We start from the raw sequence: 288,358 nt of genomic DNA on the forward strand, positions 1-288,358 counted from the left end.
ATGGTAACTTTAGAGTGGGGAGGGGTCAATGGCCTGAAACAGGTGGTGGTCTCCTCAAATATCCCAGTAGACTGTTTGCTTGGAAATGACCTGGAGTCCTCAGCATGGGCTGAGGTAGAATTGAAAACCCATGCAGCCATGCTGGGTATCCCTGAACTGGTGTGTGTCAAGACAAGGGCACAGTGCAAGGCTCAGGGTGAAAAAGTAGAGCTGGAGCCTGGAAAAAGGGCCCAGCCTACCAAAAGAAAAGGAAAGACAACTGGGAAACCAGCTGCAACACAACAAAAAGAGAACCTCTCTTCTCAGGAAGAAGTTATGCCCTCTGAGGGAACTGAGCCTCTGGAGTTAGAACCTTATCAGGTTGAGCTCCTAGGCCCAGGGCGACCCTCAAGGGAACAGTTGTGTAAGGGGCAAGAAACCTGTCCCTCTCTTGAAGGCCTTAGGCAGCAAGCTGCTGAAGAGTCCAATGGCAGGAAAACTGGAACACATAGGGTCTATTGGGAAGATGGACTCCTTTACATTGAGGCAAGAGATCCCAAACCTGGTGCCACTAGGAGAGTGGTAGTGCCTCAGGAGTTTAGAGAGTTCCTACTGACCTTAGCCCATGATATTCCTCTTGCTGGGCATTTGGGGCAAACCAAGACGTGGGAGAGACTAGTCAACCACTTCTACTGACCCAACATGTCCCAGAAAGTCAAGGAGTTTTGTGTCTCCTGTACCACCTGTCAAGCCAGTGGTAAGACAGGTGGACACCCAAAGGCCCCCCTCATTCCACTTCCAGTGGTGGGGGTCCCCTTTGAAAGAGTGGGTGTGGACATAGTGGGTCCACTTGAACCTCCCACAGTCTCAGGGAACATGTACATACTAGTAGTAGTGGATCATGCTACTAGATACCCTGAAGCAATTCCCCTTAGGTCGACTACTGCCCCTGCAGTAGCCAAGGCCCTCAATGGTATTTTTACCAGAGTGGTTTTTCCTAAGGAGGTGGTGTCTGACAGAGGTACCAACTTCATGTCAGCATACCTGAAACACATGTGGAATGATTGTGGAGTGACTTACAAATTCACTACACCATACCATCCACAAACTAATGGCCTTGTTGAGAGATTCAACAAGACATTAAAAGGCATGATCATGGGGCTCCCTAAAAAACTCAAAAGGAGATGGGATGTCCTCTTGCCATGTCTGCTTTTCGCTTACAGAGAGGTGCATCAGAAGGGAGTAGGGTTCTCACCCTTTGAACTTCTGTTTGACCACCCTGTAAGGGGACCACTAGCTCTTGTGAAAGAAGGCTGGGAGAGACCTCTTCATGAGCCTAAACAAGACATAGTGGACTATGTACTTGGCCTACGTTCAAGGATGGCAGAGTACATGGAAAAGGCAAGTAAAAACCTTGAGGCGAGCCAACAGCTCCAGAAGTTTTGGTATGACCAAAAGGCTGCAATGGTTGAATTTCAACCAGGGCAGAAAGTCTGGGTTCTGGAGCCTGTGGCTCCCAGGGAACTTCAGGACAAATGGAGTGGCCCTTACCCAGTGCTGGAAAAGAAGAGTCAGGTCACCTACCTGGTGGACCTAGGCACTTGCAGGAGCCCCAAGAGGGTGATCCATGTGAACCGCCTTAAGCTCTTCAATGACAGGGCTGATGTGAATCTGTTGATGGTAACAGATGAGGGCCAGGAAGCTGAGAGTGAAGCTCTCCCTGATCTCCTCTCCACAAACCCTAAAGATGGCTCAGTTGATGGAGTGATCTACTCAGACACCCTCTCTAGCCAAAAGCAATCTGATTGTAGGAAGGACCTGCAACAGTTTGCTGAGCTCTTTTCCCTAACCCCTGGTCAGACACACCTGTGTACCCATGATGTGGACACAGGAGACAGCATGCCTGTCAAAAACAAAATATTCAGACAGTCTGACCAAGTTAAGGAAAGCATCCAAGTGGAAGTCCACAAGATGCTGAAATTGGGAGTCATTGAGCACTCTGACAGCCCCTGGGCTAGCCCAATGGTCTTAGTCCCCAAACCTCACACCAAAGATGGAAAGAGAGAGATGAGGTTTTGTGTGGACTACAGAGGACTTAATTCTGTCACCAAGACAGATGCCCATCCCATTCCAAGGGCTGATGAACTGATTGATAAATTAGGTGCTGCCAAATTCTTAAGTACCTTTGACTTAACAGCAATGTACTGGCAAATCAAAATGGCACCAGGAGCAAAAGAAAAGACAGCATTCTCCACACCTGATGGGCATTATCAGTTTACTTTTATGCCCTTTGGTTTAAAGAATGCCCCTGCCACCTTCCAAAGGTTGGTGAATCAAGTCCTTGCTGGCTTGGAGTCCTTTAGTGCAGCTTATCTTGATGATATTGCTGTCTTTAGCTCCAGCTGGCAGGATCACCTGGTCCACCTGAAGAAGGTTTTGAAGGCTCTGCAATCTGCAGGCCTCTCTATCAAGGCATCCAACTGCCAGATAGGGCAGGGAACTGTGGTTTACTTGGGACACCTTGTAGGTGGAGGCCAAGTTCAGCCACTCCAGCCTAAGATCCAGATTATTCTGGACTGGGCAGGTCCAAAAACCCAGACTCAAGTCAGGGCATTCCTTGGCTTGACTGGGTAATACAGGAGGTTTGTGAAGGGATATGGATCCATAGTGACAGCCCTCACAGAACTTACCTCCAAGAAAATGCCCAAGAAGGTAAACTGGACTGTAGAATGCCAACAGGCCTTTGACACCCTGAAACACGTAATGTGCACAGCACCAATTCTAAAAGCTCCAGATTACTCCAAGCAGTTCATTGTGCAGACAGATGCCTCTGAACATGGGATAGGGGCAGTTTTGTCCCAAACAAATGATGATGGCCTTGACTAGCCTGTTGCTTTCAGTAGCAGGAGGTTACTCCCCAGGGAGCAGCGTTGGAGTGCCATTGAGAGGGAGGCCTTTGCTGTGGTTTGGTCCCTGAAGAAGCTGAGACCATACCCCTTTGGTACTCACTTTGTAGTTCAAACTGACCACAGACCTCTCAGATGGCTGATGCAAATGAAAGGTGAAAATCCAAAACTGTTGAGGTGGTCCATCTCCCTACAGGGAATGGACTTTATAGTGGAACACAGACCTGGGACTGCCCATGCCAATGCAGATGGCCTTTCCAGGTTCTTCCACTTAGAAAATGAAGACTCTTTTGGGAATGGTTGGTCTCTTCCTCTTTCGTTTGGGGGGGGGAGGGTATAAGGAAATGCCTCCTTGGCATGGTTACCCCCTGACTTTTTGCCTTTGCTGATGCTAAGTTTTGATTTGAAAGTGTGCTGAGGTCTGCCAATCAGGCCCCAGCAACAGTGTTCTTTCCCTAACCTGTACTTTTGCTTTCACAATTGGCACACCCTGGCATCCAGGTAAGTCCCTTGTAACTGGTACCCCTGGTACCAAGGGCCCTGATGCCAGGGAAGGTCTCTAAGGGCTGCAGCATATCTTATGCCACCCTGGGGACCCCTCACTCAGCACAGACACACTGCTTGCCAGCTTGTGTGTGCTGGTGAGGACAAAACGAGTAAGTCGACATGGCACTTCCCTCAGAGTGCCATGCCAACCTCACACTGGCTATGCAGTATAGATAAGTCACCCCTCTAGCAGGCCTTACATCCCTAAGGCAGGGTGCACTATACCATAGGTGAGGGCACCAGTGCATGAGCACTGTGCCCCTACAGTGTCTAAGCAAAACCTTAGACATTGTAAGTGCAGGGTAGCCATAAGAGTATATGGTCTGGGAGTCTGTCATGCACGAACTCCACAGCACCTTAATGGCTACACTAAAAACTGTGAAGTTTGGTATCAAACTTCTCAGCACAATAAATGCACACTGATGCCAATGTACATTTTATTGTAACATAGACCCCAAAGGCACCTTAGAGGTGCTCCCTGGAACCTTAACCAACTATCTGTGTAGGCTGACTGGTTTTAGCAGCCTGCCACACTCGAGACATGTTGCTGGCCACATGGGGAGAGTGCCTTTGTCACTCTGTGGCTAGTAACAAAGCCTGTACTGGGTGGAGATGCTTATCACCTCCCCCTTGCAGGAACTGTAACACCTGGCGGTGAGCCTCAAAGGGTCACCCCCTTTGTTACAGCACCCCAGGGCATTCCAGCTAGTGGAGTTGCCCGCCCCCTCTGGCCACGGCCCCACTTTTGGCGGCAAGGCCAGCGGAGATAATGAGAAAAACAAGGAGGAGTCACTGGCCAGTCAGGACAGCCCCTAAGGCAACCTGAGCTGAAGTGACTCTGACGTTTAGAAATCCTCCATCTTGCAGATGAAGTATTCCCCCAATAGGTATAGGAATGGGTCCCCCTCCCCTTGGGAGGAGGCACAAAGAGGGTGTAGCCACCCTCAGGGCTAGTAGCCATTGGCTACTGCCCTCCCAGACCTAAAAACACCCCTAAATTCTGTATTTAGGGGCTCCCCAGAACCTAGGAACTCAGATTCCTGCAACCTAAGAAGAAGAGGACTGCTAAGCTGAAAAACCCTGCAGAGACGACTGAGACACCAACTGCTTTGGCCCCAGCTCTACCGGCCTGTCTCCCCCCTTCTAAAGACACTGCTCCAGCGACGCTTTCCCCAGGGACCAGCGACCTCTGAATCCTCAGAGGACTGCCTTGCTCTAGAAGGACCAAGAAACTCCAGAGGACAGCGGCTCTGTTCACCCAAGAATGCAACTTTGTTTCAAAGGAGCAACTTTAAAACAACTTGCGTTTCCCGTCAGAAACGTGAGACTTGCTACTCTGCACCGGATGCCCCCGGCTCGACTTGTGGAGAAACAACACTTCAGGGAGGACTCCCCGGCGACTGCGAGACCATGAGTAGCCAGAGTTGCCCTCCCTGAGCCCCCACAGCGACGCCTGCAGAGGGAATCCCGAGGCTCCCCCTGACCGCGACTGCCTGTTCCTCAGATCCCGCCGCCTGGTAAAGACTCTGCACCCGCAGCCCCCAGGACCTGAAGGATCCGAACTCCAGTGCAGGAGTGACCCCCAGGAGGCCCTCTCCCTTGCCCAGGTGGTGGCTACCCCGAGGAGCCCCCCCCTTGCCTGCCTGCATCGCTGAAGAGACCCCTTGGTCTCCCATTGATTTCAATTACAAACCTGATACGTGTTTGCACACTGCACCCGGCCGCCCCCGTGCTGCTGAGGGTGTACTTTCTGTGTGGACTTGTGTCCCCCCCGGTGCCCTACAAAACCCCCCTGGTCTGCCCTCCGAAGACGCGGGTACTTACCTGCTGGCAGACTGGAACCGGGGCACACCCTTCTCTATTGAAGCCTATGCAATTTGGGCACCACTTTGAACTGTGCACTTGACCGGCCCTGAGCTGCTGGTGTGGTAACTTTGGGGTTGCTCTGAACCCCCAAAGGTGGGCTACCTTGGACCCAAACTTAAACCCAGTAGGTGGTTTACTTACCTGCAAAAACTAACTAACTCTTACTCCCCCCAGGAACTGTTGAAAATTGCACTGTGTCTAGTTTTAAAATAGCTATATGTTATTTATTTGAAAACTGTGTATGCTATTTTGATTATTCAAAGTTCCTAAAGTACTTACCTGCAATACCTTTCATTTGAAGTATTACATGTAAAATTTGAACCTGTGGTTCTTAGAATAAACTAAGAAAATATATTTTTCTATACAAAAACCGATTGGCCTGGAATTGTCTTTGAGTGTGTGTTCCTCATTTATTGCTTGTGTATGTACAACAAATGCTTAACACTACTCCTTTGATAAGCCTACTTCTCGACCACACTACCACAAAATAGAGCATTAGTATTATTTCTTTTTGCCACTATCTTACCTCTAAGGGGAACCCTTGGATTCTGTGCATACTATTCCTTACTTTGAAATAGTGCATACCGGGGCAACTTCCTACAACGTATAAGAAGACCACCAAATTTGGCAGAAAGGTAGCTTTTGGTTCACAGATGACTCTTTCTGTTATTTGGTGTAAATGCATTCAGTAGTTTTCGAAATATTAAAGGGAAAATACATTTGTATATCTAGGGCCACGGATCACAGGAGATCTCGTACTGGGATCTGATTGGCTGCCAATACTTCAACCAGGAAGTGTTGGCAGCCATTTTGGGACTCCGCTTCAGGCAGGCAGCAGGCATGGACAAAACCGGGCTGAGCACAAAGAAAGAGCAATGAGGGGGAGGGAAGGACAGGCAGCAGGCACAGACAAAACCGGGCTGAGTGCAAGGACAAAGCAGTGAAGAGGAGGTAGAGGCAGGCAGGTAGCAGGCAAGCACACAATCTTGACCATGGAGTCCTGAACAACCTGGAGGAGGGTGCTGAGTGAGGAAAGCCGGACGCCCAGGAGTGGGGCGTGGCAACAGACAATCTTCTGGTGCACAGGAATGCTTGTGTGGGGCTTGGCACAGGCCCAAGGCAGAACATCAGTAAGTGCTTCAATAAAGGGGAGAAGAGGTTCCGTAAGGGGCAACCTTGAATGAAGACCCTTGGTCAGGATGTTGTACTTGACTGCCACCAAGAACAGTGTAAGATCCTTTACCTCAGCTGCCCTCCACACAAGTATGGCAAATGAAGCCCCATCTTTTGTAACCACAATAGAAGGCCAGTGTCTGGTATGGTGTCCAGACCTCTGGTATCAGCTAGTTCCTCATTTCTGCTATCCTCGTCCAAGGTCTCCTCAAGAGGTCAGGATAACCATAAGAATCCTCTGATCCTGCTCATTTGTATTCGCCACAGGACACTGTCTCCTACCTGCAGGGTTTTGGTCTAGTCAGCATCGGTGTCGATGTCGGAGAAAGCTGGTCCAGCTCCGTACCAGAGTTGGGAATCATAATGGGGTTTGTGCTGCTAAAGGGTGTTTAAGTCACCAGGAATGGTGCCACAGAACTGTACTCCGCGAAAGTTGCAGATTTGTGGACAGAGTCAGTCCAGATCTAGTAATGAATCTAGAGAGCCTGAGTGGTGCTCCGGTTCCATTTGGGCACTTTCTAAATCTATGGACCCTGAAGGCCCTCCAGAGGGGTTGGGTGATCCATATATGATGTACATGGTCTCATAAAATTCTCTTAGTTGACTGGGGGCACTCTGACTCCAGGACATTCTGGGAGACGCACAGTGGACCTAGGTGCAGGATCCGTGAGGGAATTGTAGGGGCACAGCCTAGGATTGTGGCATTGTTCCTGTTCCTGGTCCAATGACTTGGACCAATGTGGTGAAATCAAAGAGCACTGTGACTTCTTGGCCTTATTTTGACCTTGTCGCAGACTGATGGAAATGATTCAGAGAGCAGACTCAGAACCTTCTAAGCGTACAGGGCCTGGAGAGGTGCAGAGTCGTCCGATGCTGAGTGACCTGGAGCTTCAATGTGCGCTTCCAGACGAGCTTGCGGTTCGTCAGATGGCAGTTAGGGCAGGCCTTGGCGTTGTGGTCCGGCTGCAGGGACCGTAACCAAACCAGGTGTGGGTATTTCACAAACATCTGACTGTGGCAGGCTCCAAAGGGTTTCTTAGCGAACATCCCTAAAGCCAGACTTGGAGCATGAAGGTCAAAAATTGTTGACAAAAAGTCAGTCAGTCAGTCAAATAACTTTATTCGGCAGTTGCCATAAAAGTGCATACAAAAACACATATCACAAATCTATAAGTAGTATAAAACACAATTAAATACCGTAAAAACTATTTCTAAAAACACCATGTAAACATCCGATCCAAAAACCCCTTGACATATGACAAATAATTAAAAATCTCAGAAACACAAAATTTGCAGATTTTATCTCAGAACAGAAACTACCTTGTAATATTATACAGAAGTCTCTCACAAACATATAGGGATTAAATGGAATAGACCTTTTCCTAATACTTAAAGAAGCTGTAACAAAAGTTAGAACGTGATGACAAGTTTGAATATCTGGCAGCCTCTGGAAATATAGTAGAGCTTCCTTATAATGGATAGGTATAAGATGACATAAAATGGGTAAAATGAAAAGCTTTCTAGGAGCAGCATATAAAGAACAAAAAAGAAACTAATGTGAGGTACTCTGCTTTGATTTGAAATCAGAGGGGCAGGGTGGTAAATCCTTTTGCCAAAAACATGGTTCAGGAAAGGCTACCTTAAAATGAATCAAATTAAATCTTAAAAATGTTAAAAGAGATCTTATTTTAGAACTTGAAAACCAGATCAAGTAAGGTTCAAGACATGGGACAGTTACAATCCGAATCTGAATATAGGGGTCGAAGGATTTCAATTTCAGGGAGCTATAAAATCTCCATTCTGATATGTACTCAAAATAATTTGACTTCAAGACAGACCTAGAGTTTGTAGTTAACAGTTGGGGTTCTTCATACATGTACCTGGGCCCCAGCTTCTCAAAGGAATTTCGCAGAAACACAAGCCAGGGAATCCTATTTGAGTTGTCCAACTGTAAACAATCAGAAATGCAGTCTTGAACAAGTTTTGCCTCAGGGTTCAGCCAACATCTAATCGAGAGCAATAAAGGAGCAATAGAAACCCTGTCCTCCAAAAAACATTGACCAATTTCCTCATGACTGATGATGTTTGCTATACACTTTGGTACCGTCAGTAATCTATGCAGGAATTTATTTTCAGCACTTTGGAGGGACAAAAAGTCAAAAGAGGGTAATCAAAAAATGACTGTGAAAGATCTTCCAGATTTGCGCTGAAGGCACAGAAAGAAAAGAACTGATGTCTGCATGTGGGAGAGGCACCTAAATAAGCACCATGCACTTCACATCTGGCACGGGTGATGCCAACACAGAGCCAATCTATGCCACCTATTGGCATGCACAAGATTTTCTGGTATCTGTCTGTCACCTGGAGAATACTCTAAGGTAAAGAATCTTTGACTAGAAGTCTCTATCTGATAGAAAGCTCAGAGAGGCACCAAAATACTGGTCAAGTGGTACTCAATGGGCATCACAAAGATTGTTCCTTTGTTTAAGCCACTCCCCTAATTACATAGGCCAGACCCTTTTAGAGAACACCCAATTTATTCATCTCACTTGAAGCCCTGCATCAGATGCCATATGAAATCTACTGAATTATAACAAGCTCCTCATACTAATTATCCCAGAGATCAACCTACAGTTAAGGCCCTGGCCAGGCTCATACTTCGCCATAGGTTTGCAGATTCCTTGCATTTTTCCTTGGCTCCAAATATTTCCATAGACCAGGATAACCCCTGCTCACCCCCTTGGTAACTTTGCACGAGTTAGAGATGCTGAACCAAAGAACCTTAAATCCTAAGATGCAGAGCGTTACGTGGCTCTGCGATGAAGATGCATTGCTCAGCAGAGACAATGCATCAGTTCTGATATATAACGAAGCTACAATGTGAGGTCCTGTAACATTGATGTTGAGGATCCTGTTGATGAAAAGTCTGGAGTCGAGGCTGCAAGGCACAGCCAGTGCGATGTGTCAATTCCGATGAGCAATGATGTTACAACACAGAGTTTCGTCGGTGAAACTGCTATCGACATAGGGTGTGAGGAGTTTGCTCCAGGAAAAGTGTTGTACAGCAGCGGTTCTGAAGATGATACAACAGTCCCATAATGAGGGAATTCAGCAGTGATGTGTGTCTTTGTGACAGGTCCAATCCACATAGTGATGGTGATGGAACTTAGCCCTACTTCCAAAGGGCCAGGACTGGGGAGGCACTACTTAGTAGGTTTGACTCACAGATGGCAAACTGCAGTTGCAGGAGCAGAGTTTTGGAATTTTGTTATATCCCTGAGACTTCAGATCAATAGGCCAGCCAAATAGCCCTTGAAGTCTCTCTGGGTTCTGGGTTCAAAAGAAATGCATGTCCATTCCTTCTTACCCAGGCAAGGGGGCAGCAGATCAACACAGCAAAGCAGGAGTCCAACAAGTGCATTCCAGCAGAGTAGCAGTCCTTCAGCAGCACAGCAGTTTTTCTTCCTGACAGAGTGTCCACATGTCCAGACATGTACTGAAATGGTGATGTCTGAGGTCCAGTACTTATACCATGTGGTGCCTTTCAAGCAGGGGAGACTTCAAAGACATGCTTTTGAAGTGCTCAGATGTCCTCCTTTCCTGCCCTGACTCCAGAGTCACTACAGGTAGGTATAGAGCCCTATGTGTGGGGACAGGACACAACCTATTCAGATGTATGTGAGGCTGGGCCAGCTCCTCCTTCCTGTCCTGCCAATGATGGTCCATCCAGTCACACCTAGACTCCCAAAGGGTGTTGCTGTCTAGGAGGAATGCACGAAGTTCAACTGCTGACTACACCTAGTCATGTGACCAGAGACAGGCTGCTGCCACCAAATGGTTAAGGCAAGAAGATGCCAACTTTCTTAAAGTGGCATTTTCACAATTGTAATTTAAAATCTGACTTCCCCATAAATTTGGATTTTAAATTGGGATTCCAGAGACACCAGACTTGAAGAGTTTATCGCCTCCTGTGTCTTTCGAGGGCACTGATGTTCTCCCTCCCTGACCTGGCTCGAGACTCACTAGAGGACAGTACACAGCCAAGACTTGAGGGGTTATCTTTTCCCAACTGGAAATTGCATGTATAAAATGTACTAAGGTAATCCTTATGTTACCCTATGGGAGGGAGAAGTGAAAAAGGAATTTGTACATTTTCCTCTACCAGTACATGTAAAACTTCAAAGTATATGCCCTGCCTTTTTTTAATACATTCCACCCTGCCCTCTGGGTTGTCCAGGGACTACCTTAGTATTGACTTATATGAATAACAAGGGAAGGTATGGGCTGGCAAAAGGGTTATTTTGCCAGGTTGTGATGGCCGACATGGCAGTTTAATACTGCACACACAGTCTCTGCACTGACAGGCCTGAGCCATGGTTAAAGGGCTACTTAAGTGGGTGTCACAATCCATGCAGCAGGCCCACTAGGAGCATTTATTTTGCAGACTCTGGGTACATGAAGTACCACTTTCCTAGGGACTTATAAGTACATTAAAAATGCCAATTGGGGATGGTCCGTTATTACCATGCTTAGGGGAGACAGCACATGCACTTAAGCATTGGTTAGCAGTGGTAAAGAGCACACATTCCTAATATCAGCAAAAATGAGGTCAGTCAGAAAAGTGGAGGAGGTAGGCAAAACGTTTAGGGGGAAAGACCACCCTAAAGCTGTCAGGTCTAACAAGTGTAAAAGCACCAATTAAAATAAAAGCACCGCAGTAGTAGTCAAGGGTGATGGCTGGTAACGGCAGGTGGAAAGAAGAAAGTAGCATACTGAGGATTGGAGGAGAAACACAGGAGGCAGAAAACTCCATAGAAATATATGAGTGCCAGAAAACAATGTGTGTGAAGTGGGGAGATAGAAGCACACATAGATAAGAGAGAAGTCTAGTGTGGAGAAGCACATGGATGGGAGATAGAAGCACACATAGATAAGAGAGAAGTCTAGTGTTGAGAAGCACATGGATGACAGAGAATAACATAAAGTAGGAGGTGGGTGAGATGTATACAAGGGAGATCTCTGGAGAACACATGGACTTGTATGGTGTTAAACAAAAAAGAAACAATAAATAAGAGCAGTGTGAAGGGGAAAAAAGAAGATGGATGAGAGGGAAAGTAACAAGGAGATGGAGGGCGAAGATAAGCTCACGAGTGAGACAGATGGAAAGTATATGCCCTCTTGTGGTGAGCTTAAGCAAAATTGAAAAAGTAGTCCCTATTAGTGAGCAGTTGCAGGGCACAACTAAAGAGGGTATGCTTCAGGGGAGGGACAAACACAAGATTAATAATGCAAGCCATTGAAAAAAAAGCAGGCAAAGGAGAGTGACAATAAAGCCAATCCAAGGGTAAGCAATCAGCAGGCTTTAAGCCTATTGTAAGATCTCAGTAAGTTTGGTAAGCTGGCAACCAGTCTGGTAGGGTCCACTTAAAATGTCTGCTTACAGCACGAATAAGGCATCATCAGTGGGGAAAGGAACATAACCTGCCACCAGGAGAGCAGTCTATCAACAACAGTGGCTGCATATTAACAGCTAGAGGTGCCATTCAACTGACCATAGAAATATATACTGACCGGCAAACTTACTTGATCAGAGAAACATGTGCACTGCCAGAGAGGAATTATTCTTACTGGTATATTAACAGCAAGAAAATGCATCCCCCACTGTCCATAAATACATGCAAAAAGAGCACACATAATGCTTCTCACTCATTATAAAAAGAACAAATTGCAGCAACAGAGGAGCTGCTCAATTTCAATAGATACATTGTCACTAAACAATCACTACCAATATCAATATATACAGTAAGAACTACAGAACTGCCAGTTATTGATGACAAAACTATGAATAATGGACATGACAGTTATTGCAAAAGGGGTCATGTATGATGTTAGAAATGGGGTTTCTGGTTGGGTATGGTATGCACCTAAGCCGGGCAGCCCAGCCCACCCACTCTAGTCAGGACGAGGGGCTCACACGCCCAGGATAACCCCTGCCCACCCCCTTGGTAACATGGCACGAGCAGTCAGGCCTAACCTGGAGGTATTGTGTAAAGCATTTGCACAACACACACAACACTTGTGATGCACTATCCCCACCACAAAGGAAACACAACATCAAGTTATATAAAAATAAACTGTATTGTACACAACATCATTAGACCAAGCATAACATATCAGTATCTGTGAAAACCAGCAGCAGTCACATGAAACATAGTTTACTGACTATTCTGCAACATAAGTAGTAGTCAGGAGAACGTTATTAGAATAATGCATATGAAAGGCACATGAAAGGCATAATGTCACAGTAAACATATTACAAAAAATACACTTGGTCTAGTGAACATATTCTCATAAATGCCCATAGGAGGAACATTAGAACATTAGAGCATAGGTCAAGAGACTCACCCCAAAACTGGTGAGTACATTCTACTACCCATCCAGGTGCAAAATAAGAGGATGCTGGAAAACACAGGGACGTCTGTGCTCCAACTTGGGAGCTCTCACGTTCCGTTCCTTGCCCCTGGGGTTGGTAGGTTAATAGTTGTCAGGAACAGGGACCTCCATCGAGGGTCGCGACCCCGGTCTACATATATGCCACAAACACAATGAGTGGGGGGGATGCCCAGCGGGGGACCTACAGTGAGGTTTCCCACCCCCGTTCCAAAATCACCAAGAGGGGGCTCAGCAGGATTGGGGGACATTTGTTGAAGGTTCCAGCCCACCCGTGAACCCCCAGCAACAAGAGCACAGCCCGGCAGGAGCGAGGGACCTCGGATGAGGTTTTCTTCCTCCAGGGATGCCCGCACCTGACCTGTTGTGCGAGCCTCCCCTTCCAGCTGTCCTGTGCTGCAGTGATGAGAAGCACCAGATCAGGTGCCTTCCGGGGCCCTGGGAGTACGCCTTGCTGTGCTCCTTTGCCCCAGGGGCATACCTTGCGGTGCTCCTGTGCCCCAGGGGCACTTCTTTACGATCACGCTTCGGCCGCACTCTCCCCACAGCTTTGGAGGTGGAGGAGGTGTAGCCGTCACAAAACAGTGGCGCTCTTCTGTGCATTCGGGGCAGGAACCCCGGCAGCGAATCTCTCGTGCTGCTGGTGCAGATAGGATAGCGCTCTGCACACATCTCCACCAAAAAAAAGGAAAAGGCGCTTCCAGTACCCAGATTGCAGGGGCAAGGGGCACACAGTGAACTGGGCAATTGCAAGGCAACATTTACCCCATGCCAGCCCCTGGGAAAACACTGGTAAGGAAAACACAAGGCAGGCAGACCATCACAGCTAAATAGGTGTCAGTTCCTCCTGGTAGCCCCACAGTGTTGAGGGAACCACAATGTCAGGGAGCAGCTGGTCAGCAGGGCAACAAGCAGAAAAGCAATCCAGATGAGTCTTTTGGGCCACTCAGTAGACACCAGGCAGTAGGGCAACAAAAGAAGAGCAGTCCAGATGAGTACTTTGTGCAGTCTAGCCCCAAGCAAACCGGAGGACGCACACACCCAGAAAAAGTGTTGGAAAGCGGAAGCAGCACAGTCAGCTGCCGCCGCCGAGCGGTGCCGAGCCGCGCTGAGCTCCGAGACGCGGAGCCCCCGCGACTGTCTCCTGCGCATCCTGTGTCCTGTTGGGGTGCCGGGGTGGGCACTGCCGGGAGGACATGCCGGAAATGCCATTGGAGTGCCGCAGGCACCCCGCCACGCCCGTGTCTGTTCCTCGCCTGGTGGTGCCATGCCGTGGACGGGCGGTCAAGGTGCGGAGAGGAGTGGAGGTAGGGACGGGGCGCTGTGGAAGGCGCTGGGTGGGGAGGAGGTGGGGAGGGGGATAGGTCGACACTGCACATGTGCTGTCCAGGTGCGGGGCACGGGTGTACGGGCGCAGGAGAAGTGCCTGGATTGGTGTCGGGCCACAGACATGGTTAGGCTGTCCGTCTGGTTGGACACTGTGGGCACTGTGGTTCTGAGGAGGTGCGGAAGCGTGTGGTGCAGGGTGAACGGAAACAGTGGGTGGAGGTTCGACCGCTCTGCATCCACCACCTGGCCCACCGTCCTGTCACCGGCCTACGCGCCTCTCCTCTGCCCCTTGCCCCCCGGGTCCTCCAGCATGGCCTCCCTCCCTCTTGGCTTCGCCCCCCTCCCCTCCACCCTCACCCGTTCCCCTGCCCTGCTTGCCACAGCCCTGCGGGACTCTGCCCTGTCACTGACAGTACCCCTCGTGCCCTGGAGTCATCGCCCCTCAGTATCTGACCTCCTTGATCCTTCCTGGTCCAGGGCCACACGGAGGGAGGAGGGCTGGTCAGGCCCCGCTGCATATGGTACTAGGCAAGTGCGATGACTGCACCCAGTCACCCCAAAGGCGTGCCCCAGCATTCGCGGAAGCAGCCCTCCTAGGGTGGGTGCGGCTTGCGGACAGCTGGTGAGCCCCACATGCCATTCAGCAACATCAGCAGCAGCACCACCAGCGTCGAGATCTCCATACTCTTCAGCCTTCATCTGACTCTACCTCAGCAGAGTCCAGTGCTCTCACGAGTGACAGTGTAACAGCCAACCGTCAACTTCCCCACGCCTCCACTCTCACTTCCATTACCACAACCACCCCACTAGCAGGAAATTAAGGGCGTTATAGGAGGCAAAAAAGGGAAGGAACTGTTGGGAAGAAATCACATGACTATGCGGTCCGGCAAAACAAGGAAGACACTCCCCAAAAAAATCGTTATTGGGAAAAAGGAAGAGGAGAACACAAGCTCAGGACTGCACCCATGAGGCCCAGATTGTCTCACCCCTCATTGAGATCGAGTCAGACCCACTCCAAGGAGGTCCAGAAGAGCAACCTCATGCTGGGCATAGTCTGGAACCAAGATACAGTCTGGAACAATCCAAAAAACGTTGTGTCACCAATTTCCAACCAAAAATCTACACCAAGTTCTCATTTTTAAAACACAGCAGACCTGACCTTGTCTCCAATAGCAACGACACACAGGGGCTACAGTCACCACTAATTCCGTCAATTTTCACTCATACAGCAGAAACCCTCCTATCAAGAAACATTTCTGCCACAACGGGGGCTTCCTAAAGCCCAAACTTTGCTCAACCTCCCATATTTAGCACAGTCTCGACACCTCTTGGGCAATCTGCCATACTCACCAGGGCAGATGTGCACGAGGAGCCCAGACGGACTCCAGCAAAGCCATGGTGGACCTCCCCCAACAAAGTTCAGCCCACCAAATTCACCTGGTGCTACATGGACTGAAAGCGGCACAGCCCGACTTTGAGAACGAGGTGGGACAGCAGTCTCCATACGACGAGCCAATGAACAACCAGGCCGTTCCACTTCCAAGCCAACCTTCTCCCAATGACGGTGCAAGGATCAGTGCAAGCATGAACACTAGCACCACATCAACACCTGGACAGGACCCTGCCTCAAACCGCACACGCACGGCACCTGGGCCTCCCTGCTCAACACCTTGCAGCTCCTAGTCAAAGCACTCCACTACCAATCGGACAAAATGGGCGTTCAGGTAACCCTACTCAACACCTTGGCAGTATTCGTAGCAGGTATTGACGAGAAATTAGGTGACCTCAAATCCCTCCTTATGCAACCACAAGAAAACTCCACGAACTTCTGAACAAGCTGCCTATGTGGCCCCATAATTGACAAACTAGCCACGCTACCTTTGATGTTAACCAACCTCTGTGCATCTCTAAAGATGGGAGCCTCCAGCCAGCATCCACACTTGCATCCCTCTCCTGGCCCTACCATACTACTCCAGGGAAAGACTCACTCTGAGTCACTAGAGACCACAACCATCGGCCTTGGATCAAAAAGCGATGACAGAGCAAAAGGCCCCTTCCTGGAGACTCCAGTGATTGCAAACTCTTGCAATCCGACTCCAACAGCAACCGCACCGTCACCTTCAAGGGACATACTCTTATCTGGTTGCCCTGGGGACGGCAACGCCACGGTGAAACTAAACGCCAAGCAGAGACGCATTCAACAGAGGAAAGGCCGCAGGAAGCGTATAGCAGAGATCGGAGCAATCTCAGATACAGCACCTAAACTAACAATACTGGACATCTGGGCCTCTAAAGAAGTTACGTCCCCCGGGTCACCTGCCCTAACAATAATCTGGGCGGTTCCATCCTTGAACTTGACCACAAAACAGAAGAACACTGCCAAAAGCAACCTCCCCTGGTCTGTAGAAGGGACGACAACACCGGGGAACTCCGCACTGCACTTTCTGGAAGTCATGGTCAATTCACACAAGTAACTCCCCCCACATAAGTAACTTCCTCATTCCCTCCCTGGTGCAGTCAACGACGACTCCTCCCCAGGCCCTGAGAGCATCCGTTACGCCTCCTAGCCCTATATATCATGCACAAGTGGAAAACTTTACAATCAGCAGGACTAACAGTTGTTGGAACCAGGGAGAAGACCCCGCCCCAGGGACCCTTCGGCATCCTCTGCAGAAATTTAAGACTCCACCAGATTCGGCCACCACCAACTCATTAATTTTTCCCCCGCATTATAAATCTGAAGGATCTGGCGACATTCTGCACAGGGGGAACATTCTTCGGCTACTCTCACATATCCCCTCCACAAGCGGCATCAATTCAACTGCTATTCTAGCAGTTGAATTTCTCCATACTATTAACACCACCACTCCCGAACCCACTAAAGCCACATGGAAGACTCCCCTGCTATTACCGGATCCCGCTTTAGAACCAGGCCCCCAGTGCCGGGAAACACGCTCCATACTCAGGAACGCTCGGGGCTGCTCCCCGGTAAACTCAAGTTCCTCCAGGACTGCAAGAGGGGAATCTCAGCCCCAAAAATCCATCACCTCGGTCAACCTCTTCTCAAACAATGAAGACTTAAGGTGGTTTTCAAAAACAATCAACAACTGCAACAGGCAAGGGTGACAAACCTTAGATAAAAAGATGGGCTTTACATCTATAAAGGAGACCCTCCATATGTGCTCATGGAACGTCGTTGGCCTCCTCTCCTAAGTACAGGACTCTGATTTTATACAATACATCAGCACCTTTGACATCATATTAATGCAGGAAACCTGGCTGGAGGAACCATTTCACTTGTAGGGCTATGTGTGTTTCATTACCCCAGCAATCAGGATAGCGAAGTATGGGCATCTGCAAGGTGGCCTTGCCACTTATGTCTCTCTAGCATAGCTAGAGTCACCCCTTTGCATTCCACCTGCTACTTCATCAATACGGTGTCAATTGCTGCTAAAACAAGCGTGTCTGCAGAAGAGTTATTTCTTGTAAACACCTACCTTCACCCTAAAACTAAACTCAGTGAAGCCAATAATTTAGTTTAGTGTCTCCTCGAGAACTTCATAAGCAGCAGCGTCATAGATGACGCGGCCAACATCACCGTCTCAGGGGACTTCAATCTGCACTTGCTAGGATCCTCAACAGATGAAGTTACAACTGCTCTTTCAAGCGCCTGGGACCACCCTGCACAAGAGGCTAACATGCATGGCCGCCCAACAAAGATCAGCAGGATGCTGCTCAATGGCTTGGAACTGTTACAGCTAAGAGCATGAATGGCAGATTTACTGAAGACTTGCCTCCGGCAGCATCATATTTTTCAACAATTGCATCCACCACAATTGACTACACATTTGTTTCTCTTCCACTATTCAAGCAAGTAGCCTCTTTTCAGCTAGGCAACAGGTGCGAGAGTGATCACTGCCCACAGGAAGTATCCATCAAACTGGGGGTAACCGAAATGGAGAAAAAAGAACATTGCACAAATCACCACTTTTACCACAAATTGCAAGCGTGTAAAATGTGGGCAATCAAACTGACCAACTCATCAAAACAGCAACGGATCTCACACTCGAACTTGAAACAACTAACAATAGCGAAGTACAGAAATGGGAACAACTCACAACCAGGCTTAGCAGAATGTTTGCGGTACCAATTACTAACAGGCAACCACCACCTCCTGCAGCAGGAAGTCACCTGGCGCAAGCCCACAGGTCAGCACTGCGAGATGCAAAGAGAAAAATCAACTCCAGCATAAGGCGACTCCGTGGCAGCCCAGGTAATCCAGAACTTCTGACAAACCTAAGGCACCACAAACAGGAACTGAAGAAACTAAAATGGGCAATCAAAAAGAGCCGCAATGAAGACTTGTGGGCCAGGCTACATTCGGATGCAAGGAGTAACAACAGCGTACGCTTCTGGCACACAATATGCAACCTCACACGTCCATACCATGGTCCATTACATCGCATATGCCAGTAGCTGTCTGGGCCAAATATCTTGGACTGCATTTCAACGGACCAATATCAGTTAGTATGGACACACAAAGCATGATCACACCAGGATTTCTTCCTCTACACAGGCTGGCACCAAAGACTAAGCATTCATTACTCACCGATTCAGTCACTCTACATAACCAGTTAGCCAAGGGCCGGAGAGATGCCACCCCAGGACCAAATGGCCTCCCGCCCGCAGTCTTCAAGCACAATAGACCCTTCTGGGAAAAGATTCTTGAACCCCTCTACCTGGAAATAGGTCTGACAGGAACAATCCTGCAGTCCTGGAAGGGGTCCATAATCTCCCCCATCTATAAAAAAGGGGACAGGTCGCTTCCCGATAACTATCGTTTGATTGCCTGAATTGACAATGACGCAAAGTACTTTGTAGGCCTGTTACTGGATCATCTGCTGGCATGGGCTACCGAAAAGGAAATAATCCCTATGATTCAAACAGGATTCTCCAAACATACCGGCACCATCACGAACATCACGGCCATTACCCTCTTAAGTGACAAAGCAAAAACACTGAAATGTCAGGTCCACCTATGCTTTGTTGACTTTAAGGCGGCATTCGACCATGTGGACAGAAACCGGTTGTGGAAGAAGCTTGCAACCTGGAGGCTTCCTCATCCACTTCTACGTCTAATAATAGCTCTCCACACAGAGACATGGGTCCAGATAAAACTAAGCACAGGCACTTATCTCTAAAGGCGGATTGCTACAACCAAAGGCCTAAAACACGGCTGCATTCTGGCACCCACACTGTTCAATCTATATCTAGCAGACTTATTGGGTGCACTCACCCTTACAAACTTGCACCCTCCAAAAATTGGGGACCTCGAGGTACCATGCCTCATGTACGCCGACGATCTCGTACTACTCAGCCACACGGAGATAGGCCTTGAGAGACTACTCAACGACACTCAGCTCTGCACAGCTATGAATGCCTTGACGGCAAAACACGCACACTGTCAATTAGATCAAAGCCATCCGCGTGTTCTGCTTTCCTGCTCTTATCTCATGACCGAGCTTACAAAACCTCTCTGGAATGCACTTCTGAGTTTAAAGAAGACATTTATTGTTATTATTACTTCACCACGAGGTTCCTGAAAGACGAAATTAGTAGATTGGAAGCACACGTTCAAAAGTAGTCGCAGCAATGAAAGCAAAATATATCAAAGTACTTCTCAGTTGCAATGTACACAGCAAATACATGTGATTATATTATAGCATAACTTCAAAGCAAAATATAAAAGTCAAAATTGCATCACCGTAGGGCTGTAGGGTCTATAACTCAGCTTCATCTTTCTAGGACTTCAAGTTGATGACTCCGGTTCAACTGCGAGAAAGAGATTTTCTACCCAAACGGGGACAGGCAACTGACGTCTCCGTTCCTGTCTGAAGTCAAGATAGTTTCAATCTAACTAACTCTGCTGTTGTCCAGCGCCATCCTTCCAAACACGTGCCCCCTCCTCTCAGACTCGGGAAAGGAAGGCAAGCTTTTGGAGACTGGCCAGATCTCCTAGACCCCTCCTCTTCAAAAAGGCTGAGCAGAAAGGAAAACACCAAATGTACTCTCTCTTATCAGCTAGGGTCTGGTGTGAAAAACACAGCTTGGTCTATCATGTGGAAAAACACAGCTTGGAAAAACACAGCTCATCTGCAATGTCAACTGCAATGTCTAACTCCACGTTAAAGCCAATAGGCAGCTAACCTAAATATCAAATGTAATGTCTAATGCCATGTCAAAGCCAATAGGCAGCTAAACTGAATACAAAATGTAATGTCTAATGCCAAGTCAAAGCCAATAGGCAGCTAAGCTGAATACAGAATGTAATGGCTAACTCCATGTTAAAGCCAATAGGCAGCTAACCCAAATATCAAATGTAATGTCTAATGCCATGTCAAAGCCAATAGGCAGCTAAACTGAATACAACATGTAATGTGCTGCTGGTGAACAGTGAGCAACTAATATGCGCAGTGGTGAAACACAAAATCATTGGTCAAACACAATTAATAGCATCACACCGCGAGAGCCTGGTTTTGGGGTGAGACACGACTCGTCCACACAGATAAGTACAAATATCTTGGAGTCAATGTTGAGAAATCGGGGAACTTCGAGCATCAAAGGAAAAGCCTAATGGGAAAAAGTCTAGCCATAGCACTCTCACTAAGAAGAATAAAAAACCTTCTGAATGGGCCCTCATACACCCCCCTCTTAAAAGTGCTAAAGGCCAAGCTCCTCCCCACTATAACATACGGGAGTGAAGCTCAAAGAGGCAGGGAGTCTTATAACTTAAATTGTGCAGTGAGCAAAGCTTACTGGACGATCTTTAACATCTTCAGATTCACCTCCCCTGCCCAACTGAGATTGGAGTTTGGTCTGCTGAACCAAACCCTAGCTCGACCTGTCGCTTACATAAGCTTTTGGAGCAAAGCCCGCGGTGCCACCCCGGGCACTCTCAACTATCATTTGTGGCAAGAGCTTGAACGTAAGAACACCTCCCGATTCAGAATTCACTTGAATGACTCTCTTAAGAAGACCGGACTAACGGACTTGTGGAGGACCTCAATCCCACACAATGCCTTTAAGAAAGCAACTAGAAAATCACTTAGGCTCCAGTCACTACTGGAGGACAAAGCAGCCTTCTCACTGAGGTCTCACGCCTGGATGACCCTCCACACCTACACGTCTTTGACACCACAGCCATACCTAGGCCAGGGCTTCTCAAAATGAACAAACAACGACTTCTTAAAGTACTGACTTGGTCTCCTACCACTTGCCTCAAATGTTGCCCCCTGGTTGAGGAACGCAACCAACTCTATGTTACGCCTGTGCGATGAGGACACAGAAGATCTCCTCCACGTCCTTTGTTCTTGCAATCATCTCGCAATAGAACTAAAAACCCTACTGAAGTGCAAATTTAATGAAAAGGGCATACGGACACGGAGACAAGCAGTAATGGCGTGCTTTGCACCGGGTGACCTGTGCCTTGGTAAAGTTTCTACTGCAGGTGTCACAAAAGCAGGAGTTAAACTAGCAACATTGCCCCCCTGTCAATCTAAAGGAGAAGGACAGGCTTAATGCCTGACAATGGACTACAATGGCATTAAGCGCTGCTCTACTCACACTGGAGCAACGCATATTTTTTAAATAGCAGCATTTAACCATCATTTAAAGCGAGCTCCTATGGAGCCGAACTGAAATGACTGAACAATGATTTTTCTTTTTTACCTTTTTATATAGTGCTTATCTATTTTTATTTCTTGTGTTTTAAGTAACTAAACAATAAAATCTCTTCTTCTTCTTCTTCTTGTGCAGTCTAGCAAGTCTTCTGGCAGAGGTTCAGTCCCAGTTCCAAAAGTGCTTCTTGTGTGTCTTAATAGGGAAAAATCCTCTGTACTTATACTCAGTTTTGCTAAGCATTTTCAATGAGGGGGAGAGGAGATTCCAACCAGTTACAACTGGTTGTAGGAGTGTCCCCTCTCTCCTCCAACACAGTCTCCAGACATCAGTTGGGGATAAACGAGCCATTTGTGTGAGACCAGGGCACAGCCTTCACAGATGCAAGTGTGCCCCACCTCCCCTGAGCCCAGGAAGCCCATTCAATACGTAGATACACCTCTGTGACACTTCCACCCTCCCTGTGCACAGACTGTCTGAAAAGTATTCACAAAGCTAAGCTGTCACTCTGCCCAGACGTGGATTGAATTCAAGCTGCAAAACACCAGGGTCATAAGCACAGAGAAATGCCCACTTTCTAGAAGTTGCATTTCTGTAATGGTAATAAAAAATCCACCTGCAACAGTAAGCAGAATTTCTCACTACCATTACAACCATAACAAACATGCCTACGTTATCCCTCATAAATCAGACAATGCCCCCTAGACATAAGGCAGGGCATTTCCAATGCAATCCTATGAGAAGAGAGCACTCACTGCAGTGGAAACCAAATAGGCTGTTTGTCACGGCCTGGACTGGCCACCCAACCAGGCACATGTCCTGCCTTCTACATACATAGCACCCTGCCCATAGGGCTACCTAGGGCCTACCTTGGGGTGACACATGTAGTAAAAGGGGAGTTCTGGGCCTGGCAAGTAAATGTAGATGCAAGGGCCCTGTGGCAGAAAACTGCACAACTCTGCCCTGTGCTAGCAGGCCTGAGACAAGTTTGAAATGCTACTTCTGTGGGTGGCGCAAACAGTGCTGGAGGCCCACAAGTAGCATTTAATTTACAGGCTCTGGGTATAGGGATACCACTGTACAAGGGACCTACAGGTAAGTTACATGTGCCAATCATTACCATGTTTACAAGGGAGAGCACATAAACTTTAGCATTGATTAGCAGTAATAAAGTGACCAGAGTCATAAGGTCAGAAAAATAAGGAGGAGAAGGCAAAAAGTTTGGGGAATGACAGTAGAAAGGGCAAGGTCCAGCACATGTTGAAACTTTCAAAGTGATAAACCCTCCCTGTATTTTAGAGTCTCCTTTCATGTCTTAGCAGCAGTGAATGTGACACCGTCACACCCAGCATCTGAGTGAAAAGGTACCCAGTTCATTCCCCACTTCTTTTTAACCTGTTTTCTTTGCACTATAATTTTTCAGCTTGAATGGCTAAAGTTTATCTTTTTTATTATGTTAATGTAAAGCCTCTTTCCTAAATATGACTTTTAGAGGTTATCGACGAGCTCAGGAATTCCCTCTTTTCCAGGGTAGTCAGGAAACAACGCAATAATAGAGCCACTCAGCAACAACTCAACTCTGGGCGAGGTGGGTTGTCATCATAAGGTGCCTCTTACCTCTTTATCAGCTGGGATTCGAGCTATTCTGTTTAACAGAGAGAATTAAATTCTAGTCAGCTTCTACATAGAGGCGCTTGATACAAATCTATAACACACGAAAAGGCATTAGCAGTGGCAGAGGACTTTTAAAAAAAAGAATGGCACCACACGAATTCCTGACAGATTTCCTAATGAATTAGCAACTACAGTATTTGTTTACAGAAAAACATCTTTGCATTTAAGTCAGACATTTATCTTCAAATAAAATGTGGGCAATGGGGGTGTAGCTGCCCCAGAAATAGCTAACATCGTTATGTCATATTTTTACGAATAATAGATTTATAATAAAGGCAAGCCTTACAAGAACAATCTGAAGCATTGGTACAGATATATGGATGATGCATTCACCATCTGGCAAGGTTCCCAAGAAGAGCTTAAAGCTTTCCGTTTGTGACTGAATCACCGCACAAGTGATCTCAGTTTCACCATGCAGTACCACAACCAGAAGTTACATTTTTTAGACTTATGTGTAAAGAATACTGAAGATCATTTCATTGTAAGTCTTTACACTAAAACCACAGATCGCAACACGCTACTGTGTTTCTCCAGCGTGAACCGTCGCTCCCCCAGTGAATTTACTATACTGCTAATTTCTTCAGAAACAAACGAATTGCACAAATAAGGAAGAATAATTTGGGAATGCTGACACTTTGTGCTGTAAATTGATGGAACGCGTTTACCCCAAAATATTAGTCAAAGCAGCATTTAAATGTGAATAGTATACTCTGCAAGAGTCGTTACTGGCACTGCATTTCAAAGAACAAGAAAGACGACTAACGTGTTTCGACATATAGATTGTGCAAATAAAAAAATAAAAAAATTAAGAACAATTGGAAATTGCTTGACAATTTGAAGATGTTAGAACCACATTTAAAAATCCCCACTAAAAATGATGTGTATTATATTAAATACCATGGTGATGTACACTACGTTGGCCGCATGACACAAGAAAAAGAGTAATGCAACATAGGTCAAGAATAACATTTAAAACACAAGGGACACCCATGGTTGCACATTGCACAGAAAGAAACAACACAATGATAACAAAAGTGTGGACTGTCATCACCCCAGATTTCAGAGGGCGATCGACTGAATCTCGATTGGCATATATGCCGAAAGATTTGGGGCTGCCAAAGAGGAGCTCATTACTGTGATGAGATAGTTTGCCTAATGAACAGATAAATGAATAGATTAAGAATATTCAGTATATGTATGAATCTCATATGTTTTCTAATTGTGTATAAGTAATATGCGTGACAATGCCAATCTGTAACATCATCAACTCATTTAATGACAGAGTATGGAGAGCTATGAAACAGCTCCCTGTGTCACAAGATGCTTTGGTACCTGATTATGATCATAGAATTTAAAGACTCTCCATATATACATAAGATATTCATGATTTAAATTGGGAAACAGAAGTGTATGACATTGACGAAACGCCTTGCTGAATGAAAACCGTAAACAACGAGATTTAGAAATGTTCCAAACCAGTGTTTATAAATCAAAACATAAGATGGTGGAGGTGTTTACAAAAATATAGAAATCATGCATGTGTCTGTAAACAGATAGGATAGTTCATGATGCGATCCTTCATTGAAACAAATGATATGCCAAATGTTTTAATCAATTAAGTCCAACGAGAGATATAATCAAAATAAGGTAGCAACTAGTTCATGGAAATAACTAGTGTCTCTTCTAGCAAGCAACCCCTCTTACTAAACTGATATCTACGACTTTGATGTTGGTTGCCTATAAGACCAGCGGGTCCATTATATTAGTAATGTCGCAGACAAAGGATGAAGCATAGTTCGTTTCTGTATTTTACATTAACAAACAACTGGTTCAATATGGCGCCCCCCTGTACATTGTGGCCTAGCTCTTTTTCTATGATAACAGCTGACCAGTCGGCTACAAGTGGAATGATGGTGGCCCATTATTAATGTCTATATAGCCCCATTTCTATGACACGGACCTGCCAGAAAAAAATAGGAGCGGGGCTATCGTTTGGGTCTGAACAAGACACATATGGAGAAGTGCGGACAAAGACTTCTGAAGCAATTATGCCCAGATTATGTAAGACTGTGTGCTCAAACAAAGAGATACCCATACTTATTTTTGGAAAGTTCTTCGCTTATAACAGGCAATGTTGGATTGAATTTACAGACCTCTCCGAGCACAGAATTTACAACCTAGACTTTGGAAATATCCACATCCTTTATGATCCACATCCTTTGGGGTGTTCAACACATCTGCAATAATAGCAGGAGTGGTATTTATGCCCCACTTTGTGTTTGTTTCTTGAACTTCAGAAACACGCCAGTACACATATTTAGTGAGGGCAAATCACATCCATGGCTGTTGGGTAAAGTTACCATGCTATATGGCGCTTTCCTTGGCATAGGATAAGGGTACAGGTGACGTTTTAGTAATCAACCCTTCCTTGTACTAGCAATCCCAGCTCTGCATTTTTTGTTGCATAATCTGTGGATCTACAGACGTTTAGAACAGTTATGGTCGGTAAGCAATCTTTGAGTTTGGCCCGGCGTGTTCATCGATTTCCACTGGTGGCATTTAAGGCTCGTTGGTGTGGGAATAATAGGACACTACTGGGACACCTGTTACTACTACCTGTACCTGGTGATTGTAAGCACTTTGAACCATTTCTTCCTGCAGAAATGCACAAACCCAAACTTGAGTCATGATGGGTACTTCACCTTTTGACACAAGTAGTGGGGCTTATTGACACCTGGTGGTTCTTTCTGTAATTCTTTGAGTAATAATTGTGTGTATACACATATTTGTGTTGTAAGGTAAAATTTGTTTGGGTCCTACATCCTTGTTTTATGTCCAGAGGAGGCCCAAAAGAAAGGGGCGAAACACATCAGCCATTACATCCACATATAAGAATTAATCCAAGGATATAATTAACTACGAACCTTTGGGACAGAGTCATTCTGCCACGTGGGTTAGGTTTAAAGAATTGAGGGAACTACTTTAAGGTGGACTTTTTATTGCAAATGACCAGGATACACCTTAAGATAGTAAGGACTATGAATGAATGTGTCAGACTTCGTATAGCAAATTGTGTTGTATGTCTTTTTCTATGTCTTTGTGTATAATTATCTTTAGCAATCTGCTGTTCATAATTTAGACAGGAGTGATACAATGAATAGTGAAATTAAAGCACATTGTGTTGCATTAATAATTACTGTTTATTCCAGTAGTGAGCAGTGCCATTATTGTTGAACCCCATACAGATATAGCTGACTGATCACTGTAGAGAACCAATTTTCCTTTTGACTGTTCTTAATTGGCCACCGATATGAGGTTTACTGTCCTGAATTGATTTACTAAAGCAAAGGTTTGCTAAGCCGTAAAAGGTGATGTCTCGTGATCGTTATGTGCTTTTCTAATTTGTGGTACTCTAATGTCGTGGTCTCCTCTGCTTCAGTGTGGTAACGTGGATGGCTTTGGATCTACCTAAGTCATTGCCAGGAAGCAAACTAAAGAAGTAATAGAAAAAAAGTGTAAGGGGACACTCATTTCCTTGAAGTTAATGTGTAGTAGATGTGCACTAAACATTATACTTAGAACCAGAATGACTATACAATTGTGCAGACATTTGTGCTGCACAAGCAGTGCTTTGTGGTGAGAACCACAGCACAATTAATTTTATGCAGCTTACTTTTGGACAACTGATTTGCATTTATATTTATATTCGAGCATACAAATCTCACACAAGGCAATGCTACCTGGCCTTTGAGCAAAGTTTAGCTCTGGCTGAAATGGCTTTTTAGCACAAACACTTGTGATGACATCAGCAGTCGACTCTTACTGCATATGGTTTTCATGCAATGCAGTATTGTTGATTTTCAGTGGTGCGCCGCCCAAAATTGAGTAAATCTGATCAATATTTCCCTTCTTAGGAAATGAGGTAGTGTCCTGTCTTATTCTGTTGAAATGCTGCCCGAAAAGAAAAACAGCATCAAAACTGTGAAATCAAACACTGGTCCATATTTAAGAGAGCCAAGCGCCTCCTAACGCCTCATTAGTGTAATTTTTTTTTTTTACTCTAATGTGGCCAAATGAGGCCAAAATTGCTGCACCAGATTTACAAAGTGGCACAATGCATGCATTGCGCCACTTTATAACCCCTTGCGCCACATTATGCCTTCTCCAGGCATAATGTATGCAAGGGGGGCGTTCCCCTGTAAGAAATTCCACTGTGTAATTTTTGCGGCTACTTTTAACACCTGCTCAGAGCATGAACATACCATTAGTTACAATGGGCCCCAATGTACTGTTCAGGATTAGTGCCAACATTTTGGCACTAATCCTGAACAGTACATCAATAGTCAAAATATTTGAAGCTATTACCACCTACCCTGCGCCATAGTGCACTGTATTTTAAATACAGCGCACACATGGTGGCAGTAGGGGGGCACTAAGGGGCGCAAGAAACGTGGCGCTTTTCTTAAAGCTGCCCCACTGTTTCTTCTCTGTAATAAACATTACTAGAAATTCAGCGGATGCTCTTCATACATCAGAAGGAACCTGTGCTCATCATCATTAAGATAAATATAGTATGACGGTCACATACGAAATCTGATGCACGTTTTGTACCTCTGTTAATAATTCCGACATTTTGCACTACATTTCAAAATAGCACAATCAGCCGTTTTTGTTGTACATAGCACAAAAATGATGATATCAGCGTAAAACCGCTGAGTTGGAGGCTGCGACCAGACAGTGGGCAGCCTGGGTGTCCCGGTCACACTCCTGGGCAGGTATCAGGCCAGGGATACCCATTGCTTTTGCTCCCTGTACCAAGGTGCAACAGGACCCATCCCCCAGCCCACGTCAGTCCCTGACTGGAGGAGCGTACAGCACACTCTTTCGTAATGTAAATGCGCCCATTGAAATGCTTAAATGGACATTTGCAGGTCCTTGGCTGGCTCCAAAAGTCATGGCTTACTTTTTTTTTTAGCAACCACCCGGAGCTTTTAGTTACATTTAACAGTAACTCAAAGAATGAGTTAGTCCGTGTAAGATGTTTAGTAGCACATGGTGAATTACATGTGGGAAAACATCTGTGGATAATAATTATTTGCTTAGGAAAGATTTAATTGATTGAACGCTTCACATTAGACACAAATATAATTGTTACACATTTTTGCTATTATATCGTTGTAATAAAGGCACACATTGGTATGGTTTATGCTCACTACTTAAAGTTACTTTATGTGCAAAAACGATTTCGGTTTTCAAAAGTTTATTTTCGGATTTATCATTTAATTTAAAGTAAATTGACCAGATTTAGAAAAATAAAAACCGGGACATGCGCTGACACAGAACAAGAACCAGAACCAGAGCTTTGTAGTGGCGACAACTTTGTCCTCGATCCCACAACCTCCCCCCACCTGTAAATCCTCTCCTTTTGTGGCCAGGGAAGGGGCTCCAGCTGTGTCTATACCCTCCCAGCCACTGCGGCGCACAAGGTTCCCACCCTCTGTGTTGCTGAGGACGCTGTACCCACAGATCCCGAGGGTCGAACAGCCAGAGGTCAGACCAGTCCACCACCACCCAGCAGCTGCCGCCTCCAGACCCTTATAGTCTGCCCTTATAGTCTGCCCTCTTACCATCATGCGCACCATTGGGAGGTAGGATATGCCATCACCTGCTGCACCAGAGCTCTATCACATCCAACTGATGGGTTCTCCAAATTGTTTGGAGGGGATATTATCTCCCCTTCTTCATTGCCCTGCCTCCATGCCACCCACTTATGAAGGGCTGATGGAGGACAATCTATCCCTTCTCTCTCAGGAAGTGACTGCTCTCTTGGCCAGTGGAGCCATTGAGAGGGCGCCAACACCAGAAGTGAGTCACGGTTGCTATTCCGACTACTTTCTGGGGCCCAAGAAGGACAGAAGTCTTCGTCCTATTCCAGACCTGCGTGCTCTCAATTTCTTCCTCAAGAAGAATAAGCTCAAAATGCTCACTCTCAAGTCCTGTCTGCCCTAGACCTGGGAGACTGGATGGTAGCGTTGGACTTATAGGACCCATATTTCCACATTCCCATCCTGCCTGCCCACAGGTGTTACCTGCAGTACACGGTGGGCTGAAAGCCCTTTCAGTTCGCTGTGGTCCAGTGCCCCCGGGTGTTCACCAAGGTGATGGCGGTGGTTGCAGCTCATGTGCGGAGATCAGGAATGCCAGTCTTCCACTATCTCGATGACTGACTGGCTGTTTAACGTAAGCACAACCCAGGCTGTCATCTCTCACTTCCAGACTACGGCAGACCTCCTGCACTTGCTGGGGTTCACTATAAACTTGCCAAAGTCACACTTGACTCCATGTCAGAAGCTCCTGTGGTGAATCCTGGTTTGTTTTAACGGGATAACAAGAGTTAGCTTAGCCGTAGGCTTGTAAACTCGTGCCCCCGTCACCCAGTGACTTTTAACCTACTTAGCTTGCTCTGTCTTAGTCCATTTAATTATTTATTTCCTTTAAAATGGCGGCCTTGTTTATAGTTAGGCCACTTGTTGTGGGTTCTATTATCAGTGTCACTGCGTCAAGATCAAGCACAAAAGACAAACATACAGTAGGCATTCACACTTAGGGATTTTCCCTCTCTATACTTTCGAGGGATTGTTGATATTAATTGCCGTCCCAAGCATGCCTGTTATCTATTGTTATGAATAACACTTATGTCAAGGGACCTTGTAGATCTGTATAAATACAACACACTTTTAGACAGATAATCAGAGGGATTCCGACCAGAGGGCATCGCCACCATCGCTGATACCGAAGCTGCAGTCATCTTGACGCTGACCCAGTCTTCGTGTCCCTGCGGAGTCTGAGATAGAGACCTCATTCCAAGGTAACGAGGGTTGGGGGCTCCTCTCATGGACACGGCTTTGGCAGATTAGGTTTAACGAACCCAGCTCTCCTTTTTTAGGTAGGAGGTTAGACCTACTCTCCTTAGGGTGTTAGGGCTTATTCCATTTTTTACCTATACATATATTTATTTCATATATTGCATAATGGTGGGGGTCTTTATAACAATGACTCTCCTCTTCACAATACTGTTGCTTGGTATATTCATTATCCTAATCATTGCAGTTCATGCAACTTATCACAAATTGCAGTTATGTTAAATAAAAACTATTATAACTTCACTGCATCTGTGTTATTGCCTTTGTTTGTATGAGACATAATAATCTGTGAGAAAAGGGTAATATCCGTTTAACCACGACAACCCTGAGAGATCTTATTTTGAGTCCATGCGTAAGCGACTGCTACAAATCACCTTTTTACTATTGTGTTTCTGGTGAAGTACTGCTAGTAAGCCGGTAAGGTTTGGACAACAGTTACAACTAGTTGTAGGGAGAAACTTAGTCACCTACAAACGAAAGTACTGTCATCCTGAGACCAGCAGTCTTGCTCAGAGCAAGAGTCCAAACTACGACATGGCGCCACCAACGATGGTGTTTAGGCACTAATTTACGGATACCATGATTATCACTGTCTCACAGACAACAGGTACCCTCAGTACCATTATACGGAGACGTCCGTGGTCTTTGGGAGAATCCTCCTCAGCCAAACAGGTAACACCTAATTAGGCTGTAGGTTGTTCGAGCTCGAACTCACAAAAGGAAAAAGTTCCCCTATTTTGGTGTTCCGTTTCTCTAAACAACTATGGCCAATACCATAGACATTCCTGCAAATGCTAGACATGCACTTACACAACATTTATTAGCGCATGGCCTTACGGAAGAGGGCGGGGAGGTTACTTTGATTATAGAAGCAACTGAAGCATACCAAACAGAAACATTTTACTGTTGGCTTGCCTTTCCTGAGGCTGACCAACGAACGCACACATTTCACACTTATGACATTGCGGACGTACCCGTAAGGTACGAAGCATACCAGTATCATGAAATATCGCTCACATATCAAGAGCATCAAAACTGGTTTGAAGGCGCCCTACCACATATACTGCGACGGGTGAGGCTAGGTCCTTTAAGTAATGAAGGGCCTACGTGGCCCATGTTTGCCACATATACACCTCACCCAGGCAGACAGACTATGCCGATTGTAGATTTAAGGATATTATATAATGAATTAGTGGCATTATATAGACGATTGGTCCAGTTCGTAATGCGAACATTGAACACTACACCAGCGCATCCAGCACCGCCAGTAGCTGGTGGATATCAATTGGCTACTGGGATTAATCCACAAACAGTGCATACCATTATGGGTAAAGTGCCCTCGGATCGAGAAAAAATACCGTTCTGGATTGCTCAGAAAACAAATCAGCTGGAAGCTGTGTTCCCCCATACGGGGCCACAGGAGAAACATAGATTGCTCACTATGTGCTTGCCATTCGGGATGGTTCCCTCGGTGGATGAATGTGCCACTTGGGGTACAGTCTTCGCTGCCGTTTATACTGCCACACATGGTACCCCTACACTTGCCAATTTACCGGAAGTGTTGAAACAAATACAAAATGAGCATGGGGCTGCACCGGCCCTAGATCTGGGGATGAAATTGATGCGTAACTTTGACGCCGTCTCCTCGATAATATTAAGTAATATTAAAGGGGAAGCAGTGGCACTGGCGATACGCCAGCGTCTCCGGGAAACTCCACACCAGGAACAAGAGAGACAGCTACCGAAAATAATCTCTGATACCTATACTAGTATAGTTCGGGATGGGCTGGGAGCCAAACCTAAAAAATTGGACATACCGAGTACCACCCATAAGGAAGGTACAAAGCAAGCACTAGAGGGGTCTAAAAAGCGCTGGGACAAACAAAAAGATTTCAAAGATAGGAGAAATAAAAGAGCTGATTCTCCACATCCGGAGTACTCCGAAAGGAGATATAATCTCAGGAATAGGGATAACATAAGAACTCCGGACAGATATACTGATTCACATCCTTCTCGTTCCTTTCAGGACGCACCGGATAGACGTAGCGAGAGAGGGGGCCGTCAAGATCGACGTCCGGAATACGTGAAAGAAAAGAAAGACTCGCCACAGTCTACCATTAAAAAAGATGAAAAGACTGCTCAGCAAAAGCCACAATTTAAAAAGAAGAAAGTGGCAGCACTGACCGTTAAAAATGCCAGTAGTATTGAGAACGCTGTTGAGGAACAAGAGGTGGGCATTGACTCTGTTGGACAGCGCGGCAGAGGTCACGATATGTCGCCAGAGTCTGAGAGATCATCTGGTTGCGACAGCAAATAGCGATTACATCGCAGTTGAAACAGCGGATGGCCGCGTTCTCCCACCCGATCGGGTTTATGATTTAACAATTCAGATAGAGGTAGACGTGGAACGCATTATTAGTGTAATATTCTGGGATGAACTTACTAGTGATATCCTGTTGGCCGAGAGAGACTGGCCACCTGAACATGTCCGCAAGCTCCCACATGGGGAAGATGTCATTTTGCCTTCTTTCTCCGATCTTGTTCCGGAGACAGACAAAAAAGCCTATGCTGCTGATTGGGCTTTAGCGCAGGCGCCTGCATTATACCGTAATCATGTAGGTTGGGACAAGGACTCTCCTTGTCATGTTATTCCCGTTAGGTCTACACCACACCCGCAGCCACAGTACCCTGTTAAACATGAGGCAAAAGCTCCAGTGACGGAGATACTGTCACAACTTGAATACCAGGGAGTAATTGAGCCCTGTACATCGGCAATGAATAATCCGCTATTTCCCGTTACGAAACCTGATCATTCATATAGAATAGTGGTTGATTATAGACACTTAAATAGTCATGCACGCACTTATGCTATACTAAATTCACACAGCACAGCGCTGATTAATAATATAGTGCGTAAAAAATACAAAACTACATTGGATATATCTAATGGATTTTTCTGCCAGAATTTAGCACATGAAAGTAGAGACCTAAGTGCATTTTCCTTTGGCTCTCAGAAACGCTTTTGTCGTTTACCCCAAGGCTATAAAAACAGCCCAGGACTGTTTTCGGCCCGTGTCACATCAATCTTACACGAGCTTGATTCCGAGGCATTATCATATGTGGATGATATCTATCTCACTGATGACACCCTTGACATTCATCTTGCAAGGGTCGATCGGATAATTCTGGGATTTGCTGCATTCGGATATAAATTAAATTTTAAGAAAAGCAAGATAGCCTTTCTTAGTGTATTGTTCCTAGGATATGAGCTATCACACGAGGGGAAGAGCCTGGCCCGCACTTCCTAGAGAAGTGTGCTCAGCTACAGCCTCCAAACACGCTTAAGAAATTACAGTCATTACTGGGTTTCTTTAATTTTGGCAGAACATACATTCCAGATTATGCTGAACGCGTCAAGCCTCTATATGACTTAATTCAGCCCAATTTTTCTAGCTGGCGATGGACAATTGAACACACACACATCCTTAGGGACATACAACGAGACATGCTGGAGGCTAGACACTTGTACACACGTGACAATAAAACAAATTTGGTCATCAGAATAATAGCTGGTGCCCTTGGATTTACCTATGTCACCTTTAATGAGGGTGACACGGTGCCGATAGCATACAAATCACATTTGTACTCCAATGCAGAGAAGCGTTTTGCTCCTACTGAAAAAATTCTGACAGCAGTTCAGATGGCCGTCATAAAGGAGAGGCCACTTGCCCAGGGGAAGCGCATTATTGCTGTCTCCCCGGTACCGGCCTTAGAGGCTGTCACTAAAGCGAGCGTTCCAAATGCTAAGGCATTACATCCACGCTGGATTCAATGGGCAACGTCTCTGACCGCCACTGATGTTGATTATGTGTTTGACCCAAGACTTCAGACACAAGAATTTCTCCAGTATGAACAGGAGTACCCCGCTCCCTTACACATATTGCCAATAGACAGTTATGATACCATCATTTACACTGACGGATCGGCACAACCGGCTATGGGTACTAAACATCAATACTCGGCAGCTTGCACAGCCGTGTGCGGGGTAATGGAAGACTGAGTTTTCCATCCTCATAATACCTACACTCAGACCTTAGGGGACTGCACAGCCCAGTTGGCCGAGCTTAAGGCTCTTCTTCTAGTGCTCGAACATTCAGAGCCAGGAACACAGACTTTGATCGTCTGTGATTCGTATTGCTGCGTCCAGTCATACAATGAATACCTCAATCATTGGATACTGAACGGGTTTAGAGATTCTAAAGGGAACACCATTAAACACAAAATATTGTGGGGAACGGTGGCTGATCTTAAGGATAAGCTGCCATGTGTCCATGTAGTTCATACATTGGGGCACCAACGTGTAGGAATACATGTTGCCGGTAATACATTGGCTGACGAAGCAGCCAAAGCTTCAGTAGCTACGGCTTCTGTGGCTGCAGTGACTCGTTCTCGGACGAGGTTGGATAATGAAATACTGATTGCCGTTAAAGCCTCGGCTGCAGGCAAGCCCCTTCCGAAAGGATACCCTACGAACTATACCTATCATATCAGTGCACAGAATGTTGCTTTTGCAACAATTCCTGATGTTGGTGATCGAGTGATCCCAAATGAAGATCAAAGATTGGGGCTGATTACCGCTGCACATGAGGGTGTCGCTTCTGCACATGCTGGTATACAGGCCACTATCACCATTCTACAACAACGGTATTGGTGGCCTGGTCTATGCAGACGGACTAAACAGTATGTCCTTTGCTGTGACATTTGTCAGCAGATTAAGGGCTCAAATATCAGACGCCCTCCGCAGACATCTCTCTTAGTGTCAGGCAAGCCACTCCATTGTGTGTACCTGGACCACTGTGGTCCCTTGCAACCTGATGGTGCATACAAATACATTTTAGTGGCTGTAGATTCCTGTTCTAGATTCCTGTGGGTATGGCCACAGCGGTCGGCTGACGCCCGGACTGTTATAAAAGATTTGCTGATCTTTATCGGTACATATGCGGTTGCAGCATTCCATTCGGACCAGGGCCCTGCATTTGCCTCTAAGGCTTTCAGGGACACCATGAGGACGATGGGTGTTGAACTCCATTACTCCTCACCATACCATCCCGAGGGAAATTCGGTCGTGGAGAGGCGGAATCGTGATCTAAAGCAGTCCTTAACAGCTCGAGTATTAGGTTCAGGCCGCAGTTGGTTACATCACCTATATGGGGTCCAGAGAGCACTGAATAATCTGCCAAGACGGTCCTTGGGGGGAAAGTCTCCATATGAGGTTCTCTTTGGGACAACTATGTATGTCCCCGATCTTGATGCCCCTGGTATGGTGGCAGCAGAAACACCATTTGACATAAAAGAACGTCTCGCTGTTTTGCAGGAGCTTCAACAATTCAGTGATGATAAATCATCTGCAAGTGCTGCCACCTTGGGAATAAGGGACTTGGCGAAAACTTCGACTGGCTGGATTCCTAACATTGGGGATCTGGTTCGTGAGAAGATCGCTGTGAAAAAAGAGTTTGGTCCATCGTACAGAGCACCTGTACCGGCCTTGGGAATAAAAGGCACCAGGACTGTCATCCTTCCACCGTTGTCTGGTTCCAAATCCAACAGATTTATCTCCATTGATGACATCAAATTACACCATGTGGCCGATTCTTCACAGTAGACCAGGGGGTCCCTTGGGTAGTTCCCGATCCCCTCTCACTACCCAACAGGACATCCCTCTACATAGTAGGATGACCATCGCTACTTCTGACTATGCAACTATGTCAGCTGCTGTTCCGGACACTTCCTCGACCATGGGGAGGCCGGAAAATGAACTTTTCTGGGTTCCAGTAACACCTTCGGAGAACTCCCCGCTGCAGGATTTGGCTGTATTTTACACGAACACTTCCACGACTAATAACGTTGTCTATCAAGAACTTCCACGAGCAGTGGATGAGAATTCGATGGGTCCTGTGTTTGCGGAGACTTCCTCTGGCTATTTTGTAGACATTGATGATTTTTCTTCAGATTCATCCTCTACTGCGACTGAAAAACTTTCGAGAGGTAGCAAATTCTATTGATGGCTCAAGCAGAACTATTTGATATATCCATGGAACTATCTCTGGTTCTGTTTGACATTTATTGCATTGTTTTTATGGATTGGGTTTGTGACTGTTTTCTTTTTACTAATTAATGGTCACTATATTGCTGATCGCTCCACAGTGGAGCCTGTTGATGTAATTTTAACACCACATCATTCATCACATAAGGTCCGGCGTGATTTGTCCCCTGTCAATATTACAGCTATTCCGATTCCTGATGGGATTGTTTGGGACAAAGTTCCGTTCGATATCTACGGGCCTACAGAGATAATTCAAATACCATACGTGTTCAAAATTTCTATGTCTGATGTTATTACACCTAATGTTGTCTCCGATGATTGGGATGTCCAAACAGTTGATTCCATGCTAACTGAGATGAAGGACTACTCCGCTTTTGGAAGTGATGATGTATATGATTATACAATGAATTATGGGGAAATGTTCTGCTATAACAATTGGGGACATCACTACCTGCACCGTGCAACTAGATATAGGCCTCTCTTTAACTACACACAATGGGAACACTGTTCAACACCACGGGTAGGGAGTCTGAAGTATTACAGTGACAAATTCACATACTTTTTTGGGCATGATACGAAGAAAGCTGAATCATATTATTTTAAGTTACCTACAACACAATTTAGAAAACTCTTGCTAACAGATACAAAACTGATTTATTCAGACTCCTTTGTTTCCCGACTCTCGATTGAAGGTTATGAATATTGGAAGAAGACTATCGATTTGAAGAGTGTATGGGGAACACAAGATTGGCAAATACAGGGTAGAGAGGCTTTGTTTCGAGCTTGCTTAATTCCTGTACAAATGATTTTCTTGAATGACACTGTTGAGCAGACATCATGTCTGGGGTTAGCAAAAATTAAAGATCTAAACACGCCCAATATTCCTACACTGACAAAATTTAGAGATTGGCAACGCTTCCTTAATGTTTCAGAGGACAGGCTAGATGCATTGGTTAAGGCTGGTGCTTATAATTCTTCACTTTCCCGTCCCGGGGGATGGTTGGTATGGCCCACCGACACTGATGAGTGTCAGAGGCGTTTTTTTTAACTCTTCAAGGGGTTTTTCCATTCATAGGCCAGACCCTCGCTTTCTATCAGGTCAACATACTGGTATCATTACAACATACAGTGTGGGTAAGCTGTGCCAGCAATGGGTGCAGACGAACACTTTACCAGCGGTCAAACAACACCTGAACACTCTTTCTGACAGTATAGAATTACAAGATTTCCTATTAGGTCCTAGGAAACAACGCTCGAAACGGTTTTTATATGCTATGTATAATGAAATTTGGAAGCTTTCGCAAATTGAGGCTGCTGCACGTTTACGGCAACTTGATAAGGAGAATTTGGAAAAAACATTGGCTGTTGTCGACAATGGCATGAACACGCTATCCAACAGGATTTATTCACTGTCGAATATAGTGTTATCTGCTATTGATATCACTCAGACTGATTTGTCCCGGTTATATCATGGGCAAACACAGCTACGTTCCATCATGCAGCTGGGTTGGGCATTGCAGACACTGAGAAGTGGCCACATTCCATGGAAATACTTTAATGGAAGTGAATTATTCGCTGCTTTTAATTTTTCCAGGGAACAAGAGACAATGGCTAAAAGGGAGGCTCGCTTCACCTTGCTTCAAGTAGAAAAATTAGATAAGTTGCCCTTCACGGTAGCAGAGAGTCCTTCAACTATCTGGCTCTTACACGGCATTATTAATTTACCGTTTTCGACCTTTCGTTTCTCAAGCTGCCTGAAACATCTTGCAGTGGGACGATATGAACGGCTAGGAGATAGCTTTATTAAGGAAGAGTGGGAGTTGCCCTTTGAGTATCGATTTCTGAACGGCGAACAGGAGGTCTTTCTTAGCGGAAGTGAATGTGAGACTAATGTTCGTCATTCCATGATATGCAAACAGGTGTCTCTTCACGGTCTTTGCAATGCGGGGGTCGCGAATTTGGCCTGTTTTCTAAAGGGTACTCCTGTCCCCTTGATTCGTTCAGTGTTTCATGTACTTTCTAATGGGAGTTATGTTCTACTGAGCGATGACAGCTGTTGCGGCTTGCGACCTGGAATTGCCTACGCAATCTCAGTCACGAAGGTCGTTACGTGTTGTGGCCATGTTTTGTTTCCCCCCACACGAGAGATACAGGTATCTGAAATGTGGCCCCACATTGATACTATTAATGTGAACTATGACAAGTTGAGTAGACTGAAGGCGCTATTGTTTCAAAAACAGGTCGCCTTGACATCCGCAAAAGAGACGTATGCTCTCCAGATTGCGAGATCATCAGCCGAGATACAATCCCTTTTAAATACCGATTTCCCCAAACACTTTGGAGAGTTGGTATCCAGAATATTCAATGCTTCAAGCACCACTGGGATTGTTCATTTCTTTAAGGCTGTCGGGTCTGGTTTCGTGTCCATCTTCCAGACTGTCTTCGGACTCATCCCATCAGCCATCCATTCTCTCTTTTCCAGTGTGTTTGGTGGCTTTCCAATTATTTTGGCTTTAATTGGCGGTCTACTACTGCAATTTTTTCTGATTCGTGGTGGTTGTTTTTTTCCAGCGACACAGAGCAATGGAGCCGCTCCCGTCAACCCCGCTGTGCCGTGAACGCATGGTTCGGATCTTCGGTACACCTTTGCTGGTGGAACTAGAGTTTGACTGGTCATTGTCATTCCGGCCTCTACTCTGGTGTGTACAACCGGTGTTCCGCTGCATATGGTGTCTCTTTGAACATCTGCCTATGGTCTGTCTTGCTGTTGCACCAACATCTCTTGTGGACCACGAACTGCTGATGTCCCCGATGAGGGTTCATACACGGTCATGCCCCTTGAGACTGAGGTTGCTCCGCGAGGCCACCTATGAGCCTTCTGTTATACAAACTAACATGGATGAGAACGCTGCAGCGAGTGTCGATACACCGATGAATATGGCTCACTTCTGCTCTGTGGATCCGTTTGTCCGTCCAGCTCTCAATTTCAATTCAGACAATGTTGACTCATTTTTAAGATCCTTGAATGGTGACTTCGATGACATTCTTCAAGACCCTGCATATAGCACTTAATTTGATGAATTTGTTTGCCAGTTCCCGGTTCTAAAAACTAACGATTGTACTAAAAGTTTGCTATACTTGTCATAGTTAATATTAACATCTCTGAATGTTTTTTAAACAAATTTTAACACACAGCATTTATTTTTGTCATTCAGTAAAATTTTTTTTTTTGGCTTGCGTTTTCGTTTTAGTTCAGTATCAGCTTTTTTAGCGATTGGGTTTCTTTACCTTCCTCATACCTGTTACGGCAATGGGGAGGGTGTGGTGAATCCTGGTTTGTTTTAACGGGATAACAAGAGTTAGCTTAGCCTTAGGCTTGTAAACTCGTGCCCCCGTCACCCAGTGACTTTTAACCTACTTAGCTTGCTCTGTCTTAGTCCATTTAATTATTTATTTCCTTTAAAATGGCGGCCTTGTTTATAGTTAGGCCACTTGTTGTGGGTTCTATTATCAGTGTCACTGCGCCAAGGCATCAAGATCAAGCACAAAAGACAAACATACAGTAGGCATTAACACTTAGGGATTTTCCCTCTCTATACTTTCGAGGGATTGTTGATATTAATTGCCGTCCCAAGCATGCCTGTTATCTATTGTTATGAATAACACTTATGTCAAGGGACCTTGTAGATCTGTATAAATACAACACACTTTTAGACAGATAATCAGAGGGATTCCGACCAGAGGGCATCGCCACCATCGCTGATACCGATGCTGCAGTCATCTTGACGCTGACCCAGTCTTCGTGTCCCTGCGGAGTCTGAGATAGAGACCTCATTCCAAGGTAACGAGGGTTGGGGGCTCCTCTCATGGACACAGCTTTGGCAGATTAGGTTTAACGAACCCAGCTCTCCTTTTTTAGGTAGGAGGTTAGACCTACTCTCCTTAGGGTGTTAGGGCTTATTCCATTTTTTACCTATACATATATTTATTTCATATATTGCATAATGGTGGGGGTCTTTATAACAATGACTCTCCTCTTCACAATACTGTTGCTTGGTATATTCATTATCCTAATCATTGCAGTTCATGCAACTTATCACAAATTGCAGTTATGTTAAATAAAAACTATTATAACTTCACTGCATCTGTGTTATTGCCTTTGTTTGTATGAGACATAATAATCTGTGAGAAAAGGGTAATATCCGTTTAACCACGACAACCCTGAGAGATCTTATTTTGAGTCCATGCGTAAGCGACTGCTACAAATCACCTTTTTACTATTGTGTTTCTGGTGAAGTACTGCTAGTAAGCCGGTAAGGTTTGGACAACAGTTACAACTAGTTGTAGGAAGAAACTTAGTCACCTACAAACGAAAGTACTGTCATCCTGAGACCAGCAGTCTTGCTCAGAGCAAGAGTCCAAACTACAACACTCCCCTTCATCAGAGCTGTTCTGGACACAGTGCTGTTTTGGGCTTATCCTCTTGAACAGCGAGTCCAGGATATTCAGGCTATGGTACCAATATTTCAGTCTCTATCCTGGATTTTGGTGAGACTGACTGAAGCTGCTGGGCCTCATTGCCTCCTGCATCTGCTTGTGTCTGGAACGTCAGGGCATATTCCTGATGGTTCAACATCTGACAGGCTCTCTGAATCCCAGGATGGACGAACTCTGCTGAAGATGTCTAGCGGATCATGAATGGCATCTCCAACTGGGGGTGGAGCAAGGACTCTTTCAGCAGTTGGGAGAGCTTTGGGTAGATTTGTTAGCCACCACCAAGGATGTGCAATGCCAGCACTTTTGTGCCCTGGAGTTTCCAAGGTGGTTTTTGCTTGGAGATGCTTTTTCGCTCGAGTGGGGGCTCATATGTCTATACCACTCCTGCCCAGGTTCTGTAGAACATCAGGAATGACCAGGCCTGAGTCATCCTTGTGGCTCTGGCCTGGGCTCAGAGAGTTTGGTATCCGGAGCTGTTGAGAATGGCTATTGGTCCTCCGGACAGGCTGCCCCTTTGGGAGATCTGTCACAGCATCAGGAGAGGGTTCTCAAACCCAAACATGTCAACGCTCCTCCTTCTTGCGTCGAGATTTAGCAGTGACAGTTGACAGCTTTTAACCGTCCCCCCTAAGTCTGCAATGTTATTTTGGCAGCCAGGCATCCCTCCACTGAAACTGTATATGCCTGCCAGTGGGGCAAGTTTGTGATATGGTGTGCAGACAAACAGGTTGATGCCCTATCACTGAAAGTTGTCACTCCCTTTCATGTAGGCCAGCCCATCACACTTCCTACTTTTTTCGTTACGCCACATCCCTCTAAAGAAGAGTAGCAACTCCACAGTGTGGACCAAAAAATGTATTGTTGTTCTACCTTGACCCACGAAAGAGATCCGGGTGGATGACCAACTCTTTGTGGGGTATGTCAGAGTTAAGAAGGGTAAGGCTGTGCAGAAGCAGACCATCTCCCAGTGGATCGTGCTCTCCATTAAAATATGATATGCACTGGCCAAGAAGAAACCCCCTGAGGGCTTGCATGCCCATTCCACCAAAGTCAGAGTTAGCATGCAGAGTTCTGGTCCTGGACATCTGCCACACAGTATTGCACACATTCATCAAGCATTACTGCCTGGGCAGTAAGGTCCATCTGAATGGGGATTTTGCCAGTTCGTTCCTGCAGAACTTCCTCATATGAAATTCATCCGCAGACCCACCTCCGAGGAGGTATTGCTTGGATATCGATTCTAAGCTAAGGAATCTGCGGCTAGACTTCTCTCTCAGATGAACAAGTTACTTACATTGGGTAATGCCCTATCTGGTAGAGACCATGTCTAGACACAGATTCCTTACCAACCCACCCATCTGCCCTGCTGTGCAAATGGATTTCTAGGGACAGGGTGTTTCTCCCTTTCAGGGCCCTAATTTTCCACACCAGTGGTCTGTGTTCTCCATGGCTCCGTGCTTCTGGCATGGAAAGTCGTGAAAAGAACCTGATGTCAGCACGTTAGGGTGGAGCCTATGTAGGCACCACACACATCACTTCCGGCACAGATGATGGGGAATGATGTCATGCGGAGCTGAACGACGCCACCTACTGGCGCGCAGGGATACTGCTCAAGAAGAATTTCTGGATTGTATTTGTTACGACTCGGTCGTCCCATTTCCAGGGGGCGCTGTAAGGGGACTGTCAGAAGCCTGGGAATCACCTTGAACACCTATCTAGAGTCCCTTGCTGACCCCTGTGTGTTTCTCTTTTCTCTATGGTACACTTGTATAATACTACATTTGCTTCTTGGGACTGCAAATCCCATAATGCACAGCTTGGTAGTCAGGAAAACCCGGATTCTGTTTCCCATTGTTTTCAATGGGAGAAGTCCAGTTGCTCCTTTTCACTGGATCCTCTCCTCCAGGACTTGCAAGTGTCCGAAACCACACACACCTGAAACCTCTCCTGTGCAGCCCAGCTTGGAACTGCTTATAAGCAGCCATTTCCTCAAGCTCCCCGTCGTGCATCGGACTTCAATTCCTTTGTGTTACAGACCCCTTGTCGGATGGTGTTCCAGTTTTGTTCCTGTTCTGTTCCAGCCTGATCCTGTTTCCTGTTTCTCTGCCCTGCTCCTGATTGTTCCAGCCAGAGTCTGCTCCCTATTTCTTAGCCTTGTACCTGTTTGTTTCTTCCAAAGCCTGCTCCCTGTTTCTCTGCCCTGCTCCTGCCTTGTTTCAGCCTGAACCTTCTCTCTGTTTCCCAGTCCTGTCTCTGTCTTTCCCAGCCAGAAGTTTGCGCCCTGTTTTCAAGTCCTAGTCCCGCCTTTGCTTCAGCCTGAGCCTGTTCCTAGTTCTTGCCTCTGCCTCTTTGTTTGTTCCCTTCTGTTTCTGTTTCTTCTTGGTTCTTTGTGTCTGGTAAGTGTTCTATCAGTCTTCACCAGTGTATACGTGTCCTCCTGTGTACTGGGGTTGGCTCCTGGTTTCCAGGAGGCAATTCCAGCCCCCATCCTTGTCCAGTGTTCTACGTTGTATTTCGTGCCTAACAGTGACAGTGTGCTATTGCTGTTTTCTCAGGAATCGCCACTGTGTTTCCAGCTGGACCCACAAGAGCGTGTCCTGTGTATGTAAGTACTATCCTTGTTTGTGCTCTAGGGTCCAGAGACAGAATCACTTCTGCTGCCTCCTTTCTATGGGGCTGGCAGGGTGACTATCTGTAAGAGCAAACTGCACAGAGGCATTGAGATTCCCTGTCACTGTGGGAGGTTCTGCGCCTTACTCTGTGTACAACCCCAGCGTGTTTGTCCACTGGTAATCCGTTTCCTGTTTGTTCACACAAGGGTTGCTCTGCTTTTACTTTCCTGTTTCCTGTGCCTATCCATAGCTGTCCTTTCCGTGTATGCCTTTAGCTGCTCTTCTGCCCCAGTACACTACCTCTGTAGGATATTCGGTGACCTCAAGGGGTGTCCCAACCAAAGTCCTGATCAGCCCTGCCCGAAACCGTGACAGAATGCACGACCCAAACATTTCAAGCTCCCCTGGCAGTAAAGGCACACACAAACCTAAAATGCTTTCCTATCATGTTAAGACACCCCTTTCTAAACCTAGACTTTCTCAGAAGACCTCTAAAAAAGGCCTTAGTTTAAAGGATAGACTTGTTAAAGAAAATCAAAGATTGCAAATGCAGTACTACATTGCGTGGCTTGCTGATCCATCAATGTTCAACTATTATAACATCTGTGATTATGACCCCCAATCCCTGTCTGTAGAAGAATTACAAAGTAATAATGAGTTTTTGGAGGTTCTATTACCTCAAACAGGGGAGAATGTTTCTAACAGTGAAAGTGCTTTTGCTACTTCTGCACAAGACATTTACTCTCAAGAAACCCTGGTTAATTCCTTGCCTCGTGCTAGTGCATCTCAAATTCACTTCCAGGACTCTGTCAAAACAAAGAACGCTGACACTGTTCAAGAAGCCACACTAGGGATTCCCTTGTTTTCTGTTGAGTGCTTCAGCCCATCTAGGCCAGTTTCTCAGAATTCAAAGTGCAGTGCTGACTCTTATAAAGACCTATCAGTCCCTCAGAGTTTTCAAGTCAGCAGGCTAGACCCTGTATCTAAGGGATCAGTAAAAACTGTGGGATTCCTTAGTTCAACTCAAATGGCTTGTGCTCTTCCCAAACTGGATGATAATATACCAGTCTCAATCCCTAAAAGCTCTGCTAAACCCTTTTCTATTCTGAGTGGGTTTGATAACAATATGGACATACACACACTAAAAGAGCAGTTTTGGCAGATTAAAAGGCAGATATCAGACTTCTATGATGAATATGTTGTAACATACACAAGAAATCTTGCACATGGGCTCTTTTCATCAATGCATATTTCACTGTTGGCAGAACCAGACATTCTGTTTATCTGTAAGGTAGAAGAAGTAACAGAGCAGCTGATGGAAACTACTGCAAGGCAATTTGAAAACCTGAAAAAAGAAAATGATCACCAGCTTTGGCTTAAAGAACAGTATGCTACTTTGTGTGCCTCTCCAAAGACTTCTATCGAGCAGATTGTCCCTTCTATTTATGACAGTCAAAAGACAGCTCCAGTTATAAATATATCAGCCTCTTCCTCAGACTCTCTCTCAGCCTGTAGTTCTCCAGTGAAAATTCCTGTACAGTTGACTGAATCTCTGACATCTCTGAGAGATTTGACACCTCTTGATTCAAAGGATGGATCAGAGTCTTTAGAAGGAAGTGTCTCAGCCCCTCTATCAGAACAAATAAAGCCAAAGGAAGAAGAGAGTTCTGATACAGACTACAATAGCTGCACCTTAAGAAACCAAGATATGACTTTTCTGGAGATTAATGGCAAGTTGTGCAACAGTGTTGAAGAATCTGAATCTAGTGATGACAGTGGTTCCTGCCTTGCCGTGAACAAACCTGCAGATAGTGCTGTTCAAATGGCGCACACACCAGAATTTTCAGATTGTGGGGATACTCCTGCCCTTTCAAACAATATCATAGAATTTTCAGATAATGAAGAGACAGTTCCTGTTTCAAGTGAACTAATGGATTTTTCTGACCGTGAAGAAATACCCGCAATTACTAAGAATGTAATGGACTGCTCAGAAAGTTTTAAAATCTCTTCTGTGTCAAAGCAAACCATGGAGATTTCAGACAAGGAAGAAAGCCAGCAATCTGAAACTAAACAGCCTGTCATAAGAAATGAGAGCCTTCTCCTAGAACTGGACACAGTTGCAGTCTCAACCACTGATCCTGACCTGCTGATCCCTGCCAATGTGTATCTTGTTTCCAGCTCCACGATTAGTGAAGACAAGATCTCTGAGCTACCGGTATCTGATCTTGATGTAAAACCAGCCACACCAATGTCACCTGCTGTGTCCCTGAAACTAAAGACTCCTGAAAACCAGCAATCTGAAACCGAAGTTCAAGTGCTGAAAGATGTAATATTTCCCATTAAGACTAAAGACTTGAATTTCGATCTTGTATTCGAAGATCTGATGATAAGTACTGTTCTTAGTGTTTTATTGCAAGAAATCATCATCAATACAAAGGCTAAAGCTAAAAATTTAGGTAACAGGGTAAAAGTGATTTCTGAAGAGACTCCAGTTCTAGTTCTTTCCAAAGAACAACCTCTCAATGTTAACAGAGTTGAAGATCAACTACCTGTAGTAGAAACGCCTTACAAAGAAACCATTTCTGATACCACGAACACACCACAGAGCACTTGCAATGAAGAAATCCCAGTCTTGTCTGAAGATCACCCTAAAGAATTAGTTTGTGGAACTTCTACATTTTCAGATGTTAATCCAGTTTCTAAAGACTTAAAAACTCTTGTTGATCCTGTGATTGAAACTCCGAAGTCATCCAAAACTAAAGAAAATTCTGACTTTTTCATGTTTACCTTGAGAATACCAGTTAACCATGTCTTCCAAGTCTCTGTGCTTTGCAAGCCTCAGACCACAATCAATGCAAATACTACTGCAGAAACAGACATATCCTGCTTGTCGGAAGGAGTTACAGACCTTACAGTTACTAATACGCCAAATATCTCCTCCAAAGAAGACAGTACTGAACAGGAAACTAAAGTCCTAAAGAATACCGCCCATGATGCAATTCCAGATCTCCTTGCTCCTGAATCCACTTCACCAGAAACCAACTCCATGCACTCCTCCCGTATCACTCGAACAATAAAGAGGAAAGACATCAGAGCCCATATGGGTATTAATACATGCTTTGCTCATTGGAAGATTCACCTATGGCAGGACTGTAAACTTATCAACCAAGGTTGGTGTTGGATTTTCTTGCTGTGGCTTTTCCTCTTCAACTTTTTTCAGCCAAAGGATCGCCTTCTCTTCTTGAGCAGACTGGTGGGAGGGGGTATACTGTTACGACTCGGTCGTCCCATTTCCAGGGGGCGCTGTAAGGGGACTGTCAGAAGCCTGGGAATCACCTTGAACACCTATCTAGAGTCCCTTGCTGACCCCTGTGTGTTTCTCTTTTCTCTATGGTACACTTGTATAATACTACATTTGCTTCTTGGGACTGCAAATCCCATAATGCACAGCTTGGTAGTCAGGAAAACCCGGATTCTGTTTCCCATTGTTTTCAATGGGAGAAGTCCAGTTGCTCCTTTTCACTGGATCCTCTCCTCCAGGACTTGCAAGTGTCCGAAACCACACACACCTGAAACCTCTCCTGTGCAGCCCAGCTTGGAACTGCTTATAAGCAGCCATTTCCTCAAGCTCCCCGTCGTGCATCGGACTTCAATTCCTTTGTGTTACAGACCCCTTGTCGGATGGTGTTCCAGTTTTGTTCCTGTTCTGTTCCAGCCTGATCCTGTGTATGTAAGTACTATCCTTGTTTGTGCTCTAGGGTCCAGAGACAGAATCACTTCTGCTGCCTCCTTTCTATGGGGCTGGCAGGGTGACTATCTGTAAGAGCAAACTGCACAGAGGCATTGAGATTCCCTGTCACTGTGGGAGGTTCTGCGCCTTACTCTGTGTACAACCCCAGCGTGTTTGTCCACTGGTAATCCGTTTCCTGTTTGTTCACACAAGGGTTGCTCTGCTTTTACTTTCCTGTTTCCTGTGCCTATCCATAGCTGTCCTTTCCGTGTATGCCTTTAGCTGCTCTTCTGCCCCAGTACACTACCTCTGTAGGATATTCGGTGACCTCAAGGGGTGTCCCAACCAAAGTCCTGATCAGCCCTGCCCGAAACCGTGACAGTATTTGATGCCTGGGGTTAATTCTACAGTGACGAATCTGCGGCTAGATAGAGTCACTACAAGATAAGGCGTTACCTCAAGTAAATCATTTATTATTCTGACTGACCTCCAGGATCATCATGAACACAAATAATACATTTTAAAGATACCAAAGAACAGAACGGTAAAACTGTCTGACTTTACAAGGTATTTTATAAATTGTTGAAGGACACATTTTATGATGAGCCTCACAGGTAGGAAAATGAGATAACGTTTTAAATGTGCAGTGGATTTCAGGTATAATGATTTCAAATTAAAAAGTTTTGTTATGTTTAATACAGCGCACTTATATTGTTTATGACTTATCCTTATTAATTAAACGCATAATTTGTTAACTTTAAATTCACTTCATCAGTCCCTCCTCCTTATGATATAACTCATCACAAACTACACTACTTAAAACACTATGGCCCTAATTATAACATTGGCAGCATATACTGCCTAACGCCGCGGCGACAGCCGCCAAAAGACCGTTGCCGCAGCTACTAGCCGTCAGCCGGATTATGACCACAGCCGGATTTCTGCTAGAAGGATGGCGGAAATCTGGCTGTGGTCATGCCAGTGATGGCGGTAAGGTGGCGCTAATGACCCATGATACGGCCTGGCGGTGTTCTGCTGGCGGACGCTGCTGCAGGCAGCTGCTCCCCGTCCCATCTCCTGCCAGAGGACCCCCTGACATCAGGTAAGTCGGGTGTCCGACAGGGGAGCGGGGTGTTGTGTGGGTGTGGGGGTATGTGTGTATGTCTGTGCGTGCGTGTATGCAGGTGTGTGATGCGTGTTGTCTCTGTGTGCATGTATGGATGTGTGAGTGTGTGTATGTTGTGTTGTGTGTATGCGTGTGTGCATGTATGTATGCCAGTGTATGTGGATGTGTGTGTGTAAATGGATGTATGCATGCATGGATGAATGTGGGTATGAGTGTGTGTATGCGTGTGTTCGTTGGTAAGTGAAGTGTGTGTATGTCGTGGGAGGGTCTGGAGAGGATGGAGGTCGGGGGGAAACCTGTGGAGGGGTGACGGGGGAGACCCCTATCAGTGACAGGGAAAGAATTCCCTGTCACTGATAGTGCATACCACCATGGTTTTCGTGGCGGTAAGGAAGCTGCGGGCGGGCTAGTGACGGCTGACTGGCTGGAGACTGAAGTCTCCAGGCCGGCAGTCATTACCGCTGTGTCGATTGGTGTGGTACATGTCTTAATATAGGGAAAAGAACCGCCAGCCTGTTGGCAGAACGTTTCTCCATTTCACCGCCGTCCGCCGGGGTCATAATGACCCCCTATATGATTTATGTTCTATTTCTTTTCTCTTGCATTTTCTAATATTCTTATTTCATTACAAATTTTGGACTTGAAGTCTTCCAACTCTATTTCAGTTTTTATTGGCTATTGTCCTCTCATCATTTCTGCACCCACAATTATATGTATTGCCACACCATATTACTTCAAAAACTGTAAGGGTATGTATTAGACGATTTTTCCATAATAAGATTATAATGCCAAGTTAGTACTTTATGCGTCACTCCTCCTACCACATCTCCAAACCATACACCAACCTTTTTAAATTCCAAATCCAGAAGCACTAAACCATGAGCCAACTGTCACCCGCACACCAATCTCTGCAAGAGCCTTCACCTCACGCGAAATATTAGTAAAATAATAATATATTGATTAATTAGCTTGCTATTGACTGGCAGAAAAGTACAACACTGCTGTACTTTCAAACTATGATACACACCACCTTTTTTCACGTGAAAGATATCCAAAGTAAGCGTGTTTTGTAAAACGTATATGGCTACCATCTCTTCATTAAGTTTTGTTACTGCACAAGCAGTATTAGTTGCTAAATGACCATCCTAAGTAGACAACTTTCTAACCTTCACATCATTCAAAGCAACAATATGACAAATTATCACACCAAGATAACCATGAGCACTTCTACAAATCCATGTTTCACTCTTCTAAGCCTTGTCTCACTCATTCTGTTCACAGATAAACTCTAGGGAAAACTAAAGCCAAATAGCACTTGTCTACCCAGTTGTGTGCAGATTAAAATAAGTTATCCTTCCACAAACATAATAAATTCCTCCATGTATAGGCTCTTAACCCTTCAAATTTTCATCACCAGCCTTACAATTATAACTACATTCACTCTTCCCAACAATTTTAAATATTTCCAGATTTCTCATGCATCATACACATAATTCCTTTCTCCTCCTGTTCAATTCTAAGCTCAGGATGTATTTCTAATTTACTGATTCTCTCTTCAGCTTCTTCTTGCAACTCAATCTCTTTTGCTTCATTCAAATTTCTACTAAGCATCACCCTCCTCACTAAATTCTCTAATATAATTCTGTTCAACATCACTTAATTTATAAACTCTAGTCTTGTTACTCATGCTAACTGTGTAAGTATGTCTAATACAACCAGAAATAGATCCTAAGCCACCCCAGGCTTTCAAATAGAAGATTAACTTTTACTTAATTTATCTCCATGAAATCTTGACCACTAAGAATCATCATAGGATAGTGTATATTGATTGGAGGTCTCCCCCTCTGAAACAGAAGCCCGCAAGTAGATACCTACATAACAATTAGTAACATTCATTATATTAAGATATTAATTTAACAAGTTAGCATGGGTATTTTCACTTAACTCACTTCTAGAAGTAAAATGTTTATGATCTCAACTATTAACCCGAGAAATATTATTAGTAATATGACATTCTACTTCAGATTTAAGAGAAGCGTATCCAACTGAGATATGAATTCTAACTAAACTACATATTAAGATTATTAAGAAAAAATATAAAAATGATCCTTAACGTCTTCCTAAAAATGTATATAAAACAACAAAAATCTAACCTACTAAAATATGGTGCATAATCAAAAACTATCTTTGACTGGATATCTAAGGCACAAATTTAATCTTCTTTGAATGTGGGAATCAAATTCTAACTAATAAAATAATGTTGTCACTTTGAAAAAATTAAAAAACTCTGTTCATTTTCAACATTCCATCAAAAAAAGATTCAGCATTGAATTTCTCCAGTTTCTTTTCACAACAGATCAACAGAAGTTCTTCCAAAGTAAACTTGTAGTTTTCCAAGTTATAGGCCCTCATTACGACCTTGGCGGTTGGTGGTAAGACCGCAAACAGGCCGGCGGCAAAAAAAATGGAATTATGACCGCCGCGGTTATCCGCCACTTCACCATTCCGACCGCCATGGCGGTGAGAACCGCTGGGCTGGAGATTGCGGTCTCCAGCCCGGCGGTCGTCACTAGACCGCCAACGGTATCAGGACCCTGCATGCCGCCAGGGATCTCGGGTGGTTGGGAACTGCCATGAGATCCATGGCGGTAGGCACTATCAGTGCCAGGGAATTCCTTCCCTGGCACTGATAGGGGTCTCCCCCACCCCCCGCTACCCTGCACAAATCCTCCCCCAACACCCCCCACCCCCCTGCCACCCCCCAAAGGTGGCACAACCCCACTCCCCACCCGACTCCGAACATGCACATATACACACCCCTACACGCACACACCCCCCAACATGCACATATACACACCCCTACACGCACACACCCCCAACATGCACATATACACACCCCTACACGCACACATACACCCCGACAACACATACCCGCACACATACAAACGGACATGCACACCGTCCGACCCGCACACATTTCCCATACACACAGCACCCCCCGCACGTATACACTCACTCACTCACCCCCTCTACACTCTCACACGCACACCCCCATGCACGCACACAACACACAACACCCCCCACCACCTTCCCTAACGGACGATCAACTTACCTTGTCCGTTGATCCTCCGGGAGGGGACGGGATCCATGGGGGCAGCTACGCCACCAGAACACCGTCACCAGAACGCCGCCACACCGAATCATGGGACGTAATTCAGTAGGCGGTGTTCTGTTGACGTGGCGGTGGAGGTTGAGCAACCCCCACTTTCCCGCCGTCTGCCAGTATGGCTGCTGGCGGCTTAATAGCCTGCCAGCGGTCATAATATGCGGCGCGGAAGACCGCCACTACTGGCGGTCTTCAGCACGACGGTACCTCGGCGGTCTTGAGAAAAGAACGCCGAGGTCATAATGCCCCCCATTGTCTCTTTGCTCTGGTTCAGTTCTTGGTCAAATACGCCCATTCAGGTCCTGCATACGTCTTGTTTGATACTCTCATTCTTGTGGATCTTCTAATCACTGGTTGTTCTGACACTGCCATTCAAATCTGTTTGTTCTGGCACTCATTCTGTGTCCTCTTCAATGGTTTCAAGTCTGTACATTTTCCTTGACTTAAGAGTATTGTTGACTCGCTAAACAACACCTAATGCTTCTGGTCGATAGCTACCGTAAAACTTCTGTTCCACTCTAAGTGCCATGCACAAAAGTTTCATAAAATCTCTTTTCAAGTGACTGCCCCTGTCTGACTCTAAAGAAGCTAGCAACTTGAATCTAGGGTCAACTCCCTCAACAACAGCTTTGCTACAGTTGAGGTATCACACCTAGTTTGAAAAGCCTCGACCCACCTAGACAATAGATAAACATTACAAAGGGCATTTCACAAAACGATTTGTATCCTTGTAAAGAGATCTTCAAAAAACCCAAATTGCCTAAAGCCACAGATGTCTTTATTTCAGCATTTAACTACTGACACGTATCACAGTGCTAACCCAAATCTTAAACTATAAATCTCTAATATCCTAACGCGTCCTACATATGTAGGTCCATGGACAGATCTTGCCATTTGATTTAGAATACAGTTTGGCAAAACACCTTCAATCAGCCGATTTAAAAAAATATTTTTCATCTTTAGTACAAATTGCTGTAGGCCACTTTTTCTTTTCATCCTCGGGCACATTGTTCTGCAGATGTTGAAATTCTTCCAAAGTCTGTACTGACAAGAACAATATATGCATTCTTTTTCAGAATTACAATCTTCATTTGATTTCAGTTTACAACACACAAGTCTAGTACATTGCAACAGTATTTTGAAAAACGTAATTGGCATACCAATTTCCAAGTGCAACTGTGTTGTCCCCACTATTATGTGCTGCATTTAACAACAGCAGCTTCTTGTGGTAATTGGAAGGCATTCAGACATCGAAAATATTTGCCCATTTGTGATGGGTGAGTCAGAGGAAGTCATGAAACCCCTTTGTGATCACAACTATCCAAGGTCATGGACCACTCCAAAACCATACTGGCTATCAGTGTATAACACTCAATCCATTGGCCACACAGCACGCTCTTGTGATGGCAATCAACTCTGCTACTTGTGCTGAAATCACATTAAACAAGTATGATGTTTCAACTAAATGTTATTGTGCAAAATGCATATGCTGCCCTTAATTTCCCTTAATTTTCCTTGATGATAACTCATAGAAGAACAATCTACAAATAAAATCAAATTAGCCAGTCCACATGGTATGTCTTGAATATCTGGTCTTGGTTTTGTACATAATTCTGTTAAGTAATGCAGTTATGGTCTCTATCATCAGTATCTTCTCCATCTGGCATTGGCAGAAGTGTGGTGGGATCTAGGATTTTGCAACATTTAATTGAAATGTTCTCAGCCGCAGGAATTACTTGTTCATAAGAGGCAGGCGGCTGCCCAGATGCTGAGAACAAATGAGTCAACATAATCTCAACTGAATGAGGGACTAACACAATTAGTGTATAACACTTCTGATAGAGACATCTGGCTGCAGATTCCCCAGCCATCAGACTGGGTCCAGAACCTTTTTCAGCAATGCATGTGGGCATCGGATGGTGGCGCCTTGTGGCTCTGCACTGACGCCGTTCCGCTCCTGAAATTACATGCTGGCCCATATAGGTGCCACTTCTGCACAGTGACATCAGTTCCTTTCTATCCATGCCTCCAGATGCAAATCTGGACCTTTTCTCGTCTCCCAGAGACAGATTTTTCAAGTTTTCTTTCCTCCTCATATTTCATACAGTGTGCAAGGGATGTCACCCAGTAAAACAACAGGTTTTAAACCCTAAATACTGCTGCAAGCAGATGTCTATGACAGATCACCACCAGTTTGGCCGTGGTGTGCGGGGACAAAACACAACTCCAAGATCTGTGAAGACTGTTAGTCGATGAACCCGAAGGCTAAACTCCATATCGCTAAGCACAAGAAGACGCAGCCCAGGGACTGCTCAAAGTCCCTTTCCAAGTCCAAGGCTCAATCCTAATCCACTCTCAACAGAAGTTTGTCTTCGTCGTGGTGTAGGTCCTCAGGTAAACACAAAAATCAAAAGTTGAAGCTGAGGTCCGCACCTTTTTGTCATTACTGCTCACCTCATGAAATGTGTGGGAGGCACCAACAGTCCTTGTCCCACCTCAGAAATTGGCCGACCTAGAGACTGATTGAGCATCTGGTTCGGATATAACCTGAATTTCTGAGGGCTTCAGTCATGTTGCACCAGATCAAAGAGTTTTCCCTACTGACTCCCTATGGTACCCCACGGAGCTGAGAGGCCTTCTCCCTGGATTACTGCCAGCAGGTTCACACTTGACACCAGCTTAGCCCTTCGAGCCACTTCTGCCTTTGGCTCCAGTACCAATGGCACCCACAACCACACCTGGCCCAGGTACGTTGATGCTGCATTCACCATGGGAACAGGTGGTAACAAATGTCCTTTTTGACGCCGGTCCAACTTTGATCGATATTGCAGATGAATCTGACTGAGGTTTCCACACTTGCTTTACAACAAGGGAGAAAACGTTTGTCTTCGTCAGTCGGACATCAATTCGGTCAGCATCGGCATCGGATCATAAAAGGGAACCACAAGGGAGAAAACATTCATTGCATTCCCTCTTTGATACAGACTCTGATAATAACTATGACCAGGGTGATGAGTTTGCTTAGCCCTATGCCGATGATAATTGATATGAGGAAGCGCATTTACCCAGGAGGCAGCGGCGGCCAGATCCAAGGGCAGGAGCCCTTAAAAAAGCTACTATCGCGCTCCCGCCCAGCGGGAAGCGCATTTACCCGGTAGGCAGCGGCGGCGGCGGCCAGATCCAAGGGCAGGAGCCCTTAAAAAAGCTACTATCGCACTCCCGCCCAGCGGGAAGCGCATTTACCCGGGAGGCAGCGGCGGCCAGATCCAAGGGCAGGAGCCCATTAAAAAGCTACTATCGCGCTCCCGCCCAGCGGGAAGCGCATTTACCCGGGAGGCAGCGGCGGCCAGATCCAAGGGCAGGAGCCCTTAAAAAAGCTACTATCGCGCTCCCGCCCAGCGGGAAGCGCATTTCCCCGGGAGGCAGCGGCGGGCAGATCCAAGGGCAGGAGCCCTTTAAAAAGCTACTATCGCGCTCCCGCACGCGGGACGCGCGCGGGCGGTGCCCGGGCAAAGCCCGGGCCAAGGGCGGGCCCGTCCTGTGCCCGTCTTCGTCCGGATGAGGCTGGCTGGGCCTACTCTCTTTCATCCACTGTCTAAATACACCAAGTAAGCTTTAACTTATATATTTTCTGGTATTCCACAACCTTACAGGCACCATGGGGAAAAGGAAAGCTGCTGATTCTCTAGACCCCTTGTCAGACAGTAAAAAGCAGAGGAAGCGCACTGCTAAATTGGTCACCAAGCCCAAAAAACCCTTCGAGGAGATAGACCAGTTGTTTGATGAGGTCGAGGCAATTTTAAACTGTTCACCCAATCATAATGGTGCCTCCCTCGGAAAAATGCCCTAGTTCCACCTGGGAAGATACAAGACTATTTTAAGAAAAGGTCAAAGGATCAAGGTCTGGACCCAGGGTTGACGAAAAACAGTGCAACTTTATTAACAACGCACCTGCTATCCGTCCCCCCCTCAAATGATACAACAAATACGACAAATGTATTGGTGCACAGGTGTGGATCTCCCCATGTGGAAACAGAGGGCAACATCCCTAATCCTGCCATATCACCGAGTCCTGCGATCAATCTGATCTCGAATATACCTTGTAGAAACCCATTTGAGGCCCTAGCCGAGGATGACGAAACTCCCAGAGTTCTTGATACAACAACAGACGATATCAGCAAAGAAGCTATCCATTGCACTCCAAAACCAGTCCCTGTCTCCCTTTCAATGCACCCTGCCACTGAGCCCAGCAATGCCCTTATACTTCAGAGAATAGAAGAAGTTAGGACCCTGGTTTTACAACTGGCCAAATGCTTCCGGGAGAGCTTAGAGTGTGGATGCAAGTGCAATCATAGAGATGAAGAGGCGAATATAGGCCATACAATGCCTGATCCAACACTATCAATCCAGCTTGCACAGGGGGGCCAGGTTACTGATCATCAAAAGGAGAAGATATATCGGGTTGGCTCAGATGGGAACGTCATACGCCCAGAATCCAACACCACGCAGGCGAGCCAAAATTGTAAAAGACCATTAGATGAGGCGGATACTATGGGAAACCATAGTGCCATTAATCAATTCCCCTCATGGCCCTCAAATTACCTGCCATCAAAGAGCCCTAAACAGATTGACAATCTCCCACTCAGGAGGTCCTATGTCATTCCTAATGACAGTGACCTATCCGCTCCCAAACACGCTCCCGGTTGTTTTAATGCCCCTTCCCTTCAGAGGACTCCTCACGATCCAGTTTTATTGTCAAAACCCCAATGCCTCAAGCCTGGAACTAATACTCTCTTTTTAAAACAAGTCCCGAAACTGCTTCCTGGACTCAGTGAGGATCATGAGTCTAGGGTCAACAAAGTAATCCACTGGCTACGACACCAAAGAAACTGTCTATCAGTTATGCGTTCAGATATCTGTAACACTAAGCGGTGGTGTCCCTTAGGATCAACATACGACGTCATTTCAATCGAGTTCCATAATAGATCCCTGGTAGAAAACCTTGTTCTGTTCAATGACCGAACTCTCCATCTTATGGAACAAAGAAGGGGGTACATCACCTTAGAGACAGCACTGGAGATGGAAGGCCAACTACAAATTTCTGATTACTCACGTAACAATGCAACTAGTATTCAGTCCAGGCATGTCGATTCTATCCGGCCTAACCCAGTATGACTGGCAATAGCCCAGGGACCAATTCTCGGGATTAGTTTAGCGGAACCCAGTCCGACGATTTCTGATGGACCTACTGATACAGAGTTGATTCCTGAGAGGCTCAACCCACAGCCACCAACCCCGGTCCTTGAGGAAAAAGGCATATCAATCATGACATGGAATTTAGCAGGCCTTGGGAGGAAATTAGACGACACTGACTGGTGCTCGTATATCAACACCCAAGACATATGTCTTTTTCAAGAAACATGGACTGAAGAGCTGACTACCCTAGATGGGTTTCTTTCTTTTAATGTGGCTGCTCAACCCTCCACAAAACTGACGGGTCGAGCTAAAGGAGGACTTCTGATGTTAATAAACAAAACTGTGCAGTGCACATATAAGACTCTAAAGTTTGATAGCCCAGATCTGATGGGGCTACAAATTACGTTCCAACAGGATTTCACCATAACGTTTGTCAATATTTGCGCCCGCTCGGTTTCGCGAGGGGCTGAGTCCCAAGTTTTAAAACAGCTTCTTGATTTTCTAGACACCTTGCAATCAACCTCCTACCTAATAATAGCTGGGGATGTAAACTGCACTTTTGAACCCTCTGTGATACTAACTGGTCTCACAGAGGATGAAGATCAAACATGGGATGATTGCACAGCTGACTAGTGATAACAACTGTGTTGACTCTCGTGTAGCTATCCAATTGGCATCCCTTTGTTTGAAACATGGTCTCAGGGCATGTAATGGCCGCATGCCCTCTGACCTGGATACTGCACCCTCTTTTAAACGTGGTTCAATTACAAGCGTAATCGATTATTTTCTAGTGGATGTGAGACTGTGGCCCTTTCTGAATGATATGAAGGTGGACGTTAGAACCGAAAGTGACCACTATCGCTTGCTACTCTCTATGTCAGGTGATGTTTTTGGTAGGACTTTGAACAAACAAACTACTTTGGTCCCTATTCCTACCATGAACATCACATCTACGAAGGTCAGATGGCCAAAGGTCCAGTCAAACCCCTACCTGTTACGCGAGATTTATCAGACTTTTATAGATATCCTTGCTCCATACAGTGACCACGATTCCAATGATATCCCCTTCTTATCCATACACGGAAATATGATCATAAGATTACAACGTATATTCTATAGGAAGGTTGGGACAAGACACCAAGGAGCTACTTCTAACACATGGTTTGACGAGTCCTGCCACACGGCTAAGAAAGGACTAAAAGGTGCCCTCATGAACGGATCCCATGGGGAAATACTATTAGCTAGACGTACTTACAAAGAATCCATCACCCGAGCAAAAAAAACCTGGGAAGATACAATTTGGCAAGTATTACTGGATGCTACTCAATCCAACAATAATAAATTGTTTTGGGAATTGTTACGTAAACGAGAGAAAGAGGGCAGGATTGGTGTGAGAAGCCATATACAGCCAGAAAAATGGGTTGAGCATTTCTCGGGCTTATACAGGAAAATTGAGACCCCCACAATCTTAGTTACAGGGGAAGCAGGCCAAGATTTTCTTTCTACCCCTGATGAGCATTATGGACCAGCTCCTCTTGTAGGGGGCTCACAGGATTTTAAGAGCCACATCTGCTTTACTACCAAAGAAACAGCCAATGCTATTAGTTCTTTAAAACTTGGGAAAGCTCCAGGCCCAGACAAAATTCCGGGGGATCTCTACTCGTCTGAACCAATAGTCTGGACTTGGTATATCAATACACTCTCCAATAAAATTGCCGAAGGGGGGCAGATCCCCATGACATGGAAGGGTGCAGAAATTATCCCCATCCATAAAAAGGGTAACGTAAACCTTCCGACAAACTACAGACCAATCAGTTTAATTGATAACATCCAAAAAATATTTGCCAAGCAACTCCTAGGTAGATTAACCAATTGGGCCAAAGATCAGAACATTCTTTCCCCTCTTCAAGCTGGATTTCGACCAAGGACCAGTACAGTAGACCAGGTCTTTAGACTGGCCATTCTGTACTGGAATTATACAGCCCTGGCTAAACAACCATTATACATCGCCTTCGTCGATTTGAGATCAGCATTTGATCTGGTCCAGAGGGAAAAATTGCGGGAGGTGCTACAAAAAATAGGGATTCCGGCAAATCTAATCCAACTTTTAAAGCGGTTGCATGAGGACACATATGCGCAGGTGAGATGGGGGAACCTAGGCGAACTAACGGACAAAATCCCCATAAATAGGGGTGTTCGCCAGGGTTGTGTGTTGGCACCATTTTTATTCTCTATTTTTATCAACGAGGTTGTACAGGTTTTAATGACGTGCCAGAATGATGCCCCCACCCTATGCGCTCAAAAAATTCCAATCCTTCTTTTTGCTGACGACTCTCTTCTTATTTCTAAATCTCCCATGTGCCTTCAAACTTTTATCAATAGATTTAACTCCTTTTGTCGAGATTACGGCCTAGAGCTGAACCATAAAAAGACCAAGCTAATGGCGTTCCGCTCAGGAGTGCGGAAGAAATGTACTATCCATTTAGAAGGGAACCTCCTGGATAAGGTTTCTTCCATTGATTATTTGTATTATGTGTACTGAGAATTTTAATTAGACTATGCTTTTATCCATGTTCCATAATAATTTTTATCTATGTTGTATATTACTATTATCATTATTGGTCTTATCCTTATTCTTATTATTATTGTATATTCGCTTTGATGATTGATTGATCGAATAAAGCATGTGTTTAGATAGATATATTAGATATGAGGATTTGTAGGAGGCTAGTGGGCAAAATATGTCCCTGGAAATTGTCCTCATCTCACCTCCTGAGCCAGCAACTGAAGAATCTGCCTCCTATGCCATGATCATGTGTAGGATGGCTGAAGTCCTAGATCTTCAGATCACCACTATGGAGGTAGAAATAAACATCCTTACCAAATTCTTGCAGCCTGGCCAGACTGCTTCCCAGTCTCTCATCCCCCTTCAATGAGCCTTGCCGGATACCCTTCTAGGGGCCTAGGCTAAACCTTGAACCAGGTGTCCAGTTAGCTGGCAAATGCCCAGCACTGCCGTCCTGGCCTGGGTGACCCGGACATTCTGTCTCAGCACCCTCCTCCAGAGAGCCTTGTGGTGCAAGCTTCCCCTAGCTGGACAAAGCCTACCAGTCCCCATTATAGGGTATCTAAGAGAGTGCAGACTTTTGGAAAATGTTTATTTTCTTCCACTAGTGTGGCTCTGCGGTCAATCAATGCCTTCTATTTATTGGGCTGTTATATTTATGCGTTTTGAGATTCAGATGCACAAGTCCTCCCCAGTGTTCTGGACAAACTTTGTCCTGTTTTCTCACAGGCCACCTAGGATAGTCATGACGCAGCCAAGTTCACAATTTGTTGTCACTTGGACACCACTGTTGGCAGGGTAAAGGCACAAGCGTTGCCATTCGCCATCATGCAAGGTTGCCATCAAGTGGCTTCTTGGGCGACGTCCAGTCTTCTGTGATGGACTTGCTGTTCGATGGGACTCGCTTGTTCGGGGACAAGGCTAACTCAGCCTTTGAATGTTTTAAAGAGAGTAGGGCTACCTCTTGCTCTCTGGGCCTTTTCACCCAGCCTTACCAAGCAACTCCTCCAATGTTCCTTTTGTGGTTTTGGCTGAGGCATTCCCTACCGCCAGCCTGTTCCACCCCAGCAGGGAACCTTGCCATTTAGCGGGAGAGGTCATGGTGCTCACTGACTCTGTGGTCAAGGTTTGTGTGCTTCTCAATACACAACCCCCCTCCACAGTTCCACCTACCAAACCTCTTTAATGTACCCTTTCAGGGTCCCAGCCACCCGATGGGAGGCAGAAGTTACTGTTCCCAAGTGATAACATCAGACATATTGGTCCTCCAAATCGTTCTCAAAGGCTATTTCTTACCCTTCCTTTCATCTCCGCTGCATCTCTATCATGCGATCTTTGGTCTGCGCTTAGAATATGTCCCACCACAAGACTACATTTCGATACGAATCAATCATCATTAAACATCCATCAGCAACATCAATAGTCATAGGAGTCAGTAATATCATCCCATGACCCCTTTTGGCCATCAATAACCACACCTTTGTGCAAAGTTAGAATATTGATTCCCCTATTAACAAAATTAATATCACATTAATCAATCTCAACTCAATCTGATACATAAATAAGAACAGCACTGGTTGACTAAATCGTCGAAAGAATTTAAATTTAACTAAAGCATGGATTACCACGCACTCAAGAGTAACAGTACAAATCAATAGCGACAACTGAGCAATAGCGATAACACACATTTAGGTTCAGCAACTGAGTAGTGTCAACTATTTGGTAATTGCAACCTATTAGCATTTCAGGACTTCCCTTACTGTCCATCTAATTAGCATTAGCATGTTGTGCTTCATGCGAAAACAATTTAGTCGGCATTAATTTGGAAAAATACTAGCTATGGCTCTATCAAAATAGCTGTTGGTACCTAGAAACAAAAGACAATATTACAATAAGAACATTAGCAACTGGTATACCTATCTTCAATGTGGATTGGAAAGCTGCAATCGTTTTTGTCAGTTGGACATCAATTCAGTCAGCATCGGACCATAAAAGGGAATGGTTCAGAACGGGGGACTCTAAGCTTTCCGAACCATTTGTGAAGCATAGTCTAGGGACCAGCATTCAGCATCAAAGGTTTAAGCAATAAAGTTAAAGATAGAATTCCCTAAGTATACGGGTAAATTGGAATAGCTCTCCTCAGCAAAGGATTGAGGAAGAGTGTGCATTCCTCTCTCTGTACTGTCGGGCTAGGTTACAATCATCTGAAAGACTTCCAATGTTGCCATTAGTCAAAGAATCGTAAGTTTACACTTAGTCCAATAGGGATAAGAACATTAAGATATAACTAAAGCATCTTTCACATGTCGATGATTGGCTCCTCTTCTCCTGTTCCCTTCGTCAGGCTTGTCAGGTAACAATTTTGTATCTCTGTTCTCCAGTCAGAGTATCCATTGTTAGCTCCTGGGAACATCGCTTTCCCACATACTAAACTATACAAAGTGTCAATAACTTGTACAGCACATTCTAGCAAGCAGTTGTCACGGGAAAGGAAAAATATCTCTGCTAGCATTTGGTCATCACAGTGGAAAACAATGCATGTATTAATTTCCTCAAGCGTACATTTCCTCAGCAATATTCTCAACAATAAAGTTGAGAATATTGATACACATACAGTTTAACATGAAGCTGTGCAACTAGGCCCAAGCCGTGCTAACTTAAGTAATAAAGCCAATACATAATGTGAAATAATCAATATAACATATTACTACATTAATCTAAACACAAGCAAATCATTTTAATTAGGCATTTAGTAAAGACACTTCGTGATTACTAGCAGTCACTCCGGTAGGCAGTAGTAGGTAGTTCACAATTTGTTGTCACTTTGACACCACTGTTGGCAGGGTAAAGGCACAAGCGTTCCCATTTGCCATCATGCAAGGCTGCCATCAAGTGGCTTCTTGGACGACGTCCAGTCTTCTGGGATGGACTTGCTGTTCGATGGGACTCGCTTGTTCGGGGACGAGGCTAATTCAGCCTTTAAATGTTTTAAAGAGAGTAGAGCTACCGCTTGCTCTCTGGGCCTTTTCTCCCAGCCTTACCAAGCAACTCCTCCAATGTTCCTTTTGTGGTTTTGGCTGAGGCATTCCCTACCGCCAGCCTGTTCCACCCCAGCAGGGAACCTTCCCATTTAGCAGGAGAGGTCACGGTGCTCACTGACTCTGTGGTCAAGGTTTGTGTGCTTCTCAATACACAACCCCCCTCCACAGTTCCACCTGCCAAACCTCTTTAATGTACCCTTTCAGGGTCCCAGCCACCCGATGGGAGGCAGAAGTTACTGTTCCCAAGTGATAACATCAGACATATTGGTCCTCCAAATCGTTCTCAAAGGCTATTCCTTACCCTTCCTTTCATCTCCGCTGCATCTCTACCATGCATCTGACCTTATTTGGTTTCTTGTTTTAATTTATAAGGGGACGCGTTAGAGGTTTGATGGATCTTTGGTCTGCGCTTAGAATATGTCCCACCACAAGATTAAATTTTGATACGAATCAATCATCATTAAACATCCATCAGCAAAATCAATAATCATAGGAGTCAGTAACATCACCCACCATGACCCCTTTTGGCCATCAATAACCACACCTTTATGTAAAGTTAGAATGTTTATTCCCTATTAACAATGCTAATATCACGTAAATCAATCTCAGCACAATCTGATACACATATAAGAACAGCCCTGGTTGACTAAATCGTCTAAAGAATTTAAATTTAACTAAAGCATGGATTACTACGAACTCAAGAGTAACAGTACAAATCAATAGAAAGAACAGCTGAGCAATAGAGATAACACACATTTAGGTTCAGCAACTGAGTAGTGTCAACTATTTGTTAATTGCAACCTGTTAGCATTTCAGGACTTCCCTTACTAACCATCTAATTAGCATTAGCATGTTGTGCTTCACACGAAAACAATTTAGTCAGCATTAATTTGGAAAACATCTAACTATGCCTCTATCAAAAAAAAAGATTGGTACCTTGAAACAAAAGACAATATTACAACAAGAACATTAGCAACTAGTATACCTATCTTCAATATGGATTGGAAAGCTGCGATCATTTTCGTCAGTTGGACATCAATTCGGTCAGCATCGGCCCATAAAAGGGAATGGTTCAGAATAGGGGACTACAAGCTTTCCGAACCATTTGTGAAGCATAGTCTAAGGATCAGCATTCAGCATCAAAGGTTTAAGCAATAAAGTTAAAGATAGAATTCACTAAGTATACAGGTGAATAGGAAGAGCGCTCCTCAGCAAAGGATTGAGGAAGAGTGTGTATTCCTCTCTCTGTACTGTCGGGCTAGGTTACAATCATTTGAAACACTTCCAGTGTTGCCATTAGTCAAAGAATCATAAGTTTACATTTAGTCCAATAGGATTAAGAACATTAAGATATAACTAAAGCATCTTTCACATGTTGACGATTGGCTCCTCTTCTCCTGTTCCCTTCGTCAGGCTCGTCAGGTAACAATTCTGTATCTCTGTTCTCCAGTCAGAGTATCCGTTGTTAGCTCCTGGGAACATCGCTTTCTCACGTACTAAACTATACAAAGTGTCAATAACTAGTACAGCACATTCTAGCAAGCAGTTGTCACGGTAAAGGAAAAATATATCTGATAGCATTTGGTCATCACAGTGGAAAACAATGCATGTATTAATTTCCTCAAGCGTACATTTCCTCAGCAATATTCTCAACAATAAAGTTGAGAATATTGATACAGATACAGTTTAACATGAGGCTGTGCAACTAGGCCCAAGCCTTGCCAACTTAAGTAATAAAGCCAATACATAATGTGAAATCATCAATATAACATATTACTACATTAATCTAAACATGAGCAAATCATTTTAATTAGGCATTTAGTAAAGACACTTTGTGATTACTAGCAGTCACTCCGGTAGGCACATTTTCCAAGTTGCACATTATTTTCTATGCTAAGTCAAATTCTATGCAGATTCATAATACATGAATAATTTATTAGTAAAATTTCAGCATTCACAATCCCTCCTCTGATGACTAAATATGTCATCACACTTACATCCTCCCTCATAAATCTTTGCTCCTCTAAAATGTGTACTTACAGCTTTTAGTTCTTCTTCCCCCTTTTGAATTTTCACCGAGCAATTTTTCCATTTTAATTTCTTCCCTCCTCTGATGATTTTTCAATTTCTTCATTTTAACCATTTGATACAATTTGCGTATTCCCCATGCTCCAATCATGCAAATTACAATAATCAGTATCACTTGTATTATTTTCAATATTACCCCTTTTGCCAAACCAATTCCCCGCGGAAGCAATGCCTTTGCCAACATTTTCACAAACTCCTGGTTCTTTCAGCTCTTTCAAATCAGTGCTATCATTAGTCAGATTCTTAATCAAGCTTCTAATTTCTTTACTATTATCAGGAATATATGAGCAACAATGTTTCAAATTCAACATTTTGCAAACTCCACCATCCTTTGATAAAAGAATGTCTAACGCAAGGCGGTTCTAAAGAGTCATAGATCTCACTGCAGCCATTTCTGTACCCATTAGGATCATGGCTCCTGAAAATGTTGTCAGCATGTTATCCACAATAGTAGACAACTTTCGTATTTTCACAGAATTCAGAATAACTCCCACTGAAGGAATCATTGCTCCGAAGATATCCCACACTATGCTAAAGGAAGACTCTCTCTTTTGTCTAACAAGATGTAATTCCGTCACTTTAGGTAATTTACTCAACTTTTCTAGTTGAAATATCTTTGGGAAGACTATCCCCCAAGTAATTTGTGCCATACCATCTTCTTGGAAGACGGTAGTACACATTTGACCCACAGATGTAATAAACTCCTGGAATTGCTGGATCCTGTCCATTCAACATGAACATCCATTTACTCTGAAACAAAAACACGTCTACATTCACTCGTTCCCACAAACAATGTATCAGTTCTAGATTTAGGCCTATATACACAAAGCTTTCCTATGTGTTGTGCATCTAAAGCTAATTTCCCTTGTGTCTTTATGTCACTAAATGCATAATCATTTCCAAATGTCCTCTTCTACAAGCCCTTTTCTAATTTCTTTTTTAGTGCTTTTCTCCTATTATCTGTCTAATCTAAAAAGCTATTTTCTAAAAGTCTAAGCAAGCATGTCAAATTGTTTTGATGCGTGTAAGCCATGTCAAACATTAACTTAGGCTCAAAGAACCCTCTCGCTAACTCTGTTATTTTCCTTTGCTACTATACTCAGGTACTTGATTACAGGGACAAATAAAAACACCACATCATGGTTAGATTAGGAATACTGAATGTACTCCTGGTTGTAAAATGTTGTTAATAACAAACTACAATTTATCCCATAAGTAAGCGGCAAGCTACGATAAGTAACCCCTTCCTCTACTGATGAAGGAATCTGTGTATAAACATAACAATCTCTCGCATCCATCATCTCAACATACTCACTCACTAAGCGATAGAAAAAACATTAGAAGAAAGTTCTCCTTGGGTGTTTTCTACATGCATATATTTCTCATCTAACCTAAACTTCTCTACTTCTGTGAGTATAGTAGTTGTCTCTAAAACTAAGGTATGGCTGGCTTCACTCTTGTCAAGAACAGTCATACTCACAATCAATACCAAGCCCAATATCATGCACACAATCACCAACCAATACCCACATATCCTACCTTGCTGACTAAGGTTACTCATGATCTGTAAAGAATCAGAAAGTAGAAGTGAAAACCTATAACTGTGCAGCAAAAATCAAAAACAAAATCTTCTTTAGCAGTTATTTACAGCTTTCAGTCTTTCTTCCAGGACCCTTTTTGTCAAAATTGGTAGCTTGTCAAATCAGGTTATCAGAAAGTCTTTTCTGGTTATTTTCAACAGACCCTTTCTTGCACTTTTCTCAATTTACAGTTCTCAACAGTTGAGCTTAATGATTTCCTTTCACGTACTAAAATATTGACCTGGAATGTCTCAATCAAAACAAAAAGACAAAAATGCACTTTGCCATTCACTTGTTATTACATATGCCCATTCTGGACCAGCATACCTCTTTCTCTTCAACTTTCGATCTCCATTTAATTCTCCATCTCCCAGATCTTCTTTCCTTGTTGTGTCTTCTTCTTCCTCGATTGTTGTTACAGTGATTGCTTCTTTTCTCTTTGCTTGTGACTTTCGGCCACTTGTCTCTTTTCAGTGAACCTTTCATTAATGCTCTTTTCAGTGTCGGACTTGTGATTTCTCTTTGTTCTGCAGGATTTTTTTTTACAAACCTGTGACTGGTTTAGGAGGAGTCAGACCACATTGGCTTTGATTCGCCTCAACTCCTTCCCCCTCAGGGTCTGTTGTTTGCTCTGTTTGTCTCTCAAGACCATCTGCTTCTGGGAGAGCCCTCCTCAGAATAGACTCTCCTGCTACCACAGTTGAGGTCGGCTCACTTTTATTTTCCTGTAGTTCTTCTCCTTCGTCTCTCACAGGAGTGGCTGAACCGCTTTCAGTTTGCTCAGATTCAGTCTCTGTTTCTTTTTCTCCAGTCTCCAATTCTGGAGATGGTCTGGTTGGTACTCTCAACTACTCTTCTTCATTGTCAAAAGGACACGGCACTCTCCTTGTATGGTTTGCATGGATCCAATTCGGAACTCCAGCGCACTTCACAGCTGTCGTAGTGATCAACACTACCTGTTAAAGACCCCTCCACCAAGGCTCCAAACACGTCTTCCTCACGTGTTCACTGATCACAACCCAATCACCTGCTCTTAGGTTGTGTCCTTGATCTTGAGAAGGTTGCACTGTGGTGGCCTCCACCTGATGAGAGAAAGAACGAACCACATCAGCCAGGCCTTTGCAGTAGTCCAACACCAAATCATCTGTTATGTTCACAAGGGCATTGGCAGGAACCGCTGGCAACCTCATTGCTCTGCCCATGAGGATCTCATGCGGTGACAGTCCTGTTTTCCTGTTGGGTGTGTTTTTCTTTGTAATCAGAACTAACGGCAGTACGCCGGGCCATTTCAGATTCGTGGACGCACACATTTTCGCCATCCTCGATTTCAAGGTACCATTCATCTTCTTCACAAGTCCTGAAGCTACAGGGCGGTAACTACAATGTCACTTCTGCTAATGTTTAAAGCTGAACATAGTAATTTAATTACTTCATTGTTGAAGTGACTTTCTCTATCTGATTCTAAAGAGACTGGAAACACAAAACATGGTATTAGTTCCCTAAGCTACTGTGAGGCTGTCATTCCTTTGTGTCGGGTAAGCTTCAATCCAATGGTGAAAGATGCAGATAATCACTAACACATACTTCAAGCCTCCACATACAGGTATCTCAATGAAATCCACCTGCATCTTGCTGAATGGACCTCCTGCTCCTCCAATGTGGCTCAAATTGACCACTGTCTCTTTACCCACATTTATTTGTTGGCAAATGACGCAACAATGTCAAACGGCTTCGGCAACCTGTCTAAACGTCAGATTGAACCAATGTTGTTTAAATGTTCGGACCATCACATCCCTCCAAACATGTGCTTGGCCATGATAGTACCTAGCCATTTGAGGCAACAAACTGTTTGGCAGGACCACCTGTCCCTCCCCTGAAATCCAAATATCATCTTCGCGTTGAACACATTTTAACTTAATCCAACCCTTCTTCTCTTCCTTGTCAACATTATCCTGTAATGCTTTCAATTCTTCCAAGGTGCCTACAACATGCAATGCACAACTTGGGCATATTTTGTTTTCATCAGATAACAATTCCTATTTATCTTTGAATGATATACAGTTCAATGTGCAAAACCTTGTGACTTGATCTGCAAATCCATTTACCATTGATACAAAATCTTGTGATTTCAGGTGTGCACTGCATTTTACCATGGCAATTTTCTCAGGCATTTGAATAGCTTGTAGCAATTCATGAATCCTTTCACTATTTCTGACTGGTGTACCAGAAGAGGATAGGAAACCTCTCTGTGACCACAACTGGCAAAATCATGAACTATTCTAAATCCATACTGGCTGTCCGTGTAGATGGTTACCTTAAGCTGTGCAGAAACATGGCATGCTCTAGTAAGGGCTACCAGTTCTGCCACCTGCGTCAAATATATTCCTCAAAGCCAGGACACTTCAAGTAAACCAGATATTGTGAACACAGCATATCCTGCCCTCAGTGTTCCCATGTAGTCTCTTAAACAGGAACCATTGACAAAATTAATTTGGTCATTGTCTTCCCATCAGGTATCTCTAATATCAAGTCTCGGTTTTGTGCACAAATCAGTTAAGACTGTCATTTTCAACTTCTTCTAGTTCGTCAGTTTCAACATTCTCATTAAGGAGTAAGGTTTCCGGGTTAAGCACTGTACACCTTTTCAATTACCCATTTGGGGAATCCAAAATTTGGGTTTCATAATGGGTCAGTCTAGTACTCATGAGGTACTGCGTCTTGGTTCTGGTGAGTAAAACTTCAATGGAGTGAGGGACCATGACTGTTAAAGGGTGTCCCATCACAATGCTCTCACTCTGAGTGAGGCTCAATCCAACCGCAGCTACTGAACGCAGACAGACTAGTAAAGCTGCTGCAACTGGGTCTAAAGTAGCTGAAAAATATGCTTCTGGGCGGTTTACACCACCATGGACTTGAGTCAAGACAGACAAAGAACATGCATCACGCTCATGACAAAACAGCGTAAAGGGTTTTGTGTAGTCAAGCATTTCCAAAGCCGGGGCTTTGCACAGACTCTCTCTCAAATCTGAAAATGCTTTCATATAGGCTTGATCTAACACTAAGGGATCGGTGACTTCCTTGTGAGTCAGGTTCTGCAGTGGCTTCAAAATGACTGAATAGTTAGGAATCCACTGACAACAATAGCTTACCATTCCCAAAAACATCCTGACATCCTTCTAGGTTGCTGGGGGATTCATCTACAATATGGCTGTGACTTTCTCTAGATATTGTTATAATCCCTTTTTCAAATAGATGACCCAAATATTTCACTTTCTTTTGACAATACTGTAATTTAGCTGCAGACACTTTGGCCCTCATTATGACCCTGGCGGACGGTGGAGAAGTGGCGGAATTACTGCCAACGGCTGGCGGTAAAAAAAATTGAATTATGACCATGGTGGTTACCGCCAGGGTCATCTGCCACTTCTCCATTCTGACCGCCAGGGCGGAGACGACCGCTGGGCTGGAGACTTCGGTCTCCAGCCCGGCGGCCGTCACAAGACCGCCGGCGGTATCAGGACCCTGCTGACCGCCATGGATTTCGCGGGGTTGGGAACCGCCATGAAATCCATGGCGGTAAGCATTATCAGTGCCAGGGAATTTCTTCCCTGGAACTGATAGGGGTCTCCCCCACCCCTGAGTCCTCCCCCCACAACCCCCACCCCCCTGCCACTACCCAAAGGTGGTAGGACCCCCCTCCCCAACCCTACCCCAACATCGGAACACTCCCCCACCCTAAACGCATACAGACACCACCAACACACATACCTGCACACATACCAACAAATATGCCAACAGACACACACACAGTCGTACACGCACACCTACATACAGACATACACGCACACATACATACAGACATACAGACAGACACGCACACATTTTCTAACATACAACACCCCCGCATGCATACACGCACTCACACACCCCCTCTACATACTCACCCCCCCATGCACGCACACAACACCCTCCCACCCCCCTCCCCTAACGGACGATCAACTTACCTTGTCCGTTGATCCTCCGGGAGGGGACGGGATCCATGGGGGCTGCTCCGCCGCCAGCACCCCGTCACCAGAACACTGCCACGCCGAATCATGGAACGTGATTCGGTGGGCGGTGTTCTGATGACGGGGCGGTGGAGGTGGAGCAACCTCCACTTCCCCGCCGACTGCCAGCATGTCTGCTGGCGGCTCTCCGTCCGAAAAAGGACGGAGGGCTGTCAGCAGTCATAATTCGGCGAGCGGCAGTCTTCAGCACAGCGGTTCCTCAGAGGTCTTTGAAAAAGACCGCCGAGGTCGTAATGACCCCCTTTATGTCTATTCTTCCCTAAATGATTCAGTAAAGCAATAGTATCATATTTGCGTGCTTCTCTCGTCTTTGATGCGACTAACAAATCATCAATGTATTGCACCTTGTCAACTGGAAAGGCATTTCCAGTGACTCCAGTTTCTTCTTCAAGATCTGGAAGAAAATAGAAGTTGACTCAGAAAACCCTTGAGGAATTCTACAGTAACAGTAGAGTTGATCCAAAAATTTGAAACAGAAAAGAAATTGACTCTCCCCATGAAGAGGCACAGAAAAGAATGCTTGTGACAGGTCTATTACGGTGAACCATTCAGCACTGCATGGGATCTGAACCAAAATCACTGCTGGGTTTGGCACTACGGGACAACATTTAATTACAATGTCATTTATTTTCCTCAAATCCTGAACAATTTGAAATTTCCCACAGGGCTTTCCCAATCCCATTATCGGTGAATTATATGGGCTGCTCAACACTTCTTTCAAAACTCCTTGGTTTACAAATTCTGCAATTATGGATGTAATCCCTTCAACTGTCTTTCGTGTCATGTGTTATTGAAAACTAGGGAAAAATCACATTTGGCTTTACTGGGACTGGAACTGGCTCAACTTCCTTTATTAGACCTATGTCTTCTCCTGTAAAATCCCACACTTTCATTCTAACTGTTCCCTGTAAGTCAGAAGGAAGATCTCTTACTGTGAAAACTGGAAAGAAGCTAATCAAAGGGTACTCCTTATTCACTGTGTCACAATCTGTCTCTGGAGTTGGGTCATCTTTATCATCACTGTTTGCCTGGATTTCAATTCCATCGTTCAAGCATGAAATTGAACATCTCGTTTTGCATAGCAAGTCTCTTTCTAGTAAGGATACCAGACTCGAGTCGCAAACCACAAACTTATGTAGTCATTTAAAGTTGGCAATTTTAAGCTAAACTGGTTCTGTAATTGGGTTTGTCAAATACTCATTTGCAACTCCTACAATCTGAACAGTTTTTCCTAAAAGGGGCAAGTTTGGAACTTCTGCAGTTCTTATTGTTGAGCGTGTAGCTCCTGTGTCAACCAAGAATGAGACTTTGTGACCCATTACCTTCTCTTTCACATATAGACCCTTCTGATCTACTTCTAGGGAAGCTGCAAGCACACATTCTTCTTCATCCGAACTCTCATTTACCCAATCATCATTTATTCCATGCTCACTGTGTAACTGGAATTGGTGCACTATGTTATTACTCTGAATAAACCTTTGACCTGTGACATGCTGAGGAAGCATCATATGTTGTTGCTCCATTGGGGCTTGAGGTATTTGAATTTGTTTTCTAGGTACCATTTGAACTTGCGGTTGCATTGGCTCTGACTGGGGGTCTGCAAACATGGCATTTGCACCTGCTGCATGGGCTGAAAACCTTGCATCTGATTCACATTACTCTGAAAAGAATTGACATCACTCGTTTGCTGAACAACACCTCTTGAACTAACATCGGACACTCCTGTTTCCAATGTCCGAGGCCTCCGCAAGTGTGACATGGCAACACTATCTTCGTTCCTTGCACATCATTCTGAACCACCACAGATTTCAAATAAGGAATACGGTTCACATTTCCAGTTCCACCACAACCTCTACCTCTTGCCTGAGTCTGAAACACCACGTTTCCCCGCTGCTGTTGTTGCGGAAAATTACCCTGCATTCCTGTTTGTGCCACTTTAATCTGCATCACCATTTCCTTTTCTTTCTACTTTCTGTGCTTCAACTCAATCTTGTCACAACAGTACTTTGCATACTGCAATATCTCATCAATCGGCTTTGCTTGCCAGCAAATCAAATGACTCTTAATTATCTGGCTACTCTCAGGTCTCAATCCTTCAACAAATCTGAACACAAAGTGAATCATGTCTTTTGGCTCAATCGTTTCAGTACCACTGTAATGCTTGAACGCTTGCCACAATCTCTCATAATAGGCATGTACCGACTCTTTCACTTCCTGCGCTTTCCTGTTTATTCTCTGCCAGTCGATGTTCTTGGGGGAAATTCTCATTTTCAAAAATTCTATCACCTTATAGTAATATTTCATTACCCATAAGTCTGTTGGAAATACTATCTCTTACAGGGTGTTTTCCTCCCATAAACATTCATTTTGCGAGCTTCACAAACCTGTCTGTCAGCTGGTACCATTCTACTGGCTTCTCTCTCAACCTGGGATAATCATTTGTAAATGAGAGGGTGTCACTTCTGCTCCAAGCGACATGAACAAAATTCCCTTCTGGAATCTCTCTCATTGGTAGAATTTTCACTGGGTCTTCAACTTGCTGCACATGTGAGGTAAAATTCGAAGAATTTGGAGGAGTTCTGAAAGGACTTAGATCAATTAACGGACCTGGTCCATCAAATGTCGGTCTCATGGGAGTTATCATTCTTGCGTTTGTGTTATATCTTTCTCTTTCTATACTCGGGTTCAGAGTTTTCTGCTCTCTGTTCTCGTTATTTCCCTGGATGAACAACAGTATGACTTGACCTATGGTAACTGGTACTAATACTGCGTCTGGACTTGGTCTAACATTTGGGTCTCATGGGTGCACTATTACTGTACTTTGATTTGCAAATGCAGACATCTCTAGCTGGGATCCTGTTATCGAATGTTATCCTGAAACTGTCTGTGCCTGCATCGGGGACATTAAGTTTGGGGTTGACTCTATCTGAACCAGTGCTGGCGTCTGGTAAACTCGTCTTGTCAGCACTATAAAGTTTGTTGCAGCGTCTACAATGAGCACATCTGGGTAAATTCTCGGAATATCCATCTGTGGCACTGACCCATGCATCGCAGGAGTACTCAAAATGCTATGACTAACCTGTATCTGGCTCTGGGTCGATTCAACTGGTATCGGGATTGTAAGACCTACACTGGTGTTTGAGCTTCTCTCATGCGCTGCATATGGCAGGGGACGAATTCTTAGTAACTGTAAAATTAATTCATCATCATCTGATTCTTCAGCGTGTGTCAAAGACTTCCTGCATTCTGTGGATTTCTGCTCTTTGTTACTAGAAAGATATGAATCCCTCTTTCTGGTGCTCTTTCTAGTCTCATTTTTATTCTCTTGTGTTATTGCAGGAAACAGCTTAATCCCCTGTAGTGTCCCAGTCCTCCAAAATTTCTGATCACTATCCCATCTAGCCTCTGCTAGGGTCTTTTCAGCCTTTCTCATTCTTCTCTCGAATTTCAATTGCTGTTGCTGTCTAGCCACTAGTTCCCAAATTGCTAGTGCTTCGAACTGTGCTGGTCTTGGAGGAGGTTTCAAATCATAAAGTACTCTCCTTAAATTCTCTAAAATCCTCAAATTAAATGTTCCATGGGCAGGAAATGCTAATCTCCCATCCTTCTCTGTCACTTTGCACCATTGTTTCAGCCAAAGAGATGGCGCAGCACCCTGCTCTTCGAATAGAGTATAGGTGGGTGTACCTCGTGGCTGTGTAATTTCCCCTATTCTCGTTGAAATATAAGTATCTCCCCTTAGGACACTCTATAAGGCTTTGAAAAATTTCATTTTCGGTTACTTTACGCTTTTCATAATCAAATCAGTAAGTCACTTTTAATCCCAAATCCTTTTTGTTGACCTTCTCAACCAATTGCACTTCATGGCTGTCCGCCAATCCGTGTGCGATCCTTCTCACTAACCAACCTATCTCATCGTGGATCCAACGATGTCACACTCACAGCGGCTGACAAAGTCTTTCGGCTTGTCCTCCTAACTCAAACTCACACAAAACTAATGCAAAGTTATTGCGAGCACTAAACAAAATCAAAACCCAATTTGTCTGTTTAATACAGGTAGGGCAACACAATCAATTTGGAAACCTTACGGATAGTTCACTGACGGCCTTTCGCTCTAGCAGCTACTCTTTCTTTCTCAGTTTCCCTTATTCACAAATAAAATTCGGCCTGCAAATTTGACTCTCAACTGATCAGTGGGTCTGTCCTGGTGCGCATAGAACTCGTCAAATCTCAGTCGAAAAGCCTCCCACTCACTTTAACACGCACTCTTGAGTTTGTCAACCACGCACGATTGACCTATTAAACCAGAAAAATTACAACAATAAACCAAGTGTCTCATACACTTTTCAATATACTCCAGAGTCTTAAACCTCGAAGGGCCCGTATACCAACAACCAGTGGGCAATTTGTGAGCACAAAGCACCACATACATTTGGAGTACACAAACTCCTCACACCCTCACAAACATCACAAATCACATGTGATTTGCTTAAGCTGTGCAAGTGCACAACCTATTCCATTCACACTGTCGCTAGAACACTGAGAACATCCTCAAACCAGCGTTGGCAAGCTCCAAGGTTCTGGGAAAGTCATAGTAGGTTCTTAGGGACACATTTTCTCTCAAGTTAGTAGCATTGAATCTGAAAATCTAAACTTTCACCAATTTCACCTACCCAATCTGCAAATTACTTTCTCTCTTTAGAGGATTAACCATTACCCCACTACCATTTCTTGGGACTGGCTATTTCTCAAGGGGAACTTTTGTGGTGGCCTCTTAAAGAGAAGTAACCATCCTACTCTCTTACCTTCTCTAGAGGGTGAATGCAAAAGATTGACCTTATGATAATGGATTCTTAACGAGGCAAACCATGTACCGGGCCTCACGATGGGCTCTTCAGAAGGCTAACCGTCCTACTCTGCTACCATCTCTGTCAGCGCATTTGACCTTATTTGGTTTCTTGTTTTAATTTGAAAGGGGTCGCATTAGAAGTTTGATGGACCTTTGGTCTGCGCTTAGAGTATGTCCCTTCACAAGACTAAATTTCGATACAAATCAATTATCATTAAACATCCATCAGCAAAATCAATAATCATAGGAGCCAGTAATAGCACCCACAATGACCCCTTTTGGCAATGAATAACCACACCTTTATGTAAAGTTAGAATGTTTAATTCCCTTTACTAACAATGCTAATATCACGTAAATCAATCTCAACACAATCTGATACACATTTTGGAACAGCACTGGTTGACCAAATCTTCTAAGTAATCTCAATTTAACTAAAGCATGGATTACCACGCACTCAACAGTAACAGTACAAATCAACAGCAAGAACAGCTGAGCAATAGAGATAACATACATGTAGGTTCAGCAACTGAGAAGTGTCAACTATTTGTCAACTGCAACCTGTTAGCATTTCAGGACTTCCCTTACTAACCATCTAATTAGCATTAGCATGTTGGGCTTCATGCTAAAACAATTTAGTCGGCATTAATCTAGCTACGGCTCTATCAAAATAGTGCTTGTTACCTAGAAACAAAAGACAATATTACAATAAAAACATTAGCACTTAGTATAGCTATCCTCAATATGGATTAGAAAGCTGCGATCCTCTTCGTCCGTTGGATATCAATTCGGTCAGCATCGGACCATGAAAGGGAATGGTTCAGAACGGGGGACTCTAAGCTTTCCGAACCATTTGTGAAGCATAGTCTAAGGATCAGCATTCAGCATCAAAGGTTTAAGCAATAAAGTTAAAGATAGAATTCTCTAAGAATATGAGTGAATCGGAATAGCGCTCCTCAGCAAAGGATTAAGGAAGAGTGTGCATTCTTCTCTCTGTACCGTCGGGCTAAGTTAAAATCATATGAAACACTTCCCACGTTGCCATAGGTCAAAGAATCATACGTTTACATTTAGTAATTTAGGGCTAATAACATAAATCTAAGATATAACTAAAGCATCTTTCACATGTCGATGATTGGGTCCTCTTCTCCTGTTCCCTTCGTCAGGCTCGTCAGGTAACAATTTTGTATCTCTCTGTCCTCCAGTTAGTGCAGCCATTATTAGCTCCTGGGAACATTCATAACTATATAAAGTGTCAATAACTAGTACAGCACATTCTAGAAAGCAGTTCCCATGGGAAAGGAAAAATTTCTCTGCCAGCATTTGGTCATCACAGTGGAAAACAAGGTACATTTCCTCAGCAATATTCTCAACCGTACAGTTTAACATGAGGCTTTGCAACTGGGCCCAGGCCTTGCTAACCTAAGGCCTACAATTAATAAAGCAAATACATAATGCAAAATCTCAATATAACATACTACTACATTAATCTAAACACAAGCATATCAAATAATTTTAATTAAGCATTTAGTAAAGACACTTCGTGATAACTGACAGTCACTCCGGTAGGCACATTTTCCAAGTCACACATTATTTTCTATGTTAAGTCAAATTCTATGCAGATTCATAATTCATTATACATGAATAATTTATTGGTAAAATGTCAGCGTTCACATCATCCACCGTCCATTCATCAACTGGCAGAGAGTCATCTCTCTATTTTACAGCAGGAAGTTCAAGCCATTTTTGCCAGTGGCAATACCCAGAAGGTGCCTGCTCCAGAAGGAGAGAGTGGTTGTTGTCCTTGCTACTTTCTGGTGCCCAAGAAAGACAGAGGTATTTGGCCTATTCTAGATTTGCACCTCTCAATCTCTTCCTTCAAAGGGAGAAATAAAAAATGCTGAGTTTGGACTAGGTCTTTTCTGCTCTCAACCCTGGAGACTGAATGGTGGTGTTGAACTTGAAGGATGCTTATTTCCATATTCCCATCCTGCAAGCCCATTAGCACTACCTGCAATTAGTGGTGACAGAGAAGCCTTTTCAGCTTGCTATACTCCCTTTTGGGTTCACCAGCACCCATCTGGTGATTGTGGTGGCAGTGTACCTTCAGAGCTGAAGGGTGCCAGGCTTCCCCTACCTCAAACACTGGCTGTTGAAGGCAGCCTTCTCCCTGACATTCGTCAACCAACTCCATGCTACAGCGAACCTCCTGTCATCTTAGGGGTTCACTATCAATGTGCTGAAGACACACCTGACTCCTTCCCAGATGCTCCCCTTCATCAGAGCCATTCTGAAGACACTTCTGTTTGTGACCTTCCCCTGGGAAAGAGATTCCAGAACATTCAAGCTATGATCCCGATCTTTCAGCCTCGGTCCTAGATTTCAGTGAGGTCGGCTGTGAGGCTGCTGGGACTGACAGCCTCCTGCATCCTGCTGGTTGAGCATGCCAGGTGGTATTCATAACAGAATCATGGTTGGGAGATGACATGGCCCCAGTGTTGCATGAAGCCATTCCTCCGGGCTATCAAACCATCACACAAAACCATGTAGGCAAGAGAGGAGGTGGACTAGCTATTATATTCAAACAGGCAATGAACCTCAGTAAAACAGACAACATCTCCATACAAGGTTGTGAAGCCCTCCTTACCAGATGCCACCCTACTCCAACTTCCTCCTGTAACTTTCCCCTCCTTTACAGACCTCCACCTAACAACTCAACATTCCCAGATGCTTTTCTAGGTACAGTCTCAGACCTTAATACATTGTACTCAAACCTATGCATTCTTGGGGACCTAAATATTTGTTTTGACAAACCCAATATGCCCCATCCAAAAGTTATCACCACTGGCCTAGTCGCATTGAACCTACATCAGATTGTACACAATCCCACACACATAGCTGGACATATCCTAGAAATAATTTTTGCTAAGCCTGAACTAGATACCGTTCATAGCAACACGCCAGTCACATTGTTAGACCACTATTTGATAACTTTCCAACATAAAACACCACAAATCAACACACTCCACAACTACTCAATTTTGATGACTTAGAAACACAACCAACAGCCAACACAGATCTAGATACAATTAATTCTGTTCTAAAACTTTATGAGTGGCTACAGGAAGCTTTTGATATCCTAATACCACTCAGAAAAACTAAACAGGACAAAAGAAAACCAACACCTTGGAGAAACACAGAACTTAAAAAGATAAAGCAACAAATCAGAAGGTTGCAGCAGACCTGGCTCAAAACAAACAACATTCAAACAAAACTAAACAGGACAAAAGAAAACCAACACCTTGGAGAAATGCAAAACTTAAAAAGATAAAGCAACAAATCAGAAGGTTGCAGCAGACCTGGCTCAAAACAAACAACATTCAAGACAAACTGCAGCTAAACAAACTTAACAGAATATACAAATCATCAATCAAAAAAGCTAAACAAAGGTACTACATGGACAGAATTCAAAATGCTAAATCTGCAACCAAAGAATTTTATAAAATTCTGAATGAAGTTTGAAAACCTAAATGCATGGAAGGAAGTCATCCCACTACTCAAGATTCCACAAACAAACTGGCAACTCATCACACAACCAAGGCAGACACATTGGACTCCTACTTAAAACAGAAGAAAACCATCAGCACCAACCCCTTTCCCCTCTAAGAATAAACTAACCCAGTCTCTACAGTCCTTTAAACAAATATCACAAGGTAAATTTATGGATTTGGTCAATGCAAGCAGGCCTTCCGGTTGCCCTTCTGACCCTTGTCTACCACACATCTTCAAGAACATTATTTTATCTACTTCTGCTGCCATACCTGTAAGAATCATCAACAACTCTTTAACTACAGGAACGTTTCCTGAAGACCTGAAAAAGGCATACATACGTCCGTTATTAAAGAAAACAAACCTAGACCCACAGGACCCCAACAACTACAGACCAATCACAAATGGACCTTTCATGGGCAAACTGATAAAACGAGCAGTATTCGCCCAGAAGTCACAATTCATGAAGAAATTCCATACTTTGAGACTACCAAACTGGATTCTACCCAGGAAGAGGCACAGAATCAGCACTCATAGCAATTTGGGATGATCTTAAAAACACAGTTGATTGCAATGGAGTTGCTGTACTACTCTTGGACCTCTTTGCTGCCTTTGATACGGTTGACCATGACACCCTAATTAAAAAACTCCACGAAGCAGTCATTGAAGGGACTGCCCTCAACTGGATTACATCCTACCTTCAAAACAGAACTAACATTATCTATTATCCCCCTTCTTGTCCAAACCCTACCTCACAAAAGCAGGGGTCCCCCAAGGATCAATCATCTCACCTTTACTTTTCAACATCTACATGATATCATAAAAATAACTGATCAATGATTTTCAACTCACATGCTACAACTATGCAAATGACACACAAATACTACTTAAAGTGGAATGTCCCAAAGACATTGAAAACTCTCAAATCTTCAGTTGCCTCAGAGCCGTTGATCAGTGGATGACTTGGAGCCATCTCAAACTAAATGCTTCCAAAACGGAAACAAAATTATGACCCACTGTGCGCCTAGCTGACGATCTTGGACCACCTCCTCAATTATCTGTGGAAGTTAAAAACCTTAGAAATGAACATGGACTCCATGTTAACAATGAATGCCCAAGTGGACAAATTAGCACGAACAAGCTTCATCACCTTGAAGACTCTGCAACACATCTTTCCCCACCTCGGATTTCCACACAAGGTGCAAGCTACTATCTCTCTTGTACTATCCAAACTGGATTATGCCAATGGCCTCTACCATGGATCATCTCTATCATTATGAAAAACTACAACGTATTCAGAACTCCGTGGCCAAGCTACTATTAGATGTAAAGCCACAAGCCCACATCTCCCCTGCCTTGAGAGCACTACACTGGTTACCCGTTGCCAGAAGATCCACCTTCAAGCTGCTTTGTATCACCTACAAAGCTATACATGGAACAGGACCGTGTTTTATCAGAAACGAAATAACTAAATACCTTCAACAAAGAAACCTCTGCTCAAGATTGGCACCCCGCCTTAGAACACCACCATACAAGAAAAAGACTATAGGTGGTACATCCTTCTCCGTTCAAGCAGGTAAACTATGGAATTCATTACCCCCAAATATGAGATCCACAGATAACTAGCTTATCTTCAGAAAACTACTCAAGAGTTGGCTCTTTCCTCCATAATCACTATATTCAAACAGCAATGGACTGCATATGCCTGTGTTGATAAATATTTGTAATCTGATTACGTGTATATTCTAGATATGTATAGTTCTTTAGGAAATATGCATAGCTACTATGTTATAAAAATAAATTACGGACATACTCTTTGAACCTGTTTAACAAATGTATATTTTCGTAAATTATACCAAAAAAAAACTTTGCTAGATAAACAGACATTTGCTTTATTTCCAATCCCCTAAGTGCTTGTTACAGGAAATACATCTTTCCTTAATGTCTGTTTGGTGGTATCTTTGATTTCTACACAAACGATAAATCATGCTAGTTATTATTGTCATAAATTATTTAAAAGACATAGCTCTGTTTTGTTTCATTTAAGCAATTTATCTTGCTTTACCTTGTATTGAAGTTACTTGCTTGAAAATATCAGAAAAACTCAAACTGGGTTTTTCACCTTTCTTATTTTCTCTCTTTTAGAAGAAATACGGGATCGTCAGCAGAAGACGGAAGAGAAGAGCCGGCTCCGCAGGAAGCCGACCAGAAGGTGAGGATCGCCAGAACTTGACTGGAGGCTGTCTGGAGGACGAGAAATGTTGGAACTCGACTGGAAGCTGGTCGAAGAACGAGGAACACTGGAACTCGGCTGAAGGCAGGCTGGAGAACAAGGAACTTGACTTGCACTGGAACTCGGCTGAAGGGAGGCTGGAGGACAAGGAGCTCAACTTTACTGGAAACGGGTGAGCAGAGCAATAGGTACGAAGCCAAGCAAGGCCTCAGACTCACAAGCTTCCTTAAATAATAAAATGTGCACATGTGCCTTTTGGCAGTCGATTGCTTGTTAAGGAAATTAGCAATTATCCTCCTGATTGTGGCACATGTTCAATACAGATCACATTGTGAAGAGCACATGTTTGGCAGTTACAATAGGAGCAGGTGGAAAGGCAGTTGGCTGCTTGTCAAGGAAATGAGCAGTTATCCTCCTGATTGTGGCACATGTTCAATACTGATCACATTGTAAAGAGCACATGTTTTGGCAGTTATAGTTGGAGCAGGTGGGATACAATGTGCATAATCAACAAGTATTGGTATAATAAATGAGATATTTAACAAACGTTGGTTATTGCAAACTTGATATTCAAGGATGTAATGAATATACTCAAACAAGTCTGAATGTTGCATGCAACAGCGCAATGTGCATAATGAACAAGCATTGGTTATAATAAATGAGACATTTAACAAGCATTGGCTATTTACTGTAATCAAGCTCAGGCACATCGTCTGTTTTTTGAAGACTCTCAGCAATTGCTCAACACAAAATATCTTTGGAGGAGTGACCTCAGTCATTCGAACTTCAGAATGAGTATTAAAAAACGCATCAGCCTTTAGTCATTTCACTCAGGAAGAGCACTACTTGCGAAACGCTTGGGCAGTCGTTGGCAGATACCAGCTAGCAACCACAGCATCATACTTTTCTTGCATGTATTCCATTAAGTTGAAGGCAAAATGTATGGACCTTAGGCTAGGGGAGGTACCATTCCTTAAATAAGGGCTGCGTCAGTGGAGAAGAATTCTTCGTACATGTCATATGCCTCTGCCCAGCACTGCTGAATGAACGCAGAACCAGACTGCGGGAAGAGTGGAATTGTCTGAGAGCCCGTACCTGATGACAGGCTATAATTGCCTCGCTAGATCCTGATGAGACAGTTCTGAACTTTTTGTTGACGAAATTCATCCTTATTGCATCCAGCAAGTTCAGTCAGCTAGGGGCTTTACTGCCTGCTTTAAAATTATTTGCTGAGACTTTCAGCACTGCATTCTCTGCTTATTAGGATATTAGCTTAAATAACTGATTAGTTATGCTCCATTGTGCCATAACCACGGACTTCTGAGGGAAGCAATCCGGATGGAGTTTTCCTCCGGAGAAATTACTTTGCTTCGTGTGTTGCAGAATGTTTGGTTTTATGTTGTACTAGCACCTTATTCAATAATTGCACTGCTATTTTCAAGGAAAAATGTGTCTAATTTGCTGCCCAAACATAATCAGATATTTGGCTTGATCTATTTATTTAATAATTTTGCTGCTATTATTACTCCCTTTTAACCCTGCAGCATAGGTTTTAAGGTATGTTTTTAATGTTGATTATATTGGCTAGTCAAGTGTGGATTTATCCTTTGTTTTATCGTCCGTATTCATTTTAATCACTAGAAATATATGCCGTCAATGCAGCAGTATGTGCCTTGTGCTCATTCTAAATTGTAATGGTTTTAAATACTCATAAACAATAATGATATCTTAACACTGTCAGGTAAGTAATTTGTTCATCAAAATCCATTCATACTGCTGAATGGCAAGACAAGTTGCATCAATGCTCCTCAGACAGTCCAGGAGTGTGGCAGCTCTTGGATCCAATGTAGCAGAAAAATAAGCTACTGGCCGCTTTGCTCCTCGGTGTTGCTAAGTGAGCATTGAAAGTGAGCAACGTTCTGTCTCGTGACAGAATAAATAATAAATCTTTTCTGGAATTAGGCATTCTATAAGTGGGCCTAGTACAGAGTCTATGTCTGAGGAAAACATTCTTACATTCATTGTTCCATGGCACCGGATTACTCATATCACTGTGATTAAGGCTCTGTAAAGGTTTTGCAATCCCAGAGATGTTTGAAAACCATTGACGACAGTGGCCAAGCATTTAAAAAAAAACATCCTCACTTCTTTCTGAGTCATTGGTGGGTTCATTTTCAAAATCACAGATGTGATCTGTAGTCACTTCTTTTTCAATTTTGTGGTTAATGTAAATAACCTATTTCTGGCTGTTAGACCCGGCCCTCTCTCCAGGGTCACCCCAATCTTTTTGCTTTTTTCCCTCCATTTTTGGGTGAATTCGTTTTTGCTGCCCATTGGACTCTATGCACTTTAATACTGCTAACCAGTGCTAACGATCTTTGCTCTCTCCCCTAAACATGGTTCAATAGGCTTACATCTGATTGGCACATTTCATTTACTTATAAGTCCTTTGTAGAGTGGTATACCATGTATCTAGAGCATGTAAATTAAATGCTACTAGAACGCCTTCAGCTCTTATTGTGCCACCCACTTGAGTAGCACCTTAAAACACGAGCCTGTCATTGCAGCCTGAATGCAGTATTAAACTGCCAATTCAACTTGGTATTATAACTTCCTTGCCATGCCTTAAACTCCACTTTTATTGCATATGTCACCCCTAATGTAGGCCCCAGGTAGCTCACAGGACGGGGTGTGTTATAATTAAAGGGATGGACATGTACATTTAATCTTTACATGTCCTGGTAGTGAAAAACTCCTAAATTTATTTTTCACTACTATGAGGCCTGCTCCTCCCTTAGGATAACATTGGAGATTGCTTATTACATTTATTAAGCTGTAATTTCCACTTAGGAGCAGGTAGCTATGTCATGTTTAATGTGTTTGTAATTGTAATGTAAAACCCCATTTGATGGTAAAGTCAGATTTTTGATTACAGTTTTGAAAATTCTACTTTTAGAAAGTTGGCATTTTCATGCCCTTAGCCCTTTGTGCCTGCAGCCTGTCTTGGGTCACTGACTGGGTACAACTGTGAAAGCTGAATTTACTACTAATGATTTATATGTATAATGGGTTAAGAATTTGCATAGAAATTAAGCTACCATAGAAAATATTGTGCGATTTAGAAAATTTGCCCACTTGAGTGACCGCCATCAAATACGTGATATTTTTATTAAATGTATATTATTATTAATTGAAGTGCACATGTTTAGAAAATTATAGTATGTCACAATAATGGTTATATGTTATTTATTTGCTTAGTAACTGTAGGCCTTAAATGAGCGAGGTTTGGGCCTAGTCTGCACAACCTCATATTAAATTACAGTGGTTAATAAAATAGTGGGAAATGTACGACTTGAGATTTGATGTTTCTAATGTTCACACTGTGCTGACCACACATTTTGCAGATGTCTTTAATTTTCTCATTAGAGCAGCCTGCTAGAATGTCTTGTAGTTGAAATTGTTATTTTGTATTGTTTGATGCTTGAGACACGAGTTCGCAGGAGCTAACAATGGATGCACTGACTGGAGTAAGGATCGCTACAAAAAGGGTACTTGACGAGTCCGACGAGGGCAACAGGAGAAGAGGAGCCAATCATCGATGTGTGAAAGACAGTTTAGTTATATCTTAGATTTGGGTTTTTATTTCTACTGGATTAATTATAAACATATGATTTTCTGACCAACAACAGATGTCGAGAAGTTCCTTAGGTGATTTTATGCTGATCCATATTGAGGAGAGGCATAACAAAATGCTATTGCTCATGTCATAGATTCGTTCTTTGTTTTTGGGTACTGTAGGAAGTTGGCTCTGTATGTGCTATTTCAAAGTAAGGAATAGCATGCACAGAGTCCAAGGGTTCCCCTTAGAGGTAAAATAGTGGTAAAAATAGATAATACTAATGCTCTATTTTGTGGTAGTGTGGTCGAGCAATAGGCTTATCCAAGGAGTAGTGTCAAGCATTTGTTGTACATACACATAGACAATAAATGAGGTACACACACTCAGAGACAAATCCAGCCAATAGGTTTTGTTATAGAAAAATATCTTTTCTTAGTTTATTTTAAGAACCACAGGTTCAAATTCTACATGTAATATCTCATTCGAAAGGTATTGCAGGTAAGTACTTTAGGAACTTCAAATCATCAAAATTGCATGTATACTTTTCAAGTTATTGACAAATAGCTGTTTTAAAAGTGGACACAGTGCAATTTTCACAGTTCCTAGGGGAGGTAAGTATTTGTTAGGTTAACCAGGTAAGTAAGGCACTTACAGGGCTTAGTTCTTGGTCCAAGGTAGCCCACCGTTGGGGGTTCAGAGCAACCCCAAAGTCACCACACCAGCAGCTCAGGGCCGGTCAGGTGCAGAGTTCAAAGTGGTGCCCAAAACACATAGGCTAGAATGGAGAGAAGGGGGTGCCCCTGGTTCCGGTCTGCTTGCAGGTAAGTACCCGCGTCTTCGGAGGGCAGACCAGGGGGGTTTTGTAGGGCACCGGGGGGGACACAAGCCCACACAGAAATTTCACCCTCAGCAGCGCGGGGGCGGCCGGGTGCAGTGTAGAAACAAGCGTCGGGTTCGTAATGGAAGTCAATGGGAGATCTAGGGATCTCTTCAGCGCTGCAGGCAGGCAAGGGGGGGGTTCCTCGGGGAAACCTCCACTTGGGCAAGGGAGAGGGACTCCTGGGGGTCACTTCTCCAGTGAAAGTCCGGTCCTTCAGGTCCTGGGGGCTGCGGGTGCAGGGTCTCTCCCAGGCGTCGGGACTTTAGGTTCAAAGAGTCGCGGTCAGGGGAAGCCTCGGGATTCCCTCTGCAGGCGGCGCTGTGGGGGCTCAGGGGGGACAGGTTTTGGTACTCACAGTATCAGAGTAGTCCTGGGGTCCCTCCTGAGGTGTTGGATCGCCACCAGCCGAGTCGGGGTCGCCGGGTGCAGTGTTGCAAGTCTCACGCTTCTTGCGGGGAGCTTGCAGGGTTCTTTAAAGTTGCTGGAAACAAAGTTGCAGCTTTTCTTGGAGCAGGCCCGCTGTCCTCGGGAGTTTCTTGTCTTTTCGAAGCAGGGGCAGTCCTCAGAGGATGTCGAGGTCGCTGGTCCCTTTGGAAGGCGTCGCTGGAGCAGGATCTTTGGAAGGCAGGAGACAGGCCGGTGAGTTTCTGGAGCCAAGGCAGTTGTCGTCTTCTGGTCTTCCTCTGCAGGGGTTTTTCAGCTAGGCAGTCCTTCTTCTTGTAGTTGCAGGAATCTAATTTTCTAGGGTTCAGGGTAGCCCTTAAATACTAAATTTAAGGGCGTGTTTAGGTCTGGGGGGTTAGTAGCCAATGGCTACTAGCCCTGAGGGTGGGTACACCCTCTTTGTGCCTCCTCCCAAGGGGAGGGGGTCACAATCCTAACCCTATTGGGGGAATCCTCCATCTGCAAGATGGAGGATTTCTAAAAGTTAGAGTCACTTCAGCTCAGGACACCTTAGGGGCTGTCCTGACTGGCCAGTGACTCCTCCTTGTTTTTCTCATTATTTTCTCCGGCCTTGCCGCCAAAAGTGGGGCCTGGCCGGAGGGGGCGGGCAACTCCACTAGCTGGAGTGTCCTGCTGGGTTGGCACAAAGGAGGTGAGCCTTTGAGGCTCACCGCCAGGTGTGACAATTCCTGCCTGGGGGAGGTGTTAGCATCTCCACCCAGTGCAGGCTTTGTTACTGGCCTCAGAGTGACAAAGGCACTCTCCCCATGGGGCCAGCAACATGTCTCGGTTTGTGGCAGGCTGCTAAAACTAGTCAGCCTACACAGATAGTCGGTTAAGTTTCAGGGGGCACCTCTAAGGTGCCCTCTGTGGTGTATTTTACAATAAAATGTACACTGGCATCAGTGTGCTTTTATTGTGCTGAGAAGTTTGATACCAAACTTCCCAGTTTTCAGTGTAGCCATTATGGTGCTGTGGAGTTCGTGTTTGACAAACTCCCAGACCATATACTCTTATGGCTACCCTGCACTTACAATGTCTAAGGTTTTGTTTAGACACTGTAGGGGTACCATGCTCATCCACTGGTACCCTCACCTATGGTATAGTGCACCCTGCCTTAGGGCTGTAAGGCCTGCTAGAGGGGTGTCTTACCTATACTGCATAGGCAGTGAGAGGCTGGCATGGCACCCTGAGGGGAGTGCCATGTCGACTTACTCGTTTTGTCCTTACTAGCACACACAAGCTGGCAAGCAGTGTGTCTGTGCTGAGTGAGAGGTCTCCAGGGTGGCATAAGACATGCTGCAGCCCTTAGAGACCTTCCTTGGCATCAGGGCCCTTGGTACTAGAAGTACCAGTTACAAGGGACTTATCTGGATGCCAGGGTCTGCCAATTGTGGATACAAAAGTACAGGTTAGGGAAAGAACACTGGTGCTGGGGCCTGGTTAGCAGGCCTCAGCACACTTTCAATTGTAAACATAGCATCAGCAAAGGCAAAAAGTCAGGGGGCAACCATGCCAAGGAGGCATTTCCTTACAGGTACCAACCACTATTTTAATAAAGCCATAGTTAGATGTTTTGCCAAATTAACTTGACTAAATTGTTTTGCATGAAGTCCAAACATGCTATTCTAATCAGAAGGTTAGTTAGGGAGCCCTGAAATGTTAACTTGTTATTTACAAAGAATTGATGTTAATGTTAATCATCTCTTGAATCTGGATGTATACTATTTCAATTGCCCTCATTATTCTTGCTGTTGATTTGTACTGTGACTCTCAAATGTTTAGTTGGCAATGCTTTGGCTAAATTAAGATTCTTTAGAAGATTTGGTCAACTGGTGTTATTCATATATGCTTATCATTTGGTGTTGAGATTAATTCATGTGGCCATAGCATTGTTAATATAGAGAAATAAACGTTCTAATTTTACATAAAGGTGGGGTTATTCGTGGCCCAATGGGTCATGGTGTGTGAAGATTACTGACTCCAAGGGGTATTTGATGATGTTTATTTATTATGATATTGTGATTGCATTGGGTCAGGGACTTATGGTGGAATCACTGTAAGCGTAGTTAAAAGGTCTAATGAACCTCTAAGGCATCCCGTTATAAATCAAAATAAAAAAAACAACTAAGGATAGATGCGCTAACATAACTGACATACGTTGTGAATCCTTTCAGGCAGTCACAAAATTGAAGGATTAGGTGTACCTGTGTTAATATCAAATCAATCGATGCACACAACAACAAAACACCTTTATACACAAATGATACATTTTCATACATGAATGAAGTCACATCACCCCTGCTGGATTCCCCCCCCAAATTAATTCTCTGTCAACCCCAGCACACAGGCACGTGGTCAGGCCTGAAGGTTAATGTCTAACAGGTTACCGGTGGGGTTAACACTGACCAGGGCTCACACACAATTTCTGGCAATACTGCAGTTTTGTCTGGGAACATGTTCTGCAATATAGTTTAGCAATGCACTTGTATCTAGCTTACAAGCTTGTTTTGGCTGCTACCATCAGTTCATATTTATATTACACTAGCACTAAATTACAATTGAAAATTATCTAAATCTAAGACATTTCGTATAGCCCTGTCGCATCCTACAGTAGGACATTACTCTAGTTCAACATCTGAATGCAGAGAGCCTCAGGCTATCCTCATGAAGAGGATTGGAGAAAAATGCTCGACACAAAACGATAATCGAAAACAACTCTGCATCTTCAGGGCTTTGGAACAAAAATGACAGCCAGATTCGATACCACAGAAAACATGACACTTAAGTATTATGAATTTTGTGCGGGTCTTTTATGATGCCCCTTTTTCTTTTTTTCAAGCCTATAATCAGCAAGTTGCCAAGACTTCTTAGCATTTCTTTTAGAATGCCTTGTTCGATCATTTTCTAAATGACAGGTCCCATTCCATTCTCTGTGTCGCAAGTAATCGTCTCCTAGGAGCACAAGGATACATCACATTTGGTTTTACTGTAATCTGCACTGGTTCTGCACTTTTTACTAATCCATATTCTGCATAAGTAAAACACCAAACCTCCTCTTTCACTGCATGTCTTAATTGAGGAGGTAAATCCTCTTTTTTGAAAACTGAAAACAAATTCACTCTTGACTCTTGTGATTTTAGTTTGAAATCAGAATCCTAATCCTATGTTTGATATTCTACATCATCCAGTGTGTAATAAATTACATAGTTTATTTTGCACAACTGATCATTACCCCAACAAATTAACAGGACATGTCTCATATAATGAGTAGATGATCCTTTCTGATTGAACCAGTTTTTACCAGTGACGGAAAATGGGGGGAGGGGTTATATGCTGTGGTTCTGAGACTCCACCATGTAGTACACCTACATACCTTTTTAGGACCAGTTAGGTTTCATTTGTTGAAACTTAGCTCAAACCTGGGTAGCTGTGGCTTACACAAAAGGAACATGTGTAAAGGATTTAAACAGTGCCAAAACAATTGAATAAGAAATAAGTGAGGCACGTAGGAGTGTGGCTAAGTTGCGGCACGAGATGGCAGCCTAATTCGGCAACTCCGCTCCAATGGGAGTATAAACCGAGGATTTATGTCGATTGGGGAGCTGGAAATGCACCAAAAAATGGGGATGAGTCGGCAGAATGATCAGCGAACCTGGATTCACCAATAACTCACCACTACACTCCATAGAACAGCAGGATATGGACACAAGATTTCTCCAGAGTATTTAACCCTAACAGAATGTTCCCCTCAAGACTGTTAAGAGTGGACATTCAGGCATAACAAAGCAAGATATAGGGTTGCTTGAATACACCTTCACATTAGCTAAAGGAGTTTAAGCACTTACTGGCTAATTAAGAGGCTTGCTCAGTTAACTGTAATTTTGCAGTCTCAACTGCTGGGCTACTTTAGGCTATGTTGGGCTACATAAACCCACTGAATTGGAGATTTCTTTGGATCGGCCTCTGAACATTGGCATAAGGTCGTAATATATCAAGGATGGGAATATTGGTTTATTCCTTCATGTAAATGAAAAAAAATCTAAACCACTTGCAGATTTTCCTATGTGTACTGGCAGTTTTCCAGGAGGCTCACAGTATTGATGGTTGGGCTACATTGGGCTATGCCCAATGCCCAGGTTCGGAAGTACCATTATGTAGCTGGACATAGGTAGTTACCTATGTCCAGTGGGTAAAATGGCTTCCCCGCACTTACGAAGTCCAGGAAAATGGAGTTGGAGTTCGTAGGGGCACCTCTATTCATGCAGGGGTGCCCTCACACACAGTTACTTGCACCCTGCCCTCTGGGCTAGGAAGACCTGCCATAGGGGTGACTGACAGTGACCTGACACAGTGACCAGTACTGAAAGGGTGCATGCACCTTTTGAAGCCAGCTGCAATGGCAGGCCTGCAGACACATTTTCCACTGGCTTACATGTGTGGCACAATACATGATGCAGCCCATGGAGAACCCCTGGTGCCCCAATGCCCTGGGTATATGGGTACCATATACTAGGGACTTGCACAGGGGCATCAGTATGCCAACTGTGAGTGTACTAAGTCAGGAACAACCAAATGTAGAGGGAGAGAGCACAGTCACTGGGGTCCTGGTTAGCAGGATTCCAGTGAACCCAGTCAGAACACACTGACAGCAGGGAAATATGAGAGTAACCATGCCAAAAAGAGGGTACTTTCCTACAACCAACACAACACAATGCCTCATTGTACATAACTTTAATGCATCCAGACACACACTCCCTATTCATACAAAACTCCAGCTCTGTCCTCTCCCTCCTCCTAACAAACCCCCTTTTATCACAACCAAACTTATACTCAGCCTTCCATCGTATTATCCACCAACACCCTCCTCCTCTTTTTACCAAAACCCACAACCAAACAATCCTTACACTCCACTCCACCACACACATTACCTACACATAATATCTCTTCCAGTGATCAAATTAACACAAATATTCATAACTCTTGTCTGCCCGTCTTACACACTACGTACACTCTTCTCCAAAACACACCACCCCTCCTTTACCATTCAAATTCCATTAATCAGCAGTAATTTACATACAAACTCCTACTCAGAAAACCACTACATCAATATCTCCTCTCACTACTTCATAAAAACAAAACATAACACACCAAAATCACACACACGTTCATAATACTTTCCATCTCAAATTAGAAACACACCTACCCTTATGACTACACATATAACACACATCCTAAACCATCTTTACTCCCAAAATGTCTATCTTCACCAACACCAACAACAAATACACCAACTCAACTCTCATTCACCCGCCTCTCATCCATTGCACAATTTATTTTATAAACATCTTTATTGATTTTATTGCTGTAACAACTTACTAACATGTCACATCTACGCCATTGATATAACACAATTGTATCACTCTAGGCAAGGATTCAACAGATCAGTCCCTTAACACATTGCACGCTCCAAGGAGTTCCATATTTGGCTGCCAATCTCTTACTTAAGAGACTATTCACAAGATGTCACATGACGTCAGAGACTATTCACGTGACGTACAAAACCCCCTCCATTTACCCCACAGTTTATTATACTTGGCTTGACACCTTTGCATCTCATAGACTAGCTTCTCCTGCTGAGCACACCAGTCTACCCCCGCCTCCCCAACGGTAGTATTGGTACTGCTTCCAATTTCCAATTGGCAGCTATGTCAGGCTTCGCTACCAGGAAGTACAACCAATCAACCGTGTCAAATGCTTTTTCGAAGTCTATAAGGAGCAGCGCCAATTGTGGAGGCAGAGAATGGCAGTAGGCCTGAGCCACATGAAGCAATTGGAGACAGTGCCGGGTGCTTCTGGCTGGCATAAATCCACATTGATCTGGGTGGATTGGGAGTGTAGCACTCTCCTCAGCCTAATGGGCAGCATTGTGAGGAAATATTTATTTCAGTGTTGAGGAGCGAGATGAGGCGGTAGGCAAAACAGTACAGTGGCTGTGGTCGGGACTTCGGAATCACTACAATCACTACAATCGCGGCTTGGTCAAGTTCCAAGAGGAAGTTTACTGCCTGCTCAGCTTCGACATATAGAGTTAACAAATGTGGGGCTAAATGATCCCCACATTTGCTGTACAGTTCCGCTGAGGCCCGGCATCTTGCTTGGGGCCAACTCTGAGATAACTGCCTTGATTTCCTCCAATATAATGGCCTCATCAAGATTCTTCTGCTCTGCGGCAGAGATTCGGGGAGGGACAGATTGCATAGAAGTGGGGCCTCCCGCTCCGAAGGGGGTTGTGGTCACTCTGCATAAAGCACAGTATAGTAAGTGGCAAAGCCCTGAACAATAGACCGGGGCGTTCTACAAGAGCTGCTCGAGTCATCAATGATTTCGGGGACAATTCTACCAACTAGGGGTCGGGACGCCAGCTGGTACAGCAGCTTACCATTCTTGTCCCCCCCACCCATATATCCGGGCGGTCGAAGCACGCCACATGCCATTGCACAAATTAGAGCCTTAAAATACAACCCACATGCTCCACCACCACCGCTAACCCATACACCTTTCACCCTAAACAGACGCAAACAAAATAAACAACTTGCTCTCTTCACCACCTCACATCTTCATGTCTATTATACAACAAAACTACTCAACAAAAACAACACAACTCACCATCTCCCTCTCAACCACCATCTACACCATCAACACACGTAGACCCAACAAAATGCCTTCTAAGCCTGCTGAACGAGGAGTGTGATATAGAAAAATAACACAATTGCGACCCTCATGCAGTTAATACCAGCACTAATAGCACATCTGCTACAAGTTCGAAATGTACTGTTCACTCTTCTAGAAAACAAAGTCACACCACAACCAAAACAAAATCTCTAAGCTGCCTACTAATAAATGCTCGATCACTCTCTAAAAATAAGCACTACATCTACAACCTACTTACTGACACACAACCTGACTTACTCTGCATAAATGAATCATGGTTCGGATATTACTTGGCTGCGGCGATGCATAAAGCCATTTCTCCAGGCTATCAAACTTTCACACAAAATCTTATAAGCAAAAGAGGAGGTAGACTAGCTGTTATATGCTACCAAACCATAAATCTCACCAAAACTGACATTTCAAAACAAGGTTGTGAGGCTCTTGGCACCAGATGCAACTCTACACCAACTTCCTCCAGTAACTTCCTCCTCCTTTGTAGACCACCACCTGGCAATGCAACATTCCCAGACACGTTTCTAGACACAGTTTCAAAACGTATAACACTACACTTTAACCTATGCATTCTTGGGGACCTAAGCATGTGGTTTGACAAACCCAATATGCCTCATCCAAAAACTATGATCACTGGCCCAGTCACACTGAACCTACATCAGGTCGTACACAAACCAACACACATCGCAGGGCACACCTTAGATGTCATTGTTGCAAATCCAGGACTAGTTACCTATCAAGGAATTACTCCAGTCACATGGCCAGACCACTATTTGGTAGCTTTCCAACATAAAACACCACAAATCAACATACCCACGACCACCTTACATGCATCTACCTACTGACCATGGAACAAACTCAATTTTGAATACAAGAAATACAATTAACAGCCAACACAGATCTAGACACAATACATTGTGTTCAAAGACTTTAAGTGCCTATGGGAAGCTTTTTTTTATACACAATTTTTATTGGTTTTATAGAAAGAAAGAGAAAGAAAAGAAAAAGAGAGGGATAGAAGTTCACAGGTAGGCCCTGGCGCTGCCAGCATAAAGTCAACCTCATAAGGACAGCATAAATTGACAGTATAACATCTCAACACTACCATTATTCAGCACTGAGCACACAATCATAGGCATTCATGGGAGAAGACCCAGTCATTTCCCCCATACCTTTGTGTGTTTGTGGGGACAACCCCTCACCTCACAGAGTGATTTTTTTTGCCTTGCACACCAATCAACTCTGTGCCTCCACTGTCGGAATGATGGGTCAGTGGCAGAGTTCCAAGTGGCTGCAATGTCTCTTTTTTCCACCAATTTGGCGGTTTCCATGAATGTACGGTCTGCCCTTGAGCCCTCCACCTTCTCCATTGCGCCCAACAGGACCAGTTTTGGGGACATCTGTTGCTCCCTCCCCATCACTGCATTCAGTTCATGATTTGTCTTACCCCAGTATACCTCTATGTGTGGGCATTTCCAAACCATATGGAAGAAGTCCCATGCTTCTTCTGAGCACCAACGACATTGAGCAGAGGGACAGAGGCCCGCTCGGGGCAGCCGATCAGGAGAAAGGTATGACCCATACAAAAAATACATTTGCACCAATCGCAACCTCGCCAGCACTGCCAGTACTCTAGGTGCCATCAGGGCATCCAACCAGCCTGCCTCCTCAATAGGTCCCAACCATCCCTCCCATTTATCTCTGATATGGTTTAGGTTTCCCGGGGCATGGGTAATTAACATCTTGTAAAGTTGAGCCACCCATTTCTTCCCAACCACTCCCATTAGCAATTTGGCCTCCAGTGGACTATATTCCTGCAGTATGTCAGTGCGGGATAAGTGTTTGCTCAGGGCAATGGCGGAGCTGGAGGTACCTAAAGAATTTCGTGCAGGAGAGTTGAAAATCAGTTTGCAAGTCCTAAAAGGATCGCATTGCATCCTCTTTCCACACATCGCCCAGCTGTGAAATGCCCACCAAATCCCATCTCTCAAACCCACGCAGTGCAGCCGATTCGTTTATCCACATGCCGTGCCAAAATAGAGTCTGCTGGGTAATGACGTTGTCCATCGAGTGTGCCGCAAGGCCGCCCGCCATGCAACAGAAACTGCTTTCAACACTGGGTCCATCCCACGGGGAAGTGGTGATCTATAAAGGAGGTCTAGAATAAGCAGAAAGCCAAGAGTGGCTAATTCCAGCTGATAAGCCGGCCCAGCCCACTTTCTATTAAACCTGTTGTGCACAACCAGGAGCTGCGTCGCTAGGTAATACAAGTAAGGGTTAGCCATGCCCATCCCTCCATTGTATACCCCCCTCTGGCAGTGCTGCAGCGCAATCCGGTGTCTCGAGCCATACCAGAGGAATTAAGTTGCAGTTCTATCTAATGTATGGAACCAGGAATGTGGAATTGGCAATGGGAAGTTCTGGAGCACATATAAAATATGCAGCAGTATCATCATCTTATATACGGCCACACATCCCAGAACATTTAATGGTAGCGCTTGCTATCTCTGTAGGTCCGCCTTGATTCGAGACAGCAGCGGTGCCAGGTTTAAGGACCATGTTACTTCCGGGAGGAGGGCCACCCATATACCTAAATATTTGAAGCTCAACCGGCAAATAGGCACTACACCCTGCCAATCGTAGCAGTCCAGCAACAAAGCCAGGTGCACCAACACGGACTTGGCAAGGTTTATAGGAAGCTTTTAATATCCTAATACCATTAAGAACAACAAAACAGGACAAAAGAAAACAAGCACCTTGGAGAAATACAGAACTAAAAAAGATAAAACAACAAATCAGAAGGCTGCAACGAACCTGGCTCAAAACAGATAGCAATCAAGACAAACTTCACCTACGCCAACTTAACAGAAGATAAGAAACAACTATAAAAAAAGTTTAAAAAAAGGTACTATTCAGATATAATTCAAAATGCTAAATGGTCAAATAAAGAATTTTATAAAATTCTCACTGAATTTCATAAACTTAAATACATGGAAGGAACTCATCCCATTACTTGAGAATTCACAGACAAACTGGCAAATCCTTACACACCCAAAGCAGACATGTTGAACTCCTATTTAAAACAAGGAAAAGCCACCAGCACCAACCTATTTCCAAAAATCCCCTCCAAGATTAAGCCAACCCAGCCTCTGCATGCCCTAAACAATTATCACAAAGTGAATTTTTGGATCTGGTCAAAGCAAGCAGGCCTTCTGGCTGCCCTTGTCACCCTTGTCCACCACACATTTTCAAGAAAATTATTTTATCTACCTCTGCTGCCACACAAGTAAGAAGAATCATCAGTACTTTTTAACTACAAGAATCTTTCCAGAAGACCTAATAAAGGCATACATACGCCCATTATTAAAGAAAACAAACCTGGACTTGTATGACCCCAACAGCTATAGACCAATTACAAATTGACCTTTTTCTGGGCAAACTGATAGAAAGAGTAGCATTCATCCAGAAGTCACAATTCATTGAAGATAACTCCATACTTTCATACTACCAAACTGGATTCTGCCTAGGAAGAGGCACAGATTCTGCCCTCATTGCCAGCTGGGATGACCTTAAAAACACAATAGACCGCAATGGAGTTGCTGTACTACTTCTCTTAGACCTCTCAGCTGCCTTTGACACAGTTGGCCATGACAACCTATTACCAAGACTCAATGAAGCTGGCATAGAGGGGAACTCTCTTGACTGGATCACATCCTACCTTCAAAACACAACAAATGTCATCCATACTCCACCTTTCTCATGCAAACCGTATTTCACAAAAGCAGGGGTTCCTCAAGGCTCAATCATCTCACCCATGCTTTTTCTGTATGAAGTCATTACCTGCAATGATCAATGAATTTCAGCTCACATGCTACATCTATGCAGATGACAAACAAATACTCCTTTAACTGGAAAGCCCCAAAGACATCCGAAACTCAAAAGTCTTCAGTTGCCCCAGAGCTGTTTCATTAGTGGATGACATGCAGCTATCTCAAACGAAATGCTTCCAAAATCTAAATATTTACATGTGGCGATTGGAAAAATTATGACCCACTCTGCACCTGGCCTGATGATCTGGGACCACCTCCTAAAGTATTTAAGGAAGTAAGAAACCTTAGAATTACCATGGACTCCAAGTTAACAGTGAATGCCCAAGTGACAAATTAGCAAGATCAAGCAGCATCACCATAAAAATTCTGCGACATACCTCCCCCATCTGAGATTTTCACTCAATGGCCAGACTACTATCTCTGTTGTACTGTCTAAACTGGATTACGCCAATGGCCTCCTCCACAAATCATCTCTATCACCTATGAAGAGACTAAAACGGTTTCAGAACTCTGCTGCCAGGCTACTCTCACATGTAAATCCACAAGCCCACAATCTCCCCTGCCTTGAGGGCATTACATTGGCTACCAGTTCCCAGAAGACCCATCCTCAAGCTGCTTTGTATCACCCACAAAGCAATACATGGAACAGGACCACTTTTCATCAGGAATAAACTCACCTTATACATTCAACAAAGGAAACTCCACTCAAGATTAGCACCCTGCCTCAAAACACCACCATACAAGAAAAAGTCAATAGATGGTATATTCGTCTCTGGTCAAGCAGCCAAACCATGGAATTCATAACCCCCAAATATAAGATCCACTAATAACTATCTTATCTTCAGAAGACTACTCAAGAGTTGACTCTTTTCTACATAACCACCATACTCAAACAGGGACGTACAGCATGGCCCTGTGTATGTAAACATTTATAATGTGATTATATGTGTATATCTAGATATCTGTATATCCTTGTAGAAATATGTATAATAACTATGGTTTTTGATCAATATAGATACTTTTCAGGCCTGCTTAACAAATGTATACATTACATAATGTTAAATATATATATATATATAATTCTATGCTTAACATGTTCATAGGTAATGGCATAGTTGTTTGATTAGATGCTTATGGATCTCTGTTTTATTTATCCATCACAATGGGTAAATATTATCATAACTATTTATCTACAAGCACTTCAATATTGAGGAAACTATAACCTTATTTTACTACTATGGTCTTTTTAATCCCTTTCTACAGTCTCTTCCTGCCTCCATCTCTCTTCTTACTCATCCAAAACCTCATCTTACTACTATCATCTCCCAATCAACACTTTCTAGATTCTTCCCTCTTCTATCCCTCCATTATTCTGTTTAACCCAACTAACAGACTCGCATGTCCACCACTCAATTTAACTCATATTTCCTCATACTAATCCACCACTAATCCTTTTGGGTTCCAGAGTAGCATGCTACTCACCAAAAAGTGCATTGATGCCTATTACACAGTTACACAGTTCAGAGAAGCCAACCACATCCTCAACCCCTTCCAATCTGGATTCAGGAGCAACCACAGCACTAAAACTGCACTCCTAGCAGGCACAGGTGACATCCGCACCCTACTGGACCACGGCGAGACAGCTGCCCTCATTCACCTTGACATCTCTGCCGCCTTTGACACCGTCTCCCGACACCAGCATCCGCAGCAACACCCTGGAATTGATCCTCTCCTATCTCACTGGCCGAACTCAGAGAGTCAGGCTCTCACCATTCACCTCGATGCCGACAGAATCAAGTTGTGGAGTTCCTCAGGGTTCCTAACTGAGCCCCACCCTCTTTAACACCACCGGCTCAACATCGTCACATAGGCCAACGACACACAGCTCATTCTCCCCCTCACTAACAAAACATCATTTAACAAAAATAACTTTCACAGCCAAATGAAGGCTATTGCCGATTGAATGAGGGACAGCTGCCTCAAGCTCAACTCTGACAAGTCAGAGATCCTCATCCTGGGGCCCGTCACTTCTTCCTGGGATGATTCCAGGTGGCCGAGTTGCCTCAGATCTGCCCCAACTGCGACTGACCACGCCTGCAACTTCGGCATCATCCTTGACGCATCACTTTCCATAGCCCACCATGTCAACGCCGTCTCCTCATCATGCTTCCACACCCTTCGCCTAAAAAAAATGCTTTAAATTATTTGATCAAACATTTCTGATTTAATGTGTTTTTTTTGTCTTTATGTGTAAAGTTAACGGACTTGAGCGAAAACCAAGATCTCAAGACAAATATCTAGGTTGTCTCCTGAAGGTTGTGCTTCCACACCCTACCACGCTCTTCGCCTGCTCTGGAAACACTTCAAGTGGATCCCCATCAATACATGGAGAACAGTCACCCAGGCACTCGTCAGCAGCAAGCTCGACTACAGCAACACACTATGCAGGAATCAACAAAAAACTCCAAGCAAGACTCTAGAGAATTCAGAAATCCTGGACATCCCCACCATAGCCACATCTCCACCCACCTGAGAGACCTACACTGGCTCCCCATCAACAAACACATCACCTTCAAACTCCTGCCATGCATACAAGGCCCTCCACAATGTCGGACCTGCCTACCTCAACCCCCACCTCCCCTTCTACACTCCCTCCAGGCAACTCCACTTAGCACAACTGGCCCTCGCTACCATCCTCAGGATCGGGAAGAACATGGCTGGAGGAAGATCCTTCTCCTACCTCGCCGCGCAGACCTGGAACACTATGCCTCTCCACCTCAGGCAGTCCCCATCGCTGGCTCAGTTTAGGAAGGACCTCAAGACCTGGCTCTTCGACTGACTCGCACCCCTTGCTAGCACCTTGAAACCCTATGGGTAATAAGTTTCATCCTGTAAATGTTGCTGGTTGATTGATTGAATTACAATTTACAAATACAATTTAAGCATCTAACCAAAATATATTTTCAAACTTGGAAAGAACTATTAATATTTACTGGAGGAGCAGATAATATCTCACGTCGACAATCTCCATGGAAAAACTCCATTTGTCCTAAATGGTATAAATTGGACTCTTATCTTGAACAGATAAAGCCTCCATGATTCCTCATTGTAATGTTTTAAATATGTATTGTTGAGGTTTCAAGTAACATGCGAACTCTGTATACCTTCTAACACTCAATCTTACTATGTCTTTTCTCCTTCAGTTCTTTTCTGTTATCCTTTCTCTGCCTTTAATAGGACCCTTACTTAATTTAATGATGTTTCATCAGAATGTGTTGCTGTATTTCCTCATTTTGTTTATTCCTCCTGGGGAAATTATATGTACACAATACGTAAGACTTCAATGCTGTATGTGACATCTATTTACCCTGTTGCCCAAAACTAATAACACTTTCAGAAAATAAAAAAAGAAATAACTGAGACATGCAAGAAATTCAACACATATTAGTAAAAATGGTTTCTATTTGTATATAATGTTTGACACCAAATTGAAAAAGATCTACAAGAGTGTCCTGAAGATACAGAATTAACAAGGTCTAGTAATTCAGCACTTTTTACTTAACCACGAAGAAGGATTGCCAAACTCCAAACATTTGACACTTAGAAACTTTTTCAAGAAAAACTTGGGTATCAATGCAATTACTTAGAGTTACTTTAGGCGGCCAACTCCAGTAGGGAGCTAGTCAGAGGGACCACCAAGGTCCACAGAAACAGGTCCCTCAACAAGAAAAGTAATCGTCAGTCCTGTTCCAGCGTCAGTAGCTCTTTGCCATTGTGTTCTATGGGATGGTCCTGATGTAAGGGATATAGGATGCTGAAAATGCTCAAGGATGCTGAAGATGCTGTGAGATTGATGGGAGTCTTCCTGTGTCTACTTCCCGGTCCTTGGGCTTGATGAGGTGATCCTGGCCACAGTGGTCAACCTCCCTCAAAGTCCTCCCGAGCATGGCAGAAGTCCAATCACCACCGGGAACCAGCCGCCTGGTACAGTGGTTTCAGCATTTGTCTTCTTTTGGTGGTAACTTGCCTTCTGGGTAACCAAGCTGCACTCTGATGACTCTCCCAGATCCTGCAGACACAGGGCAACTTATGAGCATCGGGTACTAATCTCTGGTGCTGCACGGCAGAGAGGAGTGGCGATCTGATGACCTTGGCTACCAACTCACCCCAGCAGGCTTCTTCAGCTGTTGTGGCCATGAGTTGCAAAAAGGAGATCAGCCAACTGTCCCTTAGAATCTCTTGCTTCAGCTGGGCTCAGAAGTCGACCCCCCAGAAGCAGGCCACCACAAGCACTGGCCTTTCCTTTGATATCCATCAGGTGCAGTCAACATCAGTGCAGCCTCTTTGCGCCGGGTTCTTGATGCAGCAGGGAGTTCCTTCACTCCTCTTCTCCAGTCCAATGAGATCTGAATTCTGGGTGCCAAGGGTACCCTTTTTATGCCCAGGAAATGTCCTCAGGGGAGGTCGCTGTCACTAAACAAAGGGCTGGCAGGTTCACTCCATCCTGATTAAAGAAAGGTAGCCAGAGTAAGACTAACTGACGCAAAGACACTTTGAGTATTATAAGTTAAACAAATCCTCAATGTGCTCCAACTCACTTAAAAGGGGGGGCATATTCCACCTTTAAAAACCAGACTAATGTCCACAAAAGTTTCAAAGTTCTCTTGGGGCACCAAGGAAGAATATAGACTGTGGTGACTGAATGCATCGAAGGATTGTGAAATTTGATTACTTGGTCCACTCGATGACTGGGCACATACTATGGTAAGAGCTACTCTAAGCTGAGTTTGATCTCAGGATTCTATGCAATAGTCCTATCCTGCTGTAAACCTTAAAGAGGTTGAAGAAAGATAGGCTTTACGATACACATTTACACTTGAGAAGATTCTTCATTACAAGAAAATAAAGAATAAACTGTTGAACCTTTTTAGACCTAATGGCTATTCCTCCTTGGTGACCAAAGTGAACTGTTAATCCCTCCTTCCTGATGACTAATTGCTGGGAAGTGTGGCATCTAGCTTTCCCAAAAGGCTCTATTCTTCCCACTTCCAACATAACAGAACTCCTCTCTTGGCAGGCAGAGCTCCCTAGCCCAAACCAGAGGTGTTGCTAATCAGGGGGCTACACATCCCTGAAAAAACAGTTTGACAATTGGCTTCCCCTCTCTCTCCCTAGTGCCAGCTTGTGCACCTAAACAATAGAGCAGCCCCTCTCCAAGTCTTTGCCGTTTGCCCTTCAAAGGCGGCTTCCCCTTTAAAGCTCCCCTTTTGGGCCAATACATGTGTGGCATCCTGCCAGGGAGAGGTAACACTTCTCCCCAGGCATGCTCCTACTGTGTCCGTTCCTGGAAGTCACTTATATGTCTCCCCAGGAGGGCACAAACCTGTCTCAGGGACAGACCCCATGTGCAACTATGAATGGGCACAGGAGATTTTGGCAACAAAGTGTCAACTTTTGAAAGTTGCTCACAGCAACAAGTTACATTAATTTTGACTTGCGCATTAAGTCGGGCTTCATGTAACACGTTGTTTTATACATTACAGTAGCAACTTTAGTAGTCCCCATCAGAAATTAGCATGGCTTAGATGTCAGCCTTTAACTCTGCACTCGCCAATTGGGGTACTAGCCTTTTACATAGTAAAAACATAAATTGGAGGTTTTTTTCTGTTGGAACTTGTAAAAGTACATGTTCCACTTTCTACTATACAGCACCCTGCCTTAGGGCTCAATAGGCCTACCTTAGGTGTGACATATATTATTCAAAGGAAGGATTGGGATTTGCCATTGTTTTAAATGGTTAAGTCGAGTTAGGAGTTTAAAACTGCCCTTCCATACGGTGGTGGAAAACTGAGAGCCATATTTTACCTTTATCACACCCAGGGTGGCACAACCAGTGCTGCAGTCTGTAGGGTGACCCACTAATTTACAGGACTTGGGTACCCTATACTAGGGATTTACAAGTAAGTTAGTTTATGCAAATTGGGTATAAGCCAATCAGACATACACATTTTAAGGTCATTGAGGTCTGGTTAGCAAGCCTCAGTCCACTCTCAGTTGAAAAACATGCAGCATCAGTCAAGAACTTTAGGGGGTGGAGGGGGTGACCATACAAAAAGAGGAATTTCTTTACAAAAAGGACATTTACTGACACCTTCTTAGTAATTTGTTTGTCTGATAGTCCTGCAACTTGGACTTCTTTTCCTGTGAAGGGTGGGTTGGGAACCTCTATTAGACCAACCATAGAGTAGGTAGCACCAGTATCGATCAAAAATGATATTGGGTGGCCATTCACCTCACAATCTTCATAGGGGCCACTGTCGTCTAGTTCTAGGACTGCATTAAGCATGCAATCCTGCTCCTCCCTCAGACACCGTCATAGTGTTAAATCAGGCATATAACTCAGTCCTGTGACATCACTGAGTGTAGCTGTGATTTGTGGAATTTTGTTAACAATTACTGAAGGATTTTGTTGAAAACTAGGATTGTGTTGAGACTTCTGCATGTTATTCTGCATACTATATTGCATTATTGGGTCTGAAGGCAAGTTCCCATTGGTTTACTTTTGATTCTTGAGGCTTTTCACCGATGCTGGTTGGGCTGGGATCAGTGAATGTGCCATCCCATTCTTTGGACGTGATTCACATTCTGTTGCATTTGAGGAACCATTTGCAATTCATGTTGCACTCTCTGGATTGTACCTATGCTCTTGTTTCCAGTGTCAAAGCTTTCATAGATCTGGCAGGGTACAGTTCTTTTTTGCATGTTAATATTATTTCAGTTATTGATAAATTCTCTACTGTTCTCCTGTGAAACAAATTTTTTAGTTTGAATGCATAGAAAATAATTTCTCTGCAGCATTCAAACTCCTTGCATACCCAAATCTGAACTTGTAACAAAACCAGAATCAATACCAATACCTGACATGTGAGACCTTGCTTACCACTTTTCTGAAATATATTTCTGTGTTACCACTGAATTCTCCTTCATTTTCCTCTATTTGGCATCAAAACAGTCATTACAATGCTTCACATATTTCAATATCTTGTCCAAAAACTTTGCTTTCCAACATGTTACAGTCTGCTGAATATGAGCACTAATTTCCAGATGCAAAACCAATACAAATGCTGAAACAAATCCATTAACGCCCTCCTTTACAGGGTCTTCACTCTGCTATATTGTCTAGTTGTGTCTTCTAAACCTAGTTCTGTCCTCTAAACCCTGCATATTGCCCAAGGCAACATGCAGGGTTTAGAACTCACAATTAGGTCCTCGAGGGCGGGTACCCTTGATGAAATTGCGACTACAGTGCCAGTCTGCCTTGAAGTCCCTCTGAAGCACCATAACTTCTGGAAATTAATTACTCAATGAGACAATGTACATATTGTGTTTTGTAAGGCATGCAAACAAAAAAGTGCATGAATGATTCATACTAACAGTGACAATCACTGCACAAAGAGTGTTTGAACAAATTAAAAAGCTATAGCTGGTTGGTAGATATCTATAGTTACGGTCCTGGAGAAAGCCAATCAACCCCTTAGTGTGGGCGTTTTCTAGTGGCTGAAACATGTAGACCCATTGGTTTTAAAGTCTATTACATACTACAATAACACTTTATTGAGTTCTTCATCTTGCAAAAGGTTCCCGTAAGGAATAAAAGGAGAAAATGAACTCAAGTTACCTGCAGCCAATTTTAAAGTAGGTCCCCCAAAATCAAAGTGTTCTGCTGATAAAAAGCGCTTAAACCCAACCTGGTACAGTAAGTACATAGATGAGGACCCAAGGATGAAGCATGCCACCTATTTTTACAGTGGGTGAGGATCCTTTAAAAAATAGATTTTCCTTCCTCCACTACCAGGAATAAAAACACATAAGGGAGACAAACTTTTGAAAAATTACGAGTTCTCTCTTTTTGGATTATAGATTGGATAGCAATGGGAAGCTGAGTGAACCCATAAGTGTAGTTTCTTATTCCCCTTTGCGATATTTTTTTTGTCCTACATTTAGCAACATTTTGTGTGTGTGTGAATCCTCAGGTAGAATCTTAGCTACTATAAACACAGGGATTTTATATATATATTTTCAAAGCGAAACCCATTTTTCCTTCGACTTAGCTCTCAAACACAAACTAAAATCAACCAATTGCAGTACGATGCAATTTCAAAATTAAACCTGAAACTCAACCTACAATCCAAAACAAATACAGACAAGGTATTTCTCTGACTACCGGAACATGAGACAGGAAAACAAACTCACCACAAAACTGGGGAAAACACTATGGACACCTTCAACCACACACCAGGATAGATTTCCACCTTTGAGTCAGAGCGTCTACTTTCTGGTCACATACAAAATTAACAACACAACCCTAATTAGTCTAATCACTACCTGACAATTAAGGACTTATAGAACTCTAATCTATAAACTTGAGGTGACACTGTCAAAGCTAAATAAAGAGACAGGAAAAGTCAAGTTTCATACCCTGCTGCTGTATTCATAAATTCATGGGGCCTTGCATTTAGCAAAACAGCATGTCTGATAAGTGAAACATCTGCCAGAACTTTTATGCATAAAAAACACAAAGGTGTAAAATACATCCTCCATTCAGGATATAGGAAAAAAAGGTGATTTCTTCATCACAATGGGCAAATACATGGTGTGAAGTGCATCAGAAGATGCATGGTATTACACATATATTAAGCATGTAACCAATCACAGTAAAACAACATTTTGCGATGACAGTATGATACACAATGACCACAAGGATGACCTTCACATTGCTAAAGTAGTTGTGACTTTCCAAGGTGGCAACAAAATAATTTCCTCAGAACCCCTAGCCAATCAAATGCAGACTCTTAGCCTCAGATCTATGTGGACATCAAGATGTCTGTCTGTTGCTGGGCAAATAAAGCAACGCATTTCTCGGGAGGTGTCTCTTGTGAGCAAGCCTTGCATTACAAGCGATCTGTCTGGGTACATTAGTCATCCCAATTCTGAACACACTTTGTAGGCCTTTGTCATCATTGAATATCATAGAATGTGAACAAGACAAGATTCCACATGAAATAAAAGATGCTTCTGCAACACCACATGTCTTCAATCAATCAACATTTATAAACGCGGCTTATCACCCATGGAGACTCAAGGTGCTATCTGGGGGACGCAGGTCAGATGAAGAGCCAGGTCTTGAAGTCCTTTCTGAACTGATCTAGCGAAGGGGACTGCCTGAGGTGGAGCGCCATTGTGTTCCAGGTCTCCAAGGCGAGGTAGGAGAAGAATCTTCCTCCAGCCGTGTTCTTCCAGATCCTGGGGACGGTAGTGGGGGCCAGATGCGCTGAGCAGAGTTGTCTAGAGGTGGTGTTGAAGGAGAGGTGGTGGTTGAGGTAGGCAGGTCTGATGTTGTGGAGGGCCTTGTGTGCTTAGGTCGGGAGTTTGAAGGTGATGCGTTTGTTGATGGGGAGCCAGTGTAGGTCTCTCAGGTGGGGGGAGATGTGACTGTGGTGGGGGATGTCCAGGATCAGACTGGTCGCGGTGTTCTGTATGCTCTGGAGTCTTGCTTGGAGTTTTTTTTTTTATTCCGGCATAGAGTGCATTGCTGTAGTTGAGTTTACTGCTGGCGAGTGCCTGGGTGACTGTTCTGCTTGTGTAGACAGGGATTCACTTGAAGATCTTCTGGAGCAAGCGAAGCGTGTGAAAGGGTGTGGAAGCACAACCTTCAGGAGACAACCTACATATTTATCTCGAGATCTTGGTTTTCTTTCCAACTTTTCTAACTTTACACATAAACCCCAAAAAACACATCAAATCAGAATATTTTCATCAAACTATTTAAAGCAATTTACATAAAACATTACATTGCAATATAAATTTCGACGAGATGCAGATTCCGACACTAGTTCAACACAAAGCAAAAACACCACTGACATACTGCTTTGATTTTTCCCACACACCTAGCAATCCACTTACCAAAACACCAAGCAAGCAAGACAGCCAAATGACCAATCCCTATTTATACTTACATTATGAAACTCTCAACTTCAGTCATTCTGCCAGTCCTGTTCATCAGTATATCCACGTGATGCCAGGACCTGAAGTTAAGGGATCACAACTTTTTTTTTTTAGGAAGTCTAAATTTCAATTAAGATTTGCACTAAAACTTGCACCAAATCTTGCCCAATCTTTAAACATCCAATTTGCCATGAGCCATCCATTTACCCAAAACCACCTTTAGCCACGGAGAACTGCTGGTACTTTTTTACTATTGAAATGGCCAATAAGAAGGATCAGGGTTGTGTGAGTCCCAAAGAAGAAAGGCCCTGGACATTAAATTAAGAAAACCCATTCAAGAAAATCCACAAGGAAAATCCACGAAGGGACAAGATTTAAAAGTACAAACCATAAAGATTTATTTTAAGTTTAAGAAAGATTACAGAATGCACAAGTGATGGTTATTCAATTCAGCATCAAACAATAGTACAAATATTCTAAAAGTCATAAGGAACATAACGAATGATGAAAGGATCTGAAATTATTTTAAGTATGAATCAATAGAGCGCCTGGCATGAAGCCTGTCTATAGAAAGGTCAGGGGACAGTCTGACAAAATATTTAAGTATTTAGTTAAAAATACACTAATGTTGAGTTTGCACTCTAAAGAAAGGGTAAAGCTTCTGGCTCACATCCCAAATGCAGTGTGTTTTATACCTTTTCAAACAGAGAAATGTTATGATTAACATGGTGTGAAACAAAAGTTACATCACAATAACCAATAGTAAAACAGAAAATATGTTACATGAGCAATGACTTTTGCTCTACCTACTGATGATGGTGTTTCTGATGGACACATCTACCTGTAGATTCCTTGTCTTTTGAATATCCCATGCGCCAGCTTGGACCAGAACATTTTGATAACTTTCCCACGCCAGCATCAACACTGTCACACGAGCCCTAAAGCTACCCTACTGAGTACTGACATCAGTTCCCTTTTCTCCATGTTTTCCAGAGCTCTTCAAGTACCCTCATGAGATTTCTCTTCATTTGACATTTTCTTGATAAATCTTCAGCTTAGGTGCAGTTTTCCGTTGACATGTCACCGCCTAGAAAGTCATGTTTCAAGCCACGCAAAGACTACAATGGTCATATGTCCATTATGGATGCTTTTGCATCCTTGGTTCGAATCACGATGTGAACACCTGTCAAAATTGTCAGATGATAAAAATGAAGATATTAAAAGAAAGGGAGAAAAAAATGTGGCTAGTGCATCAAATGAAAAACAAAGTTGCTGTAAATTGTGCCTGAAATCTAAGCTGCCTTCACCCCGTTCGTCTCCATCTAAGAAGAAACATAAAAAGAGACACCATCATTTTTTGACAGGTAAATCTCCTTCTTTGACCCCCCATCCTTAAGAGTCCAATGAAGACCAAGAGATCATGCCAATGTTGGTTACGATATCTTCACCTTGACTGGCTCCAGTGAATCCACCAGTTTCAAGATCTCAGACTCTGCAGGGTAAGGTGCCTGCAACTCCATCGGCTTCAGTACCACCTCCACATATGCCGGTTATACTTGTGGTGCTGTTGTCTTGGCCCCAGGATCGTTCCCTGTATGCCCAACTCCAGATACATATTCAAGCAATTTCTTGAATGCGATGTTCTATATTTTCAACAGTGCTATGATTCCATCCGGTGTGCCTTCAGGTCCCTATGGATCCACAAGCATACTCTTTGGAAGGTGTCCCGGCATCTTATCAACAGGCACCATTTATGCTGTTTATGTCATTGGGCCAATTTCCAACTCCAGCTGAGAAATCGATTGCACAGAGATTAGTTTTACCTCAACTGGCCCTTCCATCATCTCCAGAAAGAAAAGCTTTCAAAGGCTCAAGTAGAAAATTTACAGGCGCTGCAGCCGACTCCACCGGCACCGCAACAGGCTCCGTCAGTGCTGATATTGACACTACTGGCTTCACAGTCTTCTCCATTAGTTTCACCAGATCCTGAACAGGCATCAGCTCCATTGCCAGTTCCTCACCCTCACACAGAAGCGCAGAAATTGGCACAAGAGCACTGTCTTTCTTTGGAGATGACCATAATCAATGCCAAGAAGGAGCTGTGACAGAACAATATACATTAGACATGGACTTTGAATGACTGAGAGAGGCCAGTGGGCGTGTTACTTCTCCTGGGTGACAGTCATTTTCATTTACTGGTATGCCACCTTCAAAGGTGCCATCATACCACTGGATCCTGCACAAGACTGCAGAGATGCCTCTTCCATCTACTAAGTTAAGTTTTACCATTTTAACTGAGGTTCTTCGCTCCGCTACACTGGGCCTCTACTACCATTTAATAAAGCTTTAACTGAACCCATACTAACTATCTAGGAGAAGCCAACAACTGCCATTGCTGTCTCCAAAACAATTGCAAGGTGGTATAAGCCTGCACCTGGAGATGTTCTTTTTCTTGCAGTGCATCCACCTCCTGAAGGTTTTGGTAGGTCAAGCTTCCTGCTCATCTAGGTTCACACCTGGTTTTGATCGACCACACCAGTGGATAGAGAGTCTAGGAAGAAGATGGAGCAATCTGCTAAAAAGATCTTCTCTGGCAGTATAGCCCTCAAGTCAATTAACGCTACATGTGTCTTAGGCCATTACATCAATGCCTTGCTAGATTCAGCACATGAGATTATACCTAAACTGCCTGCAGATGTTCAAACTAGTTTAACCGAGCTACTTGATGATAGTCCAGCAGCATCCTGCCAAGTTATTCAGTGTGGATCAAATACAGCAGACCCTGTAGCTTGGTCTATGGACACATCTGTTTTGATCAGAAGAAATGCTTGGCTCAGAAATTCAGTTTTTTCCTAAGACATCCAAAACAAGCTTATGGATTTACCTTTTGATGGGTCACATCTTTTTGGGGCTAAAGTGGATTCTGCACTACAGTGGTTTAAGGACAGCAGAGCTACAGCCCGTTCGCTTGGACTCCAATCTCTGCCTAATGACTACAGGCAATTTCAGAGGTTTTGAGGATTTAACATGAGCTTCTCGTTTCAAGGATGCCAAGAATATGCTGCACAACAACAGCAGCGGCAACTACACTCCCTCCACAAGAGCTTCAAAAGATGCACCAGAGGTTGACAAAAAGCCTTACCACGTCCTCAGTCATATTCCCCTTCTTTGGGCCAATGCAGGAAAACAGCCCTAGAAACACAATTTACCAGTGGGTGGAGGAGTGTACCAGTTTCCATACCAGTGGAGATCTATAACATCCGACCTTTGGGTTCTACAAATAGTGAAAGGGTCCACCTTACTGTTTCTACATTTTACCCCATCTTTTCCAGCCATCACCTCTCATACTACTGCACAACCAATTACGACTCCTTCAACAAGAGGTCCAATCTCTACTGTTAAAAGTTGCAGAGGAGCTGGTTCCAGAGCAGGAACGGGGTCAGGGATGCTACTCCTGCTATTTCCGGATTCCTAAAATGGACGGAGGTTTACATCCAATCCTAGACCTCAGGATTTTGAAAATCTTCCTCAAACAAGAGAATTTCAAAATGCTGTGCCTAGCTCAGATCTTTCTTGCACTAGAATTGGAAGACTGGATGGTGTCTATCAACCTGCAGGATGCCTATTTTCATATTCCTATCCTACTGTCGCACAGGTAGGATCTCCATTTCACGATGGCCTTGCAACACTATCAGTTTGCACTCTTTCCATTTGGTCTTTCGTCCTCTTCTGGAGTCTTCACAAGAGTGATGGCAGTGGTATCGACTCATCTCAGAATCTTAGAAATTCTAGACAATTGACTCATAAAAGCCAGGTCCCTACAGTGGGTGTCACATTATTTCTAGGCGACAACTCAGTTGATATTTGACCCCACCATGGCAGACCACGACTCTGACCGCCACCACATCGTCGGAATCCATGATCCTGGTGGCCGCGGTGGTCCCATAGAGGCCTGACTGCCAGGGTCGTAATCTGGCGGTCGGACCGCCAGGAGTGGGGTGTTCTGATCGCCACAGTTGGTTTGGTGGTCCTCAGACCACCAACCTTGTAATGGAGGCCTACGTTTTTATATCACATTTACAGATATTATTATCCTCTATAAAAAAATCTCCTAACAGGCGAGATTAAAACTGGGTTCACCCCACATTTGAGTCTTAGAAACTATAATTTTAGGTATTCACTAGATAGCTTTTCTAGATATGGAAATGTTGCTTCTTTCATCCAAGATGTTCTCAGACGACATACAGATCTTTTATCTTTCAATTATTCCAAATCATCTTTCCTCACGATTTATTTTATCCACCTTCTCAGCTCATCTTTACTGATTCCTAATATTTGTTGAACATTGTATTTTATTGCCAATCTTTTACATATACCTGACAGTTGTTGCTCATTTCAATTCACTATTTTTAATCTCCATTTGGCAGAAAGTTTACATTTTTATGGAGTCACCCTTGTCTATGTTATTCGAGATTCTGATCACGCTCACATAAGCTAAGTAGTTTCAAGCCGTTAGGCCTGTCTCCATCTGGACAGCATGGATCATGAAGGAGAGTGGTAGATACAAATGTCTTTTCAAACGTCGGCCTTCCTCAAAATCCCAATTCGTTTTCCAATTAAGCTAAGCACTTCAACTCCACATTGAAATTGGGGTTGAAATACTGCTTGGTTGGCTGCTAAAACAGGTCCTAAAAAACGCCCTCCATATTCTTTACCAAATTTCTTAAGGCCTCTTACGGTTGAAAGAGATTTTGCTTGTAATACTTCAATGTGGTCTTTCCATGTCAATTTATTGACAAACAAACAAAATTCCCAAATATTTATATTGATTAACCGTTTCAACTTCTGCATAACCAAGGAACCATTTGAACATAAGGTTCTTTTTTTCACAAATGAGAGCACTTTAGTTTTGTCCAGGTTTATTATCAGTTTTTTTCTTTTTACCGTAAATTAAGAACACATCTAGTTTTCCCTGCAAGCCAATTTCCGTTCGGTCCATAATGACCAAATTGTCCGCATAGAGGAGCTAGCTAATATGGATCTTTGCGCTGAATATATTTATTATTTCTAATTGTTTGGGTAGATCCTCTAAGAATAGTAAAAATAGCAATGGTGACAACACACAACCTTGTCTGAGGCCATTCTTGATATATATTTTCCATGAAAGTGTGCCTTGCCTATCAAGTTCCACTCGTGCACAATCGTCTCTATTTTTCTTGTAAACTTCAGAGCAGACCACAAGGGATTTCATACTTTCTCAAGATTTCCCAAAGTAATTCCCAGTCATCCCAAGGTAATTCCCAGTCAACCTTACCAAAAGCCAAGCGGAAGTCCATGAAGCAGCAGTGCAAGCTTCCTCTTCGCTCCATGGATTTCCGCGTTATGACACATTAACTGAAGCAGTGTTTGGCAGTCAAGTCAAGTGTCCCTCCTTAAATACACTTTGCTCCATGAGGATTATAAGTTTTGTCTCAACATATTCTTTCAACATGCCCAAGAGAATTTTCTAGAATATTTTTCCACCTATGTCTTGCTTAGAATTTTTGGAGACTGTAGTGTCTCCTTTTTTATAGATGGGTTTGATCACTGAACCCTTCCAGCTAGTCTGGAAGATCCAATTTTTCTGATTCTTAGCAACAGCAATTAGAACAAGCTAGACCACCAATCAGTATTTGTTTTACTATTACCACAGGTAAATTATAGGGCCGGCTTCCCTAGTCAGTTTTAGTGCAGATATGGTTTCTTTACTTATCCTCACTGAAAACTGCCACCTTATATCTTCTTCTAGATTAAATCTATTTGGCGAGGACTTATTTATGAACCCAGAGTTGTAAAATTCCTTCAGAAACTGTATCCAAGTACCTTCCCCCACCAAGCATCTCAAGTTTACTTCTTTCTTACCATGCCCATTTTAGACCAAATTCCAAAATGTCTTGCTGGTTGTACCCTCTATCACTCAAAACATGATTTTACAACATCTTTCTTGATGGATTTTCATATCCATTTTTTTGAGTTCCTGCATTCTTCATCAAACCACATATTTCTATGTCACTTTTTCATACATTTTTCCCTTATTGTTTTCCCTGGTTAGATTATCCTTTGAAAGTGCTACCACCTTGTTGATTCTGTTCTCATACCAATTAACACATTTTTCTGGTACCTCTTCCTCAAAAATCACCTTATGATTTTGCTGAAAATCTTTTACCAGAGTTAAATGTTTCTGGTTTATTCTTGTTGTTAGGTGTTTGTGGGAATCAATTTTTAGTGGGAGTACTTGCTGTCTTTTCTTCTGGATGCCCATGCTTAACATTATATGCAAGAAATGGTGATCATTACCTCCAATTTGCAAGACTTCAGATTGCTTCACATATTTATGAGCCCAGGCATGCATAAAAGCATAATGAATTGGGAAAATCTGGTTTCTATACATAAAGATTTTCTTTGTGGAGGTGTCCATAGGTACTTATCCATTTGGGCTAATAAGACCACTGGAAGAGAGGAGATATGTCAAAGATGCATCCCTTGGGTGACAGTGCTTTCTGGGAATATGTGGGAATGATGTTATATGCAGACATTTCCTCACATAATAATTCAATCTTAGAAGGAGCTAATATATGATTGAACTCTCCCAAAAGAACCGTCAAATACTGTGGATATCTGTAGGAGATTTTAAGTTTTCATCTGAGCATCAAAATCTCAAAATCTCCAATTTGTATACAACAAGCTAATATCCAGTTACTATTTTCCATACCTTTGGTCAATATTAGAGTTTGTATGCCACCTCAGGAGTGTTCTGAGGTATTTTTGGAAACACAAGATCTCCTATGAATTAATTATATGTTTACAAATATCTTGCCTCATTAACTTGTTTATTTCATGGATCCTCCAGGAGAGGATGGTAATTCTGTGCGTTCACTCTCTACCCTAGTCCACATTACTTACTAAACCCGAGTCCTCTTCATCTACTTGTTCCAAACTCAGGCGACCATATCAATTTTGACCAAAGGCCTTCAGTTTCTCATTACTTCTACTTTCACAGGGTAATGCGATCTTCTGCACGCCTTCCTTCCCTTTTGTTATATACCTTGTGGCCTGCTGACCATTTTGGAGGTGCCGTCTTACGTGATTCACAATGAGACCGGCATGACATTGTAGAAATCACTTCCCAGGGTCCTTACTTTCATACTTGTATAAATCTTATTGCTTGGTTTAGCAATTCACTTTCAGCTTTTATTAGGTCACCTCTTACTAGCCCAGAGTGCAGTGTGATCTTTGTCACCCCATTGCCAGAGTTGTTCTGGATAAAGCCCACTTTCTTCATATCATTCGGTAAGATAAGGGGGAGAGTAGGACATTTTAAGAATATCTTAAATAACATAGATCTATTTCATGGATTTATTTCCTTTGCCTTTTACCATGCTTTCCTTTTTGGTCGGCTGCCACAAATGCACACGTGTTTTCATCCTTACTCAATAATTCTGTATTTCCCCTCTGTAGCTTGTCTTCGTATTACCAGCTGGAAATTCAGCCCCTCCTAAATTACTTTTTATCATCACAACCATCATGGCTTTCCCACGCAGGTTTTTATTAAGGGGGACTTCAAACCCCTCCCTTTCTTCATCTGCTATATACCTAACCCAATGGTTCCCAATCTGTGGGCCGTGGCACCCCAGTGCACCGTCAAAACGAGCCAGGGGAGCCGCACACCAAGCACATAGCTAGGCAACCACTGTATGACTCCCACCACAGTACTGAGACAAAATCAATAAGATTACATATGCCAATATTCACCCGAGAATTTCTAGTTTTTGCTTCAGATGTTTTAAGCCAAAGCTTAGAATAAAGTCATAATTTAAAGTAATTGTCAGCTAAAAGATAAAATGTCTCTGTATTGGTCAGAAATCACTGACGAGTTACACACTCACAGCTGGACACATGTTTGATGCAGCTGAAATGTTTGATAGTAATCAATCTACTGTAGAGGCAAATACCAAACCAGTGTAATGTTGTGGTGAAAAGAGAAAATGAGAAAGGCACCCGCTGCAATGTCAAGTACAAAAGAAACACTCCTAATGCACTTCGAGACACAGCAGAGGCCCAGCAGTTTAAAAGCCTTCAATTTGTCCTATTTTCTCACTGAAAGGCTGACTGCATTTTTCCATCCATTACAAAGCACTGACTGGAATTTTAACTGGCAGTACATGCACATTAGAACATATAGGTTATGTTAGTGCGACTATTTTATTAGCTTAAAACTGAAACAGATTGCAACTTCAAAACTTTTTTAAAAAGTTTGCTATGCAAAATGTGAATAAGCAGGCAAATTGTGTGCATCACAGGCAATATGGGGCTTTGTTGTAAATACCCTTGTATATGAACCTTTAAGCAGCAGCCAGTAAACCGGTAACTTGTGCTTTTTTACTTTGGTCCGATCACACTACTGCACTCTCAGCATCACGGCAATGTAATGATTACACAATTGCGCACACTTCACAGATTCAAGGTTTAAATTGTTTTAACCCTTGGTGTATGACTGCATGTTTGTAACCACAACGCATTTTCGCACACACGGAGCTCTATGACTTACGGCATCTTAACTTCATTCCTATTGCCTTTGAGGACTCCGGTTGGTTTGCCATTGCGTTTTAGCTGTTTTATATGGCACAAACTCGACCCAAAGGCATGTTTTACATGACCATACACATACACAAATTCCCTTAAATATTTTGAATAACATAAAAATAAAAAGATAAGAAATAACAAGAAAAACAATGTGTAGAGTGTGGTCTTCAAATAGTAATGTTTGGAGTATACCTTGTATGTATATATATATATATATATATATATATATATATAACTTTTAATCCCATATGTTTAGAAAATTGCATGCCAGGAATATAATTTCAATTGAGTTTTAGGATTCAAATTCACATCCAAAGGGAGTTTGTGTATGTTACAGACTTTTAACCCTGTCCCTTTGGTGTTGGAAAGGGGACCTCTCCGATGTGTTTTACATGACCACCAGTTACATTAAACAAGGGCATGTTGATTTTTTGTGGGCACAGGGAGATTACTTGCTTTGCCCAGAATCACAGTATGTGGACGCTGAGACGAGAACCTGGTTCCCCAGTTCCACAGTCAGCAGCTCTGGTCGTGACGCCACATTCTCCCTCCACATTTCCTTATACAGCTTTATTGCAACTCTTTTTCTCCTCAGTTTCACATCAGCCCCAGGCTGTCATAGCCTCTAAGAACCCTGTCCACTAACCCAAGGTTTTACTGCCCACCAAAGAAGCACCTCAACACCTTGTAAGGGGCAGTAAGTGCTATAGTATTTACAGTACAGTTAGTACAAGTAAACAATGACTTTGAGAAGGCGGCACGTTTAGGAGGAGGTGGGTGTAGGTGGACGGCTATCCGGAGAGCCACGGAATAGGATGCTGTTGGCTTCTACTTCTACAGCCTGTGGACAGGACCTGTACAAGACTTGATGCTAGCTCCCTGTGGGCATGGTCTTAGGTTTGTGGGTGTAATTCTGGGGCAATGGGCATGTTTCTAGGCTTTCAGGCCACAACAGGATTACATCTATGATTATAATGCATTCATTGGCTTCATCCTAATTGTTTTCAGGGAGAAAAATTGAAGTACTCCTGAGGTCAGGCTCACATCCCCCACCAGCCAAACAAAAGTAACATAATAAGCCGAAGTCAATGGCCAATAGGGCAAGGGAGCCACAGGTCGAAAAAGTTTGGGAACCAGTGCCCTAACTCCTACTATCAGTATGTCTCATGTTTTGTACTGCTCTTGGGCCAACTCCCAGATTGTTCGACTTTGGCCACTGTGGCCACTTCCCTCCTATGTCCACACATCTCTTATTTGTTATTGGGTTTGTGCTTATTTTTGTACTACTATCGGCACCTGCAATCATTTCTAAATTGCTCCTTGCAATGCTATCTTTATTACTTCTTTTGCCTTTAGGTTTAACATTCTCTCACTGGATATTTACACTTTTCTTAGCCAAGCCTTTTCTTCCCACCCTTTTTATTTTCACACCTTTTATTCTCCTTCTCTGCCTCAATCTTCCTAAGGTAGTTTCTAGAATACTGAGAGGTTTCCTTGTCTTTTTATTAGCATTTTGTATTTTGAAATATATACAGTGGATAGTGCTTTTTCAGACAAGGCTACAATAAACTCCAAGCCCCTTTTCCTCCTCCCCAGTGGTATCCCCCACTATTTCCACTAGTGTTTATTTGTTGCAATTCCGTGGCTACTATCTGTAAACAGGTTTTGTGTGATTTCAGAGTGCTTATGTTTAATCTGATAAGTGTGGGTGTTGGCCAATGGCTGATACCCACACTACCTTCTCAGTGCATGCGTCGCCAATTGGCCGACACTGGGGAGGTAAATAAAGGCCTCACTGGTGAGCTGCACCAGAGGGTGTCTTTTCTGTTTTTTAACATCAGGCAGCTCTGGAAGAGTTGTTTTTTTTATTACTGTAATGGCGATTGGCGCACAGTGTGCGCTGACGTCATTACAGTAAAAGTGAAAGTAAAACAAGTTGATTGGCTTGTTTTACTTTCCCTGAATCAGTGCTTGGGGGGCTATCTCACCCTCACCACTGATTCTAACTGGAGAGGTATGTCCAGTGAATTCCTGCTTGGGTATCACCACAAGAGAGTTATACCCAAGTAGGCATACACCCACTAGCCACCAGGGATCGGACAGTGGCCCCTTGGGCAAGGGCTTGCTCTTTTTATTACATTAAGCCTTTCTACGCCCTTGGGGGCAGATGGGGCAATGCCCCCTGTTCTGCCTGCCCAGGAGTGGCAGAAAGCTCACTAGACACCAGAGATCGCCTAGCATGGGTGTAGAAATGCCCCCACCCCCCATAAAATGGGGGAACAGTCTTTGTTCCCCCTTAGTGCCAGATGGAGGAGTAGCCCACTAGATGCCAGGGAATTCTTTTTAAAAAAGTGGTCGAGGCCGCACACCATAGGCATGGCCACACCCCAGGGGGCAGATGGTGGGTATTACCCCTGATCTGCCCCCGGGGGAGGGGGGCAGAAAGTCCAATAGATGCCAGGAAGTTTTTTTATTTTTTTAAATAAAGAGACGTGAGGGCTACTCACTTTGGACATGGCCATACCCCATCCCAAATAAATGGGGACACAATCTTTCTGCCCCCCTGGGGGCAGACGGTGGTTATTACTCCTGATCTGCCCCCTTGGGGGAGCAGAAAGCCCACTAGACAGCAGGAAATTATTTTTAAAAAAACAATAGAGGAGTATGGACTGCCCTCCATGGGCATGGTTATGCCCCCACCCCAACTAAAGGGGGCAACCATCTTTCTGCCCCCTATGGGATGGCAGACTGGGGCAATTACCCTCGGACTGCCCCCTTAGGGGGACAGAATGTCCACTAGATGCCAGGGATTCTTTTTTAATAGAGGAGTTGGGTCTGCCTGGCATGGCGGTCTCCCCCAAGTAAATGCGACAACAGTATTTCTGCCTCCCTGGGGCAGATAGGGTAATTACCCCTGACTTGCCCCTTTGGGCAGAAAGTCCTCTGTATGGCAGCAATATATATTTTTTATAAAAATATTTAGTGGGTCTTTCCCGTGCCAACATCAGGCACCACTCTCACCCTTCAAACCTCAACAGTCGTTCTACTCTCCTGTGGACTAAAGCATTCCATCCCAATGGCAAGCAAGAGGACATTTGATTCTTTTGGATTTTGATACTACATATGGACCAGGAGAGTTTGGCTAGCTCCCAGTAGCATCCCACTTGCAATAGTGAATGGCTGCACTTTTTGTGCTTGGGTAGGCAGTCACCTAGAAAAACCTACCATACCCAGATTCTTCTGAAAACTAGACATATGGGGAGTCTAGGGTGGTGTGCTTCGCATGCATATTTGTGAGGAAAACATTTGGAATCTGCGGGCAGACCAAAAATTTCCTAACACACAGCATTCCTCCAAGTCCTCCCGATAAAAAGAGTACCTCACTTGCAAATCCCCATGCATTATTCATAGATTTTTGACAGAAATGTTTTAGCAAAAACTGCTGAACTGAATTATTCCAGATTTGGCAGGTAGCTAGATCTTGGTTGGTAGATTGTGCTTTTTGTGATTTGGTATAAATTTGTTCAGTACTTTTTGAAAAATTAAAGTACAAAAATATTTGTATATCTGGATGGTTGGGTCAGAAGGACTCCCGCAAGAAACTTGCAGAAGCGCCCATGCAAAAATAGTGTGTTCTGATTGGCTCAGGGAGATTTTTTTTCTCTTGGGCCAATTTGCTCCTGCAGGAGTCAGATTCCCGCAGGAGTGAGTGCTCTGATTGACAGCCAGCAACATTGGAAAATATTGCTGGAAGCCATTACAGGACTCAGGAACTTAGGGGGTCATTATGACCCCGGCGGACGGCGTTAATATTGAGAAAAGGACTGCCAACAGTCTGGCGGTACTTTTCTCCATATTAAGATGTACCACACCGACCGCCATGGCGGTAACAACCACCGGGCTGGAGACTTCACTCTTGTGATTATGACCCCACCTACCGCCATGGTTTTCGTGGCAACCTCACTGCCACGAAAACCATGGCGGTAGGGACTATCAGTGACAGGGAAACCCTTCCCTGTCATTGATAGGGGTCTTTCCCACCCCTCCCCCTCCACAGATTCCGCCAGATTTCCGCCATCCGTCTGGTGAAAATCTGGCTGTGGTCATATTCCGGCAGACGGCTGGTAGCAGTGGCGATGGTCTTTTGGCTGCGGTTTTTACCACCAAGGTCAATTTGACCCCCTTAGTCCCCTGTCCTAAAGTTAAAGAAAATATTAATATAAGGGGTTAGGGTAGGGTTACTCTCCCCCTCTAGGCCCTGTGATGGAGATGCAGAGGGCCAAAATAACTAAAAAAGAATCGCTGTTTTTTTCTGTAATCCTGCGGGTCTCCGGTGGGGTCACAGAAAAAAAAGAAAATGGTGGCCTCTATTTTTTTATTAAATATATGGGGAAGAGGTCATGATTCAGGCCCCTCTCCCTGAGCCCCTTTTTGTGCCCCGGGGAACCCATCCTGTAGGGCTAGGTGTATTAATGAAGGGCAGGGGTCAAGTGCCCTCACCCCTTCCCTGAACCGATGTTGGCCTGAGGACCCCACCCTCCAGGGGCCCAATGTATTATTTAATGGTGGATGTGTATGGCTCGCCTACCTGAGCCTCGTTAGGCCCCGGGATCCCATCTCCTAGGGCCAAAATCATAATAAAATGGAGGCTGGAAAAGTGTACCCAATTCCCAGCTTAAAAAGGCCCCAGGAGCCCCATCCTTGGGGCCGAAATAAAGTTTGAAGGGAGGAGGGGGCACACAGCACCAGCGTGGGCAGGTAAACATATGTTTGCTCCCATTTGGCAGGAGCATTTTTAAATCTCCCATCAAACGGAATCAAACATGTAAGTCTGCTCCCAGCCGATGGGATATTTAGAGATGCTCCTACTGTCTGGGAGCAGATTTGTGTATGTATCATAGAGGACTCAAATGATATATCTTTAGGGATCGGGCAATAGAGGTTCGAAACATGCTGTCTGAAGCACTGACTGCTCAGATAACTTATGATTAATTAAAATATCATTTTGCATACTCTCTGCCATTTAATTTGTTGTCAATTTAGGCTTGTCATTCTATGCCTTCTCATCATATCTTTGCTTCACATGTCTCCACATGCATCTGTGTCATTCAGACATCGCTTTCATTACCTTGTATTCTCCATCTTCAAATGGTTTCACCTCCTTTTTACTCTCACTAAACAGATATCCTATTTTACTTTTGCTCTCACAAATGTAAGGCTGCTGAAGGGAATGGACTACATGAAAAACTTGTTAACAACTGCAGAGAACAGCATTTTTAACTGCTCCCTATGGGCAGGAGCAAGGGTGGCACCTGCTGGAGGCAAGAAGCCGTCTGGGGCCACAGGGGCATTGGGGCTCCCCTCTGCAGCCTCTAACAAAGAAGCAGCGGGTGCCCTTGGTAGGCTCCAGGGCACCCACCATTTACTGGCTGGGCCCCAGGGGATGGGGCCTCTTGGCACAATGACTGGGCCCCAGGAGACAGGATCCCTGGGGCTGGAATCGGCCCAGTGGGCTTATGCAGCCTACTCCCCAATTATTAAAAGATTAGGCCCCAGGGGATGGGTCCCCAGGGCCTATGTTGGCCTGGGAAGGGGGACTGCATGCCCCCTCCTCTTTATAAATATGGCTAGGCCCTGGGAGATGGGATCCCAAGGGCCAGAAATCAGCCTTAGAAGTGGGGCTGTGTGCCTCCCTCCCCGTTTCCAATAAGACTGGACCTGAGAGATGAGGTCTCTGAGGCTGAAACAGGGCCCTGGGAGGGTGACCATGTACCCCCCCCCTAAACAAATGTGGCGAGCCCTGAGAGATGGGGTCCCTGGGGCTGAAATCAGCCTGGAAAGGAAGGGTGGTGTGCCCCCATCCCATGTTGCCTGCCTCTCTGGGTTTGGTCGAAGGTTGTGCGCGGCATGGGGTTGGCTGCAGGGCCTGATCGCAGGTGAGGTCCTGCAACCAACCCCAAACTTCATTTAAAAAAACGTAGAAATTCACTGAAAAGACATAAAGGTTACAGGAACGTTATAGGTAGGGAAGAGAATTTTAAAAACCTTGAAAATTCACTAACAAAACAAAGGTTACAGGGACATTATAGTAAGGCTCAGAATTTACATACACAAAACCATAGAAATTCAGCAGTTAGAGTTAGAGTTATCTCAAGAAACTATAACTCATGCCGTAAGGTAACTATAATTCGCATCCCCACCTTGCACAGTGTTCAGGTCAATAATCTGTAACAGCTGAATTTCTATGGTTTTGTATATGTAACTATAATGTCCATGAAACCTTTGTTTTTTTCAGTGAATTTATGTTCAGTCTCCCTCATGCAGTCAACCACCCTGGTAACCCTATGCGGGGTTGGTGGGTGAGTGGGCGAACGGATGTATAATTTTTTTTCATTGAGATCCGGATCCACAGATCTGTCACAAATGTACACTGGGGGCTGTGCTGAGACCCATGGTGGATCTGCGAATCGGTCCCCCCAAAAAACTTTAGGCACATTTTTGCTCACGAGGGGACCTGACACCTCCATCTGTCCTATGGGGTCAGGATACCTCTATCACTTCACTTATGTCACTTTTCAATTTAATATTTACCCCCTCGCTGAGCCGATAAACAAAATGGCGGCTGCATTTTTATCTCAGGTTGCGGCCAGCCAATCAGAGCGTTGCTTTGGTGTGTGAATCCGCATCCCTAGATATACAAATTCATTTTTTCTTTAATAACTCTGAAACTACTCAACAGACTTGCACAAGATAACAAACAGGGCTATTTATGGACCAAGAGCTATATTTTTGCCAAATTTGGGGTAATTCCTTCCAGCTGTAGTCTTGTCTAAAATCCCTTTGGGAAATTGCTTGGAGAAAATATGTTTTGGGACCTCCCCTTTTTCTCGGCTTATGCTTGACGAAGCACACTTAAACTTTCAAGGCAGCAGATGAAGTGATTCGTGTACTAATTTCGAATATTTTGTGAAGATTCGTGATAAGCGCCAAAGTTACTGGCAAAACAAAAACCACTTTCCCTATGGAAACTAGGTCCTAACTATAACTGCCTACTGGTGAATGCCAGTAAAATAAATAAATATATATATATATATATATATATATCTTTTCACCCATTTGAAGAAAGTTTTGCAGCATTTGGTCGGGGGGTTGCAAAGAAAAAAGGGGGTCCCAAAATGGGTTTCAAATCTAAAGTATTCTCCATAGACTTTTGTATTTCACTGAGTGTGAAAAAGATCAGCCGGATTTTTATGAAATTTGCCAGTATTACATAGGAAAGGGTTAGAGGCGCTGTGGGTCGTGCAGGTAAGTAGAGTAAGTAAGTTTGTTATAGGTTATAAGGTATTTTTTGAGTGATATCTATGGCCGTGGTACTACAGTGGTACATAACAATGACAAGGGATTATCTGATTTGTTAATGTGTTCTTTTCCAAAAACATGAAGACTGCCATGTTGCTTTTTACAGAACTTTACCTGTATTTTGTTTCTGTTCCAGTTTTCATTATTAAAAGTATAGTGAGTGGTGATAGGTACAGAATAATATGTGAAAATTGCTATATGTTTTTTTAAAACTACTGAGTACCTCAGTACTATTGCAAATGTTTCTAGAGACTACTCTAGTACCATAAAAGTATTTAAAAAAAATAAAACCATGTATTTTGATATGTACTCATCTTGCTATTGGGTTGGCTCTGAAAACAGCCTTTTATTACAAGTGTTTAGTTTGGGTTCATATAGGCTTTAGCAGCAACTGATGGATGTTATAATGAACAGATTGTTTCCATCTGAGCTCAGATGTACACCTTCTACACGATATAGATAAGGTTTTGAAAACACAATGTTTATGTGATATATGGAAGACATGCTTTGATCTTTTAGGAAGGCAAACACCTTTTTGTTTATATGCCTGCACGTTTTTCATACTACCCAGTATTTGCTAACGAGTACTTCCATTTTAGACTTTAGCAAATATCTGAAAACACAAAATGGGTGTGAGGAAATAGAGTCATTAAAAAGTTAAAGTAGCTTTTATCTCTATTTTGATTGGAACACCAATGAGGTGACCAAATATCATTGCCTTCACAATCAATATTTATAAAAGGGGATGCTCACAAGCATAGGACATTAAATGTGAGGTAGGATATTATTCCACCTAAATTCTACACTTCTTTCCATACTCTCTAGTCTAAAAGATATAACTGTGTCCAATTATTCATACACAAACCAATGTTCTTTGAAGACTAGAAAAAGGTTTAAGAAATACCGACTGAATCTAGGAAAGAAATACATATATGTAGGGGGCTACAAACATGTCTGTCTACTTAGATACTGTTTAACATACTACACTTATGCAAGAAATATTTGATTGGTTATATTTAAAATTTGGATACTAACGTAGCCCATGCAGTACTAAAGAAGCACACTGAATAGCGAATAGATTAGACTGTATACTTTATGAATATGATATTATATCTACAGCTATTTCAGAGACATGTAAGGTCGTATGAACATGTAAACCGACAGGGTATGGGATTAGAAGGCAAAGCCACTATATCTTGCCTTCTAATCCTATATAAGTATGTGTCTCTTGGTGGGGGAATTGAGATTTGTCTGTTTTTTATGTTTATTATTATCTGGGTTTTTAGCTTGGAGCACTGTAACAATGATGTATCCATGAGTAAGGCTGTTGCCGAAACGCGTTGGATGTTAATGATGAAATAAATTGAATTGCACTTTGGAGGTGTCCTGGGTCTCCTGTTATTTGAAGGAGTGTTGGAAGCTTTATTAGGGCTTCTCGGAGCCCATCCAGGACCGCTGTGTAGAGTTCCTGCATTCCGAGACTTTTTTGTGAGATATATATATATATATATATATGTGTTAGATAGCCTAATATTAGTTTATATTATTATGTGATTAAAGTTAGTTGCACAGTTGCTCTTTCACATGTGGTTTCAACAAGTCACCAAATACATAACATATATATCTATATATCTATATATATATATATATATATATATATATATATATATATATATATATAGATATATATGTTATGTATTTGGTGACTTGTTGAATTATTTATTATGACATTATTATGTGATTAAAGTTAGTTGCTCAGTTGCTCTTTCACATGTGGTTTAACAAGTCACCACATACATAACATATATATCTATATATATGTATAGATATATATGTTATGTATGGGGTGACTTGTTGAAAGTTGCATTATATCATATGGACACAGTAACACTGCAGACGGGGTAACTTAATAAACATAATGGCATGTCGGCATGGTACAAATGAATATTGGCTCAGAAGACATGGCAAACTAACACGTATGTTGAGGAATTTGGGACCACCTACTTGGTTTCTTATTTTGAGCAGTACAGAATACCTACAGGATTATTTATACAGTTTCCTAATTAAAGCTAACAATATTCTGACAGATGTTGCATTTAAAACACCTGGGGAATTATGTTCTTTAGATACGGTAATGTTTTGCAGTTTTTAAATCACAAATTCAAAACTATACTTAAGTATATAACAAATAAAAAGAAAAATCCCGTAGGAAAGGTTGCTGAAATCCTTTGGAGAAAAGAATACCAAGTGAGAGGTGCACCTCATTCATATGCCTTTATGGATAAAAAATGCCCTAAAATTTAGATATGACTCAGATTAATATGTTGTACAGTTTATTGAACAATATGTTAAATGTGGCATCCCAAATAAAGAAACAAACAAGTTATTACATTTTAAAGTCAGAAGTGCGGAAAAAACTGTTTACGAAAATATAAAAATAAATCAAAACAGTGTACTAAATGTTATTTTGGGTTCCAAGACCAATTTTAGATAAAGAAAGAGTCAACATTCTTATGTTGTCTTTTAGGCATGTTGTTAAAGGAAAGTCCCCAAAAACACATATAATTTAACAACAAGACACTCATAGAGGATAAATGACTAAAATCCTTTAATATTGCATATGTGGAATACTGATTTTGATAAACAATTTGTTGCTGATAATTCAACTGTTGTTGCATGTTATGTAACTTCATGTATTACTAAAGCATAGTAAACTGATATGAAGGAAATACGGGAAGAAGTATCTGCTAAGCAATTTTTAACTAAAAGGCTGTATCGGTCTAGACTTCAAATGATATCTCATAGAGAGGTTGGCAGTTATGAGGCATGTGACCATTTATGCCTTTCAAGTTTATTTGCTAAATCTCACGTCATTACACAGTTTAGGTTAGGATTAGCTCCCTCTCAAAAAAGAGTATGAAAGTTTCCCAGAGATTGAATATCTTGCTCAATCTGACCTTGAAAACAAAAACATTGTGAAAACAATATTTTCGATACCTAATACCCTAACAGAAACCCTTTATTGGAACAGTTATCTCTATATCAAGTAGCTAAATTTTATACTTACTGAAATAATGTAATTGAAGATGTTAATAATGGAAAATGTCATGTTGATGGGACAGAGAGCTGTTAATACGTCATTCTAAACCTACACTAATTAACCACTGCCAACTACCATATGATAATCCTGCTAGGGAAGAATTTTATTGTTTGGCAATGTTAGAGCTTTTTAAACTATGGCAAAAAGAGGAAGAATTGAATGGAACATCAATATCATATGAGAAAGCGTTTTATGAGTACAAACCATATATATCAATACCAGAGTTCCAGATTTATGTTGACAGGTTGGACCAAGAAATGTTGCCAGAAACAAACTCCAACCAGAAATATTATACAATACTGCACGCACCAATAACCTTTCTATTACACCTGCACCCACATGAACAACTAAACACTGGTGATGAAGGTACTGTTGCTATAGGTGAGGTAGAACGTGCTATGGGGAAATGCGTAAAGATGTGAAAACTTTGTTTACCTTTTATCACAATTAAATATTGAGAAATGTGAGATATTTGAAGAAAAAAAAAACTGTTGATCATGGACTTCAAACTGAACATAGTGTGTTTATGTTCCGATTTTCACCCTATATTAAAATATTTATCAAGGCAGGCTGGTACCAGAAAAAGATTTTTTGTAAGAGTTTTAACCTCTTATAGATTCAAAATGATCATGCTTTGCTACTGCTCCAACTGGATTAGTGGCACATAATATTAAAGAGATTACATTACACTGACTGCTACTATTAACAGTGGAACATAATAATGAACTAGAATACTTAAAATTAAGTTGTGATACCTCTCGGGAACTTCTTAGAGTTTTGTAAAAAATTACACATTTTGATTATAGATAGAGTTGCTATGGTTTCCAGCTTAAAAATGGATTTTGTTTACTTACGTATGACAAAAATACTGAAGACATCTGATTGCAATCTATTTGGTGGGGAACGTTATAGTTCTTGGCAATCTACTTCAATTTACAACAGTTTAAAGGAAGCCAATTTTAAAATCTGTGACAGCCAAGGAAACTTGAAAGTGCTTAGGGAGTATAGGTAATGTTAATATTTGGTTATAGTTCTCATACAGTGAACTTACACAAAATCTCAGACAAGCAAATGATAAAGAATATGGGAAAATATTAAAAGTTATTAGGCTAGGAATTGTAACCGAAAATGCTAAAATATGCTTCAAGCAAGAAGTATATCTATTTTAGTCCCACATTTAAAATGTGCAGCAGACGTTTTGAAAACACTACCTGTTGTTTAATGCCAACCCTAAATCCTCTGCTTTAAATATGGAAATGTAATCTTTGGAAAATGAAATAATTATACATTTAACTTGTAAAGATTGTTCTGCAACTCATGGAACAAATATTCCTTTAAATAAATCCTTATCTCCAAATTATTAAATGTGGAGAAACCTGTGTCAGGAACTGAGGGATTAGAAAAGGCTTATTTCACTGCAAAAATGCAATCTCATTTTTCAACACAATTTGGATGTAGAACATAGACTTGTAAATGGAGAAACTGGACATATACTACAGTTTGTAAAATACAAAAATAATGATGAAATGTAATTTGTTATTGTAAACTTTGACAATACTAAGGAACCAAAACAAATTTTTAGAGCAACAAATAAGATTTTTACTAATAAAGGACATTTATTGGAAAATAACAATTTCCTTTATATTTAGCTTATGCTGTAACAATACATAAATCTCAAGGTTTAAGCTTGGATTATGCATTAATTAACACTGGCTCAACTGTTTTTAAAGATGTATGGCATATATTGCTTTATCTTGTGTTAAAACATTACAGGGGCTATATATTATAGATATAGATCGCACCAAAATAATGCAGAAACGTCTTGTGTATGCAAATATAATTGTTTAAGAAACAAATATACTCCTTCTCTTGGTGAACATCCGGTGGTATTTAAACTTAAAATATATATGAAAAGGAAAAAAAGCTTCACAAGTAAGGAGTCTTTAGAAAATGTGGAACCGTTTTAAAAAAACAACAAAGAACACCACCTTGAACTTTTAGGCATTCAGTTCAGTAATACAGATGGTACCAACTGCTAAAGTAATGTGATTGTTCATCTAATTTTACATTTACCTTTAGTAAAAGACCTCTTTCTTTCAGAAAATACAAGTAGGCCTTTTTTGTAAGACTGTAACTCATCTGTGTTTCCTACTTCAATCGAAGAAACATTTGTGCCAGTCTACAAGTGGTATAATAGATATTGATGATGTTTTTACAGGAAGAGTTCACTTCGTTATAAATCATCAACAAGATGCCCATGAATTTAATATGGCTATACTTGAAATTCTAGTTATTGAAACTTTTTCCTTTACTGATATTTTTGCACAGTGCTACTATTGGGAACCTGAATATTTCCAATGCTTGAATGCTTTCTCAACAGTCACAGAATTTGCAAGATTTGTATATGTTCCTATTCCTGGGACATTATTTAATATATTTAAGGAACAGCACAGGATGGGCAGAATGTGGTAACACTGAGTTAACCTTTAAACAAAGAGTGCCCAAAAAGTTAACCAGCTGTTAAGTTTTTATTTCAACTCCTAAATTTCAACTGTAGGTACAAACGTCTATGTATAGGAAATATGGGTTAACTATCACACATAATACTAACAGTAGATATGTCATCATGTGGACTAGCATGGTTGAGGACTTTTGAAGAAATCTACTGCTTTAGGCAAGAAATGTAGATAGTTACCATAAATTGGGTTTGTACTTTGACTACAACTCACAGTTGAACAAGCACAGTATTGAAACAGGCCTTTCTCACAATCCATTTGATGTGTGTTTTTCCCCCATGTTTGATGATGAACAATATAATGCTTATCTGCACCCTGTTAGGCGATAAAAGATAGCATGTGTTGGAACTGGCCCTTTTTGCAAGGTCAATCCCATACTTTGTGCTTTCCTCCTCCTCTTTTACTGACCCTGTTTTTGTTGGCTTTAGGACTATGGGCACTTTAAACCTGCCATTACAGTGCTCAAGTGCAAGTGCTCTGTGTCTAAAACATGGTAACATTGGCGTCTGGTAAGTCCCTAGTAGAGTGCACTATGTGTGCCCAGGGCCTGTAATTCAAATGCTACTACTGGGCCTGCAATCCTGATTTTGCCACACACTGCAGTAGCCTTTCAAATCTGTCTCTGGTCTGCCATTGCAGAGCCTTTGTGTGCAGTTTAAACTGTAATTTCGACCAGACGACTTGCCAGGCCCAAACCTTCCTTTTTTATTACCTGTAAGTCACACCTATGGTAGGCCCTGGTTAGCCCCAAGGGCAGGGAGCAGTGTATTTAAAGAGTTGGACATGTACCTTTGAGTATAACATGTCCAGGTAGTAAAAAACTCTTAAACCTGTTTTTCACTATTGCAAGGACGAACTGTCTTGATGTTGTCTAATGTTGTGGTCACCTTGAAACATCTTTTAAGTGTAACTTCTAATTGGGAAAATATAGAAGAATTAATGTAGTTTGGTGTCTCTGAACTCACAATTAAAAAATGAATCTTTTGGTAAAGTTGGTTTTTAAATTGCAGGTCTGTAAATGCCACTTTCACAAAGAATTTCAAGGAGGCCCAACCCGGCTGGATCATATGGGCCCAACCCCTTAATATGTTAAGGAGAGAGCGGGTGCACACATGTGAGGGCTCTTTCGCTATTTAGAAATCTATTAGTGGCTTACCGCAACAGGTCAGTCACTGAAAGGATGTCTAAAAGAGAAATACGTTCATTTTCGATTGCGAAACAACAGAATGAAACAGACAAATTAATAAGACTCAAGAAAAAGCATATAAAAACGGAGCTTTATGGCTACTTTTTGTCGGAACAACAAAAAAGTAGGCATGATTCATTGGGCCTACAACTAAAAAATACACCAGTCATATTTATTAATGATCCAGAATACAAAAAGGGTTCAGCTATATTAGCACTGAGTGCAGTAGAGATCTGATGGTCCACTCAAAAGAAACTGCTCAAAGGATTTGCAAAAAACAAGCAGATTAAATTTTGACTTTAGAACAGGTGACTAAAGACAATCAAACAGCAACGTAAACAAAAGTGTTGTTGGATAAAATTGAGAAGGAAATTATTACATTTAAGGGCAACACCATAAATCTAAAAAACACAAAAGTTAAAAGAGATAAACAAAGTGTTCAATCTGGAAACAGTTTATCTGTATTTACCGGAAGATTTTTATACAATGCCAGAATCACAAAGAGTACTTCCAGAGAGTTAAGGGAGATCAAGAAGGAAGGTTCTAACATTTTTGGAAACCTTATCACCTGAAACAACTGATGGGACAGACCAAGGGGAAGGACCTTCAAACTGGGGTACACAAAGACAAAGCTCTTCTTCTTTTTAAGCCAGAGGTCAACAAAAAACAAAGGGTGTTACAAAAATTAACCCTGGGAAATGCACATGAGATGCCAACTTTACAAGAATTAAAAAGATCTTCAAATGTTAAACTATCATCTAAGGTTTTAATCAAAGAAGAATCTGTTTTGGAATTGGACTTGTCTTTTCTTTCTTCAAAACATATGGATTTTGCGCCCCTAAAAATTGAAGCCTTGGAATTTTTTAGAAAGATCAGATTGAAAGCCTATTTTGCCAACAAAGAGGATCGAGGAACCAACAGGACTTTGCACTAAGTCAACTTTTTGTCCACCTTGAAACTTCGTTCCAAAAGAGGTAATAGCATTTGAGCAAGTGATTTTCTCAGCTTTGATCCAACTTGAAAAGAATAAGGAATATTGCAAAAGCTACATAACTAAAAAAGAAGCAAAGGCCATCTTAAATCTCAAAAATGACAGTTCAATAGTGATCAAGCTAGCAGCTAAAGCAGTAGTCCTAGTGGACAAGGAACATTATTTACAAGAAGGAGGAAGCCAAGATTACAATCAGAATTTTTATTGGCTTATTCCCAGTGCTTAATATGTAAATGAAAACATGCCGGTGTCCAAAGCCCTCCTCCTAAACACGCTGCTGCTGCAATTAAATGTGTAAACACAGAATACTGAGGCAGCATAATTCTGAAGCCATCTCGGGCCTCTTCAATTCATTTAAAGCCACTCTCTGCCCCTTCAGCTCACTCCTGACAGAAGCTTTCTCCTTTTTTCCATTGTGGCGCTTTTTCGTTTTTCTCTTCCTCCGTCTTTCCCATATGTATCTTTTGCTCGCAGTAAATGCTTGCGGCAGAAAAGTAAGTGCCGGCCGTCAAAAATAAGTGCTGGTGCTCTGCAACGGAAAGAACAAACGCAAATTAAACACTGGTTATTCCAAATGATCCGACTAAAGAAATTCAAAATGAAATTTCCAAAATTTTACAGGAAGGATTTCATAAGGATATACTTTGAATTTCTAAAGAAACAAAATCCAAGAATCCGGGTGATCTATTTTTCACCTAAAATTCACAAAGATGAGAAGAATCCCCCAGGACGCCTGATAGTTTCAGGGTGTGTCTCAATTTTAGAGCCTGTTTCCCAATACGTGGATATGTTCCTTCAACCGTTACTGGATAAGGTACCTTCATATTTAAGGGAACCAACAGATTTCATAAATAGAATTGAATGCCGTCAATTTAATAAAAAAATGCAGTGGATGGTCACACTGGATGTAGTGTCATTATGTACTCAAATTCAGCAAGATCAAGGACTGGAGGCCATTGAATGGTTGAGGAAACAAGGTCATGACCCCACAAGGTTTCAACACAATTTATATTGCAAATGGCTGAAATAGCTTTGAAGAAAAACTACTTTCAATTTGAAGAAGAATATTTTTTACAGAGAAAGGGGGCTGCTATGGGTTGTCTTTTGCACCAGAGATGGCAGTACTGTACATGGCACATTTTGAGGATAAATGCATCTGTAATAATAATCCATTTTCCATCCATATTACAAAGTGGCTACAATATATTGATGACAATTGGTGCCTATGGAATGGAGAAGAACATACTTTGCTTTCTTTTTTGTAATGGTTGAATAATAGAAGTCCTGACATCAAATTTAGCATGCCAAAAAAATCAAACTAATTTGACTTTCCTAGATGTTGAAGTTAGGGCAATAGACTCTCTTTTAGTCACCACTTTGTACCGGAAGCTAGCAGATAAAAATAATGCATTACATTACAAAAAGGTTTCACCCCCGAAACCTAAAGGACAATTTGCCATATGGGCAATATTTACGAATATGGAGTAACTGCGCTAGAAAGGAAGATTAGTGTATTCATGCAGACATAATTACAAATTAAAGGTAAAAGTCTGCCTCCATAAACTCTTGAAACATTCAATGAAAAGAGCGTGGTATACACCAAGATAGTGTCTCCTTGTCAATGAACCTACAAAACACATGGATAAATTAGTATGTGTCTTCACATACTGCCCACAGACGAACAGTTTTAAGGAGATCATCTGCAACAATTGGCATCTGATAAAGAACTCTGAGTGTGGATTTGACTACCCACTATTTGCAATAAAGAAAAATGAAAGACTGCGAAAACGTCTTGTAACTAGTAGTTCTCGAAAAACAAAGAAGGGAGATCTGAAGTCACAATGGAATATAAAACACCTGGAGGGTCATTTCAAATGTGGAAATTGCATAGTGTGCGGTCAAACAATTGAAGGTTCTGTGTTCCAAACGAATCATATAAAACGGAAATCTTCTCAAATTGTTGGACAAAATGTGCTCTATTCTAAAATTTGCCCTTGTAAAAAAATATATATATATAGGCAAAACTAATCAGGAAATCAAGCAGAGAATGGTCCACATAAATCTCGTATTTAAACCAAAAGGTTCACAGCTCCCTTAGTCAACCATTTCATAAGTAAGGGCCACACGGAGAAAGATTTCCAGTGGATAGTATTGAGCCCTATCCAACCAGTTAATGATGGATTTAACAAGATGTCAGAATTAAACAAACTGTAGGGTATATTATGAACTACAATTAAAATGTTGGAGCAGAGGTGGCGATCTAATTCCATCAGTATGCAATGGCAAAGTCTGGCGAGTTTATACAGCTTTAACACAGAGAAGTGCATGTGGCAACTTTCAACGCACCAGCTTTCCTTTAATAACTGAAGCTAGATGTGAATTTTAATTTCCAGCAAGCAACAGGCTGATGCGATGAGTATCCCATCGTGCACACTTTCCAAGAATGTTTAAAGGTAATAATGGCAACAGGGATTGTACTGATAGTTCTAGTACTTAAAAGTGGATGGAGGTGAACTACATTTACCAGCATGCACTCGTGCAAAGTGATGAGTAATTTATTACTTTTGGCTTAATGGAGACCTTCAAAGACCTTCCCCAGAGAAATGCATAAATTATACGTGAGCAGTATCTGGAGAAAGGTTAAGCCCCGATGGGATTTGAACAAGTAAGTTCATAACACTCATGATGCAACAAAATGAACAGGGATGACATGAAAATAATTTATATCTTTAGACCTCCGGTAGCATGAATGGTATTCTTTTATCATGAGCTACTCCAAGTCACTTTAATTGCTTTGATGTGAAGCGTTTCACAGACAAATGGCTTTGAAAATGGAAATGCTGGCAGTAACTACACAGTTTTGTTTTTGAAAGATGAGAATTATTACATTTAAGAGGAGCTTTTAGCCTTTAATTGGTTTGGAGCCTTTCAACTTTGTGAGCTGGAAATGAAAGCCTGTGTTTGGGGATACAGATTGATTTAAATATCAAATGTTTTTGTAGCTACAAGCTCAAAATAGGAATCTGATTTCAATAAAGTTGTTTAAGTCTGTAACAATCAACTCGAGGAAGGCTGATTATTTTCTGTCAACAGCGGCGAAGTAAAAGCTCAGCCTCATAATAATACACAATTCCCCCTTGCAATATGTGAATTCAAATGGAGGCCAGAGAGAAGTCACCTTTGAAGGGAAGAAATAATTCTGGAAAAACAAGTTGCATGTGCTCATTCCGAAAGAGACAGAGGTAATTTATTTAAATCAAAATAGGGGAAGCACCAATGAATCTATAGAGATAACTGAAGGAAAGGTATCATAATTCAATTTGTTTATTATTCCACAGAACTTAAACCTGTCAGGATCCCGATAAAACCCCAAAAGGATTGGGAGGTTCGAAACACGTCGAATTTGTACTTTGAGAGTTCCTTTTACGGATTTATGTTGTGCAGTAGACAACCAAAAACGTTATATGAATTGTTAAAGTCTAGTGTAACAGAACTACTTTAGAACCCCTAATGGACGTTGAGAGCAGGAGGAAATGCACTAACACCTGTAATAATGACATCCTCTGCATTTAATTGTTGACTGCTCATAGGAATAAGTATTGATGTTTGTTATTTTGTGAGGTTTTATGTTTGAATTGTGTTTACTGTATTTAGAATAATTTGAATGTGGTTTAATGGATATATTTAGGTGTTCTATTTTAGAATATTATGAAATAACGTGAATAAATATACTGGTAAAGAAAATGTATTTACTTGCCTGTTAATGTTAAATTGATATTAGTAGATTACAGCCAGGGTAATTTGCGTTTTGTGGACTTTTAGAAATATGGCATTTCCTTACTTATACCATTCTGTACCTTACCTAGTCTCTGAATGCGCATGTGGGTTTACAAGGAAGAAGGGCCACTGTGTTGTCAGGAGGGACTGTGTAACAGGTAAGCAATAATGGATACCGGAAAGCGTAATAAAAGTTTATATGTGGTGTTTTATTTTTGTTTCTTCCACACTTTCGTTATCTTTCTATGTTTCTCTCAGGTCTTGTCTTGCTGTTAGATGGTCTTCTTTTTTTTCTTCTTTTGGATTTTTCTAACTGGGTCTTCTTATCCATTCAGGTTGTCATCTCGGAATTCAGCGGGTGCAGGTACCAGAAGAGGGGGAGAAGAAGAAGCCATTTTTAGAAGGTACGTTGGTTGATAATTGATACACCTGTCCCCTGTCTTCTTTCTCTTCCTCTTCTATGTGTCTTGACTTTCCCTGTTTCTCCTGTCTCCTCCGGAAGTGCAGATAGTGAATATGTGAATATTTACTTTTCTTCTCATATTAGACGAATTTTCTCTTAATGATATTGTGCCTTTTATTGTGTTCTCCCCCCCCCCAGATTTATTTATCCAGTGCATTCATGCTTGGTAGGCAGTTTTCTCCACCCTTCCTCCCCATCCCCAGTATACACCCCGTACCTGATCTGGCTATGTTCTTTGTAGAACGTGAAAGGCTCCAGTGCATCCTCTCCCTCCTCCGTCTCCTGAGTTCGCTGTAACTCTGTCTCCTGGCCGCGATACCCTTCCATGTTGCAGCGTCTCACCGTCTCCCGGTCGCAACTCTCCTCCTTGTTTCCGCTGCTCACCGTCTCCTGGTCGCAACTCTCCTCGTTGTTCCAGCGGCTCCCCTTCTCCTGGCCCCAACTTTCCTTCTTGCTTCCGCGTCTTTCCGGCTCCTGGTTGTTCCGTCTCTCCCTCGTCTCTCCCTCCTGGAACTCCGTTACGGTGTTCTTTTCTCTTTTATGGCGTCTATTACTCTGTCAGCGTCCTCCCGGCATTGGGTGCTTTGAAATAGCCCCACCCCTTCCTCCACGGACTCAGCAAGCCGCGAAGTGCACCCGGGGAACTTCCCTCTCTGCCCAACACATGGCGTCCTACCACATTCACTCCTCCTAGAGAGTGACTTTTCGAGCCACCCATTGGATGGATAGCGTGATAGAGCGTCCGCACTGGTCAGAAGAGAACCAGGGGAGTGTTGTATCTGAACTGAAAAAGATTGTAGTGATAAGAACCATCGAAGGGCGCTAGAATTAGTATCTTTGTGTTTAGAAAGCCAAGTCAAAGGGGTGTAGTCCGTAAGGAGGGTGAAGTTTCTTCCTAAGAGATAGTACCGAAGGGATTCAATGGCCCATTTAATTGCGAGGCATTCCTTCTCGACGGTTGCATAATGTTGTTCTTGGTGTAAGAGTTTTGTACTGATATAGACAATGGGGTGATAGTGTCCGTCATCCCCTTTTTGGGACAACACCGCTCCTACTCCCTGATCCGAAGCATCTGTTTGTACCTGGAAGGGTTTGTGAAAATCCGGGCAATGCAAAATGGGTTCAGTAGTTAACAAAGATTTTAAGTGAAGGAAACGCTGTCTCTCTAAGTCGGTTAACTGGGATATATGATTGGGTTGTTTGTTTTCCAGTCGGGCAGTAAGAGGGGCAGGAAGATCAGAAAAATGGGGAAAAAACTGCCTGTAGTAACCTACCATCCCCAGGAAGGCTCTAACATCTTTTTTAGTCTTTGGGACAAGAATTTGAGTAATGGCTTCCACCTTCTCTATTTGTGGCCTAAGGGTTCCGTGTTCTATCACATAACCTAAATAATTAATTGTATTCTGCGCTAAGTTGCACTTCTCCAAGTTGGCTGTTAAACCTGCTAGTCGAAGGGCTTCTAGTTTGTGCGACAAGTGTGTGATATGATTATCCCAAGTCTCACTGTATATGACAATATCGTCTAAATAGGCTGCCTCGTAGGTCTGAAAGGGTCATAACACAATATCAATCAACCTCTGGAAAGTGGCGGGAGCGCCATGTAGTCCAAAGGGCAGTACAGTGAACTGATATAACCCGGAGGGAGTCGCAATATCATTTGTTTCTAGGGGAATCTGCCAATAGCCTTTTGTTAGATCTAGAGTAGTTAGATATTTGCCCGTCCTAATCATTCCAGGAGGTCATCTATCCGAGGCATGGGATAGGTATTGAAGTGAGAAAGGGAATTTACTTGTCGAAAATCTATACAGAACTGGATAGAGCCATCTGGTTTGGGGACTATGACTATAGGGGAGCACCCGGGACTAGATGATGGTTCAATGATCCCTACTTTTAACATCTCCACAACTTCCTTTTATACCATCTGCTTCCTGGCTTCAGGTATGCGGTAGGGTCTTTGTCAAGAAATCAACCGCAGTAATCCATTGGTGGTACACACCGCTGGGCTCAAAATAAACACACATTTACAAAACACAACCACATTGGGCAATTCAAAATAAACACACCTGATACACATACACATACCACACCCACACACCCACAACACTATAAAACACCCACCCACTTACCCACAAACCCTTACAACCTAAAATTTCGAAGAAGGCCAGAGAGAGAGATATCAGCTAACACAACACCAGCATCCACAGACACACAACACCATCACTTATACAACATCCATGCACCTCAAACAACACACACCGACACATCCCCCCACACATCACAACAGACATCACCTCACACATCACCCACACCACATCATGGCACCTCAAAGATACCCCAGGTTTTCAGAGGAGGAGCTCAGGGTCATTGTGGAGGAAATCATCCGGGTAGAGCCACAGCTATTCAGATCACAGGTGCAGCAGACATCCATTGCAAGGAAGATGGAGCTATGGCAGAGAATCGTCGACAGGGTCAACGCAGTGGGACAGCATCCAAGAACACGGGATGACATCAGGAAGAGGTGGAATGACCTACAGGGAAAGGTACGTTCCGTGGTATCAAGACACCAGATTGCTGTACAAAGGACTGGCGGTGGACCCCCACCTCCTCCCCCACAACTAGCAACATGGGAGGAGCAAGTCTTGGCAATAATGCATCCTGAGGGCCTTGCAGGAGTAGCAGGAGGACTGGACTCTGGTAAGTCATATCTTAACTACTTTATCCCCACCACCCCACCTGCATGCCATCACATACTCCCACTCTTACCCTCACCCCATCACACCATCATCTACATATGTCCCACTATCACAACCCACACATCTCAATACCAAGGCCCTGCATGCAACACCTATGCATGGACCACCGTCACCAAAGCATGTCCAGTACAGAAACCCACACAGACCCCAAACCAACTATCACAAAAGGGCTAACACATTGATGCAAGCACAGGCAGAGGGTACCTCACCCAATGCACAAGATGGCACACACAGATAGTAAAACTATGCATTTACACCCCAACAGTACCCCTACCCAATGTCACCGGACAGGAGGTGTCAGACATATCCAGTCCCCCTACAGAAGAGGCCCACAGTGATGACAGCAGCTCTGCATGCCTGGATCAAGATAACCAGTCCGGCCCATCAGGGACCTCGGAACAGTTGGTTCCCCTGACACAATCCCAAACCACCACTGAACCTCCTCCTCAGGAAACACCGCCACAGCACCCACCCAGCGGGTCGATACCTCTGTCCCCAGGACATGTCAATCAGCAGTGTGTCCACCACTACAGGGAACCCAGGCAAACCCACCAACCCAAGACAATCAGGGACCTGGGGTCAGTGGCAGTGGGCACACGGTTCAGGGGGACAGAGGGACAGAGGCACAGGATAACAGGGAAGCTGGGAGGACTGCTGTGCGACAGGGGGAGGACAGGCCCAGGGAACCGATACTCCATGAGGCACTCTCCAACATCATGGGAGCTTACCACCATTCCCAGGAGACCATGGGCACGGTACTGGCCAAGTTTCAGGAGACCCAGCGGCTGCAGGAGGAACACTACCTGGGGATCAGGGAGGACTTGAAGTCCGTCCATTAACACCACCCTGGTCACCATTGCAGGGGTGCTGGCAGACCTTAACAACACCATGAGGGACACAGTGGCACACAAACGGGCCCCTGACACTAGCCTGGACGATGAACAGCCCTCCACCTCTGCCAGCGCTAGTGGACAGGAGGCACCACCGCAGGACCAACAGGCCACCAGCACCCCACCCCCTGCAGAAGAAGAACCAGCCCGCAAACTGTCCCTGAGATCCAGGAACAAGACAGAGAACATTGCCAAGACCCCCGCCAGGAAATAAGACCCTCCTGAATGTCACCCTTGTGTCCCACTTTGTCACCCTGTCCACTTTAAACTGCCATAGCTCCACTTCCTATGCCCCATTGGACAATGCACCTGTGAGACCAAGAGACTGGACTCTGCCATGGACATTCCTCCACCATCACTCCAGCCCATTTCACACACCCCTCCACTTATTTGCACAGAAATAAACACCCTTGAATCATAAAACAATCTGGAGTCAGTTTGTGCTTTCACAAATGTGTAATTGCTAAATCTCTGGAATATAGCAATGTCAATGTACTTGTTCACATACAAATGTTACACAGCTGTAGGCCAGGAGTAAACATAGCAGAGGGCACAAATGGGGACCCAGATCTGTGAAATGGAAAGCCAAAGTGACAAGTCAGGGTCCATACACAGAGGTAAAAAGGCAAACTTATGCTAGGTCCTACAATAGTATGATATGTGGGAAGCAGTTCCATCTTCTTACCTGTGTCTCACTGGAAGTATTGCATGATGATGTTGTTTCGGTTGTCTACATCTTCTTCTTCTGCTTCCTCTTCTTCACTGTCCACAGGCTCCACAGCTGCCACAAGACCAGCATCATGCCCATCCTCCTGCAGAAAAGGCACCTGGCGTCGCAAAGCCAGGTTGTGCAACATACAGCAGGCCACGATGATCTGGCACACCTTCTTCGGTGAGTAGTATAGGGAGCCACCTGTCAGATGGAGGCACCGGAATCTGGGCTTCAGGAGGGCGAAGGTGCGCTCGATTATCCTCCTATTTCGCCCATGTGCCTCATTGTAGCGTTCCTCTGCCCTTGGCTGGAATTTCTCTCTGGGGTCAGTAGCCATGAGAGGTTTAGGTAACCAGAGTCACCTGCAAATATCGAGGGACAACTGTTAGACATACTCCAAACATTAGCGAATCTCCCATATCCAGACAGCAAATGAAACTGTGTGGAGGCTTTAGACTCACCTATTAGCCACACCCGGTGCCTCTGGAGTTGCTCCATCACATAAGGGATGCTGCTATTCCTCAAAATGTAAGCGTCATGCACTGAGCCAGGATACTAGGCATTCACATGGGAGATGTACTGGTCTGCCAAACACACCATCTGCACATTCATGGAATGGTAGCTTTTCCGGTTTCATTCCTGCGGGGGTGGCAAATGCCACATGTGCACTAATGATGTTGGGGATATGTCCCAGGGCATAGAAGTCACCTTTCACTGTGGGCAAATCCTCCACTTGAGGGTAAATGATGTAGCTGCGCATGTGTTTCAGCAGGGCAGACAACAATCTGGACAACACGTTAGAGAACATTGGCTGGGACATTCCTGATGCCATGGCCACTGTTGTTTGAAAAGACCCACTGGCCAGGAAATGGAGTACAGACAGGACCTGCACTAGAGGGGGTATTCCTGTGGGATGGCGGATAGCTGAAATCAGGTCTGGCTCCAACTGGGCACACAGTTCCTGGATTGTTGCACGATCAAGTCTGTAAGTGATAATTATGTGTCTCTCTTCCATTGTCGACAGGTCCACCAGGGGTCTGTACAACGGAGGATGCCGCCATCTCATCACCTGCCCCAGCGTACGTGCCCTATGGAGGAGAACGGCGAGCAGAGGGTCATACAACACTTATGTATCACAATGATGTTTTGCAAAAATGTTACAATTTCTCTATGTGCCTTTGTCTGTCCGTATTCCTGGCCTAAAAAGGTGTGACACAGTTATTTGGCCTGCCATGTGGCCCCCTGAAATGGCAGCTGCCTGACCTGTAAGGTGGGACAAGGGGAAGTGAGGTAACTGCGATAGCGTGGTACACCGTTGCGGTAGGTGGTCGAAGACCGCGGCGCAATTCAGCATTGGTTAACATTGGGCCCTATGGGTTCCAGGAGCCAATGATGACGTACGCCGGCAGTGATGGTACGCACCGCCGCGGACGTGGCCGCCATTTTCTAACTGTTCACTCACTTGATACCTGACCTTCAACAGGAGAGGACCTACACTGCAAGTGCTGCTGTATCCTGTGTCTGGAAGCGACAATGGCTACAGTGTCTGGGGAAAGGGCCCCTGCCTTCACTTCGGAGGAATTGGGGAAACTAGTGGATGGGGTCCTCCCCCAGTACACGCAACTGTACGGTCCTTCAGACAAACAGGTGAGTACACTGTGAGCATGGTGGATGGCACATGATTGTATGGAGTGTCATGGATGGAAGAGGGAGGGGGGGACAGGCCAGCATGTGAGGATAGTGTGTGTGTATGTATGTCTGGCCCAGGGTGGGAGGTTGTTAGGCAATGCGTGAAAAGAACTTTACGGGATAGTAACATCCATTATTACTTCACTTTTCCTCTAGGTCAGCTCCCACCAGAAGAAGGGTGTTTGGCGTGCCATCGCCAAGGGAGTGCGGACCCTGGGGGTCTACTATTGAAGGAGCACCCACTGCCGGAAAAGATGGGAGGACCTGCGCTGCTGAAGCAAGAAAACGGCGGAGGGCCAGCTGGGGATGGCCACCCACCGCGGAAGGGGTGCCCGTCGCACCCTGACCCCCCTGATGTACCGGATCCTGGCGGTGGCATATCCGGAGTTGGATGGGCGCTTAAGGGCATCACAGTAGCCACAAGGGGGTGAGTACACATTCATTCAGCTGACTCTGCGCACTTGACGAGGTGTCTGGGTGGGGGTGGTGGCCTGTGGGTTCCCCTAGGCAACGGCAGACGCACAAAGGTAGATCCATTGTTTTGCAGCCTCATTCCCACTCCAACCCCAAAGGGGGTATTTGTCCTCTTCACCTAGTCAGGCTCCATTGGGTTCCAGCTGTGCATGAAATGGGTCTAGACAGAGTCCCCCTTGGGCATGTGCTTTTCCAATGCACTGTTAGTGCATGTCTTAGTGCATAGGGCTGCTCCCTGTGTGTTGTGTCCGCCAACGGTAGTGGTGTTGCATGCACTGACCATGTGTCTCTTCTGTCTCCCCCCCTTTTGTTTTGTCACCCTGTTCTTGTGTGCATTAACATCATCTGGCAGAGGAGCAGTGGCACCGGAGCAGGAGGGAGCTGCAACCCACATGGCCCTGGAGGGTGAAGTAACGGAGTCTGAAGGCACCAGTGGGATGGAGGGGGAGGGGAGCTCCACGACGGGAACAGGAGCATACACCAGCGACAGTGACTCCTCTGTGCCCACCGCATCAGCAGGTACAGCCGCCACCCCCCCTACCAGCACCACCCTCCCAGCATCCCCTCAGCGTGTTTCATGTGCCCGCTCACCCAGGAGGGTGGGCATCTCCTTCGCCCCAGGCACCTCAGGCCCTAACCCAGCCCTGCTGCCATCAGTGAGGAGGCTATTGACCTTCTGAGATCCCTCACTGTTGGGCAATCTACCATTTTGAATGCCATCCAGGGTGTAGAGAGGCATTTGCAGCAAACAAATGCATATCTGGAGGGCATTCATTCTGGGCAGGCGGCCCAACAGAGAGCATTTCAGGCTCTGGCCTCAGCACTGATGGCAGCCATTGTCCCTGTGTCCAGCCTCCCCCCTCCAACTTCCTCCACCCAGACCCAATCCCCTGTACCTCAGCCTATCCCAAGCACACCATTAGACCAGCATGCACACTCATCAACACACAAGAGTGGACATGGCAAACATAAGCACCACAAATCCCACCGGCACTCACACAAGCACCATCCCCATGCAGAAACAGCAACATCCACTGCCTCCACTGTGTCCCTCTCCTCCACGTCCTCCTCCTCCCTCCCTGTCTCGTCTCCACTCAAACCTGCATGCACTACATCCGCAGCCACTACCGCCATCACCAGCACTCCCATCACCACACACCGCTCACGTGCACTCACCACCGCGACTACCATTCACACATCCCCTGTGTCCTCTCCCAGTGTGTCTGTGAGCCCTCCTCCCAAAGTGCAGAAACGCAGGCACACACCCACCCAACGGCCATCCACCTCACATCAGTCTCCGGCCCATGCACCTTCACCCAAATTCAGCAAACGTACACCGCCTACAACCACTACCTCTTCCTCCACTCCCAAACCCCCTCTATCTTCCCGTCCCAGTGTGTCTAAGAAACTTTTCCTGGCTAACATTGACCTCTTCCCTAAACCTCCCCCCGTCCTTCCCCTAGGGCCAGGCTGTCCAGGTCCCAGCCCAGCACCTCAGCCACCAAATCCCCAAGCACAGTGGTCACAGCAACTCCGGTCTCATCGCGGGCGCCGCCCATCAGGGCTGCCAGTGTGCCACCTTGCGAGGCCATGGAGCAGGCCATTCCGCCACCTGCCAAGGTGAAGAAGGTACCCACATGCCGGAGGGAGAAGCCGCACCTACCAGCAAGCAAGGGCTCCTCCAAACCAAAAGGGGACAGTGGGAAGACACCAGCAGCAACATCAAAGGTGGGGAAGGGACACAAGCCGAAGAGCCGGTCAGGACAGGGCACGGTGGCTCCGGCTGAGGGACCAGAGTCACCCCTTCTGTCAACCAGTACATCAACCTGTACGGCGGTGGACACCACCACCTGCACTGCCACAAGCACCGCCACCTGCACATCTGTTGCCTCACCAACAGTCCCCAGCATCATCCCCAGTGGGCAGCCGTCCGAGGCTGCAGGAGACGTCCTGCTGTGTCCCTCAACAGGTGCAGACACATGAACCACCGCCAGCACCTCCACCACAGACACCGCCACAACCACCGCTGCCAACCCCGCGACGTGCTCAGACAGTGCCACCACAGCTGACACGGCAATCATCCCCAGTGGGCAGCCATCCGAGGCTGCAGGAGACGTCCTGGACCCTGCCCAGCGTCCATGAGGCATGACTCCCAGCACTGTTTGTACCAGCAGGTGGCAGGTGGCAGGTGGCAGGCGAAGTCACAGCAGGGTGGAGTGTGTCTCTGCCTCCATGGCGTATCATGCTACCTGTTCCCAGGCAATCTCGTGGCACACACACCCAGGTGAGGGAATGGGACCTGCCACACTGCATGTGAAGCAATCTGGGCACAACGTCCCCTCCAGAACCAGTGAAGCGATACATCCACTTCCTCAGTCCTTGGCAGGATGAAGCACTCTGGGCACAAAGCCACCTCCAGAACCATTGGAGAGATACATCCATTTCCTCAGTCCTTGGCAGGATGAAGCACTTTGGGCACAAAGTCCCCTCCAGAACCAGTGATGAAATACATCCACTTCCTCAGTCCTTGGCAGGATGAAGCACTTTGGGCACAAAGCCCCCTCCAGAACCAGTGGAGAAAAGCATCCACTCCTTCAGTTCTTGGCAGGATGAAGCACTCTGGGCACAAAGCCCCCTCCAGAACCAGTGGAGAAAAGCATCCACTTCCTCAGTCCTTCGCAGGATGAAGCACTCTGGGCACAAAGCCCCCTCCAGAACCAGTGGAGAGATACATCCACTTCCTCAGTCCTTGGCAGGATGAAGCACTCTGGGCACAATGCCCCCTCCAGAACCCGTAGAGAAATACATTCACTTCCTCAGTCCTTGGCAGGATGAAGCACTCTGGGCACAATTTCCCCTCCAGAACCAGTGGAGAGATACATCCACTTGAGTGACTGTTGCCTTGCACTCCCCAGGATAGAGCAGTGGGCAAACTACCCACTGGAAAGACTTGTGAGACTGTGGCTTTGCACTCCCCAGGATAGAGCAGTGGGCAATCCACCCACTGGAAAGACTTGAGAGACTGTGGCCTTGCACTCCCCAGGATAGAGCAGTGGGTAAACCACCCACTGGAAAGACTTGTGAGACTGTGGCTTTGCACTCCCCAGGCTAGAGCAGTGGGCAACCCACCCACTGGAAAGACTTGCGAGACTGTGACTTTGAACTCCCCAGGATAGACCAGTGGGCAAACCACCCACTGGAAAGACTTGAGAGACTGTGGCTTTGCACTCCCAAGGACCAATCAGTGGGCATGGAGCCCCCCGTGGAGCAGTGGAATTGTGCGTTCATCCAGCTGAGGTGCCTCCCCTCCACCTCCCCCTCCCCCTGAGGTGCCTGTTTCATTTCGATCTGATGTCCCTGCAGTGCTCTCTCCGTTTTGAGTCAGGTATCTTGTGTGGGCGTCGCCAATGCATTTTGGGACACTGATCCACGGACGATGTTTGATTAATATCCGGACTTGTGTAGTTGGTGTACATATTTGTATATACTGATCTTTTAAATTGCCCTATCTGATTTTTATTGATTACACTCGTTACAACCATTTCCTTTTGTCCTTGCGTTCTTCCAAGTGGTGGGGGGGTATATATGTAATGTTCCTGCACGTATTTTTGTGTATGGTGTTGTGGGTGAGGGTGGGGGTGGGGTGTTGCGTGTTGCATGTGTGTGTCACTCTCTTTTCCCTCCCACCCTCCCCTGTGTTGTAGGTGCAGTACTCACCGATGTCGTCGACGGCATCTTTCCTGCTCCTGATACAAGAGGAGGAAGACCAGCATAGGCAGGACCTGTAGTTCGGGCTCCATGGCGTCCTGTTTCCTCGTTGGGTGTCGAGAGGTGAGTGGTTTCCATTCCAATTCCTGTTTCCGCCGTGCTTTTGATAGCGTTGGTACTGCCCCGGAAAAGGTGGCGGATAGGCCTCTTGTAATAGTGTGGGCGGTACATTGTCTTCCGCCTGTCTGTGGGTGGTTACCGCCACGGTGTTTTTTTATACCGCCGTGGCGGTCGGAGTGTTAAAGTGGCTATCTATGTTGGCGGTTTACGCCATGGTCGTGATTCCATTTTTTTTTCTGCCGGGCTGTTGCCGGTATTACCGTTGCTTTAACACCAACCGCCAGGTTTGTAATGAGGGTCTATATCTTTTAATTGAAAACATTGAGAAGGGGTAAGGTTAGTACCAAAACGAGGCAGACTTTCTTGTTCAGGGTCAGGAGGAGTAGGAGACATAGGTATATCTGGCTCAGAACAGCTAGTAATGTATAGGTTTCTATTCTGATTGTCTTTTCCATGCCACACCTTTAAGAGATTAATGTGATATGTCTGGCTTTTGCCTGACCCCTCAGGTATTTCTATTCTGTATTTTACTGGGGTTATCTTTTCAAGTACAGTCTATGGTCCCTGCCACGGGTCAGTAATCTATTCTCTGTAGTTGGTAGAAAGATTAACACTTTTTATCCTATAGGCAACTCGCGGACTTTACAGTTCATATCATAATGAGCTTTCTGTTTCATCTGGGCCTCTTGTAACTGTTTATGGACATCCTCCCATATGGTATGTAAGCTGTCTTTTAGCTCACTAGTATATGTGAGTACATCTTTTGTTTCTTCCTCAGTTTCCTTCCAATGTTCAGCCAACATTTCCAACATGGTCCGTGGTTGTCTTCCAAATAGGAGTTTAAAGGGACTATGCCCAGTGGAAGACTCTGTGTGTATTCTTATGGCGTACAATACCAATGGTAACTTTCTATCCCAATTTCTACCGGATTCACTGATGACTTTCCTCAAGAGCTTTTTTATTGTATCGTTCTACCAAACCGTCTGTCTGAGGATGATCAAATGATGTCCGTATTTGTTGGACACCAAGAGTATGACATATCTTGGACATTAACCGGGACATAAAAGGAGTTTGCTTGTCTGTCAGGAGTTCTTTAGGGAATCCAACTCGAGAAAAAAACTCAATTATGGCTTGAGCCGTGCTCTTAGTGGTCATACTTGCCAAAGGAATGGCTTCCAAATATCTAGTTGCACAGAAGGTATTGGTGACCTTTATAGAACAAGAAGGTATTGGTGACCTTTGTAGGAGGGTATCAAGGGTCCCCCCAAGTCCATACCCATCCGGGCGAAAGGGGTCTCTATATTTGGTAATGGGAGGAAAGGAGCCTTAGGGTCCCTAGAGGGGTTTGCTAGCTGACACTTTGGACATTGTTGGCAATGTTTTCTTACATCACCATATATCCCAGGTCAATAAAATCTCCTGGTTATATATGCTTCCGTTTTATCCCTTCCTAGATGACCTTCTCCTGTATCACCATGTGCTAGGTGAAGGGCTTGTTCTCTGTAATTTTGGGGAACTAACAGCTGGGGCTTTCTATTCCCTGGTAGGGTGCGATATAACAAATCATCGTTAATTCGAAAATGTGGATCTACCGTCGGGGACTCTGTTGTCAGAGCAGCCTGCCAGGCATTTTTTAACGTAGAATCCTCCCGCTGAGCTTGCCGGAATTGTCCTGCGATAGAAAAAATCAGTTTCGCAGAACTAGAGTTAGGGGCATTACCGTAATTGTCATCCCTGTGATAGGCCTTCTTTTGCTCTCATTTTTGTGATCTAGTTAAGTGTTTTCTTGGGATCTGCTTTTCGATTTCTGATGCTGCAAAAGGTGCCTCCTTCCACCTGGTTTCTGTCTGATGATTAGGATTGAGGCTATCCAAGAGTTCAGAAAATGAGGTATAATCCGTGCCTAGTATGAGTTCTTCAACAAGATCTGGGATGGCTCCTACGACAACTGACTCTTCCTTTCCTTGCCAGGTCATTTGTATGATAGCAACGGGGTATATTCCACTATCCCCATGTACACAGGTGATCATGACTCGTTCACCCTTTACCCATTGATCTGGTCTGACATACTTTTGGTTGATAACACTCTGACTACAACCAGAATCTATTAATGTTTTTCTTCTCTCTTGATTTCCCAGAAGGGAGGTGAAATATTGAGTCATTGTATTGCCTAACCACAACACCCTTCCTTTGGGTATCCCGATCTCCATTGGTTCACCTTGATTCCTTTTCTGAGGACAGAATCGTGCTATGTGACCCCATTCTGCACAATTGAAAAACTGGGGAGTAGTCAGTGGTTCTTTTAAGGGAGCGAGATAAAGTGACGGTCTTTCTATATTTGACCCTACTACAGGTTTGTTTGGGAAGGTATTGGTTTCTGAGGAGAAGTGGTGGATCTCATACTGGTACCTCAGAAGTTGGGAGCGCGATGATATGCACAGGCTAGTTCCACAGCGGTGGCATTATTCAGCCCAAGATGTTGCTGAATCCAGTTACGCATAGAGGTAGGTAGTGCCTCTAGATATTGTTCCAATACTATTGCCTAAAACATTTCTTCCTTGGTGGTATCAGTAGAGTTCAACCATTTGTTGGCTTCATGATGAACCCTATAATACAATGTATGTGGATTTTCCTGACTCACCCATTTAGTACGTCTAAACCTGAGGCGATAACTTTCCAGGTCTAACCAAACCCAGTTCCAGGTTGGCCTTTTTTATATCTTCATAGGGGGTTATTCCTCCAGAGTTAACTCCTTGATAAGCAGTTTGCAGAGGACCTGTGAGAAGCGGAGCGATATATTGACCCCACCTTTCCATAGGCCAGCTTGCCGAACTGGCTACCTGTTCAAAGTTTGTGAAGAACGCGTCCGGATCATCATTCTCCTGGTATTTCTGTAAAACAGTACTGGGTACGTTTGGGCGCAGTCTGGTAGTAGCTATTGTTTCAGTCAGTTTTCCTAGAGCAGTCTCATGTACTAATTGATTGTTGGTAATAATCGTTGCTTGACTTTTTAACGCTGTTTGTAAAGCTTCACTTTCTTCTTTTGCCTCTTTCAGTTGTTCTTCCCGGACCAATTGCAAATGTCTTTGTCCCTCTGCTAACTAAGCGATCATATCAGCTAACGTGGGCTTTTCCTCCATTATCCTTTTCCTGTCTTATGGGCCTCTTAGACATCCCACTTCTGACACCACTTGTGACAGGTAAGTAATAATGAATACCGGAAGGTGTAATAAAATTTTATATGTGGTCTTTTATTTTTGTTTCTTCCACACTTTCGTTATCTTTCTATGTTTCGCTCAGGTCTTGTCTTGCTGTTAGATGGTCTGTTTTTTTTCCTTCTTTTGGATTTTTCTAACTGGGTCTTCTTATCCATTCAGGTTGTCATCTCAGAATTCAGCAGGTGCAGGTACCGGAAGAGAGATAAAAGAAGAAGCCATTTTTAGAAGGTACGTTGTTTGATAATTGATACACATGTCCCCTGTCTTCTTTCTCTTCCTCTTCTAGATGTCTTGCCTTTCTCTGTTTCTCCTGTCTCCTCCGGAAGTGCAGTTAGTGAATATTTACTTTTCTTCTCATATTAGACACATTTTCTCTTGTTCTCCCTCTTGTGCCTCAATACTGTCTTATTTATAACTGCTTTATCTCTTTTTGGTCAGTGTAGTGCCATGCCCTCTCACCCCGTGCCTTCCTTGGTTTTTGTTCTTAATTATATTGTGCCTTTTATTGTGTTCTTTCCCCCCTTCCCCCAGATTTATTTATCCAGTGCATTCATGCTTGGTAACCAGTTTTCTCCACCCTTTCTCCCCATTCCCAGTATACACCCCGTACCTGATCTGTCCATGTTCTCCAGCTCCAGTGCGTCCTCTCCCTACTCCATCTCCTGAGTTCACCGTACCTCCGTCTCTTGGCTGCGATTCCCTTCCATGTTGCAGTGTCTCTCCGTCTCCTGGTCGCAACTCTCCTCCTTGTTTCAGCTGCTCACCGTCTCCTGGTCACAACTCTCCTCGGTGTTCCAGCGGCTCCCCCTCTCCTGGTCGTAACTTTCCTTCTTGATTCTGCGTCTTTCCGCCTCCTGGTTGTTCCATCTCTCCCTCGTTTCTCTCTCCTGGAACTCCGTTACGGTGTTCTTTCCTCTCTTTTACACCATCCATTACCCTGTCAGCATCCTCTCTGCATTGGGCGCTTTGAAATAGCCCCACCCCTTCCTCCACGGACTCAGCAAGCCGCGAAGTGCCCCTGGGGTACTTCCCTCTCGGCCCGGCACACAACGTCCTACCACAGACTGCCACTTTGCTGTTTGCTCTGCTGTGTTGGCCTGCTGCTTGCTACGACTTGCCTGGGAGTGAGAGGACTTAATCTAACTCTCTACATCCTGCAACCTAATGTTTCTTGAGGGCCTGACTGAGTTTGTCTCCTGTTTCTGAACTATCAGGGACATCAAAGACTGCCCCTGCATCTTGCTACTAACACCTTAGCTCTGCTGCTGTGAGTCCTGCTCTGCCAAGTGGTGCCAAATCCAGTCCTGGGCCCTTGGAGGTGAGTGTGGTGCTGCAACACAAGAACTGATGCAACAACACTGGTGCATCACTTGGAACTGGCAAATTCCGCTGCAGAAATGCCGCTTTGCAAAGTCATGGGCACTGCTTGTTGACTGTGCAACACAACAACCTGACATGGCACCAAAGCATTGGAACGAGTACTCATCCTTCTGGGCATTGACGCATAAATGACGTTATCCGATCAGGAAATTATGCATCGCCTGCAAGCGCAACTGAGCATTAACGCAACAAAGGTACTGTCAGCAGGTCTGCGTGACTCCTCTACCCGGCCCGCGCTCCATTGTGGTCAGGCTGCACTTTTGGATTTGCCCAGGTCCAGTATGAACAGATAGTTCTAGTTGGATCTATTGTCTTCTAAGCACTGCATTTTGATCTAACCTTTAAAAATTCATAACTTGACTTGTGTATGTTGGATGTGTGTTGTTTTGGTCTCCTTTGATTTAAAGAAATATTGACTATGTTTCTAAACTGTTGTGGAGTCCTTTTATGGTGTTTTAACTGTGTTACTGTGTGTGTGCACAAATACTTTACACATTGCCTCTTTTGTGTAGCCTGGCTGCTCTGTGCCATACTACCTTTTAGTGTGTTTCTTATTTGCCCTGTCTAGGATTGTAGTCCCTACTTGGACATGGTGCAAACGTCTGCCAACTAGAGATCCAGTTTTTAATAGCATATATTAGTAACTTAGTTGTTACTACCATCTGAACACCACTAAATAAAAAATGTTTGCATTTATTACGTATGTATTTGAAAAAATGTAAATATAATGTTTGTTTTTTTATTTTCTTTAGTGGCCAAAAAAATATATATTTACCAAATACGAAGTAACAATACTATTCCTTTACTATATGTAGCTATATTACATAACTTACCCTTCAATTACCTTCCCCTTTACTCTTTTATATGCATATTAATTACTGCACCTGAATGGTAAAAAGTTGCGATAATATCCAGCTGTTTATTTTAACGAAAGTGTTAATAGTTCTCAAATGTTCTTTTTCTTTTGTAATTTTTTTCCAACTATAAGTCAACCAGAACAACAATAAAAGAAAAACACTGCGCCCAACAAGGCACAACAAAATCGGCTGCCAAAAAAATCCCTAAGGGTTTTGGGGAGGGCAGCCCTGAGCTATTACTTGCTGGGTATGTTCAGATCTCTCTCCTCTGCAACTATGACTGTTTGACATTTCAAATAGTATGTTGCTGTACCTGCATAAGGCTCAATGATGTTCCGGCCTTGCCTCAGACTGTTCACAGGGACTGCTGAACCTGGTAGTGGAATAATGGATGTTGCTGAAGTAGTAGATGGTGGTACTTGAGACTGCATAGTTGAAGTGGAAGGGCGAGCATTTGGTAGATCAGCAGCTGCTGTTGGCGTTCCTTTATTGAGTTGACACAAATCCAACTGCCTTTTCTGCTCGGCCTGAGCCAAAAAGCTGGAATGCATGGTGCGAGGGTGTTTATGCACTCCTCTGGTACCCAACGAGTACTGCTGGCCAGTTCAGCGTGAGATTACTTTGTGCCATAAGGTGCATGTTGCATGCCGGTCGTTTACTTTTTTCTCCCTCTCTGGAATAGAAAAAACTGCCATACCACTGACTCTTTCAGCTATTTTCTGCGCTCCAGCTCTTCTTCTTCCGGGGCATTGGCCTCTTTTTCCTTCTCCATTGCACTCCGAAGAACACCAATAGGTGTTCCATTTTGGAAAATAGCTGCCAAAACCGTGGAAAGCAGGACCACAGCTGTTCTACTTCTGAGATGACCTCAAAAGCACAAAAATAATAAAGTAAAATAAAATGCAGCTTTCCTTTAGTTAAAAAAAAATCTTATGTTTACAGCCTAACAGTTTTTTTTTTTACAATTGTGAGGAACACCGGTACCACTGAGATACTGGCAAAAAATGTAAAAAAAGAAAAAAAAAGATACAATAGTGCACAATTATAGCAAACAATCCCCCACCTCCTAAAAAGACGTATTTAACATAACTTATCAACACAGGACTAGTTAGTTTTATATATATATATATATATATATATATATATATATATATATATATATATATGTGTGTGTGTGTGTGTGTGTATATATATTTCACATACATTATTCACATAATAAATGTTAAAAATGTTAGCAGTTCTAAAAACCCATGAAATTCACAAAAAAGCAAAGGTTAGAAGTGAGTTATAGTTGAGTGTTATTATAATATTCCACAATTACACAATGCATTGAAACGAAACAAACATTAGAAATACAATAGTTAAAGTTATTTTTTCCTGTCTTTATTTACAACTTATACTATAGGCCACATCAAATCTGAACGTGACTCATACACTCAAGCAACTATAACTCGCCATGTCTACAGTAAATGTAAAAGAAAATGGTTTTTGTAGTATGTATTATTGTATTTATAAATGCCAATTTTTAAAAATTATTTTTGAACAGGTCATTACGTACAATAGATAATGGAGATGGGATTGGCGGGTTACAGGTTTTTTCAGTAGTTTTTCTCTTTCGCCGCTTGGTAGTAACAAGTTATATTTTGGACACCAAGACCCCCTCATTGACTTTGTATGTGACAATTATAGTCAACGCCGGATGTAACCCTAGGTTGGTGATGATTCCCATGCTTTGCTTAAATAGGGAAGTGATTTGAGCCACTTATTTAATTCTGGTGGTGCAGATATATGGAGAGTTTTGGATTTGGCCAAATAAAGTTTAAAACCTGCATTTGTATCAAATTTGTCTACCATTTGAGGATAGGTGGAAGTAACTCAGCTGGGTTTTAAGTTACTTAAAGATATCCTAAGGGTATAAAGAGTACTTAAATTCATCCATTCCTAATTTCATTTCCTTGAAACACTGACGTTGGTAATTTGTTTAGGCCAGAGGTTTCAGGAATATCAGAAAGGCAAGGGAGAAATGGGGCACCTTTGCATGGTACTACATTTTAGCACAATACGATGTGGTAACTGCCATTTATAGTAATCTTTGCTTTCATGTCAATGTAGGCTGCCTTGTGAATCTTTGGGGTGAATCTATGTCCAAACTTCCGAAAAAGCAGGATCTCATTAATGAAATTCCAACTAAATCTTTAGAAGGCTTTCTCTGCATCTAATTATACAAATAGAGCTGCCAGTTGTGATGATATGTATCACAAGTAGTACTTTTTATTATAACCACACACCTTGCGATTTAGAATACATCCTGATCGGTCCACATGAATAAATTGCAGGGGTAATTTCTCTAGCCATAAATCTAGGATTTTGAAAAGATTTCATCATCCACATTTAATACTGAAACGTATTGAAAGAGCTGCAATCTACTGGATCTTTCCATGGCTTTAAAATTAGCAAGATTTTTGCCTCCGTCATAGACCTTGACCTTTTTTAGCTGCATCACTGTAAAACATCAGGAGAATGGAAATTAGGGTAGGCCAAGATTCCCCATAAAATCTAGGGGTGAACTTATTAGGGGCCCAGGGAAGATTTGAGTCTCAAAGACTTAATTGCCTTGACAACTTTTTCAGGGGTAGTCTTTTGCTCTAACCTTTCCCTGTAAGCAGCAGAGATTTGAGAAAGGCTGTCTGGGTCAGAAAATGTTGCATCTCTGCAGGGCTTGCAAGCTCACTTGTCTAGATAATTTTATAGAAGTTTTTGAACATTGTGTTCTTGCGGTCATCTAGAAATTAAATCAAAAAAACAGTATGCTGCTACCACTACATGTTAGAACACTTGACTGGGCCCAATAAAGAGAGCCCGCTAGTGCACACCTCCAACTCTAGGAGAGGGCCAGGAGATCATGCTTAGGAGCCGGTCTGAGCGTATCCACATGTTAGATTACATACTCTCAGTTGGGCATGTAAGACAAGAAGGCATGATTGTACATTATGTAAAGGGACATGTCCCTTCCAACAAAGTGGAAATTTGTATCCACAAAAGGGCAATAACAAAATCTTTAAGGGACCTGGGGACCTGTATAAAGCACGGGAAATTGCCAAGAGTCGGCTAAGATAAATGAGCTGATGAGTCGGCAGTATAAAACTCATGTGGTGAGTCGAGCCAAGCTGACACAAGTCTTAAGGAAAAAAGCAGTTGAGATGCCTTACTACATTGAAAAGAACATTAGTCGATCTGAAGTGGCATGATTTGAATCATGCTACAAAAGACAACTTCTGGAGGATTGTCTCTGTGACCCAGTGGTGTTCTATCAGTTTTCAGACTGGGGTGCTGCCATCAATCTTACAGTACTGAACTCATAGGAATTCTATCAAATCCAAACATCATACAAAGAACAAGTGTTGTAAATGAGCCACATTTAGTAGTAGAGTGGTGAGGGTGCAGTATGTGACTGTAACATTTAGGAGCTTACTACTGCAAATATATTTCTAAAGTATGGTATGGTAGCACACCATTATTGCAAGATAACACTTTTCCCATTGAAATGACCCCTACAATTGCACAAACATACAGTTTTACTGGTAAAACCATATAGCGCACAAATGATAATGTGTGGAAATTGTGTTTCAGAGAATATTTGTCATTTGCGCATCAACATGTAAAATGTCTTGATTTGTTTTGATCCTAATAAAATCTTCGTTTCAATCACACTTCATAATTAGCTAAGAAATAGCTTTATTCGTGCTTTTCCGATTAGTTATTCTGATATATCTGTACAATGTATCTATAGGTATTTAAAATTTGTTGTGTGTTTTGTGTTGTGTGTCTTTTGTACTATTTGTTATGCCAGCAGATTCGATCTGGGCTTCTTGAAGAAAATGGCTATCAAGAATTGAGAAAGGTCAATAAAGGCCTTGATGGGGGAGGAGATGGGGTGCCACCGTGCTAAGTCTATACTACAGCACAGTTAATAGGGCCAGTGAGTTGGGCACGCGAGAGATCACGTGAGTGCAGAGATCCGCGCTGCAGTGGACGATGGAGGAATCGAAGGCACATTGCTGGGCAGTGAGAAGGGTCACATGAACTATACCAGGGCTGTTCGTGTGGCCTGTTGATGGGGGGTGGTACTCGGGTCGTGCGGGATTTATATCAGAACAGAATGTTAAGCTCTTTTGAGAACTCGAGAGAAAGCAGCTGTATTCTGCTTGAATACTTTTTGCCACATGCAGATCTGGTGCGGCAGCGAGAGTCGCTTGGGGAGCAGACGACGTGGAGCCCAGTAAATTCGAAACGTTTACTTACCATATTTACTCTAAGTAACTTTGAACGTGGTCTGACGATGTTACACACATCAATGGCACCCGTTTTTTTTACACAAAGGTGTCCTCTTTAGACACGCTCGGAACAATGCATGGGGGAGAACTCACAGAAGTCGAATGGGTAGGCATATCGAGCCCACCCTAGAGCGTCACTAGACATCCCCTCTTTAACTACACCCAGATAAATCACTTACATATAATTGGCCCCTCACCGGTTTGCTACAGTGTTCCCCGGTCTCCTGGCCGTGATGCCGACAGACGCAGGCGGGTTTTCTCACAGGGTGAGGAGCTGCCCACGGGTTATCGGGGTTCTGGTCCCAAATGGTTGGAATTATCGGAGACATTGCGGACAGGGGAGACCCGTTAAACCAGGTGGTATGTTTGTTGAGGCAGATACATTGCTTTAACGCTCAAAAGATTGTCAATTTATCTAATGTGTTGGCAAGGTAGAACATAGCAATGGGCCGGAAGGTGCACACTCGGCCCCAGAGGGCAGCTCTTGGCTGAAACATTCCAGAGTAGTGGACGATAACGGAAGTGAATGCTGTGCACAAAAGGACAATGGGCGAGCAATGAGTCCCTTTGCAGTTGGGAGGTGATTCTGTTGAGAACCATTGCTAAATCAGACCATCTTCCACCGTACACCCAGAAGATCTAGATGACCTGGAGATAGCTGATGGTGTTAGTAGGGAATAGAGGCACAAAGCGAGACTTCACTCAAACATTGAGTGATAGTGGACCTCTCACATGGGAGGCACTCTGCTCTTGACGGGGTCCATTACATGTGTGGTACATGCTGGTGTCCCCAAAAACTAATATTATATCTTCATTTCCTTCCGCAAGGACTTTCTTTTCAGAGTTGCTGTACATTATAAATCCTAAGCTAGGTGTTAACGCTGTTGGTGGATGGTGAGGATTTATATTGCTGTTGTTTACTTTACAGATTGCAGTGCTCATTTCATTCATATATTATTACTAGATGTACAACAACTGTCAATTGAAATAAGAACTGAAAATCAAATAAGATGCACAATGTTTATGCAGGCATCACTAAATAAAAGTTCATTAAGAGCAAATAAAAAAGTATTACCTACACCACTTGCATGCAAGAAAAAACCCAGCAACTCATTTTTTTAGCACAACTATATATTCCTGATACGCAAAAATGGTTGTACGTCTCCAAAAGACATACAAAAATAGCGCTTCAGGAATAAGTGGGAAGATATCGCTTAAGAAAATCTTGGAGCACTGCAGATCTGGACCTTCGAGTATGTCGTTATACCATGTGTATATTTAAACTTTAAAGTCAACTGTTTAGTACTAGACAAGATAGCAGCAGTAAAATGTATACTGGAAAACTTTGTATAGTCCAGTGGGTGGTCTGTCTTTGCAGCTTAAAAACATTTTAAACAGCTTTTGATGGTGTCAATACACCCACCCTCTAGAAAAACATAGTGGCACTTGTGATTCCATCTAGCTTCTTGAAGTTGATAGATAGATATATAGATAGATAGATAGACAGAGAGATAGATATTGATGTTCAATTAATTAAAATAATTACATAACACATAAATTTGATAAAAAAATAGTTATCTCACAATACAAATTAATGCGTTCCACCCCATCAAGCCCATAGTTTAGTTACTTGCTTGATCACTCAATAATGATTTCTTCGCTTCCCCATCCCCACTATCATTTATTTATCATTCCTCCAAATAAAATAAAAAAACGAATAAAAGAACGTTTATGATCTTAAAGTTGATAAGTGCACTGTATTATTTAATCTGGTGCAATGTGTTATGGGATGAAGTTAGAGGTCTGTCTTGAAATAACTAAGTAACTAAAGCAGATGTACTTTCTAGTACCTTTATTGTTTTCTCTTGACTTACAAAATCTGACTACTGCATTTACCCATTTTAACAACTATAACCCAAAATTGAGAAATTGGCCTCTTCACATTTTAATGTATGTAGAAAATGTGATATGCTGACCTGACTCCAGTAGTCTCTGGTGTGGTTTTAGCGCGATTCGTTGCTGTGTGACAAATTACTTCCTAAAGATGACTGTTGGTGGTGTTCAGTGGCACGGGAAAGAGTACCCCAATTTAAATAAGTGATGGGTAAAGAAAGATTGAAAAGTATAAAACAGCACCATTATTTAGACATAGTATATTGGTTTGATCTCAGTATTAAGCCCCAGATTAATTAACCGACTGAGAAAGCATAGGGCCTTTGGGGGGAGGTTAATAGTCTGTTTATAAATTACTTACATCAAAAGTATTTTATGCATTTAACATAAATTTAAAAGGCAAAATTCCTTACTATACTGCTCAGTGGATGTGAATATATTTCTTATGATTTTTCCCATTTTGTTAACTTAAATTAGAAGGTAGGTTTTTTTAAATGTCTCAGTCTTTACTGGGTTGGCCTTTTTCTCAGTTGAAAGTGACCTGAAAAGATTAATACTACTTGTGAGCTTTAGACAAAAGAACATTGTCCATGACTCAAACTGTGTCATTTTATATGAAACACTACAAGAGTAGATAAAATGGAACCTTGTTTACAGGTATTACCAGGCTATAACATTAGACCCATATTCTTTTCAGTCAGGATCCCTTCTGTGAAGAGGTTCAGCTGGGAGATCTGTGGTTTTTACCCAGAAGCATCAAATCAGTCATCTCTGGGCTAACGGTGTACATATTTTTAACCACTTCTTATTCGAATGCTCAGCTTTAAGGTGGCAATATCTGTTATTTTTGAGGTGCAATATTAAATTCTCGAATAATTCTTGTAATTCAATTGTAAAAGCCTTCTGAATCTCTATTATTTTAACTTTGTGTGTTTTTTTAGTATGAGACAAACTTTCATGTGACATAAGAAAGTGATAGTTAAAGGGACAAAAGGCATATCATTCTGATTGCCTGCAATGGGGACATGGGTGCGTTGAGTCAGTAACAGGAAACTTAAACATCTTCGTTCCAATCATCTTATGAAAGTCAATGGCATATATTGTGCATTAAATACACAGATGTTTTCCTTACCAACTACATCTTTTGGTGACACGTGCAGAACATGAGCTCCTTTGAGTGTTAATAGGTCACAGTTTCATGTCATCAAACATGTTCAGCGGGAGACATGCATAGCCTACTACTGATTGACAAGTGTATGTGCAGATAGATCTGTGCACATACGTTTAGCTTAGTCAGTTGTCTGTCATGTTTTTGTTAAGTTACCCAGCAGCGGTTCTTCCGTGGGAGCAGAGGAGCGTTGCCCCCCCACTGCCATGCAGAAAGTGTAAAAAATAAAATGGTAATAAAAATATTTTATTACCATTTATTTTTGATGCTTTCTGCCAGTAAACGGAGTGTGAGGGCAGGGCTAGTGCATTATTGCTGGCAATGATTGGCAGCAGGGAGTAGTGGCCACATCAGTTTGAAGTGCGCATGTTGTTTTGGCCGGCTACCTTGTTACTGCCGTGCCGACATGCGCAATCCAAAACAGCTGGGTTGGAGAGCAGGCACAGCCTACAGTTCCTTTTTGAGCGTGGAGCCAGCCTGCTCCAGCCAATCAAGATGCGTTCTTCATGCTGCCTAACAGCATGAAAACAGCTTCTTGATTGGATGAGGGAGTTGGCTGTGGGCTTCGCGCTCGGAGGACAAGCTGTAGAACAACGGGGAAATACTGCAGAACATCGAGAAAGGTACGTGATTTTTGTTTATATTTATATTAGTGTATAAATGTAGTCATAGCAGTGTGTTATGTGTAGTTACAGTACTGTGTGTGTAGTTATAGTAGTATAATGTGTAATTATAGATGTGTGTTATGTGTAGTTGTAGTTATAGTAGTGTGTTATGTGTAGTTATAGTAGTGTGTTATGTGTAGTTTTTGTGTATGTGTTTTGCGCCCCTCCAGTGTAAATTGCCACCAACCTCCGCTAAAGCTACCAAGAGCAAACTCCCTTTTGGACGCATCAGCAAATAACAATGATTTATTTTTCTCAAAAGAAAGGAATAACTCTTCTGTTACTCGCTATAGTGAGAGCCGTGTGGTTCAATGCCACAATTATAATCTTCTGTAAAGATCAATAGAAAATGAGGCAGTGGAATAAAGAGAAGACAGGGCCACACCTGAAATAAATAAAAGAAAATGTTGACTCTGGCTTTGAAAAACATTAAGAATTTGTGTTAGGATACTGAGAAAGTATACTGAAATGCCCTGTGTAGCAGTGTTTCCCAAACTGTGGGCCGCAACCCATTGTTGGGTCATGAGACAACTTTTCATGTGTTGTAAAAGTCCAAATAATTAAGATGCCTTTACATTCTGTATTTATCTTGTTACATTCACTGCGCTACAAAGACAGAGTTCAAATGTCAGGTTGTGTCTTATGACAAACTGCTGCTTTTTAACATGGGGATTGGTGTTTACAAAACAACTCTCGTTTTGCAGTCAGTGAAAGTGAAGTGAATAATGAGAAAATCTTGCTGGGCTGCTGAAAGCACGAAAGGAAAGGCTGTATGATGTCATTTTTTTTGTAACAATATGTAAATACTTGTGAATGACCTGTACACATTCAGCACTTAGAATGACATACATTTTTTGATTCTGAAATGTAAATGAAACAAAACTTTTATTAGGTTCAAAACAAATCATGACACTTTACTTGGTGGAGCAGAGATGATAAGGATTCACTGATACCCGCTTTCCATACATTATCATTTGAGTGCAATATGCTTTTATGAGTCAAACTGTCTACCAGTACAAATTTAGTGCCCATTTGAATGGAAAATGTGCCGTTTGTAAATTACAGTGAACTACCACCCAATGCTTTGGTTACATTAAGAAAACTGCTCGCCTCATGTTGATTATAGCTGGTTTGTCATTGTAAAAATTTGGACATGGTTCTAAAACATTTGGAAAATACTGCTGTTCAGAGGTTTACAAAGGTCTACTTATAGTATCAACACAATTGCCTCATTTGTACATTACATATAAGCATTCAGGTTGAATAACATGGTGTTAAATGTTTTTCTCATAGAGACTTCTAACTGCAGAGTCCCTACCTTTTGTATATTCCCCAGGTGTCGCAGTACCTCTGTGTGCTGAAAGGTGGCACCATGGGCCTCTGCACTGATGCTGTCCTGCTCCATAAGAAATGTGCAGGGTCTATATAAGCACCACTCCTGTGCACTGATATCTGTTCCTTTCTTTCCACACCTTGATGCAGATCTGGAGCTTTTACTTTCTCTCAGAGACCGATTTTTGCAATTTTTCTAATAATTTCTCAACAGTGTGCAAGAGATGTAACCCTTTAAGATGATATGGTTTAAATCTTGTAAGGACTGTTGTAAACAGATGCCTGTGACAGAACCTCACTAAGATTTTCCTGGGGTGTCTGGGGTCGATCCACGACTGGAAGGCATGTGGAGAATGCACGTTGATGAACCAGAAGGTCATCAAGGAAACAACTGTTGTGTTGTGCTTGGCAACTTTGTTGCCAAGCACAAGATGACGCAGCACTAGGACCACTCCAAGTCTAAAGCTTGCACCTGGAGTCAACAGAGCTGCACTAAAGGCATGTCTTTGTCGCACTCCACATCATCAGGTAAGCACAAAAAAATGTCAAGTCCTGTTCCTGCTCACAAAGCCAGCTGACTTCAGAGCCAATTCCCTGACTGAACGGGGCCTTCAGCTACGTCACACCAGATTGAAGAGCTCATCTGAGCTATCCTCCAGCTCTTCAGATCTCTACCAACTCCCTTGGAAGGCTGAGAGACCTTCCACTTGGATTACCATTGGAGGGTTTGCCCTCTGCACCAACTGGACCCTCTGAGCCGTTTATGCCCTCAGCGCCCCGGATCACTTCACGCATGGGTACGTTGGCGCTGATTTCGCTGTCCGAAAAGGTGGCCCTGATTGTCTTCTCCAACACGGACTCAATGCCAGTCAGACTTCAACAATGTCATAACAGAATGAGACTGAGGTTTCTGCACTCACTTTACCACAAGGCCGGCAGCAACATTCTTTACACTCCCTTTTTGGAACAGACTCTGATAGTGATTATGACCAGGGTGATGAGTTCCCTCAGCCCTATGTCCTAGTTTTTGAATTGTTCCTTCAGATTCCAGCACCTTCCCCAAGTTGGCTCTAACTGGAGTTGGAAATAGAAAACCTGCCCCACATCCTTTCGGGGTCCAGCACCTTCCCCGAGTTGGCTCTCACTGCAGTAATAATAGACAATTTGCCCCCTTCACTATCGAGCTTTCCTCAAATATCCCTTACATGTGTTACAATCAATGTTAAAAATAAATAAAATTTATGGAAAAAAATAGAATTTTAACTAAACTTACCTCAGGTAATACATGTATTTTTATGAGGTAATAAAGGAGTTGATTATTCTTTATAAAAAAGTACAGTTCTTCCTCAGAAATAGCTTGAAGGTCTGCAAAAAATATTTTACAAAATTAATATAATGTTTTTGAGGTGATTGATATTGGCGGGTAGGATATTCTGTCACAAATGTGATGGATATCCCGTCCGTCATATTACTAGGGCCATAGAATATAATGCTCTTGTAATACAGTGAACGGGATATCCGTCACAACTGTGACGGAGTAACCCATCTGCCAAGTTCTAAATCGGTCCCTTTGTCTATACTACTATTAAAACAACATAAATACTACATTTACAGATATGTGGCAGTATGTAATAATGCTGCATCGTTGTCCCTTCTCAACACTCTTATGTGTGTGGTCACTCACAGGTCAGTGTACCACTGGTCACAAAATGGTGAGCACCCAATTTTATAGTAAATTTGGACTTGTTCAAAGTTTTACAATACAAACATGACTGAACCTGTAATTGAAATGCAAACTGGTTTTTCTATTGACCTTCTTGGATATAGTAGTCCGCCATCTTGAAAGAGGAACAATTTAATAATTCTAAAACATGTATTTTTATTGCTTATTTTGTTAGATTATCATTTACATTACTGTTGATTTTATTTCCATTTCAAAATAAATAATTTACTTCTTAAAGGATGTGTTGTAAAGCCATCCATGGTAATAGTGTGCATGTTAAGGGTATTTTAATGATAGTTAATGAGAATGGGTGGTAATAGCATGCATGGTAAAAAATCTGTGTCAAATTATATCCTGATAAGTGTAAACCATTGAAACGTAGGGGATACCACATACTATAGCAGCAATTGGGCCATCACATTTGATATCTCTCACAAGAACAGAATGGGAGAGTGCATAGGTAAAGATAAAATGTAGATATACATACTGTAATCTGCTGTCAATTAAAAGGCAATTCCAGATGGTCAATGGCTGAGAGTTAACTCTCGAAAAGTAGGGCATACGATAAATTACAGCAATATATGTGAACTGTAATATTTGGCATCCCCATAGAAAAAAGATAGAGGAAAACAGAAGGAAGGGTGTGTTTTTCCAGAAAAATATTGTACTAACCCATTCAGCATATGCCATGTCAGATTGATACTCCATAAGGTTTAGCCCTGAAACCCAGGGAGCATCAAATATTAGAGCCCATTTTAACCATTATATTTGGCATCCCCGGAAGGAACCAGAGGTGAAAGCTTGTAGAACGATTTCAAAACTGCAACTAAAATACTGTAATCTTCTAGCATAGCAAACAAAAGACAATGTCAGCAATTAATATTGTAATCCTTGAAAAGTAGGGTTTAAGAGATATACCAATGTATGAGCTGCATTATTTGGGTATACGCATTGAAAATGATGTCGGAAGACAAGGAATGGTGTGATTTGGCAGAGAAACACTGTGTTCACCTAGCCAACGTAAACCATGGCAAATTGTATCCTGGTACAATATTGTCTCCCGCAAGGACAGAATGTGAGACTGTATGTAAAAATCTAAAATGTGCATAGACATATTGTAATCTGCTGTCAAATAAAATGCAGTTTGATCTGGTCAATTGCTAAAATATAATCCTTGAAAAGTAGCAGATACAAGATACCAGAGCAAAGTATGATCTATGATATTTGGTATCGCAATTGAAAACAAAGACAGTGGAAATCGCAAAGGTTTGATTTGCCACAAAACTACTGCATTAAACTAGTCAACATAAGACAACGTTATGTTGCATCCCAGTAAGTATGAACCCTTGATAGTTAAGGGATACCAAATATCATTGCCCGTATGGGCCACTACATTTGTTATCCTTCAAAGGAACCAGACGTAAAAACTGTGCAGAATGATATCAAAACTGCAAAAAGATCTTGTAATTGCATATCAATTAAAAGGCAATTTGAGCTGGTTAATGGGTTAAAATAAACCTTTGAAACATGGGGACTAAAAAATATATCAATGTATGAGTAGTAACATTTGGTATCCATGTACAAAAAAACCACAAGGATAGGTGCAATTTGACAGACAGAAAACATACTGTGTTCACATAGCCAATATGACCACATCAAGTTATTTACCAATTATGTATTTTGTGACATACAAAATGTTATAGAACAAGGGGAGAGAGTAACCAGCAGCATCTTTGACTAGTATTAGTGTTCCAGGTAATGTAGTCTTCACTTTTTAGCCACAACAGCACTTTGTCTGCTATCATTTTGCAGCCAGAGTGTCAGTCTTAAAAGAGAAACTGCCACTCCTAGAATGGAACATGCTGTAGACTAAAAAGTGAAGACTGATAACTCACATAATACAGTTTACACTAGGATCATACCAGAAAAAACATCATGATTATGTTTGTCTTTCTCGAACAGCCAAGAGCTGGTAGGTGATTGGACCTTAGATTGTACCGTTCAGTCCCAGCTCGCCCTGACGGTAGCTTTTGAGTCTCACCTGACAAAGCAACTATCACCCGTTGGATTTTGGGCCCCACAGGATGTTGAAAAGGAGAGCCCAGGTGGTGTCAGCTGTTCTGACACCCGACCACTCCCTTGTGACGGTCCATCTCGCATCGGAGACTCGGAAGGGCAGAGTACACCTGATCGCTTAGAAATCCATTGCTCGGAGAGCTCATCCTTCCGTTACCAGAAGGTGAGGATGTGGAGAACCACCTGAATTGGGACACATTCTTTGTGACCCTCTCGCCATTCCTCTCAGCTGTCACTATGGTCCCTTTGATGGCAGTCACAGTCCACAGTTCAGCTCTGAAAGGTAATCTGAATTTTCCCCCTGGGTTGGAGGTCGGTCCTTGACCAACACAGTGTTGCCCTCCTGGATGGTGCTCTTTCGGGCCCTTTGTCTCTGTGAAGCATAATTGTTGTTGTTAGACCCTAGGTTCATTGATTGATTGGCCTGATCTGTATGTCTCAAGTGGTTGTGGCAGGGGTGCTTTTGTCTTTTTGTACACATGTGGGAAATAATCACAAGGGATGCATGGGTGGTGGAAACGGTTTGTGGCTTCAAGCTAGTATTTTACCTCACACCACTTCAGACATATGCTTGCAGACAACTGCATTTTGCCACTCACAATCGCAGTTTTAGCAGAACGCCTCAACAAAGGAGCACTTTGCATTATGGAATTCCATCCTACAGGTTTCCTCAGCGACATTTTTCTGATAAAAAAGAAGGGTGGTGGGGTCACAGACCTATTTTAAATATGAAGGAATTTAATTCCTGGATTTTAGACAGACACTTTATGATGGTCAAAGGAAATCTGCTGAGAGATTTCCTTTGACCAGGAGACTGAATGGTCTGACTGGACCTCAAAGACCCGTACTAAACAGTCCCAATATTTTCCCCACACAGATGTTTCCTACAATTCCAGTTGGACAACCAGTGGTACAACAATAGAATTCCTGTGTTTTCAAATAGATTCAGTACACTCACAACTGAAACTCCCCACACAAAAGATTCAGAGTATCAAGAGAGAGTTGAAATCAGCATTGACATCTCAGAGTATATTCTTGAAACAAACTGCGAGAATAGTAGGCCTGCCAGTCTCATCAATTCAAACCATTTTTCCCGGCCCTCTACTCTACAGGGCCCTTCAAAGGTTAAAAATTCAGCACCTGCATGTTTAGTTTAGTCTAGTTTTGAGGATTTGTAGAGCGCATGGCTACCCGAAGGCCTCCCAGCACTGAGGAAGATCACTAGGTAAGAGGAACAGACCTAAACAGGGAACAATATAGTTTTCAATTTTCTACAAAAAGAAGATTCTGACATGTCATGATGAAGTTCCAAGGGGAGGGAGTTCCAGATCTTAGCTGCTCTACAGGAGAAGGCCCTACCCCCATCTAACTTTCTTAGCACGAAAGGAGTTAATTAAAAAAGCTGAAGAAGATCTTAGTATTCTCCAGGGGGCCGATCATTTGTCTGAGGAAGACTGGACCCTTGTTTCGAAGGGCTCGGTGGATAAAACACATAGCTTTAAAAATAATGCGTTGTTCAATCGGAAGCCAATGGAGGAAAGCCAAGGCTGAAGTGGCAGATGAATGTCTGGGGGTGTCTGTGAGTAGGTGAGCAGCAGCGTTCTGCACCACCTGAAGACTCTTTAGAACACGTGAAGGAGAGCTCAGGAGTACATTCCCATAATCAAGACATGAAAGTATCAGAGCCTGAGTAGGAAGTATTTTGGCTGAAAATGGAAGTAATTCAAAGATTTTCCTAAGGGTTCGTAGAAAACCAAAACAGTTAGCTACCAGTTTCTTAGAATGGCATTCCATTGTATGGTGCGGGTCTAGCCAAAAGCCCAAGCTTTTTATGGAATCTTTAGGTGGAGGTAGATCCTTAGGCAAGGTCACTGCTAAGGATGGAGACCTAACTAAGGAAGGATTCCCGACGATCATAACAAGAGCTTAGTTTATGCAGAGCAGGTTCTGTTGGATCGAAAAGCCCGGACAGAATTAGATTATTGGATAATACATATGAAAGCCTGGAATAATAGAGCCATCTGCGGCTCTCAACTGGATGTGATCATAGAATTCGATGCCAGCAAGTGGGGCTGGGGTTCGAGAACACTTCCATGGGGGGTTCGCTGCTCGAACCAAGAGCTGATGTTAAATTGCCTGCAGCTGTTAGCAGGTTATTTTGCCTTTCAAGCACTATCTCCACACAAAGCGGGTTTCTCTATATTACTTCATATGGGCAATGTATCCATTGTAAGATATATCAACAAGCTAGCCAAGATAGTGAAAGTGTTTTGGCACTATTGCTATCAACATCAGATATCAGTAGTGGCAGAATGCATTTTGGAATAGCGGAATGTAACAGCTGACTGGAACTCCAGGTGTTTTAAGGACAACTGTGACTGGAAGCTACATCCTTTTATGTTTCAGCTACTCAGTTGTCGTTGGGGTCCATGCAAGGTGGATCTCTTTGCCTCCAGACTCAATGCACAGTTGATGGATTTCTTCAGTTGGCATCTGGACTCTCTGTTCTTAACCACAGATGCATTTCTTTAGACTTGGGAGGGGGACCTCAACTATACGTTTGCCCCTTCATGATGACACCCAGAGAAATGGCTCAGGTGTTGAGGCAACAAATACATCTGATTCTGCTGGACCTCACTTTGGAGAAGCCAGTCCTGGTTCCCAGTGCTTCTGGAAATGTCCTGTGACATTCCTTTCAAACTACCGCTATGGTCAGATATCCAGCTGGATCAGCTATTATAGCCTCATCCCCCTGTACTAGTGTGGAATCTTCCTCTCATGGCATGGAACATTTGGGGAGTAGTTGGCAAATGTCAGGATTTTCGCTTTAAATCTTCCCTTTACGTCATACATGCTTGGGCAGGCAGTACTTGTAAAAGATATGCGTTGGCCTGTGGGCGATGAATTAATTGGTGTGGCACACGAGGTAGGGATCCCATGGAAGCCAAACCCACATTGGACCTGAATTTCCTATCTGAATTGGCGTAATAGTAAACCAGCTCACAGGACAATTAATAATTTTCAGTCTGATATCTAAGTGGGGCATACTGCGATTTCAGGCAGACTGCTGAGGGAGCATCCTATGGTGTCCAAACTGATGTTAGTAATTTGTTTCTATGATCCTCTAAGACCTAGATATTCCACTTCATGGGATGTGAATTTAATCCTACACTTGCTGGAGCGATGGGCAGATAACAAAGGCCGGTCAAGGACACAATTGTCAGCCAAGTTGACTGTGGTGTTGTGCCTGGTTTCTTGCACACGCGTTTCCGATGTTAAGGCTCTGGATCCAACAAGTAGAATCTTTTCAGCTGATGGGGTGATTTTCACATTTCCAAAAATACTAAAAGTATTTCAAGGATGGTTTCATATCCATCCCTTCCAGAAAAAAGCTGTGTGTGGTTTGCTGTTTAAAGGTGTATGAAGATCAGACAAGACTGTTACGCCCTGATGGCGTATATATATAGACATATATATCCTGGTATAACCTAGTGCCAGTCCCCACTACGTAGTTATAGTTATGACCATTTCTACCATAGATGGAGCATATTTTATTTTGTCAATAACTTTGGTGCCGTTTGATGAATCTTTGCAGATTTTTCCAAACTTATATTTTGGTCAATTCAGCTGCTGTCTTCAAAGTTTTGGGGTGTTCTGTCAAACGGGGACCGAGAAAAAGAGGGGGGGGGGGGTCCCAAAACACTTTTTCCTCACGCTATGTCAATGGGCTTTTTCAAATATTTGAACACAACTACAGCCCGAACTGCTGAATGGTATTACACCAAATTTGGCAAAAAAGCTAGATCTTGGTCCCAGAAGCATACTTTTTGTGATTTGGTGTAAATCTGTTCAGTAGTTTTGGAGAAATTAGAGTTTAATATCTGGGCACACGGATACTCTGCGGATCCGACTGTCCCCATGAAGATATCTGTGTGGCTGTCAACACTTCAACAAGGGCTCCACAGGACTCACCTGGTGCTACTCTGTAAGCAGTTTCCCTAATGGTGTATCCAGTGGTTTGTCCAACCTGGAGGTCGGAGAGCAAACATCAAATACAACCATATGCAGCAGAATGCGTATGTTTATCTGATCCCACATTGCTTTTATTATTAAATTTGTGGCAGTAGTGGAGCCTGTGCAGTTGTTGGGGTTTGGCCACACAAATGCCCCAGAGGCTGAAGGTCCCCGCTATAGCTGCCTGCACATATATGGCATGAAGGATAGGGTACCGTGTAGGGAAAAAAACCTTGGATTTTTTTTTCATGATCCTTGATTACTGTTCGGGCTGTCAGAATTAGAGAAGTGTGGCCTTGGCAACCCACTGATAATCTCATTAAACCTGTACAACACATGCTGTTGGTGTTAATAAAAATATGTTTTCATAGAGTTTGCTATGAACAGAGTCTCTTTCTAAGTCCTCAGTGCTTGGTATAATGAGGTCTTGTGAAATATCAAACACCTCATACTTTAGAAGCTACAAAAAATTATAACAAATTAGTTCCTTTAGACTAATGTTCGGTTAGGCTAAATTTAGAGAAAACATTATAAAATATTTGTTAACAAGCTTGTTCCCACAACAAGTACCAAAAGTAATCATGGGCATCATTTAGGGGTCCCCAGGGTTCATAGCTGCAATCCCCAGCTTGCCCCCTGCTACCCCTGGTGCTGCCTTTGCGACCCCTGGCCTCAAAGGTGGCAAAATTAGTGTTAGAAACATATGGCCTCATTACGAGTTTGGCAGTCATGTGACCGCCAAACGTGCAGTGGTGTTCCGACTGCCAAATTACAACTTTGGCAGTCAGACCACCAAAGGACCGCTATCCGCCTCGGGAACTTGGTGCCCAATGGCATGACGGTGATTGGGCTTGCAACCAGCAATGTTGGTGTGAACTCAGCGCCCCCTGACTGATTACTACCCCTATATTGGGGTTGGGAAGATGAGAGGGCTCTTGCAGCTGTGAAGGGAAATGAATGGTACAATAGATATTCACATGGCTAGTGGACCTGCAACTCTTCTTCTTATCAAACCAGGTTAAGGGGTTTTATTTATAAGAGAGTTCTGGGTGGGCCTTGGTATCATCATTAACGTTCTTAGTGACTTTTACTCCTATATAGAGAATCACATTGAGTGGGCTCAGGTTTCTGAGCAGAACTCTCTGTGACTGCTTTATCTAGTGTAGATTACAAGTGATCATGGATGGCGATTCACTAAAACATGAGTCATAGTGAAAGCGAGATCACGCCTTTTGACAGACATGCCAACATTTTGCAAGAGGTAAGTGGGAGATGTTTTTTAAATAATCGGGAGAATGTATTTTGCCCATTCACTTCTATTGAAGAGGCTATTTCAGGCAGGAGACAGACAAAATAAATCAGGAGTCTCTTGCCTGTATCGGGTCTATTGGCATGTATGCTTTGATCGCCTATGAGCTCACAAGACTGACACATTTTTTGCTTCTAAACAGCCTCTAATTTGTTGATCAGAGGAAGGTAAGGAACTGAACTTAAAAATGCAAGCATGGCTCTTCATGTTATATTTTCTTTTTCTTCTTGCCTATGCCTACCTGGAGCCTGAGGCCATTGATATTAGGTGCAATGCTAGGGGTATACAGTGGCTAGTTTGGAATAGTAACTATTATACCTTGGTAATTCTAGGTGATGTCTATGAGGCCCACTCATAAAGTTAAACTTACAGATAAGTAAATCTGCATACAGAAATTTGTTCTTCCACTTCTGAGTAACATTTCTATTCACCACTTACATTTGTAAAGTTACTCAGAAGTGCAGACGTGAATGTCTCTACCATCTGAAACAGCAGGCAGAGCCACACTAATGAGTAAAAATTAACTACAGCCAAAAAAGAGCAGCAGTAAGTCCAGCCCCATACATGGTCAGCCACTGACACTGCAACTCCTTCCCTTAGAAAATAATGCCAATAGGGTCTTAAAATATAACCTCATAATGTATGATGTGAAACTAAATTATTTCAAATAACACGTTTTAATTAAAGAATTAATGTAACATTAATTTGTATTAAATTATAGTTACACCATTTTAATTAATTCTATACATCACTTTTAATAATTATCAGTACATACAAATATGTATATTTTTAGTTTAGGTGTGATTTGTTTGTTGATAAATCTTGAAATAATGTTAATTGAATTTAATATATTTAAATGAATTACAGTTTTAAGTCAAATTTAAATTAATAGTGCTGCAGCAGTTTTAAAAAAAAAGTTGTTTTACATTTAAAATAAATATAAAAATAATTTATATTAATAATTCACATATAAAAATGACTAATAGCTTTCAGGTTTATTAAACTTTTTAAATGTTCTCTACACTTTACCATAGGGACATCTCTGCCCAGTGGCAGAGATGTCCCAGTGGTAAAGTATAGACAAAAGTAAGTGTACTAAATATTAATTAAAAAATAATTACATTTTGAATTCAAACAAGGTTATTAAAATAAGTAAAAATAAAACAAGAAATATGTTTCATTTTAGATTGTTTTAACATTAAATTACTTTTACTTATATTTGTAACTATTTTAAATAATGAAATTTGACAAGATTTACTATGGGGTTTTATTTGAGGGTCCCATCTGCATTATTTTCTATGGGGGAGTGTTGGGGAACCAGTGGCTGGCCATGTCTGGTGCTGGAATTACGACAGATCTGAGCTGAAGTATGTTTACTACTATTTCTGGTACGTCTGTAGTAACTTTAGAAGTCCATTTTGTGAATAGGGATGTGCTTACTCTTTTCTGGATGGGTACATGGCCCTCCCTCAAACTCTGTCTAACCCACCCTTAGTCCATCCTTACCCCACCCTAAGCCCTATCTGTCCTGGAGTGACAACTCCCACATTTACTACTAAGTAATAAATGAATAGCATTTTGTAGTACTTTAGAAGTTATATTATAGTACTACTAAACATACTACAAACTGCAGTTAGCGAATAGGCCCCTATGCATTCCATTATGTGAATTGTAAAATATAAAGCCCTTTAAGATTAACATATATATAACAAAGAACACAACCATATTATATGTTTAAGGTACGAACCACTACAGAGACTAAACATTTCAGCAAAGACTAGATATAATTACATAACAATGACTGAATCTTATAAAAAAACTTTCTTAGCATTTTACAGACAATGATAGTCTTTGGAATTACTTGAAATGTTTTCAGGTAACAAGTATCATCTGTTGACACAATTGCTGCAGGTACTGAAATAAAAACTCTAAGAAGATAGCTATGATGAGGACTATACTCCAACTCACAATGTTTTAGAATATTTCAAGGCCATTTTATGTAACCCAGCAATTCTTTTGTATGGTCTGGTTATAATATGCTGAGAAATCTGTTAAATAGCACACTGTGTTTGTCTCAGGGTTTTATTTTTGTCCACAGGACTATTACATAATAATGGGGCATTATTTCTAAAGGTAGCACAGTCATTATGATGATAGTTATTTTTATATTAGCACAAAGTGCATTTTGATGACTATTAAACAATAATTTACCAAGATAAGCTACATATCAGAATTCATTTTCATATAAATGACTTGTGCAGACCTCCTTCAGCAACATTCTCGTGCCAACGTCACAAGGATGATTATGTTTTTTTCAAGGATTTTTCAAAGCCTATGATTTTAGTGAACAGATACTACTGGCCTGCATACCTGTTTTGGAAATTGTTCCAGCATCTTAGAGGCACTCACTGTAAGAGCACTAGTAAGCTGCTGGAAGCATATCTAACATTATACGGTTGAGATGCACTGCTGGGAGAAGCTCAACCAGTTCCGAATGAGAAAATGGAAGTGGTGCTAGGCGTTGAAGAGCTATTTGGAGCAAGTATAAAACATTGTTGTGCACTGGAAGAGAGGCAGCAACTTGTGCAAACAAAGGTCTTAAAAGTGCTAGATAGCTAGATAATGCTCCACAATGAAATTGTTTTTTTCAGCATAGTTGTATAGCATATCATTTTTAATCATTTTGTTGTCTTCATTCATTTTCTGTATGCAGGATTATTTTTTAGACTAGCTTATAATTTTTGGATTTGGTAATATATTAAAAATATATATTAGTTTTATATGTGTGTAGTTATTTTTTACACTAGATTTGATAATATATTAAAAATGTTTTTTAATTTGAATTTATTTATTGGTGGTTTGCTCGGTTTATAGGAAATTGGGTGTAACATTTTTAAAATACTTTTGTTCATAAATAATTTATTTATTTTATCATTGAATTATTTTTTATTGTTTTTACCAATTTGAAGTTTGATTATTTGTATAGTGTTCTAGGTTTTCAAGTGATGATTTGTTTGATAGTACTATTAGTTTGATAGTATTATTATATTTAAAAAAAGAAAATGCATTGTTATTTTTTCCAGTATTATTTGAATAGTTTTTTTCTGCATTTTTTGGTTAATGGGGTGTGAAGTGTTTTAAACCTACTTTTGAATGTTTTAATTGGTAAATAATTTTTAATATACTTTTTAAAGAAATTGCAGTTGTTTCATTAGTAGTTTTGATTTATTAGAATGACGTAGTGTTCACATATTAAATATGCTATTTAAATATATATAAATATATTTTTGTTGAAATATAATTTAATAGCTATATTAATAAATATATCCAATCTATAGTTAATGTCAAAGAGGGAACAGTACATCTGACTCCTCCAAAATTCAACACTTTCCTTTGTTGTTCAGGATAAGTTGGAAAAGTAATTCTGACCCAACTAAAGCCCAACACTTCCCCTACTGTTGCTTGCATTGGAGCAAGAAAAGTAAATCAAATTCCTCCAAAGACCAACACTTTCCCTATTGTTGCTCAAGTTAAAGTAGTGAATTTGACTTTGTCAAACTGAATTTTTTCTGTGGATTTTTTTTTTTTAAAGTAACATATTTTTGAGATTTGATTGTAAAAGTAATTTTAAAGTAAAATATTGATATATATTTTGAACTAATATTAATATTTTTATTTTAATCATTTGTATGTATTCTTTATAATTTTAATACCTAATGTTTGTAATAATTACAAAATATACGCAGTATTTTTTATATTATTTTGTATGTTTAATAATTGTATTTATTTACACTTTATATTTATTTTTGTACATTTATTTGAAAGAATATATATCTTTATTTTATGTTTGTAGGTTACAGCAATTTTTAAATATATTTTATATTATATGTATATGTTTTTAAATGTTAATATTTTTAAGTTAATATATGTTTTAAAATTAATATAATGTTCAATATTTTAAATTCCGTATACTTGCCTTTTTTCTGATGGTATTATGGTCTTCTGTACTTTAGTAGTTAATATTTTTACTTACTTACAAAGTATGTGTCCTCAATATTTGTTGGTAATAATTTGTAGCGCAATATTTTTATCTGCTATATCTTGTTATGCAAGCTCCTGGATAGCATATCTACCCGCAGGTGGAAAGCCAAAGCATTAGGGGATTGTTGGTTGATGGATATGGCACAGTGAACCTCGAAACAGAATGACAAGAAGCATGGTGGCATCAGTTAATGACTCCCAGGAATGGATACAATAGGGGCCTGCTCTGGAAGGAGCTGTCATCGCTCTCCTGCAGGAAGCCACATGTTTGTTGGCCTAAAAGGCGAACTTCAAAGGAGAAGCTGCCTTTGAAGGGAAAAATGGTCACATTTGAGAGAGTTCCTGCTCCATTGTTCAGGAAGACAGGTTGGCACTAGGGACAGGAGAGGGGAAACCATTTGCCAAACCGGTTTTCCAGGGGTCTGTTGTCCCCTTGGTAGCCACACTTCTGGTATGGGCTAGGGAGCTCCAGACACAGGGAGACGTGTCCTACCATGTTGGAAGTGGGCAGACTGGTGCATCCTGGGATGCGAAGATGCCACACTTCACAGAAAGGTGGGAGAGAACCTGATACCCCATTGGCTACCTATCGCATTCTGCCCTAAGGGCATTTCCTGAGTATAAGTAGGGCACCCCTGGTACACCAAACTTAGATCTTGACAGGACTGGAAGAAGGACAGAGGAAGGAATTCCTTGCTGCACCATGGAATCGACAAAGAGAGGCTGCACTGTTGCAGACTGCACCTGCTGCACCTAGTGGCTAGAAAAGGAGAGGGACTGTGCCTGCTGTGTCTTGCTCAAGGGAATTTGTCTTCAGAGCCCATCTAAAGCCATGAGACTCCAAGGGCCAGCTGACTGACCTCCTGTTCAAAGCACAGGGACTCAACAGCTGAAGAAGCCTACTGGGGCAAGTGGGTAGCCCAAAGTCTTTAACCTGCTGCTAACCACCATCGTGCAGCACCATGGACCAGGACCAAACGCACAAAGTTGCACCCAAGTTCGCTGAAGCGAAAGTGCAGCTGGGGCCTCCAGAGGATGAGTTATCAACCCAGGAAGGGTTGGCCTGTGACCGATATACTGGGCGACTGGTAGCCACTGGCAACTGGACTTCTGCCGACACAGAGATGACTTTGAAGGACATTGCCACTGATCAGGACAATCCCATCCCCTTAGTGGCTGGAGGAGTAGTTGCAGCAAGACAATCGTCAATCGTATTGCATTCATAGCATCCTTGAAGAATCTTCAGCATCCTTCATCCCTTGCATCAAGACGACTTCTGTAGGAAAGCGCTGCAAAGGACTAAAGGGCCTGGTACTGACTAAAGACTGATTCATCTGCTGAGGGAACTGTTCCTGAGGACCTGGCTGATCCTCTTGACTGGCTCCCTACTGGAGTAAGTAGTCGAAAGTGACCCAAGTGACTGCATTACCACTAGTCTAAACTTTTTAGTGAAAAAGTTTCCAAGTGTCAAGTTAATTGAATTAGCCAATGCTTGTTTCACAGTTGAGAGCAACACTTTGATTTACTATACCTTGCAAATTCTATATCTTCCAAACCCTCTTGTGGATCTATTTCATTGTAGTGTCTAAAATACATAAAACAATGTCTAGTTTTATAAATTTGTGTTGGATTTCTTTGTTGTCTTGTCGACTTCTTCGATTGTTTTAGTGTTATTTAAATGCTTTACACTTGCTCCTTTGTGTAAGCATTACTGCTCAGAGCCACAGCGGCCCAGGGTTTAATTGAAGGTTTGAAAAATTAAACCTAATGGTGCTAAAGGGGTTGGTAAAGGTATGACATGGTGAGGTCGCACAACCACACCATATAATACACCCCATTTCCTCACAATGTCCCAAAATGTTATGAATTAAAATGTACTAAGAACTACAGGGGCTCCCTTAAGCATGCAATGAAAAGAACATTTACATAGATGTTATGTGTTCATAACATCCTGTAGAGGTGATCTCTGAGATGAAAGGACCTGATGAGCAACACAATCATACCATCTACCAGCCATCAGGTCTGTGAAGATTCAGCTGGAAATTAAGCTATAAGTTCCAAGTGTTGGGCAATATTGTGTAGACTGTGTCTTTGTACCTGAATTTCCCACACACAGTTATGATAACAGGGCTAAAAAGAAAACGTATTTAATGAGTAACTAGGAAACTCTGTGTGATATGAGTATCTATAATTGCCACTGGAGTTGATTAAGAGATCTTAGATGAAGTTGTTCTTATCTAACAAATGCTGAATCATTATTTCTCATTTTTAAGCAGGCTTATTATTGAGATACAAAATATATTGCCTTTGATACGTCACAGAAATTATTATCAATAAGAGATATTTTATCTTCAAGAAACCTTGGGCCTTTTTTGGCCCTTGGCAGGTAGCCTACGTTCGTGCCAGAGGGCCAATGGGGGAAAGACTGCTGCAAAAAGAACAGATGATGGATGGAATGCTGAACAATTCAAACATTCACCCCCAGTCACAAATATCTGGGTTTAATCCATTGTTTTTTTGCCCACCACAGTTTGAACCTAGCCAAATGCAAATCACTCTTGACCCTGTTCCCCATGAGAACAGGCCTGCCCGAACTGCCAAACCAAGTCCTCTCTGGACCAGAAACAAGCATCATGGGACCGGTTTCAGGGTATCAGCCAGCCTAGCTTGAAGCCAGCGGTGCATTGAGCACGGGACCTACATCTGGGCATACCCTTCCCACTTAAGGTGACAAAAGCAAAAAGAACAGATGATGGACAGAATGCTGAACAATGCAAAAATTGATCCCCAGTCACAAAGATCTGGGTTTAATCTATCATTTTATTTGCCTACCACGCCACCCCAGTTTGGCCCCAAACATATGCCAATCAGTCTTGACCCTGCTCACCATAGGAACAGTCCGGCCCGGACCGCCAAGCCAAGTTCTCTCTGGACCAGAAACATGCATCCTGGGACCCGTTTCAGGGTATCACCCAACATCAGCCAGGATAGCTTGAATCCAGTGGTGCAGTGAGCACAGGACCCATGTCTGGGCATACACTTCCCACTTAGGGTGACAAAAGCAAAAAGAACAGATAATGGAGGGAATGCTGAACAATGCAAACATTCGCCCCTAGTCACAAAGATCTAGGTTTAATCCATTGTTTTTTTGCCCACCACGCCATTCCAGTATGGATCCAGCCATATGCAAATCAGTCTTGACCATGTTCCCCATGGGAACAATTCACCCAAACTGCCAAACCAAGTCCTGCCTGGACCAGAAACAAGCATCCTGGGACCGGTTTCAGGGTATCACCCTTCATCAACCAGGCTAGCTTGAATCCAGTGGTGCAATGATCACAGGACCCTTGTCTGGGCATACCCTTCCCACTTAGGGCGACAAAAGCAAAAAAGAACAGATGATGGACGGAATGCTGAACAATGCAAACATTCACCCCCAGTCACAAAGATCTAGGTTTAATCCATTGTAAAGGCCATAACTCAAATAATGAAGGAGAACTGTGAAGCACGTTCTGCTACTGAGACTGCATCCAAATTAGGTGAGGTTCATGTATAAGACTCTGATTTTTTGGTAGTGGAGTTCCATTTGATGATGACTCATCTTACAGTGATGCTGAAGGACATGGCCATGGCAGTGGTAATGTTCTTTGCAAGCACAATCTGTGCCAGCAAAGAGACAATGGTGGTATAGCTCAATCTGGAGTCCAGGCAGGTAACACACAGAGTGAAGGAAGAGTGCTCACTTGGCAGCTCCCTAACATATTGCATCTGCACATTCCTCTGTTTACTGGAGATACTGGTTGAAAAGTCAATAATGCAAATATTTTGCCCACTGCTACTTCCATCCCTTTATGGATAGGAAATAACTTGAGGACGTTGATCACCAAACAAATTTACATGCCCAACAGTGTCTGAAGGAGCATGGAGGCCCTCCTGTGCCTCATCCTAGGACACACAGGTGGACTCATACTTCACTTGAAGAGTTGAAAAATGTGTTGGCCTTAAATACTCATGAGAATAGTGTGCAAACTAACAAAACAGTTTTACTTGCCTACTTATATACTCATACAGATGGGGCAACACTCAACTTCACATTGTTATGACCTGAGATTTCGTTTTGATACTGCATATGCTCCTTTTCAGTGATAACTCTGCCGCATTGCTGGACATCCAGCCATGACATGCTGTTCAAAATTTTGTTTATTGTGGAACATTTTCCAGCCAAGTTTCTAAAGATTTATGCTCCTGGGAAGATTATATCAGTCAACGGTTATATGGAAGTTTGCACAATCACTCCTTCAAAAAGGTGCCAACACCAAACATTATTCATTAGTAGTGAATCAGTTCACACACTTTGCAAACAGAAAATGCACACATTTCTTCACAGATTTTGTAATTTTATGTTGCATCATTTATTCCATGTTGCAGTAAGTATTATTGCATTTGTGCATCTTAGAAAAGGTGAAACATGTCTAACAGCCAACACTTTTTTCGCCCCCATAAGTCGTGCAGGCCTGGGGCTTTTTCACTGCTGAAATAATTGTTAGCACGCGATTAATACGTATTTTCTGAGAAGAAACTAACTGCCACACCGTGTTCATACTAGTGTTCCAGCAATTTTGATAGCATGTAAAAAGTGATACTCGCGTGAACAAGTGCAAATGAAGACAGATTTTCAATCAGTTATTTCGTTTTGCACTGAGAAAGAAAGACAGAAAAAGGATATCATCTTGTGCTACAATGTTGAAAATTCAGCATAATTTCATAGTAAAAAATGAAAGTTGATCATTACATAACCATGCAGCCAGCCAGTTTTAGTATTTTCTTTTTTATAGGTGGATAACATGTTTTGGAACTACATTCTAATATAAGGAACGGGCCACTGGGCAGCGAGGAAGTGTGGATCTATTGGTGCCCCTGCTGAATTTTAACAAATTTCGAAATCACATGGAATACTAAGTTGAAGAATTTGGTTTAAAGTAAAATTGGGCTAAATCCATGACACTTGGGCCAACTGACAAAACCAGAGAAATTAGCTGATCATTTCGGCTAATGGACGGGAAGAAAGAATGTTTTGTAGCTGGTGAGACTAGAATAACAAGTACTTGGCCAATACTCAGAATGCAATTAAGAAAATTTAAAAATAATTAAGAAAATGAGAAAATTTAAAACACTGAAAAAGTGAGACGTGTCCTTCTTCATGAGTAAAGGTCTAAACTTTGTGGACTTCGTTAAATATTGAGAGCTGGGAGGTGAGTGGTGAGTGGTACAGCAGTCCTTGAAGGTGAAGTGTAAAGTGCCAATCCTGGAGTGCATTAGCTTAAAACAACACCATTGGCAAAGCCTATGGGTCTGGTGTTGTCCATCAGCCTTTTGGCAATTCTTGTTTTGCTTTGTCTTGGTTTTTGGAAAACTTTATTGTATGGGAAGCTTCTGGGTGTTTGTCAATATAAACAAAAAGATTGACTGAAGGAAAAAATGTTACCATAGTACTCCTGGGTTGAAGGGAACTACTTTGTGTGAGGATGTGCTCTTTGTGAAATGACAGCATGCTGTAACTCATAGCAAAGTCAATCAATGGCTGAAGCCCCTTAATGCACCCTCAAGTACTTTGAAGAAAAATGTGAATGGCACAACCACAGACGAATGGATGAAGTGTGGCTGAAAAACCCCAAAAGTAACTATGCCATTGTCATCATTTACAGTTTTAGTTGAATAAAATAACAAGAAAGAAATGTCTTTTTACTGGTTTATTGTATTTTTTGTGCATCTCAATTTATTAGAAAAGGCACAGTTAGTTGCCTTGATTCTCCTCTGCTAGCTTTTCTTCAGTCATTGTTAGAGTTTGTCTAGTTCATCTGTTTGTTTCTTCCTGAATTTTCTCTTATTTTCTTTTTCCAGGCGATACTTGGTTCTCCTTACCAGAGCCCTTGGAAGAGAAAACCACAGGCAAGTTCTTATGCTATCCTAGTTTCTTTATTTGCACTTCTTCTTACTTATTCCTGATTTGCTTGAAATCTGTTTGCCTTTATAATCACCCTTTTTACGTTGAGCCTAGGCAGCGCTTGCGCTGTCTCTTTGAGATATGTTGTATAGACTTTGTGGGGTACAGCCCACCCATTGCTTTTCATTTTTTTCTTGCAGCGTCCTAAAATCCATGCATCCAAGTGGTTAATCTTTCCTATTTGTCCCCCCTTTTCATTGGTTGTTCACTCCCATGGAGCAGCGCCCCATTACTTGCAGGCTTCAATTTGTCCCATCTAGCAACTCTAAAAGGGACTATTTTTTCTTTTGTCTAAGAGTACTACAAGTGAGTGCTCGATTTTTTTAGTCCCTCCGAGCTCAGACTTCTGTTTATGTAAACAGAGCTGTAGTTCTTGTTATCTTCTCACATTTGCTATGTATTCAAATACTGAGATGAAATGTCAGACACTTCAGACGCTGTTCTCGAGGGCGCCTCCTAAATTTTCTCTGACTTCTCAATGTGTGGATTTATTCCAAAACCCTCCTGCTTTGCTGCTGGTGGCTTTAGTGAGCCTCAGTCACCTGACCTTGCAGCACAGTTAAGGGGAAAGCTTGGGCAACCCACCTCACATTTTCTCTGACACTTGTTCATATTATGTGAACGTGAGCGACCCAAAGGTGTTGGAATGCTTTACATGAGTGCTTGTTACATGACACAAAGTGGGCTTAATTTTTGGGGGGCATTTTTATAGAGAGCTAACTCGACTGACCCGAAGATATTAGAACACTTTACAAAAGCGCCAGTTACATTACACAAGGTCAGGTTAGTTTTTTTGTTTTTAGGTGTGCAAGATTAAGTGATGCTGATGCCACCCCTGCATTCGTCCCTCTCACCCCCTCCCATATTGCTGCATGCTCACCCCACTGCCTCTTCCTGTCGTCGTCCTCCTCTCAGGGATCTAATTTCAAAGAACGTTTGCAGCAGCTCCCTAGGGACTGTGGGGGATTTTTTATTATCTTAGGTGAACTTGAGCAGCCCGAAAGCGTTGGAACACTTTCCAGGAGAGCTAGTTACATTACACAATGTCAGATTCATTTTTGAGGGCATTTTTATAAAGCCTGGACTCAACTGACCCAAAGGTATTGGGGCGCACTAACAAAAGCGCCAGTTACATTACACAAGGTCAGGTTAATTTTTTTATTTTTAGGTGTGCAGAGATTAAGGAACGCAGACGCCAGCCGTTTATTCATTATTTCCCCTCTACCTGACAAATGGGAGGAGCATTCATCCCTCCCACCTCCTCCCATGTCACTGAAGACCAGCACTACTGCCTCTTCCTGTCGTCGTCCTCCTCTCAGAGCTCTAATTTCAAAGCACATTCAATGCAGCTCCCCAGGGACTGTGAGGCTTTTAAAAATATATAATGTGAACTCTAACGCCTGTTACATTACACAAGGTCAGGTTACTATTTTTATTTTTAAGTGTGATGCTGCCGCAATCCCTGTTTATTTTGACTACCCCTCTATCTGACGAATGGGAGCATTTTGTTGTTGATGCTGTGTCCAGTGCTCCCATACCCATTGGGCTGGTACAGAGGGCGGGCCAGAGGCTTTCTGATAAACAGATGATGCGAGCAGTGTTTTGAATGGAAAACTCTGAAGAAGAGTTCCTGTTGAATAGAGGCCTGAGGGAGGTGGGATTTGACAACAACTTCATTGGAAAATACTTCACTGCTTTTCCTTTTCATAAGCTGTTCAATACTCTAGTGATGCAGTGACACACAGAATAGTATAGTGCTGTTGACTTGCATGGAGGCACTTTTCTTTCTGTTTAGGCCTTAAAAAGCCTTGGAATGTGTCCACAGATGTTTCCTGAGGGAAGCATGTATTCCTGAATTACACCTCATGACGTCTTTCTCTCTTTCCTACTTAGTAATATTGTACTACTTTCTTGACACTTCCTGTATCCTAATATTAATATTTTTCTGGAGTTTGTCTTTCTTTTTTCTCTTCTTTTCTCTATTAAGCATATTTTGACCTTCCACTAGATACACAATCATCTTAAACAAGAGTAAAATAAGTAAACAAAGGAACGTACTCAGTAATTGCAAAGTTAGTTTTTGTATGGTTGACTTGATGCTTTAGATCTCCCATTTCCCCAATAGCTTGTACTATCCTCAATCCTTCCCTTGTCACCCACTAATCCTGCACCCTTGCACGCACCTAGGTAAGCAACGCTTCTCCTGAAGCTTGGCAGATCTGGTAGCTTCTCTGGCAGGGATTTCCTTCTCTTGTGGCTGAGAAAACAGCTGTTGACCCAGGGGTTGCTTCCGGGTTTCCTGTAGCGCTGCATTCAACCTCTACTGTTTCCTGATGAGCATCCTCCTCCCCTGACGCATTGCCGCTTAAGCAATGTCCTATAAAGTTCCCTCATGTTCCGGCTCCTGACATCAGCACTCCTAAGGTAATGGGTTGATGGCCAACTCCTCCTTACTCTCTGTGTCCCTCTTATTCTATTGTGCCACCTCATTTCCTTCCTGTTTCATTTTTTCAAACTCCTCCCTCTTACAGTCCTACCTCTCTTTTTCTGACATCTTCAGCTGTCTGCAACAGAAAGAGCGCATCTTTTGTTTTTTTCTCCTTTTTTTCAGGTTCTGCTGTCCCGTTTCTGATTTAACCTGTCTTTCTTCTCTTTTTATTTCAGATATCAAGGCCATCCAGGACCACAGGAGGATTTCTGGTAAGTCTTCACTTTTTGTTTCTTTATTTGGGGTTTCGCCTATGTGACAGTCACCCACATCATTTTAGTAATATCAAAAGGTCTTTGCTAACACAGAACCCAGAAAGCCAGTTATTTCTGTCATCAGCTGGCAGCCTCCTGCCTAAGAAAGAAACAAAGAACAAAAAAGAAAGAAAGAATGAAGAAAGGAAGGAAAGAAATACAGAAAGAAAGAAAATGAAAAGAAGAAGGAAAGAAGGAAACAGAGATGTCAAGATGTGAAAGAAAGCAAGAAAGAAGGACATAGATATTGAAACGAAGGATGAATGAAAGAAGTGAACAAATGTAAAAGATATTACATGTGCTGCGAATTAACCATGATAAAGGTTGGTTGTCTTTCTGGGCAAAATTTATTAAAGAACCATTGGTAAAATGTATTCCAAAATCAATATGTTCTGAAGAATTGTCCACTTGGAATTCACATGTATAATGTTGAATCTTTTAGTTTTCATGGTAAAAAGAGGATAGCTTAATACAGAACAGTTTCAAATGTATGCTGGGAAATACCAGCAGTCAGATATACAAAGCATAATTCAAAAGAATTTCCAGCAGCATTGGCAGGAGACAGGAACTGTTAAAGCGTGAATGTAGGCTGTGCTCACATATGGTATAAAGCTCCTGCTTTTACTTCAGGCTCTAAACACAAAGGCAACACTATAGCAATTATGATGAGGAATTTGATGATGATAAATTTGTAAAGTGCTTGAATGCCAATATTGCCTTGGCGCTGAGGTGTAACCATACTGACTAATCAAATAGCTGAGACTGGAAGGCAGTTTAACAATCTCTCATATTGGGCGGGAGAACAACCAGGATTTGAGTTGTTTTCTGAAACTTAGAAAATTGGATTGGGCTCTCAGCTGTTCCGGTAAGTTATCCCACAAATGGGCTGTAGAGTGGATAAATCTCCTGCCCCCTCCCCCCTCCCCAAATGATATCTCCTAAGTTTGCAAACATTGAGGCCTTCATTACGACTTTGGCAGTCTATTGGCAAAACCGGCACGGTTGCGGCCGACACAAGACCGCCAGTGTTGATAGTATTCCGCCTGCCCTGTTAAGAGTCCACAATGAAGACCGCCAAAAAACAGCCACAAATCCAACACCGCCAGGACACTGGCTGGCGGGAAAGATGCAGTCCCACCACCAGCCCAGCCATGCCGACAACATTCCACCCACCATATTACGATCTACAAATCAGCACAGGGGTCCTTGCATGGTGGAAAACCATTGGCAGTCTGACCCGCCACGGACTGGTCATACTCCTGTCAGAACAAAACACCACATTGGACAGTTCGAGGACCCCACACCTGACAAACACCAGACACACCCACACACAGCACTATATAACACCCCCCCACACAACCCACAAAATGAGAGAGGAGAGCAGCCACAATCACAAACCTAGTTACCTACACACAAGAGGCGGCACATATACACTACACACTCACCACACAACTACACCACCCACACCATACACATATCACAACTACACACAAAAAACACAACCTACCAGCACTCACAACCAAATACCCCCACCCCACTAAGCACCCTACACACACAACACCCACCCCCACCACAACCACCATGTCCAATCAAAAGCACCCATGCTTCACTGACGAGGGGTTGAGGTGCATGGTTGATAAAATCCTCAGGGTAGAGCAACAACTCTTAGGAGCACAGGTACAGCAAACCTCCATAGCCAGGAAAATTGAGTTATGGCAGAGAATAGTTGACAGGGTAAACTCTGTGGGCACCCATCCACGCACAAGGGAGGACATCGGGAAGAGGTGGAACGACCTACAGGGGACTGTGCATTCCATGGTGTCCAGGCACCAGCTGGCGGTACTGAAGACTGGCGGTGGGCCTCCACCTCCTCCCCCAGAGTTCACATTGTGGGAGGAAAAGGTCTTGGACATCCTGCGTCCAGAGGGCCTGAATGGGATACCTGGTTAGACTGGACTCTGGTGAGTAACTAACAGTCCCCTGGCACTAATTTGTCCTGTTCAGCATGCTTCTTTGCCACCTAAACACTCCCCAATTCACTCCTTCTCCCACCACACCCCCATCCAGTCACCTAGTGCCCCTCTCCTGCATGCCATATCACCAGCCACCCCCAATCCAATTCTCACACACTCCTTTCCACTAGCTACCACAACTGGATGCTTTCACTGAGGACCACCACATGGTAATGACAGCAATGCAATGGCACTACACAATGCCAAACATGGACAAACAACCTTGCATACACACATACCCCCCTCCCATTTGGACACTATGCTGCAATGTACAGCCATTCCCACTCATATATACCAAACCAGAATGGCCACCAGCTAACAGTGCAAACCTGAGGAACAGAACCCACCCACTGAGTTAAAGTGACCAAGCCTGAGTAACAACAAGAAGGAGCATGGTACACATGTCAGAATCCACTATCCACAAACAGTGTTAGCTGTGCGCCACCTGCCAATGCCATTGCTAGAAATCAAATCAAGCCACTGTATGAATCAGACTAACAGACAACCATACACACGTCCGACATTTAACTCTCTCTCACGCCCATCTCGGGTACCCCTGCCACAGCTACCATGAAGAGGTTACCACAGAATGCCAGCCCTCCTCAGGATGAAGGCCCCAGTGAGGACAACGCCACTGGATGTCTGGAGAGTGACAACCTACCTGGCCCATGAATGTCCTGGTGAAACTGGGAGTGGGCACACCATGCCAGGGACACAGACACATGGGGGGCAGGGGACGTAGGAGGGAACCTGTGGAGCAGAGGACAGGGGAACCAAGGGAGGCCTCTGACCAGGAAGCCACCTCCCAAGTCCTAGGAGCATATCAACTATCCCAGGAGAGGATGGGCCAGATCATATCCATGTTGGGGGAAAACCAGAGACCGCAGAGGGAATATTACCAGGAGGCCATGCCACAGTGGCAGGCCCACAATGCCACCATTGCCTCCATTGCAGGGTTGCTCAGGGACCTCACCACCATCATGAGTGCTTCCTTCAGCCACCAGTAGGCCCCTTTCACTAGCCACATGACACCTGAGCATTCATCCCCTGCAGCAGCATCAGGCACCCCTCCCTCTGTAGCTGAAGAACCCCCCCACAAACATGGACGTCCACCTAGACATCCTGCTGGAGCAGATGCCAAGACCAAACCCACTACCAGAAAGTGACCCTCTCCTGATTACTCTCCCTTGTGTGCCACTGAGACACCCTGTTGACTGTTCAATGACATTAATCCATTTTTCTATGGCCCATGGACACTGGACCTATGCTGAAAGAGCTGTGACACCTACTCTGAGGATTTAAACTACCATGACCCCACTCATCACCTGTTTGCCACTCTATTCACAATAAACACTGCGGATCACAGCTACTGCATATGTGTCTTTATTTGTACAGATACAATAGTATGTTTACCTAATTTTCAATGTGGTATAGGCCACAATCCAACAGGAAGTAAAATGCACTACAGAGGGAGGTATCCTCTGCTGCAGACACAGTACAACAGACATGTGCCAGGACGGATGTAAGAGAGTCAGTAGTCACCAGAGTAAATCCACTAATCCCACCTGCAAAAAGACCATGACAGACTCTACCATCAGGATAGTAGGCATGGTGCTACACAAACCACATATGTAGTCCATAGTTGACGTGCCCAGTGTAGAAGGCAACTAAACACGGCACAACAAATAACATTTCTACATCACTAGTCGCTGGACATAGATCACAAAACACTGTAGATGGCATCTCGCATGAGCAAAACACCACTCAGTGAACAGTAATCTAAGGATACTGAAAATGAATAGCTCAAGCAATAGGTAGGAGTGATATAGATGAACAGTGCACAGTCAGTCGGTGGAATGACATGAGTACAGGAGAATGCAAGACACAAAGCACAATACAGGCATGTCCACAGGAGATGTGTTTCTTTCAACTTGCATAGAGTAGACATTTTAGAGATGAGACATTTCAACTCAGCACCTTACATGCAGACAGTCACCTCCCACAACAGACACATAGGGATAGGAACACATTACATCACCACTGATATTCCAAGTTAGGAGGACCATTGATACCAAAGCAATCAATACTAGACATGCAAATGCACAACAACATACCTGTATGTTATTGGAAGTACTGATTGATGAACCTTCCTCATCTGCCTCCTCATACATTTCCATGTCTGCATCAACTGCCACTGGTCCAGCTTTCACGCCTCATCACCTAGTAAGGGTACCTGACGTCTAAGGGCTAGATTGTGGAGCATGCAGCAGGCAACTATGATCTGGCATACCTTTTGGGGGGTGTAGAGGAGGGCACCTCCGAAGACTTGCAGGCACCTGAAGGCCACAAAACTGGCCTTCATGGAACAGGAGTACTGGCCTTAGAGCAGATTAGGTCTATATAGGTGATCTGCTGACTGTAGGGTATGTGTAGGTAGACAACCTGAGATACTGATACATATTGATTTGATGAGCCCTGATTGCACAGATATTGTATTCCTATGAGCAATACTTGTGGGGATGTGGCCTTCCAAACTATTGGTTGGTACTGATGGTGGTAAGTATCCTGAGAGATCCATCATGTCTCCATGGTGTGTGCATATGGCATCTATCACAAAGCCCCTAGTTTGTCCTCTGCTGCATTGCTGACTGACTGCCTACATCATGTCGACATAGATAGTTGGGGGCACATCATACGGCCTGTGACTCTTACAGCTTTGCTTGGCTACTGGGTTGTACCATCTTAGGAGGGCATAGGTTGGCATCATGGGGATGAGTCTAGTAGTACATTTCTACTTAGGTATAGCTGTAGGTGTGAGGGTTAGTCGACAGGTGTGGGTAGTAGTGAGATGTAATGAAACGATGTAGGTAATGTGTATGTGCAAATGAGATTGCCTAGCAATGATATGTATTGTGACAAATGTACATGTTCAGCTGTGTCAATGGGAGATGTGTGTTAACCATTTTGCCCCCTATCTCTCTCTCTACCTCCCTCTCTCTCTCATTGTGTGCCTCAGCATCGTCTGGCGAAGGAGCAGGAGCACAGGTGAGTGGGGAAGCAGCAGCCCCTGGGACCCAGGAAGGTGGCACCACCAACACCCAGGAACGCAGTAGGAAGGAGGGTGAGGGGAGTGCCACTGGGGAGACCAGATCCAACACCTCATCTTCAGAATCCTTCTCCAGTGGACACTCCCTGGTGGTGGCGGACCCATCTGGGACCAACCCTGCACCATCATTGTCCACCAGCCCCCTTACTAGCATCGCCCTCCCTGTAGCTCCCCACCCACTTACCCATGCAGGCTCACCCAGGAGGGTGAGCATCTCCGTCACCACAGGCACCTCTGCCCCTGCCCCAGTCAGCCCTGCTGCCCTCAATGAGAAGGCTATTGACCTCCTGAGGTCCATCTCTGTGGGTCAGTCCAACACTGTGAATGCCATAGAGGGACTGGTAGCTCAAGTCCAACAGAGCAATGCGTTCCTGGAAGGCATTCACTGTGTCCTGGCTGGCCTCCAGAGATCCTTTCAGGCTCTAGACTCCTCACAGTGTCCCTTTGTCTACAGTCCCCCTTCCAGCTACCTCTTACCAATCCCAAACACCTCTCTTCATACCCATCCAGAGCACACATTCACACAGGCATGCATCCACCTCAACAGACATGGTTGGCACTGACAAACACAAGCACCAGAAGACCCACCACCGACATGCACACAGACAACACCCACCTGCAGACACAACAACTTCTACTCCCTGCACAGACTCCCCCACCACCCCGTCCTTCACAGACACTACACCTGACACTCCTGCAGCCAGCACATCATAATTTGCAGATTCAGCCACCCGTCCCATCTTACTGACAGTCACCACAATATCAGACCCTCAGACATCCACCCCAGTCACCACATCTGCACTCACCTCAACAACTGACACCGCCACATGCAGCACATGTACCATACCTGCAGATACCACCCCAACAAACAGTCACCCATCCAGCATGGCATCTCCGAGCACCTCCTCCCCCCACCCCCCCTCCTCCCAAGACACCCAAATGCCCACACTCACCCACCCAACAGACACCCAGCACACACAAGCATTCCACGCACACACCTGCACCCAAGACACCCTCAAAGACGCATCTTACCACCACTCCCTCTTCCTCCACTCCCAAACCCTTTTGCCATGACCACCCCTGTGTGCCAAAGAAACTTTTCCTCTATGAGTGTTCCCTATTAACTACCCCTCTCCCACCCTCTGACACCCCTAAGCGCTCTGTGTCCCTCCCTAAGTCCAGCCCTTCCATCTCCAAGTCCTCCCCTGCCACCCACGGTAGTGCCCATGCCCCTCCCACTGCAAAAGAGTAGACCCCCCTCAAGGCCAAGGTCCTCCCTCCCAAGCCCAGACCCAAGGACCCCCTACCCAAATCCAAACCCAAGGAACCCCCTTCTCAAGCCCAATCCCCCAAACCCCTACCCTCATCACTGAGGTACCTGCCTGCCCCCTTTATGCCCCTACCCTGTAGAGATCATTTTGCGGCCAGGATGTGCCTTTGGTACTTCTGACATTGGACTGGCCTATGGCCTTTTTTCTACATAGTTATAATATATTAATTTATTTTCACGGTTAATACATCTGTGCCAACAAGACGCTGGCATCCATCGAACACTATTTGTCCTACCTTTCTTTCTCCCTGTTGGATTTGTGTTTGTGGTCCTTAGTTTGTGCGTGTGTGACGTGTGTGTGCTGTTGTACATGGCCTGCATGTGTGTGTGTGTGAGGTCCTGCCATCAGTCCCGCTGTAATGGGTGTGTATTGTGTGTGGGATATGATTGTGTAGTTACATGCATATGAGTAGCTATATTGTTCATTGTTTGTGGTGAGATGTGTTGTGGTGGAATTGTGTGCTATTGTGCGATTGATATGTGTGCGTCCGTGTGTGTGGTGATGGCTATGTCATATGCATTGTGTTGGCATGGTGTGACATTTGGTATGTTGCATGGGTGTGTGATGATGTTGTTTGGTTGTGATTTGTTGTTCCGTGTTGTCAGTATGTTTTGTCATATGTAGGTGCGCAGTGCAATGGCTTGCCAATGCAATTGTGTAGTTGCAGTTGTGTGACTCGTGGTGTTGTGTTTGTTAGCCAGTGGCTGTGATGTGTGTGTCCGGGGTGGTGTGTGGTTGACACGTGTGTGTTGGCCGTGGAGTGTGTATTTTTGGTGTGCGTGTGTGTGGTTTGTGTGTACATGTGTTTATGTAGCTATGTGTGTGTGTGTTGGTATGGGTGTGTGGTTGCATCGTGTGTGTGGTCGTCGCTGCTATGTGTGTTCTGTGTGCGTGCGTTCTAATGGCTTTCTCTCCAGTGTGTGCTAAGTGGGTGTACTTATGGTTGTTGTCTTCGCCGTTGCTCGTTCTGGAGTTGTAGTGCGAGCGGAAGCACCGGGAGGACTTCAAGCTCTGGTTCCATGGTTGCGCCGATTGTGTCTGTGTTCCTGATGGTGAGTGTCTCCTTTTATTGTGTTGGTTTCCGCCTTGGTTTTGGTGGCGGTGCGACTGTGGCAGGAACCCTGGTAGTCTGCAGCCTAGCAATGTATCCGGCAGAAACATGGTCCCGGCCAGTCTGAAGGTGCCTACTGCCGTTCGCGGGGGGCCTGATGGTATTGGCGGTTGTTTGGCTGTGTTCTTTTGGGAACACCGCCATGGTCATAATTTGGCAGTCTCCACAACAGGGCCGTCAGAGGTACGACCGACACCTCCAACATGGTGGTCCCGGTACCACCAAACTCGTAATGAGGGCCTGACTATTCTAGAATTGATAAATCTTAGTAGCAGGCTGGGGTTGTACAAAGTGAAGCTTTTCTTTGATTAGTCTGGGGCAACTCCATACAGGGTTTTTTAATGTCCCTGATTTTGACTGAAATTTAAGGATCTTCTTTAAAAGCCTCGCTGCTGCATTCTGGGGGCATTTAAGTTTTTTTCAAAGAAAGCTGGTGAACCCCTAAATGAAAGGCATTACAAAAGTCCATTCTAGATAAGATCAGAGCTGTAACCACTGTTTTTGCAGCTCAAAAGGAATACACACAAGAATCTTCCTAATTTTACACAGCAGAAAGAAGCAGGAGGAGTTATGTTTATTTGTCTGCGCATTGAAAGGCAGACTGGCGTCAAAGATTATCCCTAGATTTGTGGCACTGGATACTAGTATGGGGAGAGGGCCCAGCATTTGAGACCACCAAAATTGGTTCCAAAATAGAGAGTTCTTGCCAAAAAAGAGAACCTCAGTTTTTGCTGAATTGAGCATTATGCTACTTACATTTATCCATTGAACAATCACCCCCATACATTTATTAAAGAGAAGGGCTGTCTCTTCTATATCATTAGAAATGGACACAATTAATTGTGTGTCATCTATGTATGCTATGGGAATAAAGCCAAAAGACTGATTTAATTTTGTCAATGGAGCCACATAAATGTTACAAAGAGTAGGGCTCAAAGATGAGCCCTGCGGGACTCCACAGGAGAGGGCAAAAGACTTAGGACCAGATGTATCTTTCTCCACAATAATGATTACCTAATTGCGCTTTTTAGCGAATCGCAATTAAGTAATCGCTATTGGAATGTGTGAAACTCCAGCAGTTTCATACTGCGATTCGCAAGGGCTCGCTAATGGACCTACCTCAATAATATTCATGAGGTAGGTCACAATTTGTGAACCATTGCAGATGGCTACAATCACAGGAATGGTGGCCTGATGGGTTCAGCAGAACACCATGTCTGTGATTGCTTTTCAATAAAGCAATCTTTTTTTTTTTAAATGCAGCCCGTTTTCCTTACAGGTAAACGGGATGCATTTAAAAATGAAAAATGAAAAATGAAAAGTTTTCTTTTCATTTTTTAAGAGTAGGCAGTGGTCTGTGGGACCACTGCCTGCTCTTAAAAAATGTTTTTACATGCATTCACAAGGGGAATGGGTTACCACCAGTTTGAAATTTGTGGTAATTGTGATTGTTTTTTTAACGCAATACCGAATCGGTATGTAGTCGCAAATCCATTTTGCGATTCGGTAACAAGTTACCAAATTGCAAATTGGACTTGTTACGTACCAAAATGCATTTTTGCGATCGCAAAGACCAGATCACCAAGGGCCACTGTATGTTCCCTTTGAGAAAGAAAGGAACAAGTCAACTTTAAGGCTGGGCCTCCGATCCCAATTTCCGTCAATCGCGCTATCAGAATCTCGTGGCTGACGGTGTTGAATGCTGCCAACAGGTCTAATAAAATCATGGCAGTCTTTCCACCACCATAAAGTATGCTTCTCACGTGGTCGGTGGCCACAACCAAGGCAGATGCCATCCTCTAAGTTGGCCTAAAACCAAATTGAGCAGAATCCAATACATTATTCTCCTCCACAAATTTGGACAGGGTGATATTCATATGTTTTTCCAGAACCTTAGCTGGCAGGGGAAGATATGAAATAGGCAGTAGTTTTTCACAGTTTTGGGGACTAGTGTTGGCTTTTTCAACAGATGGAGAATCAAAACTTTTTTCCATTCTAACCGGAAGGATCCAGACTCCAAGATATTGTTAAGTAGCTGAGCGAGGGGAAGTGAGATTGCATCTATAATCTCCTGCATTATTTTAGGAGGGCAAAGGTCTGAAGGAGCACCAGATTTTGTATAGCTAACCAATTGACCACTCTGTCTTCTGTAAGCAACGGGAGATTAGTTAAAAAACTTGAACCTGAAGCCACATTATTTAGATCTAGGGGAAGAGCCATACAATCTATCCTTGACATTTATTTTACCGGAAATGACCTCTACTTTGCTTTAAAAAAACCTGTGATTTGATCACAGAACAACTGGCAAGGGGCTGATATAAGATTTGAAGGTATGTCGGATAAGAACTCGACTGTTTTAAAAAGATTTTTGGTGGAGTTCTTGGCAGCATACATTTTATTCTAGAAGACTTTAGTCTATTTGGAAACAATCAGATTTTTATAATCTTAAATAAGGCTTTTATATTTTGCTTTTTCTTCCACTTTGTAATCCTTCCTCCACACTTTTTCTTGTCTTCTTCATTTATGTTTGAGCTCCTTTAGCTCCAAAGAAAACCAAGGGGTAGAGGGTCTACTTCTGTGAGTTTTAATGATTTTAACTGGAGCATGCTTAGTAACTGCAGCTCCTAACCATTCAGAGAATGTCCCTGTCGTGAGTTTGGCATCTTTCATAAAATAAAATCAGTAAAATAAATACATAAAAATATGAAGTGAACATAATTATGAAATAAAAATTAAACTGCTTGCACTTGAGGAGACTATATTGTGTGCTCATTTTGAGAGAGCAAAATGCAGTCACTCAAACTGAAGTTAATCAGTGGCTGAAGTTGGCTGACCCATTGCCCCATGCTGTATGCTGTAGTGGGCAGAAACAAAATGTGATTGACACAACAACAGACCACTGGATACAGATGGGTGGCTGAAAGCCCTTTTAAGTATATTAGATATGATATTCTCGCTTATTTCACAAGAAACCATTTTGACCTCTAAATAGTCAAAATCGACCTCCAAATGGGTGAAGAGCTCTACCCCAACATTCTCCTGCAGTATGACTGGGCATTGGCTTACATTGCACATCCAATAAATCACTTTGTTGATCAGCCACTCCTAACCTTCTTTCGCTCCTGGTGTGAGCCTTAGGACATTGTACATGTAAATCTTGCCGCTTCTGCTGCCCATGCCCCCTAGCCTTTGCTCGTAAGTAGACTGGTCACTGTGGTACCACAGAAAGAACCATAATAGGTTGACCCCCTTGTAGTTGGAGTAAAGCCACTCCTCTCAGTCCCCAGATGCCCTACAACTGATCTCATTGCCTGTGGAATGGTTGAGGCTAAGGACTGCGGCGCCCACCCACAAGAGCAGGTCCTTTCATTCTACACAGCCACAGGTGCAGATTTATCAAGTGCCTTTGTTATGGAATTTTAAGGCTAGTGAGCAAAGGCAGCCGAAGATCGTGCTGTGTGCGAATTACATCTGTAATGGAAAAAACATGTGGCATGTCACAGGTAGTGAACTGCATATTGGCATTTGCAGAGAAGTGGACCTTCTAGGCCCTAGAACTCCACCAAGAGAGTAATCTGGGCACTCAATGGTTTTATTACTTCTACCAGATCTGTACTGACATTAAGGAGAACACATTAAATCGGTGGAAAACAGATTGACTCTCCAAGTTTTCTAGGCCTCCCAATGGTGTTGGTACAATCTCCTTGGCATTGTCCAAACTAACAAGAGGGGAAAAGCAGTTGCTACATGGGACGTCAGTCAGAGTAGTAGCCACAGACAATGCAGTCTCTATAGCGGTCTTTGGCGCTGACATGATATCTAGAGAAGCAGTCATCACACAGACATTACTCAAGCTCACAAAGTTACCAGCTTGTGACTGTGTGAGTGCAGCCTTCCCCCCTGCCCTTTTTTGTTAAAGATGTTAGCCAGAGGTCTCCACTATTCTATGCCGCTGATCCAAGCAAGAAGCCGCCTCAGGTTTTTGACCGCTCAACATTGATTCCACTTCTATTAACATGTCCATCTTTGCTAACGCATTGTTGCCTTTTTGCTGCACTCGACTTTTTCATTGTGGTTGATGCCTGCATAGGTGTCTATAGCGACTTCCTCTTCCCATATTTTATCTGCTAGATGTGTCAGTGGAACTACCTAACTCCTCTTCCCAGCCCGCGAATAAAGTATGGAGATTAAAAGTCCTACCTTCCTGGGGTTTGAGATGTCAGAGGGGTGGCCCAGGCCAGCCTCCTCTGGCCGGTGATGGGCGCAGGATGAGCCTCCCCTTGGCTGGGCTTTGCCCTGCCGTGGCCTCCATGTGGGTCCCATGCTATGGGATTGTGGAGGGCGTTTTTCAGCATGTCAGAGATAGGCCCCATTCCTCTCCTGGTCATGTTTCAGCAAGCTTGCCTCCTGGTACGAGGAACGATGAAAGGTGAACTCCCCTAGATCAAGCGAGGTCTGTGGGGGCCAGATACACCCCTTTAACTTGCTCTAGTAAGTCTTGCGTTGCGGGATTGCAGAGGGTGCTTTTCAGTACGTTGGATATAGGCCCCACCCCCTCTTGGGCTCATGTCAACAAGTGCACCTCCTGGCTTGAGGATAATGGGGTGTGATGTCACGTAGATCAAGCGACGTCAGTGGGGGCCAGATACCCCTTCATCTTGCTCCAGTAAGTCCCACGCTGTAGGATTGCAGAATGTGGGCTCCTGGGGTGGGATTCCTTGGATGTCCACCCCCGGTCAGCTTCGGGTGAGTGGTAACGCCCAGGTCTGTGGGAACAATGTGATTGGCTGTCACTGCAGGATGGGTAGAGTAACGGTTGAATATAACTGGGTTTTGAAGTGCGTCATTCCGACGCTGTGGCCAGGTAGTGTAGGGAAAGAAAGTTTTGGCCCCTCTGTCCCTCCCTCCCTCGTTAGCAATTAATATGGTATGCTTTGTGGTTTTCAGGTCTACAGTTCAGAAATGTTAGGCTGTCGCTGGACAGGTGGCAGTCAGTATGGGGCGCGGTAAGCAGGAAGGATTGGGGTTATTACAGAGTAGGGGTTAGCAGAGGGGACACCGGGAAACGATGGGGGAGTCAGGGAGAAGGTCAGTGGAAGAAAGAAAAGGAATGGGGAAGATTGAAGCCTGGCAGACTGTTCTGATGTTTTGGGTTGTTTGGGGGGGAGGTTTAAGCGGCCTTTTACTCTCTTGAATATGGTCTGGTTATTTTGCAGTCTCGCCCGAGGTTCTTTTCAGCATGTCAGAGATAGGCCCGCCCCTCCTGGGCCTGTGTGAGCAAGCGCGCCACCTTGGGCGAGGAACGGGAGGTCAAGTCCCATAGATCAAGCGAGGTCCCTGGGGGCCAGACCCTACTTCAACATGCTCTAGCATGTCCTGCGCTGCTGGATTGCAGAGGACGCTTTTCAGCACGTTGGAGATAGGCCCTGTCCCATTCTGGGCCCGTGTCAGCAAGTGCATCTCCTGGTGCAAGGAACAATGGTGGGTGAAGTCCCCTAGATCAAGCGAGGTCCGTAGGGGCCAGACACCCTCATTCAAGTGCATGCTATCTCTCCCAAAACAGAGGTCAAATGGAAAAAGACTGAACAAACTTGTCAGCAATATTGGAGTGCTCGGGAACTAGCCTTTGGTGAATAAATAAAACAATCTATTGCCAATGTGCAAATGGGGGAGGCATGAAGGTATCGGAAGGTAACATTGATATGACTCCTATAGAATGTAGAGAGTCTATGTAGTGGTCAAGTGTTTCTCATTAGATGTCAGCTGCTGCTGAAGTAGCAAGTCACCTGAGGCTAGGTGCGACCTCAATTATAAATAAATGGAAGTCCTGACTTTCAGGATGAAGTCCAGATAGTAATTACAAGTGTCCACTTCTTTTGTGCTGCTGCTTAGGATTGCCTGCAGTAAACAAGGGCAACCCTAAATCTCCAATGTCAGAATTTGATACCCTGACATATTGAGGGGAATATATCAAGAACATTTCTATTGAACCATCATTATTGGGAACCCCTAACCAGGTGGCTACCGACAACAACGTATATAACCTTTCAACTCTAGAAAGATTGAAAAAGAAATTAATCAGAAAAGAACTTCATGCTAAGTTTTTGACTGGTTGCTTGAGCAATAATATTATGCCTGTTGTCCTCCAAGTTGGAAATATCCCTATCATTTTCTATGCATGCACTCCTTAGCACCTAACTACACTCATCATAGTAGCATCACAACATTGTTGGTACTCACCCCCTTGTGGCTGCTGTGCTGCCTCCAAGCGCCCATCCAAATTTGGATAGGCCACCGCCAGAATGCAGGCCATTAGGGGTGTCAGGGCTTGACAAGCACCCATCTCTCGTTGGGAGGCCTTCCCCAGCTGGGCTTCTCCGGTCTTCTTGGCTCAGTGCCTCAGGTCCTCCACCACTTCCTGCAGTGGGTGCTCTGCTGATTGTAGACCCCCAGGGTCCGTACTTCCTTGGCGATGGCTTGCCACAGTCCCCTCTTCTGATGGGCGCTGACCTGCATGGGACACACAGAGTAAAGAAACAGATGTTAGTGTTGGCGCACCATACACAACTGCCATGCCAGTTTAACCTGACATAGCCCATAGAGACATACATATAGACAATAGCCAAGCCAAAAAATGCCAGACACACTACGGGTGAGCATTCACACAGCCAACAAAAATGCCTACAGGCATCTTCAACATTCACACACATTTAAGGAGGACAAATAGCAACTCACCTGCTCCTCTGGTCGTCCATGCAGCTTTGCATACAGGGGTAGGACCCCATCCACCAGCTTCTCCAGGTCGTCCGTGACGAAGGCAGGGGCCCGTTTCCCTGTAGCACTTGAAGTCTCAGGGACCAGAGTCAGGACATAGCACCACATGCAGCGAAGTTCTTCCCTACTTGAGGTGTAGGAGTCAAGTGCCAAGAGCATGACAAAATGGCGGTAGATACTGCGGCGGTGTGCACTGTCACCACCGGTGGTGATCATGATTGGCCCTGCTTTCCCATTGACAACCATGTTATCCAATGATCAGGTGCACAGCGGTGAACACTGCCTACCGTCATGACGACTTCTGCCAGCGGAATGAAGTCACTTCCACACTACACTACCTATATGGCAGGGGGCTGACATTTTGCATCCACCACGCCTTCATAGCCTGGCCGGGGGACTAATCCATGGCTCCATTTCCTCTCCCCTTCATCGAGTACTGTCATGATTAGTGGTCACCCTCATGGAATCATGGTAGGAAGTGTGTCTACACTGTGATGCCATAAAAACTGAAACACCTCACCACACATTAGCCTGACAGGATTACCTCGTTCTTTGTGTCTGTGTGAGGTACAATTGTGTTGCATGTAAAACATGAATTGTGTTATTATGTTAAGCAAGTGTATGTCCTAACTCAATGTATCTCTCTTCCTCCACCATAGGTACAGACCCATGTGGCGAGGGAGAGCCCCATCTGTTTACAGACCAGTGGTAGATCTGGCCACCATGGAGGAATGTCACATCATCATAAATTACCACCTGAATCGAGCGACAATCCTTGAACTCTGTGCAGAAATGGAGCCTGTTCTGAGGCCAGCTAATAGGAATCCCCATGCCATAAATACAACTGTGCAGGTACTATCTTTGCTACATTTTTTGGCCACAGGCTCATTCCAAGTGACACTGGCCATGGCAGCCAGGGTATCTCAGCCAATGTTCAGCCACATCCTGTCTAATTTCCTGAATGCATTAGTGCAACACCTGCAAATTAATGTCCAGTTTCCCCAAAGGGCTGATCTTACTGCAATCAAATCTGGATTCTATGTTTTTGCAAATGTCCCCCATGTGATAGGTGCCATTGATGGTACCCACATAGCCCTCATACCCCAAGAGTAAATGAGCAGGTGTTCAGGAATCGTAAAACCTTTCACTCCATGAACGTCCAATTGGTGTGTACTGCTGATCAGTACATATCACATGTCAATGCAAGGTTCCCAGGATCAGTCCATGATTCCCTTGTCCAGAGAAACAGCAGTGTGCCACACATGATGGGACAACTACAGGGGGACAGAGCTTGGCTCATAGGTGAATGTGTATGACACTGTATTAGGAAAACATACCTGCCAGGCAAGCTGTATGCAAGTACAAAATGTGTCTTCTAACTCTCTTTCACACACTTTTCCATGAGATTCTGGCTACTCAAACATGCAATTGCTCCTGACACCTGTGAGAAATCACAGGACAGATGCAGAAAGTCATTATAATGAGGCTTATGGTCGCACTAGGAAGGTGATTGAGCGGACCTTAGGACCCCTGAAGGCAAGATTTTGTGGCCTGCATCTATCTGGGGGATCCCTGTTCTATGACCTTGACAAGGTGTGTTAGATAGTGCTGGCCTGCTGCATGCTACACGGCTTGGCTGTGAGGAAAGCTATCCCAATTCTGGAATAGGAGAATGCTGTCCAACCACCCCTGCCACCTCAGAGGATGGATGAGAGTGATGGGGAAGAAGAGGGGGAAGACATCAACTCCAGAACCCAGCTAATCCGGCTATACTTCCAGTGACTCTCAGGTACATTTGCTATTATGCAAATGGCTTTACTGCATTGTTTCAGGGTGACGTATGTACTAAGTGCTGTGGTGTCCCTTACCAGTGATATGGCAACTTTATGACTGAAAAAACAGATGTGTGCTAGAGCAATGGAATGTACAGTGTGACATACTTCAGACACTATAGTCTGTTTGACCCCCTCCTATAATTAAAGCGCCATTATGATGGAAACTGACTAATGCATTCATATTTTAATGCTCATATAAATGAAGGACAGATATTTTGAGAACAGAAGTGTATTTATACAAATCAAAACATCCATGAGTGATGGGACAGTGGAAGGGAGTGGGCACATGGTGAAAAACATACTCAAGTACATTTGCTCAGCTGTTGGTAGCACAGGGGTATAGTCCATGGGGCCGTTGGAAGATGGTGAGATGGAAGTGGCAGGTCAACAAGGTAGCTCAGTGGCAACCAAGGGAGACAGTTCAGGGCTGGGTCACTTTCTGGCAGTGGGCTTGGTCTTGGCTGGTGTTTCAGTGGGATGTCTGGATCTGAGGTCACGTTTGCGAGGGGGAAGCTGGGCTGCAGGAGAAGGGGTGCTGGTGTCCTGTGAATTCTCTGGCAGTGCCACCAGTCCAGTAGCTGCTGCAGATGTAGATGGTAGGGCAGTGTCCTGGCTAGTGGAAGGGGCCTTCTGGTGGGTGGAGGAATCAGGCTGGATGTTTGTCTGGCTATGCAGCACCCCTGCATTGAGTTGTTTCCATTGCTCCATGGCCTCCTGGTGGCGTGCTACCTGCAACCTCTGATTCTGCTTTAACTCAACCAGGATCTAGCCAGTCCTGTCCTGCCTGGGAATGGTGGTATGTTCCCAGGACCTCAGCAATGACCTCCTGGACAGCAGAATTCCTCTTTGGGCCACCCCCCCTGTGCCACTGATACCCTCCCACTGGCCCTAGTCCCTTGTGCCTGTGTCCCCTGCACAGGTCTGGCAGTCCCACTTGCACTGGGCCCTTCATCATCCTGCTTGGTGGTGGGTGGAGACTCAGGCCTCTGTACATGTGGGCAGGTAGTCCGTGGCCCGGAGACACTGGTGTGGGGGCATTGTGCCATAGCTGATGGTGTGTTTTATAGTGGTGTGGATGTGTGTCAGGTGTGTACTTTTCGGACTTGCCTATGTGTGCATTTGTTGTTGGCGGGTCCCATTGCTGGCCGTGGCGGTCGGTACCGCCAATGGTCGTTCAACATTCACTGTCCCGCCAAGCTGGCCTTGGCGGTCAGTACCGCCAATGGTCATTCAACATTCACTGTCCGCCAAGCTGATTTGTGCATCATTATTTGGTGGGCAGAGGATTTGTCATGGCATGGTGGTGGTGGGGTGAGATGTACTGCGTTTCTGCCGTCTTTGGCCGTGGCGGTGGGTGGTGGTAGCAACATTTTTGGAGGATTGTTCTTTTGACATTGTTATACAGCGGTGAGCATTCCACCCCCACTGGAGGTCTTTTGTTGGCCATCAACACGGCAGATGACGATGTTTACAGGCAGGTTCATAATGAGGGCCTATATCTTTAATCTGACTAACCATTGTTTGGCTGAAACTTAGATTGCGTCCTAAAGTGCTAGCTTATCATTTGTACCAACACATCGAAATGATCATTTTCATACTAGGATTGAGTTCTATCATTTCTTTAGAACGATTCAACTCCAAAACTTTTTGGTACACATGACTGTACCACATTCAGACGCCACCGGACTACACTGTGCTTCAACATTTCTCCCTCAATAATGATGTGACAAAAGATATCATCAGTTTTGAAAATGCTGTCTTGAATGAAATATAACAATTGTTTCAGCATAGACCATTAATATCAATTCAATATGTCCAAAGCCAAATATTCAACCACTAAAAAGTTTCCAAATGAGGTCAGCTATTGTCACGCAGGCTTTCATTATTCTAATGAGACTACTGGATTTTGAGCGGCAGAATCGCCTGCAATGTAGGAGACTGAGACTGAGTCTTACCCACTACAGGTGACACCTGTCGCCCCAGTCCGGGTTTTGCTCTGGCTAACTAGCAGTGCCCTATCTCTACCTAAAGGCAGGGATGACTGGGCAGCCGAGCGCATGACATAATTGATTTCTCAGGGAAAATCAGCAAAGCATGTACTGAAATAACCAGGATGATACAGCATGACAAGATTAAAATTGTGACAAGGAGAGTAAAGCATAGAAATAACGCTACGATATTGTCACTAGAGTCCAAAGACTAATTCCTACCTTTTCCGGGGAGGGCGCCGGGAGTAGGAGCTGGAGTTTTCAACTGGAAAAGAACGGACGACTCAGGAGGACGCCGACACCGAAGACGAGAAAACCGCTCTCCGGAGGAGCGGAACAACATTGGAATTGGAGCCGGAGGAGCCCCGTTGAGAAGACCGCTGACCCCGGGAAGCCCGTGAAAGAGCCGCCACGCTTCAGGAGAAGCGTGGCCACTCCAGGTACGGGGGTGCGGGACGCAGAAAAGGAGCGGGAGGTGAAGAAAGGCGGGGAGGTGGGAAAGGAAACGGGCACTACACGGGGAGCACTGACGTGGGGGTGGTGAGAGATATAAAACATAGAGAAACGCATAGAAGAAAATAGAAAAAAAAACAAGGCACCAACCAGACAGAACAGGGCTAAGCAGAAAAAAGACCAAGACAGCGGAGAGACCAGTATACTAATAATAGTGCAGAAACCAAACCAGGAGAGACCAGAAAGGGAAAAAATATGAGAGCAAAGAAGACCCTATCACACGAACAACAGGAGAAGAGGGGAAGATAAGAAAGAAAAGACAGCAAGGAAAGTAAAAGAAGAGAAAGCGAGAGAGAACCAGGGAAGGAGATAAGAGAGTGAAGAGAAGAGACAGGGGAAAGGACAACAGAGAGGAAAGGAAAGAAGAAGAAGAAGAAGATGAGATTTAGGGGGTCATTCTGACCCCCGCGGGCGGCAGTCGCCGCCCGCGTGGAGGGAGCCGCCATATGGCCGCTCCGCGGTCGAAAGACCGCGGAGGCCATTCTGGCTTTCCCGCTGGGCTGGCGGGCGACCGCCAGAAGGCCGCCCGCCAGCCCAGCGGGAAACCCCTCCCCACGAGGAAGCCGGCTCCGAATGGAGCCGGCGGAGTGGGTATGTGCGACGGGTCCAGTGGCACCCGTCGCGTATTTCAGTGTCTGCATAGCAGACACTGAAATACAAAGTGGGGCCCTCTTACGGGGGCCCCTGCAGTGCCCATGCCATTGGCATGGGCACTGCAGGGGCCCCCAGGGGCCCCACAACACCCCATACCGCCATCCTGTTCCTGGTGGGCGACCCGCCAGGAACAGGATGGCGGTATGGGGTGTCAGAATCCCCCATGGCGGCGCAGCAAGCTGCGCCGCCATGGGGGATTCCCAGGGCAGCGGAAAACCGGCGGGAGACTGCCGGTTTGCCTTGTCTGACCGCGGGCAAACCGCCGCGGTCAGAATGCCCTGCGGGGCACCGCCAGCCTGTTGGCAGTGCTCCCGCATCCCCGGCCCCGGCGGTCCTTGACCGCCGGGGTCGGAATGACCCCCTTAGTGTCCAGAAGGAGAAGACATCACAACCCTCCACCTAACAACAACTACCTCATATCTATACCATATATACCATCTAAAGACCAATAAATACAACCTTCCTCAACAAAAAAACCCGCGCAGTCTGGTGTCTTAAATCAGCCATCCTCGTACAAAGTGGTGTCAGATGTGGGATTTATAGTCGGTCTCCTATAAAGAAGATGGAGGAAAAACCCACCATGGCGGATGTAATCGCGCAACTCGCAGAAGGACAACGTCATCTCTAGTTGATGTGGGAGCAACAAATGAAGGAAGCTAGAGAGGAGAGAGACGCTTTGCAAACAGCACTTAAAAGTCAGGCCACAATTATGGCCAACAACTAACTCGTCCACGAAACTGCCCTGAGCAAATTAACAGAAACCATTGCCCACACAAAGGTACATCCTAATGTACCCAGCAGCATGTTCCAAAAATATCAAGACCAGGAAGATCCTGACTCCTTCTTTCTTAATTTCGAGAGGGTGGCCAGCTCAGCCAGTTGGCCCGAAGATAAATGGGGTTAATATATTGCCCCACTGTTAACCGGACAATTACAAGCAACATATCAGGCCATAAATCCTACAGGTACCCTGCCGTATAAAGAGATCAAAAAGACCATCCTAGAAAGAGTGGGGTTGGACAGCGAAAGTTATCGGAATAAATTCCGACACATGAAATGGATGTTACAGGAAAACTCCTGCACCCTATATTACAGAGTTCAACACGCTGCTGGGCGGTGGTTACGGCCCACAGAAAAGACTCAGGAGGAGATGTTCGATGTCATAGTACTGGAACAATTCCTGGATGCCCTACCTCCTTCCACAAGGAACTGGGTTCGCCAACATCCCGGGTTAAGCAATGAAACGGCTATTGAATTAGCTTGTGCCTTTCACAGGAGCCCGGATTTTAGAGCCAATCCTAGCCGAAACCCAGAACCATCCTCTGTGCGTCCAAGTATAGGAAAGAGAATACTTCTTCGACCCCCGAGTTCACATGAACCGGAACGAGTCCGTATACCCCATCCAACCCCAGCCTCATATCCCTCAAACGGACCTCAGTGTTACAATTGTTCAGAATGGGGTCACATCGCACGATTCTGTCCTCAAAAAAAGGATATAGAAGAACCAATGGAAATCGGTGTCACCAAAGGAAGGGTATTCTGGGCAGGGGAGACTAAACCTACACATACTCTCCCCATTCTTCTGAACGGACAGGAGAAAGTAGCTCTGGTTGACTCGGGTTGCAGTCAGAGCGTGATAAGACAAGACCTGGTGGGCCCAAGGCAAACTGTGCCCCAGGCCCAGGTATTAATTGCCTGTGTCCATGGAGACCAATCCTATTATCCTGTAGCTATGATCAGGTTTCAGTGGAGGGGTGAGGAAGAACCCCTCAAGGTGGGAGTGTTGCCACATCTCGAAGAAGATATCATCATTGGGACAGATTATACGGCCTTCACACGGTTAATAAGTAAAGCCGGGGAGGAACACATGATGGAAAAATGGTGGGAAGAAATACCCTATGAGACTGAGGTAGCTGAAGTTCGACCTATCAAACCTCCCTTAAGTAAAAGACAGAAAAGAGTCCAGAGACAACTACATTGGGAGGAGAACCGTGGGAACATTGACGTGCCGGAAGTCACGGGAAAGGTATATACCGTGGCAGGTGATTTTAGACAAAGTCAGAGAGAGGATCCCTCATTAAAGAATGCATGGGAAAAAGCACTTAGTAATGAGAGAGCAGCGACAGGACCCTCATTTCACATCCATAATAACCTATTATATATGATACCCCAGTCAGGAGGCAACCCAAAGAGACAATTATTAGTCCCTATCAGCTATCGAACACAGGGTCTGCAGGTAGCACATGGTGGAAAAGGGGAAGGGCATCTCAGAAGGGACAAGACAGAGGAGGCGGTACTCCAGCGATTTTACTGGCCCGGGGTATATGGGGAGATACGTAGGTTCTGCCAAAACTGTCAGAAATGCCAACTCTATAATTCAGTCACGCAACCCACTGCTCCATTACAGCCCCTCCCGGTCATAGAAACCCCTTTTTTTCGGGTGGGAATGGACCTTATTGGTTCCCTCACTCCGTCTAATCGAGGGAGACAAGATATGCTGGTGCTGGTGGACTATGCCACTCGATATCCTGAGGCTATTCCTCTCCCCAGTATGCACACAAAGATAGTAGCTCAGGCTATGATTGAGTTTTTTTCACGGGTCGGTTTCCCTAAAGAGATCCTGACTGATCAAGGTACCCCATTCATGTCCCGGCTTATGAAAGAGGTCAGCAAAACCTTGGGAATAAAACAAATCAGGTCCTCCGTATACCACCCCCAAACAGATGGACTAGTGGAACGATATAATCGGACTATTAAATCATTACTTAGGAAAAGCATTGCGGAGGACGGAAGGGATTGGGAAAAAAAGCTACCCCTTGTACTATACGTAATACGTACACACACGCAATCGTCCCTTGGACATAGTCCCTACAAACTATTATTTGGCCGAACCCCTCGAACTCTCCTAGACATGCTAGTTGAACAGTGGGAAGAGACAGACGAGAAAACTAAGGATCTCCTGACCTATACTAAAGAATTGAGAGAGAATCTGCAGTCCGTTTGGGATAGGGCTCACGATAACCTCCGGGAAGCCCAAGAAAGACAGAAGAAAAATCACGATACTAGAAGTGTGCTTCGTACTCTTAATGTCGGGGACAAGGCTCTGATCCTTCTCCCCAGTAGTGAGAATAAACTGTTAGCTCGATGGCAAGGGCCATATGAAGTATTAGAGCACATCAACCTCACAACGTATAGGTTGGCCCTTCCCCATAGGCCCCATAAAGACCAGATCTATCACATAAACCTGTAAAAAGAATGGCAGGAGACTGACGAAATACACAAAATTCAACATATCACAACAGATCATAGAGATGACATACCGTATCCCTCCTTTTCCCCCTCCCAAAACCCAGAAGACAGTAAACCACAAATCAATCCCACCCTATTTGAGTCATATAAAACGTCCCTCTCACAGATGGTTGAATCCTATGCAGACGTTTTTTCCCGACAACCCGGTCACACTACATTAACTGAACATAGTATCCGTACTAAAAGCGAGACAATAGCACAACAAAGACCCTACAGAATTCCTGAGGCCAAGAAAACCGTAATTGAACAAGAAGTCCAAAACATGTTACAGACAGGTATTATAGAACCGTCCAATAGTCCCTGGTGTTCTCCTGTGGTGTTGGTACCCAAGCCAGATGGGACTACCCAATTTTGCGTAGACTACAGGAGGGTCAATGAGCTCACTTATTTCGACGCATATCCCATGCCTCGCATGGACGAACTATTGGAGAAAATGGGGCACGCCAAGTTCATGTCTACCCTAGATCTAACCAAGGGTTATTGGCAGATCCCATTAAAAAAAACAGACCGAGAAAAAAACGCCTTTGCGGCACCTTCCGGGTTGTATCAATTTACTGTCGTGCCCTTTGGGTTGCATGGGGCTCCCGCCACCTTTCAAAGGTTAATGGATATGGTCTTACGTCCCCATCACTTGTATGCAGCAGCATACTTAGATGACATTGTGATATTTAGTGAGACGTGGTCTGACCGCCTCCAACACTTGACAGCGGTATTACAGGCATTAAGGGACGCACAATTGACCGCCATCCCAGAGAAGTGTAAACTGGGATGTACCACTATAAGATATTTAGGCTACATCTTAGGACAGGGGCAGGTCCGCCCACAAGTAGAGAAGGTGGAAACTATCCAACAGATCCCAGTACCGACATCAAAAAAAGAAGTACGTGCCTTTCTCGGTCTCGTAGGGTACTACAGGCGGTTTATACCCGGGTTTTCCACCATAGCCGAGCCCCTTACTAACTTACTGAAAAACGGGTCCCAAAAACCTTAGCATCTTTATCCGAGGCTAGTATGCGCAGCTTTCTCAGGCTCAAGAATGCACTGTCTACTGACCCTGTGTTGTGTTGCCCTCACTTCAATAGCCCGTTTTGTTTGCAAACTGATGCTTCCGGAGTTGGGCTAGGAGCTGTGTTATCTCAACCACAATCTGATGGTACTACCCATCCCATCTTATACATCAGTAGGAAGCTACTCCCGCGAGAACAGCACTATCCGACCATTGAGAAGGAGTGTCTGGCTATTAAGTGGGCCATTGAGTCCCTCCGTTATTATCTCAGTGGCCGTCCCTTTACCCTCTTGACTGATCATGCTCTTCTCACCTGGCTCACTCACAATAAGGATACCAACCCTAGGATCCTGAGATGGTTTCTTTCTCTACAACCTTTTTCTTTTCAGGTGCTCCATTCTCCGGGCGTCACATGGTCAATGCTGATTTTCTCTCCCGGCATCCTGCTACGGAGCATCATCAACAGACGCTCTCTAGGGGGAGTGTTTGTGATGGGTCGCTCCGATCCGACCCACACTCTCCTCGGACTTGTGCTGACACTGCCACTTCCACACCGGAAGTAACCCGGGAGGGCGGCACTCTCATTGGTTCCCTGTCACCGCAGGATCTGACGGTGGTCAAAAGGAGGCTTCCTCCCTTTTCCGGGAAGGGGGCCGGGAGTAGGAGCTGGAGTATATCGTAGTTTTCAACCGGAAAAGAACGGACAACTCAGGAGGACGTTGACACTGAAGACGAGGAAACCGCTCTCCGGAGGAGCGGAACAACGTTGGAATTGGAGCCGGAGGAGCCCCGTTGTGAAGACAGCTGACCCCGGGAAGCGCGTGAAAGAGCCGTCACGCTTCAGGAGAAGCATGGCCACTCCAGGTACGGGGTGCGGGACGAAGAAAAGGAGCAGGAGGCGGGAGGCGAAGAAAGGCGGGGAGGTGGGAAAGGAAACGGGCACTACACAGGGAGCACTGACAGGGGTGGGGGTGGTGAGAGATATAAAACATAGAGAAACGCATAGAAGAAAAGAGAAAAAAAACAAGGCACCAACCAGACAGAACAGGGCTAAGCAGGAAAAAGACCAAGACAGCGGAGAGACCAGTATACTAATAATAATAGTGCAGAAACCAAACCAGGAGAGACCAGAAAGGGAAAAAATATGAGAGCAAAGAAGACCCTATCACACGAACAACAGGAGAAGAGGGGAAGATAAGAAAGAAAAGACAGCAAGGAAAGTAAAAGAAGAGAAAGCGAGAGAGAACCAGGGAAGGAGATAAGAGAGTGAAGAGAAGAGACAGGGGAAAGGACAACAGAGAGGAAAGGAAAAGAGAGAGAATAAAGAAAACCAAACCCCACTCCCACACTTACCATATCTATTCTCTTCTCTTTCCACATGCTTCCCGCGAGGTCCTGAAAGAAAGAAAAGAAGAAGAAGACGAGATTTAGTGTCCAGAAGGAGAAGACATCGCAACCCTCCACCTAACAACAACTACCTCATATCTATACCATATATACCATCTAAAGACCAATAAATACAACCTTCCTAAACAAAAAAACCAGCGCAGTCTGGTGTCTTAAATCATCCATCCTCGTACAGTAAGGATGTGTGTTTTTCTATGAATGTCAGAGACAAAACCCGTACCACGTTCACCGGCAACCTATCTTACTGCAGCCTTGAAAGAAGCACAGAATGAACAAGAATGTCTTGTTTAAGAACATAGTGCTGGCCTAAGCAAAAACAGCTAGATAGAAATTAATAAAACAAGTCCGCAAAAATGGCTATTGTAAGAATAATAAAACGAAGCTGGATAAAAGATATCTAGGTTAAAGTCCACAGCGGCAGGCCTAGTATACCAAAATAACCTGCAAGGAGCTATAACTAAAATGGCTACACAACACCCTCCCCTTGTCGGTTGAAGGTGGTTCAAAGCCTAAATATATAAAGCTACTCAAAACCAATCTAAGATATATATGTAAAAAATTTCAATAATGACAAGTTAAAAGAACACATGAGCATATATAAAATGACAATTTCAAATGTTAACAAGTGGCATAAAAAGGGCAGAACACAATGCATAACCGGACTGAATTACAGAGACCAGTCACACTCCAATTCCTCTAGGAGTGTTGCTCCAAAGTGCTGCATCATGCATTCACAACACAGCTGCACTGGTGGGAGCGCTTTTATTCCTCCTTGTTGCTGCAGGACAGCCATTGCGCATGAAAAGTGTCAACAGCAAAATGCCAACTATTATAGCAAAAGTTATTGAAAATCACCCAAAAATACTGGAAAATATTGAGTGGATGGCTGATGGTATCAAACAGAATATGGAGGAGAAGGTGTGAACGAAACCAAAACCAACAGCCTTAAAGAAATTTGCGATGCCAGTAGTACTGGATGCATTAAATATTCATCCCACGAGTTCACCAAAGTGTCGCGAAAAGTTGGTACTTAAAAGGGTCTGTATCTCTGCCGACGACCTTGCCACCTGAAGTGCGTAGGTCTCGCGTGCAGATGTGAGAGCCATATGTTTTTGGAACAGTAAAGCCTTGAGTCTGCTCAACTTGTCAAAATTCACATTAGAAGTAGCAATAGTGGGCCAAATGTCAACTACCTCTTTTAATCTAGTGGGATGAAAAAGTACGTTCCCTCAGCATGTAACAATCTTAAAGACCGAAACAACATAAACTATTCCGGCTCGCATCCCACAACAGTCTTTACCATTGAGGAGAACATAACTGCCATTCGAAAGCACCTGGAACGTGGGTCTAATCAAGGGGACTGGAACTCCCTTCAGATAACAAGCCAAGTTCACTGCTGACGCATTACACCTCCCATGCAAGGACAGCTGTTTACAAACCATTGAATGGCTGCCAGAAGTCTTGCATTCACTCCCGCTAAGAAAGACTTCTTTCATGCCACTGAGACATTTGTACGAGAAGGGTAGCTCCAAAACCTCATGGACGTAACTATCTCCCAGCCTTTCATATCTGCCTACCGGAATGTGTTTTAACCAGGATGTGAATTGTAATGTAGAAATAGGCAGATTAATGACCCCGTGTATTAACCACTCAGCAGATGATATTTCAGCCACAGTAAAAGGCAACTTTTCAAATTTTTCGATGTTTAGCATGACATAAGTCGATTCTTTCTTAGCCATTAGTTGTTGTTGTCGCGTTAAATTAAATGTAGAAAATATGTCCCTTGTGCTAACTTGTTGCCAGGGAACGTGACCTGCCTTCATTGTTTGACGTGTCCAACCCAACTGCATAATGGACCTTAGTTGACTCTGTTCATGGTGTAAAGAAGACATATCGCTCTGTATTATGTCTATTGCAGAAGAGACAATGTTATTTAAGGTGTATATCCGGTCGGACAGGGTATTAATCCCATTATCTACAACAGTTAAAGCCTTCTAAACATTTTCCTGGTCTATTTGCCTTAACTGGCCAGCAGCTTCTTGTTGGGAAACCTTCCAAATCTCATTATATACCTCCTAAAAGAAGTGCTTTCTGCGTTGTTTTCTGGGGCCTAATAGGAAGTCCTGCAAGTCGGTGTTATTAGACAGGAGACTGAGGTGTTCTCTAATCGCACCTAGTGAGGAACTCTTTAACCATTGCTGGCATAGTTTCCCTACACAGTATGTTGTTACTATACCTGCATGTTCGGATGATATATAGCGAGGGTCCAGCCTACTAGTCCTAAAACCCTCTGTGGAGTTTATAAAATGTTTATGACACCCATTGGTGTCTATTGGCCACAAAAACCACCCGCCTGGACATGACAGTGAAACATTAAACGTGCCATTCTGGACCCATTCATCAAGCTGATTTTCAGTTGCATTGATATATTTGTGCCATTTATGAAATTTTGCAGGAATACTGGGCGTGTTCAATTCCTTAATCTTTCCTAAGCCTAAACAACTTGTTTGTTGTAGAGTTTCATTTAAAAATATCATTTGAACAGGTATCAGGCATGCTCTAAACAAAGCTTCCTTCCCCGGTATTTGCCAATGTCTAGTTCCCCACACACTTTTTAAGTCAGTCGACTTCAGCCAATATTCATAGCCTTATATAGTCAACTGGGAAACAAAGGAATCCGAATAAATACATTTCGTAGTTGTCAATAGAATGCATACATTTGCTATTGGTGGCAATTTAAAATAATATAACTCAGCATTTTTAACATCGTTCCCACAAAAATATATAAACTTTTCACAGTATGTTTTAGAACTCTCTTGTGGTAGAGTAGGATAATGTTCCCATTGTGTGTAATTAAAAACAGTCTTTGGGATACTTGCTCTGTGGATGAAATGGTGCCCAAAATAATTATAGCAAAACATATCACCATAATTCTCTTTAGATTGATTAACATCTTTGTTCTCAAATACAATGTAGTACTGTAATTCAGTCACCATAGAATCAACTGTTTGCACATCCCAATCATCTTGGTATTATTATATCATTCATTGAAAGATTAAACACATATGGTATTTGAATGACCTCTGTTGGGCCGTATATATCAAATGTTACTTTATACCAAACAATCCCATCAGGAATTAGTATAGCGGAAATGTTCACAAAAGACAAGTCTCTGCGGACCTTGTGAGAAGAAAAATGTGGTTTTAGAACCTCATCCACCAGTTCAACGGTTGATTTTTCAGGAAGAAAATGACCATGTATTAACAAAAAGAATGTTATAACAACCCCTATCAAAAGCAGGAAAGCCAGTACAGTCAAGGAAAGCCACAGACAGTTCCATGGAAGAATAAAGTAAGTTGCTTTAAGCCAATTTATCAGCTTACGTATTTTAGACGGTTCAGGTGTCGAAGAGGCGATTGAGTCTGAAACGTTGTTGTTCATGTCGACAAAGTATCCAGAAGCAGTTTGTGCAAAAGCTGGAGCCGTGTTTGCAGGTGGAGTGGGTGTTTCCCATGGTGGCTCAGAATAAATGATGCCATCCCTCTGTGTTGAAGTTGTGTCAAATCGATCAGTTATTTCTGTATTGTTTGATGTCAGTGGAACCAATGCATGATTATTTTCTACTCTCCCTGAGCTCGGAGAGGTGTCAGTGTTGCTGCTTACAACTTGTAGAGGAACTTCTTGACCAGTAGTGAGAGGGATTTGGGAACTACTGGCTGTTCCTTTTTGTCGGCTGTGCAGGATCGGCCACATGGTGTAACTTGACATTGTCGAAAGATACAAAGCGTTTTTCTTTAGCACCAGCCAACGGTGGTAGAATGACAGTTCTGGTACCGTGTATTCCCAAAACTGGGACTGGTGCACGATAAGAAGGACCAAACTCCTTTTTCACAGCAGCCTTTTCACGTACTAGATCCCCAACTTTAGACCTAAAATTACAAACCCAAGAATTTTTGCCTGTAGGCTTGTAGACATTACAAGTATGTCCTTAATTCCTGTGGAGGCAGCACTGGCAGAAGCGTTGTCGTCACAGAACTGTAAGACAATGACACATTGTAGGAAGTTGGCTCTGTATGTACTATTTCAAAGTAAGAAATAGCATGCACAGAGTCCAAGGGTTCCCCTTAGAGGTAAGATAGTGGCAAAAAGAGATCATTCTAATGCTCTATTTTGCGGTAGTGTGGTCGAGCAGTAGGCTTATCAGAGGGTAGTGTTGAGCATTTGTTGTACACACACAGGCAATAAATGAGGAACAAACACTCAAAGACTCACTCCAGGCCAATAGGTTTTTATATAGAAAAATATATTTTCTTAGTTTATTTTAAGAACCGCAGGTTCAAGATTTACAAGTACTACTTCAAATGACAGGTATTTCACTCAGGTATTCTAGGCACTTTGAATAATCACAATATCATGTACAGTTTTGACACAAATGGCAATCAGCTATTTTAAAAGTGGACAGGGCAAAAATCACAGTTCCTGGGGGAGGTAAGTAAATGTTAAGTTCACAGGTAAGTAAAACACTTACAGGGTTCAAAGTTGGATCCAAGGTAGCCCACTGTTGGGGGTTCAAGGCAACCCCAAAGTTACCACACCAGCAGCTCAGGGCCAGTCAGGTGCAGAGGTCAAAGAGGTGCCCAGAACACATAGGCTTCAATGGAGAACAGGGGTGCCCCGGTTCCAGTCTGCCAGCAGGTAAGTACCCGCGTCCTCGGGGGCAGACCAGGGGGGTTTTGTAGGGCACCGGGGGGGACACAAGCAGGCACAGAAGGTACACCCTCAGCGGCACAGGGGCAGCCGGGTGCAGAGTGCAAACAGGCGTCGGGTTTTGTATTGAAAGCAATGGGGAGACCCGGGGGTCTCTTTAACGATGCAGGCAGGCACAGTGCGGGCTCCTCGGGTAGCCACCACCTAGGTTAGGCAGTGGGTCGACTGGGGGTCGCTCCTGCACTGGAGTCCGGTTCCTTCAGGTCTTGGGGGCTGCGGGTGCAGTGTTGGTTCCAGGCTTCGGGTCCCTTGTTACAGGCAGTCGCGGTGAGTGGGAGACTCTGGATTTCCTCTGCAGGCGTCGCTGTGGGGGCTCAGGGGGGTCGTCTCTGGCTACTCACAGGCTCGCAGTCACTTGGGAGTCCTCCCTGTAGTGTTGGTTTTCCGCAGGTCGAGCTGGGGGCGTCGGGTGCAGAGTGGAAAGTCTCACGCTTCCGGCGGGAAACGTGAAGTCCTTAGAGTTGTTTCTTTGTTGCAAGAAAGTTGCAGATTGTTGAACAGGGCCGCTGTTCATGGGAGTTTCTTGGTCCTTGGTTGCAGGGCAGTCCTCTGAGGCTTCAGAGGTCGCTGGTCCCTGTTGGATGTGTCGCTGTTGCAGTTTTCTTCGAAGTTGGGAGACAGGCTGGTAGGGCTGGGGCCAAAGCAGTTGTCGTCTCTGTCTTCACTGCAGGGCTTCCGGTCAGCAGTCCTTCTTCTGGTTAAGGTTGCAGGAATCTAGTTTCCTAGGTTCTGGGGGCCCCTAAATACTGAATTTAGGGGGGTGTTTAGGTCTGGGAGGGCAGTAGCCAATGGCTACTGTCGTTGAGGGTGGTTACACCCTCTTTGTGCCTCCTCTCTGTTGGGAGGGGGGCACATCCCTAATCTTATTGGGGGAATCCTTCATCCACAAGCTGGTGGATTTCTAAAAGTAAGAGTCACCTCAACTCAGGACACCTTAGGGGATTTCCTGACTGGTGGGTGACTCCTCCTTGTTTTCCTCATTATCTCCTCCAGCCTTGCTGCCAAAAAGTGGGGGCAGTGGCCGGAGGGGCGGGCATCTCCACTAGCTGGGATGCCCTTTGGCGCTGTAACAATGGGGGTGAGCCTTTGAGGCTCACCGCCAGGTGTTAGAGTTCCTGCAGGGGGAGGTGAGAAGCACCTCCACCCAGTACAGGCTTTGTTCCTGGCCACAGAGTGACAAAGACATATGGCCAGCAACATGTCTGGTGTGTGGCAGGCTGGCAAATACTAGTCAGCCTACACTGGAAGTCGGGTATGTTTTCAGGGGACATCTCTAAGATGCCCTCTGGGTGTATTTTACAATAAATTGCACACTGGCATCAGTGTGCATTTATTGTGCTGAGAAGTTTGATACCAAACTTCCCAGTTTTCAGTGTAGCCATTATGGAACTGTGGAGTTCGTGTTTGACAAACTCCCAGACCATATACTCTTATGGCTACCCTGCACTTACAATGTTTAAGGGTTTGCTTAGACACTGTAGGGGCATAGTGCTCATGCACATATGCCCTCACCTGTGGTATAGTGCACCCTGCCTTAGGGCTGTAAGGCCTGCTAGAATGGTGACTTACCTATGCCACAGGCAGTGTGAGGTTGGCATGGCACTCTGAGGGGAGTGCCATGTCGACTTAATCTATTTATCCCCACCAGCACACACAAGCTGTGAAGCAGTGTGCATGTGCTGAGTGAGGGGTCTCTAGGGTGGCATAAGACATGCTGCAGCCCTTAGAGACCTTCCCTGGCATCAGGGCCCTTGGTACCATGGGTACCAGTTACAAGGGACTTACCTGGGTGCCAGGGTTGTGCCAATTGTGGAGACAAAGTTACGGTTTAGGGAAAGAACACTGGTGCTGGCGCCTGGTTAGCAGGGTCCCAGCACACTTTCAAATCATAACTGAGCATCAGCAAAGGCAAAAAGTCAGGGGTTCACCATGCCAAGGAGGCATTTCCTTACAGTGTCCCAGCAGCTATGTTGCACCTTAAATAAGGGACTGCATTGGCATTCACACACGTGTGGTACAGGAAAATGATACATAGGTAACATCCTCAATTGCACAACTCCCTGAGTAGTCATGAACAGGTACCTGACACCCAGAAGATGTCAAAGCATGATATGCCTACGCAGCAGGAAAAGTGTGAGAAGTCCACCAAACATAAACCCAAATAGGCAGTCTGAGGACCCTAAACTTTCACAACAACTTGAAGGCTGTACCACAATAGCACCAGCATACCACAAATGAACTTACCAGCTTTGCATTTCTACTACCCCTAATGGTGAGTCACCTACCCTTTAAGGTCATCAACCAATATGTAAGGCTCCAGTCCCCACACATACATTGATGCATGCAAATACTGCCTACAGACTGCCTTCAACAATACATCTCCCAAGTGCAGATGATATGTAATGCAGACATACCTGTACAACAAAGAAAGTAGTGATGAATCATTTCTGTCCTGTTGTCATGTGCCTCATCCTCGTCTGCCTTCCACCCAGCATCAGAGTCACCGGCCACAAACACAGCTCCAGCAGTAACATCCCCCTCCTCCAACAGTGGGATGTGCCTTCTGAGGGCCAGATTATGGAGCATGCAGCATGCAACAATGATCTTGCAGACTTTCCCTGGATTGTACTGTAGTGCACCACCAGACACATAGAGACAACGAAATCTGGCTTTCAAGAGACCGAAAGTACTTTCAGTCACACGCCTCTTCCGGCCATGTGCCTCATTGTACCTGTTCTCCCCTAATGTAGTTGGATGTCTCACAGGTGTCAGGCGCCAGGGCAGGTTGGGGTATCCGGAGTCACCTGTATGGGGAAGGAAACATGGCCATGAGTAACATTGCTAGGGGGAGTGCTGACTGGGTCATGAGGAGTACAGACCTCTGACATTTAGAGAAACACATACCTATGAGCAAGGCCCTTTCGCCCTGTAGCTGGCACATTATTGCAGGGACACTGCTGTTCCTCAGGATGTAGGAATCATGTACTGATACAGGGAATTTATCGTTTACATGTGTAATGTATTGGTCTGCAAGACACACCCACTTGTACATTGAGTGAATATGTACTCTTCCTGTTCCTATAAACCTTTTCATTGATCCTCAGAGGTACCAGGGCAATGTGAGTCCCATCAAAGGCCCCAATTACACGTGGGACATTTGAGATGTTGTAGAAGGCTGCTTTCACAGTGGGAATATCTGGAGGTAGTGGGAGCCTAATGTACCTGTGCACATGCTTGAGTAGGGCATCCAGCACATCCTGCAACACCTTACAGAACTGGGGCTGCGAAAAGGCTGCAGCCAGTCCCACTGTGCTCTGAAATGAGCCACTCAACAAGAAATGCAGGACTGACAACACCTGGACATTCCTCAAGCCCGGCAGGAGGTCTTCCTTCAACTGGGTGACCAGTTCCCTGATGCACAAACGGTTCAGTCGATAGGTCAGGATGATGTGGCGCTCTTCTGTGGTTTTCAAATCAACGAGTGGCCGGAAAATTGGTGCATTCCTCCTCACTCCATTCTGGCCAAATCTGTGTGGGGATACAAACAACAATCAGGATGTCTGTCACAATGTAGGCTAAACAGTATTACACACGACAGTCATTATGCAATAGTCATGCAAGTTGCCTGTAATGTGTCAGTACACATTACTCTACCCTCCAGACGATGGCACATGATTACTGTGTGGATGGACGTATACAGGACATGGACACCTACACCTTTCCTGTGTTTAACCTTACTGGTCAAATATGCTGACAATTGTTGTGCCAAGTCTGTACATTTCACTAGACACGCACTACATGTGTCTTTATTCACCATGTCAGACCTGAAGTATGTTTGTGTGTAGACAGGCAGGTAGTGCAGCTGTGTAAACTCTGGACAGTAATGTCACAAACTAAAATGGCATCCGCGTGTCTGGCATGCATTGGACTACTGGAAGTGACCTTGTTCCACCGGCAGAAGCTGTCATGGCAGAGTGCGGTCAGAACCGCCGTGCAACTCCTCATTGGTTAACATTGATGTCAATGGAAGACTGGAACCAATGACGATCACCGCCAGAGGTGACGGTCATGACCGCTGTGATCGTAACCGCCATTTTGTGTGAGACAGCTCACTTGACTCCTGGCATTCGGGCAATACAGACCTCCACTTTGTATGCTGCTGTGTCCTGTCTCTTGGAGCAACGATGGCACGCACTGCAGGGGATTGGGCCCCAGCCTTCTCAACAGAGGTGCTGGACAAACTGGTGGAAAGTGTACTACCCCTGTATGGGTGGTTGTATGGAGCTCCAGGACAACAGGTCAGTATAACATCCATGGTTCCACAAGTTGTGTGTTGTTTGACGACGTATGTGTGTGCTCATTCACATGTCATGACTGACCAGGTGTGTAGCATGCACATGATATGTGTGGGACATTGCCAGTGTGCATGAGCAGTGTTTGTTGTGTGTCGCCTACGCTCATTGCTGGATTATTATCATTTACATCATGTCCCCCCTTTTCTCATTGTTTCCTAATCAGGTCAGAGCCCACCAGAAGAAAGGGTTGTGGCGAGCCATCGTCAAGAAAGTGTGGACACCGGGGGTCCATTGCCGGCAGAGCACCCACTGCAGGAAGCGGTGGGAGGACCTGCGTCGCTGGTCCCACATGCACTCCTCACTTTCCTATCAGTTAGTTGGTGTCCGAGTCCCTCTCTGCTTAGATTTGTATCATTCTGTAGTGGATGACATGTGATTGCTTATAGTCCAGGGCTTGCTTCTAGGAGTAGTCATTTTGGCAATGATGGGCATGTAGGTGTCTTCGTGCAGGGATTTGGTCTGCAGGGTTGCAATGGGTTTGGACATAGATTGCATGACTCTTTTTGGTAAAGACTGCTAAATTGTCCAATGTTTGGCAGGCAGGGAGTGTTATCTGCATTGTTTGTATGTGAAGTGGATGTGTGGGTTCTAATATTTTCCTCCCTTTCTGTGTCTGCCACCCTCCTTTTCTCTCTCCTCCTCTGTCTATGTGTGCATTAGCATCATCTGGTGAGGGAGGAAGGGCACCGGCGAGTGGGGATGCTGCAGCCCACGGGACCCAGGAGGCGACCAGCAGTGAAGCCGAGGCGACCAGTGGGACAGAGGGCGAGGGGAGCACCACGGCGGACACTGGAGCTACCATAACATCTGACTCAGAATCGTCCTCCGATGGTGGCTCCCTGGCAGTGGCGGACCCTTCTGGTACCACACCAACACCATTGTTGTCCACCACCCCCCTTTCCAGCACCACCCTCCCTGTAGCATCCCACCCAGTTGCCCCTGCCTGCTCACCCAGAAGACTGGGCGGCTCCTTCGCCGCAGGCACCTCTGCCCCAGTCAGCCCTGCTGCCCTCAATGAGGAGACTATTGACCCCCTGAGGTCCATCTCTGTGGGGCAGACAATGATCTGAATGCCATCCAGGGACAGGCATCCCAGAGGCAGCAGACCAATGCGTTCCCGGAAGGCATTCATGGTGCCTTGTCTGGTCTCCAGAGGATCGTTTCAAGCTCTGGCCTCCTCGTTGATGGCAGCAAGTGTCCCTTCATCTTCCGTCCCCCCTCCAGTTACCTGTTCCCAATCCACAAGCCCTCTCCCTACACCCATACAGGGCACATCACACCATCCCACATGCATATACCCAGTACAACAGACAAGGTGCACAAATACAGACATGGGCATCACAAATGTTCACACAGGCATGCACACACACAACACGCATCTGCAGACACAGCAGACACTTCTCCCACCACCTCCTCCCGTACAGTCACATCTCTACTCAGACCTGCCAGCAAAGCATCATCACACACTGGTCCTGCTTGCATTCCTGTCACCGCCACAATCACCACAACAGTAGACTCACAGTCACACACCCCACACACCACATCCACACTCACCACGACTACCGTATCTACCACCTGCAGCACATCCACCTCACTTGCACACACCACCTCAACATTCACTCACACATCACCCATTCTCTCTCCCTGCTTCTCTGCCCCCTCCCAAGAAATGCATACGTACCCACTCACCCACCCAACATTCAGCCACCACACACATACAGATACTGCACACACCAGCATCCACGTACAGCGCACAGACATGTCAGATGACCACCCCCTCTACCTCCACTTCTCTCCCTCAATCATGTGACCGCCTCCATGTACCTAGGAGAGTTTTCCTTGCCACCCTTGACCTCTTCCCTACTCCTCTCCCACCCCGTCTTCCCTGTAAACAGCCTGTCCCTCTGCCCTTCTCAGACCCTTCCACCTCCCTTTCCTTGGGTACCCCCTCTGGTGTTTCCCCTGCTCCTCTACCCTGTAAAAAATCCAACCCTCCCAGTGCCAAGGGGACCCCACCCAAGCCCAAGCCAAAACGTGCCCCTTCCACATCCAAGCCTCCCCCACCTAGCTTCAGTCAGGGGTCAGGTTGGGCCATTCTTGATGGACAATGTGTCCTGCAAAATTGGACATTTGAACTTTTCATTGCCACTTTTGTATATCGTTTATTGTTCCAATACAACTGCCCCCATTGCTGTGGTTGGCAAGATGAGATGCTTGTCCTGGTTTCCTTCAACATTGTGGTGTGACATCTGTATACAAAGGTGTGTGGTGTCTGTGTGTGAATTGTGTCTGTGTTGTTGAATGCGCTTGGTAGATGGTTTGGGCCATGGGGATGTTGTGATGTGTGTGTCTGCTTGCTTGTGTGTTTTTATGGGGTGTTGTGTGCATTTGTGTGTCTAGTCCTGGATGTGTGTATTTCCTTGATTGTTGGTTGTACGTGTTGTGTCAGCTGTATAATTATACTTTCTGTTTCTGCCAGGTTTTTCATGGCGGTATGGCCCCACTGGATATCTTGACGGAGTTGTTACTCGGAATATGGAGGGTGGGATGTTGGCTGCCTCCTGCCTGAAGTTGTCTTCCGCCGGCGGATGCTGCTTGTCGGCAGAGGCGGGGCTGGTGGTGAGTTGTCTGTATTGTGTTCACCACATTACTCGTTATTTGGCGGTCTGCACCGCCAACCTGCTGGCAGTCACAAGACCACCATCGGCATGGCGGTCTGGTTACCGCCAAACTCGGAATGAGCACCTGAATCTTACCCACTACAAATGACACCTATCGCCCCAATCCGGGTTTTGCTCCAGCTAACTAGCAGTGCCTCATCTCTACGCAAATGCATGGATGACCGGGCAGCCGAGCGCATGACAAAATTGATTTCTCAGGGAAACCGTAGTCACTCAGGTCTCATCCGTTTCTCTCAGTTACATTAATCTCACATACACAATGACAAACAGAGACAGTATATGTTTCAAGAAGGTTTTAATGAAGCGACTGCATCTTAGATAGCAAAGCATGTGCTGCAATAACCAGGATGATGCAGCATGACAAGATTAAAATTGTGACAAGGAGAGCAAAGCATAGAAATAACACTACCCTGTTGTCACTAGAGTCAATAGACTAATTCCTACTTAGGCTGTAATAGAGCACAGGCTGTTAAGCTCTAATTCTGCCCTTCAAGTTCCCCTAGGAAGACATCATCCCCCATACCTGAGCAAAGGCCTGAAGTCCGCCTAAGCAGCTGTAGCAAAGCGTTTCAGCAATCAGCATACAGTCGTGGTTCTCTGACTGGAATCTCCCTCTAACGTGTAAGGGACAGGGAAGTGTTTATATAACAAAACAGCTGATGTTCTGAGAAAATGTCCCTACATAAGGATGTGTGTTTTTCTATGAATGTCAGAGACAAACCTCGTACCACGTTCACTGGCAACCTAGCTTACTGTAGCCTTGAAAGAAGCACAGAGTGAACAAGAATGTCTTGTTTAAGAACATAGTGGTGGCCTAAGCAAAAACAGCTAGATAGAAATAAATGCAACAAGACCGCAAAAGTGGCTATTGTAAGAATAATAAAACAAAGCTGAATAAAATATATCTAGGTTAAAGTGCACAGCGGCAGGCCTAGTATGCTAAAATAACGTGCATGGAGCTATAACTAAAATGGCTACACAACACTATCACAATTAAGCCAGGCGATAAAACGCGTGGAACTGTTTTACAAACAACAACATTTTTCCCTCAAATAATGATGTGATAAAAAGATATCATCACTTTTGAAAATGCTGTCTTGAACAACATAGACCACTTGTTTCAGCATAGACAATTACATCAACTCTCAGCTCCAAAACCGAATATTCAGCCATTAAAAAGTTTCCAGACTTCACTATTAAGATAGACGAAAAAGGGGGTGGAATTCTTTTATTAAAAACTGTTAACTACAAGAAAGAGATATGGAGACAATTGGATCAAAACGATCTTTGTTCAAGATTAAATGGTGATCCATCTTCAGCAATTCAGCAAAGTATCCATACTTTGACTAAAAGAGTGGTTGACGAGTGATGGCTAAGCGAAAAAGAACTTGTCTACTTTGAATAAAACAAATGATGTGGTGCCAGCCATATAACCCTTGTCAAAATTCATAAAAACATTACAGAATTACCTTAGCCCTCAATCCATTCCTAAACCATTAGCACAGTAAGTTTTTTTTTTATCAAACCTTTCATTGATAAGAACCCTTCTTACATAAAAGACAGCACTGTAGTGATTAATGCACTGGAAATGTTCCCATTTGATACTGCAATTGAGATTTTGGTCACAATGGACAGTGAAAGCGTATATAATAACATTCCTCAAAATGAGGCACTGATGATTCCTGAAAGCACTCTTGACACCAGACCACAAGCTCATAGAGTGCAAACTCCTTTATTTGTGACTGTGCTAGTATTGCACTTTGCAAATGTGACTTTATTGTTTAACCTACATTTTTTTTAACAAACGTATGGAGTCACAATGGGAGCTGTATTCCTGCCAGACATAACAAATTTGTACGTTGGCAGCTTTTTATCTAATTACATCTTTAACCCACAAAGAGCATTACAAAATAAAATGAAAAAATGGATTTGCAATATGGATAATGTTTTTGTGATCTGGCAAGTTGATACAGAATCATTATCACAGTTTTTTAACTGCCTATATTTCTTGAATAAAAATCTAGGGCCAGATGTTTTATGCATTTTTGCGATCGCAAACGGCCCAATCGGGCTGTTTGCAATTGCAAAAATGCATTTTGGTATGTATAAATTCCAATTTGCGATTCAGTAACTTGTTGCCGAATCACAAATTGGAATTGCGACTACACACCGATTTAGTATTAGGAAGGGACGTGTCAAGGGCATCCCTTCCTAATACCGAATCACAGCAGTACGTACAAACGTTTTGTGACCAAAATACGGTCGCGAAAAATTATAATTTTACCATCTATTTCAAGTAGGTGGTAACCCATTTGCAAACGGGAAGGGGTACCCAAGGGACACCTTCCCCTTTGTGAATGCATGCAAAAACATTTTTTAAGAAAACTTTTCATTTTCATTTTTCTTTTTTTAAATGCATCCCATTTTCCTTTAAGGAAAACGGGCTGCTTTAAAAAAAAAAAGATTGCTTTATTTAAAAGCAATCACAGATATGCTGGTCTGCTGTGCCCAGCAGGCCACCATTCCGGTGATTATCACCATTAACAATGGGTCGCAAATTGCAACCTCCCTCATAAATATTAATGAGGTAGGTCGATTTGCAAGCCATTGGGAATCCTAAATGAAACTCCTGGAGTATCATACATTCAAATAGTGATTACGTAATTGTGATTCGCAGATAATCACAATTAGGTAATCGCTATTTGTAAAAATGATACATATGGCCCCTAGTCTTTACTATACAATCAGATAAATATTCATTATCTTTTTAGACCTAACCATACTGGAGGAAAATGGATCACGGTATACTGCTTTATTTACAAAACCTACTGCACTCAATACATTGCAGGTTTTGATAGCCATCATCCAAAAAACTTGAAGGATAATTCACCATTTAGTCACTGTAGCGCCAAGCAGGTAATTGCTACAGAAATACCCAACTATTTACTAGAGACAAACAAACCCTCTGATGAACTTGCACCATGTGGCTATATACATATAAAAATAAAATTTAATGAAAACAGTATGGTACAAATACAGTGATAGTGGGGCTCTTTTAAAAGAAAACAACTTGAACCAAAAAATCAAGACTAGTTTTTGTCTCCACCTTTGGCACTAAATCTAACGAAATCAAATAATTATTCTTAGGCAATGTCACTTTTCACAAACAAACCCATGTTTGCTTTGAAACGTGGACCAAATTTGAGGGACAAGCTAGTTAAGGCATATATAAATCCCCAGGCTGACAGCGTTGCACAGGGTATATTATATTATACCATTATAGGCCACTTTTGGTGTGGTAATTGTATGGCCTGTAAAATCACTTGTGCCACAAAACAATTGTCAATGAATGGTAAAACATTCCATTTAAAGTATTTTTCAAAGTGTCGACTAGAAATGTACTGCCTTACTTGTGTATTCAGTTTACTTTACATAGGAAAAAACACTCAAGAGATACAATAACAATTCCTCCAACATCAATCCAGAACTCGAAGCCAAGTCACTCTTTCCTCACTAATGGATCACTGCATAACCCACAAACATTCACTTAAAGATATGACATAGAGGTTGATTCAGGTTGTAAAAAAGTCAGCACAAAACCACAACCTAGAATACCCACTTTCCCTTTGCAAAAATAGATGGATTTGAGATATAGACAGTGTTAACTCTGGTGTAAATGTGGCAGTGAGGCTAGCTTTGCAGAACCAATATCAGGTTGCAAATCAGGTTAGTTACATCTTCACATGGTCAGTAAGAACATTGTATATGAAATCTGTCTGTTAATGTTTGAATTCTATTGACACTGTTTCATTAACAACTATACAAATGTGATGGTTGAGATGACAAACATTGAAAATCACATTACTGAGCTGTACAATTTTTCTGGACTATTTCGTATTACACTGTATTGCACTGTAAATTGTTTCAATCTGTTCTTACTTTCAAATCACTATGTTTATCTTAATTATTTGCTATTTTTTTTAATATTGTTTTTATGAATATTTACTATTCACTACTGTTAAGATCAGCAATGTTTTGAGAAATTGATCAGAATTGTTTTTTTTTTTTTTTATATAGGTAGAGTCAATGTTATTAAAATGGTTCTTCTTCCTAAATTTACATTCTTGTTTAATGCGATCCCCCTGGAATTTAAGAAGAGCTGGTTCCAGAAGATGCAAGCTGATTTAACTTTGTTTGGATGGTCCTCTAGAGGGGTTAGGATTGCTTGGCAAAAATTGTTTAGGTCCAAGGGAAAAGGGGGGATTGCAGCTCCAGATTGTTATAAATATTACTTAGCTCTTCATTTGAAGAATGTTAGGATTCCTCTTACGGGATAGGTCTGAATATATGTCCTTTTGGGGCGCAGTGACTCAAGAGTTTCCGGCGGCGGGCAGTTTCTTTTTGTATAAGTTTGGCCACCTGAAATTCTTCAAAAAGATTTGTCTGAAGCTTCTTAAGGATGCTGCCAGAGTGTGGTGGTTGGTACGCTAAACTCTGCATATTCATTATTACAGTCCCAGGGCTCCGCTTTGGGACTTTACCGGTACTCCAGAGTTCCTCTTAGATAGATTGGCTCTTGTATTAAAGGGAGTGATGAGGTGGGGACAAATTTTGAAGGAAGCCAAGTTGGTGCCCTGGTCAAGACTTGAGGAATTAACAGATTATAAGCTTTCAAGGTTTAAATATTTACAATTAGCAAGATGGACAGCATCCCTTCAAGAGAAAGGGGGTGGGTATAATTACTGGGAAGAGAAATTATACTCGGTCTTAGTATATAAAGAACTTTCTGTTTGGTATCAGGTGTTGCTTGATGCTTCAGAATCAGCGGTTTTGCTTCCCGAGAAGAAATGGGGAAAGGTTTTGCCAGACTTAGATTTAGTGCATACCTGGGAATCATCAAGCTCTATGCTCTGGTCGGTAACTAGATCAGCTGCTCTGAAAAATAATCATTTGATAACGATGTACAGGGAATATTGGTCCCCCCAGAAGTTATCCACTTTGGGGAAGTCAGAAAATAAGTGTCCACAATGTGGGGAGCTTAATGCAAATGATATACATATGTTCTGGAGCTTTCCTAATCTAGGTATCTTTTGGTCTGGGATCAATGGTTTTCTTAAGCAGTTTATAAGTATCCAGGTGGAGGTGACCCACTCTTTAGTATTCTTTGGGTTCTCCCCTGGCTCCCCATGGGACCAGAAGCTATCCAGGCCGCACAAGTGTATATTGTTTTTGTTGATGCTGCTGGCTAGGAGACAAATATGGTTAAAATGGACTATGCCCACACCCCCGAATGTTTCTGACTGGTTGTCTTCTGTAGATTATTTTTCTTGCTTAGAACGTGGTGGCCCGATGGGTAACAACGATGAATGCTGGGCCGTTTGGGAAAATGGTCGGCAAAACGGAACTACTCTTGGTATATAGTCCAATGATTACTCCTTCTTTTCTTTCCCCCCTCGTTCCCTCCCGGGCTTGTGGTTTGATATGAGCATTGGTTATGTCCGGGAGAGGTGAAGAGCTGTGTCTGCCTAGGTTTGACCTGGTTAAATTGGATCACCATGCTGGACGCAGGTTGATGACCCTCGAGTAGAGTGGCGGGACTTCTTATGAGGACAACATAAAAATAAAATTAAAAAAAAAATGTTTTTATTTTTGATTTATGCCCAGAATAAACTACTACTACTACTTGATACTCAGTTATGTTGGCATTTTTTCAATTCCTTCTTATTCTCTTTTCCATATGTTAAGGATACATTCTCCTTTTTGAACCTGAAGTTTAGTGTTGAGGAATGGCCGCCTAAACAATACCATCCAACGGAGCAACGGCCACCATGAGTTTGCAATAAATATTCACAACTTTTCATTGTGCGGTCTAGTTGTTGAACTTCAGCCTTAAAATGGCTGCTGATGTCCACGTAGTAGCCATTTACATTGTTATTGTTATATTCCTCATTATGCTCCTTTTCAAATGATGATTTCAATCTCCATACTACCATGTTGTTTATTTCCGGATTTGTGGTTAGTGATATGACCAACTATAAACAAAATAGTATTCCATTGAATGTTGACAGACATTCATGTACAACACATTAATTAAGTATTACATTGTGCTGTCTAGCTGTTTAACAGCACTTGAAAACTTAAAATGGCTGCTGATTGTGGCACTCTGCCCATTTATATTGGTACTCAGGAACAGAACCACAGGATTGCATTTTGTGCTCCAATTGATCAGAACTCTCTTCATAGATAAATCGGTAAGAAAATTTGGTGCTGCCTTCTTGACCCTTAAAGTTTTTCACATGATAACTTGATTACTATGTGCATTTTTAAGAATGTTTCCAAGACTGGTGATACAAAACTAGTATTTTGATACAATTGTAAATGAAATATAATTGTGTGTTATGACATGTTCATGTTGCTAAGTCATATTTTTTGGATGCAGTCTGGATGGTTTTGTTGGGGCACAGAGTGCCACACTAATTGGTTTTGTGCTTGTTCAAGTATACCTTAACATGGGTGTATCACAGATTTTATTTTAACTTCAGTTTCTCAAGGCGTTTGTCTAAGTTTGTTTTTTGTTTTCTCCTTTATACAAGAGGGTATTTTTATTTCTAAGTATTGTCCTGAGGATGTGCTCGCATATCAATTATACAAGAAACCGAAACATTGATGTCTGTCAACTACTTTCTTCTTTGAAACCATTTTGGCTTTTCTCAACACACAAATAATTTTGTAAGCAAAGGATTTGGTCCCAATCAAACTATCTTGTTGTAAGAGTGAACCAACAGTACTCTTGCCCCATTTATAGACGTGATGGGACAATTGCATTGTGGTCATTAGTCTGTTGGATGCTGTAAATTGTGTAAACACTCATTTCTGTTTGTGTCTTTTGTTTGACCTTTTAAGTAATATTTTTTGTTGTCTTGTATACGCCCAAATGCTGAATTATTTTCTTTAACAGTTTGGTGCTCAATACTAAGAGATATATCTCCATTAATATATTGTTGATCAAATCTATTTATATTGCATGATTTAGGGTTTGAATGATCCCCTTCTCAGCCTTTTGTTGATTGCCGTACATTGCCTGACCTTGCTACCTTCACCGCCCTGCCAGCACCACGCTGGCGACAAGGGTCTTTGTAGGGCCATTTATTCTCAGTTTGCATAGCAGTGTTCACCCGTGCTCAGCCTTGCTGCCACCTCCTGAAGACAAATGAACCCTCGTCTGTGTATCACTGCAGAGCACTTTGGTCCACGCGGCTCAACTACCACAGGGAGTGTTTGTGCAGAAACGCCCTGGCCTTTCTGGCCCTCAACCTGCCTGCTGAGGGGTGGGAGATGAAGCTACTGCACCATGTGCGTCATGCGAGGAACACACGTGCCTGCATCAACCTTTCTTGCCTGCGCTTCCTGATACGATGGCGCTCATAAAGGCGAGGTGAGACCCCCAGTCCTCAGTTCACCACCAAGTTTGGTTTGGGGAGGGTGGACCCCTTAAGCTCTGAGAGCCAACAGTGTCGCAAGACCTCCCTCAGTCCCAGACACGCTTCAGCCACAGCAACCAATGGAGTTGGGCCCCAGACGCCTCTCAATCATGCTACTGGGGCACCTGTGTTACTTGCGGTCTTTGCCATGCCACCCCTCCATGAGCTCACATACCCTCAACCCACCACAGCTTGCTTGAAGGCATGGCCTAGTAGACTCATAAACCATTTTCGTACCATGAGGGAGGGAGACCCAGCTGCAAAATGATCCCTTCTGCTGCATTATACCAGTGAGGAGGTGTTTACATTTTTCAAAAATCTACCTCATACAGGTGAAGAGGGTGACGCAGTGGTCACCACGCTCAATGTGTATTTCAACTCACAAATCGACTCACAAATCAATCATGTCTTTGAGTGGTTTAAACCCTGGTAGACGATGAATCCATTGATGGGTTCTACGTGTGATTGCGCGAGATGGCTAGCATCTGCACAAAGGAAGACCCTCAGAAAGAGGTACATGTGCAAATCATTCAGGGTTGCAAATCAAGGCCCATATTTAGAAGGAGCTTGCCTTGCTGCTGTGTCACTTTTTTTTAATGCAGCAGCGGCACAGTCAGTGCTCCACACAGCTCCATATCTGCAACCTGACTCATTGGGCCCAATGAATCAGTTTGTAGAGGCCTGGGTCACATTATACCTGCACCAGGTGTAATGTATGGATGGTTCGTGTTTACAAATTTTCACTGCATCACTCTACGACTTGACTGTGCCAAAATCCATACGCCTGCTCAGACCAGGCATAAGGATTGACGCAGGGCTTTTAATATAGGACTTGCCTCTGTGTACTGATGTATTGCTGGAGGGTGCGTCGGTCTTACTACAGAACTCCAGCAATGCATCACTTTAGAGCCAACAGATTGCGCCACGGAGCTCTGTATTGTAAATACATCGCATCCATTGCGTCTTTAGAGCATATGCTCAGGCGCAATAAACTTGATGCATTGATGCTGATGCATCGGTTCTTGTAAATATGCCCCAAAGTGTGCTACAACACCTCATCTTGAGAGAACCAGGAATTAAACTGGAAGACATGCTAGTGCTTGCCAGAGCCCAGGAACTGTCTAACGGGAGAGCAGAATGTATGGAAGAGAGACTGGCAAGGTGAGAGTTAGCATCTCACAAAACCCTGAACAAGGAACCAGTGTGAAAACAGAGAACATAGACCAGGTCAGTAAGATGAGACCTTCCACAATGACGAATAGACTAAATCCACAAACAACCATGTGCGTCTGCTCTGAGCTGAAATCACATCCACAATCCCAGTGGCCAGCACTAGGCAAGTCATACTTCAAATGCAGTAAAAGCAACCACTTTACCCAAGTCTGCCACAGATGGAACAGAGTGAGATGGGGTGTAACCAGGACAACAGCTCACGCCCCAGTAATGGCACCCGAAGTGGAGAATCACGGAGGACTCTGCCAACAAACAGCCAGGTACAACCCACTGAGGCAGAGGAAGAAGATGACGAAGAAGCATTACTCATATCATACATGTGACTAGACCATAGCTCAGCTGGCCACATCCGGCATACCTCATCGTAATCAATGGCCAAGCAGTCCCGGCACCGGTAGACAAGTGGGCCTATGGGAACATATTAAACCTCAGTCGAGACCAGCAACCAAGGAATCAGCCTCCCCTACTCCCAACAAACACAAGAATATTTGTCTATGAGAGTGTTAGAAATTGGCCTTCTGGATGTCAGAGGTGTGCACTCTAAGCAGGAACCACAATGCTAGTCAGGGTAAGTCAGTTACACACCATAAATTAACCTGTGCTCACCCTCTGGTAGCTTGGCATAGAGCAGGCAGGCTTAACTGAGAAGGCAATGTGGAAAGTATTTGTGCGGCACTTAAAACAGTAACAATGAAAACAACACAAAAGAACTCTATACCAAGTTAAAACAAGACCAAAACAACAAAAATCTAAAATGTAGAAGTCGAGATATGAATTTCTAAAGAATGTCTGCAAATATAGTTCTTAGAAGCTTAAAGGACCAACCATGGCTATCTGGTTGAGCTAGAATGGGGTAAATCCAAACGTTCAGTCAGACCACGATGGAGCGGTGGCTGGCTACAGGGACCAACCTTGTCTGCTGAAAAAGTACCTTGTGTGGAGGGTTGCGTCGATGTCGAACATCTGATGCAAAGGCGATGCGCCGGGTCCCAGCCAAGCAGTAGGGAATGTGTCATCGTCGAGCCGCGCAATCGTCAATGCAGTGTCCTCGAGCAGTGGCGTTGAACCCCTTCGCGATGGAGGCAATGCATCATCACGTTGCACAGCTAACAATTACCTCGAATATCAGCGATTCGTTAGCATTGAATGAAATGTAGCAGTTCTGACAGGCACAATGACAGCGAGGAGTGGATTCCGCTGGTTCAGCACAATAAAACCCACTTCCAAGGGCCCAGGATTGGTTTGGCATCACTTGGCAGGGAGTACTCACCATTGGCAAGAGCCCAGGTGCTGGTGTAATGTTGCTGGAAGTATTTGAGGTTCCAGAGACTGCAGAACAGGAGGCACGAAGACAAGCCCATGAAGTCACTCTGGGTTCAAGTGGTGTAGGTCCCGTTCTTACCCAGGGAGAGAAGGCAGCAGGCAAGGCAGCAGGCAGGTCAGCACAGCAGAAAAGCAGATTTTCCAAAGCAGGAGTCCAACAGAATAGCAGTCCGTCTTAATGGCAGATTATCCACAGATCTAATAGTATACTGATTTGGTAGGGCCAGGAGTACAGTACTTATACCCAGTTGTGCCTTTGAACTGGGGTGACATCAAAGGAGACTCTTTGAAGTGCACAGAGGTCCTTTCTTCTTGCCTGGCACCAGACTCACTACAGGGGGTTAGCAGTCCTTTGTGTGACAGTGGGACACTGCCCATTCGGGTGCACGTGTCACCTCCTCCCTCCCATCCTGCCCATCATGACCCATCAACATGCAGATGGCCACTCAGTCACACCTACCCTTCCTTTGTGTGAGGCTGCCTAAAGGGAATTCAAGAAACCACCTGCCACTCCAGCCCAGACATTTGTCAGTGACAGGCTGCAAGAACACAGGGCTAAGGGCAGGAAAATGCCTACTGTCTAAAAGTGGAATTTTTAAAATTGTAATAGTAAATCCGACTTTACCATTAAAGAGGGTTTGTCATTACAATTCCATAGGTACTAAACATGATAGATGTGCTCCTTCTCAATCAAGAATTACAGCTGATTAAATGTAATAAGGAATCCCCAATGTTAACCTATGAGCGGGGTAGGCCACACAATAGTGAAAATGACTTTGGGAGTTTTTCACTACCAGGATATGTAAAACTTAAAAGTATATGTCCTGACTTTTAATTACATAGAACCTGCACTATGGGCTACCTAGGGCCTACCTTAGGGGTGACATATATATAATAAAAGAGGAGTTTAGGGCTTGGCAGGAGGATTTAAATGCCAACTCAATATGGCAGTGTATCTGCACGTACAGGCTGTACTATGGCAGGTCTGAGATATGTTTAAGGACTAACTAAGTGAGTGGGACAAGCAGTGCTGCTGTCCCACTAGTAGCATTTATGTTAAAGACCCTGGCACATGTAGTGCATGTTACTAGGGACTTATAAGTAAATTGAATAGGCCAAGTGTGGATGTACCAATTGAACCATGTTTAGGGGGGAGAGCACATGCACTCTGGCACTGGTTAGCAGTGGTAAAGTGCTCAGAGTCCTAAAACCACCAAAAAGAGGTCAGAAATGAGGCGTAGGAAAGCAAAACGTTTGGATGACCCTTCAGAAAGAGTTATCTTCCAACAGGGAGCAACAACCTCTTCCCTCTGGCCTTAATCTTTTACAGAGACATCACCCACTGAAAGCAATAGATCAAGACCACCTTTTTTCTCACCACAAAAACAGACAACACTTTAATCAGCTGCCAGACAGTGGAGGAGTTTGGGATGATCTCATTTGCAAAGCAAGTACACACACCAACCAGACCAACTCATTCAGGAGTTTAGACACATCTTTGAAGGCCTAGGATGTCTTAAAGACTACATCGTCAGAGTACACGTAGATGAGGCAGTCATATATGTGTTCCCTGTGTATTTGTATATGGTTATTGTGATTTTATGTCCATATGTCACCAATTTTTTACCTACTACATTTTGGCACTCACACCACTCACTTGTTGTATCAGATCTCATCAGCTGAGTGAATGTGATGGAAAATCCAATAAAATGGCCACAGACATTTACCATGCCCTGGAACGGCATAGCTTAGAACCATTTATAGGGTGCTTTTTTCATGTTTGTAATTTTTTTATAGGTAAAAGATGACATTGTAGTGTGGTCAGTTTTATGTATCCTTTGTGCGTTAGCTTCAGGCTTTAGGCCGTTGTGCATTTTGCCCTGGATGTATTTTATTCCTTTGCTTGCAGCTTAGAGCCTCTGTGCACTTTGCTCTAAATGCTTTTTATTCGGCTTCGTACTGTTATTTTTCAAATAACCAATTCTACGGTCTTGTTTTATTTTTTATATCACACTGTTTAGCCTACTTCAGCACTGGAGTTCTCAATAGCACATTCTTGTTCACTCTGTGCTTCAGTCAAGGATACAGTCTGGTACATTGCCGATAGACGTGGTAGGAGTTTAGTCTTTGGCATTCTTGCGTAGGGACATTTTGTGATCACACTGACATGTTAGTTATAAAAACACTTCCTTGTCCCAATACACGCAAGAGGGAGATTCCGACCAGGGTACCACAACTAGACACTGACTGCCTTGTTGCAGATGCTGAACCAGATCACAGGCCTTTGCTCAGGTATGAGGGTTGATGTCTTCCCAAGGAATCTGAAATGCAAGTTAAAAGCTTAACATGCTGTGCTCGAAAAAGAACTATTTGAGAGAGAGTAGAAATTGTTAACACCATGATAGCGTTATTCTTATGTTTCACTCTCCTCATGACTATTTCAATCCTACTGTGTTGTATGGTTCTGGTTATTGCGGCTCACGCCTTAATATCTAAAATGCAGTTGTTTTATTAAAACAATATATAAAACTTAAAACTGCCTTTGTCATTTGTATATGAGTAAATGAGAGAGTTGGTTTGGATCTGAGTGACCACGACTTCCCTGAGAGATTACAAAGATGTCATGCTCTCGGCTGCCCAATCATCCCTTCCCCATGGGAGAGATGAGGCACTGCTAGTTATCCGGAGCAAAACCGGATTTAGGGTGACAGAGGTCCTTCCAAGTGGGTCAGACTCAGTCCCCCACACCGTGAACGATCCTGCTACCTAGAAATCCAGTAGTCTCAGTTAGGATAATGAGAGCCCACGCGACAACATGGTAACTAACTCACTCATTAATGGCTGATGACCAGTGTCCTTCCGCTGGCTGCTTCACTGTGCAGGTAATTTTTTTGTATTTACAATGGAACACTCCATCTGCACTGTCCTTTTAAAAACGTAATAGGTTTTCACCTGGACGCATGCATGTGTTTTTCTTTACAATGGAGCACTCTATCTTTACTGTCTTTCTACCGGAGTCCGGAGATGATCGGACAAGCCTGTCCAACATGCTACTCTTCTGATAACCAACGTAGCGTCTTCCTGTTATCTTTTTACCTGCTGTCGGGTGGATATCTGGGTTGACATTCTGTTTGTCAACCCCCTCTGAGCTACCCCCGGGGTACGAACACAGCGGCCCGTAGTGTCCTTGGGAAACAGGGAGATCGTAACCCTGTCACAGTTACACAGCAGGCAATCACTGCTGTGCAAATGTCTCAAAACATTGACAAAGACAATAGGCAAAACCTATTGGTTTTGCCAATGCTTATTAATTATATATGTTCACTTATTCAGGTGTATATTTCAAATATTAATACACATTTATTGATGATATCATTCATTGCAATAGGATAATTCAGTCTGCTTCAATATATTCAAATTCTATCTGTAGGTTTTGAATACTCTTTTCCAGTGATTGTTTTTAAATCATGAACACGATTTGATAGAAATGGACATCTTGAATGCTCACTGATTGTTGTCAAATAATAGGCAAGTTTTCGCAGAATGTAAGTTAGTTGAATGCTTCAGGGGGTTTACTATAAAATGTTTTAGAAATCAGCAGCAGTATTCAGACAGAATATATAAACTAGTACAGAAACATGGCAGAGAGGAACTTTGTACCAGTGATCCAGAACTGGGGGTCATACAGATCTGTAATCACCTTCCTTTTCTCAAGTCTATGGGGAGGGCGCATCCAGCCTTCCATCTGCTTATCTTCTAACTTGCAGATGCAGACAGGGATCATAGTTGCTGCTGTTTCTTAACTGAGCATTTGTTCTATAGTTTGGTAAATGTATACAGGTGGGAAAGCCAACAGCAAGTTGGGGCAAATATATTGATCTAACAACGTTTTACCATCATTGCTACAATTTGTTGTATTATTTTACCTCCTTATAAGTATAATCGCACATATCTTGTTTATTTTTATAATGGTTACTATTCATATTGCATGTAGTAAAATAGGTCTTTGACTTTAATAAATCTTGAAAATATATTCTTATCTCCTAGTGTTTTGAATGTGTCTATTCATGATGAAAAAGAGTTTGGATTCCATAAACTATCCCTGTGAGCTCTCGTAGGACTGTTAGTTTTCTAGAACACCTCACGCAGGTAATGCTCAGTGGGTTGTGTGGTGGCTTGATTGATCAAGTCCTTTGTGTCTGCCAGATGGTCTAGAAAACCCTTTCCACACTGTATTCTGGAAAGACACCCAATAAATATATCAGGATAATATGATTTTACAAAATTAGTTTTTTTTCTCCAAAAATGAGTTCTGAAGGAGACATGCCTGTTGTGCCATGAGGAGTGACCATCGTGGGATCTTACAACCTGGAGTGTTTGAGAGTAGCCATGGAGCACACTACTATCCAATTGGCTTGCGGTCACAATGGTGTTATTTTTCCATGTCTAAAACCTAACCCAATGGTAAATTCCTTAAATGCCCCTCCGGAAAAGGGTGGACTGTAGTCCAATTTTGCCACAGCTGGAATATCAAATCTTCAGTAGATCTTGCTGAGGGTTGGTATGATTATGTCAGAGGCAATACCAGGCACAGTCGTGACTTCCAGGAATATTGGGCACTCATCAAAGACTACCAATAAATACTGTCCTGTCATAATGGGTTCAGACAAATTAATACGACATCTGAAGTGGCTTAAGGGAGTCATCTCTGCTCAAAGTCTGACACATTGGGCAGTCACTTTTTGTAGCAGGCTGGACTGGCTTGTAGTGAGTACCAGGGGGTACTTACACCTTGCGCCAGGCCCAGGCATCCCTTATTAGTGTATAGGGTGTCTAGCAGCTTAGGCTGATAGATAATGGTAGCTTAGCAGAGCAGCTTAGGCTGAACTAGGAGACGAGTGAAGCTCCTACAGTACCACAAGTGTCATATGCACAATATCATAAGAAAACACAATACACAGATATACTAAAAATAAAGGTACTTTATTTTTATGACAATATGCCAAAAGTATCTCAGTGAGTACCCTCAGTATGAGGATAGCAAATATACACAAGATATATGTACAGAATACCAAAATATGCAATAATAGTCTTAGAAAACAGTGCAAACAATGTATAGTTACAATAGGATGCAATGGGGACACATAGGGATAGGGGCAACACAAACCATATACTCCAAAAGTGGAATGCGAACCACAAATGGACCCCAAACCTATGTGACCTTGTAGAGGGTCGCTGGGTCTGTAAGAAAACAGTTAGGGTTAGAAAAATAGCCCACCCCAAGACCCTGAAAAGTGAGTGCAAAGTGCACTAAAGTTCCCCAAAGGACATAGAAGTCGTGATAGGGGAATTCTGCAGGAAAGACACAAATCAGCAATGCAACAATGATGGATTTCCAAACGAGGGTACCTGTGGAACAAGGGGACCAAGTCCAAAAGTCACAAGCAAGTCGGAGATTGGCAGATGCCCAGGAAATGCCAGCTGTGGGTGCAAAGAAGCTGCTACTGGACAGGAAAAGCTGAAGATTCTGCAGGAACAACAAGGGCTAGGAACTTCCCCTTTGGAGGACGGATCCCTCACGCCGTGGAGAGTTGTGCAGAAGTGTTTTCCTGAAGAAAGACCGCCAACAAGCCTTGCTAGTTGCAAATCGTGTGGTTAGGGTTTTTGGATGCTGCTGTGGCCCAGGAGGGACCAGGATGTCGCCAATTGTGTCTGGGGACAGAGGGGGCGTCGAGCAAGATAAGGAGCCCTCTCAGAAGCAGGTATCACCTGCAGAAGTGCCAGAACAGGCACTACGAAGTGGAGTGAAATGGTGCTCACCCGAAGTCGCACAAAGGAGTCCCACGTCGCCGGAGGACAACTTAGGAGGTTGTGCAATGCAGGTTAGAGTGCCGTGGACCCAGGCTGGACTGTGCATGAAGGATTTCCACCAGAAGTGCACGGAGGCCGGAGTAGCTGCAAAAGTCACGGTTCCCAGCAATGCAGTCTGGCGTGGGGAGGCAAGGACTTACCTCCACCAAACTTGGACTGAAGAGTCACTGGACTGTGGGAGTCACTTGGATAGAGTTGCTGGATTCAAGGGACCTTGCTCGTCGTGCTGAGAGGAGACCCAGGGTACCGGTGATGCAGTTCTTTGGTGCCTGCGGTTGCAGGGGGACGATTCCGTCGACCCACTGGAGATTTCTTCGGAGCTTCTAGTGCAGAGAGGAGGCAGACTACCCCCACAGCATGCACCACCAGGAAAGCAATCGAGAAGGTGGCAGGATCAGCGTTACAGAGTTGCAGTAGTCATCTTTGCTACTTTGTTGCAGTTTTGCAGGCTTCCAGCGCGGTCAGCAGTCGATTCCTTGGCAGAAGGTGAAGAGAGAGATGCAGAGGAACTCGGATGAGCTCTTGCATTCGTTATCTAAGGAAATCCCCAAAGCAGAGACCCTAAATAGCCAGAAAAGAGGGTTTGGCTACTTAGGAGAGAAGATAGGCTAGCAACACCTGAAGGAGCCTATCAGAAGGAGTCTCTGACGTCACCTGCTGGCCCTGGCCACTCAGAGCAGTCCAGTGTGCCAGCAGCACCTCTGTTTCCAAGATGGCAGAGGTCTGGAGCACACTGGAGGAGCTCTGGGAACCTCCCAGGGGAGGTGCAGGTCAGGGGGAGTGGTCACTCCCCTTTCCTTTGTCCAGTTTCACGCCAGAGCAGGGCTAAGGGGTCCCTGAACCGGTGTAGACTGGCTTATGCAGAAATGGGCACCATCTGTGCCCATGAAAGCATTTCCAGAGGCTGGGGGAGGCTACTCCTCCCCTGCCTTCACGCCATTTTCCAAAGGGAGAGGGTGTAACACCCTCTCTCAGAGGAAGTCCTTTGTTCTGCCATCCTGGGCCAAGCCTGGCTGGACCCCAGGAGGACAGAAACCTGTCTGAGGGGTTGGCAGCAGCAGCAGCTGCAGTGAAACCCCGGGAAAGGCAGTTTGGCAGTACCAGGGTCTGTGCTACAGACCACTGGGATCATGGGATTGTGCCAACTATGCCAGGATGGCATAGAGGGGGCAATTCCATGATCATAGACATGTTACATGGCCATATTCGGAGTTACCATTGTGAAGCTACATATAGGTAGTGACCTATATGTAGTGCACGCGTGTAATGGTGTCCCCGCACTCACAAAGTCCGGGGAATTGGCCCTGAACAATGTGGGGGCACCTTGGCTAGTGCCAGGGTGCTCACACACTAAGTAACTAAGCACCTAACCTTTACCAGGTAAATGTTAGACATATAGGTGACTTATAAGTTACTTAAGTGCAGTGTAAAATGGCTGTGAAATAACGTGGACGTTATTTCACTCAGGCTGCAGTGGCAGTCCTGTGTAAGAATTGTCAGAGCTCCCTATGGGTGGCAAAAGAAATGCTGCAGCCCATAGGGATCTCCTGGAACCCCAATACCCTGGGTACCTCAGTACCATATACTAGGGAATTATAAGGGTGTTCCAGTAAGCCAATATAAATTGGTAAAATTGGTCACTAGCCTGTTAGTGACAATTTGAAAGAAATGAGAGAGCATAACCACTGAGGTTCTGATTAGCAGAGCCTCAGTGAGACAGTTAGTCATAACATAGGTAACACATTCAGGCACACTTATGAGCACTGGGGCCCTGGCTGGCAGGGTCCCAGTGACACATACAACTAAAACAATATATATACAGTGAAAAATGGGGGTAACATGCCAGGCAAGATGGTACTTTCCTACACAACCCCCCCCCCCCAAACGAAGCACAATAAGACTAGCCATGACCTGATGAGTCTTCATTGTCTAAGTGGAAATATCTGGAGAGTCCATCTGCATTGGAGTGGCTACTCCCAGGTCTATGTTCCACTGTATAGTCCATTCCCTGTAGGGATATGGACCACCTCAATAATTTAGGATTTTAACCTTTCATTTGTTTTAGCCAAAGTAGAGGTTTGTGGTCTGTCTGAACAATGAAGTGAGTGCCAAACAGGTATGGCCTCAACTTCTTCAGTGCCCAGACCACAGCAAAGGCCTCCCTCTCTATGGCAGACCAACGCTTTTCTCTAGGGGTCAACCTCCTACTAATAAAAGCAACAGGTTGATCCTGGCCCTCAGAATTAAGTTGTGAAAGGACTGCCCCTACTCCTAATTCAGATGCATCAGTTTGGACATAGAATTTTTTAGAGTAACAAGGGCTTTTCAGGACAGGTGCAGAGCACATGGCCTGCTTCAGCTCCTCAAAAGCTTTCTGACAGTTTGCTGTCCATAATACCTTTTTAGGCATTTTCTTGGATGTGAGGTCATTAAGAGGGGCTGCAATGGAGCCATAGTTCTTAATGAACCTCCTGTAATACCCAGTGAGGCCTAGGAAGGCTCTCACCTGAGTCTGAGTAATTGGGGGAACCCAATCTATAATAGTTTGGATTTTCCCCTGAAGTGGTGCAATCTGTTCCCCACCAACAAGGTGTCCCAGATAAACCACCTTCCCCTGCCCTATCTGGCACTTTGAAGCCTTGATAGTGAGGCCTGCCTTTTGCAGGGCCTCCAAAACTTTCCATAGGTGGACCAGGTGATCATCCCAACTGAAGCTAAAGACAGCTATATCGTCCAGATATGCTGCACTAAAAGCTTCCAGCCCTTGAGGGCTGTATTCACCAACCTCTGAAAAGTGGCAGGTGCATTTTTCAATCCAAAAGGCATTACTGTGAATTGGTAATGGCCTCCAATGGTTGAAAATGCAGTTTTTGCTTTTGCATCTTCTGATAATTTGATCTGCCAATACCCTGCAGTCAAGTCAAAAGTGCTTAGATACTTGGCAGATGCCAGTGTATCTATGAGCTCATCTGCCCTGGGTATAGGGTGAGCATCAGTTTTGGTTACCTGGTTGAGGCCTCTGTAGTCTACACAAAACCGCATTTCCTTCTTTCCATCCTTGGAATGAGGTTTTGGTACAAGTACCACAGGAGAAACCCATGGACTTTCAGAGTGCTCAACCACTCCCAGTTCTAACATTTTCTGCACCTCTTGCTTTATGCAGTCTCTGACATGGTCAGGCTGCCTATAGATCTTACTTTTGACAGGTAAGCTGTCTCCAGTATCTATAGTGTGCTCACACCAAGAAGTGGTACCTGGCACAGTAGAGAAGAGTTCAGAAAACTGACCCAGGAGATTTATGCAATGGTCTTTTTGCTCAGCAGTAAGACAATCAGCCAAAACTACACCTTCCACTAGAGCATCTTGTTCTGTGGAAGAGAAGAGATCAGGTAGAGGTTCACTGTCTTCTTCCTGTCCCTCATCAGTTGCCATGAGCAGGGTGAGATCAGCCCTGTCATAGTAGGGTTTCAGGCGATTGACATGGAGCACACTAAGGGGACTCCTGGCAGTGCCTAAGTCAACTAAGTAGGTGACTTCACCCTTTTTCTCAACAATTGTGTGGGGTCCACTCCATTTATCTTGGAGTGCTCTTGGGGCCACAGGCTCCAAGACCCACACTTTCTGCCCTGGTTGGTACTGAACCAAAACATCCTTCTGGTCATGCCATTGCTTCTGGAGCTCTTGGCTGGCCTGAAGGTTTTTACTGGCCTTTTTCATGTATTCAGCCATCCTTGATCTGAGGCCAAGTACATAATCCACAATATCTTGCTTTGGAGCTTTTAAAGGTTGTTCCCAACCCTCCTTGACAAGTGTTAGTGGACCCCTAACAGGGTGTCCAAAGAGGAGTTCAAAGGGGCTGAAGCCCACTCCTTTCTGGGGTACCTCCCTGTAGGCAAAAAGGAGGCATGGTAAAAGGATATCCCATCTCCGGCGGAGTTTTTCAGGGAGTCCCATAATCATGTCTTTGAGAGTTTTGTTAAATCTCTCCACCAGTCCATTTGTTTGTGGATGATAGGGTGTAGTGAACTTGTAAGTCACACCACACTCTTTCCACATGGCCTTTAAGTAAGCAGACATGAAATTGATTCCCCTGTCTGATACCACCTCTTTTGGGAAGCCCACCCTGGAAAATATTCCCAGGAGGGCCTTTGCCACTGCAGGTGCTGTAGTGGTCCTTAGAGGAATAGCTTCAGGATATCTTGTGGCATGGTCCACTACCACCAAGATAAACCTATTGCCTGAAGCAGTAGGAGGGTCAAGGGGGCCAACTATGTCAACCCCTACCCTTTCAAAGGGAACCCCAACCACAGGTAGTGGAATAAGGGGTGCCTTTGGAGTGCTACTTGTCTTGCCACTGGCTTGACAAGTTTCACAGGACTTACAAAATTCTTTTGTGTCCTCTGACATTCTAGGCCAATGAAACAAGGGAACAAGTCTGTCCCAAGTTTTCACTTGTCCTAAATGTCCAGCTAGGGGAATGTCGTGGGCTAGAGTTAGGAGGAACTTTCTGTACTCCTGAGGAATCACTAACCTCCTGGCAGTTCCAGGTTTAGGATCCCTTGCTTCAGTGTACAAGAGGTTGTCCTCCCAGTAAACTCTGTGAGAGTCACTGACATCCCCATTAGCTTGTTTGACAGCTTGCTGTCTTAGACCCTCTAGTGTGGGACAGGTTTGCTGTGCCACACTCGGCTCCTCCCAGGCAAGCCCCCCTTCACCCAAAAGCTCAGCAGTGTCTGCTTCCAGCTCCTCTGGTGTAGGTTCTGCACAGGGTGGAAATTCTTCTTCCTCAGAAGTAGAATCCATTGTAGAGGGAGGGATAGTAGGTAGTGCTTTACTTCTACTAGCCGTAGCTTTAGGGAGCACTTGGTCCATTGTTCCAGGATCCAAGTCACCCTGTCCTTTTTGCTTTTTGGCCTGAGCCCTGGTTAAAGCAAAAATATGCCCTGGGATGCCCAGCATTGCTGCATGGGCCTCCAACTCCACATCTGACCAAGCTGATGTCTCCAAATCATTTCCTAGTAGACAGTCTACAGGTAAATCTGAGGCTACCACAACTTTCTTTGGACCAGTAACCCCCCCCCCAGTTGAGATTTACAACAGCCATGGGGTGGCTAAGTGTGTTGTTGTGAGCATCGGTTACTTGGTACTGGTGACCAAGTAGGTGTTGTTCAGGGTGGACCAGTTTCTCTATTACCATAGTAACACTGGCACCAGTGTCCCTGTAGGCCTGACCCTCAACACCATTTATTAGGGGTAGCTGCTTGTACTTATCCATGTTAAGGGGACAAGCAACTAAGGTGGCTAAATCAATAGCCCCCTCAGAGACTAACACAGCCTCTGTGGTCTCCCTAACAAGACCAACCCCAACTAAGTTACCAAAAGTGAGCCCAGCTACTCCCTTGGATTGGCTATTAGTAGGTTTGCTCCCACCACCGCTGCTATTAGTAGGGACACTAGGTGTAGCAGTAGGGGTTGTAGTGGTAAGAGGCTTGGTGCTTTTCTTTGGACAACTGGGATCTGTTGTCCAATGGCCTTTTATTTTACATAAATAGCACCATGGTTTCTTTTCTTTGTTTTGATTAGAAGAGGATTTGGGCCCACCACCCCCACCAGAGTGTTTTTGTGGGCCTGATGAAGACTCATTTTTAGATTTGTCCCCACCCTTGTCAGAAGACTTACCATCCTTCTTCTTGTTGCCATCTTTGTCACCCCCTGTATGAACTTTTCTGTTCACCCTTGTTCTGACCCATTTGTCTGCCTTCTTTCCCAATTCTTGGGGAGAGGTCAGATCAGAGTCCACCAAGTACTGGTGCAACAAATCAGACACACAATTATTAAGAATATGCTCTCTCAGGATCAAGTTATACAGGCTGTCATAATCAGTAACTTTACTGCCATGTAACCACCCCTCCAAGGCCTTCACTGAATGGTCAATGAAATCAACCCAGTCTTGTGAAGACTCCTTTTTGGTCTCTCTTTGAACTTTATCCTGTATTGTTCAGTGGTTAAGCCATAACCATCCAGGAGTGCATTCTTAAGAACTGTAAAATTATTGGCATCACTTTCTTTCACAGTAAGGAGCCTATCCCTACCCTTTCCACTAAATGATAGCCATAGGATAGCAGCCCACTGCCTTTGAGGGACATCCTGTACAACACAGGCCCTCTCAAGTGCAGCAAACCACTTGTTAATGTCATCCCCCTCCTTATAAGGGGGAACTATCTTGTGCAGACTCCTAGAATCATGCTCTTTTGCAGGATGACTATTGGGAATACTGCTGCTGCCACCATTGGTTTCTAAACCCAACTTCTGTCTTTCCTTCTCTAGTTCTAAGGACTGTCTATCCAAATCCAGCTGTTGCTTCTTAAGCTTCAGTCTGGTTTGTTCCACTCTCAATTTATTGATCTCCCTTTCTAACAATCTGTCATCAGGGTGGGTGGGAGGGACATGTCTAGAAACAGAAGTATGATGAGAATTGACAGAAGGAGACCTATCCCTTACAGAAGGCACCCTAACAGCTTGGTTAACAGAAACATCACTTCTACTGTGGTGAGAAGGAATACTCTTGCTAGGATGTGAGACAACACTATCTGTATGGTGTGACTCTACATCAGTACCAACTATGCTAGGCTGTCTAGTAATGGGCAGGCTAGGAAGTTTCTTTCTTGAATCTTTTCCTAGGGGAGTCCCTGGATCAGATTGGGAACCATTAGCTACTTTTTTAACAGATGGTGCCCTTCTGGCCTTATCTTGTTCTTTAAGCATGTTAAGCAATAATTCCAAAGAAGGATTCTTCCCTACACTCAAACCTCTCTCTATGCAGAGACTCCTTGCTCCTTTCCAGCTAAGGTGATCATATGCAAGTTTGGACAGATCAACAGTTTGGCCTGTGCCAGACATTTTTTGAAAGAGTTTAAGTGACAGAAAAAGAGAAAAAAAGTTTTTAGAACTTTTAGAAAGACAGAAAAAAAATCTTTTTAAACTTTTAAGAACTTTTAGAAAGTTTAGAAGTACTTTTCAGCACTCTAGAAAAGAAGTGAGAAAAGATATGCAAAACTTTTTGGTTAGGTGTACATACACTGAACTTGTTTTGTATATTTTTCTCTTATGAAAAGTACAATAACAAAAGTGGTAAGTAGTCTCAAAGCACTTATCCCACCACTGCACAACCAACGTAGGAGGCTGGACTGGCTTGTAGTGAGTACCAGGGGGTACTTACACCTTGCACCAGGCCCAGGTATTCCTTATTAGTGTATAGGGTGTCTAGCAGCTTAGGCTGATAGATAATGGTAGCTTAGCAGAGCAGCTTAGGCTGAACTAGGAGACGAGTGAAGCTCCTACAGTACCACTAGTGTCATATGCACAATATCATAAGAAAACATAATACACAGATATACTAAAAATAAAGGTACTTTATTTTTATGACAATATGCCAAAAGTATCTCAGTGAGTACCCTCAGTATGAGGATAGCAAATATACACAAGATATACGTACACAATACCAAAATATGCAATAATAGTCTTAGAAAACAGTGCAAACAATGTATAGTTACAATAGGATGCAATGGGGACACATAGGGATAGGGGCAACACAAACCATATACTCCAAAAGTGGAATGCGAACCACAAATGGACCCCAAACCTATGTGACCTTGTAGAGGGTCGCTGGGTCTGTAAGAAAACAGTTAGGGTTAGAAAAATAGCCCACCCCAAGACCCTGAAAAGTGAGTGCAAAGTGCACTAAAGTTCCCCAAAGGACATAGAAGTCGAGATAGGGGAATTCTGCAGGAAAGACACAAATCAGCAAGGCAACAACGATGGATTTCCAAATGAGGGTACCTGTGGAACAAGGGGACCAAGTCCAAAAGTCACAAGCAAGTCGGAGATGGGCAGATGCCCAGGAAATGCCAGCTGTGGGTGCAAAGAAGCTGCTACTGGACAGTAGAAGCTGAAGATTCTGCAGGAACGACAAGGGCTAGGAACTTCCCCTTTGGAGGACGGATCCCTCACGCCGTGGAGAGTCGTGCAGAAGTGTTTTCCTGAAGAAAGACCGCCAACAAGCCTTGCTAGCTGCAAATCATGCAGTTAGGGTTTTTGGATGCTGCTGTGGCCTAGGAGGGACCAGGATGTCGCCAATTGCGTTTAGGGACAGAGGGGGCATCAAGCAAGACAAGGAGCCATCTCAGAAGCAGGCAGCACCCGCAGAAGTGCTGGAACAGGCACTACAAAGTGGAGTGAAACAGTGCTCACCCGAAGTCGCACAAAGGAGTCCCACGTCGCCGGAGGACAACTTAGGAGGTCATGCAATGCAGGTTAGAGTGCCGTGGACCCAGGCTGGACTGTGCACGAAGGATTTCTGCCAGAAGTGCACGGAGGCCGGAGTAGCTGCAAAAGTCGCGGTTCCCAGCAATGCAGTCTGGCGTGGGGAGGCAAGGACTTACCTCCACCAAACTTGGACTGAAGAGTCACTGGACTGTGGGAGTCACTTGGACAGAGTTGCTGGATTCAAGGGACCTCGCTCGTCGTGCTGAGAGGAGACCCAGGGTACCGGTGATGCAGTTCTTTGGTGCCTGCGGTTGCAGGGGGACGATTCCGTCGACCCACGGGAGATTTCTTCGGAGCTTCTAGTGCAGAGAGGAGGCAGACTACCCCCACAGCATGCACCACCAGGAAAGCAGTCGAGAAGGCGGCAGGATCAGCGTAACAGAGTTGCAGTAGTCGTCTTTGCTACTTTGTTGCAGTTTTGCAGGCTTCCAGCGCGGTCAGCAGTCGATTCCTTGGCAGAAGGTGAAGAGAGAGATGCAGAGGAACTCGGATGAGCTCTTGCATTCGTTATCTAAGGAAATCCCCAAAGCAGAGACCCTAAATAGCCAGAAAAGAGGGTTTGGCTACTTAGGAGACAAGATAGGCTAGCAACACCTGAAGGAGCCTATCAGAAGGAGTCTCTGACGTCACCTGCTGGCCCTGGCCACTCAGAGCAGTCCAGTGTGCCAGCAGCACCTCTGTTTCCAAGATGGCAGAGGTCTGGAGCACACTGGAGGAGCTCTGGGCACCTCCCAGGGGAGGTGCAGGTCATGGGAGTGGTCACTCCCCTTTCCTTTGTCTAGTTTCGCGCCAGAGCAGGGCTAAGGGGTCCCTGAACAGGTGTAGACTGGCTTATGCAGAAATGGGCACCATCTGTGCCCATGAAAGCATTTCCAGAGGCTGGGGGAGGCTACTCCTCCCCTGCCTTCACACCATTTTCCAAAGGGAGAGGGTGTAACACCCTCTCTCAGAGGAAGTCCTTTGTTCTGCCATCCTGGGCCAAGCCTGGCTGGACCCCAGGAGGGCAGAAACCTGTCTGAGGGGTTGGCAGCAGCAGCAGCTGCAGTGAAACCCCGGGAAAGGCAGTTTGGCAGTACCAGGGTCTGTGCTACAGACCACTGGGATCATGGGATTGTGCCAACTATGCCAGGATGGCATAGAGGGGGCAATTCCATGATCATAGACATGTTACATGGCCATATTTGGAGTTACCATTGTGAAGCTGCATATAGGTAGTGACCTATATGTAGTGCACGTGTGTAATGGTGTCCCCGCACTCACAAAGTCCGGGGAATTGGCCCTGAACAATGTGGGGGCACCTTGGCTAGTGCCAGGGTGCCCACACACTAAGTAACTTAGCACCTAACCTTTACCAGGTAAAGGTTAGACATATAGGTGACTTATAAGTTACTTAAGTGCAGTGTAAAATGGCTGTGAAATAACGTGGACGTTATTTCACTCAGGCTGCAGTGGCAGGCCTGTGTAAGAATTGTCATAGCTCCCTATGGGTTGCAAAAGAAATGCTGCAGCCCATAGGGATCTCCTGGAACCCCAATACCCTGGGTACCTCAGTACCATATACTAGGGAATTATAAGGGTGTTGCAGTAAGCCAATATAAATTGGTAAAATTGGTCACTAGCCTGTTAGTGACAATTTGAAAGAAATGAGAGAGCATAACCACTGAGGTTCTGATTAGCAGAGCCTCAGTGAGACAGTTAGTCATAACACAGGTAACACATTCAGGCACACTTATGAGCACTGGGGCCCTGGCTGGCAGGGTCCCAGTGACACATACAACTAAAACAACATATATACAGTGAAAAATGGGGGTAACATGCAAGGCAAGATGGTACTTTCCTACACTTTTCCCCCACTTATTAATCTAGGAAAGCAAGACACACTTTGTGCTGAAGCAGTCTCTTGGTGACTATGTCTTGATGCCCTTCACCTGCAAAGTTGATCACTTGCATCACAAGCATGGTTCAACAAATCAGCACGCACATCTCAATCGCTTCTTATTTATTCAAAGGCAAGATATCACATTAGAAGGTGAGGCATCAATAAGAATTTGTGGGATCATGAGATGACATGTTAGGACTCGTAGTGAAATATATTATTTGGGCCTTGCTGACCGCTGTACGTAGGAAGTCAGTTTTCTATCACAGAGAGCGTTGAAACATTAATGGGCATTTTCAGTCCTCATCCTAGCACAAGGTAGGAAAGTCAGTATATTTTGCCTGCTGTGGAAACAGAGGGTGTTTGGAAAGATTCCCACCACTGAGAAAGAGGAACCGTTATTTGGGGAGTCTCTCACCACTGAGGAGACAGTGGACAATGTAGAGATTGTTTGGGGAGTCTCTCAGTAGCAGCAAGGGGAGAGTGAAAAAGGTGGAAGAGTGTCAAGCGATATCTTCCTGTACTGAAGAGAGGGCAGCAAGGGCGAAAGGTGCTGTCACTGTGCATGTCTCCAGTAAGGAAATGTCTGGGTCTGGCAAATCCCGTTAAGTGCCATCGAAAGGACAAATATAATTTAGGTAGGCACGGGGAGATTAAGGGGATCATTCCAACCCTGGCGGTCAATGACCGCCGGGTTGGAGGACCGCGGGAGCACCGCCGACAGGCCGGCGGTGCTCCCAAGGGCATTCCGACCGCGGCGGTAAAGCCGCGGTCGGACCGGCAACACTGGCGGTCTCCCGCCAGTGTACCGCCGCCCTTTGGAATCCTCCAAGGCGGCGCAGCTAGCTGCGCCGCCGAGGGGATTCCGACACCCCCCCTACCGCCATCCAGTTCCCGGCGGTCCGCCCGCCGGGAACCGGATGGCGGTAGGGGGGGTCGCGGGGCCCCTGGGGGCCCCTGCAGTGCCCATGCCACTGGCATGGGCACTGCAGGGGCCCCCGTAAGAGGGCCCCTACAAGTATTTCACTGTCTGCTTGGCAGACAGTGAAATACGCGACGGGTGCAACAGCACCCGTCGCACCTTCCCACTCCGCCGGCTCGATTACGAGCCAGCATCCTCGTGGGAAGGGAGTTTTTCCCTGGGCTGGCGGGCGGTCTTTTGGCGACCGCCCGCCAGCCCAGGGAAAAACTTAGAATACCCTCTGCGGTCTTTCGACCGCGGAGCGGTATTTCGGAGGGGGGAACTCTGGCGGGCGGCCTCCGCCACCCGTCAGGGTCAGAATGACCCCCTAAGTGATTTGCCCAGAATCACGGGATGTGTGGAGCCAACTCCGAGACTCAGGGAGATTAAGGCCCTCATTATAACCCTGGCGGTCGGTGACTGCCAGGGCTATAGTGGTGTTCGTACCACCAACAGGCTGGCGGTACTAGACACCAGATTTTGACCGTGGCGGTACCACCACAGTAACACCGCCATGGCAGTCCCGGCAGTCGTAATTCGCCAGGGCAGCACTGCAAGCAGCACTGCCCTGGGGATTTCGACTCCCCTTACCACCAGCCTGTCCATGGTGGTAGACACCGCCATGGAAAGGCTGAGGGTAAGGGGACTCGGGGTACCCCTGCACTGCCCATGCACTTGACATGGACAGTGCAGGGGCCCCCAGGCATAGCCCCATCGCCCATTTCACTGCCCGAATTTCAAGGAGTGAAATGTGCGACTGGTGCTACTGCACCCGCTGCACATCAGCATTGCTGCTGGTTCTATTACAAGCCGGCAGCAATGTTGATGTGGCTTTTCGCTGGCCCAGTGGAAACCCGCTGGCCCAGTGGAAAAGTCTAAATACGGAGCCAGACATACCGCCAGCAATGGCGGTATTCTAGCGCCCGCAGCCTCGGCAGTCTTCTGGGAAGACTGCCGAGGTTGTATTGAGGGCCTAAGTAATTTGCCCAGAATCACAGGAATCTGTTGAGCCAACTCCTAGACTTGAAATAGGTTCCCGGGTTCTAAGGTCGGCAGATCTGACCGCTATGCCACATCCTCTCGTTCACTGAAATTCCATGCTGTGAAGAGCCCAGGTAAAGAGAAGACATAATAAGGTCAAGGAAAAAACTTGATTTGGCCAGGTCAAAGGAGCTGAGTACCGCTAAGGTAGTTATTTTCTCTCTCCCAATTTTAGGAAATTATTACTTCTAGCGTCTTAATTAATCTGAGGCCTGCTGCTGCAGTGCACGAGTCACAAGTCTGACACGCTTTGCTTCTTCTATTAACTTTACTCACTTAGTAGCGGCTACGCAGTTCGGGACACACATACAGTGACACCCATCATTGGTGTAAAAGGTAATTTATTTAGGACTGGATTTGAACATAAACATCAATAAACTTCAACTGTATACCCCAACTTAACAGACCCCAACTCTTCAAGATTTCCTTGATCCTCTTTCTCTCTTCCAAAACCTTTCTTCAATTCTCCTCCCCGAGACACTCCCCTATTCCTCTCATTCCCTCCTTGCTTGGAGCATACCCCCCCACTCTGATCCTTCACCTCCTTGTTTTTTCCTCTTGGAAGGGTGGACAAGCCCGCATCTGGCTCTCCACCCTCCCCCATCTTCTGCTGAACCCTATAAAAAACACCAGCCCTAACTGACTCTCAACCTCTTTCTTTCATCCCCCTCTTCTCACACCCTAAAGTCATCTTCCAGCCTCCTAACTTCTTAAACTGCCGGGTGGGTTGATGGTCAATTTTCCGCTCCTTCCTAATACGGTCGGCGTGGAAAAGAGACCGACCCTCCCTCCCACCCCCCTTATAAACCCCTACTAAAAACCCACCCCACTTACCTGCAGCCAATCCTGGTACCCCTGCGCCACTTCCTGTCCTCCCAAACGTGCCCGCGGAGAGACTAGAACGAGTCTCTCTCTCCGCGGGCCCCTCCAATGCTGGAGTGCAGGGGCGGGCGAAAAGTGGGAACACTACTCTCTAAACTGGTCCAACTCAGGGCCAAGGAGGAACGGACTAATATTAATCCATTTGCAAGCAATGAGCAGTCATTGGTAACACACAAGCGCTGCATTACTATGATTGATGGACCTGCTACATTGAGGTAGGACCCAGCCTAGGGCGCCTCATGATAATGCGGGTGGCTGCTGTGAATTTAAAAAACTTTACGCACACACAGGACGAGTGAGACGACCAAATCTAGCCCAATCAATGACTCACCAGTCGTGACTTCTCCTGCACAAATGAGGAAAAAATGTCACTCACTTGTGCGGGAAACCGCTCAACTGGCAACACTGATTGCCTAGACTTGGATTTACCGTGTGATGATATCTGTCCTTCACCAGGAGGAAGAGTGAAGTGACGATATCGCGTGATACCACCGTGTGAGGTGGCAATTATGTCATAGACCCAGCCCTGAAAAAAAAAGGTGCTGGTGCTAAGCCCCGGAAACCACTAGCACCAATTAAACACCAGGCTTTTGAAATGAGTATTAATCGGACTGACGCCAGGCAGGGCAGCCTCTGCTGTCCATTCATGTGGGGGCTCAGTCCTGCAAGCTCGCAAAACATTTATTTTCCATAAATCTCATTCCGGAGCAGACAAACCGGGAATTAAAAATGTGTTTTAGCAAAGATAGAGCAGCCCCAGTGTTGTGGAGATTCCGCATCTCAGTTTCATTTCTTTTCACCTTGAGCACCTGGCAGCTTCAGATAATATGCAGCTCTGCTGGTAGCGTCATAGCATGGCTCGGCTCTGTCCCTCACACAATAAGGCTGAAGGCTTTTCCTTCTACACCTCCTGCGGTTTTCCTTAAGGAATACAGTGACATGAATCCAGTAGACCGGCAAGAATGTTGCAGAGACATGGCCACATTGCAGACTTGAAGGACACGGGCCTCGTAAATGGTACGCAAGGTAGTGTGTTGTATAGCTGCTTCACACCACCATGTAATCTTCTTCCAAGTGCTTCCCATTTCACCACACAAGGATAATGTGCTGCATGGTTAAACACTTATACGTTCCTAAAGGAGATACCTAGTGGCTAGGTGTTAGAAATGAGTTCTCTGGTTGGCAGTCAGTCTGCACTCTGTCCAATCAGGGACCCTCATTATAGTCAGGACAATGGAGATACACACTCAAGCTTACCCCTGCTCACCCCCTTGGTAGCTTGGCACAAGCAGTCAGGCATATCTCAGATGCAATGTGCAAAGTATTTGTACCAACACACACAGTAATACAGTGAAGACACTACAAAATGGACACCACACCAGTTTAGAAAAATAGAAAATATTTATCTAAGTCAACAAGACCAAAATGACAAAAATCAACATACACAAGCCAAGATATGAATTTTCAAAAGAATAAGAGTCTTATACCAAAAAAACAATGGAAACGTTGGTTTTACACAAAGTACCTAGTTAGCGTAAAAAATAAAGCCGCACAGGCTAGTGTCAGCGATGTATCAATTCCTTACCCAGAAGTGAGGCCGTGCGCCATTTCTTCTCTGGTCGGGTAGGCGATGCGTTGTTTTTCTCACTCACAAGAGAGCAATGCGTCGATTTCCGGACAGGGCTCCTTGGATCTGCGCAGGTTAATGATGACTTTGACGCCCAGCGATGATGCGTGACAAATCTGGTCGCACAGTGTTAGAAAAACACGCTGCGTGGGGTTTGCGTCATTGTCAGCAGCCGCAAGCGGTGTTGCGTCGTTTCTTCAGCCATGATGCGTCGATCTCACTGCCACGATGCAGGTGGATCATCGATTTTAGCTGCAAAGCGGCAAATGTGTCATTTATGCAGATGGTGCATCGAAAATGTCCCTGCACTGTGTTCTGTGTGTGGATTTAAGCTCTTGTTCTGCCAACTTCACCTTTCAAGGGCACAGGGACTAGATAGGGCACCACTTGGCAGGCCAGGAGTCTCAGCAGAGAGTCCAGGTGCTGGCAGAGGAAGTCTTTGATGGCCCTAAGACTTCAAAACAGGAGGCAACCTCAGTTCAAGCCCTTGGAAATTCTTCTCAAGCAGGAATGCACAACAAAGTCCAATCTTTGTCCCCTTTCACAGGCGGAAGCAGCAACAACTGCAAGAAAGCCCAATATAGCACAGTCACAGGCAGGGGCAGCACTTCTCCTCAGCTCTTCCCCTTGGCAGCGGTTCTTCTTGGTTCCAGAAGTGATCCAAAGTCTTGGGTTTTGGGTCCACTACTTATACCCCTTACTGCCATTGATTTAGGCAAACGTCAAAGGAAAGTCTCACAAGATCCTGCCTTGCCCAGGTCAGGCCCTAGACACACACCAGGGGGCTGGAGACTGCATTATGACAGGGCAGGCAGCCCATTCAGGTGTTAGTGACCACTCCTTCCTTCACTCCAGCTCAGATGGCTCATCAGGATATGCGGGCTACACCCCAGCTCCTTTTGTGTCACTGTCTAGAGGAGATTCACAAACTGTCAGTCTGACCCAGACAGGGAACCCACAAACAGACAGAGTCACAGAATAGTTAAAGCAAGAAAATTGCTACTTTCTAATAGTGGCATTTTCAAACAAAAAAACAAAAAAAACAAATTCACTAAAAGATGTTTTTATTTTAATTGTGAGTTCAGATACACCAAACTCCATTATTCTATCTGCTCTCACAGAAAATCTGTATTTTAAGAATATGTAAAGGCAGCCCCCATGTTAACTAATGAGAGAGATAGGCCTTGCACAGTAGGAACCGGTTTTGGCAGTATTTCACTGTTAGGACATGTAAAACACATCAGTACATGTCCCACCTTTAACATACACTGAACCCTGCCCATAGGGCTACATAGGGCCTACTGTAGGGGTGCCTTACATGTATAAAAAGTGAAGGATTGGGCCTAGTAAGTGGGTACACTCGCCTGGTTGAATTGGCAGTATAAAACTGCACACACAGACACTGCAGTGGCAGGTCTGAGCCATGCTTACAGGGCAACGAATGAGGGTGGCACAGCCAGTGCTGCAGGCTCACTAGTAGCATTTGATTTACAGGCCCTGGGCACCTCTAGTGCACTTTACTAGGGACTTACTAGTAAATCAAATATGGCAATCGTGGAAAAGCCAATTACACATACACTTTACACAGGAGCACTTGCACTTTAGCACTGGTCAGCAGTGGTAAAGTGCCCAGAGTATCAAAAACAGCAGAACCAGAGTCCAACACACAGTCAAAACATGGGAAGCAGAGGCAAAAAATACAGGGGAGAACACACCAAGGATGCCAGGTCTAACACTATGCCACTGCTTGTTTGAGTTTATGCTGACTCATGACTGCAGCCTGGTATCCAACAGTGCAGGATGCTCTGTCTATGGCAAGATAATCATTTAGCATTCTTGGTTTTTGTAGTAGGTTTTATCTGAAGACAGCAGATTCACACCTGGCAATGAAATATGATCGGATGGCTTTCTTGCTGTTGTCCAAGTCACAATGTTGTACATTTACCAAAACATTCATTTTTTTTCACCTAGTTCCGGCATTGTTCATAATCAATGTTTCTTGGGGTAGGAAATATGTTATTTAACAGTTTTCAGGCCATGGTATTTAAGTCTTCTCAAATCAGCGGTCGAAGTGCATTAAAAAAGTATGGGAACTGAGATGCTGCGTGCAAGAGGGGGGTTAGTGAGCATTGGGGTGGTGTCAAAGTTGTGGGTAAAAAAATATTCTGTAAGGTTTTCTGGTCTTTCACCTTCAGATAGCTTCATATAAAATAACATTCAGCTCAAATGAACAATTCTTTAAAAAAAAAAAGTTGTTACTGATTGGGAAATGCACTATAGTGTATTATGACACCTCTATTAGTTAATGCACTGCAGAGGTCTGTATGTAACACTTGAGCCACAGAATTAAGTCTTGGTTGATGCAGTGGAGAAAGGTTACTCGTATATTTAGTGTTTTGAGTTCACAGAAAGCACTTTAAATATGTGTTTCATGATTTTAAACTTCCATGGCACACAGTATCAGATAGACTGCTACAAAATGCGCAAAATATTTAAGATAAAATGGTGCTTCCAAAATACAGATTTTAGTAATACCCAGAGTGTACGTAATGCAATTTTTCTTTACATTACCCTCCCTTCAATACCTCCAGGTTTAATAACCGCAATTTAGATGCAATAAAAAACATGCACTTCACAGCCCAGTTGTTAAAAGTTGTTAACTCTTTGTACTCGGAAAAATAAATATTTGCCATCACAAAGCTTCAGTGATTATGTCAATTAAAGACAGTACTGGCTCTTAAAGCCAGTCCTGGCTCTTAATCATCCTTCCATTTTCATAATAACTCGTAGTGCCTATTTGCCATTCTTTCAGTCAAGCAAGCACCCTTGTTTAACTGTCTGCCCGGCTTTGGTTTTACCGCACAGGAGGCTCACTGAATGACACCTCAGCTGAGACATTTAAACTGTCGGAATTAACTGTTCCAGGATTATTGTGTTTTTACAAAAAGTAGGGAAACAGTGTTTTATCAATCATAAAAGTATGGACACGTCGTGCCCCTCCAATCCCGCCCTCTTCGACCACTGCCTCAAATTGATAGATGTCACATGTGTTGGGTCCCAGGACAGACGGGGTGCTTCTCAGTGCCAAGAGTGCCTGAGAAGATATCAAAGTAATTTATTCAGCAACACCATCAAGAGCCATGTTTGTTAATGTCAGCCAGACTGAAAGTTTGAGGTACAGGTAAAGACTGCAATTTGGGAGCAGCGATGATTGTGTGTCTGTTGGAGACTCCCAAACTGAAGGCTTGGAGAAGCTTGGTTCAGAAGTGACAACAGGTTTGTCATCTTTGGACGACGACGTGCCCATGATGCAAGGAGCAGGGTATAGGAGCTTGTGACACAGGGAAAATACAGGATGATGATTAGAGTTGGGAGAGCTAACAAATTTACAAGGAGAGCAAAACCAGAGTTCTGGCTGGGCTCTGAGAGCCTGTTCATGAGCAGAACCCCAAAGTAGCTGGGATCTAAATCATGCTACAAAACATGTGTGAATATATGATAGTATATTTCAAAAGGTATTTCTTTACCATGCAGAAGCGTTTCACTTTAATAAAGCAGTTTATTTTTGTACAGCGTGCACCCTGAACTCATGCATTTGAAGGTAGTCCCATAGGAGATAACGAAATAAAAGGAGGCTCTGTAAAATAAAATATTTGCTTGGGATTACACAATTTGGTCAAGTGGGGAAGCCAGGATTGGTCACAGGTTTTCTGCTTTCACATTATGAAATTCACCCACTATATTGCTACCACTTTCTCTCATTAACATCAAAGGGTAGTAGTTTGTTTTAATACTTGGTGCTCAGTGGTAGAATGTTGGTAGCAGGCAGAAGCCACATTAAAGCCCACTTCTAGCGACGATGCAGCACACCTGTTCTTTTTTGCTTTGTCACCAGTGTAATAACCCTACAGTAGTCCATCCAACAGTAGGCCCTTACCAGGATCTCTGTAGACACACTGACTCAAAGGATGACCCAAGAAGAGATGAGTTTCTCTTTTCATTATTTTGCACTTAAGGTATGCTCAAAAAACCACCTCTTTATGCAATTATTGTTCTGATCGCTGTTAGTCTCATAAACACTTTTCGGATGGGACTGAGGAAGAAGTGCTAGTGCTGATGTTCTGCCTCAGCACTGCCCACCCTTCTAATCCCTTGCCTATTGCCTACATGCTACTAAACCAGCATGAAGCCCAAATTACGTCATGTGCTGAGAAATAATACGACTAGAAGAGAGACAGGCCCCAATAACACTACAAGGACGAGGTGAATGGAACACAGTCTTTGGAGACGGACTAGAACTGAGCACTTGAGGTGGGAGAGCCAATGAAAGCTAGACCCAGCCTAGAGCTTGAAGCCTGGCTCTGGCTCAGCTCAAGATTCTGCTGGAGCCTCAATCCCATAACGAGCCGAGCTTCCATGTGGCTTCTTCCTGTCACCCTTACTCTAGCCTCATGCACAGAGGTAAAACCAGTGCATTTTACTTTTAAGGTAACCCATTCAATGGCTCATTTGATGAAATCTGAAAACGTGAATTAACTGTGTGATCTTGGGCAAATATTTTATTTCACTGATCCTCCTTTTTTTCAGAATTGCATATGAAAGCACCTGTAAATATGTGAGTTCAGAATACCAGCTGCACACAAACCTATTGTACTTGATATAATAGACTGTACGTTGCTCTATCTATAAGAATATGGGCCATGTAAAAGGTTCACTTGACAATTATCTTGCGTCTTAACTCACTACTGGCACTGTTGCTAGAGTATGGGGGGGCAAAAATGGTACTAAGTTCATGTTTAAAAAAGTATCACTTTTAATAAGTACTTTTAAGTGGACTGCTATAATGTGAGGTATTCATGCCAAAGCTTCCACATGTTAAAGAAATAGACATTTTTGAATTTTGAAGATATATTATTGTAGAGCAGTGATGACGCACACACAGTAAATATTCACACGGACATAGTGCTTGAATTATTTTGTGATCGTGGAACTGACCACATCTGTTCCTAGGTTACCTTTTTAGTTTCCTGCTGGGGACATTAGGATGAACAAAATAATAGCACACCTTCAGGGGTGCACAGGATCCCCTTGAGCAATTTGTGGGATCCAGTTGAGCGATTTGTGGGATCCACTTGAGCGATCTGTGCTACAATGCAGTGCTAAATTGATTAGAGTTTACGGAGAGCTGCTGCTGTTGCGGGGAAGGAGGAGACGGAGAGGCGCTTCTGTTGCGTACATACACACAAAGTGCCGAGGTGGAGTCCAAACGTGGGCTGCAGGCTGCAAGCCACGAGCCCCAAACAATTAGTGACCAGGAAAGTAAATGGGAGAAGAGAACCGTATATCTTGTACATCCCTGAGACGTATAGCTCGCTGTTACAGAGCATGGGTGCCAGCAGCTGACTAGGTATGACCACATGGTATAGAGGCAAATTCTGGACAGTCCTGTAAGGGTCAAAATTCAGGACAAAAATTCAGGACAAAGGGTCAATTGTACGGACACATCCAAGGAGAGGCCATACCTCACGATTTTATCAGTGCTTTTATTATTGTTCAATAGCAAATAAGTGTTCTGGAGTACGGTGTCATGAGCATCTGCCCCATCCAAATGTACCCAATTTTCTTGGAGAGAAGCAACAGCAGGGCGGAGGGCAGCAGAAGCACCGCCAACAGGCTGGCGGTGCTTCCTGGGCTATTCTGACCGCGGCGGTAAAGCCGCGGTCAGAAAAGGGGAACCGCCGGTTTTCCCCTGGCCCAGGGAATCCTCCATGGCGGCGCTGCTTGTAGCGCCGCCATGGGGATTCCGACCCCCTTCCCGCCATCCTGTTTCTGGCGGTTTTCACCGCCAGAACCAGGATGGCGGGAACGGGTGTCGTAGGGCCCCTGGGGGCCCCTGCTCTGCCCATGCCACTGGCATGGGAAGTGCAGGGGCCCCCTAACAGGGCCCCATATAGATTTTCACTGTCTGCTTTGCAGACAGTGAAAATCGCGACGGGTGCCACTGCACCCGTCGCACCCCTGCAACTCCGCCGGCTCCATTCGGAGCCGGTTTCCTCGTTGCAGGGGCTTTCCCGCTGGGCCGGCGGGCGGCCTTTTGGCGGTCGCCCGCCGGCCCAGCGGGAAAGCCAGAATGGCCGCCACGGTCTCCTGACCGCGGAGCGGCCATTCGGCGGTAACCGCATGGCAGGCGGCGACTGCCGCCCGCCGCGGTCAGAATGACCGCCTATGTTTCTAAACATTTTAAAACTTATGGCATACAGTTTGGGAAACTTTAAGGTAAGCAAACTTCTGCTCGTTTAGACAAGTTTAACAAAAACATCTGCTTCACCTCAAACTTCGGTGGACTTTACACCTAAAAACATAATGAGGCAGAGCAGATGTTGTGGGGAAGAGTGTAGTTGAATTTCTCATCAATAATAAAGAAGTGACACAATTCTAGTAATAATTGAGTATTTATAAGCAAAATAAAATACGTCCGGGAGTACAGCACAGTTCTGCAACTGAAGCCACACTCAACTCAGCTCTTACCTACTGTGATTTTTATACACTTGGTGGGCACTTAAATTCCACCTCCTTCACAACACTTATAATTAACAAAACAATAATTCTTTAAATGCTATCTGACTTCTTGTTATAAAAATACATTCATGGCAGATATATTACTTACATGCTATCTAACATACACAATGTCCTTCGATCCTGCCCTGTGACCTCTACCAATATGTTCCCCCTACATGTTTTCCAGTCTCTTGAAGTTTTTATGGCCTGTCTCCTCCTTTCTGCCAGCCTTGAAACACAAACATCTAACGCCGTGTCTCCCTTTCAAGTCTGTCATGATTTACCCTTCTCCTTTCCTGATATCAGAAAGTAGCTCAGACTCCCCCTTGTGTGTGTGCGTCCTTCTAAGTTATCTGTGGTATGCTAAACTGGATCGTAACTGCTTTACCCTGCACCTGGCCTCTCTTCTTATTCTCCTTTCCTTCCCTGCGTTCCTAATTGACCATTATGTTCAAACCGAGGCCTGTACTTTTCTCATATAATATAAACTTCTGCACATTTGTTTTCTAATTTGTGTGTTGACCAGAGACCAGAGTAGGCCCTCTGCAGTTCTCCTGAGGCCTATTACAAGAATCTCACACCTAATGTCAGGATGTGAGGTGCCCACAACTTGTGTGTAGTTTCACACAACTAAAGTGTGCGTCTTGACTCTACATTTATCTCAGAACTTGAAGCCTGATCTACCAATCAAAGAGAATTAAAGAAGAGGATGAAAATGAGATGAGATGGGAAGTCCAGAGCAGCTAATTCAAAGGGCTGTTGATAAGAACTGGACAAATAAGGATGAGAAGAACAAGATGGGACAGTTCCTAAAATCAGACAAGACGGGTCCGCTATGAGTACCGGAAAGTAATGTGTACCTGGGAAGTTGTCTCAGCAGAGAGGAGAGAAACAGAAGAGGCACTGTCTGAACAAGCAGTACTCTCCCACCCTGCCAAACTCTGCTGGTGTAATTATGCTCTGGCTGTGCTTATGAAGGGTCTGCAGGGGACAGACCCTTTGGAAGTTTGTGCCCTGGGCAGTTGCCCACTCTGTCCATGTCTTAAACTGGTTCTGCAATACAGCGACAGACGAACCAGTGACCTGGCTCACCCCTAAGTGCCAACGGAGGCATAGAATCTTCAAAGTATGTGGGATGTGAATTACATAATCAAAATGTAAGAACATGATAAAGATTTTAAGATGCAAGAAGTATTTCTTTAAAATATGGTAGTGTTTTCCCCTTTAAATACAGTTAGACCCTAGAGTGAACTGGGAATCAGTTACCTATTGATAACTAGGGATTGCTAGCTACTAATCCCCCACTGATTGGCAAGATGGAAATTCTGCACAGCTTTCTCTTGCCTTACTAGAACCCCTAGGACCTACTAACAGAAAGAAAACCTATGCTTCTGTGCGAGGCATCCCCACTCACACAGGACAGGTTTGCTCATGGCAACTTCATCAGTGATATGCTACAGGCCTCTCAAAATGGGGGGATGTTTGTTGATGGCGAGCTACTAGATTTCCAAACCCTTATGGTGGACTACAATCTACACCGGGTCAATTTCATACTTAGGAACAACTTAATTAATCATTAAATGCCCTATTTCATTTCCACCACCTCGCTCCAACCCTACATGAGGTATGCCAGATAGTCTCCACCAAAGGGATGGCAGCAAACTAATAAGATGGGTGCACAGAGCGTTCCTGCAACATGGGGACCACTCCAATGCTTCTATCCATCCTAACTGGGAGACTGACCAGCCCAAATCTCTGCATGATGTGGATTGAACTGAAATATTGGAATGTCCCCATAAAGTATCCTGTGACTCCCGTTTTAAGGATGTTCAATTTAATATCCTGAACTGACTCGTCCTTACACCTGCCCGAATTAAAATATACCAGGGAACTGCAGCTGCACATCCTTTCTGTATGCAATTAGATGACAATTTGCTTCATACGCTTTGGTCGTAAGCCAGACTCCTGCAGAGAGTTTTCAAGGTTCTGTCAACCGTGATTGGCTGTGCACTAATGGATTCCCCAGAAGTGGTCTGGTTGGGCGTATTCCCCCACGCCCTAAGTTCAAGAAACCCTCCATCAAGTTCCTTGGCCTCGCTCTTCTTCTAGCACAATGTAATATTAACTGTACCGGAAGGGTTATATGACGGAACACCGAATTTTAAACTACTACTAACCTTAACAACGAGGTCGGAACACCGACCTCGTCTTTACTACGAATGATTTTACCACGAATGCCTTTACAACGATATTTCGTTGTAAAGGCATTCCTGATAAAATCATTAGCAATAGGCACCATTCACCCTACATCCCTCACCCAACCCCCCCAACCCCACCCCAAAACCTAAAACCCCCTGACCCCCCACCCACTCCCCAAAACCAAAAACGCCCCACCCCCACAACCCCACCCTAAAACCTAAAACCCCCTGACCCCCCACCCACTCCCCAAAACCAAAAACGCCCCACCCCCCAACCCCACCCCAAAACCTAAAACCCCCTGACCCCCCACCCACTCCCCAAAACCAAAAACGCCCCACCCCCTCAACCCCACCCTAAAACCTAAAACCCTCTGACCCCCCACCCACTCCCCAAAACCAAAAACGCCCCACCCCTCCCACCCCACCCTAAAACCTAAAACCCCCGACCCCCACCCCCTCCCCAAAACCAAAAACGCCCCACCCCACCCCCCCAACCCCACCCCAAAACCTAAAACCCCGACCCCCCACCCCCTCCCCAAAACCAAAAACGCCCCACCCCCCAACCCCACCCCAAAACCTAAAACCCCCTGACCCCCCACCCCCTCCCGAAAACCTAAAACTCCCCACTTACCTGAGTCGTCACCTTGTCATCTGCGTCGTCCTCCTCAGCCGACTCCCTTGTTTGTACCTTAACCATGCATGTTCGTTGTTCAGGACATGCGTGGTAAAGGCACAAAATAACGAAGTCGTGGTTAAAGAAAGCGTTGTTCCGCTTTCGTTAACCAGGACTTCGTTATAAAGAATTCGGCATAAAGGATGTTTCCCGTACCGGAAGGATTACATTTTCTGACTATCGTAAGTTGGACCAAGGTCTCGCTCTCTTGGTTTTGATCTGAGAGCTCTTTGTTACATATGGAGGAATGAGCTGGTCTTGGAAAATATTGTATTGCCCAGAGGTGGGATATTTTGGTGGAGGGCTTTAAAGACAGCAGCAAGGATGCTACTCTCCCCTTGTAATCCACCCCTGACACACACACACACACACACTCTTGGATTTTACTAGTTGTTCTTGCCAAAACTAGGCCACTACACAAGGCAGTGGTCTAAGGACACCCATCTCCCCAATAGAGCACTTCCTTCTAAGCACCAGAGGGTTCCCTGCTTTGCTTCCCTACACTGATATTAAAGCCAGCAGTGATTGGATGGGAAGGGTCAGTTTGCCACACAGAAAATATGTAAAACTGTGCAACCTACTCTATGTAAATGTATGTAGCCCTCCACTGTTCTTCTGTAAATGTATATAAGGGATCTTTTGCTACATACCTGGCTACTTTCATGCTGTGTAACCTCCAATAAAATCCAATAAAATCCTCCAATAAAATCTTTAAAAACATATAGTAATGTTTCAATTTAGTACTTTAGATCAGAACAGTGCATTGACATTTATTTGAAGTGAAAGTTTCTAAACATGAACTTTAAAACATTCATTAACCCTCCTTCTTGACAACACCAGGAGTGAACAAAGTGAACCAATTATCTGGTGTCCTTTACATCATGGCCAATATTATTGTTATTGATGGTTGAGCATTAAAGGCTAATAAAACACACAAGAGAGTTTCATTGCATACAGTCCTTCTTAAAGTGAAATACTTGGATGTGCTCTAAAATGTCACTATATATAAAAGTAAATTAGATACATGAAGTAGATTAATTTGATTCAGATCACACAATTTAGTCATGCAGGAAATCCAGGATTTGAACCCAGGCTTCCAGGTCACACAAACTGCACTTAAGCCACTTGCTAAACTTATTTATTTTTCTCAATCCCCTTTAAAACCAGGAGCCAGTGTTGTTGTTCCATTCTGGAAGATTAATAGTATACTTTGTTTTAAAAAAATACAGATCACAGGATAATCTGATACAATATCTAAAAAAGAAAAAGCTACATAATAAAAATAAGTGCAGACAGGACACCATACGCTAATATCACTGTTTTTTTCAGACATTGCAGGGCAGATTTATCGAGGTTTTGCATTGCCCTCCGACCACGTAAGGCAACACAGGATGATGCAAAACCTAGGATGAGATTTACTATGCCACACAGAAACACCTTACGTGGGTTGGTAAATCTGTTCTAAAGCAAGCCAGCACAAGTCAGTGTCTTGCAATACACTGTGCCGTGAAGGCATTACATGGGTGGATCTTGGATATTGCCATGCATCGACCCATGTATTCCATGAATTCCCAGACTAACCAACACTGGTAGACCTGGGAATGTGTTAGAATTGTATGCCTTCCCAGGGGAGACACAGGGGAGACACAACTAGGACACATATCTTTATATCTTCTTGTTGTCTCATCTGCAGCACACCCAGAAAGAACAAAATGCCTCTAAGGATTGTTTTTGTGCAGGAAGGTGTCCCATTTTGCACAAATAAAATCCTGCCTGTAACACATACATCCTTGCACTATGGCACAGGGGTGCCTGCGTTGGTGCTAAGCTTCAGATTGTGCACCAGTGCAGGCAGAGGACAGGAATGTGTCACATCTTAAAAGAGAAGGTGCATTTCTGCCCTCTCCTTTTCATGCAGCAGAAATTGTCTTGCTGTGTTGCATGAAAAAAAAAAAGAAATCTGGCCTACGTAACTCCTCCAAGCAACAGTCTAAGTACATTAAAAAAAGAATGAATACTGCAATAGGGACCTTGTGAATGAACTCAGAATCAAAGAAGTTGCTAAAAAGAACAAAATAGTCAGTAAATATTTTGTTGATCTTCCACCATCAAGTAACTACATATCAAATAACGCATACCTTAAATGAAAAATAAATTAAAGTTAAACTGATCAATGGGAAATATGCTACTTTATGTCATGTAACCTCTATTCGTTAAAGCGATTACTACAGATACCTACATGTGCAAGCAGCGGCCCATAGAATTGAACTCTGCTTGGTGCAGCAGGGAAAAGTGACGTGTATTTTTAGTGCTTTGAGGTCCCTGAAAGCACTGTGAATGTGTAAGTCATTATTTTAAGCATGCACTACACACAGTATAATTTAGGCTGCCACAAAATGTGCATATAAATTTAGGATAAAATAAAAAGTGGTTCTAAAGTATATATTTCAGTAATAAGCAGATTAAACCTAGTGCAGACATTTTTATAACTGTCCATTAGAAGCATGCATTCCAAAGCTCAGAACACCCTTACAGTACCTCTAAAAATATATATATCTTTGTCACAGGAAGCATCAAGTGACTCCATCAACTAACTCCTATACTGGCTGCAGAGCAGCCTATACACTTGCAGATTTAACCATTTGCACCAAATTGCATTTCTTTCAGGAAGCAGGCTTCTTGGTGAGGTCTTTTATCTTGTTTATATTTTTTGCCCCTCCCTCGGGAACACAGCACAGGATAATTCAACGGGGGAATTCTCATTTATCTTGTCATTTAACTAAAAGCCAAAAATTACGGACAAATGTCATCCGTTAAACCTTTACTTGAGGACAACAGACACTGGGACAAAATTACGGACAGTCCGTGAAAATTGCAGACGGGGGACAGCTGACGGTCTGCTGCAGCGAGTGCCTAGTCATATTTCTCGCAGAAGACGTTCAGATGTGTCGGAGCCTCGATCGGCCTTGTGGGCATGCAGAAAGGTGGGGCCTTGCGTATACTGCTGCCTGCCCGTCTGCCTTTTTGCCTACCCGCCCTCTCTTGCTTAAAATCTGTTGCTGAAGCTGCCATTCTGCTATCCTGCTCGCCAGACACTCAGACGCCTGCATTGAATGACCCAGGGTGCCCAAATCGCCCGAGTTGTTGCAGCTGACTAGCTCAAGTAAAACCTCAAGTAGAATCTAGCTCAAGTAAATCCAGCAGACCACGGCACCCTCCTTTTGCTATAATGTTATAGTGTTACATGAGTTCTGGAGGGGGCGGCCAGAGGTGTAGGAGCATTGGGAGCAAGCATGGATTTGGGCATGAACCTGGACAACACATGAATATTTAGCTGGCAGTAAATGCAGCACAACAAAGTCTTGGAATTCTCCTATTGTGATTGCGATTTTTGAAACCTGTGAAGAGTGGCTCAAGAGAGCAAGGAGAGGAGACCATAAATTGGCGTGGCCAGGTGAGGTGCAGGTGTGTGTTGGGTGTGGTTTAGCAGGTGGTTTGTGCTGAAGGGCAGCAATAACGGTGTATGTTTATATAATCTATTCCTTACCCTTTACACAGCACACTAGGCGTGAGGGAGCCTCGCGACACTCGCAGAGGCGGCCGGCCTACGAATCTGTGCGGCTTGCTTGTGCCTGACTTGGAAACCCATGTGCCTACCTACCTGCCAAATGATTACACACCTGATTACTCACTTACCTGCTTATTTACCAGCCTATCAAACACTGATACTTGTCTTCCACCAACTTCCGCTCTTACTCCGCAACGCTGCTCCTGATAGTGCATTATTACTCTGGTAACTTGCCTGTTAAGTACCCAGTTCTAGCGGGAAAACTAGAGGACATTATATTGCCCTAACTTGAGTGTTGATAGTCGCTTATCATCAACGATTGATCACAGATTATACTTACCATCAGCACCTCCGACACCACTGGCAGTCTGAGTGAGTATTAACTAATCAATCAATGAGACATCATCATACACAATGACTGCAAAGAAGGGAAATAAGTCTGTTAGGACAAAAGCTACAAGGCTCTCAATGATAGTTTATAATCGTCTTTTGACATCTCAACCAAAAAGAGAAGGAAGTTGACAACAAGGGCCCGAGCTATTTAGACTTGAATCATATAGCTCTACAGTGATGCAATGGGATATATCGATGAAAGGAACACCATTACCTTCCCTTGAGCGGCCCTCACTATGCATTATTTTTTAAAGCCTTCTAAGGGAACCAAGGCAATGGTTAAGTCAGCAGGGGGAGAACCCAATCACAAGACTCCCTAACCTCCTGTCAAATATGAACCCCCCCACAAGAACTTTTAGAGTCTTGGGAATCGCTCCCGGCTAGACAAGAGGAGCTTGAAGTAATGAAAGAAGACCACTGGATACAGCGTTACCCCCATTTTAGGTACCGCTTAAGTAAGACCCAGCCTACCTTGGTAGGAGAAAATGGCATTGATGTGTCAAAAAAGGCAGAAGCAATTAATGGTGAAAATGAGAGGGAAATGTACACCAATAACAAAGGGGACAATGGAAAGATCTTATCAATGTTGCCAATAGCCACTCCATCAAAAGAAAAAAAGAATAAGCAGATGTCCCCTTACAGGTAAATAATAATCTGATGACCTTGATAATTATGACTACACCCTACCAGACCTTCCTATACTACCGACAGTACCAATCGCATTTGTAAAGGGTGTAGGGAAAATTAGCAGCAGTGCACCACAGTTTACGTAAAGTACACAGGGATCCTGTACTATTATCCCAAGATCAAGTGGCACCGAATCAAAATGCAAGTCATAGATCAGTGTTGGTGAGAGCAGATTCATTTTTTGGACCTTCCTGAATGTAAAATGTCATCTGTAAGTTCATTCAGGAGTTTGGCTAGAAAGGATACTGTCTTATACGAGGCTGGCACTCATTGCATGCTATTTTAACTACAATGCTGATGCTTCCTGAGAAGATACTTGGCGGTGCCGACTTTACAATAGCCATTCTTTCTGTCATATTACAGTCAATTGTAAATTCAGGTAAAAATAAAAGGGACCAGGCAACGCAGACAGAGGAGCTCTGTCCAAAGGAGGACAAGGAAATTGGTGTAAAAATTGCAGTAACCAGGAGCATCTCATCGACAAATTTGATACGAGCCCTAGGAGTCGTTGATGGTAGTATTCCTGGGGATGCAGAGAAATACGACCTGTGCCCCTCAAGCTCGACCCCGTCACATATATAATTAAAGCTGATGATTTACCAAAGGGGCAAATGTTTGCAGATGACTGCTCCACACCACCCTCAAAACCACGGCAAAGAAAAAGAGAAATGGGGAAGAAGGGTAAGAAGCAATGCACATATTCACTAAGAGCTCTGTTCAGACAAGAACCATCTAAAAGGTCATTAAAAGTAGTTGTGTGGGAGCCTGAGCAATTAGTACTCATGATTAAATGCATTGTGTAGTGCACAGCAGGGAGGTGATAAAACAAACTGACAAAACTACATATCCCATCTTCGAAGGGAAGAAGAAAGCAAAAATGATAACCAAAACACCAACCACACTGCAAGAGTATGAACAAAACCTAATTGTTGATTCCCCCAAAAATAAAAAATAAAAATAAAACTGTAAAAAAGAAAAAGGTTTTGAAAAGGGTTATGCGATTATTAGGCAAGGAAAAAAGCCCAGGGAGAAGCATCAAAGAGAGATGTAGCTACTATGCATAATATCACCCCCTTGGTCCAGCATCCAGAAACGGAGCAAAACAAAATAACAATGCAAACGGACATCAATCTAAAACATTTGTGTGTGACAACTCTCAACTCACACACTGCTCTTTTCAGATATTATTGTATAAATGGTCTACCAAGACATGAGGACCGGCATCCGAGCTTAATGCAACATCAAAATCCTGCGGCATATCCCGAACAAGAATCTGAATTTCTGGGAACAACTAGCACAGGGACCATAAACCATGGTTTATTACACTCCATACCTCTATCTGGCCCAGTTTACAATAAAGCGCTTCACTATGAATTTATCAATGTATTTTGAGATCAGAATAGTTTCAATCCACTAAATAGGGGTCACTTACTGAATCTCTTGCATATGATCCCAGTGCTACGAGTCATCACATCTAATGACAATCAGGAGAGTGCAACTAGAAGACAGGGGTTCCGGTGAATCTAGAAACATCTCAACCTCCAAAGCTGAGTTTGCCTTTAGTAATATTGGTAGACTAATACTCCAACACTTGGATGATCTCCACACAATGGACATAGATGTGTCACCCCTCAAAAATAAAAACCTGAAGGAAGAAGTAAAACCAACTGAGACCCCCAACAATTGATCAGAAGGTTCTAAGTGCTAAACTGGGAAAGATGAATCAATAACTAAGGGGAAAGTGCTTATTGGAAATCAGCTAATAGCTATGAAAATGTGTACATTACAAAGACCCATAACAACTTGGGAATGATATATTGTTGTAATTTAGTTGTAATATTTTAAGGTAGCAACATGTAATTACATGTAGGCAGATTTTGTTAGATTAGAGGTTATGACATATTTAAATATAAGTGGTACGTTCCCCCCCCACCTTCCCTTTAGAATGGAATGTCCTGACTGTTAGGTAGAGGAGTTCACAATAGAATGTTGGGAGAGAGAGCTGAGAGAAGAGGAGATGTGAAGAGCTGATGAGGAGAAGTGGAGATGAAAATAAAGCGTGATTCTAAAGAACCATTGATCTTTTTTCATTATAACACTGGCGACGATTGGAGTGCGAAAGGGGGCACTTTCATCTCTACCCCTTGTGCTGCATCCTCATCAAAGTGACCACCATTTACTTAAGGTACTGTTATTCTTAATTAAATGACTGGATAACCTAGGAGTCATAAGGATCATCCCGTTTATTCAACAAAAATAACACAAGTTAATCGTCTATACTGACAATAATGCAAAATGAATGCACAAGAAAATAAACGGGTCTTTTTCTGATGACATTTTATGAAAGGCAGCTCTGAAACGGAACATTCTTATTATATTTAACTGTGTGGAAGCGCGCACAATTACATGAGGAGCATATCTCATTAACTTTTAATCCACAAGAGGTTGTACTTTGCGAATTATCTCAGCTTTAGTGGAGTTTTTGAAACGGTTGAGGATCATCTGTACTTCGGTTTCAAATGCAGTTTCACTGAATTGTCTTACTCCAGCAATTGGACCTGCATATTGTTGTAACGCTGACAGGCACAGCATGAACGTTTAAGAAGCATTGGTAATGATATTAGCCTGTTGGTGGTAACGCTGACAGGCACAGCTCTTTCCTGCTTGTGGCATTGTGGGAAATTTACTGTTCTCAGGGCTTTTCCTCTAAATCGGCCTACTGTTCTCAGGGCTTTTCCTCTAAATCGGCCTACTGTTCTCAGGGCTTTTCCTCTAAATCGGCTGCAACACTAGACTGTGCATTTTCTTTAATGTCTTCATAAATATGCATTCAACTGTTACTATTTAGATTTCATAACATGTGATGATTGCTATACTGTATTTATTTTCTAACTTTTTAATGTTTATAGTTGCACTTTGAGAATACACGTGATAGTATATAGTAATTGCTATATTTTATACATACATAACTATTTAAATCACACTATCCTTTAGAAATGGCTGCAGCGGGCATGTCCCAGCCAATTCCATTTTTAAATGAAACTGGAGAACCTAACATCCCATGGAAAGAATGGTTCAAAATTTTTGAATCATATTTAATTGCCATTGGTGGAGATAAATTCAACCTACTCAGGAAACAACACATATTGTTACACAATTTAGGGACGCACGGCAGAAAAATTTATGATACGTTACCTGAACCTGATTTTCCAGATGGACAAGTACAGGATGAGTATGTCACCACATATATGAAATTGGAAAAACAGTTTGGAGACAGAGTAAATGTGGTCTTAGAACGTCATAAATTTTTCTGTCGTTCCCAAGGCAAACAAGAGAGTGTGACTAATAACGTTGCTGCTCTATGGGGATTGAGTACATTATGTAACTTTGGGAATCTTAATGACTCACTAATTCGAGACCAAATAGTCCGTTGTACTAGTAATGTAAAAATTCAGGAAAAATTACTACAAAAACAACCTGATCTGCAGGAAGCAGTGGAAATAGCAAAATCCATTGAGCACACACAGCTATGTTTACAAGAAATCAGATCTCCTTCTGCTTCTTCTGATCAAGTTGCAGAGATTAAGGTAAATGCAGAAGAAGAAAAAGTTATGAAAATTAAAACTGGAGGTAAACAACCTATAAAAACCACTAATCCTACAACAGGATTAAAATGTTACCGCTGTGGGAGCAGCACTCATTTGGCGAACTCTACCTTTTGTCAAGCCAGGACAGCCATATGTAGAAAATGTAATAAAAAAGGCCATTTTGCCAGAGTGTGTAGGGAGGTGTCTAAATTTGATAAACAATATGAGCATAAAAAGGTAGATGATTCTCAAGAAGTTAAAAAGATAATACTGCAGGTTAAAAAGGAACAGGAAAATTCTTTTCAATATCCTCAGTGTAATATTTCCCTTGATGGCAGTCCAGTAACAGTTTTCGCTGACTCTTGTTCACCCTTTACAATCATAAATGAACTGGATTTTAAAGGTATTGGTAAAGAAATGTCCGCCAGATTGTCAAAACCAGACATTAATCCCAAGGGTTATAACAAAGACCCCATCCCTCTTAAAGGGATGTTCAAGGCTTTAATATCATTTAAGGGTCGTACCACTGTAGGGAAAGTTTATGTAGTTGAAAAAGGATCCAGTTTACTGGGTTGGCAGCATCAGAAGGAGTTGGGAATCAAACTGGACCCTAATAATCCGGAACAAGTGCTGCTAATGGACAAAAATAACTCTAATGAGTTGATTTTCCAGGAATTTCCTGAGATTTTTACTGAAAAGTTAGGTCTACTGGCAGGCTTCCAACATAAAATTAAATTAAAACCTAAGGCTAAACCTATAGTACATAAAACTAGACAAATTCCACACTTACTTAGAGACCCTCTTAAAAAGGAACTTAAGAGACTAGAATCTCTAGGAATTATTCAACCAATTGAGAGTTCAGAATGGTTATCTCCCATCGTAATTGCCAAGAAACATAATTGTGACGACATTAGGGTGTGCATTGATTTGAGAGATTTGAACAGAAACATTTGGGTGGAAAGACATCCACTTCCTGTTATTCATGAAATATTAAGCACCATGGGGGAGGCAGCATGTTTTTCCGTGCTGGATCTCTCCAGCGCATACCACCAGGTTGAACTTCACCCAGATTCCAAATGGCTCACAGCTTTCACTACACCCCTAGGATCGTATATGTTCAATAGAATGCCATTCGGGCTTGCATCAGCTGCGGCCGTATTTCAAAAAATCATGCAACGTGTTTTGGAAGATACCCCTAAGACTCTATATTTTCAGGATGACATTTTAATATATGGAGCAAATGTAGAGGAACATGATACAAACTTAAAAAAGGTACTTAGTAAACTAAAAATGACGGGTTTGACATTGAGAAAGGATAAGTGTCAAATTAGAGTAGATTCAGTTGATTATTTAGGGCACACTATTTCTAAAGATGGGTTCAAACCTAAAACTTCACTAGTGGAAGCTGTTAAGAAGGCAGAGGCACCAAAAAACAAGGAAGAATTAAAATCTTTTCTAGGCCTTGCTGAGTATATGACAAAATATGTCAAGGGATTCTCAGAGATATCATATGACCTAAGAGAGTTACTAAAAAACCACACACCTTACAAATGGATAGAATGTCATGAATCTGCATTTCAAAGGATTAAACAAGCCATTGTAACAGCACCATTCCTGGGTACTTTCAATCATGAAAGGAAGACTATACTTACTACTGACGCGAGCAAAAAAGGTTTGGGAGCCACTTTATCCCAAGTGGTTGATGGTAAAGAGAGAATTGTAGCATTTGCTTCTAGGGCTTTAAATAAGGCAGAATCCAATTACTCAGTAATTGAAAGAGAAGCTCTGGCTTGTTTCTGGGCTATAAAACATTTCAAATTCTTCCTTTGGGGTACACAATTTACTTTACGTACAGACCACAAACCACTAGTTTATGTTTTCTCTACAAAACGTTTCTACAACTGTACACCTAGAATTGCTAGATGGATTTTAGGCCTGGAGAGCTTTTGTTTTAAGATTGAGTACCTACCGGGTAATAATAATTGTGCTGCGGATTTTCTATCTAGAGTACCGTTGACTATAAATGAAGACTATGAGACCCCGGAATACCCAGTAATGGTTGTTTGTACTCTGGCTATCAGTGAAGAAGAATGGAAGTTGGCTGACCATAAGGATGAATCCCTATCCTTATTGAGAACATTAGCGAAGGAGGGATGGCCGGAATTTAGGAGGGATCTGGACGAAACACTAAAAAACTATTGGGAGGTTAGACATGAAATAAATGAAAACGTAAATTTTGTTTTAAGAAATGATAAGATAATACCACCGGCAGGATTGATACACAAAATTATCAATCTGGCTCATGAAGGTCATTTAGGCAGGAGCCTCACAAAAGCTCGTGTTAGAGAAAGATATTGGTTTCCTAATATGGACTCTATGATAGAAAATGAAGTTAAAAATTGCATTAAATGTGCGTGCAGTGACAAAACTAAAATTATTCGTAAAACTCCTATATATCCTGTGGCTGTACCAGACAAGCCTTGGACAAAATTGGCATTAGACATCATAGGGCCTATCAACATGAAAGGTGTTGCAAAACGTTTTGCTTTAGTACTGATTGATTATTACTCGCATTGGATTAATGTAAAAATGGTAAGCCAAATCACCACTGAATCAGTTATAAATTTCCTTAAAGATGCTTTTGCTATGGAAGGAATACCCGCCACCTTGATCACTGACAATGGAGTTCAATTAACTTCATCAAAAATGAAAGATTTTCTTAACTCTTTAAACATACACCACCTCACTACAGCGCTATATTGTCCCAGGGCAAACGGTTTAGTCGAAAGGACCAACCGCATGATTAAAGAGTGCATCCAGTTAGCTAGTGTAAACCAAATAATCATTGAAAATGCTATTCGAGACATGTTATGGGCGTACCATTCTACTCCAAATTCAGTTACAAAAATTTCTCCATTTTCTGCTCTAAAGGGCAGGAAACCAAGTACCAAATTCTTCCCTTCATGGTTAGGTGGAGGAGGAAAAAGTGATGCCATAACTCCACAATTCAGAATTAGAAGAGAAAATCATCAAAACAATTACAAAAAAAGATACAATACTAAACATGGTACTAAACAACAACAGTGGAAAGTGGGGGATAAGGTTTATGTTAAAAATCCTGTAAGGGGTTTTTGTCCGAATATGCGAGGCACTAAATTTTTCGGTCCTTTTGATATTGCCAAAGTGAAAAACAATGTGGTTACGTTAACAAATGGTCAGTGTTGGAGTATGGACAGGATTGTCCAACAGCCATCAGCCCTCGTGAGGAGTGAAGGAAATTCCATGGAGAATGGCGAGAGTGAGGTGATTCAGCAGAGACGTGACGTCGGTACAGAGAGTACCAATAGAACTTCTTTTAAAACATCGATGTAGTGTATGTCCAATTATCTATTGAATGTATATATTTAAGACATCAATGTAGGTATGTCAAATTATTATTGAATGTATATATTTTTGATCACTTTGTATATATTGTGTGTGGAAGGGAAGATGTGTTGTAATTTAGTTGTAATATTTTAAGGTAGCAACATGTAATTACATGTAGGCAGATTTTGTTAGATTAGAGGTTATGACATATTTAAATATAAGTGGTACGTTCCCCCCCCACCTTCCCTTTAGAATGGAATGTTCTGACTGTTAGGTAGAGGAGTTCACAATAGAATGTTGGGAGAGAGAGCTGAGAGAAGAGGAGATGTGAAGAGCTGATGAGGAGAAGTGGAGATGAAAATAAAGCGTGATTCTAAAGAACCATTGATCTTTTTTCATTATAACATATATCATCCAAATTTGAGCCATGTGATTGAGGACCATGTAGTGACCGATATTGGGTATGGTTATACCAGGCGCTGGGAGGTAGAAGCTCAGAGAAAATACTGGAGGAAAGAAACTGAATCGCAAAATCTGGTAACACGTATTGTAAGGATAAACTTGAATATGCTCGATCTGACCCAAAAACTATTTCTAAAAACAAGGACAAGAATCTATGAACATTTTGTCTTGGAACATTGCTGGGCTAGGGTCAAAGGTGGACAGCAATGACTGTGTGAAGTTTTTCAATAATTTTACAATTTGCTGATTCCAAGAACCATGGTCCCTGTCCAAATGCAGGCTTGAGTGTTATTATGATTTTCATACTCCAGCTGTTAGACAACAAAGGGGCAGATTGTGCGGTTACTTGGCTATCTATGTTGGTCCAATGTTCCTCGACAGAGGTGGGTCTTAACCTACTTCATGTTAGGCTGCTGAAACAAAATGAGGAACTTACCTGCATTGACATAATTAATGTAAACATTCCACCAGGTTGGGGGGAGGATGTACAGTTGATTTGTTCCAATATGATAACTTATCTAGAGTCATTAAAAAGTCTAAACCCCATGGACATGGGGGAAGCCAAGGCTGACTGGGGTAAAAAACTCCTTCTGAGTTGGGGGATTCAATGTTCGCCCAATGGACAGAATGGTCAACAATGAGATCTTGATGGAAGAAAGTTCTTTCGAAATACCTGAACCTGACATATTGCGGGGGAAACCTTGTAGAAAGGGGGATGCATTTGTAAATCTTTTACTGAAGATGGAGCGTCGGTCATTAAATGGTTATACGATTTCTGACTCCCCAGCTAAAAGCACCTATGGAGCACGTCTTAGGGTCTCGATCACTGACTATATCTGAATTAACCTTGAGAACTGGGCTAATGTAAGCAACATGAATGTAGTGAGGCAGGGACAAAGTGATCATGACCCTATCACACTGAAACTTGTATTTGGGCTAGCAGTTAATGGTCTGTCGTAGGCTGGCCGATATCAAGCACACAAGACTAGTTGAGTCTATAGGTAAGTAGTATTTATTTTGAGTGGTGGAATACTTTATGATGTAGTAGGTCTGTGGTAATTGGTTTTCTCTTTTCGGACTCCTCCTCTGGCCTTCGTTGACTATTCTCATCTTCTTCTTTCTGCTTTCTCCGTAGACCTCTCGGGAAGCATGTGAGGACAGAAGAAGAATAGGTACGGTAAGTGGGTGTATTATTCTTTCCTTTCTTTTCCTTTCCTATTCTCTCTCTCTCTCTCTTTTCTCTTTCACTCTCTCTATCTTCTCCTGATCTCTTGTTTCTGCTCTTTCCTTTCTGTCTTCCATCTTACTCTGCTCTGTGCAGTGGTATTTGCTTCGGGCTTTCCTGTCTTTCTTTTCCTGTAGATTCTTTTTCGGTTTGCTATTGCTCGGGAGTCTCCTTCCTTATACCTATTTCTTTCTTTCTTTCTTCTATGTTCTGGTAGTAACTGGAACCTGTTACTTCCCGGTACACCTTTCCTTTGTGTTTATCGTGCTCCCTGTTCCCATCCTCCCTACTCCCTTCTCTGTTTCCCTCCCTCCCCTTGGTGACCGTGCCCGTGATATCTATATTTAATCCTCCCTTCCGTCCTCCCTAACCCTGCCCGTCCCCGGTCCCGTACCTGATGTGGCCACGCTTCTCCTGAAGCGTGGCGGGTGCTAAGGTTCGGCTTCCCGGGGTCCACTGTCTTCTTCCCAGATTGGGACCGCGATGGTTCCTTGATCTGGTCTTGTTTTTCTCTCGAGGATCGTCAGTAGCCCTAGGGGTCCCGTCGGCCCCTGGGTGCTCACGGTTCTTCGGGATGAGCCTTCTGACGTCGCCTGTAGGAATCCGCTCCAAGCATCCGCCGTCTCCCCTCTCATCCCCGCGCCGGGGCTTTTTAACATCCCTCGTTCCGCGGCGAGGGATCGGAGCCAATCAGAAAGGTTGATTCAGGAGACACTTCCGGGTTATCCCAGGTAGCGACAGCACCAGTCAATATATTGTACGGGTCAGCCCGGTCCGACCCGTCACAGACACTCCCCCTAGAGAGCAGCAGCCGATGACACTCAGGAGCAGGGTAGCGGGATAAGAAGTCAGCATTCAACATGTGGCGGCCAGGAGAGTGTAGAACCTGGAATGAGAAGGGCTTCAAAGAGAGAAACCACCTTAGAACACGAATGTTCAAGTCTTTGTTGCAAGCAAGCCAGGTGAGAGGTGCATGGTCCGTAAGAAGTGTAAATGTTCTCCCACTGAGATAATAGCGCAATGCCTCAATAGCCCATTTAATAGCCAAACATTCTTTCTCAATGGTGGGATAGTGTGACTCTCTCAGGAGCAATTTTCTACTAATATACAGTATAGGGTGGATGGACCCATCCGTCTGGGTCTGAGACAACACCGCCCTAAGTCCCACATCAGATGCGTCCGTCTGTAAAAAAAAAAGGTTTTTGGAAGTCCGGACAGCATAACACAGGGTCGGTGGACAGGGCGTGTTTCAGACGTTCAAAGCTGTTGCGGGCAGCTTCAGGGAGCGAGAAGAAGGTTTTGGGAGTAGACTTCTTTAGTAAGTTGGTGAAGGGTTCAGCTACAGTCGAAAATTGCGGAATAAACCAACGGTAATATCCAACAAGACCGAGGAAAGCACGTACGTCCTTCTTTGACTGTGGTAGGGGTATTTGTTGGATGGCGTCTTCTTTCTCTATTTGGGAACGAACCTGTCCTTCCCCTAACACATAACCAAGGTATCTGATATTCGTAAATCCTAACTTACATTTTTCAGGGTTAGCTGTTAAATGGGCTTCCCGTAACGCCTGTAAAACCGCCCCTAAGTTTTCTAGATGTTCTGTCCACGTCTTGCTGTATATTACAATATCAGCTAGATATGCAGCTGCATATAGCTGATGGGGACACAGTACCTTGTCCATGAATCTTTGAAAGGTGGCTGGGGCCCCATGCAGCCCAAAAGGGAGAACAGTAAATTGGTTTAGACCAGATAGGGCTGCAAACGCGTTTTTTTCCCTGTCTGCTACTCTCAAGGGGATTTGCCAATACCCCTTTGTGAGATCGAGTGTGGACATGAACCTGGCTTGTCCCAACTTTTCAAGAAGTTCATCCACGCGTGGCATGGGGTATGCATCAAAATAGTTCATTTCATTGACCCGTCTATAATCTACGCAAAACCGAGTACTCCCATCTGGTTTTGGGACCAGGACTACAGGTGAGCACCATGGACTATTGGAGGGTTCTATGATCCCTGCTTTCAGCATGTTTTGGACCTCTTGTTCTATGAGGAGTTTTTTAGCTTCTGGGACGCGGTTGGGTCTTTGTCGGGATACGGACTCATTTTTGGTTCGAATCGTGTGTTCAGCTAGCAGGGTATGACCGGGTTGTTTGGAGAAAACATCCCGATATGATTTGATAATGTGTAAGAAGGTTACACGCTGTGTATCTGGAAGAGTTGCATTAGTTTGAGGTGTAGACTCCCCGGGATAGTGTGGCCCGGGAAGGGTGAGGAACGGGATGTCCTCGGTATTGTTATTTGTGATGTAGAGGACTGGTTGGACACTCATGGGTTCTTGCCATTTCTTTAAGATATTTATGTGATATATTTGTTCCCTACCGTGGTCGTGGGGTAGGGCCAGTTTATAGGTGGTGGGGTTGATTTGTTCGAGCACCTCGTATGGTCCTTGCCAACGAGCCAATAATTTGTTCTCACTACTGGGAAGGAGTACTAAAGCCTTGTCCCCTACTTTTAAACTACGGAGCACGCTCCTAGTGTCATACCTCTTTTTCTGCTTCTCTTGGGATTCCCGTAAGGTATTGTGTGCTCTTTGCCATACGGAATGTAGGGTTTCTCTCAACTCCCTGGTGTATGTTAGGAGATCTTTCATCTCCTCGTCTGACTCCTCCCACTGTTCAGCTAGCATCTCGAGAAGGGCTGAGGTGGTCCCCCAAATAACAATTCGAAAGGACTATGACCTAGAGAGGACTGTACGTGTGTGTGAATTGCATACAATACCAAGGGTAATTTCTTTTCCCAATCTCTACCATCTTCGTTGATACTTTTACTAAGTAAAGATTTGATTGTCCGGTTATATCTTTCCATGAGACCATCAGTTTGTGGATGATATGCTAATGTTCTGATCTGCTTTACTCCTAAGCTCTTGCTCACTTCGGCCATTAGTCTGGACATGAAGGGTGTGCCTTGGTCGGTTAAGATTTCCTTAGGGAAACCTACCCTAGAGAAAAACTGAATCATGGCTTGTGCAATTACTTTTGTATGCATGCTAGGGAGGGGAATAGCTTCTGGATACCGGGTGGCGGAATCTACCAACACCAAGACATATTGCCGACCCTTGCTAGAGGGGTTCAGGGGGCCGATAATATCCATGCCCACACGGGAAAAAGGGGTCTCTATGATTGGTAAAGGCTGCAATGGAGCCGGGGGTTGTGCAGCGGGATTATATAATTGACATTTCGGACAATTCAAACAATGTCTGCGAATATCCCCGAAAACCCCGGGCCAATAGAACCGCCTAAGTACGGCCTCCTCTGTCTTCTCCCTAACTAGATGCCCTTCCCCCTTGTACCCATGAGCAAGATGCAGGACCTGTTGTCTGTGGCTACTAGGGACTAACACTTGTTTTTGCCTTCCATCTTTGGCATGGGGAAACCTATGTAAGAGGTGGTTCTGGATGAGGAATTTCGGACCTACCACATGTTCCTCGTGATTTAAGGCTTCCTGCCATGCGTTCTTTAAGGAGGGATCGTCCCGTTGACTCTGTCTGAAATCTCCTGCCACAGTATACACTTTGGGCCTGATTACAACTTTGGAGGAGGTGTTAATCCGTCCCAAAAGTGACGGTAAAGTGACAGATATACCACCAGCCGTATTACGAGTTCCATAGGATATAATGGACTCGTAATACGGCTGGTGGTATATCCGTCACTTTACCGTCACTTTTGGGACGGATTAACACCTCCTCCAAAGTTGTAATCAGGCCCTTTGTCTGTTTGGATTTTGCGCGTATTGTTGTCGTTGTATCCTTTTCTGTCGTTTGCTTAGATGGTCTCTAGGAATCCGGCTTACTCCCTCCCCGGCGTCATATGGGACTTCCTTCCACCACATTCTCAAAGTGTGCTCTTGTCCTGCTTTGGTCAACAAAAGGGAAAACGCTGCATAGTCAGTTCCAATAATAATGTCCTCCTCCAGGTGAGGCAACACTCCCACCTTGAGGGTTTTTTTTTCTTCTCTCCACTGGAAGTTGATGACAGCCACTGGATAATATTTCTGGTCCCTGTGGACGCAGGCGATCAGTACTTGTGCTTGTGGTAACCCTTGACAGGGTTCAATCAATTCTTGGCAGACGACACTCTGGCTACATTCTGAGTCCACCAGTGCCACCCTTTCCATGCCATTGAGAAGGATAGGGAGTGAGTATGTGGGTTTGTTCTCCCCGGCACAGAAAACCCTTCCCTTTGCAACTCCGATCTCCACCGGTTCTTCTATGTCCTTTTTCAGGGGACAATATCGGCCTAGATGTCCCCACTCCGAACAGTGATAACACTGAGGGCCCGTAGCGGGAAAAGTTGTTTGTGGAAGATGGTGTATCCTCATACGCTCTGGGTCTTGAGTCTCCATTGGCCTTGGGGCTGCTCCTTTTTCTATGGTGGGGCGTACAGGGGAAGGGACCGGGGTTCTGCTTGAGGTGGCTCTGAACTCTGGACTCCTGTGGAAGGCACAAGCAAGGTCAATGGCGGTTTCGTTGTTCAACCCGGGGTGTTGTCGAACCCAATTCCGGGTTGTGTTCAGCAGGGCTTCTAAAAATTGTTCCAAGACGATTACGTCAAACATCTCTTCTCTGTTTTTTTCGGTGGGATGTAACCAGCGACCGACAGCATGTTGCACCCTGTAGTAGATGGTACAAGGGTTTTCCTGTGGTTGCCACTTAGCGTGGCGAAATTTGGACTGGTAGCTTTCACTGTCAAGCCCTACCCTTTCTAAGATGGTCTTCTTGATTTCTTTATATGGGAGAGTACCACTAGGATTGATGGCTTGGTATGTAGCTTGGAGATGCCTCGTCAGTAAAGGGGCAATGTACTGGCCCCATTTGTCCTTGGGCCAGCTAGCCGAGCTCGCTACTCTCTCAAAGTTGAGGAAAAAGGAGTTGAGATCTTCTTGGTCCTGATATTTTTGTAAGACGCTGCTTGGCACTTTGGGATGCACTTTAGTGTGGGCTATGGTGTCCATAAGTTTTCCTAGAGCGGTTTCATGGACTAGTTGGTTATTAGCCATGATTGTGACCTGGCTCTTAAGGGCTGTCTGTAATGCCTTGCGCTCCTCTCTTGCTTCCTTCATCTGTTGTTCCCACATTAGTTGGAGATGGCGTTGTCCCTCCACTAACTGTGCAATAACATCCGCCATGGTGGGTTTTTCCTCCATTATGGACGTTTCCAAAATCCCACTTCTGACACCACTTTGTCGTAGGCTGGCCGATATCAAGCACACAAGACTATTTGAGTCTATAGGTAAGTAGTATCTATTTCGAGTGGTGGAACACTTTATGATGTAGTAGGTCTGTGGTAATTGGTTTTCTCTTTTCGGACTCCTCCTCTGGCCTTCGTTGACTATTCTCATCTTCTTCTTTCTGCTTTCTCCGTAGACCTCTCGGGAAGCATGTGAGGACAGAAGAAGAATAGGTACGGTAAGTGGGTGTATTATTCTTTCCTTTCTTTTCCTCTCCTATTCTCTCTCTCTCTCTCTTTTCTCTTTCACTCTCTCTATCCTCTCCTGATCTCTTGTTTCTGCTCTTTCCTTTCTGTCTTCCGTCTTACTCTGCTCTGTGCAGTGGTATTTGCTTCGGGCTTTCCTGTCTTTCTTTTCCTGTAGATTCTTTTTCGGTTTGCTATTGCTTGTGAGTCTCCTTCCTTATACTTATTTCTTTCTTTCTTTCTTTCTTTCTTCTATGTTCTGGTAGTAACTTGAACCTGTTTCTTCCCGGTACACCTTTCCTTTGTGTTTATTGTGCTCCCCGTTCCCGTCCTCCCTTCTCCCTTCTCTGTTTCCCTCCCTCCACTTGGTGACCGTGCCCTTGATATCTATATTTCCATCCTCCCTCCCATCCTCCCTAACCCTGCCCGTCCCCGGTCCTGTACCTGACGTGGCCACGCTTCTCCTGAAGCGTGGCGGGTCCTAAGGTTCGGCTTCCCGGCGTCCGCTGTCTTCCTCCCGGATTGGAACCTCGATGGTTCCTTGATCTGGTCTTGTTTTTCTCTCGAGGATCGTCGGTAGCCCTAGGGGTCCCCTCCGCCCCTGGGCGCTCACGGTTCTTCGGGGTGAGTCTTCTGACTTCGCCTGTAGGAATCCGCTCCAAGCATCTGCCATCTCCCCTCTCATCTCCGTGCCGGGGCTTTTTAACTTCCCTCGTTCCCGCGGCGAGGGATCGGAGCCAAACGGAAAGGCTGATTCCGGAGACACTTCCAGGTTATCCCAGGTTATCCCAGGTAGCGGCAGCACCAGTCAATATAGTGTGCGGGTCGGCCCGGTCCAACCCGTCACATGGTCCCATATACATATTGATATATATTGAGAACATTTATCCTGTCCCATTTGAAGCAGAAAATAATAGAAAAATATTACGCTGGTAATATGATAAATATCTAGCCCAGCTACCTCATCTAGAACTTTTATTAGTAGGATGTGAGAGGTCTTCTTTATTGAGCATGGCGTAGCAAATTAAATTATCTTCAACTATACTGCCCGAGATCAAGCCAATAAACCTAGATCTGCGTGGTAGGTTGCAGAATGCTATCAGGACAATAGGGTAGTCTCACAGGCCTTTATCAATCAACACAGTGATAGGCAAAGTGAAATGTTCTTCCAGACTCGCAGGTAGACTGACAAGCGACTTTAAAAAAAATAAGAATTCCTGGCATCAGCGCCTTATAAAAATTCAAAGTACTATTTGTGGGAAGTTGGCTCTGTGTATACTATCTCAAAGGGAGAGCTAGTGTCCACAGAGTCCAAGGGTTCCCCTTAGAGGTTGATAGTGGCAAAATTAGATAATACTAATGCTCTATTTTGTGGTACTGTGGTTGAGCAGTAGGGTTATCAGAGGGTAGTGTTAATCATTTGTTGTACACACACAGGCAATAAATTGAGAACACACACACAAAGACTTAGGTCCAGGCCAATAGGTTTTTATATTGAAAAATATTCGTTTCTTAATTTATTTTAGAACCAAAAGATTCAGAATTCAAGTAAATATATAAATTGTAAGGTACTTGGCATAGGTAAATATGGAACTTTGAATTAAAACAGTAATGTACACAGTTTGGTCAAAAATGGCAATAAACTATTTTAAAAGTGGACACTGCAAAAATCAATCAAGTACAAGTTAGTTTAGCAGGTAAGTAAAGCACTTACAAGTTCAGTCTCTGGGGCATAGGCAGCCCACTGTTGGGGGTTCAAGGCAACCTCAAACACCTAGCACCAGCAATACAGGGCCGGTCAGGTGGAGAGGTCAAAGTGGGGCCCACATAACATAGGCGCCTATGGAGACCAGGGGTGCTCCGGTTCCAGTCTGCTTGCAGGTAAGTGCCTGCATCGTTGGGGAGCAGACCAGGGGGGTTTTGTAGAGCACTGGGGAGGGAGCGGGGGGTCACAAACAGGCACACAAAATACACCCTCAGCGGCACAGGGGCAGCCGGGTCAAGTGTGCAAAATATGTGTCAGGTTTTAGATAGGAACACTCTGGCGATGCAAGCAGGGCACGGGGGCTTCTCGGGCCAGCCACTGACTGGGTAACGATGAGGGACGCCTGCTGGTCACTCCTGCACTGGTAGTTGGTTTCTCTCAGGCCTGGGGGCTGCGGGTGCAGTGCTTTTTCCATGCGTCGGGTTCTTTGTCACCAGGCAGTTGCGTCAGGGGGAGCCTCTGGATTCTCTCCGCAGGCGTCGCTGTGTGGGTGCAGGGAGGGTGTCTCAGGTTGTCCACGTCATTGGAGTCACCTGGAGGTCCTCTCTGTAGTGCTGGTTCTTCTGGACATGAGCCGGGGGAGTCGGGTTCAGAGTGTTGGGGACTCACGCTTCTGGAGTGAGGCTGGAGTCCCTTTAAAGTTGGGTTCTTTTTTGTTGTTTGGACAGAGCCACTGTCCTCAGGAGTTTCTTGGTCCCTTGGGTTGCAGGGCAGTCATCTGAGTCAGCAGAGGTAACTGGTCCCGCTGGATGCATCGCTGCTGCAGGTTCTTTGAGTCTGGAGACAGGCTGGTAGTGCTGGGGCCAAGTAAGTTTATTTAGGGCTGGTGGGCAGTAGCCAATGGGTACTGTCCCTGAGGGTGGCTACACCCTCCTTGTGCCTCCTCCCTGTGTGGAGGGGGGCACATCCCTAATCCTATTAGGGGGAATCCTCCAAAGCAAGATGGAAGATTTCCTAAGGAAGGGGTCTCCTCAGCTCAGGACACCTTAGGGGTTGTCCTGGCTGGAGGGTGACTCCTCCTTGTTTTTCTCATTATTTCCTCTGGACTTGCCACCAAAAGTGGGGGCTGTGTCCTGGGGGGGCAGGTATCTCCACTAGGTGGAGTGCCCTGGGGTGCTGTAACACCAGGCTTGAGTCTTTGAGGCTCTCCGCCAGGTGTTACAATTCCTGCAGGGGGAGGTGTGAAGCACCTCCAACCACTATAGGCTTTGTTCCTGGTCACAGAGTGCACAAAGTGCACACTCACCCCATGTGGCCAGAAACCCGTCTGGATGTGGCAGGCTGGCAGAAACTGGTCAGCCTAGCACTAGTAGTTGGACTTGTATACAGGGGGCATCTCTAAGATGCCCTCTGTGTGCATCTCTCAATAAAATCCCACACTGGCATTGGTGTGGATGTATTGTGCTCAGACATTTGATACTAAACTTCCCAGTATTCAGTGTAGCCATTATGGAACTGTGGAGCTCGTGTTTCACAAACTCCCAGACCATATACTCTTTAAGGCTACCCTGCACTGACAATGTCTAAGAATTGGCTTAGGCCCTGTAGGGGCATAGTGCTCATGCTTCTATGCCCTCACCTGTGGTATAGTGCACCCTGCCTTAGGGCTGTAAGGCTTGCTAGAGGGGTGACTTACCCATGCTACAGGCAGTGGGTTGTGGGCATGGCACTCTGAGGGGAGGGCCATGTCGACTTAGTGTTTTTCTCCCCACCAGCACACACAAGCTGTGAGCAGTGTGCATATGCTGAGTGAGGGGTCCCCAGGCTGGCATAATACATGCTGCAGCCCTTATAGACCTTCCCTGGCTACAGGGCCCTTGGTACCAGGGGTACCATTTACAAGGGTGTTATCTGTGTGCCAGGGCTGTGCCAATTGTGGAGACAAAGGTACAGTCTAAGGAAAGGTCACTGGTGCTGGGGCCTGGTTAGCAGGGTCCCAGCACACTTTTAATCATAACTAGCATCAACAAAAGGCAAAACGTTTGGGGGTAACCATACCAACAGTGGCATTTTCCTACACTATTGAAAATTAGTTAATAATATCGAGAGGTCCACCAATCAGATAAGCCACCATATTAGTCTAAAGGACCGGGAAGATCATTTTAGCAACTTGTACAGAACGGAAAAGAAGGGGAGCACAGGGTGCCCACTTGGCCATGTTTACTTAGTCTGCTGTAAATTATAGTGTACTGTTATCTACAAATCTTCATTAAACTTAACTCTTATTGATCTGAAGTCAACGTTCGACTTAGTCAATCACTCCAGATTATGGGATGCTCTCCAAAGTCTGGGGAAATTATAAAAGCCCTACATCAGGATAATACCATATCTGTACACTATGGTAATATGGGGGAGTGCACTGCTCCATTTCCCATCGAAAAGGGGAGAAGACAAGGGTGTATAATAGCCCCTCTTCTCTTCACTTCATCTATAAATGATGTAGTAGAATACTTTTTGAAATACCTCCTGATGTCCCTAAAATGGCAGGTAGCCAGTGGTGTCTTCTTAATTTCTACACAGGGAATGCCATGTATAGCCTGTTGACCAGATTTGTGGATTACTGTATTAGCAAGGGCTTGGTCATTAATATTACCAAAACAAAGTCAATGGTAATACATCCTTCCCCAGCAGTTAAAGGAAAGACCATGATAAATGAAGAGCGGACTGAGGTGGTTACTCACTATGATTACCTTGGTATTGTTCTGAATAGCAAATTAGACTGGAACAATCATTTTAGTAAGACAACAATTACCCTGCCAAAAACTAGTCGATCGTACTTAAGTTTAGATATAAGGCAGGTTCCCAGCACTTAAGTATCATCTTGCAAATATACCAACAGAAGGTGGTAGTGGCTGCCTTGTATGAAACCGAGATATGGTGGTATGGAAAAATGGAAAAGCTCCAGTTAGCTGAAAATAACTTCTTTGGATCCTTGTTGAGCCTTGGACCTGGTTCTCCTTGGTTGCCATTTTTGGGTAGCTGGATTTAGTTTCTATCACAGACCAGGCCAGGATTCAGTCAGTCCTATAGTTATTCAGACTAATTCAGAACATAAAGACAAAGAGCTGTCTAAAAGCCATATAGGAGATGAGCAGGAGCACCGGTAGAGGGATATGTCTGTGGTCAGCCCACATAAGGAAATGGCTAATGGATATGGCTCTGATCTACCTATGGGAAGATCCCAGGCATGTGGGGCCTGACACAGCAGATTTAATTAAGGAGTGCTATTACATCTTACTAAGGGATGCCAATGCTGGAAGTGTGCGAACCTGTGAACTAGTAGAATTGTATCTCAGGTCTAGGACTGAGGTAGGGTTTAAAGTCTATCTGGATAAAATACAGCCTAATCAAAGAAGGCATGCATATAGCCTGTTGAAAGTGGGGATATTTTCAACATGGCCATACCTTGTGAAAAGAACACGGTTTGTAATTGCTCAGTCAGTGGAGAGGATACTATAACTCACTTGCTCTTGTTCTGTTCTAAATATACCTGTGACGGGCTGGCCGTCTGCAGCCCGCACATGAACCGGACTTGTGCTGACGCTGCCGGCGCTGCTCCAGACCTTCTCGGTGTCCCTTCCCGTGAGTGGCTGGCTTCGACTCCGATGCGGGAAGACGGGAGGTCAAAAGGGTCGGCGTCAGGACCAGAGGAGGTCGGCAGGAGTGGAGAAGAAGACGACGAACGGACGGAGGACGAGGAACCCCAGAGAAACGTGAGGAGTTTGTGGAGCGGAGAGCGGTTTCTTCCCAACCGACGGGAAGTGAACATCACAGTGGCAGACGGAGGCCCCCGCACCACGGTAGCCCGGGAAGACGGAGCGCTAGATCCCGCCATGCTTCTGGAGAAGCGTGGCAGTCCCAGGTGTGTGGGGAAACTGCCCTGAAGGTTGGGAGGACAGAGGGGGGGGAAGAGGAAAAGGATTAGATACCTGCACTGGGAGAAGGAAAAGGGGGTGTAAGAAAGAGCACTATTTTGTAAATACTAGCACTGAGGCAACACGCATGGAAAGAGCACGTAAAGCATTAAAAAGGGAGAACCAGACCTATTGTTGAAGAAGAGAAGTGACAAGGGCAAGAGAAAAGAAATAGGAGGAAGCCCACTATAAGGAGACAGATCAAGAGAAGTAGAAAAGAGATTAGAGGAAGGTAAGCGAGACCGAAGCAGAATCACTGGCAGAAAAGGGTTGTAAAGAGGAAAACAACGCAGTCCAGGAAGAACATAAGAAAGAAAGGAAAAGACAACAGGAAAGACAAGAGCGAAGCAGAAAGAAGGAAAGTCAGGAGGAGATAGAAAAGGGGAAGAGACAAAACGAGTGAATTAGAAATCACTTACCGCTATCACTCTGTTTCTCTTCGCATGCGCTTCCCGTGAGACGAAGGGAAACAAGGAGAAGCGTGAGAAGCCAGATCCTGTATAACAGCAGCAAACACAAGCCAGAAGAAACACAGAGGAGAAAACAAGAACCCCAGAGCCCAAATCACTATAATTATATCAAATAAATACCACTCATATACCTGACGACCGATTCCTGCGTGATTACTAACTGCCAATATCGCTACAAGTGGTGTCAGAAGTGGGATCTTGAAGACCATCACCATGGAAGAGAAGCCAACCATGGCAGATAAGATAGCCCAGCTGGCTGAGGGGCAGCGACACCTCCAACTCGTATGGGAGCAACAGATGAAAGAAGCCAAGGAAGAACGGGAGGCGTTGCAGACAGCTCTTAAAAGTCAGGTGACAATTTTAGCGAATAACCAGCTGGTACACGAAACAGCCCTGGGGAAACTTACGGACACCATCGCACATACAAAGGTTCACCCAAGTGTACCAAGTAGTGTACTACAGCGCTATCAGGAACAGGAAGACCCAGACTCTTTCTTCACGAATTTTGAAAGAGTTGCCAGCACGGCAAATTGGCCAGAGGAGAAGTGGGGCCAGTATATAGCACCACTACTCACAGGCCATTTGCAGGCCACCTATCAAGCTGTTAATCCTGGTGGCACTTTACCTTACAGAGAAATCAAGAAAACCATCTTGGAACGGGTTGGGCTGGACAGTGAAAGCTACTGCGCTAGGTTCCGCCAAGTTAAGTGGCAGCATCAAGAGAACCCTCGCACCTTATACTACTGAGTCCAGCATGCAGCGGGGGGGATGGTTGCATCCGACCGAAAAAAACAGGGAAGAAATGTTTGATACTATAGTCCTGGAACAGTACCTGGATGCTTTGCCTTCTACAACACGTAACTGGGTCAGACAACACCTGTGACTGACTAACGAGACAGCTGTAGACCTTGCATGTGCCTATCATAGAGGCCTGGACTTCCGTGCTACAGCTAGCAGACCACCGCCTCCCTTCCCTGTCCGACCCACCATAGCGAAAAGCAGCACCCATCGACCGATGCTGATACATGGTCCAGAGCGTTCCCAACCGGCAGCCACGACGACTCCCAGCTATCCGGTCACGGGTCCCCAATGCTACTACTGCTCGGAATGGGGTCATATCGCTAGACATTGCCCACTCAAAAAGGATACTGAGGAACCCATGGAGATTGGATTGACGAGAGGGAGGGTATTCTGGTTTGGAGGGGAGAAACCCAAGTACACCCTATTTGTCTTCATCAATGAGGTTGAAAGAACAGCATTAATAGACTCAGGGTGTAGTCAGAGTGTAATCCGGCAGGCACTAGTATTACCCGGTCAAGAGGATCCACAGACCCAGGTCTTAATCGTATGCGTACATGGCGATCAACGGTACTACCCAGTGGCTACCATACAGTTAAATTGGAGAAATAAAAATGAGACAATACGGGTGGGGGTACTTTCCCAACTGGGCGAGGATATAATCCTCAGAACTGATTATGAGGACTTCCCCTCTCTCTTAACCAAAGCAGGACAGGAACATGTCCTTAGAACCTGGTGGGAGGAGGTACCCATTGGGTCTGGGGTGGAGGAACCTAAAGAACCCCGTGTCATCCTCAGTAGAAAGCAAAAACGGGAACAGCGACATAACTATACACAGAAAGCTCTACAACAGGATAGTCCAGAAACTGCCAGTTGTGTTTGTACTGTTACAGGAGATTTTCGGCAGAACCAACGCGAGGACCCCTCTTTGAAACACGCATGGCACTAAGCGTTGGCTCCAGATGAACATGGGGTAGGTCCCAGGTTCCTGATCCAAAATAACCTACTGTATAGGAGGCCCACTACTACGGGAGGAAAAGACTTAAAAATAGTTGTTCCCAAGAGTCACCGACAGCAGGTGCTGCACCTAGCCCATAGAGACAATGGGGAAGGGCATCTGGGAAGGGAAAAGACTGAGAAAGCAGTGCTTAGATGCTTCTATTGGCCTGGGGTATTTGGAGAGATCCGTAAACATTGTACAGTGTGTCCCAAATGCCAACTCTATAACCCCTCTCCACAGAGATCAGTTCCCCTCCAACCCCTTCCTATCATAGACACCCCATTTTCCAGGGTTGGGGTGGATATTATTGGGCCTCTCACACCCTCAGTCAGGGGACGACAATATGTGTTGGTATTGGTGGACTATGCCACCCGGTATCCAGAAGCTATTCCAATACCCAGCATGCACACGAAAGCCATTGCACAAGCAATGATTGAGTTCTTTTCCAGGGTGGGCTTCCCCAAAGAAATACTAATCGACCAAAGGACTCCCATCATGTCCAGACTAATGACAGAGGTGAGCCGATCACTCAGGGTGAAACAAATCAGGACATCTGTTTATCATCCTCAAACAGACAGGTTAGTAGAGAGGTACAATAGGACAATTAAGTCCCTCCTCAGAAAAAGCATATCAGAGGCGGGTAAAGATTGGGAAAGGAAACTACCTCTTGTATTTTACGCCATCCGTACCCACGTTCAGACCTCCCTGGGACATAGCCCCTTCGAGTTGTTGTTTGGCAGACAGCCCCGTACTCTGCTCGAAATGTTGGCTGAACAGTGGGAAGAAACAGAGGAAGAAGTAAAAGATCTCTTAACGTATACACGTGACTTACTAGAAACTCTCCATACGGTGTGGGAAGAAGCCCTCACCGCTTTACGTGAAGCCCAGATAAAACAGAAGCAGGTGTATGACGCTAGAAGCGTGTTTCGTAGTTTAAAGGTAGGAGACAAGGGTTAGTACTACTCCCTAGTAGTGAAAACAAATTGTTAGCCCGATGGCAGGGGCCTTATGATGTTATTGAACAAATCAACCCCACTACTTACAAACTAGCCATTCCCCAAGAAACTGGAAGGGAGCAGATTTACCATATCAATCTCCTCAAGAAATGGCAAGAACCCTCATGTGAGCAACCCGTCCGGTATATTACACACAATACTACAGAGGAAATCCCATACCCCTCCTTCCCCACCCGAAACCCCCATGACACTCAGACACCATGGATAAATCCCATACTAACAGAATCCTGTCGTAGACAACTCACCCAACTAATAGATAAAAACACAGATGTCTTCTCTAAGTGTCCCAGGAGAAATGATCTAGTGCAACACCCCATTCGGCTTAAAGTCGATTAGGTTTCCCGGCAGAAACCATATTGCATCCTGTAAGCCAAGAAGGTGATCTTAGAACACGAAGTCCAGTCCATGTTAGAGGTTGGCATTATTGGGCCGGCAGCCAGTCCCTGGTGCTCCCCAGTTGTACTAGTCCCCAAACCGGACGGAAGCACCCGGTTTTGTGTAGATTACAGATGAGTCAATGACCTAACCCATTTTGATGCTTACCCCATGCCACGTATTGACGAACTGATCGAGAGATTAGGCCAAGCCAGGTACCTGTCCCCGCTTGACCTCACGAAGGGGTATTGACAAATACCCATGAGAATAGAAAACAAAGAAAAAACAGCCTTTGCCACCCCTTCAGGACTCTACCAATTCATGGTCCTTCCCTTTGACCTGCACGGGGCACCTGCCACCTTCCAGAGACTCATGGACAGAATCCTACAACCTTATCGTCAATATGCAGTGGCATACCTTGATGATATTGTCAGATACAGAAAGACATGGGACGACCATATGACACATTTAGACAATGTTTTACGGGCATTGAGAACAGCCCAGTTAACAGCGAATCCGGAGAAATGTCGATTGGGACAAACCAGTATCAAATATTTGGGCTACGTTGTGGGGGAAGGCCAGGTTAGACCACAAGTGGAGAAAATAGAGGCCATCATGAACATACCGTTTCCAAAGAGAAAAAAATATAACAGAGCCTTCTTAGGATTGGTAGGCTATTATAGACGTTTTATTCCACAATTTTCTACTGTAGCAGAACCGCTTACTAATCTGTTACAGAAGACGTGTCCCACTAATCTTTCCCCTCCCACTGAGTCAGAACAACAAAGCTTTGACCAACTAAAGGCCACACTCACTTCGGTTCCGGTGTTATGTTGCCCGGACTTTCAAAAACCTTTCATATTACAAACCGACGCCTCCAATGTGGGTCTTGGGGTGGTACTTTCCCAGACACAAGGCGATGGGACACAACATCCCATTCTATATATCAGCAGAAAACTCCTCCAGAGGGAAAAACACTATCCCACAATTGAAAAGGAATACTTGGCGATAAAATGGGCCGTAGAATCACTCAGGTACTACCTATCCGGCCGGTCATTTACCCTGGTTACCGATCATGCTCCTCTCACTTGGCTCGCTCATAACAAGGACACAAATTTCTGTATTCTGCGATGGTTCCTTTCCTCACATTCTTTCTCCTTTCAGATTCAACACTTCCCGGGAAACCAAATGGCGAACGCTGATTTCCTGTCCAGATATCTGGCGACCGAGCGTCACAAACAGCCGCTCTCTAGGGGGAGTGTATGTGACGGGCTGGCCGTCTGCAGCCCGCACATGAACCGGACTTGTGCTGACGCTGCCGGCCCTGGTCTAGACCTTCTCGGCGTCCCTTCCCGTGAGTGGCTGACTTCAACTCCGACGCGGGAAGACGGGAGGTCAAAAGGGTCGGCGTCAGGACCAGAGGAGGTCGGCAGAAGTGGAGAAGAAGACGACGAACGGACGGAGGACAAGGAACCCCAGAGAAACGTGAGGAGGTTGTGGAGCGGAGAGGGGTTTCTTCCCAACCGACGGGAAGTGAACATCACAGTGGCAGACGGAGGCCCCAGCACTGCAGTAGCCCGGGAGGACGGAGCGCTGGATCCCGCCACACTTCTGGAGAAGCGTGGCAGTCCCAGGTGTGTGGGGAAACTGCCCTGAAGGTCGGGAGGACGGGGGGGGGGAGAGGAGAAGGATTAGATACCTGCACTGAGAAAAGGAAAGGGGGGGTGTAAGAAAGAGCACTATTTTGTAAATACTAGCACTGAGGTATCGCACATGGAAAGAGCACATAAAGCATAAGAAAGGGAGAACCAGACCTATTGTTGAA

This window comes from Pleurodeles waltl, chromosome 9 (assembly GCF_031143425.1).
Source record: "Pleurodeles waltl isolate 20211129_DDA chromosome 9, aPleWal1.hap1.20221129, whole genome shotgun sequence".
NCBI lineage: Eukaryota > Metazoa > Chordata > Amphibia > Caudata > Salamandridae > Pleurodeles > Pleurodeles waltl.